This window comes from Vigna unguiculata, chromosome 5 (genome assembly GCF_004118075.2).
Source record: "Vigna unguiculata cultivar IT97K-499-35 chromosome 5, ASM411807v1, whole genome shotgun sequence".
NCBI lineage: Eukaryota > Viridiplantae > Streptophyta > Magnoliopsida > Fabales > Fabaceae > Vigna > Vigna unguiculata.
This window is the reverse complement of record NC_040283.1, coordinates 4135920-4424277: the sequence shown is the minus strand read 5'-3', so window position 1 is coordinate 4424277 and position 288358 is coordinate 4135920. Positions and strand designations below refer to the sequence as shown.

At 31.8% G+C, this 288358-nt stretch overlaps 33 protein-coding genes, 3 long non-coding RNA genes and 1 pseudogene across 50 annotated transcripts in view; 13 read left to right on the top strand and 24 right to left on the bottom strand.

The window, feature by feature from the left end:
- The window catches only part of LOC114185313 (formin-like protein 1), a 4297-nt gene extending 814 nt beyond the window's left edge, over positions 1-3483 (top strand). The window contains exons 1-4 of the mRNA XM_028072972.1: positions 1-1272; positions 1501-1700; positions 2018-2262; positions 2386-3483. The exon at positions 1-1272 is cut by the window's left edge and continues 814 nt beyond it. Coding sequence (XP_027928773.1) covers positions 1-1272; positions 1501-1700; positions 2018-2262; positions 2386-3204 — 2536 coding nt within the window. The 3' untranslated portion in view covers positions 3205-3483. The remainder of the gene's footprint in view (positions 1273-1500; positions 1701-2017; positions 2263-2385) is intronic.
- Positions 3484-5045: 1562 nt separating this feature from the next.
- Positions 5046-8242, bottom strand: LOC114185779 (acyl-coenzyme A thioesterase 9, mitochondrial). The gene is made up of 5 exons (XM_028073690.1): positions 7740-8242; positions 6878-7055; positions 6172-6638; positions 5693-5821; positions 5046-5562 (listed from the first exon to the last, which is right to left on the bottom strand). The coding sequence occupies exons 1-5, from the start codon at positions 8148-8150 to the stop codon at positions 5401-5403; spliced, it is 1347 nt and encodes a 448-aa protein (XP_027929491.1). The 5' UTR covers positions 8151-8242; the 3' UTR covers positions 5046-5400.
- Positions 8243-11566: 3324 nt separating this feature from the next.
- Positions 11567-14760, bottom strand: LOC114184294 (UDP-glycosyltransferase 74G1-like). Its single transcript, XM_028071585.1, has 2 exons — positions 14095-14760; positions 11567-12411 (listed from the first exon to the last, which is right to left on the bottom strand). The coding sequence occupies exons 1-2, from the start codon at positions 14722-14724 to the stop codon at positions 11698-11700; spliced, it is 1344 nt and encodes a 447-aa protein (XP_027927386.1). The 5' UTR covers positions 14725-14760; the 3' UTR covers positions 11567-11697.
- A 7683-nt stretch (positions 14761-22443) lies between these two features.
- Positions 22444-24547, bottom strand: LOC114183107 (AT-hook motif nuclear-localized protein 23-like). 2 transcript variants are annotated; one of them, XM_028069979.1, is made up of 3 exons: positions 24422-24547; positions 23389-24265; positions 22444-22618 (listed from the first exon to the last, which is right to left on the bottom strand). In XM_028069979.1, the coding sequence occupies exon 2, from the start codon at positions 24251-24253 to the stop codon at positions 23414-23416; it is 840 nt and encodes a 279-aa protein (XP_027925780.1). In that variant the 5' UTR covers positions 24254-24265; positions 24422-24547; the 3' UTR covers positions 22444-22618; positions 23389-23413. The 2 variants fall into 2 exon arrangements, with proteins under 2 accessions (XP_027925780.1, XP_027925779.1); XM_028069978.1 differs by lacking the exon at positions 22444-22618 and having other exon boundaries at positions 23102-24265; positions 24422-24546.
- Positions 24548-30939: 6392 nt separating this feature from the next.
- Positions 30940-37066, bottom strand: LOC114185495 (V-type proton ATPase subunit B 1). The gene is made up of 15 exons (XM_028073243.1): positions 36922-37066; positions 36713-36778; positions 36460-36515; positions 36242-36340; positions 35871-35930; positions 35065-35176; positions 34778-34986; positions 33869-34000; positions 33233-33370; positions 32838-32988; positions 32664-32746; positions 31894-31941; positions 31614-31667; positions 31449-31532; positions 30940-31344 (listed from the first exon to the last, which is right to left on the bottom strand). Exons 2-15 carry the CDS (start codon positions 36768-36770, stop codon positions 31159-31161), a joined length of 1470 nt encoding a protein of 489 aa, XP_027929044.1. The 5' UTR covers positions 36771-36778; positions 36922-37066; the 3' UTR covers positions 30940-31158.
- A 4920-nt stretch (positions 37067-41986) lies between these two features.
- On the bottom strand, positions 41987-44527 carry LOC114183868 (trafficking protein particle complex subunit 2-like protein). Its single transcript, XM_028071028.1, has 5 exons — positions 44371-44527; positions 44168-44264; positions 43893-43971; positions 43717-43798; positions 41987-42402 (listed from the first exon to the last, which is right to left on the bottom strand). Exons 1-5 carry the CDS (start codon positions 44401-44403, stop codon positions 42262-42264), a joined length of 432 nt encoding a protein of 143 aa, XP_027926829.1. The 5' UTR covers positions 44404-44527; the 3' UTR covers positions 41987-42261.
- Positions 44528-47225: 2698 nt separating this feature from the next.
- On the bottom strand, positions 47226-48275 carry LOC114183313 (uncharacterized protein C106.07c). Its single transcript, XM_028070287.1, has one exon. The coding sequence runs from the start codon at positions 48045-48047 to the stop codon at positions 47664-47666; it is 384 nt and encodes a 127-aa protein (XP_027926088.1). The 5' UTR covers positions 48048-48275; the 3' UTR covers positions 47226-47663.
- Positions 48276-55762: 7487 nt separating this feature from the next.
- LOC114186018 lies at positions 55763-56656 on the top strand. The gene has a single exon (XM_028074010.1). The coding sequence runs from the start codon at positions 55914-55916 to the stop codon at positions 56433-56435; it is 522 nt and encodes a 173-aa protein (XP_027929811.1). The 5' UTR covers positions 55763-55913; the 3' UTR covers positions 56436-56656.
- Positions 56657-61401: 4745 nt separating this feature from the next.
- Positions 61402-63213, bottom strand: LOC114183548 (cyclin-U4-1-like). Its single transcript, XM_028070606.1, has 2 exons — positions 62795-63213; positions 61402-61919 (listed from the first exon to the last, which is right to left on the bottom strand). The coding sequence occupies exons 1-2, from the start codon at positions 63130-63132 to the stop codon at positions 61640-61642; spliced, it is 618 nt and encodes a 205-aa protein (XP_027926407.1). The 5' UTR covers positions 63133-63213; the 3' UTR covers positions 61402-61639.
- A 3401-nt stretch (positions 63214-66614) lies between these two features.
- LOC114183534 lies at positions 66615-68812 on the bottom strand. 2 transcript variants are annotated; one of them, XM_028070586.1, is made up of 4 exons: positions 68616-68812; positions 68421-68526; positions 67950-68186; positions 66615-67631 (listed from the first exon to the last, which is right to left on the bottom strand). In XM_028070586.1, the coding sequence occupies exons 2-4, from the start codon at positions 68511-68513 to the stop codon at positions 67050-67052; spliced, it is 912 nt and encodes a 303-aa protein (XP_027926387.1). In that variant the 5' UTR covers positions 68514-68526; positions 68616-68812; the 3' UTR covers positions 66615-67049. The 2 variants fall into 2 exon arrangements, with proteins under 2 accessions (XP_027926387.1, XP_027926386.1); XM_028070585.1 differs by having other exon boundaries at positions 68421-68747.
- A 176-nt stretch (positions 68813-68988) lies between these two features.
- LOC114183535 lies at positions 68989-71579 on the top strand. Its single transcript, XM_028070587.1, has 5 exons — positions 68989-69155; positions 69234-69260; positions 69428-69495; positions 69606-69632; positions 70565-71579. The coding sequence occupies exons 3-5, from the start codon at positions 69451-69453 to the stop codon at positions 71273-71275; spliced, it is 783 nt and encodes a 260-aa protein (XP_027926388.1). The 5' UTR covers positions 68989-69155; positions 69234-69260; positions 69428-69450; the 3' UTR covers positions 71276-71579.
- A 5279-nt stretch (positions 71580-76858) lies between these two features.
- LOC114186350 lies at positions 76859-78030 on the bottom strand (annotated as a pseudogene).
- Positions 78031-79828: 1798 nt separating this feature from the next.
- Positions 79829-84449, bottom strand: LOC114183581. Its single transcript, XM_028070654.1, has 6 exons — positions 84326-84449; positions 83746-84251; positions 83030-83128; positions 82282-82326; positions 80802-80939; positions 79829-80228 (listed from the first exon to the last, which is right to left on the bottom strand). Exons 2-6 carry the CDS (start codon positions 84103-84105, stop codon positions 79896-79898), a joined length of 975 nt encoding a protein of 324 aa, XP_027926455.1. The 5' UTR covers positions 84106-84251; positions 84326-84449; the 3' UTR covers positions 79829-79895.
- A 2227-nt stretch (positions 84450-86676) lies between these two features.
- Positions 86677-93043, bottom strand: LOC114183475 (nucleolin-like). The gene is made up of 12 exons (XM_028070500.1): positions 92571-93043; positions 91079-91635; positions 90908-90997; positions 90546-90785; positions 90014-90235; positions 89648-89942; positions 89222-89544; positions 89003-89109; positions 88805-88908; positions 88644-88717; positions 88450-88549; positions 86677-88272 (listed from the first exon to the last, which is right to left on the bottom strand). Exons 1-11 carry the CDS (start codon positions 92785-92787, stop codon positions 88451-88453), a joined length of 2328 nt encoding a protein of 775 aa, XP_027926301.1. The 5' UTR covers positions 92788-93043; the 3' UTR covers positions 86677-88272; position 88450.
- Positions 93044-95717: 2674 nt separating this feature from the next.
- On the bottom strand, positions 95718-103007 carry LOC114183413 (2-dehydro-3-deoxyphosphooctonate aldolase). 2 transcript variants are annotated; one of them, XM_028070426.1, is made up of 15 exons: positions 102931-103007; positions 102736-102787; positions 102523-102620; positions 101729-101825; positions 100999-101064; positions 100371-100430; positions 100192-100266; positions 99985-100069; positions 99463-99521; positions 98610-98654; positions 97779-97877; positions 97550-97597; positions 97367-97414; positions 96477-96535; positions 95718-95990 (listed from the first exon to the last, which is right to left on the bottom strand). In XM_028070426.1, the coding sequence occupies exons 2-14, from the start codon at positions 102769-102771 to the stop codon at positions 96479-96481; spliced, it is 873 nt and encodes a 290-aa protein (XP_027926227.1). In that variant the 5' UTR covers positions 102772-102787; positions 102931-103007; the 3' UTR covers positions 95718-95990; positions 96477-96478. The 2 variants fall into 2 exon arrangements, with proteins under 2 accessions (XP_027926227.1, XP_027926226.1); XM_028070425.1 differs by having other exon boundaries at positions 102736-102972.
- An 889-nt stretch (positions 103008-103896) lies between these two features.
- Positions 103897-105682, bottom strand: LOC114183415. The gene is made up of 3 exons (XR_003604361.1): positions 105596-105682; positions 105407-105481; positions 103897-104160 (listed from the first exon to the last, which is right to left on the bottom strand). It is a non-coding gene; the product is annotated as an uncharacterized LOC114183415 (long non-coding RNA).
- A 917-nt stretch (positions 105683-106599) lies between these two features.
- On the bottom strand, positions 106600-111428 carry LOC114185541 (cysteine protease ATG4-like). 5 transcript variants are annotated; one of them, XM_028073331.1, is made up of 10 exons: positions 111195-111428; positions 110137-110318; positions 109786-110037; positions 109612-109697; positions 109434-109484; positions 108895-109274; positions 108425-108563; positions 107504-107562; positions 107338-107408; positions 106600-107251 (listed from the first exon to the last, which is right to left on the bottom strand). In XM_028073331.1, exons 2-10 carry the CDS (start codon positions 110252-110254, stop codon positions 107034-107036), a joined length of 1374 nt encoding a protein of 457 aa, XP_027929132.1. In that variant the 5' UTR covers positions 110255-110318; positions 111195-111428; the 3' UTR covers positions 106600-107033. The 5 variants fall into 5 exon arrangements, with proteins under 5 accessions (XP_027929132.1, XP_027929131.1, XP_027929134.1 ...); XM_028073330.1 differs by having other exon boundaries at positions 110137-110315; positions 111195-111367; XM_028073333.1 differs by lacking the exon at positions 111195-111428 and adding an exon at positions 110904-111092 and having other exon boundaries at positions 109786-110044; positions 110137-110315.
- Positions 111429-117052: 5624 nt separating this feature from the next.
- On the top strand, positions 117053-121605 carry LOC114185299. Its single transcript, XM_028072953.1, has 5 exons — positions 117053-117447; positions 118141-118976; positions 119777-120156; positions 121063-121132; positions 121300-121605. Exons 2-5 carry the CDS (start codon positions 118300-118302, stop codon positions 121361-121363), a joined length of 1191 nt encoding a protein of 396 aa, XP_027928754.1. The 5' UTR covers positions 117053-117447; positions 118141-118299; the 3' UTR covers positions 121364-121605.
- A 184-nt stretch (positions 121606-121789) lies between these two features.
- On the top strand, positions 121790-123116 carry LOC114185300. Of its 2 annotated transcripts, XM_028072955.1 has the most exons (2): positions 121790-122641; positions 122774-123116. In XM_028072955.1, the coding sequence occupies exons 1-2, from the start codon at positions 122236-122238 to the stop codon at positions 122986-122988; spliced, it is 621 nt and encodes a 206-aa protein (XP_027928756.1). In that variant the 5' UTR covers positions 121790-122235; the 3' UTR covers positions 122989-123116. The 2 variants fall into 2 exon arrangements, with proteins under 2 accessions (XP_027928756.1, XP_027928755.1); XM_028072954.1 differs by having other exon boundaries at positions 121790-123116.
- Positions 123117-124276: 1160 nt separating this feature from the next.
- Positions 124277-126796, top strand: LOC114184240. Of its 3 annotated transcripts, XM_028071523.1 has the most exons (5): positions 124277-124529; positions 124717-124794; positions 125300-125362; positions 125479-125667; positions 125999-126796. In XM_028071523.1, the coding sequence occupies exons 1-5, from the start codon at positions 124440-124442 to the stop codon at positions 126599-126601; spliced, it is 1023 nt and encodes a 340-aa protein (XP_027927324.1). In that variant the 5' UTR covers positions 124277-124439; the 3' UTR covers positions 126602-126796. The 3 variants fall into 3 exon arrangements, with proteins under 3 accessions (XP_027927324.1, XP_027927325.1, XP_027927323.1); XM_028071524.1 differs by lacking the exon at positions 124277-124529 and having other exon boundaries at positions 124541-124794; positions 126143-126796; XM_028071522.1 differs by lacking the exon at positions 124277-124529 and having other exon boundaries at positions 124541-124794.
- Positions 126797-127237: 441 nt separating this feature from the next.
- LOC114183658 lies at positions 127238-128203 on the bottom strand. The gene has a single exon (XM_028070747.1). It carries the CDS (start codon positions 128070-128072, stop codon positions 127479-127481), a length of 594 nt encoding a protein of 197 aa, XP_027926548.1. The 5' UTR covers positions 128073-128203; the 3' UTR covers positions 127238-127478.
- A 1572-nt stretch (positions 128204-129775) lies between these two features.
- LOC114183630 (pentatricopeptide repeat-containing protein At1g71460, chloroplastic) lies at positions 129776-132023 on the top strand. Its single transcript, XM_028070711.1, has one exon. The coding sequence runs from the start codon at positions 129857-129859 to the stop codon at positions 131879-131881; it is 2025 nt and encodes a 674-aa protein (XP_027926512.1). The 5' UTR covers positions 129776-129856; the 3' UTR covers positions 131882-132023.
- Positions 132024-132393: 370 nt separating this feature from the next.
- On the top strand, positions 132394-133683 carry LOC114184823 (transcription termination factor MTEF1, chloroplastic). The gene is made up of 2 exons (XM_028072137.1): positions 132394-132957; positions 133159-133683. Exons 1-2 carry the CDS (start codon positions 132511-132513, stop codon positions 133534-133536), a joined length of 825 nt encoding a protein of 274 aa, XP_027927938.1. The 5' UTR covers positions 132394-132510; the 3' UTR covers positions 133537-133683.
- Positions 133684-133919: 236 nt separating this feature from the next.
- Positions 133920-139131, bottom strand: LOC114184824. 2 transcript variants are annotated; one of them, XM_028072138.1, is made up of 4 exons: positions 138974-139131; positions 135797-135944; positions 135236-135612; positions 134015-134299 (listed from the first exon to the last, which is right to left on the bottom strand). In XM_028072138.1, exons 3-4 carry the CDS (start codon positions 135562-135564, stop codon positions 134290-134292), a joined length of 339 nt encoding a protein of 112 aa, XP_027927939.1. In that variant the 5' UTR covers positions 135565-135612; positions 135797-135944; positions 138974-139131; the 3' UTR covers positions 134015-134289. The 2 variants fall into 2 exon arrangements, with proteins under 2 accessions (XP_027927940.1, XP_027927939.1); XM_028072139.1 differs by lacking the exon at positions 135797-135944 and having other exon boundaries at positions 133920-134299; positions 138974-138989.
- Positions 139132-149986: 10855 nt separating this feature from the next.
- LOC114184127 (probable WRKY transcription factor 12) lies at positions 149987-157201 on the top strand. The gene is made up of 4 exons (XM_028071378.1): positions 149987-150541; positions 150740-150816; positions 151440-151601; positions 156808-157201. The coding sequence occupies exons 1-4, from the start codon at positions 150290-150292 to the stop codon at positions 156968-156970; spliced, it is 654 nt and encodes a 217-aa protein (XP_027927179.1). The 5' UTR covers positions 149987-150289; the 3' UTR covers positions 156971-157201.
- Positions 157202-158684: 1483 nt separating this feature from the next.
- Positions 158685-164734, bottom strand: LOC114185207 (ELMO domain-containing protein A-like). Of its 2 annotated transcripts, XM_028072800.1 has the most exons (10): positions 164598-164734; positions 164128-164425; positions 163064-163173; positions 162454-162522; positions 162182-162297; positions 162031-162085; positions 160731-160851; positions 160072-160119; positions 159347-159441; positions 158685-159217 (listed from the first exon to the last, which is right to left on the bottom strand). In XM_028072800.1, the coding sequence occupies exons 2-10, from the start codon at positions 164210-164212 to the stop codon at positions 159116-159118; spliced, it is 801 nt and encodes a 266-aa protein (XP_027928601.1). In that variant the 5' UTR covers positions 164213-164425; positions 164598-164734; the 3' UTR covers positions 158685-159115. The 2 variants fall into 2 exon arrangements, with proteins under 2 accessions (XP_027928601.1, XP_027928603.1); XM_028072802.1 differs by having other exon boundaries at positions 163064-163158; positions 164128-164727.
- A 12086-nt stretch (positions 164735-176820) lies between these two features.
- On the bottom strand, positions 176821-181585 carry LOC114183902 (subtilisin-like protease Glyma18g48580). The gene is made up of 11 exons (XM_028071077.1): positions 181458-181585; positions 181152-181261; positions 180965-181062; positions 180712-180867; positions 179556-179670; positions 178869-179415; positions 178699-178793; positions 178362-178610; positions 178024-178156; positions 177677-177893; positions 176821-177546 (listed from the first exon to the last, which is right to left on the bottom strand). The coding sequence occupies exons 1-11, from the start codon at positions 181554-181556 to the stop codon at positions 177005-177007; spliced, it is 2361 nt and encodes a 786-aa protein (XP_027926878.1). The 5' UTR covers positions 181557-181585; the 3' UTR covers positions 176821-177004.
- Positions 181586-183709: 2124 nt separating this feature from the next.
- LOC114183637 (MDIS1-interacting receptor like kinase 2-like) lies at positions 183710-187442 on the top strand. The gene is made up of 2 exons (XM_028070718.1): positions 183710-186644; positions 186766-187442. The coding sequence occupies exons 1-2, from the start codon at positions 183809-183811 to the stop codon at positions 187122-187124; spliced, it is 3195 nt and encodes a 1064-aa protein (XP_027926519.1). The 5' UTR covers positions 183710-183808; the 3' UTR covers positions 187125-187442.
- Positions 187443-187925: 483 nt separating this feature from the next.
- Positions 187926-192327, bottom strand: LOC114185099 (subtilisin-like protease Glyma18g48580). Its single transcript, XM_028072609.1, has 11 exons — positions 192224-192327; positions 191963-192072; positions 190838-190935; positions 190596-190751; positions 190395-190518; positions 189747-190293; positions 189573-189667; positions 189231-189479; positions 188994-189123; positions 188691-188907; positions 187926-188599 (listed from the first exon to the last, which is right to left on the bottom strand). The coding sequence occupies exons 1-11, from the start codon at positions 192311-192313 to the stop codon at positions 188058-188060; spliced, it is 2358 nt and encodes a 785-aa protein (XP_027928410.1). The 5' UTR covers positions 192314-192327; the 3' UTR covers positions 187926-188057.
- A 1805-nt stretch (positions 192328-194132) lies between these two features.
- On the bottom strand, positions 194133-200785 carry LOC114185098 (subtilisin-like protease Glyma18g48580). The gene is made up of 11 exons (XM_028072608.1): positions 200676-200785; positions 200418-200527; positions 199483-199580; positions 199240-199395; positions 199038-199161; positions 198102-198648; positions 195845-195939; positions 195496-195744; positions 195281-195410; positions 194978-195194; positions 194133-194887 (listed from the first exon to the last, which is right to left on the bottom strand). The coding sequence occupies exons 1-11, from the start codon at positions 200763-200765 to the stop codon at positions 194346-194348; spliced, it is 2358 nt and encodes a 785-aa protein (XP_027928409.1). The 5' UTR covers positions 200766-200785; the 3' UTR covers positions 194133-194345.
- Positions 200786-215617: 14832 nt separating this feature from the next.
- Positions 215618-216334, bottom strand: LOC114185103. The gene is made up of 3 exons (XR_003604748.1): positions 216231-216334; positions 216064-216139; positions 215618-215797 (listed from the first exon to the last, which is right to left on the bottom strand). It is a non-coding gene; the product is annotated as an uncharacterized LOC114185103 (long non-coding RNA).
- An 8914-nt stretch (positions 216335-225248) lies between these two features.
- On the top strand, positions 225249-229073 carry LOC114185094 (MDIS1-interacting receptor like kinase 2-like). 2 transcript variants are annotated; one of them, XM_028072604.1, is made up of 3 exons: positions 225670-225850; positions 226015-228451; positions 228556-229073. In XM_028072604.1, exons 2-3 carry the CDS (start codon positions 226237-226239, stop codon positions 228921-228923), a joined length of 2583 nt encoding a protein of 860 aa, XP_027928405.1. In that variant the 5' UTR covers positions 225670-225850; positions 226015-226236; the 3' UTR covers positions 228924-229073. The 2 variants fall into 2 exon arrangements, with proteins under 2 accessions (XP_027928404.1, XP_027928405.1); XM_028072603.1 differs by having other exon boundaries at positions 225249-228451.
- A 1417-nt stretch (positions 229074-230490) lies between these two features.
- On the bottom strand, positions 230491-235783 carry LOC114185096 (subtilisin-like protease Glyma18g48580). Its single transcript, XM_028072607.1, has 11 exons — positions 235653-235783; positions 235404-235513; positions 233883-233980; positions 233640-233795; positions 233440-233563; positions 232576-233122; positions 232362-232456; positions 231996-232271; positions 231703-231835; positions 231388-231604; positions 230491-231273 (listed from the first exon to the last, which is right to left on the bottom strand). Exons 1-11 carry the CDS (start codon positions 235740-235742, stop codon positions 230690-230692), a joined length of 2430 nt encoding a protein of 809 aa, XP_027928408.1. The 5' UTR covers positions 235743-235783; the 3' UTR covers positions 230491-230689.
- An 8928-nt stretch (positions 235784-244711) lies between these two features.
- On the top strand, positions 244712-248551 carry LOC114185095 (MDIS1-interacting receptor like kinase 2-like). Of its 2 annotated transcripts, XM_028072606.1 has the most exons (3): positions 244726-245159; positions 246132-247760; positions 247907-248551. In XM_028072606.1, the coding sequence occupies exons 1-3, from the start codon at positions 244883-244885 to the stop codon at positions 248260-248262; spliced, it is 2262 nt and encodes a 753-aa protein (XP_027928407.1). In that variant the 5' UTR covers positions 244726-244882; the 3' UTR covers positions 248263-248551. The 2 variants fall into 2 exon arrangements, with proteins under 2 accessions (XP_027928406.1, XP_027928407.1); XM_028072605.1 differs by having other exon boundaries at positions 244712-247760.
- Positions 248552-250540: 1989 nt separating this feature from the next.
- On the bottom strand, positions 250541-252934 carry LOC114185102. The gene is made up of 2 exons (XR_003604747.1): positions 252864-252934; positions 250541-252204 (listed from the first exon to the last, which is right to left on the bottom strand). It is a non-coding gene; the product is annotated as an uncharacterized LOC114185102 (long non-coding RNA).
- Positions 252935-271007: 18073 nt separating this feature from the next.
- On the top strand, positions 271008-275265 carry LOC114185101 (ras-related protein RABD2a). Its single transcript, XM_028072612.1, has 8 exons — positions 271008-271291; positions 272104-272176; positions 273081-273128; positions 273229-273276; positions 273465-273536; positions 273631-273786; positions 273933-274036; positions 274970-275265. The coding sequence occupies exons 1-8, from the start codon at positions 271278-271280 to the stop codon at positions 275061-275063; spliced, it is 609 nt and encodes a 202-aa protein (XP_027928413.1). The 5' UTR covers positions 271008-271277; the 3' UTR covers positions 275064-275265.
- A 2564-nt stretch (positions 275266-277829) lies between these two features.
- On the bottom strand, positions 277830-282737 carry LOC114185100 (RGG repeats nuclear RNA binding protein A-like). The gene is made up of 7 exons (XM_028072610.1): positions 282294-282737; positions 280814-281132; positions 280674-280739; positions 280428-280554; positions 279668-279823; positions 279516-279572; positions 277830-278382 (listed from the first exon to the last, which is right to left on the bottom strand). The coding sequence occupies exons 1-7, from the start codon at positions 282478-282480 to the stop codon at positions 278203-278205; spliced, it is 1092 nt and encodes a 363-aa protein (XP_027928411.1). The 5' UTR covers positions 282481-282737; the 3' UTR covers positions 277830-278202.
- Positions 282738-288358: the final 5621 nt, after the last annotated feature.

Genomic DNA, 288358 nt, shown 5'->3' with positions numbered 1-288358 from the left:
CCCGCTCCGCCGCAATGCCGAAACTTCCGTCGAAACACGCAAGCTCCGGCACACGTCCTCCACCAGCTCCGAGTTTCTCTACCTCGGCACTGTCGCGAACTCTCATATGATAGAGGACTCCGATGTTGGTGACGGAGACCGGAAAATGGAATCCCCGGAGCTCCGGCCTCTTCCGCCGCTCGCGCGACAAGCTTCAGTTCCGCCTCCGCTTCCACCCCGCGACGAGGCGGGTTTCACGACAGCGGAGGAGGACGAAGACGAGTTTTACTCGCCGAGAGGTTCGTCGCTGGGAGGCTCCGGCGGAACCGGATCAGTTTCCCGGCGAGTGTTCGCCGTCGATCGAAGCGTAACCTCTAGCTCGTGTTCTTCCTCTTCTTCCGGATCGCCGGAAAGGTCTATCCCGAACATGCCGCCGCCAGCGGGTTCGAGTTATCGGAAAGCACTGCCGAAATCACCGGAAAATTACAACCACCCGCACGTGCATTCTTCTTCTTCGATGTGCTCAACACCAGATAGGGTTTTTGCTGAACGTGATAACGATGTGTTAAGTGCATGTGTACATGCACATGCAGCACCATCGTCATCACATGAGGGAACATTGGAGAAAAATGAAAATGCATTACCTTCATCGCCACCGCCGAGATTATCTGATGCTTCTTCGTCCTCCGCCTTTTCTCTTCCCTCTTCGCCGGAGAAGGTGACACGTCACCATACTTTCGACCAGTCTCCGAGAATGTCGAGTGTCTCCGACGGACTAATGTTACCTGGCTTGTCATCGGTGCCTTTATCACCCGCCCTACTTTCATCGCCGGAAACGGAAAGAGGAATTTTCAGTGAATTGGGAACCGGTTCTTTCGGTTCGCAGAGAAAACACTGGAGCATTCCAGCACTGTCAATGCCAATAACAACACCGTTTGATGAAATTGGAACCGTTCCAGCTCCTCCACCTTTGCCCCAGAGGAAGCACTGGGAGATTCCAGGCCCTGCTCCGCCACCACCACCACCGTTGCCACGGCAGAGGAAGCAATGGGGAGTTCCAGCGCCGGGGCCGTCAACACCGGTTGGTCAACCCGTGTCAAGGCCACCGGAATTGGTGCCTCCTTCGAGGCCTTTTGTGTTGCAAAACCAAGCAACCAACGTTGAGTTGCCGGCGAGCTTGAGGGAAATTGAAGAGACTGGTAAACCAAAATTGAAGCCCCTGCATTGGGACAAAGTGAGAACAAGCTCTGAACGTGAAATGGTGTGGGATCAGATGAAGTCCAGTTCGTTTAAGTAAGATTCTAACTCTAAAGTTTGTTAGAGTTTTAGCCTTATTATAGTTTTAGATTTCGGTTTTCTATTTACCCAAATTGGATGTGAAGATTTCAAGATGCTGCCTTGCTATAAAATTTCTTAATTCCCTTACCTGGTTGTGTGGATGGCATTTAGTGGTTGATAAATGTTGTTTATGTTGCAATTGGTGTTCTTGAATTGAGTAACATTGAATTGGGTTGGCTGCAGATTGAATGAGAAAATGATTGAAACGTTGTTTGTAGTGAACACACCAAACCCCAAGGCCAAGGATGCAACTACAAACTCTATTTCTCACCCGCCAAATCAGGAGGAAAGAGTACTCGATCCTAAAAAGTCTCAAAATATTTGTATCTTGCTGAAAGCGCTTAACGTCACTGTAGAAGAAGTGTGTGAAGCACTTTTAGAAGGTATATTTTCTCATTCCCACCTTCAGTTAATACATAGTTTTCTGTAGTTTTTTTTGGTAGGCCGATAGATATTGATCGATATATTGGACCCATTAAACTAGCCCTGAAGAGAATAATTTCAGTAGTGAATTCATTATCAAGAACATTTGCCAGCCCCCTTTTCCTAATACCAGAGAAACTTTGAATCAATTCATAATGATAAAAATAGACAACAGAAGGATTAGCTTGCTTAATTGAACATAATTCTGATAAATAACCACTTTCAAGTATGTACTTGTGTACTGATGATGCAGCTAATTCAATGCATCTCTCTACAGGTACCACTGATACACTTGGAACAGAATTACTGGAAAGCTTATTAAGAATGGCACCAAGCAAGGAAGAAGAACGCAAGTTGAGAGAACATAAAGATGACTCACCAACCAAGCTTGGTCTGGCTGAGAAATTTTTGAAGGCAGTGCTTGATGTACCTTTCGCATTTAAAAGGATTGAAGCAATGCTTTTCATAGCTAGTTTTGAGTCTGAAGTGGAGTATCTTAGGACATCCTTTCAAACACTAGAGGTAAACAATCTCACACTGATTATTCATTTCTTCAGGAGTATCTTAGGACATCATTGTTGGTAGAAACTCAGAAAGTTTACATTGGATGTTATGGTCTTCATCTTCTGATCGGTGTTTTTGCAGGCTGCCTGTGAAGAGCTGCGACATTCCAGAATGTTCTTGAAGCTGTTGGAGGCTGTACTTAAAACCGGGAACCGCATGAACGTGGGGACCAACCGTGGGGATGCAGAGGCATTCAAACTTGACACTCTCCTCAAGCTGGCTGATGTCAAAGCCGCAGATGGCAAAACCACTCTACTGCATTTCGTTGTACAAGAAATTATTCGAACAGAAGGTGCACGTCTCTTTGACACTAATCAAACTCCAAGCTCTAATACATTGAACGAAGATGCCAAGTGTAGGAGGCTTGGTCTACAAGTAGTATCAAGCCTGAGTTCAGAGCTATCAAATGTGAAGAAGGCTGCTACTATGGATTCCGAAGTTCTCAGCAGTGATGTGTTAAAACTTTCCAGAGGAATTGCAAACATAGCAGAGGTTGTGCAGTTAAACCAAACCATGGGATCAGATGAAAGCAGTCAGAATTTTACAGAATCAGTGAACAAATTCATCAGAATGGCTGAGGAGGAAATTCCAAAAATTCAAGTCCAAGAAAACGTTGCTTCCTCCCTTGTGAAGGAGATTACAGAGTATTTTCATGGGAACTTGTCAAAAGAAGAAGCTCATCCATTCAGGCTCTTCATGGTTGTAAGAGACTTTCTAGCAGTTCTTGACCGTGTCTGCAAAGAAGTTGGAATGATAAATGAGAGAACCATGGTTAGTTCAGCTCATAAATTCCCTGTGCCAGTTAATCCAATGCTTCCACAACCTCTTCCTGGATTACATGAGAAGCATCAATATAATAATAATACCTCTTCAGATGATGATGAGACTCCATCACCTTAGCTACATCACTCACTAAACTCACTTTTTGGCTGCATCTTCTCCTAAAACCTGGAACCAGGTGATTTTTTTATAGATCTGGCCAAAACTGTTGTAATTTATTTTTTCTTGTCAAATTGTAAAAATCCTTGTAACAGACTTCAGTTTATGTAGATTATTTATAATATATGTGGTAAAAGATTTTCTTTGGGGGGAGAAAGCCTGGATATGTAACAAAGAGGGTTGTAGTAAACATGTATAAAGCTTTCCAATTATTTCCAAGAAAAGAGAATTTTCAGAGAACTTAAAGTGTTTTGTATATACATTTTCTTTGAATTGATATTCGTTGTAGCAAATCAGATTATATCACTCCTATTTAAATTTGGCCAATTAAATTTTTAATATTTTTTGGAAGTGGTTAAAAACTATCTATACTACTATAATGATGACAAAATCATTATTAAATATATCCAGAAAAAAAGGAACAAGTAAAAAGAATTAATATAACTATGCTTATATTAAGTATAACTTGAAATTGGGACTGTGTTTTTATTACATTGAATCTTGATAGATAAAACTATATGTTTACCATCTTAATTCGTATAAGATAATGTTATGCTTATATTAGGTATAACTCCACTGGTTTAACATGAAGTTTAGACTTGTTGTATTTAAATATAACCAATTCTCTTAAGACACGAGGTTAATTATATTTGTTTTTGTCGAGTAACAAACATTTACCTGTACATACCTCAACTAGCTCTGATATTGTCCCAAAAAAAATCACAATAAAAAAAGGAAATGATATTATCAATAATTCAATATTAAAAGATACACATTCTTTTTAATGTCAAATTTTAAGGAACAAATATATATATATATATATATATATATATATAATTGTAAAAATTTTAACACAAAGTACTACATAACAATTATATATTGAAAACTTAGATTATTAGTTAAAAATTCTCCTATAACGAACTAAACAACAAATATAAATATTAAAAAATAGAAACGATAAAATTTATGTTCTAAAAACGATTTAATTTAATAAAATTGATGTTTATGTTTTTTAAAATAACACAAAAAGTAAAAAATGTAATTAAAGTTATAATGAGAGAAAAAATATCTTGAAAAAATATGAGTGAAGTTAGTAGATATCAAATAAGTTAAATAATAGAGGAAAAGAATATAAAAAATTGTAGCAAAGTAAGAAATTTTCAATTGAAACCAACAAAATAATTAAACATAATTTGTATGTTACTGAGTGTTTTAATAATTGGAGATAAGAATGGATATAACTACAAAGTGAATGTGTATCCATCTCTATTCCTCTACCCGATTTAAAAAATGAGATATTATTTATATCCTAATCAATATATGATTTTTTTTTTATTAAAATCCAAGCAAATTCAATTGATTTCGAAATGACCAATTCTGTGCCCTTTATAATTGTTGTCGCTCAGGACAATTGGAATAGAATGGTGGAGTTTGAATACTTTCTTCACTTTTAAATTAAATTATATTACCCATCCCACTAAAAAAATATAGAGTTAAATTAAATTAGGTTTCTATATTTTTTTGGTTACATTCAATCCAATCCAACCCACTTTTAAGTGAGTTGGATTAATTAGATTTGTATTTAAATCAATCAGACATAACACCTAACTCGATCTAATTAAGTTGAATTGAATCAAATTGTATCATCAAGCAACACCACTCAATGAAGACCCCTAATAGTACCCTCATAATACATTCAATCACAAACACTTTGAAAACACTACTCCTTCCTGATTGCAATGACATTCCTCTCCAACAAAGCAACAAGCGTTTGTATAACTGTTATGTTATGTGGAAGAAGATACAATGAGACTTCTAAGAAGTAATAATATAATTTGCTTCATATGCATAACAAATGACTATAGCCATCATTGATTGTACACAACTCATTCTACAATTTCTTTCATTAACTTAACTAACAATGTTTTCCTCATACTACTTGCACAACAGGTGCCTACAGAATTCAGATTCATATACTTGTCTAACACCAATTCCCTTCTAAGAAATCATGTGATGCTAGACATAAAAGGCACACCAGTGCCCTCTAACATGGGGGCAGAAAAACTTATTGTATAAAAGCTAATCTTTTCATTTCTCTGCTCACATAACTAGGGTGGATAACTCGAATACTTTATTTGCTAATTGTTGTTTTTCTTCTTATGTTCTGAAGAATTCATTCAAGTTGTCAGCATCTATGCGCTCTAATATACGGCGTGCTTCCTCCTCCGTCGCCGGCACCACATTTCGAAGTTTAAATCCATTTTTTGTCACCTTTGCTTCTGGACGTACTGTGAAACTGAAATAGAAAGTATTTGATACCTGTAACCACATAAAAAGAACAGAACGGACAATGATGATTACAATCTTTGATATCTTTGAAGTTCAAGAAGAAAAAGTGCAAGTGATAATGATTGTGCGTTGTATACAGTGCATTTTAGTAGAGGCTAACCTCACTAGAACGCAACTCAGGCCGTGTAACATGAGCAACAACTTCAACATTGATAAGTGGCTGATCTGGATCATGAACCTCCGTGTACAGAACACAAGATTTGAGACGCAAAAAGTCCCCTACATCAACCTGTTCAAGGGTTCCTTTTATCACATAGAAGAATAGAATGCATGGAAAATAGTATAGCAGATGTAAGGTCCTAGAATAGAACTACTCAAAATATCACAAATTAAAGGTTCTATGTCACCCCGAAAAACACTGTTGTAAAACTGTAATACTTCCCTTCCCATCACTCACTTCCACAAACTCAGAACATAATTACTCTAGAATCTAGATTTTGGATGTCAATTCAAACAATTTGAAACTCCTGTGACAATTGGTTATAGAAATGTCAAAGATTGTGCCAACTGTGTATAAAAAACAGAATCATGTTAACAGTCAGATTTTGAAATTTGTAAAAGGATGGATGAAACACTCACAGGTCTTAGGAAATCAACATGGTCAACTTCTAGAAAGTAAGGAACTAATCCAGCAAAGGCATATGCTGTTGAGAAAGCCAATTCAAATGCACGATGCATCAAGAAACCTCCAAATATTCGACCATGGATGTTCCTTTGCTGTGGTTGGCATATCAGAGCATTCTCAAGACTGGTATCCTTTAGAAGAATACTGTCCCTGTCAGCTAAAGCTGGCATGTCACAAAAGATTCTTCCTTCAGCCAAAAGGGCCTTAAGTCTATTTTTCTCCCCATTCTCAAACTCTTTCTTTTCTCCTCCTCTTTTCCTTTTTCTCAAATTACTTCTTGCTTCAGCTTGTTCAAAAAGAACTTTTTCCTGAGCAGTTTCTGGCGAAAGTCGATTCACTGGAGCAGCTTTCCCAGTTTTAGAGTCTCGGGCAACAAATATGAAGTTGGCTGTCAGTGCTACTGAGTCTGAATCTTTGCCCTCTGCACACATTATGGTGATGCATAAGTTTTGGAGAAGTTTGGTTGAAATATAAAAGAAAATAACGAGTATTGGAGGAAATTCAAAAGAATGAAAATGCGATTCTATCATGAAGGTTTGTATAATTGTTATGTGGAAGATACGATGAGAAATTTAAGGTCTATGCAACATGGTGTACACTGTTATGGATTAACCATCAATAACTTTATTTTCATAGCCTCATGATCCTAAAGATATGTACCTTCATTGGACTGAGTAACCTCCAGTTGAATTTCTATTGAGGAGTGTCCAACCCATATAACAGAACCAACTATTTTAAGATCAACGTTAACACTAATTGGTTTCTTTAGTACAATCTTGTCGACAGAAGCAGTGACAACTATAAGTGGCCTTGTTGTGCTAGCTTCATCAGAGCAGTGCTATTCCACAATCAAACATCAAACAACACAGTCAAAAAATAGGTACATTAAATGGAATCTTCATTACAATTTACAATGTAAATATTTTGCTCCAAATAACAAGCAAACTAGACCACACGCCAAAGTCTACTAACTACGTATAAATGTTGGTTCGGATTTCCAAATTAAAATGAACGTTCATGTGAAAACTTCCGGTCTTCTCGAATACAAACAAGAATCAAACTACATTTGACCTACTACCACAAAACAAACAAGTCATTCACCCCAAATGCCAATCATCAAAGTTCAACCTAGTTTGAACTTAAAAAGTTCTGCCTTATTATCACCATTTTTACCAATTTACACCACACTCAATGACCAAATCATATTACAAACATTACCCAGATACCCAATTCTTACAAGAATTTAATTAAAACGCTATGTGACTCGAAAGTTTTTTTTTTTTTACTATCGTTCAATTTCAATTATAGATGATATAAGTTTATTTCAATCATGAATTTTGTCTGGTTTTCTGTGTAAAAGCTTTTCAGGGTGTACACGAGAGTTAAAATCTTTCCATAAAACCTAACAAATTCAGTAAACACAGCTGAAAATAACTAAAAAGGAATACCCAAATACCAAAACCCCATGAACCCCTTTAATATCCCAACAGCACAAGGAAAAATTGAAACTTTAAGAGTGCACCTTGACAGAAATAGTTCCAGCCAGGGCATCAAGATCTTCAAGCAACTTCCCAATTCGAACCTCATTCCAGGGATCCCTATATTGCTCTCTGAGCACAAAATCAGAGGAGAAATTGTACAAGATGCTGGTCCTGCTCTGCGAGGGAGTTCTGGTGAGCAATTCACTCTGGGGAGGAGCGTCCCTCGGAGGGTCAAGAAGCCTCTCGAAAATCTGGCCCCGCGCCTCCCACAGAGCCGTGGTCACCGGAGAATGGTACATCCCCGGCCACAGAGCAATGGGTTTCCGATCCCCTGAACCCTTCGCCGGCAGAGGATTCTCCATAGGCGCGGTGGCGCTGGCGAAGGTGGAAGCAACTGGGATTGTTCCATTCACAGCAATTGTGTTGTTGGACGGAGAAGAATTCAAATCCATTGTATTTTTTTTAGTATTTTGATGTTTTACTCCACCTTGAACAGGGATGAATCAGTTCTTCTACTCCCCTTTGTTTTTGGTAGTTGTTGTTTTTGAAACAATAATAATGTGTTTGTTAAGAAACATTATTTTCTAATTTAATGAATTCAACGTCTAAATCAGTAATTCACAAACTAATTACAAATATTTGATAATAAAAATTAGAGTTTAAATATAAATTTTAAGACCATTATAGATTAACAAAATTATTATATGTAGTAGTTTGTAATCAAATAAAAATATAAATAGCATAAAAGATAAAAATAATTTCACGTTAAACAGACAGCACTATTACGAAATCAATTGTGACCAGATGAAAATATTTTTAATCAGACATGTATATGAAATATTAATATATATAAATTATTTGATTCGTTAAGAAAATATTTATTAAAAAATAGAATAGTAGAACTGGTGAATGGTGCAATGTGTGCCATAAATTTGAAAGGAGGAGGTCCACCCGATATTTCTAAGCAATGATGGTAATGAAAACAGTTCCTTTAGTTGCTATTGCTACAGAAGATGTTTTATAGTATTTTGACTATTTTTTATTAAAATTATTTACTAATTTTAATGATATAGGTTCACAAATTAAATTTTTTAATATTTTAATAATTAATGTGTTTAACTTATTTGTTATTGTTACGTATCAATTATTATTTTTATAAAATATTAAAATAGTTAATTAAATATTTTGATTAAAAGAATAAATCAAATTAATTCACTTTTATTTTATTATAATAAATATATAAAATAAATTATAAAAACTACATGTTTGTAGTTCTCATATTATAAATGTTTGATCCTTTTGATTTAAAATGATATGTTGAGAGCCGAGAAACACGTGACGTCCATTTGACACCGTTGAGTTTAAAGTGATGTTGTTGGACTTTTGAATCTATGTTGTGTTGGTCTAAGATTTCGTAAACTCCTTGCAATTCCAAGTTCCCTCTCTCCATGTTATTTCAGATTTCATTAGGTTGTTGGCTTTCCTTTCCTTTATTGTTGTATGATTAATAACTAATTTGGTGAATAATAATCCATTTATACACAATATTTTTTGTTGATTTTGGATGTCTACTTTTATTGTTTATGAATGTAAGAGTTTAATAACTTTTAAAACTAATCGAATATAATTTGATACAAAATTAGTTTTTTTAAATAAATAATTAACATATTGCTATATAACTAATCTTTTGACAAACATTAGTAGAAGCAAATACATATAACTTTTATTGATGAATTTTAAATTTTTCAACAATTTTAATTTACTACAATTTTTTATAATTGTTGATAAATGTTGTCCCCCAATAAATCTTTTTCTTTTAGTGTACAAAAGTTTAATGACATGTCTAACTGCAAATATATGGGGCTTCCTTGTATAATTGTGGAAAATGAAGTAATATAAGAATTACTTTACGTCCACTTCCTCTTACAAGGACGAAAGAGACACTAATGTATAAAATTGTATCTCACTTTTTCACCAATATCTTACTACTCTTCATGCATGATGTGAGAGATACTAATTAAAAGAAACAATATACTATGAATACTATTTTTTAACTTCCATTTATATTCTCCGAAGTGATATAGCACAAGTCATTTATTAACGTATTATTGTTCTTTTTATTATTAAAAAAAATTAAGGATTAAATAACATTTTGATATTTTAATTTTCAGTAAATTTTAGAATTAGTTAATTTCAAAAATTTTGACCAATTTAATCTTTCATCTCTCAAAATATATGAATTTAAACATTTTAATCAAATTGTGTTGAGTTTATTTGATGTTCCGTACACATTGCAAAATTAGATTTGAGTTGTTTATACTGTTTGACATATTTTTGCTTTAATGTTAAAGTCAAATACTATTATGAAACATACTTGAAATTGTCAAATAAACTCAACCAAATTTGATTAAAAAGACTAAATTCACGTATTTCGAAAAATAAATGACTAAATTAGTCCAAAGTTTCAAAAGTGACTAATTTCAAAATTCGCTGTAAATTAACGGATAAAAACATATTTAACCCAATCAATAATTCACACTAAATCACAAAAACAATAAAGGATGAAAATAATAAAAAATAATAATTAAAATATAATTTTCCATTAAAATAACACGACAACTCTTCGGTTGAACTGAAAGTCACTTTTACTGTAACGAATTTGATGACATTTATAAATTTAATATCATATAATGGAAACTTCGAAATCAAATAATCAACAATATAATACCTTTAATAAGGAGGATTGTTTTTCCTGAATGTACCATTATGAAAGTGTATCTAAAAAATTTGTCTTAACTTGACATAATTGTTATCCATTCGTATAAGCTTAAATTAAAAAATAAAGAATGACATTCATTCATTGGATTAGGAATTTTGTAGCTTGCCAATATATTGGAAACAAATCAAATGACTAAATATTCCTCACCGACATGATGAAAAATAAATGACAATTTAGTAACCTAATCCATTATATAATTAATAACGTAAATAAATAATCATTATTAATAGTTGTAGGCTATTTATATTTTGCATTGTGATGAACAAATTTTACAATTAGTTCAAACAATTTATGAGACTGTTTTTAAATTATCTGATTATTTTATATAGTTGTTCATATCTTATCTTGTGGTAATACGGTGTATACTGAATATTTAACTTTTTTTAATTATATTTTATAATTTTAATTCTAAATTTATCTGATTTAATACTTGACGTTGTATGGGTATTTGTTATTATCAAAAATGATAGTTTGACAAACAATTTTTTTACAAATTTTGACAAAATATCACTTTAAGTAAAAAAAGAAAGTATTATTTTATTATTTTATTTTAATTAAAATAATAATAATCTATTTAATTTTATTTATGGAAACTTTGTTAAATTTACCAAAAAAAATTTGTCAAAAAATAATTTTTCCTGTTATTATTTTCATACTCAACTATGAACATACGTCCTATTTTATATTTTAATTCAAAGTATAACTTCAAATTTAAGTTTAGGGATTTTTCCTGTTATTACTTTTATTGTTAAATGAGTTACTTTAATTAAAAAAATAAAAAGAAGATTAAATTTAAGAATTTTCGGAAATTATTTTAAATAACTAAAATAATAAAATTTAAAATTCACTTAAGAGAAAATTAAAATTTAAGAACTAATTATTTTCTCTTACAGGAAAAAAAATTGAAAATCATTTAAATATTAAAATTCGGATAATGTTTTACTGTAAAGTTTAATTTTAAAATTGTAAGTAAAATTTCATCTTAAAAAGGAATTTAACTATTTTATCTAAATAAAAAAAAAAGTAAAATATAAAATACTTGAATTACACTATGCAAACAAAAGATCTTAAGGGAATAAAAAAAAGAACTGAATTACAAACCATTCAACCATTAAACATTTGAATTTCTTACAGAATTACCTTGTACAAACACACAATAATAGAATTCTTTTATTTAATTTTGAAGGTGCCATTTTCTTCAACCCCACAATCAACATAACTCATGCACGCATCTTCTGAGTTGAAGCAGCTAAGCTATTCAGAAATTCAACAGTGTTTTCATGAGATGTTCCTTTCTCACTCACAGCATGTTCGGCCAAAGCCTTCAACTCCATGACATTGCTTTTCACCTCTTTGCCTCTCTCACTCTTCATTACTTCCATTATGCAATCTTTCAGCACTTCTCTTCTCACAATCTTTTTCTCATCAGCTTTAGCTCTGATTCCGATCTTCCACATGTCTGCAACTAACTTAGCATTTGTGTATTGTTCAGACCAACATGGCACTGCCACCATTGGAACTCCTATACTCAAACCTTCCAATGTGGAGTTCCAACCACAATGCGTCACAAAACACCCTACAGCCTCGTGACCTAGGACCTTTATCTGGGAGCACCACCCTACAACTATACCCTTCTCTGATCTCTTCTCAAAATCTTTTGGAAGCTTATTTTCTACTGAGGCCCTCATCGTCCACACGAAGTACCTTTCACTATCTCTCAGACCATAAGCTATTTCCTTTACTTGTTCTTCCTCCAGCTCTGCCATGGACCCGAAAGAAACATAAACAACGGATTCTTTTGGTTTACCATTTAACCATTCCATGCATTCTTCGTCTTCATCGTCTGCAACTACTGGCTTGTTTAATAACATGGATGTTATGCATGGCCCTATGGTTCTAAAATTGGACCATATCTTCTTCGCCCAATCAATTACCTACAAGCAATTTCTTTTCAATTAGTACATATAAAAAGAAGAGCTATATAAAAAGAAGAGCTATGATAGGTTAACAGAGTGTTTTTAACAAGGTTTTCACAGATTTTCTTATTTAGGTAAAAAAATATTATTTTATTACTTTATTTCAATTAAAAAATAAAAAGTTAATAGACTTTAATTTCGATTTTAGAAATTTTGTTAAGTTGTCAAAAAGGCAATTTTCCAAAAAACGAAAGAGTTTGTAGACACATTTTCATTTTTAGTTTAGATTGATGTCTCGAACTTCAATTTAGACCAAATTAGTTTGATTTTCAATTCAAATTTATTTTATTCAGTCTTTGATTCGTGTTAACTCGACAAAGTTGAGTCCAAGTTGACTCAATCGAGTCTTCAGTTTAAACCAACTTGGCTCTACCTGTTGAGTTACATGAAAAAATATATAAACCCAACAGTGGTATCAGAGCTGATGGTTCAGAGTAACTAACCGCATAACCATAACCATACTAAAAAGGGATCATCAAAGTGACTAACTGCATAACAATAATCAAAAAAGGGGATCACTCATACACCTAAAGGGAGATATACCATATGAAAAAGAAAAAAAAAAAACAAGGAACTCACCATTGAGGGGAGATTGTTGGGAATAGTCCAAGTCTGAGTCAAAGTCCCAAATTGGATAGAATAAACAAAGTTAAACATTATATAAGAATAAAGACCCATAACACTATTGCCTTAAGATTTTGGTGTAAAAGTGATTTCAAAGGTCTTATATGTGTAAGACTTATGTCATATAACCATATGAAACCACAATCTCTCAATGACTATAACTATAACCCATATATAACCCAACACTACCTTTGAGAGTGGAGGCAGAGTTAAGTGAAATTTCAAAACCTTTATATCTTTAAGTATTTAAAATTCTTCTATTTTGTTCATTTGAAAACTTCAATTAGTTTCTAGTTATTTTATCCAAACAATTAATTTTAGTGTAAAAAATTTTAAATTCTTTAAATAATATAATTATTCTTCTAAATGATCTCATCCACACACATTAAGTAATAGTTAAGAAGTGAACTTTAAACTTAAGTCAACTCCAAAAACAATATTTATAAAGTATGCACTATTTATACACTGTGAATTGACATTATCTTTAATCGAGCACTTACAACACTCCATCATGCGGAGACATATTCATATCAAGTTTTTTTCCTAACGCAGGCAAATATGCCTTCTTAATTACAGAAATGGACAAATTTTTTAAAAAATTCAAAATTGGGATTTCATTATGAAGGAATCTTGTTTCCCTAAAACGATTTTCCAAATTTAAATGGTCAACTCTGAAATCGTGAAAGCCAAAACGATTTTTAACTTAAAATCGTATGGGGATGAAACAATTTTTATTGTAATCAATTATGAAGGGACGTAATCGATCACAATAAAATCATATGACCCCAATACGATTTCAAGTTGAAAATTGTTTTGATATCCTCGTTTTCATATATTGGTCAGGAGGCACACGATTTCTTCATGTGAAATCGTTCGGCATGATTTGCCTATTTTCGAATTTTTTTTTAAATTTGTCCATTTTTATAATTATGGAGGAATATTTGCCTACGTCAGAAAAAAAAAAAAAACCTTCATATCATGCCTGAGGCATATCTGAGACCGAGAGAATTTGCTTACCTCTTTTTCCGCGTCGTAGAATGAATTGCAGAGGATCCAATCAGCTTCGTCGACGGTTGAAAACTGACCCACTAACAAATCAAGCAACGCTGGATTATCGGCATCAGTAGGGAAGAAGAAGGAGGGCATGTCGTGACGTTGAAGTTCAGGCAACGGAGGAAGAGAAATCTGATTTTGTGTGATGGGAAGTTGCAGGTTCCCATGTTGGACATGGTAGTATATGGTATTAACAAACATGTTTTGAGTGAGAAAAGAAGCCCCTGCAATCTGAAACCTCTTTGCAACCTCGAGAGGCCAAGGGAAGAGTGAATCATAAATGACACAATGAACAGGGTCACCTTCTCTGTGAAGTTTGTGAAGAAGGTCGGCGAGAGTGTTTGGCCCCACTTGCCAGAAACGTTGGAGGTAGGTTCTGTAGCTTCCTGCTTCGTGGATCCCTCCATTGTCAAACCCATCAGAAATGGTTTGGAGTGAAAGAGAAGAGGGTAGGTTGTGGAAGTTGTTGTTGCAGAAGGAAATGGTTGTGACGAAGGTGACTTTGACACCTTGTTGGTGCAAGATGTTGGAGAAGTGAAGCATGGGGTTAATGTGGCCTTGTGCTGGATATGCTAACACCAAACAGTGCACCATGCTCGCTATGCTTTTTCTTCTCAACTATTTCTCTTTCCTTCTTCTTGTCTTGTGAAGGTGGAGTAGATTGAGAGTGTCTATTTATAACGAGAACTGATAAGTCCATGAAGGCTACACCTATTTTACACTCTCTCGGAGTGTAGAAATGTTCTGGTTAAATTAATATAATGGTTAGGTTATCTTTATATTTTGGAAAATTACCTTTTATCTTTTGAAAATTGTTTTATAAATAAAATTAAAATAAATTAATCTTTTATTTTTTAATCAAAATAAAGTAATAAAATAATTTTTTTATCTAAATAGATAATTTGTAAAAGTTTAGAATAAAAAACTTAGTTAATTTATATTTTTTTTATTAGGACTATCATAGTTTGATAAACTCTTTTTTTACGAAGGTTTGTTTTTTAATATATCTCCAACTTTTTTTTTAAGTCACATCAAACATTTAATGTTGTTACATATGTATTATCTAAAATTTATCAACAAAACTTAATTATAAAGTAATTTTCCTTTTAATTAATATGTCAATTTATTGTTAAACATCGCTTCATCATTAATTTTTATTTTATTAATTATAAAATAATTAGTCAGCAAAAATTTTAACAATTTCTTCAACATGATAACTAACCTTTGTAAGAAAATATAATTAAATGTTTAGGAATTTTTTGTAAAATCTGAAAATGTAAATTTTAGATTTGATACTGAAAATTTTAAAAAAAATAAAAATTTTAAAATAAAATAAAGAAGCTAAATGTAATTTAATATATATAATTTTGAAGAGTTTAAAAAGAAAGAAATGTTTGAAAGAACTATCAACCCCATAGTGTGGTTAACATTAACCAACTTTAGTAGATTAATTACAGGGCTTGTATATATATTAAATTGACAGTATTATTTTGATATCTAACAAATTTTTATACACACTTTATACCATTATTTTACCTTTTAATTTTTTTCCTTTTAACAAATATAAAAATTAACTTTTTCTTTTAACGACTAATACATCTAAAATAGTTGTGAAGTCCAAGAGGTCAAAATAATATTACCCTCTGTTAAGTTCTACTTCTCAAGAGATTTCATGAAGGGTCAACTTCATGTCAGACATTATTTAAAATACTATTTTTTAGATGTCACATGTCAACTACTCTTTAAAATACTAAAAGTAAATTTTTTTTAGAAAATATTTTTCTTAACATTTGCTTCAAATTTAAACTGCTTATTCTATTTAAATGTAATATTATATATTTAGAACTAATTCACTGTAATAACTTACATATATTTTTTCGAATATTATTTTAATGTCTAATTGTGTTGTAATTATATATGTGCATATTTCTCAATATATGATAAATTTGTATTTTAAATTTTAAAATATAAATATGACAATAATTATAAAAAAAATCACGGCAATATTTTATTTTAAAATATTTATTATTTTTTATGAAAATATTTAATAATTGTATGACAATACAAACTGTTAAATTTAAACTATATAAAGCATCGATTTAGTTTATTTCGAAATTTATATTGAATCAAAACTAAACTAAATCCAACCATACATTTAACTTTTATGTTTAAATAACATAACTTTTTAATGAAATAAATTAAACCACAAATTGCATATGCAGAGGTTTTGCAGAACTACCCAATAAAGTGACAGTGTAGTATTAATTACAGAGACCTGCCATCTTTATTAGTTTGGTTTGGAGAATACGAGACAATATTATTTATAGTTCTTATTCTGTCCTACCAGAAAAACTATTAGATCTTCCACCGACATATAAGACTAAATAAATAAATAAATTTATATATTTAATTAAAATTATTTGATATATAAATCGAGTTCTAAGATTATTATTTAAAATAACTATTCATGATTACTAATTTTACTTAAACTATTATCAACTTAAAAACGAAAACTATATGCAAGTTTTAAAATTTCAGGAAGTCAATTGAAACAGCTATTAAATAATTAAAAGGAGTGAGTGTTTTAGTTATTTAATTCCAATTTCAGAAAAGCATTTATGTTTTTCTTTTTAAAATCATAACAATTTAAAACAATTTAATTTGTAATATTTGTAAAGTTTATCATTTCTGCCAAAAATTTATAATGATTTAAAATAATAAAAATTCACGAATTTAAGTTTTATTATTTAATTTTTGTATCAACGAATAATTAATTTAAATTAATAATAGAGCATTTGAGGGGTGTTCTAGTCCATTTACAAAATGATGAAAGAAATATGCAATGTATTTTCAAAACTTCTCAAAGACAACAATAAAACTTTCACGTAAGTTAAGATTTCCCTAGACATAGACACAAAAAGTATATCACAAGGGTTTTCAAACAACATCTAAGCAACATTCTTGATAAGAAAATAGAGTTTGAGTAGACGCTAACAACCTATTGTAATACTACGATAAATCAGCAGAACAAGACTGGAGTTTCAATGCAAGACTTATGTCTTCTCAATATCAAACTAGACAGAAATCTTAAGATTAGCCACCTAGGTCACACCTTCCCCAACCAACCTACAATACACAAAAAGTGAAATAGAACAAACGAGATATGTATAGTTCATAACAGTCTCGAGACTATGTTTTCTTGGTTTACATAATAACCAAAAAAAATGTGTATAATCCCTGAGAAAGAACTCATGAAGTTTATTATTTAATGTGAATAACTTATAGTTTAATAAAGCATATCTTAGATTTTGATAAAGATTTTAAAAAGTTTAAACTCCTATTTATAATTATAATTAGAAAAGACTATTTTAAATTTATATATAGCGGTAATTGTTAAAGAATACTGTTAATAAAACATTTTAAAAGTTTAGATTCCTGTTTATGATAATTTAAAATTTAATTAAACCGTATATTTTAATTTTTCCTGACAAATAAACATAAATATGCAAAGTATGTGTTGTATAACGTTATAGGTGATTGATAAAACTAAAATAGAAAGCTAAAATGCATAGTGGACCATTGAATTACACTACCTGCACAATGCAAACATACAATTAATGACAATGTAGAAGGTTGTATATGGTAGCTAGGCATTTAATTCACTTATTTATTTATTTATCACATTTCAATTATTTTTTCAATTTATTCCCATGTGAAAATATTGTATCCTGTGTTTTAATAATTAACTTACTATTTATTTGTCAGTGAAAAAATATTTTAAAGCAAAAGACATTTTTTTGTTTTAAATTATTTTTAAGATTCAAACTATTAAATTTAATGACATTAATATATTCCGCTTAGAATCTTTTATTAGACTCAAATTTTAAAATTTTAATACTAATATTTCCATTAAAAAGGATCATAACGAACTGTAAACTTAGAGAAATTACAAACACATATATTCATTATCCAAACACATGTGACTACGAGTATTTTATTATTCAACCTGTTTCATGATAAGATAAAACTTTTGTCTGTGTGTGTGTGTAATAAATTTATGATAAAATGTTAATATTTTCATATTTTTTAACTTTAATGTATATTACAGGATGCGAATAAGATTTATAATAATAATATTAAATTATTATATTATACTTTAATGAATATTGAATATGCGAATAATATTTATAATAATAATACTAAATTATTATACTAAATGAAATATATTTATGTAATTGTAATAATAAAGTATTTATAAGAATAAATTAGAAACTATAAATAATTATGTAAAAATCATCAAAACATTTTATATACATAATAAAAAAATATTAAAAAATAAAAATATCAAATAACTTGATATATGGTTAAGTATGTTTTTAGGCCCCAAACTTTGATAAAAATTTGGAATTCGTCCTTGTCTTAAACTTCAACTTCAATATATTTTGGTCCCTAAACTTTAAAAATAAATGAATATAGTCTTTTTAATCCAATTACGTTAATTTTTTTTTGACGTATCGAATGTTTTTCATGTTTTTCATGTTAGTATTGGAGTTATTTACATTGTTTAACACATTCTTAGTTCAATATCTGTTGAGAAATACGTTCAATACCTCAAAACAATTTAACATAATTGAGTTAAAATGATTATATTTTTTCATTTTTAAAGTTTAAGGACCAAAATGTATTGAAGTTTTGGATATGGACGAATTCCAATTTTTGATTAAAGTTTAGGGACTAAAAACATACTTAACCCATTAAATAAAATTGCATGAAAGAAAAATATATATAATTAAAGATATGATATAATAATACATATCCTGAAAATATGAGAAATATTTTTCAAATATCAAATAAACTATTAAAAAATAATGAAAATTGTTTTGAAAAAATAAAATTATAACGATCAAGGAGAATAAAAAGGATAAAAATTTATATTACCTCATAATGAAGTATTTAGGCAATTGAAATCGAAAGCCATATATAAACAAAAAAAAAAAAAAAACTTTTGAGATTTAAGCAACACACATTTTATAAATTTTGAAAGGAAGAAATGGAGTCATAGGATAGGTCATCAAACCAATTTAAGACAACTTCAACAAAGATTTCCACAGTTATCATTCAAGTCACCATTAATCAACATTTGGAGATGAAATATCCTTTATGATAACTTGAATTTTGTAACCACTAAATGTAAGGCATGTATTATGTGTGTACAAATTTTATTTATTAAGTTTAACGGTTTATTTATGATAGCTTACAAAATTTCTTTATTTCTTCTAAAGGTGTAGTCTAGTAGTTTTTAAAAGAATTAACATTCCATGACATTAAGTGATAATTTGAGTCATTCACATTCATTACAACAAAAATTTTAAATAATGTTCTATTTTAGTAATATCAAAATTATTATGCACTAATTTTGATACTAATTTATAAATTAAAAATTATTAGTAACTAAAATAATTTTTATTATGATTTGATTTTTCAATTAGTCATTATCAGCTATTAAGGTTTTGACTACAAAAAAATTAGTCATTACATTAGTCTTTAAGTAAAAATTTATAATTAATATTAGTGACCAATTCATAAATTTATAATAAAAATGATTTTACTTCTGATAATTATTCTTAATTACCTTGATTTGGGCCTTATTATTAGAAGAAATTTGCAAATTTTAAACCACCAATCATGGGTCGAGTCTTGTTGTTGGGCACCAATTAGAAGCAACAAGAACAAATGGACCAAACCCATTTAGTCCTCCAAATTTTTGGCAGCCTTGTTGCAGACAAAGGGTTAGAATTTGTTGTACCATTTCCTATCAGGAAATTGATGAAAATGAAAATAAAAATTCCAATTTGGTTGGAAAATAATAAATCGAATAAAACACATAAGGAGTGATTGACCACGATAATTCTAAAACCTTAAGAAATTTTTATCTTACACAAACAAGCCGTAACAACAGATATTTAAAAAAAAAAATCCTAAGAAAGTTGTTTAAAGTACTAATTTATATCTTTGAGAGTTGTTTTGATTCTTTTTGTTGTGAGGGCTTAATTTCAAGGGAGGTTAAGAGAGTTTAACATAAATGGTTTGTGTACTTAAGATACAATGAGTAATTTGTGTATTTATTTATTTAATCTAATCAGTGAAATCTCGTGAACAATTTGTTTAAAAGAGAATTAAATCTAATCTAGGTGAACCATTATAAAATTACTTCTGTTATTTGTGTTGCTTATATATACGGTAAAGGATCTAATCTAGTTTTCTAAAAAAAATAATTCGAGATCCTATTTAACTCACTCTCAAAACCTACTATCCAAAAGAGAATTATGAAATAAATTGGGATGAAAATTGTGAGTGAGGTGTATGAATTCATGAATTATTTTACTTAAAGATTTGGGTAATGTTTCTTGATGAGTTATTTTTCAAGTTTGGGGTGACATGCATAATTTTGAGATTAATTTTTAAAGATTGAACGTTATTATTTGATAATTGTAAATTTATTCTATTTTGAGATTAAAAGTTATAATGCAGTTAATTTAATTGTATACTTTATTTGTATTATGTGTCTTGTAGATTAGATGAGTAGTATGAAATTCACTCTTACATTTAAAAACTATTACAAAACTCCATAAAAAAAATGTGAGATTGATTGAAATGCAATAAATGGTCATGAATAACATATTTAGGAAATTACAATATACTTATTTCCTTAAATATACATCATTTATATTTCGGATAGATGACTCTCTTTTATGATATCCACAAACATTAATATATCGTATACATTTTCTTTTAGTTAGCCTAGGGTTGATATATATTACTCATGTCCTTGTTTTTTATTTGTAATTTTGTTGTTGTAAATCATTTAGGAGAATCTCCATGGTATCCTATCACCCTCTTAATTATTTCTTCATAACCTTTTAAGATTGTAAGAAATTTTACCTCCCTACGATTGAGGCCAAAGTATTCTACGTAAAATATACGATTGAATCTTGGGTTCTTTGTCAAATTATAACTTCTTTTCGTCTTTTACCACTTCTCTTATGAATTTGAATCCTTATTCAATGGCATATTTGAGCGTTTTTCCTTACTAATATTTTGGAAATGATACACGTATGTTTGCATCAAAGTCACTATCCCAAATAGTTTTTATTTTTAAGGAATCTCTTCTAATTTGACGTGGTTTTCTTAAGTAAATGATATAGTTTTACATAATAACAAGTTATCACATATGTCCAAATCGTTACTCAGTTATTCAATCCTTTAGCATATAGTTCGAATTCAACATGGTACATATAGAATGTTACAAATTTTTTTATACACAGATTTTGGAAGCGAAATTTTGGGTAGGGTTTCAAATTTACACAAATATTTGATTCTTTTCCAAGACGTGATCTTATTAAGTTTATGGTAATAAGATACAAAAGATACCTGATACTGCTAAATCAGAGAACCTTATTATGATTGTTTATGAGAGAATGCATGAAAATATGGGAATGATTTTACAATGGAAAAGAAGCAAAAAAAGTGAGGAGAAAGTTGTGTGAACCTACCAAGGATAATGACAGTGTGGATTAGGGGTGATGCAAACAAGGAAAGGAGAGAAGAGAGGTTAATTCGGTGTTTAAATCAAAGACAAAACTGAAAACGCAAGCTAGGCTAATCAACCAAAGAAAACGATAGCAGATCAAGTGAAACAAGCAAGCAAAAAAAATTATATTCAAAGGATGTCAAATGTTGTTGTCATTATTAAGTTACAATGCAGAAAGTATATATATGTAATATATATTGCAGAGATTTTTAGCTTAGAGAATCCAAATTAAAATTGTGTTTTATGTGAGGGGTGAAGGGGAAAATGTGAACAACTCAACCGAAGTATTCAAACTCAAAAAACTTGACAACAAATCAGGAATGATCCCCTCATACCTATATGATTATAATGAACCAAAATTTCAGAACATTTATGAATAACTAATGTTTTTCGTAATATTCTCATGTAATATCCATAAGAAAAGTTTCGCAAAATATGGAAGCAAAAACCTTGTAATGGAGTTCTTGTTTTGCTTTTAACATAATCTGTTAGGTACGACAAGTCTGAATTAGGTTAAATCCTATCTTCAGGAATTTCACGTATAAAACGAAAGAATTGAGTTAGACGCTCAATCTAGCAATCAAAGGTAGTTCATCCACTGCGGGAAAACCTGGAAAATATTCTTAGTTTCGTAAAGTATTTGCTTGCACAGGTTTTGTCGCTTTGAACCATTGGATAATGGTAAATATAATGCAGACGAATCTATTTAGCTTCTAACAAGGTTTGTTTTAAAATTTTATATATATAATAATGTCAAACCAAACACTTTTGTAACTCCTAAAATATTTTATAACACACTTAGAGATCTATCACACACACACACACACTTTCCTTTCCTCCCACTCTTCGATGTTTTTTTCTTTAATCTGCTTTTCTTTTTCCCAACTTGATTCGAACCTAAAATGGATAGTTTAGAAGGATCAATGTTAGAAGCTTTAGATTTCATATGTTGGAAAGACATTAATTAAGGTTATTCCACGTACACGACTTCTATAACAACCGGCCTAATGAATGAAATAATGGAAACAGAAACAAAGAAAAACATATATATAATTAGTTTTTCCCCACTTGTTTGTGGTGGAAATACTTAATTATAAGAGAGAGATGTTGAACTTCACTCGGTCAAAAGCAATAATGTTAGGATTCCCTTAATTAATTATTGTCTAGCTAGAATACCAACAAAACAAGATAAGTGATCCATTTGTCTTGATTATTTGATGAGCCAGAAGGTTATGTATATGCAGCTTCAAGTTTTTGTTATAATGTTTTCACATGTTAGGGTTAAACTACCCAAAACCATGTTCCTCCCGAGATATGCTAAATCATGGAAACAAGGAACTACATATATAACATGTTTGATGAAAAAACAAAAACCGAACATCGTAATCCAAAACATATATATATTTGTGTTATTGATTTGAGCCTATGATTTATTGATCTCAACAAGGTTAATGCACAACAGACACTAATCTAGCAACTCCAACAACCAAGATAAACACGTTTTACAGTTGTTCCTAGAAACTGAGTTCTTACAACATACCTAGCCAAATTAACAAAAGAGTCTTGAACAGATAAATATATCAGTAGTTTCCTCACAAACAATTCGAAGGAAATTTAGAGAGGGATGCAAAATATATGTATGATATGATATGAATTCAACTTCTCACCTTTGTGGCCCCCAGAGAAGGTGGATCAGTAAGATTGTCTTCCACCGGAGTTCCCAGCCCAACCATCAACAGGTAACTGAGGCATGTTTAAGGGCAAATTGAAGAATGGAAGCCCTGAAGAAGGGTCAGGAAAAGAGTTATTACTCACTCCACCACCACCACCACCGCTACCACCGCCACCGCCACCACCACCGCCGGATGACTGTCCCTGTTGCATCTGCATAGATTCTTCTTCATCCAAAGGCAACCTCTCGTATGCTACATTAGTAAAAGATGAAGCAATGACAATAACAGGCCCAGAAGCCACCAAGGGGCCAACAACGTTTCCACCCACAACCTGGCCCTGTCCTCCGCCGAGAAAGACGGTCAAACTGGTGGCACCCGGCGGAGCAGGAGGTGGGAGGAATGATCCCGACAAAGAGAGGATCTCGAACCTTCCGTGAAGCGTGACAACGGCGCCGGCTGCGGCGGGCTGGCGGAGCGTGACATTGGTGACGGTGCCACTCCCACTGAGGACACAGATCCCTCTTTGGCGCTTCCTTGCGTAGGTAGCGACGGAGTCAAAGACATCACAGCCAGTGGTGACTTCAAGGATGTGAGCCCTAAGCGTGTTTGCACTCTCTCTGGTGATGATAACAGGTGGCTTGGGCTTGTTCTTTGAACCGGGAGGTCTTCCTCTTGGCCTGCGAGCGACAATATCACCGGGATGACCTTGATTTGTGGCAACTAGGTCAAGCCCTTCGTGATCGTTAACGTTGTTGTTGGTGTCGTCTTGGTCGTGTTGGTTGTCATCGTCTTCAAGGTCCGGGCGTTGAAGGCGATGATGAACAAAATGCGATGCTGAACCCAAGTCTATGCCGGCCATACACACAAAGCTCTAAAGAAGTGTAAACAGAAAAACAAAAGGAAATAAAAAAATTGGAGCAATTAAAATAACAGAAATTTAATTTAATGATGAGAATAGTAACATGAAGAATAAAATTATGTAGAGGGAATTTTAAAAGAAGTTTTAGGAGTGGCCAATGATTCAAACCTCAAAAACGAATAGAAAAACAAAGGGATCAATTCAGTAGTACTGCACAGAAAATGGATTAATGGGATGAGGTTGGAAGGGAAAGAGAGAGACAAATAAAGTGGGCAACATGCAGCCATTCTCACAACCAGAAAAGTATACGGAACAATAAAATATTCATCATGGGATTAAACTATGTACTTATTTTATTCATTTCTTTGAAAACCACATTTATATAAACTTTTTAAATCATGGGGTGAAGTTAAAATGTTGTGTCTATATCTTTGGAGGATGTGGGGAGTGGGTGAGAGAGAGAAGAGAGAGAAGAGAGAGAGGTTGGATGATTATTTAGGAAACCTAGGTTACCTTTCGACAAAGAGAAAACCTAAAATATTTGAACCCTTAGCTAATAAGTAATTCTTGCACATGTTGAACAATTACTTTACTAAAAGTAATAATATAGTGTTTATGTGTGTCTGTGTTTTCTCTAGGTCATCAATGAACATACACACACAGGGTTGTTGACCCAAGGGTTACAAATAGTTCTTCATCGGTTTATAACAGTTTTTTGACTTATTTCAAGAGCTTTTGACTCCACGTGTATATCTTGTTAATTAGGGTTGAATTATTCCCATTTGAAACCTTGTCATTTGCTTGCTTTCACATACCAGCTGGCAAAACTAAATTAATATACAACTTGTGAAATTAAGACTAATTTATTTTACATCAATTTGAAATTTTAAAAAGTTTTTACTGTTTGTAAAATAAGAACAAGACATGATCTATCAATGTATTCATAGACTCTGCCCTACACACTGCTAAAAAGAAAATATATATATAAAAGAGAGGGGTGATTGATAAGAAGGAAAGAAGAAAAAAATTATTCGTAAAGTGTATTTTTGTTTATGGAGTGAACTATATTAATATATTGTCACTTTCCCGAAATAAAATTTAATCACTTTTTTACCTTCTTAGTATTACATGTTTCTTTTTATCCGTGAGAGAAGTCAAAACCCTTTACTTGTAATAGCTTAGATTTTGTGTGTATATATATGTTTGGATATTGTGTTTCATAGAAAACAATCTTGACTGATTTTTAAAGACATCAAGCCCGACGAGGATTTATGTTTTGTTAATTTACGGATATTAGTTTATTGTTATTTCACAACAAAGGTCGAAAACAATTAGAAAGTTTGTTAGTAGTATAATTATTATAACTATTGGAAGCATTATTTATGACTATCAATTTATATATATATATGTCACAAGTTTAATAAATAAAGTGTATAAATCACACTTTTCTCTGGTATAAAAGATGCTCACTTTATATGCATTGTTTTCTCATTGGATTTGACATGTTATATTATATATTTTCTTTCAAATATTTAATATGTAGTATGCTTTAATCTATCTTTACTAATAAAACCTTTTTATTTATTTATTTTCTCTTTTTCCAGTTATTTTCTTGGCATTGTCAACAATTAATTTTAAATCTTTATCGACTTTTAGCCATTATAAGATAAAATGAAAATTTTAGGACTCATTTAGATATGTGAAGATTTAAGATTTAGGGTTTAGAATTTAGAGTAAAGTAAAAATATTACAAAAATGAGATAAAAAAAGAAGAGAAAATATTCATTGGTTGCTATGACAAAATTCAAAACAGAAGAAGAGAATCGTTTGCATAAAAAATTAGGAGCAAAATGAATTAAAGAAGATATGCCAATACTAGATACCTACGCATGTTTATAGGTGAGAAGAAGGAATAATTAGATTTCAACATACTTTAGGGTTTATAATATATTGAGCATCAAGAGTATTGAGCAAGTGACTAAAATCACTTTTCTATTTTTGTGTTTCTTTTTCGTAAAAAAGAAATTGTTTTTGGCCAATCTTTTCATAATCAATGAAGAGATATATAAGAGCAAATTAAATCTTTGTAATTAGATTTTATTTCTCAATAATCTTAGATTAATTTTGCATGTCATATAAATAAGATATTAGAAGATAGGCTTTTGCATGTGATTTCTGTGGGGGCAAATCTACTGCAGCATATTATCCATAAAATGTTCAAGTTTTTATGGTTTTGTCTAAATTCTTTAAATTGTCGAATTATTTTATTCTTGTTTATATAGACTTTAGACTATATTTTGTATTGTTTTAGGGTTGAAGAGATATAAGTTATTATATTACAATACAGGATTTGTTATGTAGAAATAGTTTTATTTTTGTAATATTAGGGTTAGGAAATGAGAATCTAGACTCCAAATTATATATATATATATATATGATTAGAGAAGTTGAAGATCATTTTGAATTATTGAGATTAATTAATTTGAATAATATTATTTTCTCACATTGACTTCTTAAACTACTCAATAATAATGACATACCTTTTAAATAATTAGGTTTTCATCAAAAGTAGAAGTACATACTTTTTATTGTTATATTGATAAAACATATTTCAAGCCATGATTATTCTGGTTTCAAATTTGATATACAAGCTTGAACAAAAGAGTAAAGATTTGATATTTTTTCAAACTTCAAGTTTTTTCAATTTAGAAAAAGCAGGGAAAACTCTAGCCCTTGTGTTTGGGGAAATCCCTACTCTTCATATTTTTAACTCTTTTAATTTATTTTATTAATATTGTGAAATTGGTTGTATTGTATATGTCCTCTGGGTGACTTAAGGGTATATACGATTAGAATTTCAAAATATGTTTTTATGGGAAATATCATTATTTAATAAATATTTAAAAATATTTAAAAAATATATTATAATATCCAACAAATAATATCAGGACTTTTTTTTAGAGGGCAATAAATTCGAGCGATATTGTTTAATATTATACAAGAATATTGGTATTCAAAGTTATATAAAGTTGTAATGGATTATTTTATTAATAAGATTTTAATGAATTTGGTGTGATTTTTTTATTTGTATATATAAATGTTATTCTCATAAAACAATCTCATCAAAATGCATCTATAACTTTTCCATTTCATTTATATTTTTTTACTGTCATGTAGGATTTTCTCAATGCCAACCGTGGCAACAACAAAGTTCTTCTTTTTTCAATTTAAGACATTTTTTTTTTAATTTAAGCAATATTTATATGCTATTTGAGTTATTGGATTTCACAATCAGTTATAGAATTATTATTATCATTATTATTTTATATAGAAATTGGATTTTTTTTTATTTGCTCTAACTTTGTTATTCTTTTTTAAACATTACCTTATGCAAATCTATATATAAATGTTGTTTTTGCATCTGACTATCAAACCATTCAACTGCATCTGACGAGACTCCTTATAATTCATCATTGGAAAAAATATGTAAAATTGAATTATTATGTTATCAAATATGACTATCGAAATTATAAGAATTAAGAATAACTTTTTAATATATTTTTAAATTTTAGTATATTTATTTTAAAAGTTTTCATCGGGTTTCTTAGAATTAATTTTAAACTAAATTAATTAAATATGTTTTTCAACATATTCATTTTCACTTCATTATATAATTTGTTTTGAAATTTCTTAATGCACATATTTTATGAAATCAATAATATTAAAAAAAAACTATAAATAGATTGGAAAAATAAGTCAAAGTATAAGAAGTGAAGAGTTTTTATATCAAATTTTTTGAATAGATACTAAAGCGCAATTTTCATTAACAAACTCAATGTATTGCTCGATACTATATATCTTATGTTCCATCTAAGAAAAACCTTATTAGATGAATAGATGAATAAATTTGCATCCTGCTCTTGCATTTTAGGTTATCAAGCAAAACAACTCCCTCTCACAACTGTTGAGTAAATATTTTAGTATTCAAATTTCTTTTTGCAATACAAAGCCACAACTTCTAATGTAAGTTATATTTAGAGAGAGAAATGTTCATCAATCATTTATCGTAAATACGTTATCTTAATAGATTTGGATTCGAGATATTTACATTGTAGGATAAAATCAAGGATTCAAACATCTTCTTTCCTTAACCTTTATATTATTGTAAGTGAACCCTCATTTTCTTTATACCTCGATTAAAAGATTTGTTTCGGTACATTTATTAGTTTAATATCGTTTAGAAGTCGAAATAAAAAATAATTTAAATAGACATTCCTTTATCCTTAATTTAAGGATAGAACAAGTGACGATATTCGAGCTTTAAAAGTGATAATACCTCAGACGTGATAATTAATCCTAAAGATGTTATCTCAACTGATTTTGAGTCGGAACATGACTCAATTTAATTTTTTAAGATATTAAATTATTAGATTATTAACACAATATCTATAAAATCTAATGTTAAAAAAAATCACAATAAATAATAAAAAATTATAATGATATTTATATTTAAATCTTTATAAATTGTATATATTTTTTTAAACTATTTATTTCATCTTATGATACACGGATATGATATGTTTATCAGATACGATACATATGTAATATGTCAATATATTTATTTTGAAGATAATAAAATATCATACGTATTATATATATATATATTGAAAAATATATAATAATTTTTAAAAATATAATAAAAAATATAATTTTTATTGTATAAATTTAAATTAAAATCATATATACTAGTTAACATAACAAAAATAAAGTATCAATTGCTTGATCGACGCAACTAGATGCTATTGCATAGGGTACTTACTAGTTATACATAAAAATAAAATTTTTGTATTTGCTCTTTTACAGGATGTTGTTCTATAACGTACTAAGTTTTTAAATATTTTTCTTTAACTTTAACGCCGTCATAATTGACTTTCAACAACAATGAGATTATATTATGTTTAACGAGTTAAAAATGAAATTATATTAGAAATTCTACGAAAAACAACAAACCCAATCAATAATAAACAAATTTAAAAATATATCAAAGTGTTAAACATAAGATGCTAGAAAAATTAGTTCCAGGATTTCATCTCCTGTAAATCTTACCACTGTTACTGTGTCGTGTTAATGAAATTTAATTATACAAATTGTAAAGTTGACATTACTGGTAGAGACAACGTATGAAAGCACAAACTCAGAAAGGTTATAGTATATTAATTATATAGTATAGGATTCCAATCCCACTAATAATAATTAGAGTCACCATCGCAAACCAATACCATGAATATCCAAATTTAAAATATATTATCATTATGTATACATGCTTTTACTATTTTATTTTGACCATATATAAAATTATATAATGTTATGTCAGCTCTAAGTCTAACATTAACAACCATTTTATTATTTTCTTGATAATCTCAGACAAGGGATGCTTAATCTTTTACACCCTTTCACCACTAAAAATTAATCGTAACTATACCAATGCATTGCACGTTTGGTAACTATTAATTTTTTTTTTTTGCTTTTACAATTTTACAACTTCTACTATTAAACTTTCAATTTTAAGAATTTTATTGTTGAATTTTTAACTTTTTGAATTTTCCTTCTGAGTATTCAATTTCGTCAATTTTTCTATATGAATTTCAAAATTAAACCTATTTTATATTTTTTTAAATGTCAAATACTAATAACATCATTCTATAACCAATTTTTTTATTCTCCTGTGAATATTAATTATATGTATTGTATAACCTAATCATTCCTCAGTAACGGATTTAGGTGAAATAAATTAAAATAAATATGAAACACTAATTTGTGTGCAAAATTTATTAAAACAATAGTTTGTGGGTTTTAATAAGTTGGCTGCAAAATATCTTTACCTTTTTATAGTTCTTAGATGATAAAATAACTTTTAAAAGATTAAGAGGGATAAAATAAAATTACATATTTGGAATAGTTTAAGATAAAACAAATATAAATTATGATATATAGAGTTTGGCAAAGGAGGTAGCTGAGACATGAAGAGTTGGGTGTGTTGGCGTGGGGTTGCAATGGTGGGGCAAGTAGTTGGTAAGAGAAAAAGCCTCGTTTTAAATATGTTCCTCAAAAGAGACACTTTCATTTCACAATCACATTGGGAACAATATTAATTATTTTTATCTTTTATTCAATTATATCATTTCACATCAAATTCAAACGAAGGACAATTAAACAAAAGAAAATTATTTTTTTAATATCTCTATTACATCATCACTATGGCCTAAATGATTATTTAAATGAATTAAACTTAAATCTTAAAAATTTAACTTTCAAAACTCGCCTTATTATATACACTTGGTTAACTAAAACTGAGTGCTATTTGTGTTTGACATTAGTTTCTTTCTAATATATAGGTTTTTTGCTTCTAAAACAAATTGATGATGGATATTTATTTGTTTTTATGTTTATATAGTAATTATGGAGATGTATAAATTGAGGTTTATAGAAATTGTTAGATTGATATGTATAAATTCAAAGCTTCTTCCTGATTATAAACAATCTGAAGAATGAAGTAACAAAAATGTATCAGACACTAAAGAAACAAGCAACATAGAAGGGAGATGAAAATTCCTCGTACCAGTGAATGAACATCCCAAACTGCGAACAACTAATTTTCCAACCACAGAACAAAATGGCAAAGGAGATAAACTATCAATGGGGTCTTCATTCCAACTAAGTGATTATTCTGTCAAAATATGAGGCACTCAAACAGACTCAAACCTTTTATTATATATAATGAATATGCTGGATAGAAGAAACAAATATTGTTGGATGAGAAAGCTAAGAAATAAAACAATTGCCATGATCATTACAAGATGATTGAATACGTGACTAAGATATGCCACCTTGCTACATACATGTCATCAGTTACCGGCATCTCGGTTGTAGTACTGATCAAGAGTCTTTGCAGGGATACGATGAAGAAGTTCACGAGGGAAAATCCGCAGCAAAGTCCATGCAAGATCTAGTGACTGGAAGATGTTGCGTGTGTCATAAGCTCCTTGGGCAACAAACTTCCTCTCAAACTTTTCCAAAAATTCCAGATATAGCTGTCGATCAAAGGGAATAATCATAGTTAGTACCCACTTCAAGAACAATATCATATCACTATACTCAAAAGAGAATAATAGCCAAGAGAAGATTAGTAAGAGACCAGATCCTCAGATGAAAGTGCTTCTTCTCCAACCACAGCTTTCATTGCCTGGACATCCTTTCCAATGGCATAATTTGCATAGAGCTTTCAGGAAACAAAAGCACACCGGTTAGACGGTTTGTAAAAAGTGAAAAGTAGCAATGTGAAAACAAAGAAACAGCAGACCTGGTTGGAGACATCAGCATGATCCCTTCGCGTCATGCCCTCACCAATGGCACTCTGCAGAGGAAACCTTATAACTTTAAGAACAAGGGTGTTGATGCTTTAGCCAGGGAAAAAAAAAAGCAAACAGAATTTTGATAGTGATTGTTGGAAGGAACAAGGGTGTTGATTGAACTAACATGGGTATTGTTAGTGTTTGGTCACTCACCCATTGATGAGTAAACAGAGTAAAAATGTATCAGTTGATGGAATGTTGATATCAGGAAACAAGAGTTAACCTCACCTTCATCAAACGAGACAATGATGGAAGGACATTGATTGGTGGATATATCTGCCAATACAAAAGGAATTGAATGTTCAGTTTCAAGCTAATATTTCACAAACAATTTGCAGAGTGCATTTACACTTATTTGATACCTAAATAAATCAATAATGGAGAATGACCGTAATAATTCGATATTGATCTTTACAGGTGAGCCCTATTTGGTCATAGCATTTCCATCTTAAATTTCAGTAGTGTTTGGTAAACGTGTTAAAATGAGATGTCTAATTTATTTTTGCTGCATTTTAAAAATAGCATGGGATAGAACACGAGGCAAAAATAGGCTACATTTTCGTTCTACCAAGGGGAACCAAAAATATTAGAACAGAAACAAGTTTAATTTATGATTCCAACTAAACTATTTTCCTTTATTTCTACTTATTTATCTGTCTCCTCATATCTTCTTTATTTCTCTTCAACCAAACACCTTTAATTTTCACTTTATTTCTCATCTATTTTCATTCATCCTTATTATTTCCATCTCCTCTATTCGTCTCCTCTCAATCAAAAGGACCATTAATGAAGTTAAACCATTTCAAAATATTTGTTCAGGCAATGTAAAGTTAAAAAGAAAATCTACATGTTAGGAAAAAAGTACCGTTCTTCAAGTAATATCATGTGTAAATGCTAGGATTCATTCTGCATCGAATTCTCTTGTACATAATTCAGTTTACTACTAACCCAGCCTTTTATACAATATAATAACAACCAAATCCTTAAATAGAACCCACCTGCCTGTTATACAACTGCCTGTCAATATATATCTGCCCCTCAGTGATGTATCCAGTAAGATCAGGAGTTGGATGCGTAATATCTGTACAGAAAAAAGTTGAAGGAAGATAATCAGACAGAATTTAGAGTGCATAATGCAATACAGCCGAAGAGATTCAATAATATTTCATTACCATCATTAGGCATGGTTAGAATAGGAATTTGTGTAATAGAGCCTGTCCGCCCCTCAATTCTTCCAGCACGTTCGTATATTGTTGCAAGATCTGTATACATGTAACCGGGATACCCACGTCTACCAGGTACTTCTTCTCGAGCAGCAGACACCTACAGGATCCAGAAGGGATCAATAGTTCCAGGGTCAATTCTAACTGTTTGCAAAAAAACTAGTTACTTATTATACTCAGAAATAAAAGTCCATTAGTAATGATTATGCAAGCCTAAAATACTATTCGTAGGCAAACAGGGAAACTATAATGCCAAGGGAATGAAATAGGCTACAAAAGATTCCAAATCTCTTTGCTTTTCTGTTGCCACATCATTGAAGAAGCTACAGTTTTAGATACAGTACCTCACGAAGAGCATCAGCATAAGAACTCATATCAGTAAGTATCACAAGAACATGCTTGCCACATTCATATGCCAAATATTCGGCAGTTGTAAGAGCAATACGAGGAGTGATGATACGCTCAATTGTTGGATCATTTGCCTGTAATAAATCACAAGCAAGAGAGATATTTTTAATGATCAGCTGCTGCATACAGGTCATGAAATCAAATTTGAAAATAGCACTTCGATCATCCATAAAAGGAAAATAAATAAACATTTGTAGAGTCACAAATCCACCAAATGGTACTTCCTTATTTTTTCTATTTCAAAGTTTTACAAGTAATTCAGCTTAACAAAACAAAAAAGATTTGTTGTACTAATCATACACATTATCACTAATGTATCAATTTGTCTTCATTGAACACAAACAATTACGGATTACAATAATCTTTTCACACTCTCCAGACCGAGAAAAAGTTCAACATACCACAGAAAAATCAACAAAATGTAACTTCCAATTACAAGACATTACTGCTACAAGGAAAATTTTTTAATTGCCCAGACCACATAGACAAAATTACAGAAAAAGAAATTGAGAAGCCAAGAAAACAAATAAATATGAACAAAAGAACAATTGCATACTGGCTTTAAAGAATACCAGATTAAGGAAAAGGGTCACTCTCTCCATCGAGCCATTCTCCTCAAAGTCACGTTTGAAAAACTGTGCAGTCTCCATGTTAACTCCCATGGCTGCAAACACAATGGCAAAATTGTCCTCTTCTCCTCCGCCCTGTATTCAGACAAGGTTTCATGGAAAATTTACTATCTTCATGTTATTGCAAAATAATATGTTCAAATAAATGAATAAGCAGGAAATAGCCTTACTAATTTGAAGGCCATAAGAAGAAAGCTAGATAACTACACAATGTGTAAGGGATATAAAACAAAGAAGCAAGATCGTTTATGTTTAAACTTCAACTTTTAAGTACATGAAGGTAAAGGTAATAATATAATTTTGATTGGTTTTAAAGTCCCAAGGAAACAACCAGAAATAAGCTTATTAAAAGCCGTGTGCTTAATACATGTGTAACAAGCAATACAGGTTTAATTTTTTGATAGAAATATTCAAACATAGCAAACGTTTTAAAATCCACATTTATTGATGAAGTAACCACATCTTACAATACACCTGTTACTATACATCATATAAAAACCTTAAAGCAACAAAACTATTCGTAAATATAGGTACAAGGAATGAACTCAACTTTTATTGTAGAAATTAATTCTTTAAAAAAGGGCACAACTGTTCCACTGCATGAAAATCGGCGACTAAAGTTATGCACGCACAATGAGCACTAACAGGTGGTGCGAGGTAAGAAATTATGGCCAAGGACAAGATGTCAGCCAAATAAGTCCATTTTCTTTTCAAGTCCTTAAATGTGCAGCTGAATGATGCGTACATTAAAATTCCCGATGCTAAGAAAGTAATAATACAAAATGTGAAGTCCTAAACTTATAATTCAGGAGCACTGAACATAGTAAATTCACTTTAATACATTGGATATACCTCGAGAAGATTATCAGTCTTTTCTAGTCTCTTAACTAAGCCAGCCTGACGGCATATCTGTGCAGCAATTTCATTATGGGGGAGACCAGCAGCTGAGAATAGAGGGATCTTTTGACCTCTAGCAATAGAATTCATGACATCAATGGTAGATATTCCTGTCTGTATCATTTCCTCTGGATAGGTTCGTTCACTGGGGTTGATAGAACTTCCTGAATTACAAAAAAAAAATATTAAAAAAGGAAAAGGTAAACATGCATATTCAGACCTCCTCAGAAGAAATAGTATACCTGATATGTCCAAGTAAGCCTCGGGCAATATGGGTGGACCATTATCAATTGGTTTTCCAGAACCATTAAAGATGCGACCAAGCATATCCAGTGACACTGGAGTTTTTAACACCTGTGAACAACACCAATAATAGAGAAAAATGGGAGTCAACATTTAAACTGGTTCAAAGAAAACCAAAGACTCAAAATGAAAAAGTATTCAATAATCAATAACGTCAATAGAGTGGTAGAAGGGGATAAAGTAATCATAAGGTAATCAGATTGGAAAGGATAAGACTTGGAAAGTATCCTTCTGGAACAAATTTAATATGTAAACAGTACAAAGAAGCTGAACTTTAAAATGCAACAAATTTGGCAAATCATAATTCTTCCTAAACTTTCTTTTTGGAAGCTTATTATAAGGCTGACCAGTAAATATATCAAGATACCCTTTTAGAAACAAACTCATAATACAAAAAAAAAATGATTTAATCAATATGGATACCAAGGAAACCACCCTTCAATGTTTTCTGAACTAAAGTTTGGACATGCTTTCTGAACTAATCAATATAATTTATTTACTACTGTAATTTAGCACAGAGCGAATTGAAAGACTAGCCACTGATTGACCCAATTCTACATTAACAAAAAACAAAATAAAACTCTCAAACTAACAGTTGACATGTTATCTAGGTGCAACACCATCAGAATTACAATGCTGCTAAACCAAGTACCAATCAACAGGTATATTGACAAAAAAATTCCAAACAAATTTCACTTACATAAATTTACGTTTAATTTAAGTAAATAATTAAAAACAAGTATACCTCTCCAGTAAATTGCACAGTTGTAAATTTATTGTCAATCCCAGATGTACCCTCAAAGACCTGTTAAATGGTACAAAATGGTAACTAAGCAAGCCTGCTGTTTGTGATAGCATCAGTTAAGAATAAGAAATTGACAGAGAAAACATTAGACATTGAAGTCAGTACAGATATATGAACAAAGTACACAACAATGAAGGGTTTCTAACTAATAAGAACATTTGGTAATGATTAAAATTATAAAGAAATCATCATATCAAAGATAAGGTGAAGTATCTCCTCATGACAACCAACTTGGCAATTATCATCACCAGTCTCAAAAGGAGAACAGATTGTTAGAGACACGCTACAATAGGGCAGTAGTGGGCACTCACCTGAACAACAGCTTTTTCACCATCAACTTCAAGCACTTGTCCACGCCTAGTAGTTCCATCCCCTAAGCGAATATTAACAATCTCTTGAAATTTGGGTCCCTGATGCAGTTGATCAGTACAAAATTCAGTCACCATGTAAAAAAAAAAAAAAAAGTCCAAAATTATAAAATAAGCAATATAAAGGCATGGCAGATAGAGTATTACACTGAGGCCATTACCTTAACTTTATCAAGAATGACCAATGGCCCGGCAACTCCAGACACAGTTCTGTATTCTGCAGCACAAAGAGACAACTCATAAGGTTACCAATTTAAAAAACTGATCAAATCCAATGCCCCTTCAAAAAATGTCATTTTTTTTCCATAATGAAAGAACAAAGCTCTTCGTTGATTTACCAACCATTGGTGCATACATCCAAAACATCATAATAGAAAAACTAACGCAAAATAGATAAACAGAAACGACACCCACCCATTCCAATCTCCAAGGTTCCCTCCTCCGCATCATAACCGTTTTGAGCCACACCCATTTCTGGAACTGGAGGAAAGAGTCGAAAGGTGAAAACACAGCGAGTGAGAAATTGAGCAGAGCAACAGGAAAAGCTTAAGAAGAAAAGTTGTGAGTGATTAGAGTGTGAAAAGAAAAACGATAATTGAAGGAATGAAGAGAGTAAGAAAAACCTGAAAAGAGATTGATTTGAAGAGGTTAACTGTGATGGTTTGATCTGAAGAGGAAGAGAGAGAGAGAGATTCAGAGAGATGGTTGATGTGGTTGTATGTGACAGATCTAATTGATGGGCCAAACAAATTCAGGAACCATCCTGGAAATAACAATTATTGTCAGAAACAGATAATAATTTTAAATATATATGAATTTTACTATTATCTCTTTTTTTTCATTATGGTTAATTTCCGAATTTCATCTTTAATTTAATTTTTATCTTTTTACAGTATATACAAAAGTGTTAAGAACTCGAGAATAAAATTAATTTATATTTACTCTCTTTCTTATTCAGTGAAACATTTAAAAAAAATAGTTATGATGAAATTTTAAAACAAATAATACCTTATAAATCGTGACTAATTTTTACTATATTTTAATAATTAATAAACTTGAAATCGAAACACTTTTAATTTAATTATATATTTTGTATATATATGCTAACTTGACATATAACATTAATAAATATTAATATCCACAATGTAATAGAACATCATTACTCTAATTTTGTTAAATACATTGTTAAATAGATGGTGAATCAAAGGGTGCATTAAAAATTAATTGTTAAAATAATAGGAAACTACATTTTGTAAGGAAAATAGAGAAAAAGTATCTCGCAAATTTTGAAGTAGTAAAATATTGTATTTATATTATATTCCATTTTCAACAATAAAACTGAAATATTTAACTTAATTTTCATGATGCACAAAGTTCTCTAAAATAAATTAATTTAATTGATCGAGATATGAGTTATTATATATTTTTAATAATTTTATTTAGTTCTTATAAATAAATAAAAAATCTCATAAGCACAATTCATCAGTAAAATGATAGGTCGAAGACAATAATATTATTATGCAAAAATTCATATCATTCGAAATTCATCTTAAATATCTTAAAATTTTATTATTAATGTATTTAGATGTACATGAGAATGTACTAGTGTATCTGATTTTTGTTAAGATTATTATTAAATATCAGAAAAAAAAATACCATTAATCTTATATGTTTTCTCTTTTAATTTTGTCATCCTTAATTCTTTATTTTTATTTTAAAAAATTAATAGATTAAGACTCAAATAATTTATAATCATTTCTACTTTAGTTAGAGTTTTAGATCAACCCGTAATTCTTATTAATAATTCCTATTAATTTGTTACGAGTAAAAATTTATTATGATAAACTGAATTTGAAAAAAATGATGTGACTAAGACAAAAGTAATTAAATTCATCTTAATCTTGATCAAGTGAAAAATTGATTTCGAAATATTAAAACCATTATATTTCTGAAAATATATTGATTGGCTTGTTAAAATGCGCATTCATAAAAAAAATCTTTAAACTTAAATACAATTATATATTTGATTTAAAATTGATATAAAATAAAAATATTAAACAGTGAACAATATTTTTTTATTAATCAGGCATTCACTGGATCTTTCTTTACTCCTTTTTAGAGATGGCAAATAAACCCATGCCCGTGGGTATCACCCGAACCCGTCCCCGTTTTGACGGGGAATCCCCGCTTTGACTGGGTATGGGTATGGGTATGGGTAATACCCGAAATTTTCAACTGGGGATGGAGATATATATATACCCGCCCAAATACCCGTCCCCGCTTAAATTACTAAACTATTTATAATTTATTAAATAATCTAAAAAATATATATAAATAAATAATATATTTACACATAAAATATAATATAATATAATATAATATAATATAATATAGTATATATACATATAAATAAAATATACTTATATATATATATATATATATATATATATATATATATATATATATATATATATATATTTACACATATACATGTAATATAATATAATATAATATACATATAATATATATATATATAATAATATAATATAATATATATAATATATACGTATAAAACAAATTAATCATTTAACTAGTGAGATCTTTTATAAACAAATTTATAACATTACAAATTTATAAAAATTTAAAAGAAATATATATATATATATATATATATATATATAAATATAAGCATAAAATATCTACGCATATACATATAATATATATATAATAATATAATATATATTATTATATTTATATTATTATATAATATAATATAATATATACTTAAAATAAATATATATCTATAAAAAAAAATATATATATATATATATATATATATATAAACATAAGATATTCACACATATAATATATATATATAGTAATATAATATATAATATAATATAATATATATATATATATATATATATATATATATATATATATATATATATATATAACATATTTCTCATTCTCTTTGTTTTTTGTTATACACTTTGTTTACTCTCTCAATTGTCTGGTTTGTTTTTCAAGATTTAATTTTGAAGGTAATTTTTCTTCTTCTTATTACATAATTTTTACTCTCTGTACATGGTTATGTTCAAATAGGTGTTCCTCAATTTCATTATATGAAATAATTTTTTAGGTTACACATTTGATTATCTTTATTTATTTATTTATTTTCATGAAAATGTTTGACTCTTATTTTGTAGCTCTTCTTTTTGTTACTTTGGTTATACACTTTTTTACTCTCTTTTAATTGTTTGGCTTGTTCTTTAAGGTTTAAGCAGATCTTCAAGGTACTTTTCCTTTTATCATAATCTTAATTATACATTTTTTTTTCCGTTATGTTATGTTCAAATGGATATTCTCAAATTTGGGTCACACATTTAATTATCTTTACTCCTTTATGATAATTTTATTTATTATTTATTTTTTGTTTCATGATAATGTTTAATTCTCAATTTTAAGTGCTCAATTGCATAAATCCTTAATTTAATTCAAGATCAAAAGATGAAGAATCTATGTTTAAATTTGAATTATTATTAATTTAATTTTGTTATTTGTGCTATTTCGTTTAAGTGGTATAATATAAATTTTTAATAGTATAAAAAATATTTGAAATATTTTTAAACTTGATTATTGGTTTTCCTTTTATATTTTGTTAAAAAAGAAATTAACCTTTTTACTTTGTTTGATTTTTTTTTGTTACGTATGTTAGTTTCTAGAGAAAATGAGCACAGGAGATCAAGATTTGCAGGTACCAAGTCCACCATAGTGTTCACAACAACCAACTCCCTTTCAAAGTTCCAATAATGACAGTCAATCTCCATTGAATCCATCTACTCAAATTTATTAATATTTTTTGTTAGTATTTTTTGTGAATTCTCATCTAATATTCTACATTTGGTGTTTGTAGGTGTTAAAAAATTAAAAGGAAAAGATGTTCTCATGAGTGAAAATGAATCTGATGAAGAAGGTACATTATATTCTAGTAATTAAAATTTTAAATTTCAATTATTATATCATATCTAATTTTTCATTTTTTTTCTATGTGTAGGTGGATCGAATGCAAATGAAACCACTGATCATTTGTAAAATTAATAAATATTTTGGTTATTATAAAATTTTAGTAATGTGTAATTTTTTAGCTTTTATATAATTACTTGAATTTTATTTAGTTGTTATTTGATACTTTAATTTGAGATTTATACTATTATAATATTTTTCTTAATATTTGACATCATGAAAATCAAAAAGAGTATGTTATTTTAATATTGAATATTTTGATAGTATCATGATTCCGTTGGTGTGATTTTTAAATTTTTTTTATAAAAAATATTTAATTGATATATGGAACAATAAAAAAATGGGTATGGGTATGGGTATAAGAAAATACCCGTTATCCGGTGGGAATGGGGATGGGTCAAAAGTTGTATACCCGTTGGATTTGGGGATGTGGATGAATTTTTATTATGGGGATGAGATCATGATACCCGTACCGCCCCGTTGCCATCCCTACTCCTTTTTATGTTCAATATTACAATATTGCTCGTATATAAAAATGAATCACCAATTCCTCGTTCATTCTTTTTCTGAATCAACAGTAGTACAATCACTTTTTTGCGCTATTTGTCTTTTATAATCATTAAAGGGTAAAGTAGGTCAAATAGTTGGTTGATGTTTACATGACTTTAACAAGAACTGACCAGCTCTTTCTTGTCTATTAGAAAAATTAAATTTAATCTTTTGAAGTAATTAAAAAAAAGACGTTGTTCTATACTTAAAAATAAAATTATTAGATCCTATAATTTTTTAAAAATAAATTTAAAGTTTATGTCGAACTTCCAAATCTGAACGTAGGTTACTCAAACATCACAAATGACTTGGTCCATTTTCATCTTTTGACACTAATGATAGTGTAAAAGCAACACAGACTCCTACTATTTCTCTCTGGACAACATTCTTTCTTCTTTTCAGACCACACACACAACCATTACAAGAATGTTTCCAGAAAAAAAAAATCCAGAAATGAAAGGAAAATATATTAATAGACAAACAGAAAAGTACAAAATCATTGAATTGTAAAACAATTTGAATGGTGGCCCCACTCTGCTCGCATCATGGAAAAGAAAAATATACTTGAATAAGTTTTAGAAGACAATGTTTAATAAACTCTATAAATAGTGAATTGTTCATGGGAACCTATCATAACATTGGATAAGGGAAGTTCATAGGAACCTAAACAGCTCAACTTTTTCAATGATAAAAAATTTCAATCCCTATGTATAAAGACGTTTGATCTCACTTATAATTAAGTTGTGCTTTGGACAAAAGTAAGTAATGTTTATACGACTGACATTTTAAAAAATTATTGTCTCATAATATTTAATATGCTTTAGAATTAAAAATAATAAAGAACAAAAGAATGTCCAGAATCGCAATGATGGTGTATAGAAGGGAGTTAATTCATTGACCGATAATAAAAATAGAAGACTCAAATGAAGATACAACTTTGGAACATCTTAAATGCTTTAGAAATGATATTTTATTGATGAAAATGTTTTAATGGCGTGGCTGATTTTTTGACAGCTGCCAAAGACAATTTGTGATGAGAGACCCACAATAGTTGTGCCATAAGTCACAATGGCGCATTACTATAGCAGAATAGAAAACTGGTAAGAGAATAAATTAATAACCTCTCCGCCTAATGCCACATATTTTGTTCAGAGAGGTAGGGGTCAATAACAGATTTACGTTCAATCATATGAATAAATATTAAAAACTCAAATTTGTGTAAAATCAAGTGCAATGGTATCAATTTGAACTTAGAATTTTCTTGAAAATGTTCCTAACTCTAAACATTTTACCAATGCTAAAACTACAAGGCAAGAACTTAGAATAAGAAAGAAAAGTTTTGTGCCAGATATAAACAAAGCATTGTAACTCGCACCAGTTGAAAATGTTCATCCAGCCGAACTGAAGCCAAATGACTTGACAATTGTGCTCACTCTTTCTGCAAATGTTTTGGAGGTTATCTTTTTGCCTGGCACATGGAATGGGTTTGAAACTGCATCTACATATGCAGCATGGAACCTCCTGAAAAACTGTACAGAAATACAATCCACCAGAAGTTAACAAGAAGAAAATAACATCAAATAGAACCATAATTCATCCATACGAGTCAAATTTCTGAGTAACGTGACAATGGAAAGATAGTATCTAAGTTTACGTGTTTCTATCTCCTACAACATAAATAATACCCTTACGTTTGCAATTAACCAAAAAATGCACACGAAAAGTGGAATCATAACATAGTGGCACTAAAAATTGTAAAATTTTAACCAACTTATTGAAGGAAAACAATATAAAGGATCTTAAATGTAGACTGCAAAATTCATAAACAAAATAAACTATTTCATAACGGAGAAAATGACAACAGGGTATCACATAAACATCGCATTCCTAAGTGAAACATCCCTGTCAACAATTAAAACGAATAATTCCAGTTTTTTAATTTTTTATAAAACAAAAATATTAATAAACAGAAGGATGTCGAAAAGAATGAAATACAGCAAAGCAAGAAAAATCCATCAGCAAAAGAATGTACAAATCCCTTTGCATTTCTCAATTTAACAATGAAATAGCCTTGAAAATGAACCTATCAGAAAACATGCTAGTCTCTCACCTCAAAACACTGAATCACTTCTACATGATATAAGACACTATTGCACTCAATACTATAATTAGTTTAATTCACGTAGCTGTTCAGAGTTATACAAGTAGTGAAAGGGAAAAAGATATACATAAAGCAGTAATACCTCCCTCACCCTATTGTTTCTTACCTCTATTATCTCCCAGCCTCCTTTTATATTCTACCTGATTCCCCCTCCCTTACTTCCTAATCCTACCAGCCTGTCATGGGTGCAGCCATGCAGGTTAACTGGCTACTTTTAAGATAACTAAGGTCCTCCCTCCTTGCACTTTCCCTCATCACCATTACGGGTTAATAATCCACTGCCACCCTTTCTATTTCCTGTAACACCCACTTTAATAATTGTGCCAAACAAGACCAGATTCTACATATAATAGGTAAAGATGACAATAGCAACTACACATTTCAAACATCATAATACCATTTACAGATCATGATCAAGAAACATCAGCATTGCCTTTGCCAGAATATAAATGTGCTCCTATTCATAAAAAGTAATTGGTAACAGTAGTCAAATTACATGACAGACAAGATATCCAATATCTTTCAACCACAATATTGGGATCAAAGTACTACTAGTACCACCATCAGTATTTATTTCAGCATATCCTAGATACCATTGCTAAGAGAACCATTACATCACAAATTATCTACTCCAGTAAGACAGGAAATTACACCGACGAAATGAAAGAAAATTCATACTCACATTTCTTACATCGGCATCTTTAACATCCAGATCAGTGGTCACCAATATAAACTTCACCTTTGTATTAGTTAGATATCCATAGCTGCAAATCTCGTCACAGGCAAACCCACAAACTTTTCAGTTGTTGGATTAAGCATGAATCAAACAAAACTCTAACAGAAAACAAATGCACTCACACTTTGTAATTCTCGATGGGATAAAGCAGTCCAAGAAACGTCTCATTGAGCATAGGCCCAGATCTTTTAGGATTGTTCACTGCCAAGTAAACAACACATTACATCAGATTCGGAGTTCCACCTAAAACTGAATCCTCTCGCTGAATTATCTCCAGGCTTAAGGATCTCAAAACCCCAACCATTTGCTTAAAAACAAAACATCACAGATAAATTAAAATTTACGAAATCTCAAATAAAAACCTAGGGATCCCCAGTTCACAGTAAACGAAACACACCTCGCTCGTCGACCACATCCAGCGAACAATGGACGATGTGGTGGAGCTTGAGAGCATCATCGGCCTCCGTGAAACTCTGTATGTATAGCGGATTGTTCTGCACGATTTCATAGGAAATGAGAGTTTGAGTTCAGATGGGAGATCAGAAAACCAGAATTTTCCGGCGAAACTTAAATCGAGTATGAAAGTCGAAGGGGACTCACCTGGTGACCGACGACGGCAACGCAGACAATCATGTTGTACTCCGGCGGTGTGCCGATGGCCGATCAGAATCTACCCGGTTTTCTTTGCACACGCACCCACCCAATCAGTGAACTGAAGGAAAAGGCTTGTAAGAAGTGTTCTGGTGTGCACGGGTCCAGTGGAATTAAACTACACATTATGTTTAAATTTTGTCATTAAATTTTTTATTTGGATTTTTACCAAAATGTTTTTGAATTGGTGTTTAAAATGTTTATATTTATTTATAAACAGGGAGTGTACTCCTACACAATTTTCACTTCAATACACTGATCCCGAGAGCTGAAACAATATATTTTATGTCTCATGTGGATAAATTTTGTTTATACTATATGAAAATTCACCTTAAGAATAACAAGTGAATATTGTTCCATACCAAATGTTCATGTTTTTTTCTCCAAGATTGAAAAAATGTAAAGATAAATATTTCAGGTTGTTGATGAAAAGAAAAGTCTTCATGTCATTAACTTCACAAAAGAAATCATGAATAAATTATATAATTATTATTTATATAGACCATAGTATGAACTATATAAATTTATTAAAATATGTGAACATAAATATTTAACTTAATTTTATACTTTTATGTAGACATTCATTCTTAAGTAAAACATAACGACATTCATTTCTAATCACAATACTATTCTTATATTAATTAAATAATTTCAATTTTTTTATTATACAAAAACAAATAAGTAAATCATTCTACATTTATCACGATATTATTATTATATTAATTAGATAAAATGACGAAACAATATAACATCCACCGAAAAGGTATAAAAATAAAATGTTAAATATCTAATAAAAAATTAATAAAAACTCAACTGAAAACAAAGACTTCAAAGTCTTAAAAAAAAATTAAAAGATATAGACTCGTTTATTTTATCTCTATTGTGTAATTGTGTTGTTAGATATGTAAATTAGTTTACAATGAAAAGGAAAATTTGTACAATATTATTTTAATATAATTTTTTTTCCTACAATATTATGCCATTATACATATAATATTGTGCTAGAAAAAGCTTTAAATTAAGAAGTTGTGTTATTAATACATAATTGTTTTTTTCTAATTATAAAATATACATTGCATTGAATTAATCAAAAGTGCCAAAAGGGTAATGAGGCTCAGTTAGGAGATAGGTTATAAACAAACCTCAATCTGGACAAACTAAGCTAACAAAAAGTCAAAGAGTCTAGACATTTTATCATACTTAAATCGAAAATTCCAATTTATTAAAGACTCTTTAACATCCTTCTGATCCTTTAGTTTTTTTTTTTTTATGAAACTTCAACTTGGAGAGTGAATTAGAATAGCTAAATCACTTAAATAATGACTCACTTTTAACTTTCATCGAACTTCCATCATCTATTTTGATTTTTTTTTTCAGTTGTGTGATGTAATAATTAAAGAGTTATTGTAGTAATGAATTAAAAATAGATAAAAAAATTGATCAAAATATCATGAATTATTATAGTAATGAATTAAAAGTAGATAAAAAAGAGTTATCAAACTATTATTATCCAAGTCACTTTTCTCCTTAGAAAGATAGAGGAACAACAAAATCAAATAAAGTTACTAATGGAAAAATAAAATCAACTCAAACTTGTGCTGAATGAATGCTTTAGCTGGTGGCGGTCCTGACTACTGAGTAGTTAAGTCCTTCACAACCAGCCCCCAAACCCAAAAAGTATGGCTCCTAAGGCCTTAATTTGACATGATATTAAACAATTTTCTGTCCAAGGCAGTTAAACAATTGGCTCATGTTGATGAGTTTGTATTAAGTTACCGAGGTGAGTTGCCATCTGAGAATCTGATCCAACAGGAAGGTGGAGAGCATAGCATATTTTCAGCCAATCAAAATAGTTCAGAGATTTGGCAAAACAGTTTTTTATGTGATCATCATACCAAGGTTTTGCGAACAAGGAACAATTGCACTATAAATATATCTTGAAATAAACCATGACAAGGTTTCAAGAAATAGTGATCATCTTAACAATTGAGGATACTCTTTGTTGGCTAAATCGAAATGAGCATATGATATGATATTACTGCTCTATTCAGGACAAGAACATTCTTACTGTGTACCAGCACCATTTTGAGGTAGCTCAATTTCAATCACCTAAAGGTCACACTGATAAACTCCACATTCACCCAAGGATTGGATGTTGAATTCAATCAAAGATTGGATATATCAATTAGGAAGTCTACGACCAGACCAAGTCTAGTTCCCGTCGGGCACAGATAATTAGCAACCATCCAGAATTCATTACTTCAATACAAAGAGCATATAACAGTACCATCCATTGATAACTTTAGACCATCTCAGTCCAAAATAAAGCAGGATGCAACAGATAAAACACAAAATACATTACTTTTAGGGTTTAATCAAGTAGCAATCAAATAATCTTTACAATCATGTCCACTAAACTGTCCACTAAACTATCCACATTCTTGGGATAAAATATCACCATATCACTCTAAAATCTATCCAGCTCTCATCACAAATACACCTAAGCCTATACAACTAATTTGGTATTTCTATCCCATCTACTTCTTTTCCCTTTCTTCCCTTTCTATTTACCTGAAACAATGCTATGTGGAAAAGCAAATTCAGTAAATCAAAATTTTATTCCTTATTCCAATTTTACTTCTAAAAAACCATGAAAACGAACAGGACAAAGTTACATGGCTCATCATTCTCACTATTACAAAATATCAAAACCTAATTGGAACCAATTAAAATTTTTGAAAGGATAGAACATAGACGAAATTTTGGCGATAACCTCTAACATCAATGGAGCTTTAAGTTGGCAATTTGCATCATAAAAGTTTGCATTGAGTTGCACAATAAAAGTTCTACATAAGGAGAGTGCATCCTCTCTAGTACAGGGTATGTTAAGTTGAAGAGAGATACACACAAACCCATCCCTCAAAATCATCACACTTATATTAGTTTTGTGTGTATTTCTTTCCCACCAAGACTCCAATTCTTTGATAGAACAATATCAAAATAACCAGAATTGCAAGCAAGTTTTGTCCACTCGATTACTCCAACCATACCAATGAATTAAACTAAGTATATACCAGGACCTTTATTAAGCAGAAAAACTAGTTCTAAGAAAAGTAAAACCCTTTTGCTATTCCACTCTCAGGTCTCAAAAACCCCACCAATGCAACAAGGTATACAAATGTAAACATAATCTCACGATCCTCGTCACAAGCAAGAAGAATACACCACGCACCGAATCCAGGTCACACACCACTCTTGATGATGTTCCTCCGTGCCAAGAACCTTGCGATTGGGGGAGTGAGTGCGACGGTGATGGGAACGCGCACGGGGAACAGCGCCTTGTTGCAGAGGATCGCAAGCGTGAAGGCTCCGCCGGCGGATGCGGCGACCTGCGCCGTCCGGTTCTTGGGAGGTTGCGAGGCGTCTTCGTCGATAGGGTTAGGGTTAGGGTTTTCCTGGTCAGAGACGGCGCCCATGTGGAACTTCTCGAGGATGGCTTCGACGTCGACGTTGTTCTTTATGGCGACGTAGAGACTCGTGATGGAAACTGTGGAAACGCTCAGGTGAACGCCGAGGGCCACTTTGCCGTATTTCTTCATCAGTTCGCGGAATCGACCACCAGCCATTGTTTCCGTGTGGTTTTACTGCTTTGAAATTGTTACAACTTTGTTCCACTGAGGATAGTGCCGTGCTTTGTGTGTGTCTGCGAGAGAGATAGACAGAGAGAAAGAGTGCGTGAGAGCGAGAACAATGGAGAATTTTAGCTGGAATAGGAGTGGTGGCGGTGAAGAAGGCGGCGTCTTCTCCTTCTGCGAGTGGTTTAGGGTTTTATACTTTGAAGTTAACCAACCCCCAGTACTACGACACCGTTTCCAGCAATAAGAACATTAGATTTATATATACACGTGGAAATACATGTATCTTCTAGATAATTAATTTAATAATTAAATTTAAATAAATAATGATTCAAAATATTAAAATGATAACATAATTATTTTAATTTAAAAATAAATAAATTTCAATTAATAATCATTTAGAAAATAAAAATTTATTTTAAAATATATAAAATTTAAAAAATATATATGTAACAGAAAAGTAGAATTTCAGTTATATATAGGTATAATAGATACACACATTCCATGATTAGTTTTGGACAAACTTAACTTATTACTGAATCATTAAAAGAATCTTATGTTATTCAGTAATTTTTTTTAATATCATACTTATTTCATTCCAAATACAAAATTGGGTTGGATATGATTTGATTAAATGAACAAGTCTAAAAATAGTGATGAGCAAGAAATAGTGATGAACAAGTCTAAAATAAATTGGTTTTAACAAAATTTTTTCTTATAGATTTTGAATGACAAATATAAAAAAATATATTTAATCAGTAATTTAATTTTTATATTTACACTTTTTATTTCATTTTAGTTTTTATATTTACTTTTTAGCTGAATTTTATTTTGTAATAGTATTTCATATAATCTTTTATTAATCTGACATTAATATCATTTTAAAATATATCATATATTAAAACCTAAGTCTATCCCGTTTTAAAATTTGGATATTTTTTACTTTTAAAATTCTTCTGAAATATTTAAATCCCAAAATTGACATTGAAAAACAATAAATCCTTGTGAGTATAACTAAACGATTCAAATAAAGTCTACATATAATATTAATAAAATATTAAATTATACTCAAACAAGTCTATCCAACGGTGCAACGTTAACTAACAAACTATACAAGCCATTAAGCCGCGTTGAAAGTAAAGATGGCAAATAAACCTGTCTCCGTGGGTATTGCCCGAACCCGTCCCCGTTTTGACGGGGAATCCCCGCATTGACTGGGTATGGGTATGGGTATGGGGAATCCCCGACTTTTTCAGTTGGGTATGGGGATGTACATATACCCGCCATAATACCCGTCCCCGCCATATCTCCATTATCGTTTAAATTATTAAAATATTCACAATTAATCAAGTAACCCCTATATATATATATATATATATATATATATATATTTTTTTTTTTTTCTATTTTTTTTTTCTTTTAATTATTTCACTTGTCATGAAACTCATTCTCATCTCCAATATATTTTTTATCTTATCATAACCTTTATGTAATTATGTTAAAATGATGTATGTTAATAAAAGAAAAATTATGCCTCACATTTGAATATTTATATTATTTTTTAATATTTTTATTTATTATAAATTTTCCTTTCACATGAGAATGTTTATACTCTCAATTTAATGTAATATAAAAAAAATTCTTTACTTATTATTATTATTATTATTATTAATTTTTGTTTAATTTGAAGAACTCTTTTGTTTCATTAAAATAATTTTCGTTATTTTTCAACCATTAAGTATATATGTTGATATTTGAAAAGTTTTTTTAGTTCTCTAAGATATTTTTCGTCTTATCATACCTTAGTTGTACATTTGATTTCCTTTGTGTGATTTTTTTCGATAGTCTCTCAAATTATTTCTAAAACACACATTTGTTAGTTTCTTAATATTTTTATTTTCATCATGTAGAATAATATTTCGATATATTCTATCTAATTATTTTTTATTTTATAACTCATTATTAATCATAATGTAATTTTTCCACTTTAAATTCTGTTTGAAGTGGTTAAAATTATATATATATATATATATATATATATATAATGATATTTAGGAATAGTATATGATAATTCACTACAAGAAAAATATGAAATGGTGACTGATTTAGTTAGTAACCTATATCAGTCACTATTTTTCGTCATTGGTGGTAGTAGTTGATTTATTGTCTGAATCAATGACTAAATTAGTGACCGATTCAATGATCGAATCGGTACTTGATTTAGTGACTAATTTAATTACTAATTTATTTTTAATTTAATGACAAATTTTTTGGTCACTAATGATATTTCTATTTATTTTTAACCACTTCAAACATAATTTAATAATCAGTTCTCTAAGGTTTTTTTCATTTTATCATACCTTAATTATACATTTGATTTCCTTTGTGCGATTTCTTTCGATAGTCTCTCAAATTATTTCTAAAACACACATTTGTTAGTTTTTTAATATTTTTATTTATTGTTTATTTTCATCATGTAGAATAATATTTCGATATATTCTATCTAATTATTTGTTATTTTATAACTCACTATTAATCATACTGTAATTTTTTTCACTTTAATTGTATAAATAACTTTTATTTACTACAATATAAAAATTTAATGTAATTTCTATTAATATTTTTTTGTCACTATCCTACATATATTGAAGTTCAAAAGATACAAAATCTATGTCAAAATTTTATTATTATGTTTATTATTTGTTCTATGTGTCATTTTGATCAAGTGATGTATTATAACTTTTATTAGTGTATAAAAAAGAGATTCATTATAATTTAAAAGATTGAAGTAAACAAACATTTAAAATATATTTTAATTTGAATATTTGTTTTCCTTTTATTATTTGTTCTTTGTGTCATTTTGATCAAGTGATATATTATAACTTTTATTAGTGTATAAAAAAAAATTCATTAGAATTTAAAAAATTGAAGTAAACAAACATTTAAAATATATTTTAATTTGAATATTTGTTTTCCTTTTATATTTTTTTGAAGTATTTTTTAATTTTATCAACTAAGTTCATCAATGTTGTAGTTTACGAATTTAATAAATGTTTTGGTTCATATCAAATTTTATTTGGTATTCTAATATAAAATGTAAACAATTATAATTTATTTTAAAGTATTTGGCATCGAATAAAATCCTCCTAATATTGAATATTTCATAATATTATGTTTTCTTTACCGTAATTTTTTTTTTCTTTTATAAAAATTAATATTGAAGTAGTTAGAACACGGGTACGGGTATGGGTACGAGATTATACCCGTTACCCGGTGGGGATGGGGATGAGAAAAAAGTTTGATACCCGCTGGGTTTGGATATGGGGATGGGGATGAATTTTTTATGCGAGGATGTGTATGGGATAGCGAAACCCGTTCCCGCCCCGCCCCGTTGCCATCCCTAGTTGAAAGGATATACTAAAAATATTAGTATAAATAAAATAAGGTAGTTACGTGTAAGCAGTATTTTCAAACATTATTTATAATAAATATTTTTTCAATTTATTTTTTTCAAAAAAAGAATTTGTATATAAGATTATTACTTTTAATTTTATTTTTTGAATAGCTATTAAAGTCGTGTTTTGAAACAAAATTTAAGTATTTTAAAAATTAGAACAGTAAATTGTCACCTTTAATGAAAAAAAAATCATATTTTTAAAATATGACCCGTTCATATTCCTAGTTTATTTTAATCTATCTATTTATATAATATTTAACCAAATATATTAAAAAATTATAAATTATCGTGTAAGGGTGAAATATTTTATCCACCTACGTTAGGAAACCAAAGTCACGTGCATCATATGACATTGTATCCCAATATGCGTTTTTCTTTTAGCCGTGCCTAGAAAAATTGTTGGAGAAATTATCCACATGTAAAATGTAACACACATTTTAAACCACTATGGTGTAGAAATTTTAATATTGTATTCAATATTAAGTTTTCCGTTTTCTTTGTAACTGTAAAATAATAGAGTACTATAAATATTACATATGATATGTGTTTTGAGTCATATAATATTCTCTCTGGCATATGATACTATTAAAGTTTAAAAAAGTGGAAGTTATGTTATTATCAAAGAAAGGGATTTATTTATAGAATATTTTTTTATGAAAGAATGATTATTCTATGTGGTATTGCGTCATATTTGTAAGAAGTTGTGGATAGTTGATATAATTGAATGATTAATATTATTGATCGAAAAATTATACTTTATTAATATTATTGATTGACATATTATATTTTATTTAATATGTAATTTTTATATGTGTATATCAATTATATATTCAATGAGATTTATGACATATTATATTCGTAATAGTATGTAATATTTTGTGGACAATGATACTTTAACTCATTTTTTTACCCACTTTTAACCCAGCACTTCAATCACCATAAGATCATCACATCACATCACTAAAAAAAATCAAAATAGATGGTCTAATGGTGATTGAAATAATAGGTTAGAAGCTGGTTCAAAAAAGTGGGTTAAAATATCTTTATCCTTTGTGATATAGTATAATTGTATTTATTACAAGAATAATATGTACATGAGCTCCCAAACTTAGTTCTACAAGATGAGTGAAGAGACTTGTAATTTTGGTTTGGTGCAATCTAGCGGAGTGTGTCTATATATTTGTAAGTTTTAATTTTTTATCTTTGTGGACACTTAATATTTTTCTACCTCTATAGGTATAATTGATTTTGCTACATCGACGAGTAGTTTGATAGCTTTCTAGCTCAGTGAGTAGTTTAATATTTGTTTACCTCATTGGGTAGTAATGATTTTGCTATCTCGATGGATAGTAACATCTTTGATACCTTTACCTCGACTGGTAGTGATACTTTGCTACCTAAGCGAATAATACACTTTTTTTACCTTATTGGAGTGATGTTTTGCTTCCTAGGCATGTAGTATGCTTTTGCTACCTTAGAGGATAACGATACTTTGCTATTTAGGTAAGTAGTACGTTTTTGCTACCTCGATAGTGATATTTTGCTACCTCAATAAGTAGTACGTTAGTCACACCTTGACGGATGGAAATAATTTGTTACCTATGAAGGTAGTACACAATTATCAACTCGATGGGGTGGAAATATTTTGCTACCTTGGCGGGTAGTACGCAAGTCACACCTCAATGGATGGAAATAGTTTGCTACCTTGATGAGTAGTATGCAAGTCACACTTTTGCGGGTGAAAATAGTTTGCCACATCGGTTGGTAGTGCTAAGTCACACTTCAATGGATGAAAATAGTATGCTACCTCGATGAATGGTATCCAAGTGACACCTCGACGGGTGGAAATAATTTGCTACCTAGCGAATAATACGTAATTATCATTCAAATGGAGTGGAAATATTTTGCTACCTCGGTGGATAGTATTCAAGTCACACCTTGACGAGTAGAAATAGTTTGCTGCCCCAGCAGGTAGTATGTCAATCACACCTTGTCAGCTTGAAATAATTTGCTACCTAGTGGGTAATACATAATTATTACCTTAATGAATGGAAATATTTTTTTACCTCAACCGGTAGTATGCAAGTCACACCTCAGTGAGTGGAAATAGTTTGCTACCTCAACGGATAGTATGCAAGTCAGGCCTCAGCGAAGTAGCAAATTATTTCTACCCACGGAGGTGTTACTTGCATACTAACCATCGAAATAGCAAACTATTTCCACCTACCAATATGTGACTTGCATACTACCTGTTGAGATAAATTTTTTCCACTCCCTTAGGTGTGACTTGCATACTACCCACAGAGATAGTAAACTATTTCCATCCGCCAAGGTGTGACTTTCGTACTATCCATCAAAGTAAAAATCTATTTTCATTCATCGATGTATGACTTACGTGTTATCCGTTGAGGTGACAAGAGTTCATGTAACAACAACAAAGATGGGAAGTTAATTTTGTTTTCTATCTCCACTTTTTTCTTTTCCACAATATAATTTTTCTCTAAATTCAAAATTAATCTTCCATTTGTCTTTCAACCTATGTATTTCTTATTTCTTACTATATCTCCTACATTCGTGATCTAATGAATTATAAATTTTTGACATCATAAATCATGACATAATCTTTGATTCAAAATAGGTTTAAACCCTTAGTTGGTCATCGTTTTTGTTCAAAATTTTCAATAAGGTCATCAGATTTTGATTAATCTCAATTGTATTATCATTTTTGAAAATGTGTTGCCATTTGGTCCTTTCTGTAGTGTAGTACTAATCACATTAATTCATGTTCCACGTCTCAGTTCATGTTTTTTGAATTTTTTGAATTTTTTAATATAAATTTTGCCACGTGTCAAATGAGGGGTCCTATCACATAACAAAGGTAGTGTGACGTGACACTATTATAGTGTCATGTGTAACTGTTGGGACAAGTGTCATGTGAAAAATCTCCATTTAATCTCTGTATTTGCTATTTTGTCTTAATTAATTCATAATTTTATTTTAAATTTGAGCAATTTCATCTCTAGCCACATTGAAACCAAATTTCACTTTTATATAAATGTTATAATGATAATTTTATTATAATTGATATTTTTAGTGTATTACATTAAACTTTATCTAAATTTTGTTTCAAATATTTATATATCAATAATTTCACATGACTTTGTCACATGGTAGGATAAACCCTATCTAACTTCTATATAAATATTATAATGATATTTTTATTAAATATTTTAAAAATAATAAATTTATTTAAATTTATATTTTACATTAAAATTTATTTAAATTTCGATTTAAAATTTTACATTTGAATTTATAAAATTGTTAATTTTAAACCAACTCTAACATTTGTATTGAAATTATTGATACATAAATATTTGAAAAAAATTTAAATGAAGTTTCATGTAAAAGTATAAATTCAAATAAAATTAACCTGGTTACAAATATTTAATAAAAATATCATTATAACACTATATAAAAGTTAAATTTGGTTTTAATTTGGAGATGAATAAAATTGCTCCAGTTTAAAAATATGAGAACTGGATTGAGACAAATAACAAATACAAAAACTAAATTGAATTTTTTCACATGACATTTGTCCCAACAGTGACACGTGACATTGTCACTACCACGTGACAGAATCATCATTTGACACGTGACAAAATTTATTTTTTTAAAAGAAAAATTAAAAAATAAATAAATAAACCACGAACTAACATGTAACACATGAGTTAATATCATTGTGCTAACGGAAAGAATCAAATTACTTCACTTATTACAAAAGATGATCCAATTGAGATTAATCAAAATCTCATAACCTAATTGAAATTTTCCAACAAAAACTAAAATCAACCGAAGGTTTAAACCATTCAAAATATTAAAATTAAGTATTTTTAATTTTTTTTGTTAATTTAAATTTTTTATTTGTAACCAATGGGTCACTTTCAAGGAATATTTAGATTCTTAATAATATTATTTTCACACCATATATATATATATATATATATATATATATATATACATATATATATATATATATATATATATATGCACAAAACATTGTCCTTACTAGAAGACTTTTGGTAAACCTTTAAGAAAAATTATTGCTAGAGAATAGTTCCATTTATACGTAGCATCTGTTTCCATAATTCTTCTTGTCTTATTCTTATCCACTGTTCATATCATTATGGTAAACCCTATCCCTATTCTGTGGTTCCTCTGCATGGCGTGCGCATTGGAATTTCCTCCACATTTTGTTTGCTGCAAAATTCAACATCAAATTTCTCCAATGAGAAATTAACACCAATACATTTCTCTTGGACTTTTCCAACCTGTGAAATATCGTCTATAAACACGACACTGAACTAAGCAGCTTGAATAATAACCTTTGGCAAAGCAAAAAAATGGTTACTCTTCCAGGCACAGGGAAGAACTGGATAAGATACTTTCAGTATGAAGAAAAAAGAGACACACCAACCGACACAAGAAACATTATTCTGATCGTGTTCGCTCTGGTTGCTGCAGTGACATTTCAGGCTGCGGTGAATCCTCCCGGTGGAGTTTGGCAACAAAATGAGGGTGATAAAAAAGCAGGAGAAGCAATATATGCTTTGGACAAAAAAGCTTACTATGTTTTCCTCATCTTCAACACTTTGGCTTTTTCCAATTCCATCTTCATCATTCTCTCACTCACATACAAGTTTCCTTTCCATTTGGAGATATGGGCAGCCAGTGTTTCCATGTGTGTGAGTTACGGATCAGCCATTTTTGCAGTCTCTCCAAAGGCCGCTATCCGTTTACGCTATGTCCTTATCGCTGCCGCTGGGCCCTTTGCCCTTAGATTTTTGGTTCTTATGTTCAACTTGTTCTTAAGGAAACGTTTTGTGAAGGACACACAGCCTCCACCAGACTTTGTGCAAAACTAGCAAGGACTTCCTTGTTTTTTCTATAGTTTGGAATGGATTTTGGATGAAACAGTGACTGTTAAAATTCACAATGGATTATTATTTCAGCACTGTTGCATTTCAGTATAAGTACTTTATTGTAGATACTATATAGGTCTGAGATAGTTCAAAAATTCTATGTTATGTGCTAGAAGAATTCCATGTTTGTTTATGAATTTGCCAGAAGCGGTTTTCTCTATAAACTCTTTCTATACGTGAGAAAAATAAGAATAAAAATCAAAAGTAACTTTTATGAGTTAATTATTTATAGGAGTATTTATACAATTTTTCTAAATTTTTGGTTTTATTCATAAGTTAGTTCTAGTTTATGAAAAAGTTATTTTTCCTTTTGCTTATAAAGTTAAACTTTTATTGAAACTGTTACATTCTTTTTTATATTTAAAGGTATGGTGCATGAATATAAATTGGGTTAAATATGTTTTTAGTCCCTTAATTTTTGGTGGATTTTAAAATTAGTCAATTTCAAAATTTTGCATCAATTTAATCATTCATCTATTGAAATACATGAATTTAGTCATTTTAATCAAATTTTGTTCAATTTATTTGACATTTCAAACGTGTTTCATAATAGTATTTGACTTAACATTAAACAAAAAATGTATCAAATAGTATAAACAATTCAAATACAATCATGAAATGCGTATGAAATATCAAATAAATCTAATAAAATTTGATTAGAAGAACTAAATCCACGTATTTCAAAAGATGAAGAACTAAATTGGTCCAAAGTTTTAAAATGAACTAATTCCAAAATTTAAGGGACCAAAAACATATTTAACTCATATAAATTTAGGTTTGTTGATGGATGCATTTTTGCACCAGGAAGATTGGATTCAATGGTTGAGTTATTGGAAGGATGTTATATAATATGTTATAAATGATTATATTTAAATTTGTATTCACATTGACTCTATTCACCTTTCCTTTATGTCGATTTTAAATTGAAAATTTACCAATACAATAAATATTGAAACACTAAAATTTAATTGCTTGAAATTTGATCACCAGTGCAACGAAGATTTTTACATGGATTAGAAAAGGTTTTATATGTTAGTTAGGAAAGACTTTTTATATCGATTTTGAAACCGAGGCTAAAAGTGTTATTCTTTTAGTCTCGCCCTAATATGCTTCGGTTCGAGAACCGATACAAAATATTAAAAACAATCACTATCAAAGTCCCTTCCTGCATTGGTGTCTTTCTTTGCCTCTGATACCACTCTTGTCACTTCTTTGCTAAGGAGGTTTAGGACTCTGGTACTAACATAACAAACACAATAAACACTTGTCTCAATAAACACCAAAAACAAACACAATAACATATTAAGGTTCAAAGCTAACCATAGTGAAAATAAGGTAAACTTGCATAATAAACACCAACAAATAGACCAATAAACAGAATACATGTTTCCTTTCATCATATTAGTGTTGTTCAACAAACATTTTTTTGGTCGTGGCAATTTGTTCATACTTTTGTATATTTCAGCGTCGAATTTGGTCTTCTTACTCATAAGTAACACAATTTATTATAGTTCAAAAGATTTTGCGAGTAATTATAAGTTCGCGAGTGACATAATTTATTCTAATTTTATAAGTTTAAAGTATAATTAATAGGATTCCTTCTCTAAAAGATCTTGAGTAAATAAGGACTTATTTTTATTAGTTCTTTGTTCTCGTACCATTTTAAAAAATATATATTTTTGATAAATTTTAAATTTTATAATTGTAACTTACCACTTTCCACTTCCCAATAATGCAAAATGTTTTCTTTTATGAATAATTAATTTTTATTTCTCAATTTATATTTTAACTTGAGTGTTATTGACTTTGTACTACTTTTTTTGTCATTAAAAAACAATGATCAAATAAATTTGAATTTATATGGGAAAAAACATATCCTTTTCTTTAGTTCTTTTGTGCTTGAACTCTGCTTGGTTTAGCTTCTTGGGCTGAAAAAAAAGAGAGAAGTAGCACAAAATGAAGAAAAAAGTTTCAGGCCCAAGTTGTTTTCTAACAAAAAGACCGACGTGAAAATTTATTGTTAAGAAATTATTAAACAATGTTTAAGATCATTGATTTTCTTTTTTAACAGGCTTCCTCTTATAATCTACATTATCATAGAACATTAAAGACTATAACTGATCATATTTGTAAAATCACTTCACTAATCATCATTTACAATTATACCAATTTCTTATGACAGATATGTTATCAATAATTAATTATGCAATTTAACCTCTTAATTTATTTATTTATTGGTTGAACTTATTTTTCTTGTGAATTTTCTAAGCTGCTGAATGTAATAATTACTGAACATGATTATGTTCTTGAATATATGACTTGCAGATCCAGCAATTACCAACTATTCTGGAAGGAGGTAGAAACTGATATTCGATAGTGTACTTTAATTTGGAAGGGAGTGGTAGACATAACATAATAGAATAATAGGATAGAACATGTGATTTCTATCCATAATTTATGTTAATTTTATCTCAAACAGAATACTGGTTCAACAGAAAAGCAAACATTAAAGAATTTGTGTTACCAACTAGTTTTAGTTCATTGTGCAGTGAAGTATTAGTTGTAAGATTCTTTTGGAGTAACAAATTGATAACATTTAAACTATTTTTTTATACTTCAAAAGAAAACATGTTTGAATATAAAATTAAATACATTCTTACTTGATTGGACCCTTATCGTAAAAGTGAAAAAGTGCATCAAGTTATCATTATAATAAATTATTTAATTATTAACAAAATTTTATTAATAGAAATAAATTCTTAGTAAAATAAAATTTATTAACAGATTTTACCAATAAAAATAAATTTGTCAACAAAATCTATCAATAAATTAAAATTTGAATTACTAACCGAAATATCTGTCGATAGATATTTTTTTATAAATTCTGAGTAATCTCGAATATCTCGAATTGTTATTACTAATGAAATTTTGATGTTGGTAAACTCTCTCGATAAAATGACACTATATTTTTTGTTTTGAGCTTTAACATTTTATTGTAAAATTCGTTGACAAATATGTTAATAATTAAATTTTTTAAAAATTCATCTTTAAAATTAGTTGGTAAAATGGGTGTTTAATTTTTTTGTCAAATATTATAAACCATGTTAATAAATTAATTAGAGATGTTTGAGAAAAATAAGAAAAGAGAAACAGAAGAAAGAAGAAGAGAAGGTGGAGGAGGAGGAGACACTACATACAATGGCTGACTGACGACATAATACAGCGATGACAACAATGTGACAACAACAGTAATAATAGTGGCAACTTTGTTAAGAAAGAAGGAGGAGAGGAGGAAAAAGAAAGAGAAGAAAATAAAGAAGAAGATGATGAAAAAGAAAAATAAAATGAAGAAGAAATAAAGAAGAAGGAAAAGAAGAACTAAATCACAATATTTAAATTATCGATGAATATTTTTTTTATCTTTTAATAAAAATTTATCTACGATTATATTATCTATGGATTTTTGATAGTTAGTAGTCTAACAATAATTTTAATTTTTCAACAGATTTTAGATATTATTGTGACCATCGATAATATTAATTTTTAAAAAGAATACTACAGAAATTATAATTTTAAACTTCTCGGTAAAGGTGAAAAATCATGTTTTATACATAATACCAAACACTATTTTAATATACTAAACTTATTTTTAATGGATTCTAAACTAATTACTTTATTATCTTTTAAATATATTTCAATCATATTTAATATTTAATATTGTTCTCATGATTCACACTGTAATATCAGTATTATCGATTGATGTACCAAAATCACTTTAAGACATTTCACACTTATTCATATGCTTCTAAGCCTCACCACCTCAGATGAACCAAAATCCCACACTTCTCTATTGTATTCACTTCACCTTTTCATTGTTTCTAAAACAACAAACTTTATCTACAAAATCTTGTCAAGCACAAAAGGATTTTTTTTTTCTATTTCTTTTCCAAATATACGGTTACATCATTACTGTGGAAAAATACACTTTGATTTGTTGATGTTGTAACAGTCTTTTAATAACTCAAATTGTTATATATGTATTGAAAAAAACTTATACCAAGCAGTCAAATTTCCCACTTGGTGGTAGTAGCAGCACCATTATCTTTCTCTGTCTCATTCTATATACATGCAGCCAACTAATTCTGGTTGACCTTTATTGCACATGTTTCTTCACTTCCGAAGAATTAGCCCAACTGTCAATTACCTTGCACTCTCTGTTTGATGTTGAATGGAATGTCGGTGATTATGCTTATGATGTATAGCTACCATAGTATAGTATCAAACGCTTTCTAAGTATACATATATATATATATATATATATATATATATATATATATATATATATATATATATATTTATCAGTAGATTAACAATTCACAGAATTTGTGTGGATACAAAGTGAAAGACACTTTTGAGACAAGGCACAGTCATATAAAGTATAATCCCAAGATAATCTTGAATATTCTAAAAAAGATGCAAGTAATTCATATTCCCACTTGAGCATAGAAAAGCAGAAGTATAGAAACATGTATATAGTATTTTTTATATTATCGTTTTTTTTCATGCCAATTGGAATTAAGGTTTCATCAGTCTTTTTCCATTGAAGTAACATGTTGAATCTGTAATTGATCCCTGGACCCTATTCCTTGTAGACTAGCACAGAGTTTCATTAAAATAGTACCTATCTATTGAACTGTGCACATCATTCTTTTGTCTTCTAATGGCCAAAATGGCCATGTACTCCTCATTCACCACACATTTTTGTCCAAAATGTTGTTAAAAGCTTTCCCTTTGTTTATGTGACAGTGCAGTTTGCAAATCCCCTATGGAATCCAAAGGTGGACGAGAATCGGTCTCAACCATACAAAAAAAAAAAAAAGAAAAGAAGAAGAAGAAAAACCATTGATTATTATATCAGAAGAACTAAAATACCACACTTATCTAGCCAGACTGTAAAGAAGAGACAATTATCTGTAACTCTGTACAATACCGAATAATTTAATCAACCAGAATTCAGAAACAGAAAACAAAAAGCTAATTAAAGACACAAAGAAAGGAGCAAAATGATTTAATTTGCAAATCTATAACAGGTTCACTACATCTACAACTAGAGTTCTGATTACATGCATTGAGAAAATGCAAGAAAATCAAACAGCTAATTGTTGTTGCTTTTGATGTGAAGATGATTCATCCTCGTTGAAGCATAAATGTGCCTTTAGTGATTTTCCTAAACTTAGGGAAGAATCTGCTAAATTCAGTGGCTGCATCAGCAACATTTCCCTTTGGAGATGTGCACAGTAAGCTTGGAATGTGCCAGGGGTTACATTTAAATGGAAACCCAAGCCAAATAAGAAGTCCACCTCAAGAAAGTTCATCTCTATTGTAGTGATTCCCCCAACTTTTGCATAGTAAGCATTGTTGTAGTACCTGAGGATTTGAAGAGTGACAGAAAAGTGAAAGAGTGAGGAATTTGGTGAATAGCATGTAAATTTTTTGAGATGAAACAAGCAAGTCAATAATCATTAAGAGTTTGGCATTTCCTTTTATGTCTTGTGCTAAATCCGACCATAGATTTGTGTAGAGACATTGTTTTTCAGGAAGTTCATGATTGTCTTTAAAAGTTAGCTGCTGCGTACATGCAATAAAGTGGTGGGGTCACATGGGTGGGTTGTCTCTTTCCAAGGTAAAGCCAGCCTGGACATAGTAGTGTTCACAAGCAAGACTATATTCTTTTAAGAAACATGGTCGTTTTCAATTTAAAACTATGCACCAGAGAATTATCATGGTAGAAAATGAAAATTTTACAGGAAAAAAAAAATAACATGCAAGATCTGCGTTTATTACAGATTTAATTTTGTTTTTGTTTTTCTCCTGAAATGAAGTATTTCACAATCAACCTGAGAAACATCAATCTCCAAACACAGGAATGAATGACTGAGCAATTCTATTGTTTTTTCTCTGATCTGGTTGAAAGGATCTGATCATAAGATCTCTTCCAACAAACGTTGTAACTTACTTCATTCAGAAATTACCACAACATACTTAAATCACATGATTAACTGTTAATCACACCCCATCACACCATGTTAATCAGAACCATTTGTTACTAGGAAATTGAAGCACCCCCCAGCAGAATTGTCTTAAATTTGCTCTTCCATTCCATGTCAATTATGTTCACCTCATGATGAAAAGAACATCTCACAGAAATTTCAGAGTGGACTAAGCTTTAAAATTCTCACAGATTTGAATAAGAAAAGGAAATGTATGAGTGATTTGATGATTAATTATACTGAGATACTCACAAGTCATCCATGAATTTTGCAGCCACCATAACACTGGTGATGAGTAACCGATGCACATTGAAGGAGTTGATAGGCAAGGAGGGTTGCCTTTGAGTGAAGCGATCAAGATAGACATATGCAACAATGAAGCATGAAGGACTGCAGTTTGCATACTTGAAAATTCTCTCGAGATAGCTCTGAATGGAGATGGTGGGGCAGGTCAAGCCATGGAAAACTGAGATCTTTTGGTGGAGTTGTTGTTGGTGGTTGAGATCATTAGATTCAGCAACCCTTTTGAGCAGAGAAGAGAGAAAAGATATCAACTTAGGCATAACAGAAGGACTCTCAAGCTCTGCCATGGAATCAATTGTAGGGAGTAGTAAAGTGCTTGGAATTGATGTCAGAGAGAGAGAGGGTATATATAGCAGAAGGTGTATGATAAACCAGTGAAAGAGGTTGTTTGTTAAAGGTAGGTACTTTTGTTGGCCAAAATGCCCCTTTGTAATTTAAATTATCTGTGTAAGTTGGCATTTGTGGTGGCTTGTGTCCTTTTCGGCTTAAAAAGTTTTGGGGGTTTGAGTTGGGTAATGAATGATTTTAGTTTTTGGTGTTCTTTGTTTGAAAACTTGACTTGCAAAAGAGGGAAAAAAAAGAGGGTTGTGGATTGGTGGTGTCTCTTTGGTGCAAAGGAACAGTGTGGTGTTTTTTTGTGTGGTGGTTCGTTTGTGACAAGGGTTTGGGCATTCCATACCCATCATGTGATTACATGTGGGAAATTTGAGATGGTATACTAAGGGTCCCACTTTTTAGGCGACCTTTGCATGTGTTTTGATTCTGAACAAGTGGGGTGACATAACATGGATTTGCTGTGTTGGTCCATGGCATTAGTATGTGCTGCTTTTGTTCCTTCTTCTCTGCTCATACCCTATAAAACCAAAGCAGAGAGAAAGGTGGTGCTTGGATTCAACATAGATTTAGATATTTGGCATCTTAATAGGGTCCTTTAGTTTTTCAAATGGGTTGGTGTATTTTGGTGAATTATCAAGACAATACAAGAGGGAAGTTAATGACAGTAAATATCCCATTACTGTATGTAGAAAACTAAACTATGAATGTATCTTAAAGTTACATTCTTTGTGGAATTACTGAACATTCTGTGTTGAAACAAAAAACATAGACTACCTTAAAATTACAGGTAGAATGAGGTGGATTTAGGCTACAAATTAGATAACCAAGCTGGAACAATTGGCTGTAACTGCAAATAGAAAATGGTGACATGAACTTTTTGTAAGAGCTTTTATGGGCATCTATGGAGCTAGAAAACAGAGAGGTAGTATAATATTTGTTGTGATCCATTTCCTCATGCTTCTTGTCCAATTCCTTACAACTATGTCTAAGTCAGCACTGAGGAGGAAACCCTTGTTTCAGACATTTTCTATAAAACAAATTAAATAATCCAAAGTCCTAATAAAACGACAAATGCTTGCTTTGTGTAACAGCTACCATATCTAATCTTCTCTGGATTAAATCCATTAAATACAATTATTGTGAGATCTTTTGCTGATTTTTATGTATTCAAGTCAGTGATATATACTTAGGTTGCATCCACTCATTAATCTGAACAGCTAGAGGAAAGTAAAACACACTCAAACTAAATCATTGATGTAATATTTGATAAACTAGTTACTATATTTATCTATTCAATTTAAGAATTTTCCTATAGATCTATTATGTACAGTGTTTTTGCATAAATATAACATAAAAACACCTTTCCTTGCTTTGTATTAATTACTTTTTTTTTATATGCTACATTGTATAATTAAATATAATAATATTATGCAATGTTATATTTTTTGTTCACTATGATATTTAGGATACTTAATATTATACACATGTGTAAACTAAAGTATGTCATAAAATTATTTTTGATAATTTCATTAAGTATTACATTCATTAATTTTACTATATCTATTTAATTTAAAAGTAAAATATAAAAATGCTAATTCAATATATTCCTTTTTATATGATTTTTTTAAAAGAAATTACGCCTACTAAAATTGTAATTATTTAAAATGTTCTCACTTTTTCTTTTTAAACATATATATATATATATATATATATATATTAAATTTTTATTGTTTAAAACAATGTTTCATTCATTAAAGACAATTATTATTCTTATTTTAGTTGTTTGTGGTTGTAATTTTTACCTATCCTAATTTATCTGGAAACAAATGACTATGTGGTGAGGAAAATGCACAAAATACTAGAGAGAGTAGTTAATATCAGAGATATTTGAGATAATCTATTTAGTCTTTTGTTTTTCTTTTCCAATAAAGTTTCTTTGTAATTTTTTTTTGTTTATTGAGATATTCAATAAAATATGAATGAATAATATATTTGATCTATTTTTTTTATCCATTTTTAATCTACTATTCCAAACACTTAGATAATTTATTTTAATTTTTTATAATGATGTGATGATCTAATGGTGATGAGAGTGATGGATTAAAAATAATCAAGAAAAGTAAATCAAAATATCATTATCCAGTAAGAATAAAATTTATTTTAGATTTTGTGTTGATTATAAATTTTAGGTAGCGAAAAAATGGGTGCTACAATATTGTTATTCTTGACGTCATATTTACATAAAAGATATTTATTTGTTTTAAATGTGGTTGGAAAAATTAAATTAAACTAACTTCTTTTAGTTAGTGTAAAAGTTAATTAATTTTATTTATATTTGGACCTTTGTTAATAATCCTTGATTATTTGAAATTATTACTTGTACATTTATATTTATATTTGGATCTTAGTCAATCATCAATATTACAATTCTGTTTTAAGTAGACCTTTGATATCTTTACTTAGCCTTTTACTTATTGCTCCCACAATTGCTTTGCGCACGTATTCAAAAATGACTTCTAGAATATACATTTTGGAAATTTGTGAAAAAAACTTTTTAGAATTTTTGGAATGAAACTTTTAGAACGTATGAACTGTATTTTTGGGATATGTTTTCTGAAATGAAATTTTCAAAATAAACTTTCCGAAATACATATCTGTAATGCTTTTTTAAAATGAGTTTTCCCAAAAATATCCTTATGAAATGTATTTTGAAAAGGGTTTTCGAAACACATAAAATACATACATTCGAGAGATAGCTTTCTAGAATGAGTTTATTTATTTATTTATTTATTTTCTCTCTTCTTCTTTGTGTACAGAGTAATACTCTGATTTTGCATATGCAATGGTGTATCGGTGTTTGTATGAAAAGTCCATTAGAAATAATGGAAGGGGACAAAGTAAGACATTGGCCTACTCTCTTGCCTATACAAAAGACGATGGTGGTCCCTCAATACCAGTTTTTGATAACAGTTAAGAACCACTAATACTCCTCTGCCTACTCCACTACCTTTAATCTCTACACTTTTTACTTCTTCCAAAAAAGACAGGGCATGCCTATCAAATCTTAGCAACTTAATCCCTCACAATTTTCAATCATTTTCACAATTTCGAATATTCTTTCTTTTCACTGCTTGCAAACTCTCAATGCTTTTGTCCACATAATATGTTCATTCTCTATACTTCACCTGTTCATCATATACTGCTTCTTCATATAAATCTCCAATTTCACTCAAGATTGAGGTACTTTCTGTTGTACAATGTGTTGGAAGAATTTCATTGTTAACAACATATGACATGTATGTTTTAATCTTAAATGTTACAAAAGTTCTTATTTGTATATATATATATCAAGAACAGCATAACCAGCTTACTTAATATCAATCAAAACAAGAGTCTAATTTACCTTTCTGATGACTGCATAATACAATTAGTATATGGTATTTGCACATATTAAATCATTGGAATATGAAATTTTTCAACATAATGTTAAGAAAGTAAAATCCAACAGCAATACAGTACAGCACTGCACCGAAAGTACGGTGTTTCGCCTATGAATTATTGACACAAACAAGAAGAACAAACACACGGGGTTCTAAATGCACCTTGAGTCTGGGGAATGGAACAACCTTTACAGTCATAGATTTATTTGTTATTTAAAGTTTAAGTTATTTCAAACAAAATCTATGGCTATAAGCTGTTGGACCATGGATGCACCCTCAACATCAAGGCGCATGTTAGATAGCAACATAAACACTAGCACGCAGAAGATAAACTCATATATATATATATATATATAGGATTGGTTTAAGTTAGAAGCTCAGCTTCTTAAATTTTTTCATTGTTGACCTTCATGTGAGTGTGGTGGTGGCTACTTGGCACGAGCACATAAAGAGCCTGTGAAAATGATTCCCAATATTGGAAGGTACACTTCTGTGAGTGATTTTGCAGAATTGACAAGCATAAAAATTGCCCAAAACATGAGCATAATGCTCTGCATGCTAGAGAATGGTGCACCATTAACAATCATCGCTGCAGTAGCTGATATATAAGCCATGAAACCGAAGAGCTTCAGAAATGTGGATAAAAACAAAATGGTGCCAGATTTTGGCTGAAGCTGGATGATTGATAACTGGCTGCAGATTTCCATGGCAACCCAAAGAAAAACAGTGGACGCCATCACAGTAGATGAAACATTATGTACGATTCTCTTGCGTTTTTCATGACTGAAGAGTTCGCTATTGTTGTTTAGATCACAACCTGTGAAATTGTAATGCAGTTGGGAAGTATTTAATGCTATAGTATTGTGTAGAGTGTTATTACCATCATATGGTTCATTGATACCCTCCAATAACTCGTTTTCTGAGGTGTTTCTTTGATTCACCTTTTGATTTTTCATGTCCATGTAACAGAAACTACTCAGACTAAGAAGCTCATAAGTTGTACTCCATTTCTGCAGCATATAGAAAGTCCCAAGAAGGATTAAAAATGTTACAGAAATCTCACGTAGTTACAGCAGGCTGGTTAGAATTTAGAAATCACAGTATTTTTCTAAATTATTTAAATATTTCAAGTTAAGGATATGTTTAACCCCTTTTCTAAACATTAAGAGAACAATAAGAAATAGTGAAAAATAATAAAATAATTTTTGTTCAACTTAAACTTAATTGATGTGTTACTTATATATCCTCCTATATGAGAACATATATCAGAAAGCAAAACAACAGCATACAGAATAATTATTCACAAAGCTATAATCTTACCAACTTACCGTGTGGCTCTGTGTTGTGCTGTGATATTCAACATTATCTGTGCAGAGTGGAGCCTTGATTATACCTTCCATGCGTGAGCATAGATTTTCAGCTTCAAAAAACAAGTTATCCTCAAAGCAACGGGTTTCCTTGGCATTATTTTTCCAAGGGCAATGCACTCGTTCCATCAGAGGTTCATAAGTATACCACGGTTTTCGTTCTTCAAGAAGCTTTAATAACCGTTTTCCATTTTCAATCTGAGGCACGAGAAGAAGTAGAAGTGGTAATTCACATATACTTTCAACTGAATCCTTAAACAACATTGTGCAATCATTACAAATTAAAGGCTTTTTTAAAAAAAAATTAACAAAACTTAAGAAATTCGGAACAAAAAAGTGAACTACGGATGAACAAGTGAGAGCAGTAATCAGTAAGAAGAAAACAGAAAAAATAGAAACAGTTGGAATGGATGTAAATAAAGTAACACATACTATTTCTTCACGGAGACATTCTATCAAATATCTACACTTCTCCGATCGACGATCCGTCCCACGGAAAGAAATGAAAACGTCTATTTCAGACATTTGATAAGTTGAGCTAGATCCACAAAAACACAAGCGGTTAGTTTAGTTCTAGTATTTCCACACAATGAGAAACCAATATTGCAGAAAAAAAAATGATAATACCTCCTTGTGGCCTTCTAAAATGATCAAGATCGATGAATTCAAGCTAAGAAAACGCGTTAATCTGCATCAAGGGAAATTCAAGGGAGGATGAAAAATAGTTAGTTTATTGCAAAAGTCTTCGGCTGATGAAGACTCAGAATAAAAGAAAGAAGAGGGACCCTTAAACCGCGGGGTTTGAAAATGAAACTCACTACAAGCGAAGAATAAGATAATGAGTAATCTCATCAAACTTCCATTTTTTTTTATTTGAACGTGTTTTGTTCGGGTAGGAATTGGTCTAAGGTGACGAAGGTCTGTGCTTTCAGTGAATGTTGTCTGAAACTTCGTTGGCAATTGACCCCACACGCAAACGCGTTTGTTTTGTTTGATTGACTTCAAAATGTTGTCTTTGTCCTTTTTCAAATCTGCAACTTGTGTTTGACAGACCCTTAAGCTTCTGTTGTTGCTTTCTGGAGGAGGTTGGTTCTAACACAAAGTTGGAGACGAAGACCGTTCCTGAAACAGACAACAACCCTAACAGTATAACGTACCTTTTATCTCGTAGGTTAATTGTCTGTGTTTTCTTTGTTGATGCTGGTGTTCGATAACTTACATATACTATTTGTTAACTCTTTGCAGATACTGTCCGATTAGGCACTCAATCAGGTAAGTAATGAAAAATCTTCCTACTGAATCTATTCTGTGATCATGAATATGACATGTGCATTTCACTTATTTCTTCATCGTCTTCATGTTGCAGTAGTCGTTTAGTGCTAAATCTTATTTACCATTATAGTTGTATTTTGAAAAACTTGTTGTGCTCTGATTAACAGCACTACCTTGGGTATATTTGCATATGGAGAATGAGATGTGGACCCAATATGAAGAACACGGCATAAACGTAATAAACAGTAGCAAATCTGTTTTTCTTGTTTATTTAGTGTGCTTTCTTTGCTTACGCACACTCTGCAATTCATAGCTGATAGATGTTATATTTGATGATGATTGTAGATACCGCGGGACGAGGAACAAGATCTGGTAATTACTGAAACCGAATCTGTCTGATCTTGGATAACATATGACCATTTCACTTGTTCTTCATCACAACCATTTCATTGTTCTTTAATGTTTTAATCGCCATCGTTGTTTTCTAACATAACTGTCTATCGTTGTGCACTCATATTAATCTACAAAAATACTATAGCTGAATAAGTAATGAAAGTATATCTGGTATGAAAATTATTATGAATAGTTTATTATTATTAAGGTTAATTAATTGTTCTTTTATTACTTAGGTATGACCATTCTACTTATATTATCCATCTTTTTTATTTTCTTGTAAATATTTGACCAATGTTTATGTAAAAGTTTTTGAAAAAATGATTTTTCACAGAACTATTTTGTTGCTTGTTGCAGTAGAACTGTTGGACTAGAAAACCTTGTTGCCTAGTAGGTAGATATGGTTGACAAGAATACAATTTTTTGATATTGTAACTATACTTGGTTCCTTTATGGCACTCCCTTGCGCTAAATTTAACATTTTTACACAATTTTCACTGAAACCTCTTATACAGTGAAACCCCAGCAATGCTTTCGAAGACACAATTTTCATAATTATCTTTTGTAAGAGAAGAAAATTGGAAAGTTATATTGCATGACATCTTTCTTCACAAGTTTTAGATCAATCAAAAACATTAATGCCACTTCGTTAGAAGGATATTCTAAGAGAGAAATCAAACGTTTGCTTGATTGCAGTTGTCAAGTTCTTATTTTATGTAGATAATTTTCCTACTATTCTCTAATAATAGTGCATTACAAATTTCTCTAGTTTGAAAATATAAAGGTAGGGCACAAAATTAAACTGTCTCTTATAGAAAAAAAACATTTAGAAGGAATCATTAAGTTGAACTACATTAATCATATCTCTTCAAGGGTGAAACCATATTGATTGGATTTCTTTCTTTTGCTAGGTAAAAAACACAGAAAAATTCCGCGCCTGCTCTATGCTTTCTACTGAAACACCTAGAGATTCTCCTCCGGAAACACCACCAAGAAACCCTCCACCTGAAGCACCACCAAGACACCCTCCTATCAGCTTCAGGAAATGTATGAAATATATAGTGTTGAGTATGAAGGACATTCCTGATCATTTTCATTACATGTTGCTAGCGTCGGGTGGTGCTTTTCTAAAATTCAAAGCAGAAAAGTTGACAACTCAGTTTGATTTCAAACTGGAGGACTTATCTGACACAGGAATAGTGGTGTTGAGCTTTGGGGAAGCCTTAGGAGTGTTTAATCCAGAGATCACAGATGAAATGACAATCATGGTGGGTTATCTTCTGGTTTTGTTGCTGATTTGGCCACTGCAACCAGTGTATCAGATTTCAATCATGCTAATATTGATTTCTGAATCACTTCACTATGTTCTAAAGTTGTTCGGCAAGTTGTCGGGGGTGTATGTGGCTTATGGTGTTTTCAAGCTTCCTCTCATCTGCTTTACTGCTACAGCGGCTTTTGCCCTTTCTCTCTTTGTTTGTTTTATGATGTTGCTCATGATTTACCTTATCCAGAGATATGTAGGTGCAGGAAAAACAAAAGTGGGAGAACCTGGTTTTACTTTCGAAGATTTTTCGGTATTTGTTCAGGGGATGATGGGTGGTGAAGTTGAATCATACAAATAGCTTTATGTCGTACTTGATTAAGCTCTCAACAACAACAACCCACTATTTGGTTGACGTAATTCAAAACTTATTACAGCATGTGTTTTACCTTGTTTCGTTTTGTTTGCATGATGTTGAAACTCATTGCTTATGATCTGTGGTATCCAGCTTTTAGTATTGGCTTCTTAAGGCCCAATAACTCATGAGTTTCGTTATTATTCTGCTTGTATTTTATATCTTATCTTGCATGTATTTTATGAACAATAATGATCTTTTGCTTTCGTGTCTGATATAGTTTGTTTTGTGTATGATAGAACTTCGTGTCTGATATAGTTTGTTTTGTGTATGTTAGCTTTTTCGTCTTTTTCATTTTGTGTTTATCTTCGTTCTTTCATTTCCACGAAGGTGTGTATGAATTCTCAATATGGTATCAGAGAGCAGGTTGATTCTCTCCTTTTTCCATTGTGCCTTCTTCTTCTTTATTATTTCTTGGACCGTCTTCCTGCCCTATCTTTGTGCTCAGTTGTTCCTAGTTTTTCTTTTTAACGAACAATGGGAACATTGATCTTTCACAAAACCCTTCGAGTTCTTACTTACATATTCAAGTGAGAATCCTACCAATTCTTGTTACTCCTCATCTAAATGGAACAAATCATCCCTCTTGTAATAAAGAAAATGAAACAACGTGCTCTTTTGTCGTCCAAGACCAAGTGAAGTTTATCGATGGCAACATCACAAAACTGACACGATCGAAATGATCCTATTTTTTATGCTCGGGAACGATGCAATATATATGATGGTTATCGCACGGATAACACCGCAAATTGGACAATGCACCATCTACATTGACAATGCACAAGAATTTTGCGAAGAATCCTAGGCACACAGTGGACAACGCACCATCTACATTGATAACTTGCTGCATATGTCCATGATAATCCAAAGAAACACAGTGGACGCTATCACAAAAGATGAAACACGCTGCATGGTTTGTCTGGAACCACAGACTCTTCTACTTCCTCGTACTTGTTTAGATTCCAACCATTGGACATGTCTTGCAGTTGTGAAGCCGTTTTTCCATCCCAGTCCAACATGTTGTGTGGATCAAACATTGTCTTATGATCCAAGATATATAGTAGTACTTGATGAAGGGAAGCATACCTATTATTACAATTTGACGATGACCTTGATCAACAAACATTACACCCTAGAAGTGAAGCAAAACTTTAATTACCAACTTTACTGCTAATTATTGGACTAGGGTTAATGAAGTTAAGAAAGATTACTTGAAGTTGTGTCGAGTGATTTTTTTTTCTAGGTAATTATTTTTATGTGAGTCTTTTATTTTACTGTAGTCGTTAAAAATATATCGCTATATATACTAATTCCAATTTAAAAAAGTTATTAAGTGGTGTTAATGATGGTTGCAGCATGATAATAATAGTGATAATTACAATTAGTTATGGTTAAGTTTAAGCTGCAGACACGTTTATATGAGAGTTTGTTATTTACACAAGATTTAACTTGGAGGTGTTCAATAATAATAAGTTTATATTTTCTAATATATACTTCCTAGTATTATTATCCTTAACATGAACAAGAAAAACATTCATAAAAGAGAATCAATTGCTCATCAAACACAAAAAAAAACGAAATACAAGAAAAACATAAGAAAATAATTGTTTATAATTAATTATTTCTCAAGTTTAAAAATCCTACCATATAACATTTTAAAGTTCAATCCTTTAATTTTAAAAAGTAAAATAATCAAATTTGTTATAAATCATATTATATGTAAATTAAAATCGTCAATATTCATTCATTAAATATTTTACCGTTTATTATATGTAAAGTGATTATATATAATTGTGATTACACGAATAAGTTCTTATATATATTCTTTTCAATCAACTTTTTATATCATGTTATTTTTTTATCTTAAAAAAAGAAAAAAAAAACTTAAATACACATTTAGTTTTTATTTTCGTTAACTTTATTCAATTTGATTTTTATTCTTATTTTGTGATTAATTTGGTCTTATTTTTATAATTTTTTATTAATTAAGTCCTTTTCCTAAACGGCATTAAAATACTTAACGGCACAATAGACAACCTGACACTGTTTGTGTGAGTTGGAAAACATTTTGTGATGTGGCCCATTATATTTGCATATGCTCTTAGGGTTTTATACTTTGAAAATAAAGAACAAAATCAAGAAGGCTTCAATAGTGAAAATATCGTATCTGACTTGAATTGATCACAGCTTTAACTTTGTTAAATTTTGAAAGGAGTTTCTCACCCATAAATTAAGAAAAATGGTAAAAATGAAGAAAAAAAATGATGAAAGAGTTTTGAAAAAAAATAATGAAAGAGTATTGGAAAAAAATGTAGAAAAATGAAAAATGGTGCCTTCTAAAAAAAAGGAACAATCAGAAAAGTGTTGTTTTTAAAATTATACTCCGCTATTCTTTCTATATTTTTATTTTAAAAACTCAAAAGTGCTACAACTTTTTTATCTTTGCCTTAATCTCATTATAACATACGAAAAATCTTCATAATCTTTGAAAGAATGTTTTCTTAAAGTTTGTGAATATTAAAGTTTTGTTAAATATATGAGTGTTTACTTGCATGTGTATTTTGAGTGAAAATACTTAGCGAATTTTGATGAGAAAACATACATTTTAAACTTGAGTGATATCTTTCATATTTGATTGTCTCGTGGATTCCAAAGATTAACTCATGATTGAAAAATAGAACTTTTCCAAAGATTGAATTGTATCCAGTGATGTTCATTCCTTTGATCCAGTGTAAATATGAAATAAAATAACCTAGACTAGAGTTTTAAAATTGCTCAATTTTGTCCAAGAGTGCAAAAGGATAAGTGTGGGGGTGTGATGAGTACAAATTTTTGTCCTCATCTAATGTTTAAATTTGGAGATTTAATTGAATTTTAATACTTAAAAGATTGATTTAATCAAGATTTGTGATAATTTGGCTTAATATGGCTTAAAAAGTAATTTTAGTTGCATAATATTTTTGGATATTCTAGCATGTTGATGCAGTTAAAGTTAAATTTGGTTCACTAAAGATATGAAAATTGAATTATTCTAAATTACAAAATAAGGCCAAAGTTAGTAAATTTCTGGAAAGAAGTATACAAGGAGCTGAATGAACTCCTAGTTTTCACTCATACACCACCATTTTTAGATGGATCACGCAAAACCTACTTCTACATCCTTGTCTTTGTCTATTTTCACACCTCCTATCATTTAAACTCTATTCAACCAAATCATGTCATGTGGTAATCTTTACTTCCAAAATTTGTCCACTAACAAACAATCATGTGTGCAGTATCTTCCACTCACAAAACTGACCAATAAGATGTTGGCACGTGTCCATGATCTTTGTAGACACATCAATCAATTATGTCACAAATTTTTTTGGAAAACACAGAAATGAATGATTTTTTACCAATTTAAACATATCTAATCCCAAACGCCTTCTAAGATCATTGAACTTATTACGATACCAAAAATTTGGTGAACAATTTAGCACTTGAATATCTGAATAAACTTTCACGACTTTGAAATAACTTGCAAAGCATAAAACAATAACATGTTGGTCTCCAAAAACTTATTTTGTATCCTTTGAAATTAAAAAACAAGTTACTTAATTGTTGGATCCAAGCATATCTTTAATTAAAAATATTAAAATGTTATGTTTGTAATAATATTGAAGATGCTACCTGTAACAATTACAAAAATGATACTAATAAAACATACAAATATTACTAAAATCTTTTAGATACATATAGAAATGTTGATTTTGTAAATGGTAACATTTTTTAGACTTTTGCACTATTTAATAATATTTTTTAAATGTTTTTAAAACTAATATACGTAGGAGTGGCTATATAAATTTGTCTAAACTAATATTAAAATATTGTAAACAAAAAGACTATTTTCGTATATCTTATCATGGCAGTTGGAGAGATTCAAAGCTTGTCAGCAAATTCAAGTATTAGTAAAATAGAAAAGTTAAGCACCATTTTTAAATTTTTTGGTTAAAAAATAAATAAATGTAAAGTGAGGTGGATCTTAAATGTTTGTTTGCAAATCTGTCATCATTCATTGGATAAGTTTGTTTTACTGTACCGTAAAGAGAAGCAATGCAAAAAGTGTATTTGCAGCAGTGAAAACACTGGTTTTTATCTTTTAACACACCATTGTTTGCATCGTTTTAATAGGTTTCGATTTGTTGGTTTTGTGAGGTAAGCACACAAAAACATGTTCTTCCCATTACATCCAAAAAGTCCTCAACCAAGCCAAAAGCTTTCACTTCGGATTTGATATTGGGGGAAGCATTCACTGAGTTCTTTCCACATATTATTGATGCATCCTGTGTTGTGGGGAGCTCTTGCACTATCTCTGCTTTTTTCTTCCCTCACACTGCTAATCATTTACCTTGTATTTACTTTTAATTTGGTTATCTATTTTTTGAAAGAATGTTTCAGTTTATGTGTTTCTTCTTCCTAAAACTCTGATTAGTATAATGGGATGAAAGATAAACATTGAAAATTGAAAGTTTCAAAATAAAGATACCAAATTTAAGAAGAAAAAACATCTTTGAATAAAACTTCTAAATTTTCACAAGTGGAAGAGGAGATTCGTTTGAAAGTTAAAAAAAAATGTTCCCCAAAGGATGATCATTCGACGGTTAAAAAGTATTTCGAAAATGTATAAAATAACTAAAAAATTAACTAAAGACAGGTACTTGTACAAGTGTTGCAAGTGTACTAATGGAGGCAACAGAACATTTGGAGTTTTATCTATGTCTACTCCTTTACAAACTCTGTTATCTTCCTTATATTATCTTGAGTTTGAGAGACACATTTTTCGTCACTTCTGATTTTCTTAACTGGTCTTTAACTACGACTTTTAACTATAAGAATTCTCTTGCTGAGTAAAAAGTTTCAGCAAATATGAAGGTTTTACAAGTAAAGATTTCACGCATAACAATCCTTTTCTATTTGATACTCTTTTGGCTGACAAGATCTCTGAATATGCAACTTCAGAGCACTTTTCTCTGAACATGTTTTTTGGTACACTAACAGAGTTATTTTGACGGTATTATTGAAATCATTTCTAACAAAATGTATATAATTTCCTTGGGTTAAAGGAAAGATAACCCTGTGCTTTTTAAGTTAGGCTTTTATGATATGTTTGTATTTTTTTGTCGTCCAGTTTAATCTGATACACATGAAACAAAAAGAGATTCATATGTATTTTCAGTTCAATTTCCATCTTAACTCATTTTAAATGCTTCAAATTGTTAACTCAGTAATTTTTTAGCGAAGAAATCCTCTGCCAAATCCTTTCAGTTATTGTCCCCACTTGAACAATTTTCTTTTGAAAACAAGGCAACCACATAATTCACTACAACCTGAATTGCATTTTTAGAGTCTGCGTGCAACTTTAGCTCTTTAGTCAAGGCAATGGTTCTGGTCTTCCAAACAGAAAAATGTTATTGAAGGAGAAAATATTATATAAACATACGAGGAGACTAAGAAGGTAATTAGAATAATGAAAAAGTAGAGAGTTAGAGGTAATGAAAGAAAAGTATGAGAAGGAAATTCTTAACGAGACAGAGAATTACACTTAAGGCGAAGATGAAAGGCTTAAAAGCATATTGACCGAGCCTAGAGTATTGAACATGAATCAACAGATCCAACACAAGAGCAAAAGTTGCAGCAAAAGAGTATAGTAATATGAACCTACCTAAAACAGAAAGAGAACATACTAATCACGATTTATCAAACACCTTATAGGCATAAAGCACCCAATATTCATAATCAGGGTTGCGACGAGGGAGAAGGCGTGGACTTGCCCTTGCTCCTCTTTTGGGAAACGGCCCTGGCGAAAGCCTCCACGATCCGCTGCTGAGAGTCCAGGATCATCTCCGTGCGCTTCATCTCCATCTCCATCCGCATGCTCTCAATCTCCCTCGCCATCTCCATCTTCATCTGCTCCATCCTCACGAACCCGTCGCGCAACACCTTTATCGCGCCCACCATCTCGGCCACCGCGTCGCTCTCACGCTCCCTCTTCGCGCCGTTGCGCGGCACCATGCCGGGGGGAGGCGTATTGAAGAACTTGGAAGAGGCGTGGTTCGGCACCCCCGCCGGGATCCGGATCCGGAACCCGGAGGCGGAGCCGGATCCGAAACCGTTCTTGTAGAGTTTGTTGAGGCTGCGCGTGTTGGATCCGGGGGCGTTCTTGAATTCCTCGTAGAGATCGTCGTCGTCGTTGTCGTCGTCGGGGAAATTGAGGTTGTGGGTGGGGGTGTTGGGGTTGGTGGCGGTGGTGGTGTCGGTGTGGGGTTTGTTGGGGCCTTTTCCATGTAGTCCATGGATTTGAAGTGGACCCAGGAGGAGGGTGAGGCGGTGGTGGAGTTGTTGATGAGGCGAGGGAGGGGGAGGGAGCGGAGGCGTTGGATTTCGGTGCGGTAGCGTTTGCGGAGTTTTTCCATTTTGTGGCGGCACTGGACGGCGGTTTTGGCAGTGGGGGAGGCGTTGGGGCACTGGGCGGTGACGGCATCGGCGACCTCTTGCCAGTGGGTGGCTTTGAGGTTGGTGCGGCCGAGGGAGTACCACTTGTCGCGGTAGGCGTCGATGAGCGCGGCGGTTTCCTCCGGGGTCCAGCATGGCGGGGGGAGGCGGCGGGAGGAGGTGGAGGGAGGGGCGGCGAGAGCAAGGGGGAGGGCGGAGGGGGGTTGGAATCAGTGGGGGAAGATGGGGAGGCCATGGGAAGAAGAAAAGAAAGGTAGCGTTTTTAGGTTAAGGGGGTGGGTGAAGGATAGGGAGGAGAGGGGCGGAGGATAAGGGTGGAGAGAGGAGAAGAAGAGAGTGAATGGGTTGTTGTTGTTGTTGGGTGTGGTGGAGGAAAAGGGGCATGGTTGTTGTTGTTGTTGTTAAAGTGGTGAGGGATGTGCGGCTGAATTTGTGACGTGGGTGGATGAGGAGGCCACCACCGCTTGGGAGAGATGGAGAGGGGCTAACGTGCGCCGCGGGGGAGAGAGGTCCACCTCTGACTTTGGCCATGACCAATTCCCTTCCCCTTATCATCTAAATTAGCTGTTTGTGGGGTGGGCACTTGGTGGGTGTTATTAAAGTTACCCACCGCCAAGGGTGGGCTTTGTGCTTTTCCCAACAACACCAACATTTTTAATGCTTCGTTGACCCAGCCACTCCACTGCAACAACAACAACAACACCTTCTCTTTCTCTTCTCTTCTATCCAATTCTCCTTCACCATGCCCATCACGTGCCATCAAATTCATTTCTCAAATTATATATCATTAAAGTTTTTATATTTTCTAAAATATTTCTCAATCCATGTTAAAGTGAAAACCTAGGCGGGTTACACCTAAAATCACCCTTGTTACGATCATATATGCACGTGTCAAAAGCTAAGATTGCCCAATCCTACCCAACATATATAAAGGTCGAACAAGTTTTACCTAAATTTCTACTTATTTGTTTCTTATATACTAATAGAAATTAAAGGTTTCGTGTTTTGGTAATATTTAAACATTTAATATTTCTACAAATATTAAAAAGTTAAGTTGCTATTAAATATTTAGAACTGTTGTTGTTGATATTATCCGGAATGTATCCTATAATCGAACAAACATTTCGTTACTCAAATATTTCATGTAATTATTTTGGTAAAATTTATTTTAAACTAAGAGTAGTTGTTATTCCTTATAACCACGACGAAATTCGAGTTTTCAAACCGACATAATTACACGCTTCAAAATTGTTACGGTATGTAATAGAGTTAAACTCTATCTTCTGTGACGGTGTATTTGTTTTGTCAACTATGTTATTCCCTTTTGACATTTTTTACGGAGCACTTTTTTATTCTTCTCGTATATTTGTATTGATTTTATAAGCTTGTCATTGTGTAGCCTTACCACTTACTTGAACCAGTATTTGTTAATTTAAATAGATTGATTTTCTAGGTTCCCAGAAAGTTACAAACACATGAAAACTGCATGCTTTAGGATATATTAGAAGTTATCAGGATAGATAAATGTTCCAATATTTGTCAATATCTTATTTATGTAACTTGCCACGTTGATATGTCAAAAATTGAAGTTCCTTCCAGAGATGTACAAAATATTACCTAACAAGAGAAAATACTAAAACTTCACCAAAAACTATTTTTGTATGATGAAAGGCAAGAAGTGCAAGGCACAACTTCAATACAATGAGTCAATAATTCTATTCTATGGCTCCACCTAATCTGATGGTGAATCAAGAAATGTTCACTAATTGTGTAGCACACAATAATGCCTGCAAATGGGTGTGCTTTTGTTTTCTAGGATGATGAGAATGATGCTGCTCTTTCTTCTACACTAAGTTATGTGCAAGGAAATAAGAAATAACAGAAGCATGAAATATCCACAAAGACATACCTATCAAACTTGTATACTCACTCACTCTACTCTATTTGATTTGCAATCAACTAGAATGTCTGAATACCTAGCATTAAGCAACTTGAGCCCAAGATCCATATTGAACCACTTATCACTTAACAAATGAGGAAAATTTTGAAAGAACAAATGAATGAAACTGAGGATTCAAGACTTTGTGTTCATTCTTCGAAACCGTAATGAAACTGGGTTCTCCAAGATAGAGATCTTAATGCTATTCCAAATTTCAGATTTTGTTGAAAGCTGAGAAATTTTCTCTAAGATTTCCATATCCTCAGATAGAACATAGCCAAAAACTGTGTATGGATTTTTCCATTCCTTGTGATCCGCAAGGCTGATGAAGAATTCTGGACCGGAACCAACCCATGCTACAGATCCTCTTCTTATGGTAGGGCAGTGCTCTTTTGGAATATCCTTGAAAATAGAGCCATGAGATCCCAATGTTCCTTGAATAAGTGCAAAAGGAGGACCATATGAAGTCTACATCAACATTCAAATTCAGAAACATAAAATGAAAAAATGGGGGTGTCAATAATCAATAATCTGGAGGTAAGTTGTACAGAAATGAGATTTAAGAACAAAGCAGCTAGCAGAGGACAAGTTTCCACCATTCAGGAACAAACTTCAACTACTTCAAAACAAGAAAGCTACTATAAAAATTAGGTAGATGCAGGTATTGGATAGAACCAGTATTAAACACAAATGGATCCACTAGTTGATTTATCCTCCTTTTTTTTCATTTAAATGGCCTATAGAAGTAGAGGGCCACAAAAAGTTTAGTTAAAACCATGAATAAAATGCAGAAGAACAGAGTGTAACCAAGTCAAAAATAATTACCAGGAAATATTGCTATAGAGAATCCCGAAAAGGAAAATAAAATCATTTAAGCAACATTTGCAGGTAGTATAAAAATACAACAACCAGTCATGTGATGAGCAGATGAGCAGACTCTTTCTCAACCAAAATCAATTCATTCACAATTACAAAAAAGCAGCAAATCTATTGCAGAACATATGCACAATTTTTTATAGTTATTGACATCATAAACCTTACCCTTTTTATGTGATTTCCTTTTGAATCCCAAAAGTTTCCTCGGTTTTCAGCTCTATGAATCTGACAACCAACGCAGTGAGGCAGTGCCAAGAGCTCAAGAATGTAGAAGACAGAATTTGGAGCGCATTCGGGCAAAAGCTGTGGCAATGAAATTTTAGAACACGTTTTTTTCAGTTTAGAACACGTCAAGCCATTATATCTAGATATTGGTCATGACATAACTCTTAATGTTACTAACAGCATGATTAGGACTCAGAGAAGACAGATTCTTCATCTAATAAGGGCAAAAGATTAAGCAGATTTAAAATTAAACAATCCCTCCCCCTCCTATCCAGTGACACTCTAAAATAAAGGCTAGATGACAGTATGTGCAACGTCTTCAATCTACACCTACAACTTAATACAGATTATGTCAAACATAGAAATCCCTCACTGGTCTATCCAAAATTGCACTTTTAATATTGAGCTTGCCTTGAACACTGGTCGACAAGTGCACTTAGCATCAACCCTAGTAAAAAGCCATCTTCCTTGGAACTAGATAATCCTGTCTTCCAAGCTTGTATGCATTAAAGAACTACCTTTTCAAATGTTTCTGAACCTAAATCACTTTAAAAAGTCACATATGCACATAATCTGCCCAAAATTATCTTTTTCCAATAGCCTGCTTTACATAATCTGTTCAAATCTTTGGCTAATGCTATCAGCTGCAACTTATGCAATGTTTCACAAAATAATCAGACCAAAGTAGATAATAGATGAATGATTCAAGCTGAAAAATAATCAGTATGTGAAAAGCATGTGATCAGATACTGCTTTGGAAAAAAAGGTACAAATGGGTGCAGTTACTAGAAATTCTAAACAAAGTGTAAAAATCTGTGTTCTATTTATCTCCAGGTACATTTGAACAAAAGCTTCTCACCACAAAGATAAGTACGGGAGAAAAATAAAAAGAAAAAAGGAAATGAGTTTTTCTAAGAGTTAAAGCTAACTTATGCATAAGCTAATTTGTAGAAGCTACCTCATATAGTTTTCCTAAATTTTTATTTTCTGTTGCATAAACTAATTTTAGCTTTTAGAGAAGCTCCTTTCCCTTTCTTTTTCTTATTTTTCTCTCTTAGCAAGCCAATCAACAAACTTCTTATGCATAGTCAAAATTCTCCTAGTCTATCTGTAAAATAACTCTAAATGATACAAAAAACAACACTGATAAACCAAAACATATATGGCACCTATTGGTTCCTCCCCTTCACACACATAAATACAGAAAGAGAAGCAACTTATTAAGAGCTAGATGATTTTTATTTTTTCAAACACATTGGACGTGCCTCATTTGTTTGTTAGATTAAACATTAAGAATTACATGATAGAAACAAGATAAAAATGGAAAACATATCTGGCATACCAGATGTAAAATAGCCAGGGTAAAAAGGTGAAATGAATGTAAATGATATAATACAGTGGTATGTAGAGAATTACTTACTTTTACACGAAGAATTCCATGGTCCGTTTCCATACCAACGATTTCCTAAAAATACAAGTGTATAAGGAAAAGTTATATATAGCTCAAAGATCTAGAGAAACTAAAATATAGTCAACAATCACATAGCTTCATGCTGAGCAGAAAACAAAAGGATGTTGAGAATATATATTTGAGAAAATTATAATGAACATAAAGCATTGCCTAATGCTTACACTTCAATTCAATTATGAACAGAAAGATGGGATACAATTAAGGACAAAAACTGAGAAACACATTAGAATGAAGTGATTCTAACATAAAGCAGGATTCTCAAAATACATATAGGGAGTAATGCGGCATGATATCAGAAGATCCTCCAAAAGTAATTGAGAAGATTTAAAAACATTAAGGTCGAAACATTGACAGATTAACTGGCAGGAAATACAGTACTACATATTTATTTGTACAGCAAAACTATTTGCCTTTTATAACAATCCAAAGAGGAAAAACATTTTGCAGTTCTTTCTACCTTGTTTCTCATCCATAAACAGGTTACTCCATGACATAAAATTTCTACAATCTAATGCATTTGATAGAAGCTTAACACCGTATTCTTGAGGAGGTTTCCATGACACATCTCTAGTTTGTTTTTTTTTTTTTTCTAGTTTTTCACTTTGTTGCAATGATTTTTTTAATAAGAAAAGAAAATACTTTTACAAACCAGATAAAATAATTTGATAGAACAAACTACAATAAATAATATTCCTACCTCTCCCTTACGAAAGACCAACCCAGAAGTCCACATTACTAGATCTCCCGAGTCTCGTCGATCTGGATTTAAAGCATCCTGTTGTTTTTTTAACCAACACTGAAACGAAAGCAGGAAATTAGAATCAACTATCAAGTACATCCAAAACTCTATGCTAAAAAAAGGGACTAAAACTTCATTCTTATTCAATTGTTCATTCAAGGCAATGATAAACTACACCAGCTAGAACAGCAATCTTTACAATGATAATACTCTTATGCCCAACCAAATTCCCAAATCAAGCCCTTAAACTAAAGCACAAAGGCATGAAGCAACTAGGTTCGTACTTTGTGATAATCTCCAAGAGTTCGCCATGTACCACGTATTCAGTAATCAAAACATAAGGTACGATAAAACCCAATTCAAAGCAGGAAAAAATTAAGAGCAGTATCATTTAAATTCTGAGTATAGCGAATGTTGGCTTTAGGCTCATTGGCAGAACAGAAAATCGGACCTCCAATACGGAGTACCCAATGCACAACCACTAGGGTCAGGCCTTGGGAACAAGTGACACAAAAACTGAATCTTAGGCAAGATCTATCATGGGGAAGTATACCCAATTAAAACTGCACACTAATGATAAATAAACACCACACGTGACGCCAAAAGCAAGTGCAAGAGCTAATCAACACGCTAAATATCCTAGAAGTGGCAAACCAAAAGAAATGCAACGATACCTCACCAAATCTAGATCCACACGCCTCTCTATCGCCACAATAAACCCAGGAATTACACAAACAGGGTCCTCCATCACCGTTACACATTCTCTTACACGCCATGCAACATTCTTCAGAGGAATTCAAAACAAATTGAGAACCCCATTTGACAGCGTCACCCCAAAGCTCCAAATGCTCGACCCCTCTGCAACATTGCTCTTCTTTTGGACCCTCATCTTCCACCGAAGGCAGAGATTCACTGTCGGGCCTCACGAACACGGTAAGGAAAAGGTACACCGCGGAGCAGGAGATTGCACCAATCAAGAAGAGGGCGAAAAGCGCGAACCTTCCAAAATCTGAATCGTTTAGGCGACGACCCATTTTCCAGAATGCAGAGAAAATGAAAAGGGGTGTCTTTGTTCTTGGTTTTTCCTTTTTTCTACGTTTGGGGCATGGATAACAGAGGAAGCGTGAACATCAACAACAGCGCAGAGGAGAAGATCGTTGGCGGCTTTTTCATTATGAAGCTGCAACAAACAGAAAGGTGATGCTTCCACCGCAAATAAAAACGACATGTTAATTCTCATCGATCTATCTTTACCTCTTTTCCTTCTTTTTCCTTTTCCTTTCTTTGTGATTTATGCACTCACTTTTGTCTTCTGACTCTTGTCACTATTTTCACCTCACATTGCGTGCCTGCAAAGTCCATGCAAAACAAAATTACAGTACAACCTTTGACAACAACCTACTTTACACCCAGGGAATGATGACGCATTGCTTCGCTAATAATTTTCTTTTATAAAAACACTAAACGGCAATCCTATAAAATAGTGTTTATTACCATTCAAACTTAATTTATTAATTCTTAACTATATTTTAATCTTATTCTCTTACCAGAAATGAAAGCTTGCTAATTAAGGACAGTGCCTCTACAATTAGTCTTTAAAATTATTAAATACCTATCATTTTTCCCTTTTAGCTTCAGAGTAAAAAAAATACCTTTAATATTTTCGGGGATTATATGATATTTGTATTTCAAGAGATGAATTATAATATCATAATTTTAAAAGACTAAAGTAAAATGAAAAAGTAGAAAGCAAGGTATTTGAATTAACGCAATTCAATTTATTTAAGTTACAAAATACTTTTTGATAACAATGTGAGAAGTTTTGGAGAATATGATATTTTTGTATTATTGTATGGACATTTTTTTACCAAAATATTGAAAAACGAATTGAGCTGTGACAATGGCACAATTCCATTATTTGAAATGCGTAAGGAGCTTAAGTTCAGGAAATAAAGGGTTTTGTTGTTTCTCAATAGTGAATACTTAATTTTACTTGGTCTTCCAAAATCACTGGGCATGTTAGGTATAGTCCAACGTAATTTGATAACTGAGTATAAGGAGTGCATCCTAAACTCGCCTTTTTACCTTTCATCACCTTATATATATATATATATATATATATATATATATATATATATATATATATATATATATATATATATATATATATATATATATATATATATATATTCTTATCATTCCTAAATAAACCTTTTAGATTATACTTTTATTTATCTCATAATTTCTTCTCTCACTTTTTATATATATAAAATATCAATATGTCCTTGATGTAATATCTCATACTCTAATGAATTCGACTTGCTATGATATCCTATAATTAATTCAAGTATAAAAGGTTAATTAATCAAATGATATTCAATTTTATTCGTGTTAATTTGATACTCACTTTTAAAAAATGTTAATCAAGTCTTAACTTTTGAAAAAAATGACTCAATTAAATTCTTTTCAGACAAAATTATTAACTTTATTAACTTTATTCATGACTTTTACCACTAAATTTTAATATAAATATCAATACTTAATTTTGTAATATAAATATCAATACTTAATTTTGTAAGTCATTTTAAATATTAATATCGTTAACGACGTTAATAATTTTTATCTAAAATGAACTTAATTGAGTCATATTTTCAAAAATTGGAACTCAATTGACATATTTTTAAAAGCAAAAATCAAACTGACACATAAAATTAGATACAATCCGACTAATTAAACCTATTCTAAAATATGTAATCCAAGACAACTTTAAATTACATAATTTTAAATTATTCTATTTTAAATTACAAAATTTGGAATAGTATATTATATAATTGTGAATTAATTATATTTCGAATTAAATAATTATGTTTTAGATTATACAATTTAAATAGTATTTTGAATTACTTAATCTATAATCACATTTTAAATTACATATTTCAGATATGACTGAAGGGAAAAACCGAGTAATGCGCAAGAATTTGACTGCAGAAAAAAACAACAAACGTCCACATGCTAATGTAAAGAAGTGTTTTCATATTTAGCTCTATGTTAAATAATTACCTTTATATTCAATATTAATTTTGAATTGAAATTTTAAATAGAATGATATACTAAATTTCAATACTTTATTTTAAAAATAAAATCATTTAACCCCAATTTATTCGAAGTTCATTTTAACCAAAATCAAATTTAAAAATTAATTCTATTCTAATTCAACTTTAATAGTACTCACCACACTTCGTGTTTGGATTCATTCAGTAGAAGCTCAACTGTATTCATACTCAGCAAAAAGTATCTATCATCATTTATTTTTCTGGATTCCACAACAGTGATCACCTAAATTAAAAGAATGTGCACCATTAACCAATCTAAGAATCTGGTACTTTAGTAGTTTCGGAGATTTTATTGGTTATGCTTTACTCTTAACAGTTGATGATTGATTTGACAAATGAGTCAAACATCAACTACAAAATGTTAACAACCATATCTGTACTTAATCCAAAAGCAACATAACTTGCGCCCATTACGAATTTTACAAAAACCCCATAAAAAACAATAGCAGCTCGAGAGTGTGTAATAGCATCTATATAACCACAACACAAGACTAGTAATTCGAAACTTAGCATTATATGGTATTTTACCCAGAATTACAATGTCATGAATGGAACAATTTACATAATCTGTAACGAGATCGTCATGTCAAATAAAAAACACAAAATTCTAGAGCAATGCAGAAACAGATTTTATCAAAGAACTTGGTGAGGGGCAACACCCTGCAGTGCAGTAAAGGAGCACACTGGAAACTAAACTCCAACAAGTCAGTTAAGATCACACACATCATTGAAGGGTAGTGAAATGAAAGCCTTTCACCAAAAAAATCTAAGCACAATGAAAATCCTGACTGAGAGAGACCAATCATTCACAAGCAGCACAAATAAACATTAAGCAAAGTAGAGAATTCGAATTTGCATGAAATATAACAGAAAACATCATTATATTAAACCTAGTATGGATTAGAAGCACTTTTGAAAGGCAGGTGAACTGTTAAAAAATCCTAAGAAACTTTTAAATATAAAAAAGTCAGTAATCTGATATTCTCATTTGGAAGGCATCACAGCTTCCAAGGCCTTTTAAGACTCCAAACATATTAAATACTTAAAAAGTATTTGCTGCTTAAGGCGACTTGTAAACTAACTAGCCAACTGGAGATTAAAAAAATCACGAGTATGATATTTTGGTTAGTTCTTGTTTGTCATTGGGGCATGAGTTTAGTTAAATCATGCAGGGTATATAACCTGGACATAAAGCGCCAATCCCCTTAATTTCTTGAAATTCAAAATCTGCCAGTAACACAGATGATATTGAATCCATTCAGCTACTTTACAACCTCGTAGAGTTGCATTTTCCAATGATATAGCATAAGGGTAATTGGTCTTCCAGATATTACGCAACTGGATTGGATAGTAATGAAGTGCGGAAAAGAGTTGCATCGTAAAAAGAAAAAGAAAATTTCTGAGGGGGACAAGTAAAGAATCTCAAGGAAAATTATGCAATGCTCCATTTGTATCTTGTACTCCCCCTCCGTACAAGATATTTTGTTAAACACTCCAGCAACACACTATCAGTGCATCATGCTTTCTAGGATGTTACTATTTCGTAATCTTTCCTTTATTTATTGCCGAAGTGGTGCTCATATTGCTACTACCAATGGTAGCTCCACAAAGTGCAGAGTGGGTCATTCTTGTTCGTGATCATGCACTGGCGAATATATAATCAATCCAAAGAAATATATCTCTGTTGTGACGAAAAAAACCAACTTTATGACAGCAGGAAAAATCCAATAATCCGTAATCAAAAAGTAATATCCAGGGCCTTGGTTCTTTCCAAATGTACAGGACATGGAGTGTGATCTTTCACATTTCCCACCCATAAGGCAACCTTATAATACGAAGTTAAATTATACATCATATGCTCAGCATTTCTCTTTCCATCTATAATCAACTTCAGCTTACAGCACAAATTCAACAAGGAGGAATTTGTCTTGTCCATCGAGAGAAGACTTGAATTGACATAACCCTTCAATTAGTGACATTCCCAAACCAGGCAATTACTTAGTAATGTTCAGCTCCAAATGGTAGGGCGTCATATTGAGTATAAGCTTCAAATTCCACACCCTACAGCAGTCTTTTTGATATTTAGATCTGTTCATAGACAAATTCACTAGTGACCAGGTGTTCAACCTTTTCCAGTCATCCCTTACGAAAAATATGGAGATGCCATTCGAGGATAGAGAAACCTCAGAGAAAATGAGATTTACAAAGTCTGGTGCTTCTGCATGTACTTTACAAAATGCAATGGCAGCAAGTTAGAAAACTTACCTCAATAATAAGACCCAGAGCCACCACCACCCATATAACTGCTGCCACCACCACCCACACCTCTACCAGAATACATGGATGAATATGAGCGGCCACCACCCTATAACATCAACAACACACTCAAACATGAGAATGTCACAGATAGATAAATATAAAACACACTAATTCCAATTGAGAAAGACAAGAAACATTACATCACTTCCACGGGATTCGTAATCACCACCATAACTTGATGTGTACATACCACCATCACTACCACCAAAAGAACCTGACATGCAACACACAATAAAGATGTAAGCACTTAACAATTGATGTTTAAGATAACACTTAAGAATATATGTGCCACAATATTCACCTCCACCATAACTCATGCCCTGTCGACTGCCATATGTCCCATGTAATTCTTGATTAGAAATGGAAGTTCTGCTGCCACTATATCCCAGACTAGATCTTCCAAGTCTACCAATCAAAAATGCGGGATAAGTTACTAAAAAACACCAGGGTTGAGGCAAAGGAGAATGAATGCAAGAACCTTGTTCAGATAAAAACTAACCTATCACCATAAGCATCTCCATACTGTGAAGTACTACCTCCATATTCATAATCTAAACGGGATCTTGATTGGTGAGCACCGGTATCATACCGTGGAGGAACATCATCCTGATGAGAGAAATTAATGTAAAAAATATTTCATTTATCAAAAAGACAACTGAAATGACAATTAAAACAATCTAATTAAAATAAATGAATAGACTTCAGAAATAAAACTTACTATAGCAGTATAAGGACGTTTTGAGCCAGCTATAGTTTCATAGTCACGGGGGCGTCCTTCACGATAACTTAGATGGGAAGGAGGAGGCCTCTCAAATCTTTGGCCATAGCCATCATCAACATAACCTCTCTTTGGTGCAGCACGAGACGTACTTCTATGTAGCTCGGGGTAGTCAGAACCACGGGCAGGATAATCCCTATAAGATGTGTGCCTCTGAGAAGCTACCCTAGAGCCATAATTTGCAGCAACTCTGCTTCTTGGGGGCGGTAGATCCTCACGTCTACTATAGTCTCTTTTCATGCCACTTTTTGGATATGCAGGAGCTAACAGGCAACAAGACAATATTATAGTATATTATTCATAAAGACACACTAACAAGGGGAGGTAACACACGCACATATGTATAGATAGGTATATAATTCATACCAGTCAATCTCCTTTCAAAGGTTCTAGCTGGAGGAGCAACTGGCCTGACTCTATCTAGCATGGATGGGACAGGACGTCTACTTCTCACACTAACAGGTCTAACTGGTGGAGCACGACTTCCAATGCCTCTAACCACGCGGGTAGGATAACTACGTGGAGCAGGTCGACCCCGTGAAGGTCTTGCCAATCTTCCAGAGTTGCGACCAGAACGAAAATCTCCATGGTTATTATGTTTCCCACGGCCTCTCTGAAGAGGTTTTGAAAGAGGCCGTGATAATCTAGCCCTAACTTTTGCCTGAAACAACCAAGAAGCATTATATAATGACACATTTAACTGTTGCAAATGAATTTAAAAGTCAGGCTAACCTTTTTGTCACCTTCACCTAACCCTGCACTAGTTATGCTATCAGAACATTCCACAGCAGCAGCATGCGTACTAAATGTAACAAATCCATAGTTCTTCCTGCGAGCAGCTGGCATGTTCTTAGCAAGCTCAATTTTTTCAATCTCTCCATATTTCTTGAGAAGATCCCGGACATAATCTTCATCCCATGACGGAGGTAGTGAATCAATAAATACAGTTTTAACCTGCAGTTACATACACACAGACAGAAAATATTCTTAAATATGCTAAAGTTTAACCTTCTTCCAGAGTAAATTGGATTAAATTTGTGGAAATTTTTTAATCGAACGGTAAAGTTAAGCCACAGTACTGTTTTTATATATCAGTAGAAAACTAAAGTCATAACCCTAAAATACTGTCAATCAAAAAACCGCTGAAGCACTACGTTGGAAGTCAATGTAGATTTTATGCTTCAATAAGATCAAAGAACCATACTTTGTATTTCCTATGTAATGACCCTTGGCAAAAGCAAGGAAATCAAATTCATAAAGATACCTGTGACATAATTTCATCACCCAGATCAATAAAGGAATCAGCAAAGGAAACCTTTGCAGGCTTATCAACTCCAAACACAACATCTCTCTTTTGCAATCGCCTGTATGCTTCCTTAGCATCTGAACGAGATGAAAACTCCAAAAATGCAAATCCTCGGTTCATCCCCTCATTGGTATCATCTTCTACTAAAGTCAAATCCTCCACATTTTCAACTCCATAATGTTTTAGTTTCTCCTTCAACTGGCACCAGAAGTTGCATTTAGCAGTTAGAATGCCAAGCCTCGAAAGTGGCTAGAAATAATACTAGAATGCATAACTTGAGTATCAAAGGCAGCAAGAAATAGACCAAGAGAAAAACTTACAGCTTCCTTTTTCCAAGTCTTGCATATGTTACCTAAGTAGAGAGTATCACTGTCCTGACTTGGAGTAACACCACATTGTTTACCATTAATCTGAAATTGGAGCGAAGAAAACATGATTTAATATGCTAGCAATTTTAAACCTGCTTTAACAACAATAAGATAAAAAATTACCACTGGATTTTTTAGCTCCACCACAGCTCTTTTTGCTTGCTCAACAGTTTCAAAACGCAAAAATGCAAATCCCTTGTTTCTTCTAGTCTGGGGATTTATCATCAACCTGACTTCAGTAACTACCCCAACTTTGCTGAAAACCTTCTTCAGATCATGCTCAGTAGCATCCTTATCTAGTCCCCCTACAAATACTTCAAATTCCTTACGCTTTCGCCTCTCCTTTACAACTTCGCGGTGTTCCTCTTCCTCCACGTCAGGCACCTGGGCATGCTCATGCTCCTCACCAGCATGTTCACCATCATCATCATCCTCAACTTCTTCATAAACATATTCAACTTCTTCATCACCTGTATCACCCTCCTCGTCACCTATAATCTCTTCAGGTTCTTCCTCTACTTCATCTGCCTCATCCTGACCTTCATCTTGTTCAATTTCCTTTTCATCATAGTCAACACCACCATACTCTTCTGCTTCATACTCAGGATAATTATCCTCTAAATCTAGATGTTCACCTTTTTCATATTCATCTATAGACTCCTTAACTTCTTCTTCATTGTCTGCCAAAAAATAAATATTTAAAACCCCAGTCAAATACACAACCCTTCGATCATCACATTAATTAATAAAATAAGGAAGTCCGTGTTTCGCAATCAATCCTCATAATTCTTGGTCTAACTCATGTCCACCAGTGCATAACACAGCACTAATATGCATCAGGAAAGGAACTAAAGAAAAAATAAATAAATAAAACCCATCTTCGTAACATATCCATCCAATATAACAGCTTCCATCTTAAGTTACACAATGAATACAAAAAGGAGCAATAAGAGGCAGCACCATCCAAACTAATCCATCGTAAGAATGTTTTCCATAACTTTCAAAAATGGTTTGGGTGAAAGGGCTGTATCAATTTCCCTTACCACAGCCAAACTATATTTTCACCAGTTATTTCCTAATGAAATTAAGATATTGACAAAGAACCAATACACGGGTGCAGAACCCAAGGCTTTAAAAAACTGTCTGAAACCATAATTATGGCTGCATCGTCAAGGTTTTGGGGCTCTCCACAATCTCACAATTGTCAACCACAGCTGTGGTCATCTTTGTCTGCAATTTTCCGCAAAGCCGATGATTGTGATGAAACAATGACTACCACCATGTCTGCAATTTCCCACATGCCAAGGATTGTGAGGAAACCACAACCTTCGATTGTGATGAAACCACAACTGTATCCATTTTTTCCCCAGTGTCAAGTATTGGGAGGAAGCTATGACAATAATTACGACCGTGATTTAAAACCTTTGCAGAACCGAAATTCACACGACACCCATCTTAAATTCCAAGTAAAATTTTGAACTTTTTACAATCCCCATGACACATAATTCAGAACATACAGCAAAGAATGAAATACATATAACACTGCACGCATCTCACCCTCAAAAGAACCAAACAAAAAATCTAAAAAATATATAAATTAAAAAAAAAGGCTTACTTTCCACCGTAGCCGACCCATTTCTAGCTTCCGGAGGCTCTTGGTCCACGTCAACGTGTTTTTCTTCCCCTCCAACATCAACAGCTGAATTTTCTGCATGATTTTTCGCCCCCGCTTCGGCAGTTTCAGGCTCACCCGGGTTCTCAGGTGCAGCCTTCAAAGATCCTCTCGACACCCTCTTCGCCGCAGCGCCTCTCTTCACTACCCTCGGAGGCATTGTCGCAGAGTTATTGACTCAGATCGAGGAAACGATCCCCGGACAAAAAGACCCTATTGAAAATAAAACCCTAATTTGCAGAAGAAGGAAGGTAGGGTTAAAGTCGAAGACCAATGAAAATTGAGGTGAAACCAAATGCTGAATGTGAAAAAAAGATAAGAAATTTGGAGAAGAGGGAGACAATGGAAAAGCAGAGAGAGAGAGATTGAGAATCAAATAGGGAGCAAACTCAAAAGCAAACGCAAAACCCTTGAGAAGGAATAAGTAGCACGTTGGCTATTAATGTTTGGAACAGGTCCTAGAGAATTATTTTAGTTTTATTTTAATGGATGTTGATTAATATCTATAACAATATATAAAGAGAATTCCCTCTTTTGTGTCCACATTTCATAATACCAATTGTACCCTTTACAATATAATTACTTATTAATTTTTTTTAAAATTAACGGTTATTTTTACTTATTTTCTATAAAATTGTTTATCTTTTTTATTCATCAATAATTAATTTTTTTATTCATTTCACTTTATTTTTAATAAATATAAATTTATTTTTATATTAACTTAATAACATTATATTATTATCACCTACTAACATGCTATCATCAATATTTTAAAAATGCGTACACAGGCGCGATAGCGCTTGTGTGTACGCTAGTGAAATGAATGAATATTTTTACCTATAACAATATATAATAAAAAAACATATCATAAAGAAGTTTTTTCAATTTTATTTTAAAATTAATTATTTTATACATATTTATTTTTAACTTTATTTTAAAAATATTCTTTTTATTTATAATAAATATTTTAAAAACTTATTTTATGTATATTAACTTAAACACAAGCGCATTATGATATTATATCATTGGAACAAAACTTAGGTCAAAAGATATAAAAAGTTGTAAATATATATATATATATATATATATATATATATATATATATATATATATATATATATATATATATATATATATATATATATATATGACAACTTCAACTTTCCAAGAAAGTACAATTTGTACCAAAAAGATACTTCCTATGCCCCCTAAGAACTATTTCTTAGATTTCAAAAGTCAAAAAACCACTGAAAAAGCATAACTGAAGTAAACTTTACCCAAACACTTCCTCCACATAAAAAGTTTTGATAAAATAAGCAAATTGTATACTCAAAGTAAATTTTGGGAATATTAAGTTTAGAGCTTAGGGTTTAAAATAAAAAAAAAAAGTAAAAAGCGAAATTTGAATTCTTTAATTTATTTTTTGTATATTGTGTCTTTAAAAATATATGAATGTACAATGTTTCAAAATATATTAAAAGTTTTAATTTATTAAAATTAGTGAATTTTGAAGACATTAATATAAAAAAATAATAGAAAATATAGGTGTGATTTTTGTGTATTAATATATTTAAAATTATTTTTAAAAAATATTTCGACGTAAAAATATTTTAAAAACATAAATTGGAGTTAAAAAAGAAAGTTAAAGTAAAGTAAAAGTTATTATAAAATTTAAAAAATAAAAAATTGTATTTTAAAATATTAATATATTAAAATAAATTAGTTTACAAATTATTAAAATTTAAGTTAATTAATTTTATTTCATCTGTTATTTAATTTTTTTATTTTAATAATTTATCTTATTAATGTAATTATTAATAAAAAATTAACTACATAATCAATTATAATTTTATTCCACTATAACTCATTTTAGAGTAAATCTTTTCAGTTTTCAGCAAGTTTGGAGACAACATTATTTAGTTTTGTTTCTTTATTATACCTCGGCATTTTTTCTTTACTTCTTTCTAAACAGTATAATAATCATATTTTTCCCATCTTCAGAAACATATACTTCACGATGAATTTGAAGAAGGAAAGCAGATGAATTTGAATAGAAGGAAGATAAAGTTTGTGTTGTACTTTTAGTGAAAATATGTAAATTTGAAAATAAAAATGATGTAAATTTATGAGTTATTTGACTGATATAATAAATAGTTTTGTTTTGAATAAATTAAAATATAATATAATATATATTATATTAGTCTTATAGTAAAAACTAATATACTATTATACATATATGTTATTATTATTATTATATATATATATATATTATTATTATTATACACACAATAACACACATTAATCTATTTTCCATTTTACACGACATCCTTTAATACAAGTTCAAGAATTGATAAACAATCGCTCAATCCTCAAGTATGCATACCATCTAATGTGAAAAATTTTCAAATTAATAATTTTATAACTTAATTTTTTTAAATAATCACATAAAATCATTTGATTTTATATTTTATTATATATATATATATATATATATAATATAATATGAATAAAACAAAATAAAAAATTTATTTTGTAACATATCTTTTATATTTATCATACATTTTATATCTTTTATATTTTTATAATCTCTGCAAGATCTCAACCCTTATAATATTTTATATTTTATATTGTAATTATATAATTCTTAATTTTTTATAAATTCATATTAAATATTTAAGATCAAAATACAGACTTAAACGAATATTTACTGTAATAAAATTGATTATTCCCGCTCACACACACATGAACATAGATATGGGTGATGGACACTCACAAAGCCACCAGATAAGACGAAGATCCTCGCTTGTTATTTTAAGATATTGTCAATTGAATTTAATATGTACTGAGTGGAAAACATTTACCGAGTCACTCGTTAAAAAAAAAGCACATTAAATATAACATTTAAAATATTTACTATTGAAATATTTAAGCTTATCATACTTGCATAGACTATTTACTCATCATCAGTTCTGTAATTTCTCCTAAAAAGTTAAGAATATACTAAAGCCACTAGGCTAACATTTTGTACACTAGAGCCAATTTACTTTGAGATATTTTATAGTAATGGCTGGAAAGCGTTAAATAAAGTAATTGGAGAAATGGCAGAAAATAAATTCATTTCCTGATAATAAACTTAGTTAATAAACAGTGTTCAATTAATTGTCTCAACTTTAACAACTGATATGATTAAGGCTACACATGATATTTGAGCAACATTAGTTGGTGGTGTTACCACTTCAGAGTAACAAGCATAGATTATCAAATAATATTTTTGAGATCAACTAGATCTCCTTGTATTCAACCTTGAGAGATCTTAAAAGATCAAAACTCAGAATCATATTCAGCATGACCGAAAACCATCACCTGCAAACAAAGTCTGGATTAGAAGATGTGTATGCATTTATACTTTAAAATAGGTAAAGCACTTCTGATTTAACTCAAATCACAACAGGATAATTAGTTCTGAATTCATATTAATGTGTTGCAATCCTGGTCGGGTTTTGCATTAGAAGTTTCTGGTTATTTAAAATCTCATTTCCATGTTTCCGTAAGTTTGATAACAATCTAGCAATTGGTCAGTGTTTAATTAAGTGCAAGGATAACTTATACAACTGATTGACTTTAAAGTTCGATTTTGGTTTTATCTTTATCAATGGATATTTCATGTAGTACATAAAATTTTTAGACCCTGTGAAAATGGCTTTAAGAACATGCTTTCACAATAAGATGTGAAATCACATGCTTGCAGGATATAATTTTAGTCAAAAATCAACAAAGAAAAAGGAACCTTAACTGGCTGGAGAAAAAAAAACATAAATGAATATATGATGAAAGAAAAGCATTTCTTACCATTATTCACGAAATGGCGTGAGGTCAATTTTGAACTGTTTCTTCCCTTTGCTTACCTTCTACAAGATATCAAACTGGTGTTAGTGGAATTCAGGTTCAAAACTACAAAGCAGCTTATTGACTCCACCAACTGAAAAATAGTTTGACATTGTTCCACCACCTCTCCTTACGTACCAACACAGGGTACAAAGGGTTGAGTGTTACAAGATAAAAATTTTCCTTATAATGTACTCCTTTTTTTCATATATATGAAATATACATCAACTGAACTAGGAACTCTGATTTTTCATCACATCCAAATTCAAGAGATTAAAGCCTTTCCGAGAGGAAGTTGAATTTGCCAGTAAGTAGTATATCTCTTTAAAAAATTGAACTCAAAGGAGTTTATTTTGAAACATATTCTAATATGGAATAAAGACCAATCCCATGAGTCCATTAAATTTTTATACCGATAGAAAACAGAGAAGCTCAATCCTTTTAATTATGTGTAACAATCTTCTGATCTCCAAGACTAACTTAGGATTCACTGAAGAGAGTAACAAATTCAGCTTGTTGAAATCTAACTTAATCAAAAGTAGATTCATTATCAACCCTTCGTTTTCTTATTGGTCAATCACTGTTGATCTCATAACTAGAACCCTAACCTTCTTGACGTACCAATCTCATCAACCAACCTCCCAATCACAGAACAGAATAGTATGAGTTGGAAATTTATACTAAAAGAGTATTTACTATCATCTTTGTCGGTAAGATGTTTAATAACAAACAAGATTTCATATATTTACAATAAGATATTTCCTAGGCCATAGGGATATAAAGACTCTTCCCAATTGCCTATTTAGAGGTTATATCATGCGACTTAGAATCATAAATTTCAAGTAACAACTTACAGCAATAGCTACAAGCTCCTCAAGTAGCTCCTTCAAATGGCGCAAAGGCTGTCACATAAGATAATATTGAACATAGTTAAGTGCCCTAGTTGAAAAAAAAAATACAGGGACCATCCAAAGGAAAGGAAATATTGAGGAAATTATGTGTATTAATCTGAATAACTGCGGTAAGCAACAACTCACCCACTGTGTTGGTCCATCAACAGGAGCATTCAGTGGATCATCATGCACCTGAAAGCCCAAGAAAGCTTTTAGAAGCTCAGCAATAGACAAAACTAAACAGATAAAGATACTCTTTGAATGGAAGATCTTGGAATTGCAAGCCATAATTATATAGCTGAAATTTTACTCTAAAATACCTTCTTTTATAAAGTACTACTAAATTGTAATTGGCATAGGCTATTCTCTATACCTCCATGAAGATCCCATCCACTCCAACGGCAACTGCGGTCCTTGCAATGCAAGGTATTAGTTCTCGAAGACCTCCACTTGCAACACCTCCCCCATCCAACTATACATGAAAACAGAATCTTAATCCAACCAAACTGGTGTAAGACTTGGAAAGGTCATTTCAGAATGTCAATGAAATCCTTGAACTATAGAAGTGAATATACTTAAACATATTAATGCAGCATAGCATAGAAGTTTATACAACAAACCCACAGAGAGTGAAAATCTCATCGGTCAAAGATTCTAAATGATTCTCAGTTCCTCATAAATCAGCAAAGCATAGAAGCAATGCATGCGCTTTTGACAATGTAAATCTGAAAACTGTGATCTGTAACTCTCCCAGCGAAATTAATTGAGTGACATTTGGCCTATGCTATATTCACGTACCAACATACCAAACGCAAATATATAAAAGAGACGGTTGAAATTGAGATAATTGATGTGAAAGAGAAAGGGAGGAAAAAACTTGTCAATGGCTGATAGAAGATTAATGTGCTGTGTTGGAAAATACAAACTGCAAAGAACCAACTTGTATGATTTTACTCTTAATCTCGGTCATGTTCTAGTGTAGCAAACTTAAATAAGCTTATAGCCCAAAAAGACTGCTAATATAATAAGACTTGGAAAATAAAATAACAATTCAAATATTCTAACAGATACTGTCAACACGAATACTACAGCAGTGTTTATTCCACTATTTTATGTTGCAAGCTAAAATAGTATCACATGAAATAGACTGTTCAAAACGAAGTTAATATCAAACAAATATGGGAGTCAACAATAGTAAGCATACCTTCTTTCCAGCAGGCTGTTGTAGCGAATGTGTTATATCAGCTACCTAAGGCAAGCACCAATATCAAATATTTGGGTTTTCCAAAAACTAAACAGCATCAGAGATAGGTGCAAGAAACTTCACCATGAGGAAATTTAAATTGATACAAAAGACTGGGTAAAAGAATAGTTCTACATGATAAGGGAATATAGTAAAGAACTAAATTAAGTATCACTCTTATAGATACTAAAAATAAATGCATGCACTCTGGTTTTCTTATTTTTAATTTCATCAATTGAGTAAATAACTAATATATTAATTTGAGATTGCAAAAAAATGAAATTTTAATACACCTCTTTGACTAAAAGATCAATAAAAAATGAATTAGATCCTCTAAACCACACAAGAATCAATTCTTTGAATTTTATATTCAAAATAAAACACTCTAATTCTAGCTTTTTAGGGATATTTACTAAAGACTATTAATGAAAGTCATCTACATATTAAAACCTGGGTAATGTATCCGGCCGAAGAAAAAAATATTTTCAGGAACTATGGAATCAACCTTATCCTAAGTCAGTACGAGTTGCAGAGAAAGGAGAGATAGGAGCATGAGAGAAAATGTCCATAGGGTAAGCAATTGAAGCAACATCGTCCACATCAAAAGTTGTGTATCAGGTTGATTGTGTTCACAGGGATTTGTCATTCAATCAACTAAAATATTTTCATCAAATAAATGATTGGGACTATGCCATCAAGAAAAGCTGCTGGAAGAAACTGCCCTTCTCCACTTTAACCTTTCATTTAATAAGAAAGGATATAAATATTCAAATATTTTATCCTAAAACATACTATAAAAGAAAGGTCTACTTACAATGGGACAATTGGCTTCTCTCATCCACTCCAAGTTACGTGGATCAACAATCAAATCATCTGCATGAAAAGGGAAAAGATTTTAATCAATTCTGGGTTTTGTAAAGAAAAATGCAAAAGGCAACTGATTTCAATGATTGCTTTTCTAAGGCAATATTATACATCATATACACATTAAAAGTTTTGATTAAAAATGAGAGGCCAAGAAGGCAGATAACAGATTAGGAAAACAAAATTGAGATTGCAATGTTAAATTAGACAAGTGAAAAGAACACAAGACTACTATGAAAATACAACAGGTGGGCATACAGCAATAACTATCATCACTTGATAGGATTTTCTTAGTGAAATCACATCTTGCAGTACAACAAAATGCTCTAGAAATGAAGCATTAGAGAATGAAAAGAAAAACAATTAATTTTCTCCACTTAAAAGCAATTACTCATCAATTATTCTGGTTCTTGCAAGATTCACAAAATTCAGAAACATACAGAAAACCTCTACATAGTAGCTATTTACTCACTGTATCCAAACATTGTTCCTCTCTCACAAACCATCACATTAGGATTTCCAGCTAACCGAACTTTTTCAGCTGAATTTGCCATGACCTATAGACATGAAAACAACGAAACAATAATGGTAAAAGTCAGTAGACACTAATTCCCAGGCTTAAGTTAAGTCATTGCTAACTATTGAAATTGTAACTCATAAAGTTGGATAGTATACTAACAGAAGGAGCACAGAACTGGCCCTTCTTAATGTTGATAATTTTCCCAGTTTTGGCTGCTGCAACTAGAAGATCGGTCTGTCATTAGAAGCAAAACGAATGAAACAAGTAAAGGTGACACATCAACTAAATTTAATTGCCCATTATAATGGATAATGAAATTGAATGCAATATCTATTTACTTGGCGACACAGGAATGCGGGAATCTGAATGATATCTGCAACTCTGCCAACTGCTTCACACTGGCAAAAAAGATATATGTGTCCAAGGTAGATTACGAGTCAGAATCTAACATAAGAAAATACCACGCACCATTCACAATTATAAACTGGAAGTATAAATTTGATCATTCAATATGATAATATTACAAATTTTTAATAATAAAGGCGCTAACCATTTTAATTTTCAAATTTAGATGGGTACAACAAATTGTTAAGGAAAATATCAGCGTTAATAAGAGAGCCAAACTCGGATGTATAAGATATGGTTTCATACTAATGGAAGATCTGAGCAAAATGTTTTTCAAGTTACTGTTTCTACGTAAATTGATTACACCAGGGAAAATAACATATAAGAATTTAAACAAGGTATCAACTATTTCATGATGCACATTGCATTTATCGAAGCAATTAAGAAAACTTTTTTCCATTTTCCTATTTCAGCACTAATAAACATATAATGATATCCTTTTGAAACAACATATAATTCAAATCATACTAGCCTATGCTAAATAATGTCAGTACTATATATGATCCTCAACCCCTGCAAGAAGGCCATGAAACATGAATTCAATAAAACTAAATACTTTACCTGGATGGTCTCATGCACATCCGTCACTATAGGGATGTCATAAGCTATTTTAACCTTCTCGAGTATCTGAGAATAAAACAGAAAAATAAGAAAAGGAAAACGTTCAACTAGGATAAAATAGCATTATCCAGCACAAATACGATGATTTAGGTAACGCAACTTACATTTTAAACAAAATACACAAAATGTCTATTACTGTACCAGTGCCAGTGTCAACGGCTATATAGGTCATAAATAATTCCTTCCTAAGTAAGACTTCTGTATAATTCCCACATACTACAAAGATGACTCCTAATTTGACTAGTACCACCAGTATAGTATCTCATTGTTTTGGCACTGCAAGGTGACATCACTGCTAATTCAGAACCTTGAATGTCCTTACAAGGAAACTAGAAAGATGAGATTTTTCAAGGCCCTGCAATAAAGTGTACAGAAGCTACCTCCAACTCTGACAATATTTAACTCCAGAATCTCGAGGATAGGTGGAACCAGAAAAAACATAAAGGACCGTGTTAAAAATTATTGGCAAGATATATGGCCAAAGTACCCTCACTATGATTTGGAAACTAAACACCTCTGGCTACAAGCTATCTTTTGGGGTTATTTTAAAGTCATGAAAAATTTACACAGATCTAATATAGTCTCAAGTTATTGGACAATTACAACACCTAGAATCCTCAAGAAACCAACCACAAGGATATTATCATAACAAAACAGCAGAAATATGAACCTTTAATCCCTCAACCATCCCCGGGCCACGAAATGATTTTGATGATGTTCGGTTAGCTTTGTCAAAGCTTGACTTGAAAACCAAAGGTATTCCAACCCTGAAAGACACGTATATATTCTTGTTAGCCATCAACAATTAACATCACATCTACTAATCATTTTTATTCACGATTTTTACTTGGACAATTATGTGTAAGTTGCTGCACCATCAGGAAACCATGTGATTGTCATGTTACAGTTTTTCAATTAGTTCTTACCATATTCATACCCATACTTTAACAGTCAATCACACTTATAACCTTCGTTTAATTCCCTCCAATAATCCTTCCTCTTTTATCTTACACGAACCCCTCTAATTGTTTGAAATATACTACATCAACATCCTCGATACCCAAAAAACATATTATAGTGTGTATCCCTATAAGGGGATAGCTGTAAACATTAAAAAAACACGAGATCATGCGCAAACTAAATAAATCTTATCCATTGTTACTCTAATTTGCTTTTTACTTTAAATATTAACAAGGAGAAAGTATTTAACTTCATACTGAAGACAAAACAAAAGTTGGCTTCAAACCGATGAGTATTACTCCAGTATTCATCTTTTTCTCATGAAAAGGAAACATCTAAGATGAGTTGCAAAAAATCTACTTTATTCTAAAATCAACACCTGATAAGTGTTTGATAATTCATAGTGCTAAGTAGCAATGTCCTAAGGCATTTCCATCAAATGGCATTTATTTTCCCAGAGACAAAAAAAAATAACATTAATCATAAATAAAGATAGCTACATACTCAGTTGCAATGCTCTTGACGTGCTTAGCCATCCGCAGAATGTGATCCTCTGATTCAATCACATTAGGTCCCGCTAGCAGGAAGAACGGGTCTGCACCCTGATGAAATTCCAAGAAACACAAACCATAAAAAAAATCAGAAAAAAAAGGTTGTACCAATGACCCAGAAAAATTCAAAGTCCAGAGACTCATAATCAGCGAGAAAAAGACGAACCTTGAGGTGACTAAACAGCAATGACGACGGATCCATCTTGCAGAAAATGAAGCTGCAAAGAAGGAAAGTAAGAAAAGATGCAGTAATTCAGCACGACAATGTTTGAGAAGTAACGAAAGTTTGTAGGACTTTTCAAACGCGTGAAAAAATGAGAGTGAAAGAGTGAGACAGATCTGAAGAGAGAAACCACGTAACTTGTTTTTCTTCTCTTCAGTGATAATGGTACAACGAATCACTCCTAAATATTACTATCGAGTTTCAGTTATTATGTGAGTAATGTTTCGTCGATCATCACAATTTTGGGACAATATTTACATTCACTTCAATTTTAGGAAATATTATATAAAAATTATATAAGAAATATAAGTATAAAACTAAGAGTAAGGTCTCTTAGATGTTTTTATATTAATTTTTATTAATTTTTTTTGTTAATTGAGTGTAAAGACTTTTACATTTTTTAATCAATTCTTTTCATTTAATTGTTGTATTAATTAAATTAATATATTTGTCTTCATTTAAAATTGTTAGATTTTTTTACTAATATAAAATAATCTTACGCCTTAGTAATCAAATAATAAAAATTATTTATCATTTTATTTAATTAAAATATCATATTATTTTATATTAATCATAAAATCTTACAGTTTTTTAACATAAAAAATACAAGTAAACAAGGTGACAAGTAGGATACCAACCGGATTACTAAACGAAGAAAAAATAAATAATAAAAAATTAATTGAAGGATATACAAATTTTAAGTAATTAATATTTTAAAAGATTTAATAGAAACTCAGTTAAAAATATTTCAAATTTATAATAGAGTTAAAACTTAAATTAAGGCATTAGAGTAAAACAATCTTGGTTAAGATTTTAGTCTTTAAAATTTAACATTATTTATTCTAAAATTAATAATAATAATAATAATAATATTATTATTATTATTATTTATTATTATTATTATTATTGTGTGTGAGAGTATAAGTGTTAATATAATGTACCAATATTTCACGCAAAAAATCAGAGAAATATTGAAAAAAAGGGTGATTACATAAGAGTATGTTACACTCACAGATGCATGATTATATTATGTACCAGTGAAATCTCATTTAAATAGAATAATTCAACTAAATTAAAACATCACATCATTATAAAAAAAGCAGAGTTATCAGATGAACATCATAATCAAACAATGTACTTTTACAATCATCCATAAAGGTACTAGAATGTACTAGGGCATATCTAACATAATGCCAGGGACTTAACATAGAAATTGACAGTAAAAGAGTTTGCAAAAGGAGTTGTCACTAAGACAACTATTACAAAAAGGCCCCATGACCGTGAAACTGCTCCTAAGAACCACCAAGAACAGGATACTCTAAGCTGCACCGTTGCTACCACCAGACCCACCTTGAACGTTTCTCTCATCTGCTCCCACCAAGAGGTGATCATCGCAAAAGAAAAAGAAAGACAAGCACAAACACGAAATCAAAAGGGTAAGCTAGTGAAAGACGAATTTAACCTATTATAGCACACATATATTTAAAACAGTTCTCAAGCATGCAGCAAAGTAGGCACCAATTCATGTTAGAGCAACCAAGCAAGACACTATGACTCAATTATCCGGATAAATATATTAAAATCAGATTCACTAGATGCTTGCACTTGTGGTGGCCTCTACTGCTCTGCAGAGCCATTGCCAATGGGTTTCACCCTACCACACACAAGGTTAGCCTTTAAACGTTTAAGGTCATTATCTTGCCAGAGACTAGGGCCTCCCGCTACTCTCACCACTTGGATCAGTTTGCTCTACATGAGATTCACTGACCCTTTAGAGTTTCGGTATGCAATTGTTACTTAAATTCTTATATTAATATATACACTACACACCACCATGAGATCTCCCCACGAGACTCATGGAATTACGCCTATCTCACAACCAAAATCACATTTCTCATACCATAACCACCACTTTCATTTCAAACATCAACTTCCCATGCCAACACCACCAATTAACAGTTTCATGCAATAATCACTTCTAGCATACCAACTCCAGTTCACATAACACATACAACTCATGCAATTCCACATGAATCATGTATGTTCGAGATAAGTATCCACGCACAACGTAAACAGAAACATAAAGCCTGAACCTGCGCTGTCCTCTCTTGGGCTAGAAGCCCTCGCCTAAGCGACAATAGCTGTCTCGCTTCAGCTAGGCATTCTCGCCTAGGCGAGGCCTGTAACAGTGGCACTCTGCGAGCCCTCGCTTGGGCGAGATCACCACTCGCCCAAAACTAAAATCCCTCGCCTGAACGAGGATGCGAGCAGAGCACACTGGCTTTCCTCGAGTGCTCGCTTGGGCGAGCCATTCTCGCCTTAGCGAGGTAATGCGTCGCTCAAAACAAGAGTTGGTCGCCTGAGCGAGATGCTCGAGCAGCACCAGGGCGAGCTTCTGCTATTCTTGCCTAGGCGAGACGAGCTCGCTTGGGCGAGAATACCAACTCTCTCCCACTGTTTCACGCATGCAGCATCCAACACAGCCAAGTACAATCCATATAGTTCACTCAAAATAGATATAAGCATTTTTAAATCACTTTATGCATACAACAGAAGCAGAAACAGACCACATACTTCAAGACACAAAAAAAAGAAGAGACCTAGCTTCCCTTACCTTGCTTAGACGCTAACAAAACGCAACAAACCCACAACTAAGGAGTACCACGGTTCCAAGGGCTAGAACAATGAGCTGAAACATAGAACCAAGATAAACCAGGGTGTGAGATTAAACCCTAACCAGACCAACACACTTAAACGGTGTAAAGAGGAGGAAACAGACCCAAGACTCTGAGGTTCAACTTACTCGGAGGTGGAATGGGTAGAGCTAGCTTGGAGACGAAAGAATATTGTTCCCTAGCATAGCACCTTGCTGGAGATATGAGAAGTAGAAGAAGGGACTGTTTCTAAAAAAGAGACAAGTGGAATAGTGAGTAGTTGGAAGGGGTATTGGGGTCCCTTACTGGGCTGGCCTTGGGCCTACTAAAAAGCCAGGCCCAACAAATTATAAGCTGGAAAAAGGGGCTCACAAGTATACTATTCAAACAATTTTAATTCAATAATTTATTTTGAAAACTCGGTAATAAATTAAAAATCTTTTCACTTGAATTATGTTTAGAAAAATTATATTATACCCTTTTATACATTAAGAGTGACATGATATATCTCTTTTAAAATATAAACACATTTGAATCATTTTACTATCATCTTATTCTTGTCCTTATTTCTTCTGTGTATCTTTGAAGACTATAATCATTTCTAATTTGCTATGCTCAAACTGAATCCACCATTCCATTCCATTTAATAGCAGTTTAATTAGCTAGCTTGTGCTAGATAGATTTGAGTCATTCGAATATAATAAAGAGGTACATATTTGATTCTACTTTATCAGCACATGATGCATTGCTTTACAACAAATGCTGACAGCATATATTCGCTTATGCAGATTTTCTGCAAGTGGCAAAAACATTTCAAAGGAAAACTTTAACTCAGTTTGGAACTTTGATTTTTCCTCATCAAATTATTCAGATATTTTTGTCATTGTTAAGTTCATTGGAGAGGCTCTGGGTTACTATAATTTAACCATTAGATTCGGTTGAAAGTCAAACTATGTAACCAAGGTGATAGACAGCATTATTGGCATGTCCATAAGGTGTGATTATAAAGATGTTGAATATGTGTTAAACGTAAATGCATCAAATTTCTTCTATCACATTTGATTTCTTAATACATGTGATGCTTAAATGTCTAACCAAACACACATACTCATCATTCACATGACTGGCTAATGCAACATCACTGCAGAACAGCTAGCAGAAAACTTGAACCATAGTTTATATCAAGGGACTCAAGTGATTAGTTTATACTGTCTTCTAAAGAAAACATTCCATCTCAGCATGAACCACTTTCTACCATTTATTTGTAGCCCCACAGTACTATCCACTACATTTTTTGTAGCCAATAAAGGGGTAAAGGCAACAAATATGATCAAACTAGCTGCTGTAATGTACAACAAATTCTGGTTAGCTATATAAACAAATGAGCAAATAACGATTTAAGGCAAAGAATCATAATGAGTTTAAATTACTTTCTACAGGACTATTAAACAATGTTTGAAGAGTGGGAGCCTCATGCCAGGGGGATCAACCCCACATGCAGTGGCAATTAGGCCCGTGAGAATCAAGCAACAATTTTTTGATGCGGTGCTTTGAATCTATGTCATAGTCTCTGTCTGGCAATGGCATTTATAAGAGTTGCCAATCATCCTCATTGGTTCCTGCATCGTTATCGTCGTGGTCGGTGCCGAGGAAAGCATCCTCTTCGAATCCGGTGTTGTCACCTGAGACATCATTACCAGAGACTTGCTTTGAGAAACTCCGGGACTGAGCTACAGTGAACAATGGTGCACCGTTTGATTCTTCTGCAAGCTTGGAAGCTTGGGAGCAGAAATCATCAAAATCATCTGCCAACCACCATTGATGATGAGAAAGCTTACATATTAGCCATAGTTATTGAACTCAAGAAATTAAGCCAAAGTAAGCAGCAAACCTTTGTCTCGGCAGTAAAATCCAATAGCCAAGGATGGATCAATTGAATCTAGGGGTATGTGCCTCATAACACTGATAAGAGTTTTGAAAAACTTAGACAATCCAGAATGAACGAATTATAGGTAACAGAATCAAATAAAATCAATAAATGCTCATATAAAGCCTACTTGCAATGGTACGATGAAGTACTATTAGGCTCCTGAGTATCCCCACTGATATTAACTACCTGAAAACCATTTCAGACATACTTAGTGAACTATTAATGCTTCACCAACACAATAACAACCTAAACACTGTATGATTGAAGTCGTGCTTAAATAGTAAAAAAAAAAGGATTTCATTCCCTCCCAACAACTAGGTTATCATGGATCCAACTGTTTGAATACTTTCTTTCCTTTTAGTGATTACCGGTTCTTTCTTGTTATTTTGTTTAGAACTCAAGATTGGCAAAGAGATCCGTATTTCCTCTAAATACCAAAAACCATGCAAGCTCTGCCAATCTCCAAATATGTGTATAACTACAACTGAGTTCTACTAGCCTTTTCCTATATCATAGTCAACAATTTGTAACAAAAGTTCAAGAGCCCTTGTTGGCTACCCATTTACAAATTCAAGATCACAATATGGCACAATAACTAACAAATTATGCATGATTTTATTCCTGCAAAACATTTAGGAAGATCATTGAAAAGTTATATATATATAGTTATATATATATATATATATATATAATGTGTGTGTATTTGCATACATAAAGATAATTCTATTATATAGTCAAAAGCCAAACTATGATATGTGGTAGTCATCACTGAGAATAGAGTGCCAACAAAAATTAAAAAAATATCTATAAATACTAGCAAGTTAGAAAATTTTTTTAGTGGAAAAGAAAGCATTTATTATATCAATACACAAAAACATGTAATATAGCCTTTTTTCAGTAATTGACAGCAGATTTGAAATCAAGATGGAGCAAAGCGTGCCAGTAAATTATACATTCAATAAGTTAATCCATATTTGAGAAATATGATACAAATTTCACAATCTCAAAAGTATATAAGGTGCAAAAAGCATAATTTATACTTTCTTACCGTCTGAACATCATGTGGATCAAGGTAGAATGCCTTTTCACTCTGAACACCAATAATGTATGTTGAAGCACCTGGTTTGCCACCCATGATGCCAAGGCTTTGGGGAAATTTAAAAGTCGAGTGCAATAACGGAATATACCTGACAATAGCTCATACATGCAACTATCAGTGGTTGCACTACAGTAAACATTGAAATTTTAAAAACTTCATCTGCCAAACATATAACATATAGGTAAATTTACCTATGCTTATGAGACTACATGCAAACACCTAATACACCTATTTATTATCCCTATTGGACACTAAATCTTTAGAGAGACGGACAATAATCATCTGGGTTACATCAGTATGCACAAAATGGATTAAGTTTAAGCCAACAACGGCTTTTGCAGGCCTAGAATGAATAATTACATGAGTCTACCTGAGTGATCACTTCAATAGTAACAATGAACCTTGAAAATGTAACACACCTTGGATTGACTTTATCTAGTCCAAGAACCAAAGGAACCAACAAAAGAAGAGGTGTCCAAGCAGCTTGGCCCCTTGAAAACTCAGAACAGTGTTTGAAGGCATCTTCAATGCAGACAACCGGTGCTCCGCCGCGTTCCCCATCCTCGTCTCCAGAAACAACATAAATAGCCATTGGAAGTGGTGGTTCTCCAAGGTCATTTTTCTCCCTATGGCTACGGGCAAGAACTTCCCAAGTGCGACACATGGCATATGGTCCCACCCATGATCCAACAGCAAGGCCATAACCCTTACCAGCTTGAAGAAGATTGTGGATAGAAAAGGCAGAAGCCTCTGAATCACCAAAAAGTTGCAAGATTTTTAAATATTCTTTATCCACTGGCTGCAAATTAATGAAATAGAAAAAATACAACAATGAGTCAACCCAAGTGCAATATATCTCAAGGCAAAACAAGACATGCAAAAAGATAAACAAAAGAAGGGTAGAGGAGAAAACACAGTCCAATTACTGAAACAACATATTGCATATCAATCACCTGACCTTATCAACAGATTTTCTCCACGATCTACCTAATTTATGAAAAAGTAATGCCTGCACACCACAAGAAAGCCACATTAGTTGCCTCACTTTGAACGACAACAGAAACATGATGAAAGAAGACAGCGATTATATAACAATTCTATTGTCAAAAGCAATCATTAAATAGTAGACATAATACCTGAGCAACAAGCATCTGACTGCTCCGAAGCATACAGCCCCAATTAACATCACTAGTATACTTTGAATCTTCAATAGCATCAAAGCCTATAGAGTATGCATATTAAACTTTGTTAGTCTAATATCTATTATCTTAATATATTCCAGAAAAAAAAGTAGTAAATATTCATCAGACCTTTCCGGTAGGTAACTAGAATTTTTGAGGAAAAGTCTTGTTCAAATGATGCCAATCCATTATTAGTATCTACACCTCCACTTGATTCTTGCTGTGAAATTTTATGACAGACACCTAGAAGCCATATATCACCATCAGAACTTGAAATGTCAGTCCTGCTTGACCCTAGTACACGCTCATGAAATCTCCTCATTGAACCACTGGTTACAACTTTCCTCACAGCAGCTGCCCACCCACTACTTCGAGAATGAACTGCTTTCTTTTCAGAAGCCGATGATTCACTAAATGATTCAACCACTGAAAAACCAGATGTAAAGATGCTTGACCATAAGGAAGCCTTGGGAAACTTACTGTCACTAGACCCTGCTTTTAAATAAGCAGGCACCTGAGTAGAATCTACAGTCTCTGTTGAGCTTTTAGAAGTGCATTTCGAAGCAACAATCCTTTCACATAAACCCTTCAATACCATTATGAAGCTGAAGAAAGGACGAGGATTGGCTCATAGAAGCAAACCAAGTTTGTGCCAATATCTGCTAGAAGAAAGGTAAATAATAAAATAAAGAAGCTTTCCAAAATACATACCCATTACTATGCCCTAATAAAAGTTGAAAGAAACACCAAATAACATAAAAAGGAAAAAAAAAAAAGTTTTTTCTTAAGCAAAGACATTCCATAGCCAGCCAAGAAAGACATGATAATCTGCATTTCAGAATTCTACAATTTCACAAAGGGATGATTGAGGAACGACCCATACAGGTTGGGTCAAATAGTTAAAGAGATGGAAACAAAGCTTTATTTCCATCAGGAGAAAGAAAATGTATTCCTGTCATGAATAGAGAAAGAAAGCCAGAAAGAATCAAAGCAAGGAATCAAGAAAGAAAACAGAACAATAAGAATAATAACCTATGGTAACCTCTACCAAGCACCACAAATATATATCCACAACTTCTTCAATCCCCTAATCAAAACAATATCAAGAAGAAAATTTGATGTAAAGTTAATGCCCCAAATCTACATAATCATCTTAAATACAAGAGAAAAAGCATTACACAAACAATAAATCGATGCCAAGAATCAATGATATCATTACACATGCTGAAATTCCCCCAGAGCTTTACATGTATTGAAAAATTCATACGAAACTACGCATCAGCCACGTAAATTCGAAGGAGAAAAATGTATAAAGCCAAGCCAACAACACGAAACAAAACCCAGAATGGAATTTTGTTGAGAGACCCAATTTGAATGGGTTTCAGGGCATTCAATCAAAGGCTCAGGGAAGAAACTAAAGCAGTTGTACCAAGAAAAAAGAAAAACAAATTGTGGGATAAAAAGATTATTTTTTTTAATGCCCAATGGGAATTTAAAGATAATAAAGTAAGAAAAAACAGAGGGAAAAGGTAACTTACAATTTTAAGGTTGTTGGTGAGAGACGACGGCGAGATGATAAAAAGCGGTGGCAGAATTCCAATCCTAAACTCTCAGCTATGCGACTTGGTTCGGACTCTACTTCCTCTCTCTTCTCTCTCAAGGTCTTAGGTATTTTCTTCTTCTTTTTTCAGAATTTTAAGGTATGTTCCCAACAATGTTATTAAAATAACTCAAGTCTCAAACTATAGCAAACAACATTTACAAAACTAAATTGAGTTTATTTTTACCTTTTTGCTAAACGATTTTTCTAATTATAATTTATAATCCTAGTTGATATAAGTTTATCTTTCACAAAAAAACAACACTGTTTAAAGTTGGATTTAGGTCTTATTTAATGAAAATTGTTTTTTTTTTTACTTCTGCATCATTTAATTAGTAACCAATAGGAATATATGGTGAAGATTCTTTTGGAGGATAAGTAATTCTTCTTTAAGGAGAACACAATAATTTTTTCTTAATGTCATAATAACTTGTGTGATATTAAAATGTAAAAGATGGTTCTGTAAATGAATGCGTGCAAGCTTTTATCTTTATCCTTAACTTTTTCTGAAAGAAGAAAAAAACCTACTTCATAGGACAAATGTTTTTTTTGATAATTAAAACTCAAAATTTATAACAATAAATGGCTTATCACGCACAACTTGTAACAGAATAATTTATACAGACGTTTTTATACAGAGAATAAGGGAAATTATAATACTTTGAAAAAGATTTAGATTTTTTAAATATTGAATAAAATTTTGTTGTAAATAAGTATTTGAATATTTATAAAAATCATTTTAAAAAAGAATATCGAAGTAAATCAATCTAACTACTTTTACTCCTTATAGAGAATAATATATATTGTTTACAAAATTTGCGAAATTTTTATTATCATTTTAAATTTAAACTCAAAATAACGGATTAGAATTAGTTAATAAAATTTACAAATTATATTTTAATTATAGTCAAAATTAAATGTTGTCGATAAACACAATAAAGAATGTTAATGGAAAGTTTAATAAGTACCTATTTACTTATTAATAAGATTGAAGAAATAACAAAATTTTAGTCTTTATAATTTGGAATTGTTAAGGGTCTGTCCCAAAATTAGTTAATAATTGATTAACTTCTTAACTGATATTGGTTTAAAAATGTTTAACTGAACTGATAAATTAATTTATCAAAACAATAAGTTAATAAAATTAATTAAAAAACTAAATATAAAACAACATAAAAATGAATAATATATAAATAATTTTTTAATTTTCTAAAAAATGCATTATTATGTAGTAATCAAAGTTAATTAAATTATTATTCAAAAAATAATATTTTTATTTATTGTTAAAAAGGTCTGCATGTGTTTTTTTATTTCAATAAATCAACCAAACCTTAATTTGTTATGTTAATTTTTTTTAATTTGAATTCATAAAAATATTAAAATATATATGATAATAGTGAACAAAATCAAATAAATTATTAATAGTTTATAATCAAAACTTTAAAAAATTACTTTAAATATATTAGCAAATATTTTTGTATTAATTAAATTAATTTACAGAAGTAAACAATCTAAGTATACTTGTTATATAAAAATAAACTGTTCTAATTTATTTAAAAAGTAAGCATTTATTTATATGCTAATTTATCATTAGCAACTTCCATAAAACTGAAAATAATTTATGAAGAAGAAAAAAACACCTAAAACATATGTTATCAAATCATTTGTCTAGTTGTTCTCATAGTTTTACCTATATATTAAACGATAATAAAGTTGTGAACTTTCAACTAATGTAAATTATATGTTTGTTGTTATCACCTAAGATACCATACTATCATGGGTACTCTTCACTAACACAAAAAATTCATTAACGTCTCCTCTTTAAAATAAGTACAAAGGAATACCAATGTAAAAAAAATATCGGTAGTATTTTTGTAAATAAATAGAAAATTTCAACGTCTATCATTGGTATCCTCAATGTCAAATTATATCGGTCCAAGTAGTCCTCGATGTCATTTTGAAAAGCACATCAGACCCCATCTTCCCCGACGTCAAACAACGTCGACCCTAGTCTCGCTCGACGTCAATTAACGGTGACGCCTCCATCCCCCGACATTAATTTCTTTTCTAAAACTAGCGCAAACACAAATCTTCTTTGCGCCGACAACGACGAGGATGTGCTCTGCATGTGAGTTTGTTTCGTTTTCCACCACCGAAAGTTGTTGGGTTTTGATTTGTGGATTGACTTAGGAAATTTGAATCGAATAATTTTCGTTTTCGTGCCCATTTTACACTTCGTCCCCATTTGGTAGTGTTCTTCTACCCCATTTGGCAGTGCAACACCAGATGTCAAATTTTGCTGTATTTTGGCTCTAAAGGGCGCAAAATTTATCGTCTCTACCATCATTCTCTGACATTATCAGATGTCGGACTAACACACCATCGACGTTAAGTGACATCTGACATTGTCTCAGACGTTAATTTTGACGTTACCCTATATGATGTCGGGATTTGGACAGACGTCAAATGCTCAAAATATCGAACATCAAAAGACTTTTTTGTGTTAGTGCCTACGTCACCACTAAGTGTCATGTAGTTTCCAATTCTACGTCACATATTTAGGGTATATATAGCAACACATATACATGTATATAAACAATCCATAAAAGATCTACGATTAAAAAAAAGGATATGTCGTTTGTACATCTCATCATTAATCATATATCTTTTCATAGCATTTATATAATTAATCTCATTTTATATATCATAACATCACCACATGTATGATAAAACGCACTTTTAAAATACAAAAAACATTACAGTGCTCGCGGATATCCGCAGATAAAATTCGCGGCGGATAGTTAGTACCCGTGGGTACCCACGAGTAACTGGTATTTATTATCCGCGGGTAGCGGGTAACAGGTATTTTAATATCCGCTTATAAACGGGTCGGGTGCAGATATCATACTATCCATACTCGCGGGTACGCGTTACCCGTAATAAAATTAAAATTAAAATTTAATTTATATATTATTAAGTTAAATTTAATTAAAATTAAAATTAACAATATATTTTATTATGACAAATTTAATTATAATTAAAATTTAATTTAATTTAATTTAATTTATACTTTATTTTTATATTTTTATATTAAATAATTTATAGAATATATATTTTTTAAATATTTACGATTATCGAGTATCCACATTTATCTGCGGATTTTAAAAATATCTGCGAGTATTTTTTAAATGGATACCCGACAGGTAAACGGACAGGTAACGGATGAATTTTTTTTTTACGGGTCAGGTTGCGAGTAAGCACTATCCATACCCGACTCGACCGTTGTCATCCTTAAATATAACTTTACACATTGTGGCTTAAGTGATATCTTTAACATAAAGAATGTAGTGTCTATTTTGTTTGTGTAAAATACAACCTTGTAAACATATCTCTCCTAAGGTTCTCCTCATTTCAATGACCACTTTATTGCTTGAGCAATCATAATTTGATCGCTATGCTCGATCAATACAATCTTGATGGAGGAAAACCAATAAGTTCTAAAAACACCTCCTGAGCCTTTTGGAGGCTTCAGCTTAATCAAACATTTTAAGCCGTCAAACACATGTCATGCAATGCTAAATGTCCATAACTATGTGTCCACTATCTTAACACATGTCATCCAAGCTTTCTCATAACTTAGTTCTTCCAAATGATTTCCCTTTTCATTTCAAATGGCTTCCGCCAGTTTCCCATTTTTCTCCTTCCTTCTCTTGCCATCTTCCATCAACTGTGAAGCTTCTTGTTTGTTGTCCTTCATTAATTAGTTGATGTGCTTCAATGGCTGAAGAGAATAGGGATTCAAACTCATTCCATGGTGAATTGCTTTTATGGTTGAATCCTTCATGTTGTTGTAACATAGTATACATTATTTGTTATAAATTGATAATCTAATTTCAATACTTAATAAAAATATTTTGCTTAATACCAATTTTAGTTTCTAAAAGCTTTTATTTAATACTAGTGTAAACACAGGCGCTATCGCGCCTGCGTGTACGCATTTTTCGAATTATATTTATAATTGATGATATTGTAATGTTATTAAGTTAATGAACAAAATAAAAGTATATTTATAAAAATTAAAGTGAAATGTATGGAGAAAATATGAAAAAAATAATTGTTGATGAATAGTATGAGAAAAAAGAAAAAAGAGATAAATAAATAGTTTTATAAAAACTTGTAAAATTAACCGTTAATTTTTAAAAATTTAATAAATAATTAAATTGTAAAGGGTAAAATTGGAATTATGAAATGTGGACACAAAAGAGGGAATCCCCTTTATATATAGTTATAGATACAATAGAAATATTAATTGATTTAAATAAACTTAATTAACTAAAATCGAGACCATTTAATTAATTTAGATCTTAAAATTAATTATATCTTATCCTATCCAAATCGATTAAATCTGGAAAATTTAGATTTTCTGCTTGATTTTAAAATAAGATTAGTAATTTATAAAACTAACAAAGTTAAATTATATAAAGGATATTTTTTTATCAAATTATTATATATAAAATTTTATTGTAAACTTATAACTTTTACAATTTTAACAATTATGTAGTTTATTAAGTTAAATACAATATAAAAAAAATATTTATCTTTTCGAATGGTTTCACTATTTTTTTATCATCTCTTCAGACTTATGTGTGGAAAACTATTTCAGTGGATCAAAATACATTTTTTTCTCCATTTATTTACATTTTTTATTATCCAAATGTGACTTCCAATTTCCTCTTCTTTTTATTATACCAATCATATCACGGATTGTTAGTAATAGAACTATATAAGTTTTTATTTTATTTTTGATAAATAATATAATATTGTTTTGTCTCAAAACAAAATTTATATATTTGTATATAGTTAAACACAATTTATCCCAAGTGCCCTATACAAATGGTTTTTAATTAAATTGATTTAGTTTGAATTATAATTTAAAAAGTAAATTAATTGAAACTATTAAAAATGAATTAATTAAAGTTTTATTTTATTTTTTCAATTTGGATATAAACAATCTAAATATGCCAACTTATCATATTATAACCACAAATGTGATTATATACTATTATAACCGAAATTGTGATTCGTGATGTTGTGTAAAACTTTTGTCTGTCACCGATATCGTTTTCAAAATAATTATATTCTATGCATAATGAAAGCATTGGTATGAATGAATGTATAAAACATAGTAGTTATGAACATTTTTTTTTGAAAAAGAAACTTAATTCATTATTTACGAAAATTAATCCTTTCCGAGAGATTTTCCGTCCATAGTGAATGGTATTATTGATTTCTAAACTAAATAAGGTATTTTAATTTGTGAAAATAAATTTTATTTTATAGTTATTAGTATAATATATAAGTATTACAGTTATTTCTTGTATGATTTCTGGAGTAAAATGGATTTATATTCTTATAATTGAAAATAAAAATAAAATAAAAGACATGTTTAAACGGAAAATCCTCAAAATGTATTTATTTTCAGTTTCAATTTCATGTGCCTTAAATTTAAATCTATAGACTTCCATAACTATTTTCAAAATTTAACTCACACTAATGGGACTATAATAATTAAATAACATATATAACTTAATATGTGGATCATATAATATAAATATTGTTCTTATAATTCAAATTTATCATAAATATTTAAATATATTTAGAATTAATTATAAAATAAAAATTCAGTAAAACAATTAAAACTCAATTTATTTTGTCAATCACCGGATATACCATAATAGGTACCGGAAATCAAGGAGGCGAGTTTCGTAAATTCCCAAGTAATGATTGCACTTGGCGTATTGATTCCTTGACGGTCGTTATTGATTCTGTGACGGTAACGGTGACGGCGCGGCGGCTGTCAAATCTCTTTTTTCGCGTGTTTGTTTTCTCTCCCCGGAATCTTTTTGTGGCCTCTGAGAGACCCTTTGGGAAGAATCGCCAGAAAACACCCAAAGTTTTGTTCTTCCTCCTCTCTTTGCAATATCTATACAGAAGATTTATGGATAACAGGTGCAAATCACTGCAGCACTGTTCCGTCGCAATTGTTTTCCACCGACAAGTGTTTGACTTTGTGGTTCCGTCGCTTTTTCAACCCTTCGATAGATTCATTCCTTGGCTACGCTTTCTGAGTCACAGATAACATTCAAGCTACTTTCTTTCTCCTGAATTTTTCTTCTGAAAAGATAAAAAAGGTTAGTTTTCATGTGGGTTTTCTTCTTTTAGCTGGATTCTTTTATTGTCTTTTTATATTTAGTTTTGGGTTTGTTGGGAACGATGTATATGGTTTGTGTTGTTTTCAAATTATTAACATACTTTTTGTATTGGGCTTCGATTGATAGAGTTTTATCTGGTTAAGGATGTACTTGGATAAATAAGTTGTTATCATGTAAGCTTGTATATAAGTTGTTTTTAATAATGAAAGAGGAGTAAGTTTAAATTGTTGCTGCATAATTGTAAATTGTTTTTCAAGATGTTATTTGTATTTATTGAAATAAGTTGATGAAGCTGTTTTTATAAGATATTCCACGTACATACGCAAGTACTTATGTCATGATATAAGTTCGAGGTTCTCTTGCATAAACTTCTTTGAAACTAATTACAAGAGAAGAAAATAAAATTGAAAAATGAGTTGAGTTCTTTCCCAAATTGAAATGAACTAACGTAATTAACATCTGCAGAAGTTCTATGATCTAACATGTTCAAAAGTTAAGGGGCACAGGTTGATTTTAACCTATAGGAGAAGCTTACTTCATTTTACCATCTGATTTATTTTAAAAACTACATTCTATGATATCAAATATTTTGTCATATCATGTTTTCATTTATATATAATAACGTGATTATCTAACATACTGATTCATGGTATGGTGCTTTTGTGCTTGCAGTTATTGACTTGGACCTTTTGCAAGCAAGATCTTGACATCGTGGCTTTCTGAGTTCTATATCTGCATAATTATTCTGGCAGAGATACTGCAAAGTGATTTGAGACCCAATTATGCTGTAAAACCAAGGTGACTGCTTCAGCCCAATCTTCTGTTAAGAAGATGTCGTGGGCTAAGGGTCAATCCTCTGGTTGGACAGCTTTTGATCTCAAGCAGAGAAAGAACAACAATTTTGAATCTGAAGTTGATAAAGATAATTTCCCAGCTATAGGCACTTCTGATTCTACAGTCAAGAAGAACCATGTTCCTGCAAAGCCTTTCTCTTCGGTACTTCTGCCGACTAAAAATTTCCCACCGTTGAAAGAGTGTTTGAATAACAAAAAGGTAATATCAGGTTCTGATTCTGATGAAAAATACTGTGGAGCTCCTGCTCAGGAAGATGTTAATTTAGCTATCAAAAAGCTTAGAGAGCAGAATCTTTGGGCTGAACATAGCTTGATAGATGATATATTGGCTGCTGTTAATAACAATGTTGATAAGGCCTCAGCTTTATTGGAAACAATGGCCTCTGCAGTGAATTTTGAAGACTACAAAGTATCATCTGCAGTGATAGCTACGACAGATGATACCCCATATAAGAATAAAACTAATGAAAGTCTTACTTTGGAAAAGATCAAGGATGGTATTCCCTTTGATAAGCACCAAGACAACGATAAAGGCTTGGAGAATAGAAATGTTTCCTCAATTCAAAACCTCTTGAATTCTGTTCCTGTAGAGCCTGAATGGGAGGATGATGATATTTACATTAGCAATCGAAAGGATGCATTAAGGACAATGAGGTACGAATTCTAACACTTGTATTCTTTCTGGAAACGGTGTTAGTTGTTATGTCTTACTTGCTTTTACGTGTTTCTTTAATAGGTTTATTTATTTATCAGCCTTTCCCTCCCTCGTGTAATATATATACTTATTTATGTATGAATCTATGTATTTTTTTCTGTAGCTTATTTTCAATAGGATGACATAGTGAAATGCATTACTAAAGATGGGATCTTCATGCAGTGAGTGAAAGATATTGTTCAATGCTTGAGTTACTTTGACCTTATCAAGAAGTTTCCAAATTAAACACATTATAATTTAGTTGATAGCTAGAACAAATTCCTCTATTGTTATCTGATATATCTATGGAGTCTTTGGTCTGACAAGTCAAACTACTACTAAGTAACGAATTAACAGTTCACCTTAACCTTAATCATTTACAATGAAAACACCCTTGCATAATGAGTTAACTTCCACGGTGGCACCTGCTGTTTTCTTTATGTCAGTAAATAGTAATATGGTTTTAGATTGATTTGCAATAACGTTTTGAGAAAGAGCCCTAGAAATACTGATTTTATGTGGTAGCATTTCTAGTTTTGCACATTCTTTTAGAATCGAAGGGACTAATCCGTGCTATTATATATCTCCTCTTCACAAATTTTCATTTGTAACACTTTCAATCATAGGGTTTTCATTCTTGTCCACAATTCGAGATGACAACATTTGAGAATTTTGCAATGGTTGTCATATTGGAAAGATCACATTTCTGTATTCAGATCATAAATCTGACTTGAGACTTCATACCTTTTTAATGAAACAGGTCAGCATCGCGACATTCTAGGGCAGCTTCTTTTGCTTTTTTAAGAGGGGATCATTTGTCAGCTCAACATCATTCAATGAAAGCTCAAGTGGAATGGCATACTGCTGAAGAGCTTAATTCTGATGCAGCCAGAAAAATTTTAAGTATCAGGAATAATGAAAATGATATCTGGAGACTTGATTTGCATGGTCTTCATGCAACTGAAGCTATTCAAGCATTGCAAGAACATCTCTACAGAATTGAAAGCCAAGGCTTCTCAAAGAGTTCGGCCAATGGAGTGAAACAAAATGGGCTTGGACAATCTGCTCTTATCAACAGTGCAAAATTGGATATCCAAGCACCATTACGGCTTAGACCATTGGCATTACATGTCATAACAGGTATGTTGGCTTCTTTTGACCATGCATACGCATAGGCTATTGTGAGGGTAGTATTCTATTTTCTTTATGCCTCTATCTCCTATACTGTTTATTCTCTTTCAACAGTTTTGTTTCATGTATATTTGGACATTTTGTTAGTGTCTGTTAGTTGTCATTTGATTGAAGCAAACATTCTTCAAAATCTAACTACCTTTCATTAGTCATATAAATAAACATTCTTCAAAATCTAACTACCTTTCATTAGTCATATAAATAAACATCCATCCATTGTTTTTGCTCTCTCTCTTTTTTTGTTGGTCAACCATTTATATTCTCAGATTTGATTACTTGGTATTCTCTTGTAAGTTCTTGATAACGTTTGGAAGATGTCAGTATGTCATATTCTCCAAGTGCTCACCTTGCTTCTGTATGTTTTAAAATCCAGTGTAATCTGACATTTTATCACTTTTAGACTTCTCTGATTCATAGAATAATGTAATCATCTGTTAAGATTAAATATTTATTTCTTTTTTTCCATATAAGTTAATCATGGAATTCTAACAATTTTGAAGGTGAAAATACTAATCATCATTTTGCATGCAACTAGTCTTATTGTCGTAAGTCGCACTCTTGTTTCTGCTAATAGTTCTCTTCTACCTGCAGTCTCTTTGGGAAAATTATAGAAAAGGAACATTTTATCAAAATGAATTCTCCTTTGTTATTCTTTTCAACTTTTTCTCCAAATCTCTAGTTATGATACTTGTTGCTTCCCTGGCACCATTCAATGCATCTGTTTATTTGTTGAAAATTTATCATTTTCTTGAATAGAAAATTAGGATTTAAGTATTCATTTAGCAAACCTGTGTCCTTGGTTGGAACCAACAATCATCTTTAAGGAGGACCTTAATTGTGTTTTCATTTTTACAGGCGTTGGTAATCACAGTCGGGGACAGGCCTCCCTTCCTACAGCTGTCAGAAGTTTCCTTAATGAAAACAGGTAGCACATCTCCTCATGCTTCACATCTCATCCTCTTATCTGTGTTTAAGAACACTGAAAACAAGTAAAAAAAAGTGTAGCCTAGTGCATGAGATACCATTGTGTGTCTCTAGGAACAAGGTTTGCTTTAATTCTTATTTCATTTGGTTGTATATATTGTGCTGCAGGTACCGTTTTGAGGAGATGAGACCAGGAGTAATTACAGTGTGGCCTAAGTTTCGTCAAAATTGATCGTTAAACCCATTAGAAACTTGTTCTTGTTTTGTATGTATCATTGATAGGGATCATATTTAGTCATGGTGATACTAAGATTTTTCCTTGTTGATGTTAATTATTTGCCGTGGCCGTGGAAATGAATTGAATTCAGATGAAGCTATCTATATTCGAATATTTGAATTTTGGAATGAAGCCTTTAGTTGTAGGCTTTCTTCCCTATTAAATTCGACTTCAAATTCTTATGATCAATTTAGTTACATTTCTTTGCTTGTTGTAACATTGCACATCATAGTCAAAACTAGATAGGAGTGTGACCAAAAGGATGTACTTGTTTTCATTATTTGTTTCAGACAGCGTCTTCTTTAGGAGATCAATGTTGAAGATGATCTCAGAATTCAGTAAAATTTTACATTCGGAATACTTCCATAATTTTCTCAAAGTGAAGGGCTGAATCTCTCTCCCTCTGTGTTTTTAGTGTGGGATTCCTGAATATGAACCATGGTTTGAACTCCTCTTTTAATACTTATTTCAATTGGTACTGACAAGGTGATTAAATAGAATTTTTTTTGACAATGTTATAGTTTTAGTGTAAATATCACTAAATCCAAGTTCGTTTGTCTAAACACACATTATTTTCATCCCTTACTCTCTTAAAATTATAAATTAAGAACAACATTTCTTAAGTTTTAAGGTACTTTGGATGGACACAGTCACGTAGGTCCAAAAAGTTAAACTCAGACGGCAACATCAGAAACAGCAAAGAAGCTTCCTAATGTTGTGCATTTCTTTACGAAATTTCCTTGATGACATTCTCCAAGTCTTTATGAGAAAAAGGTCTTGTCCTGAACTAGAAAATAAAATCAAGAGATAAGCTTCTATATACCTATATGAATTTCATTCAATTTCACAACATGTACCCATCATACTTCTACCCTTCTAGTTTCTGTGGTGCATTTGCAATAAACTTCACTAATTTGTGGTTCAACAGAAGAGGTATCGCTATTGAGCCATTCTGTGATCCTCCAAACTGCACTTCAAATCTTATGGCAAACTCTGGAGCTACACAAAGAACACCCTCCACCACCACCACACCTTCATCATCCACCTTAGACACTTATGAACCAAAAGAGCATCACGAAAAGTTATACACTGATTTCAAAATTTACTGGCCCTTCAACATGCCCTTGACTTCAGAAGCTGCAGCACTTCGTGTCATCAGAAACTTGGAGAACCTTGGCTTATACTACACACTATTCGTGTGGATCATTCTCTTCATTGTCCTCATTCCTCATCGTAAGATCTCATTGATTTTGCTGGTCATCATGACCTATGTGACAGTCCTTTACTGTTTAGTTCTAAGGGCATACCCCAAATCTGTTTTCCTTCACAGAAGCATTGATAAAAGATTTGTCTTGGGTTTGCTAGTGTTTGCAGCAATAGTGCAGCTGATTTTGACTGAGGCTGGGATTCATCTTGCAGTGACTTTGGCTTGTGCTGTGCCTTTGGTTTTGGTGCATGCAGTTTTGTGGGTTAGTCACCATGCCTTTGAGATTGAGGATGATTCTTGTACCAGAGAAGTTGCTCCTGTTGCTAGTAATAATAGATGTACATGTGGTGCTAAGGGCATAGAGAATGTTTAAAGTTTGATTAATGGTGTACATATGGTCTTAATTGCCATTGCAAGATGACAGTGGTTGTGGATTCTTGCAAGTTAAAGGAAAAATGTTCATACTTATAATCTCTGTCTACTTGTATATAATTTTCTTTGTGGATTTTGAATTTTGAATTTTTAAATTTTGAGAAAACTAATAAGGATTTATATAATTTTTTAGTAACCTGGGACTTATATAGTTTAAGAAAATATTTTTAGATAAAATAGTATTTATTTTCTTGATTTCAGATATGGTAATAACAAAAATATGTGCTTGATTTTAACTAATTTTAATGTTTTAAAAAGTTATAAAACAATTTTACCAATTTTGATTTTTTTTTAAATTCATAAAAAGAATTTTAAGAATTCAAATATCTATCTATTTAAATATATTTTTAAATTTAGTCTAACTTTCATTTTGAATAAAAAAATTTGTCGGTGTTGACTTTTAAATCTGGTAATAAGAAAACAACTACTTAAGTTGATGGGATATTAAAAACCTTTGAATTCATTATTGGATTTAGTTAGTCAAAATAAAAATGAATAATTTCGTGGAATATTTTTTGTACTGAGATGAGGTGCACACACAATTGAGGTAAAACATTATTAGAGAAAAATTATCAAAAACAGTATATTCCTATCTTTTATTACTGTTTCAATGTTGTCATGTATTTTACTACCTCTACCTCAAAAACCAAAGATTATAAAATAATATTCAAGCAATGAAAAGAAAAGTTCACCAATTCAAATAATTATCTTTTACTTTTGTTAGTACTCAAAATTTGACATAAACCAATTTGATTGATTCGTAATCATAGGTTCCTTAATCAGACATAATCATAAGTTCTTCTCACAAATTTCTTAATGCTTAATGTGTAACCTTGGTACTAAGATGTGATCAATCATATCATAAGGTAATGGAGATAGGTGATCAAGGTTCATGCAAAGGACAATATTTTTGCAGACAGTTACCCTTTTCTGGTATATAACTCAGAAGGGACATCTCGAACAGTAAAATAATCATCTCAAACAGTATAAAAAGATTATCCCCACAAACACATAATATTCTTATTTATTATATTATTTATAGTAAAGATATGAATATTATTTAATTTCATCTGCACGTCTAAATCATAGTCCCTGTCACACCAGTAAAATTATAGCAAAATTTGTAAATAAAAAACAAATGTCAGTATTAAACTGCTAAAATGTACACATAAAATTAAAACTATGTAGTAAAAAAGTTGGCGTTCACACCATATATATCTTTGAAAATTCATAAGTTGTCGTTGAAAAACACAGCATAGGGGAAGAAATTAAGCAGTAAGAAAGAAATTAATTCCACTACTGACATTGACAAGAGGATTTGAAGTTTCTGTGGAGTGATCTTGGAAGCTGGAAGCGAAACATTTTATGTTTTCATCTTGATAATCCTCTTGTATGATCATGGATTCTTTGAGTATTTCTTCGGTTACTGAACAAGCCAGAGAGAACAGTGTAAGCAAGAACTTCTTGCTTCCAAGAAAACCTGTAAGTTATTCTGTACACCTTGCTTTCTCTCAGAGTTGAATTGGACTGAATTTTGTAAACAAGCCTTATGCTTTCTGCAAGTTATGCAGTTAATAGTTTCTATGAACCGTTCTTCTCATTACAAATTGACTCTCTTATTTGCTTTAACTGGTCTTTTTATGCTGCAAATCTCGAAATCACAACAAAGGCAAGACAACCAAATCCAATCATATACAGGAAATTGCGTCGAGGGTCTGCTGGGAGAATTCCAGAGAAACAAATTGAGGTCTGAAAGTGTTAGTATATGTTTGATTTGAAGTTACACAGTGAAGTTTGATATAGAATTGTGTATTCTAATGTATGAATAGAAGAAGAAAAATATTGTTGTTTCTGCATTAAAAGTACTTAGTTCTTTTAGCTTTAATTCAAGCATGTACTCAATCATCTAGGTTAAATGAGTTTTAGATTTTTCAAATTTGGTTCAAAATGCATTTAGTTCATAGATCTTAAAAAATGTGACCTGATCATATATTTATCATAAAAGATGATGAACTTGGTCTATCTTCTGTGAATCTTCTGACACTAAAATTAGAAGCAGACAAGTTCATTGATTTATAACAAAACTAGTATCAAAAATATCAGTTTGACCATTTTTGCCCAAAAATTAAAAGGTCTAAACATTTCTTACCCTGATATCTTCTTCTTTCTTATCAAGTTTATCATTATGATCATCTCTGTTTTGTTTGATTTCTTTGTTTTCATTCTAACATATATGTACATGTTTTTTAAAGTACCCGACAAACAAGGAATTACTGAGAACAATAGCGTACTTGAGAACTGCTATATACTATGAGGTAAGATCACCACCATTGTTTCATTTCAGTACCCTTTTGAATTACATATAGAACTTTGAAGGGATGCTGAAATCATTAAATTGTATATATGATTTTTGACTCCAAATGGCATGCAGGATGATAAAATATTGCCTAACAATAAAGCCTGTATTACTGAGGAGGAAGATGAAGAAGAATGGAGCACACAAAGCGACCAGGAAAAAGGCCAAAAGCAGCTTGAAAAGTCAATTCAAAAGCCTAACAACAACGACTCTACGTACACACTCACCAAAAACCAGAGAAAGAAACGCAGCTACATTGACAATGTTAGTTATCTGATTAATTTGCTTGCTCAATCTAGAAAAAAAGGTGTATTAATTAAGGTTGGACACTTCCAATACCTATAAATTTTAAATATACAGAATAGTTTTTTTCCTCTGGAAAAGTATTGATAAATCACATTCAAGTGTAATTATTCTGAATTCGACTATACTGAGAACTTTATCACACTTTCATTTTAAAAAGCCATCGTAAGAAAATAAAGGAGAAAGATGTTATATATTTACTTTTAGTGACATGAGAATTTTGATTGTATTGGAATAAATATCAGTGAGAATCATAGTAACTTATTTGACTGATTCTTTCTACTACGGACAGACAAACAAGAAATGTGCTTTATCTTCTTCCTCTTCCCATGTGATAAACATAAAAAACATATGCAAAACTTCACAGCGTGGAGGCTTAGGATTGACAAAAAATGATTCTCACACAAGTGCTTCCATGTGCAAGGCATTCATACAGTTCTGCTCAACAGAGATAATTTGTCCACAAGAACATCGTGCTGCACTAGCAGTGAAGTTGTATGGAGTTCAAGTAGCACTGTTATCTGGTTTGGGTAACCCTTTTCAGAATATATCCCAATCCATAACAAGCTCAACAAACATTTCAAAGACACCAATTCTAAGTCTGTGGCAAGCCTCAAGTGGGTTCTTACCGGCCATAATATGGAGTGGAATGTTCATAGTGAGTTTTTTGTACACAATAGTGGTGGTTTGGTCTTTGGCTTTTAGAGTACCTATTATCTCTATGCTGTGCATTGCTCTTCTGTACTCTTTATCTGTGTTGGTTGCTGCAGCATCAGGATTTGATGTCGCTTGTGGCACGTTTAGATTGAGTGGCATCTTGTTTGCATGTTTAGGGGTTCTTGGTTTTGCTTTGATCCTTCTTATTCTGCTCTTGCTTGTGCTTTTTGCTTCCTAGAGACGCACAAAACAAGATGAAGGAGCAAAGTGATGAGTTCTTGGTGCCTTTGCAGTGTTGTGTTGTGGTAAATTTTTTGGTATTTGAATTTTTTCCTGCCATATCTTTTGGTGGAAGACTAATCTCATTTGTAATGCAATTAATAGAATGAATTTGTAACACTATTAAGATGGAATATGGGTTCTCCATTTTGTATAGATGGTGATTATCTTTATGGTTTGAATGATGAGAATTTTCAAACAATCTTCTCCAACGAGCTGGTGATTTGCAGCCAATGAAATTCTTTAGTGTCTTCTCAAAAAAATCAAGTAAGAAAAAATTATAAGTTGTAATTGTTGGAGATCTCATGAGTCAACAATATACAAGTAGATACAAATATCATTTTATAAGTCAATTTTATAATATTAAGTTAAACTTAAAATCTATTTCTTAAAAAAATATCCTAAATCTATCCTAATCAGATTTGTTATTTGTTGGAATATAAATTTTATCTTAGAAATTTGTTTTTTAAGATTGAATTAGACTTAAAAGTAACCGGTTATAATATGAGATTAACAAAGATATTCTTATAATAAATTCTCCATCCCAAAAGTCCAAAACATCACACAATTGGAATTGTTGAGATGAATTATTTAATTTTGAAAAGATGCATTAATTATCATTTTTGTTGTACATCACAATCAATTGGACTTTGGGGCATATGGATGCATTTGCCTGCTTTTATTACAACCATGTATTTAATTCTTTTAGTAATATTATTTGAAGGATAACAATGATTTTCTTCTACAAAAAACAAAAAAAACTCATCCATCATGTTTATGTAAAAAAGACCTAGATAGAACGAAATAATGACAGTAAAGACTGAGGCCACACAAATTTAAACAGCATCAGAATAATTCTCAGCAACACTTTCATCATGGCCAGTGAGAGGAACCATTTCTCCTTTAGCAGAAGCAGTCTCAACCTCAAAGGCATCAAAACTAGCCCACAAAACAGCATGAACCAAAACCAAAGGAACACTACTAGCCAAAACCACTGCAAGATGAATACCAGCCTCTGTCAAAATCAGCTGCAGTGCAGTTGCAACTGCCAGCAAAGTCAACACAACCCTTTTATCTATGATCCTGTGAAGCACAACAGAGTTTGGAAACGCCCTCAGAATTAAACAGTAAATGGTTGTGACATAGGTCATGATCACCAGCAGAATCAAGGACACCTTACGCTTAGGGATGAGGGTTATGAAGAGTATGATCCACACAAAGAGTGTGTAGTACAAGCCAAAACTCCCTATGTTTCTCATGATTCGAACTCCTGCAGCTTCTGATGTCGATGGTATGTTGATGGGGCAGTAGATTCGGAAGTTGGCATAGAAAATTTCTCGAGACCCTTTTGGTTCTTGTTCATGAGGGTCAGTGGATGATGGTGCTGGTGGAGAGGAAGGTATTCTCTGTTTGGCTCCATAGTTTGCCATGGCACTTGAAGTGAAAGTTTGAAGATCTAATAATATGAAAAATTTGCTCACAACTTTCTGAGTTTAATTTGAACCAACTTGATGCATATATAGAATATGTAAACAGCAGAATCATAGAAATTGCTCTCAGAATAGCTGGTTGACTACAGCTTTCAATTTGAAGACTTAGAAATAATTTGCGTGTTGAGGACTTAGTCAACTATTACTCACAGAATACAAACTTCACCATAAAACTCTGTAGTTATTGGTTAATTTTTAACTACCTAGTTCTGGACTAATAGATATATTAATATTGGCATCACAATTGCTTTAGTATTGGTAATTAGGGAGAAAGAGCAAAACTGTTTGTTTGTGAAGTTGGATTAGTCTCAAGATTTGGAATTTAAAAAAAAACCTTTTTGTAGATTACTTTGGTACAAAGTATAATATGTTTCAGCTGAGGTTGTTTTATACTAAGTAACAGTGTTTGCGTCTGTTTTCCAAATGGAAGGAATATGCAGAAAACAAAGGGAGGCAAAGAAAATTATGCAGTGTGCATTGGGCTAATAGCAACTGCTAAATCTGGATGGAAGACTCATTCTATCTTCATACATCCAACTTGAAATATACGTATACTAAGAGTTTCAAATTATGAATAGGGTGGGCGTAGAAAATCTGGCAAAAACCACCACTTTTTGCAATTTTTTTGAAAATTACTGAAATGGGACATATTTTAAAACAATAAAAAAAAAAAAATAGATAAGTAGACACTGAAAATTTCGTGCCAAAGATGACACAATTTTTTTTTATGAAAAAGTCGTATTAAAAAACATAATTTTAATTTAAAATATTTTTATCGTTGAAATTATGCTAATTTGATACAACTTTAACATGAAAAATACTTTAAATTAATGTCAGATCACCTTAATGCATTGATAAGAACTCTTTATAATGAAATTATGATTAAACTTACACACTTTTATAATTTGTTTGACATCCGTCACATTTTAGTAATTTTGAAAAGAAATTATCCCATTCTCCTATAAAATCTACTCTATACATAAAAAATTATAAAAATATTTTTTACTTAATAGACCAGTATCATTTGTCAAACTAAAAAAAATAGTTATATAAATTTTTTAGTTAAAAGTAATATACAAAATTAACTTATTTTTACAAAATTATATATTTTTAGGAACTGTATTAATTTAATGTAATAAAAATATGTAGTGTTTCATAATTTGTTTTTGTTTAAGTGCTTAGGTTATTAGGGCACCTAGTAGAAGATTTGGCAAGCAACTAAATGAAGTCAAAATTGGGGACCTTCTATGAACTTACAGATGTTGAATATTTAATGCATGAGACTGTTGAATGAATTTAGCCACGAGTTTATTCAAACATTCAATGATGATAATACTATAATATAATCCTCAAAATTCCTTCTTTGAGTTTACATTTTTGTGTGTGCAATGTAAAATGTTACAAAACTAAAAAATATGGTTAATATAACTTTGTAATAATCATAAAAAATATATTTTCCTTTGTGTATGTCTTTCTTTCACCTGTTTCACGTTCATTAAAAAAATACAATCTATTTTATTTGTAAAAATATCAAATTTGTGATTAAGTTGTTCTTTGTTTTATTGGCGGTTGAAGTAATTGGAGTAAAAACACTGAATAAAAAGAAAATAGCAGTTTGATAATGTTATGCTAAAAGACCATGCATCAGAAAAAAATATCTGATATCTAATGTTATGCTAAAAGACATGCATAAGAAAAAATCCTTTGGTAGTTAAGAGTTAGCCATGGAAAACTCTGTTTCATCTCTCTCTCTGGGTTTCCCTCCAAACCCAACACCCAACATTTTCCAAGTCTTCAGCTTTACACCTTCCAAAACCCAGCAAACGAGACCTCCCAGATTCACCACTCCCAGAAAACACAGGACCAAGAAGGTAAAACCGTTCACAGAAAAGGACGCGTTTCCGTGCTCCTTACCCCTCCACAACAAAAACCCAATCTTCATCTACAAAGACATCAAGCGTTTCGCTCGCCAGAACAAGCTCAAGGAAGCTCTCACCATCTTGGACTACGTGGACCAACGTGGCATTCCCGTGGATGCCACAACTTTCTCTTCTGTCATCGCCGCGTGCATTCGTACCAAGTCATTGGCACAAGGGAGGGAAGTTCACATCCATATCAGAATCAATGGACTCGAAAGCAACGTTTTCTTGCGGACAAAGTTGGTTCAGATGTACACCTCATGTGGGTCGTCAGAAGAGGCGCGTAAACTGTTTGATGGATTGCCCTGTGAGAGTGTCTACCCGTGGAACGCTTTGCTCAGAGGGACTGTGGTTTCTGGGGAAAGGCAGTACATTGAGTTGCTCAAGACTTATGCCGAGATGAGGGCTTTGGGGGTTCAGCTGAATGTGTACAGTTTCTCCAATGTGATCAAGAGCTTCGCCGGCGCATCGGCGTTTTCGGAAGGGCTGAAGACTCATGCGCTTTTGATTAAGAATGGATTTGTGGATAACTACATTCTTAGAACCAGTTTGATTGATATGTACTTCAAGTGTGGGAAGGTTAGGCTTGCTTGCCGTGTGTTTGAGGAAATTCCTGAGAGGGATGTTGTCGCGTGGGGGGCGATGCTTGCTGGGTTTGCACACAATAGAAGACAGAGGGAAGTGTTGGAGTATGTGAGGTGGATGGTGAAGGAGGGAGTGAACCCGAATTCGGTTGTGATTGCAATTGCGGTTCCTGTGATTGGGGAGGTTTGTGCAAGGAGGTTGGGTCAGGAGTTTCATGCTTATGTTTTGAAGACGAAATCTTACTCTAAGCAGGTGCCGGTTCAGTCTGCTTTGATTGATATGTATTGCAAGTGTGGGGATATGATTTCGGCAAGACGGGTTTTTTATGGTTCCAAGGAGAGGAATGTGGTTTGTTGGACGGCTCTGATGGCGGGGTATGCTGTGAATGGAAAACTTGAGCAGGCACTGAGGTCCACCATTTGGATGCAGCAAGAAGGATTCAAGCCTGACGTGGTGACGATTGCGACTGTTCTTCCAGTCTGTGCACAGTTGAGGGCTCTGGAACAAGGGAGGCAAATTCATGCTTATGCTCTGAAACGTTGGTTTCTGCCTAATGTCTCTATAACTTCTCAATTGATGATGATGTACTCTAAGTGTGGTGTTGTTGAGTATTCTAGACGATTATTTGATAATATGGAAGAAAGGAATGTGATTTCGTGGACCGCCATGATTGATTCATTAATAAAAAATGGACATCTTTGTGAAGCACTTGGTGTGATGAGGTCAATGCAATTGACAAAGTACAGGCCTGATTCTGTTGCTATAGCAAGGATGTTGAGTGTTTGTGGTGAACTAAAACTTGTAAAGCTTGGGAAGGAGATTCATGGGCAGATCTTGAAAAAGGACTTTGCATCAGTTCCTTTTGTTTCTGCAGAACTTATAAATACGTATGGCTTATTTGGAGATGTTAACAAGGCTAAGTTGGTGTTTAATGCAGTCCCCGTTAAAGATTCTATAACATGGACTGCTCTTATAAAGGCTTATGGATATAATGAACTGTATCACGATGCAATTGGCCTTTTTTATCATATGGGAGCTTCTCCGAATCACTTCACTTTTGCAGCCATTCTATCTATATGTGACAGAGCTGGATTTGTTGATGATGCTTGTAGAATCTTCAACTTAATGCCTAAATATAAAATTGAAGCATCTAAGGAACACTTTGCAATTTTGGTGCAACTACTTACCCGCAATGGTCAACTAGAGAAAGCTCAAAGATTTGAACAAATGAGTTCTTTCTTGTAAAAGAGATAACACCACCTTTTACTTTTGAAAGACTTAGAATGTTAAGCAATCCAGAATCCTCCCATGTAACTTTTGGCACAAAATTTGTAATATGTATTTGAAATTTTGTTCCATAGTATACGGCTTACAAGATTTTCTCCGAGCTTCTCTACCAAATTAAGTGTTTATATAATTCATACATGAATTTGTAGCTTTTGAAGATCATAAAAGAGCTAATTTCAAGTGCCACTTCTTAATGCTTTTGGGAGTCGGGTGTTTTAAAAATGATTTGGACAAACGTAACCTTATCAGGTTTCAATATTGCAATTCATGCCATTCTTAAATTTTTGAAACCCTGAACATAGTGATATATATAGTTTTGCACAAGAGATCAATTTATTCATATTATAAGAAGGTATCATATAATAAATCTATTTACTTTTATATTATGATAAGTGGAAGGAGATGTGTTTTATTGTTGACCATTTAGATGGATGAATGTTTTCAAAGATATTTATACTTGAGTAACTTGATTCTCTAAAGTGAATCCAAAAGAAAAAGAAAAAGAAAAAAAACATGAAATTGAATAGTATCATTGTAGATTATCCACTTTGCTTATCATCACTTCACTTCTACGCTACATAACGGAAATGCTTCTCTGTTACTCTCTTCATCTCCCAATTGTATCTTCTTACTCACACAAATCAACCCGCGTTCCCAACACCAGCGGTTACATAAAGTTCCAAACCAGGTACCGCGAAAACCTGCGATACCTTCGAACGTTGACCATAATCGACCCCAAAACCAAACCGGAGGACCTCCCTCTCCCGAACGATGTCGACCACATCATCCGCACTCTCACGTTCCTAAAGTCACGCTCCTTCTCCGACGCCGACATCCCCCGCCTCAACTACCTCACCCCTGAGCTCTTCACTACCGCCGTCGTCCCCTCCGACTTCGCCGCCGTGTTCTCCTTCCTGGCCGACGAACTCCCGGCCACCGCGTCGGAGTCTCGCTATCTCATCCTCCGATGCCCCAGGCTGCTCTTCTCCCACGTCGACCTCTGCCTCCGCCCCACGCTCCAATTTCTCCGCCAGGTCCGCACTCATGAATTTCATTTTCATATTTTATTTTAAATTATAAGAAAATAAAATAAGTAATTATTAGTTGTGGTGTATTTTTACACACCATTTATCTTATGTGTATATATATTTTAAAAGTAATTATTATAAATGTTGGAAGAATGATTGGATTTAATTATGTTATGAGTTGAGATTTAATGTATTAGTCCCATTTAGATCGGCATCCAGGGGCTGAACAAGCCCACGACGCGGAACGCGCACTTACTGAACACGCGGGTGCATAAACTACATGCGAAGGTTCAGTTCTTGCAGGAATTAGGGTTTCAGTACGAGGAGGCACTGAAAGCATGTGCGAGGTTGCCGGCCCTTTTTGGGTATGACGTGGGGAACAATCTATGGCCGAAGTATGTGTATCTTGTGAAGGAAATGGAGAGGGATTTGGAGGAGTTGAAGAAGTTTCCTCAGTACTTTGGGTTCAGTTTGAAGGAGAGGATTGTGCCAAGGCACTTGCATTTGAAGGAGAGGGGTGTTAGGATTCCCTTGAACAGAATGTTGATGTGGGGTGATGAAAAGTTCTACAACAACTGGAAGTGATACTGTTGTATTTCCTCAAACATAAATCATGCAAATGCTGTTGAATCTTCTAAAATCTGATGTTGTCCTTTAGTAAGTAATAATCCTTAGGACTAGAAAATAATAAAAAATTAATCCTATTTATAGAAAATTTGTCAACTTTGTAAATTTTTTTTTGAAAAAACCTCATTTTCCTTGTTTCTCCACAGTATTCATTCAACTTTCTCCGAATAATGTCTGTTCAGCTTATCACAAAGTAAGCACTAGTCTACTCATTATTCACCCACTGACACTATTTGACAAAAAAAAACGATAGATTCCAGAGTACCAGCTGTTCTAGCAAACAAGGGACATGACAAATAATCTGGATGTATAATGTGTACATCTATTGTTGGATTACTTTATACGGTCATAAGATAAGTCAATTCCATTTCAAGGAGCATATTAAACAAATTATCCCAGAAAAAGAAAAAACATAGGAAAATGCTGCATCCAACAGTTGCTTGAAAACTGCTTCAAACACAACTTAACAACATTCAACGTCTTGACCTAGATTCAAGAACTAACCACACAATTGTCTTACTTATCATTAAATGGATACTTTCTGTGTTGCAATTTGCAAATGCATATGCTACCAAAATAACAGCTACAAAATACACATGACACGACCCGATCCTGGCAATTGGAAAGAATGTGTCAACTGCAGTGATCGCATGAAAATTATAAAATAACTGCAACTCATGATGATCATTTCTTGTGCAAAATGCAAACTCCTCATAGACCCCTGTGATATTGCAAGAGAATAATCAAAATGTCAGAACAAATAGAAAGCAATACAATCCTATAAATGTGAACATCACAGACCAAAGGGGTAAAAGCATATAAGCAAAGGGAATGAAGTGGAATAAAATCCAGATGTTAGCATGATATGATATAATATGCCTTTTATCAAAATGAAGTTCTCACGTGGCCAACTATATTATTGTATGCCACATAATAACATTTTCAGTTCCAAAGTCAATGACACTAACCGAAATCATGACAGAAACAAAATCATTAGCATGAGTGGAAACAAACAACCAAAAAATATTTTTTACATTTGATAAGAAATTAATCTGTCCATGAGACTAGAAGTTGCATGTTTCCCCTTCGAGCCTTATGTCAATGATAAAATAACTTTATCAGTGGTTAGGAAGAGGGGCATATTCAAGATTTTTCGTGTAAGATACCATTACTTCCAACCTTCAAACTAACTAGGGAACAAATCAACCGATCCCAAATTAATATCTTCAAGGTTAAAGATTGCAGGCCAAATTGATCTCTTATGAAAAAACTATATATATCACTACGTTTAGAGAGTAGGCTATATAGACAAGTCCATGTGACATGGTAAAATCCATCTTATTTTTTATTATTTTACAATGACAAAAAGTCATTATTTGCAAATAGTGGCCCTTACTATCCTTTTCAGCGAAGGTTATGTGTGGTTTATGCTAGTGTCTTACATTTTGGATCTTAACCATCTCAAAGTGCCCGAGTAAAAATGTCTGCTTCATAGCTTAAAATAATTCATGTCGTTGAGGGAAATTCATTGCAATTTACCTAAACATCATGTATTTAAAATATTACTTGAAAACAGTGTGATGTAAAGATAAGATGCAGATTTTAATAATACTCTAATAAAGGAGAAAATTTGGTCTTTTGTGTAAGCGCTAAATACCTGACTTTCTTGACCAAAATGGTTTTAAGTTTCTTAGCAAAATCCTCAGATCGAAGCCTTCGCTCCAAGTTCTTTTTGGCTAAAACGCGCTTCTCAGAATTTTTGATATGGAATCTCTGCTCCTGCTTTATCATCCTCTCGATCCCACTTCCTTGCATCTTACGCTGCATCAATCCCAATGCCATTTCCAAGTTCCCATCTACGACCCTAACTCGTATGCCTCTGCATTGTTGAAGCTGCTGCATTTGATGATGCCGAATTTTGAAGGGTTGAGTTGTGTAACCTGAAGTTCCGAATAAGCTTGATAAACGCCTTGCCACGGAGTTCATATCTTGGAGATATAAATGTGCTTACTCCTTCTCTTCTTTTGACAAGCACTAGTGAAAAGCAGGGAGAAAAAATTATTTCAATTAGAAAAAAAAAATCTAGCTGTATTGTTGCATCACGCATAAAAAAGGAGGTCAATTATAAATTTTACATTTTATAAATTTTTTGGAACTTTTGAATATCTTGGGGTTAGGGGTTAAGGTAAACAAAAAACTGAGAGAAAAGATAACTTACAAATTTAAGGTTGAAGGTGAGCGACGACAGAGTACGGTGAAATGATAAAGAACGGTGGCAGAATTCCGATCCTAATCTCTAGGCCACGAGACTTTGTGCGGACTCTACTTCCTCTCTCTCTCTCTCTCTACGATCCCCTTAACAAGATCTAATTGAAAATAAAACCCTAGTTTGCAAAAGAAGGAAGGAAGGTTCCAGAAGCGAAAATTGAAAAGGTAAAGAAAGTATAAGAAATTTGAAGAGGGAGACAAAGGAAAAGCACGAGGAGACTGAGAATCAAATAGGGGCAAAGGAAAATCCTTTCATGTTAGTTATTAATGTTTGGAATAGATCCTAAGGAATTTTTTAATTTTATTTTAATGGATGCTAATTAATATATGATGAATTAATAATTTTGTATATAAATTATATATATATTATAACTAAAATTTCATTTCATCATCACAAGGCTTTCAAGTCTGCAAGAGTGTAACTTTGAACCATAGACATGACCGTGACCAACCACGTATATATTCCTATACTTTACAATTGTATGACGTCAAAATCATGAAGAAGAATAGCCCTCGTTTATACTTTAATCACATACAGGTATTACCTAGGTTATATGCGGACCATTTGGCAAACCAAAACTTTGTTACCAGAAAATGGGGACGGTGTTGTATAGTGTGTGCATGATCAAAATTTATTTAACATTGTTGAGGAAGATGAATATATAATAGCTAGAGCAGATAAGGAGTTGGTATCATGTTGGAGGTGGTATCTTGTTAACTGTAGTGAACAGCCCTTAAAAATGGACTCAATTGTTATACCATTGTAACTAAAACAAATTTGTAGAACAGTAATCTGTTTGTGACTAATAAGGTTAAGATAATAAAGGAAAGAGGAAAGGGGTTAGTGATGTTGTCTGCCACGTGATCAACAATGGCCATACATTGTCACCTACAATTCATTATTCCAAATTTTCCCATTTCTTTATTCATTAATATTACTTAGAAAAAGCTAGAATTCAAAGATCATTAATAAATAATGGGGTTCAACTTCCTTACGGAATTTAGTGTGGCTAAATAATAATAGAGGCTACACCAAAATTATGAATTTAAGAAATGTTAAGCTTAAGAAAGTGTTAATATTCAATTGAAAACAATAATAAAGGAGCATGGTCCCTGCTTGTCTGGGGAAATATTCCAATTCATCATTTAAGAAATGTGTAAGAAACATACCAAGTTGATCGCCAACATTAAATGTTTGGCCTGAAACCCAAGACTTAAAGTCTGTGGATGCATCCCAACCTTGGCTTCCACCAACTACATGCTGTTCTTCCATGACTTCATTTCTGATCAAAGCAGTAATAAGTGCCAAGAAAATTGTGTTCTTGCGGCCTCATCTCTCTTTCCCTTTTGGGTCTCTGCTTTCTATGTTTCTTTTGCTATTTTTGTTATGTTTGAGCTTGTTGTGATCCATTACTATTTATGCCAACAATCGGTGAAAATCTATACCCCTACCACTAACAATTTTAAGACATGATATTATGACATTATTCCGTTATCTTATCCATGTTCAAAATAATGTCATATGTAAACATGTCAGAAAATATAAAGAATGTTTCCTTCTAATTGGCTCAACATAAGTTGACCATCTTGGGTCTCTGGGGCAAAACAAGCAAAGCACTTTTGTGTAGTTTCCTCGTTTCAAGTGTTTCCATTAGCCGCCAAGTAAACTCTGGTGGGTAGAAGTTGTGAAACCTTTGCGTTCAAACGAAGTTAGCATGAATTATCTCAATGGGTAGTTTGGAAGCTCAAATTTTAATTTATATGACAGATAATGCCACAACAAGAGAGGAAAGAAACAAAAAGAAATAAACATACATCTAGAAAACTAGAACCAATTAGGGTTATGGTCAGGAGCAGGTGTTTTTACACCTGAGGTAGTAAATTGGTGGATCAGGTAAATAAATTACTCACCTGATTTTCTTTTGTTACAAGTTTTTGGTTAATTGTGGCTGTTGAGATTAGTTGGTTAACTTGGTGTTGTTAATTACTAGTTCAATGAGCTCTATAAATAGAGCATGTATCGAACTCACTGGTATCTTTTTTCATTCAATCAATACAGTGCGTTACTTTTATGAAAATCTTTTCATGTTCTTTGCACTCTGTAACTTTTGGCCTCAATAAATTGGGATCGCATGTATCTCATCTCTAAATTATGATATCTCTAAGACATAGAAGAAAAAGTGGCACTGGGGAAGAAATAAAGCAATTGAAATCTTGATGGCCTTAAGAATAAGGAAAATAGTTAACAAACCAACATGTAAAAGAAAGGCTGATATCTGTGTCATTATTTTGAATCCATCTTATTCATTAACTTGAAGGGTCCTTATGTTGAAGGCATCTAATCAAATGAGTGTCCCAGAGAAAATATTAGTAAATATGAATATATAGCTCAAAATGATAAACTGATATTTGACAGACTAGATTTTCAAACGAGCTTCAATTACAAAAAACAGAGTAAGTGTATATATTTCATCTGAAATATTTGTAGTATTGCGATCATTCAAAGAATATGTATATATTTAGAACCTTCCCTCTCTGACAGTTCAGGCCAGTAGCCAATTTCTTCTGCATCCCACTATTATTGTAAATACACTTTTGACACCTCAGTTATGCTAAAACCCACACAGAATCCCAATTACCATTACTAGTTTGGTCTTGTTGATCATCTTCTTATCATATCCAATAAATAATTAATAATAGTAAAAGTTTTTTCATTAAAAATGACACTGAACTGAACTAATAATGTTTCTTTTTATTTCTATGGCACAAACACAATTATTCTATGGTTATAAGAGGGATTGATACAAGACAAAGGACTAGAGTTTGGAACCACAACCAAGAAAGACACCGTTTACTGACAAACCAAACCACCTTCTGGTCGAGCGGAATGGATTTTATTCTCTCTCTGTTGAATTGAACTCCTCTTTCTTTCTCATAAGTCCCCACTCACTCACTCACTCTTCTCTGATATGTTTTTCTACCACTGCTACAACTATTTTAAACAACAAATGAATTCTTCGTCACATCTACCCAAAATCATCAAGTGCAAATTCCCAACCACTAGAAATATATAATACAATACCCAATGCAAAAAAGGAATCCAAACGAAATGGAGAAGAAACCTAACCTTTTTATGGAAGCTACGCAAAAATCTGACCTCCTTCTAATCCGAGCTCCAGTGCAGCGGTGCGGCGGTGATGCGCGGTGATGCGCGGTGCTAGAGTGTTGATGTGGAACGTAGGGTTTAGAACAAAGAACGAAGAGAAAGAGGGAAAAGAAAAAAGAAAGTAGAGGAAAAAAAAAATAAAATAAAAATTATTTGTTTGTAGAAAATATTCAAAAATTATTTAATTGTATTTATTTATTTATTGAGGTTTAAAACAAAACTAAAGAAATGTTATGGAGTTTACAAGTTAAAAAAACCTCCCTTAAATCTATTACTGGTAAACAACCTCTATTAAATATGGTTTATTTTAGTGTTAAGTAAATTCATAACTCAAGTGCAAGAACAAAACAGTATATTCTTTTAAAAATGTTTTTTTTTAATGTTTTTGAAACCAAACAATCTTCTTAATTTATGATTTTAATACAGCTAAAATGCTAGGTCAAGTTTTCCTTCAAAAAATACAATTATGAAAGTTAATTAATTAATTATTTTTATAAAAGAATACTGAAAATGGACAAGCAGAAGACCAAATAAACGGGTGTAAACAGCAGCCCATCTAAGAAGGACCTAAGAAGTCCAAAAGTAAGAAGAAAAGAGGCCCAGTTTGATGATAAGCCAAGAAAGAATACTACATTAGTCTACTCTTGAAAATAAAAAATAAACAATATATCCTCAAAAATGATTCAAAATATATATATTTTCCTTCCAATCCTTGAGACAGAAACATAGAATATTATCAATTTTCTCAAAAAACTTTTCTTAACCTTATGAAAAGACTCTGAACACAAGTGTTCTGTAAAAGAGAAATAAGAAGTGATTCATTGTTTGATGATGAAATATTGTAGTTGGAAAAGTTTGGTAAAGATGGAGGAAGATTCGATTTGGCACTGTAAACCTAACTAACGAAAGCAAACGAAACCAAACCAATCCACGAAAGAGATGAATGAAAGTGAAGATGAGACAATGGGTCCCATGTTATATGTGATCATGATTAGATCTTGGAAGACTTTGAAAACGATCCAAGAGCCATAATTGCTGCATGGAATTCAGCACACATATACCATTCCATCATGCCACTGCTTCAAAACTTCTCTATTCCTAACCCTCCTTTTCGACTATTATTTATTACACTTTTGAACTTTATATTTTGAAATCATGACTTTTTGTGACCCTGTCGCTTTGCTTTATTCTTCTTCTTCCCATTCCCGTTTTCTCCTTACACATTTCATAACCTTTTTTCACTCTTTCTTTCTTCAACTCCCACACCGCTCACTTCACACTTCTTTCAACAACTTCGTTTTTCTTTTTTCCTTTTTTTAACTGTTTTGCCTTCAATAAAATATTTATATCCTATCGTTATATTTTACCCATTTCATTTCTATATCGCGATCAAATTAATTATACATTAGGCAAAACAAAAAAAGTAGTTTGCAGTGATTAAATAAAACCAAATGCTTTAAAATCTGATGTTAAAAAGAAAAAAAATATATTTAAGAAATGAATTTGTTCTAGAAATGAGGCCCATGAGCATGATTGAGTATTCTGGTAGGTCACATTGTGCCAACGGATCAACGTTATTTATCCGTACGTAAAAACCTCAGTGATTGCATCTAATTATAGTGTAAATGATTTCAACATGATTCAGGATTTAATGTTTCACTGCTCAAACTTCTGTGTTTAAGTTTAATTTATTTCCAGGTTTGATAATAATTTAATTTTGATCCAGCAATAAGTGATGGTGTAAGAGAAGGAGCACGAAATGTTTCCACTATCTTAATTGTTTACTGCTGCCGAATCCTAACCCCCCATTGTGATATGCGTATGAACAAAGCATAACTCAACCTCCCACAAAGAATAAATATCTACCATCATTTACCTACTTCACAAAAAATGGTTGGGATTCTGGATTTTAATGTTCACAAAAACTTACCAAACTAATATGGAAACAATTCACAAAACAAGGCTTTTATAATCACTAAGACTAAACAATAATGGAGTGTGCTAGCTTCATAATCTTCAAGAATGAAAGGTGTTGAAGAATTAGAAGTTGACTAAAGAATGGTGTGGGAACCTAATAACAAGACATATATATATATATATATATATATATATATATATATATATATATATATATATATATATATAAAGTTATTTGGGAGTTCAAAGCTTTTATCTATGGAGGTTGATGAAAGAAAGGTCAATGATCATGCTATATTCTCGTGTAATTATTGTAATTTAAAAAATGGTTAACCTTTGAAGAAAAAAAAAAGGATAAAATGATGAAATTTAAAAAAAAAATCACTTAAATGATATAATTGATAAAATAATTATTTCAATTTAAAAAATAATGACTTATTAAAAAATAAAATTGAAAAATGTATATACCAAAAAGAATAAGTTTTTTTATGCAATAATATATTATATATAAATAAAGTCAATTATAATTTTAATAGGATATTCAAGTGTCAATTGTCCTTTTGTGTATTGTAATGATACGCATGCATATTCTATACAAAGTTTGGCACATAATTTATTATATATATATATATATATATATATATATATTAGTTTAACACAAATAGTTATCCGATGTGTAAATCATCGTTGAATCTAAATTACTAAGACTAGTTTTTAAAAGTTTGAAGATGCTGGTTCTAATTTGTCATTATTTTCTTTTTCCACTGTTTATGTTTATATTTAATAAATAAATAAAAAAGCGTTTTAATCCTTTTACCAATCAAAAAAGGATCAAAATAAAAAATAATTATAGAAGCTGTAGTAATTTAGAGATAAAAGATAGATATTTACGTTATTAGTGCATAAAATGTAGATAATGAAAATAAAATTGAAAAAAAAAACTTTGTAGTTTTATATTTTGTAGTTTCTTCCATACATATTTTTATGAATTGTTTTGTATATTTGAACACTATAACAAATCATATATGTAAAAAACAAACAAAAATGAAAATATCTTGATATATAGACATAGAAACTGGGGAGATAATTAATGGACATTATTAGAGTAAACAAAAAGAAAAAGATGGAAATATGAGGAGACAAAGAGAAATTGAAAGAGATAAGAGAGAGAAAGTTGAAGGCATAAATGTGAGAGCATAGCTGTAGGAGGGGCCAGCATATGGATAACGCTTTTTAAAACGTATCTTCATCAACTTCAGTGACACACTGTTTGTTTCCAACTTTTAAGACCAAAAACCATTCAAATTTCTCATTAACTTCTCTCACATCTGTACTTAGAGAGAGAAACAAAACTCACTTTTCCAAACATATAAATCTATCACTTTACTTTGTTTAATTATCCTATACGCATGCATGCCGCCAGGACAAGCAAGCAAAGTCCTTCTTTTAATGCTTAAGAAAAATAAAACTTCAAAAAAGTATTTTTAGTATTAGTTGCTTTAAACATTCAAGAAAAAAAAATCTTGAATCTATTTTGGTACTAATTACTTTAGACATCTAAAAGAAACTCAAAAAAATTATTTTTAAATTTATTTTAAGTCTTTCAAATTCTTGTGTCCGGTAAAAAGTCATAAATTATATTCTTAAAATTAAAAAAAGGTTAAGCTTTTATTAATTATTATAGTTTTTTTAAGGATAAATGTATTAAGAAGTATACTTTAAGACCAACTCAACTCCACAAAATCAACTTATAAAGTGAAATTTATACCCATTTATATACTCTAAAGTGGCATTATAATTAGTCAATGTGGGATTGATTTTCAATAGACTCCTTCACGTCGAGGTATATATTCATATCGTGCGTGAGACTAGACCTTAATGAATAGCGGGTAGAACAATACATCCAAAAAACAATAATTTTTTTCAATAGTGAGTGACACAATAGGCCGAACAAATGGTAATCTTGCTAGGAGAAACACCAACTCATAACTATGATATTATGTTAAGAAGTAAATTTTAAGTCTAATTTATTCTTAGAAGTCAATTTTGTGAGGTTGAATTAAACTTAAATCCATTTCCTAACATGATATCACAGCCATTGTTGAAACCTACTATCAGAGTCATTGTGTTCAGTTATATATATATATAAAATGGCGGAGCATGCTTGGTGCAGGAGGTGCCATGCCCCCCCCCCCAAAGTTTTAAATTTTTTTTTATATTATATATATTTTAATTTTTTTATATTATAGATATTAAACAATATATTATAATTAAATCAAATATTTTATTTTTTTCATAAACATAATAATTAATGTTAATAAATAAAAATATATTAAATTAAACATAATAAAAAATAAAGAATAAAAATATTTATCAAGATATTTTTTATTTTTTTATTTATTATGGTTTGAGTTTCTCACAAATTGTTCTCATATTTCATTCTCACCTGTTTTTTCTTGTTTTTGAAGAGAAAAAAAATATTAATTTTGCTTTTATTTATCCTCTGTCCTCTTCCTTCCATTCTCATGGAAGTGAAGAAGAAGGTAATTCTTTGGTCTCGTGAAATATTAGTTTAATAATTTATTTAATGATCCTGTTTTATATTAATTGTTTATTTCATGAATATAGAAAAAAAATATTGTACTGTGTGTTTTCTTATAACCGAATCTTAATTGTGGTTCCATTATATATCTTGAGTTTCTTACAAATTGTTCTCATATCTCATTCTCAGATTTTTTTCTTTTATTTTTGAAGAGAAAAAGATCTATCATATATATATATATATATATGTATACATATATATATATATATACATATATATATATATATATATATATACATATACATATATATATATATACATATATATATATGTGTATATATATATATATATATATATATATATATGTATATATATATATATATATATATATATATATATATATATATATATATATATATATATATATATATATATATATATATGGTCTTGATCCAAAGAATATATATGATTTTAAAGTTGAAACAATTAATTCCTTTTAGGCGATGAATTAAAAAGAAGAAAACATAAGTTAGAAGAGAAAGAAGCAGAAGAAAATAGTAGAGGTAGGGAATGTTTAATGGATATGATGAAGGGGACATGAGTGACTCTTTTCAAGGGGCAATGAAAGTTAGATTAAGCCAATAATAGAAAACAAAGAAACATTGGAAACACTATTTTCAATTCTCTTCTACGTTCTCGCATTCTTTTTTTCTAAGAATAACATCCTTCACCATACATTATTTTTTATATTTTATTTTTCATCACATGGTTTATTTTATTCTTCTCCATGGAAAAATTACTATAACATTTTATTGTAGAAATAATATTTCTCTATTCTGAAGGGTCAGTTGTCCTAATTTAATATTCTTTATTTTCTTAAAAAATAATCGGGAGAAATAAAATACAAGCTAGGGGGTGCCGACAAGATGTGGTATATTGGGGCTGTGTATAGTTGAGATTAATGAATATGTATTGTAATAATATATTTTTATGCTGTTAGAAACTATTGTTAATATTATTTTAAATATATTTATCTTAAAAAAATGAATAAATTTAATATACTCCATGATCGAAAAATTTAATATACTCCATGATCGAATTTTTTTATTAGATTTGTTCTAAGTGCTTATGCACATGAATTGAGGTAAGATTTGACATGTTTTTAAATTTGAGCATGTTTAACTATGCTCTTAATGCAAACTGAAATTCATAACTTATGAAGAGATATTCTAGATTCCAAATATGGATTAGGCACACTTTTGGAGGTTACACGACAGTGTTAAAGAATGACTAACAATGGCGGACGAATCTTAAGACAAATATATCAAGAAGGAGAGATTATAAGTTAATACGAAAAAAATACTACATGATACTAGAAAACGACACAAAGATAAAATTTTGGGAGGATATATGGTTGGGAGAAAGAGAATTAGCATTTGTATTCTTGAGATTATATTCTCTTATTTCGAAAATGTAATGGTAAAGTCTCACGAAGATCCAATTGTAATGTTTGAGAATGATATTTGAATTGGAAAAAAAAATGTTCGAATGAGAAAAATCACGTTTTGAATTTTTGTTTTTTTATAGACAAATGTTAAGTGTTAGTTTTTTTTGTTAGCAGGGGAGTCAAATGCATAACCTCTCCGACTTCCCTTCTAAATTTTCTAAATCAATCTTATTTCTCCAAATTGTTAATAGGAGGAATCAAACCAACAATTTGAGTTGAATGAATTAAATAGATAATATCCTATTAGGATAAGAGAAAAGGGTTATGAAAAGATCAGAAAACAAATTGTAAACATATGGTTAGATCAACATATAATAAATTGCATAATAACGATAATTATGAAGACGATAAGATTTTTAGGCAACTTTAGAAGGTTAAAACAACACCATCAACCTAAATCTTGCCCAAATCTTGTCTGGAGAGTGTTGTTGAATAAAGTGACCATAAAGATAATTTATGCCAAAGAGGACTTATGTCCTATGTGCACTAGTGCAGGTAAGGACTTTGACACTAGTTATTTTGGGAATTCAACTTCACTTCTTTAACCTTTAACCGAAGCATATTCATATGAGGTAAAAAAGGGTAGAACTTTAGCTTCAATTCATAATCAAAGTCATTTTGGCAATGCAGGATGGTCAGCTCTATTTTGGCCTGCACACATTTGACCAGCGAAAAGCAGGTCGACCTGGTTTGCCCCGCATAAGAAATGCGGACTAATTTCTCTAACCACCCCACATAATGTTTGTCCCACGGTTTGCGGACTAGCTTGCGACCTGCATTAGAAATTATTTATTTTGTATTTTTTTCATCAAGGTGTAAGATTTTAATAACTTTATTTTTATTTAATTAAATTAGTAAAAATAAAAATTCTTTAAGCATATTTCAAATTTTATACATCCTAATTTCTAAGTACAAGTATAGATTAAAACAAGGGAAGAAACGCAAAACAATAGAGTTGATTTTTAATGGACTAGAGAAATTTTAATAAAAATATACATATAAAATTTAATAAAAATTAAATTTGGACTCAAGTTGAACGTAAAAAATTGCTCATTTTTTTAAATTGAAATTAAATTAAAAAAATATATATATAAAGACCAAATTAAATATAAGATATTGACACATGAAACGACAGTGACACATGACACTGTTATTGTCACGTGACACCCTAATAACATGACACATAGATATTCTTTTAATTAAGAAAACATAAAAGAAATAATAAAAAATAAAAAAAAAATCACGAATTGACACGTGAGACCTATGTTTACTTACTTCGTTATTACCAGAATGGATTAAATTGATAAAAAAATGGAAATTGGACCATATTAAAAAAATTCAACAAAAATAAGAACCATAATAGTATTTAAGTCTTAAATCAATATAAATTTTGAAACGTAGAAGGAATATATGAAATGATGAGTTGAAAATAAACTCAAATGAAAAAAAAAAGAAAATCTGTAATAATAACTTCATCCTTTTTTTCTTAGATTAGAAAACCAACCAGATACTCAATACCACACATGAAAAAATCAAGGACATAAAAGGTGTAGAGAAGTTTCAAAGACATATATTTCAATGAACATGAGTAAAATCAACATCTGAAATAACCTTATCATTGAAAGAGATTATCGCAAGTAAGAACCTTATCTAGAAACATTCTTGATGAGAAGTTAAACTACCTTTGAAAGGGAAAACACTTCCACATTTATCAAACATAATTAGCTGAGTATGATGAGCAGGTAAGAGAAAAATTTAATAGAACTCACAAAGTCTATGATTTCTCCAAAATCATCCATCAAGAGAGGGACACTAAACTTAGAGTACATATAGCATTCACCCCAAACAAAAATAATTACTTCTCCAATGTAATTTTTTGAGACAGAAAAGTTTAAAAAATTTTAAAAATGTCATCGCATCCTTATAAACTTCGATTCCTCAATCACTGAAGTCTATAAGGCAATATAAAAACGCAAAACTGCATTAGTGTTTTTCCTAACATTTCATATATAAGAAACTACGACGATCATTATTACACAAACCATTCTGGAAAAGTCTAACTTAAAGAGATATTAATGATTGAAAATCTCACATTAGCTATAGATAAAATCTATTTATATTATAAATGAGTATAAATGGCATCTTATGATCTGTTTGGTATAAAATTAAGTTAAAATTTTAAAAAATTACTCATAAAAGTACAAGAATCCCTACTTGATCAAGTTCATTGTGTATCAGGCCTATTGTTCCACACAGTGTCGGATTATCTACACTGCAAACCTCATATTTGATAGGTTATATTTTTTCATATATGGTTTATAGTCATGGTCATGGCATAGTTATGGTCATTGAGAGATTGTGGTTCTATATGGTTATATAACATTAGTCTTACACATATAAGACCTTAGACACCACTTTTACACCAAAACCTTAAGGCAATGTTGTTATGGGTCTTTATTCTTATATGGTGTTTAACTTTGTCTTTTCTATCCAATGTGGGACTTTTTGACTCACACTTGGACTATTCCCAACATCTCCCCTCAAGGGTGAGTCCCTTGTTGTTTTTTTTTCCTTTTTCATATGGTATATTTTCCCTTCAGGTGTATGAGTGACCCCTTTGGTTATGGTTATGCGGTCAGTCACATCGGTGACCCCTTTTGTTTATGGTGGTGGTTATGCGGTCAGTCACTCCGAACCATCGGCTCTGATACCACTGATAGGTTATATTTTTTCATATATGGTTTATAGTCATGGTCATGGCATAGTTATGGTCATTGAGAGATTGTGGTTCTATATGGTTATATAACATTAGTCTTACACATATAAGACCTTAGACACCACTTTTACACCAAAACCTTAAGGCAATGTTGTTATGGGTCTTTATTCTTATATGGTGTTTAACTTTGTCTTTTCTATCCAATGTGGGACTTTTTGACTCACACTTGGACTATTCCCAACAATATTTTATTCAAAAATATAACAAAATAAACCATTCAACAGAAATTATTTCGATTGAAGGATTTTTTTTTTCTACTTTATTCTTCAACAAAATAAGACGTCACATTCTATAGTAATATATAATATTATAGCAATTTATTTTAATATAATAAGGATAATTCGTGGTTGCCTATTGTGTCAATCATGTAATTGAAAGCTTAGATGGAGAGATGTTGCCGACCCAATTGACATTTGATAAATTTAATGAGTCAAGTAAATGACAAGATTTACCCAAAAGAGAGAATAGGAGGAGAATGCAAAAATGTTGGTATGTTTTTTCTTCTACATTTTGTTAGGAAAAAATGCACCTCGTTAGAAATTTGCTCAAATAATTTTTACCCTGAGCTATATGGAATAAATAGGAACGCATACGAGTTAAAATAATATTTATTCTGAATCATTCAATATTTAATTAAACTTTTATTTTATTAGAAAATAAATTTAAGCTATTTGTTTTATATATAAATAATATCATCATATGTTTATTAGACTTTGAGTTTAGGCTGTGCATGCTTCTTTTTTTTTTTTTTTAATTGAATCGAGTCACTGATAAGAATATATAATAAGGAGTAGGGGTGGCAATGCGGGTCGGCCCGCCCCGTTTAGGCCCGTCCCGCATAAGGCTCGCACACCGCGGGCCGGCCCGCCCCGTCCCGCACATTTTATACGGGCCGCATACTCTGGCCCGCCCCGCATAAAGGTTGGCCCGCGGGCCGACCCGCTTTTTTTTTTTTTAATTTATTTATTTTTTTTATGATAAAACTTTCAATGTTTAAAAATTGGGAAACTTTAAGAAGTTCACAAAATTAAGTAAAAACTTTGGGGAATTAGATGATAAATTGATAATTCAACATTTTCATCATATTCATACTATGACATACACAATGTATTCTTTAAATTTTAGCACATTAAGAATTACATAATACTTGTCTTTTCCAGTTATACAAGAATTTGAAATGTTAATGCAAGAGTCCATAAAAGAAGTAATTAATATACACAAGTGCAAGTTTTTTTTTTTTTTAATTTTATGCGGGCTTACGGGCCGGCCCGCGTGAGCCGCGGGCCTATGCGGGCCTGCGGGCTCACTATCCTGACCTGCCCCGCGTTTTTTATGCGGGCCTGCGGGCCGGGCCCGCGGGCCAGGCCCTAATTGTCATCCCTAATAAGAAGTGTGCATTTGATTCTGCGATTAATATGAATGACTTCAGGAAGTGATGTGTTAACAAAAACGTTATTTCATAAAGTGCAGTGCAGTTTACAGAATAAATGATGAAAAAATTATTAATAAATCCGGTTCTATGAAAATTCAGTTTAATATTATAGTGTTAAAAAATAATAAGGTGAGAAACAAAATTTTGTTATGCGTAAATATGAACTATACAGAGGTAGAAAGATGAACTAAATGGAAATAAAATAATGACAATATCTTAATTTGATAAATGAGTTTGTTTACAATACATTCTCTATGAAAAAAAAGAAAAGAATCATTTAAATATTTTTGGTTTAATTAGTTAGATGGTATCACTTTCTTTCGGATGTGTTAGTTTGGTATCCGTTTTTAAAAATGTATTAATTTAGTTCCAACTTTTGAAAAAATGTCTTAATCATGTTCCTTTCAGACAAAAATTACTAATGTCGTTAACTTAATTCATGACTTTTACCACTAAATTTTAATATAAATATCAATACTTATGTTGTAAGTCATTTGAAATATCAAAACCGTTTTAACGGTGTTAATAATTTTTTGCTAAAAATGACCTGAGACATCTTTTTAAAAATTATGACTTAATTAACATATTTTTAAAAAGTAGGTACCAAACTGACACATTTAAACGAGAGTGATACCAACTCATTAAACCTATATTTTTACTTATTTACCAAGGGTTTTTTAATTCCTTAAAACATGGCATATATATCCACACAACTTGAGGCGATTCTAAGTGAGACAGGACATAGCTAATTCCATTTTTCTCTCCACGATAATTGCTTGAGAAAACATTGTGGGACAATGCACGTGTGTTCTAATAGAGAGTGTGTGTTGTGTGTGTGTGTACAAGAGTAGAATAGAATAGACTACCTTAAAGAAAAGGGAAGGAATAATAATTTCCATAGTAGCAGTTGACCAAGTACAAAACCCTTGTCCTGCCACTGCTGAATTACCCTTAATTTCTGTGTTCTTTCCAATCACTGTGCATAAGATTTGAGGTATTATGCGAGAAGAAGAGGTATAGTTAGGTATATAGCTAGGAAGCAGACGAATCAAAACACCAGTTAGTGAGTCAAATTGAAATTGGAACCATTCCAAAAGTGGGATATGGAAGGAGAGAGAGGTGGTGCTACCAATTATGACCTTCAAGTTTCCTTCTCCAACACCCCACAACCCATACACGAATTGGGTTTTGTTCACTACCAAGAAAACCAGCTCCTTGGTTTCTTGTCACCTTCTTCACAATCTCAATCCTTAAACACCACCGATGTTGTTGTTACTTCTTCCGCCACAACTGCTGCAACCATCGGATTCATGAATCACACCCAACTTGTCGGAAAAACTTGGAACAACGACCAGGTGTGGTTATTCACTTTCGATTCTACTTAGCAAAATTAATCTCCTTATTAATTGGAATTAATACTCAATAAAGCTCTCTAATCTTCACCCTTGGTTATATTATATTATAGATTTTATTTCCTTCGTGTTCTCTTTTCTCTTCTGTGTCCTTATCGATCTTAGGGTATTTATAAGGACTTTTTGCTTACTGTATTTCAGGTAGAAACTCTAGATCCAAAGCCTGTCGATGAAGAAAACTGCACTGGAAACGCTAGTGAAGGCAACAACAACGCTTGGTATATATATATATATATATATATATATATATATATATATATATATATATATATATATATATATATATATATATATATATATAAATTCCATTTTTCTTCAATTTCATTACACTATTTTTGTTAATTTTTATGTCTCTCTTATCTTCTCTTTCTCTCTCCCTAAGTGCATGCACGTAGATATTTATTTATATATCAGTTAAAGAGATATAGTCTAATCTTATAGGAAAGGAATTGCTTCTTTATCTGGATTCAAGATTTTAAAACACAGTTACCACCGATTCGTGTTTTTTTGTTTTTTTTGCAACAGCAAGATTTTTTGAGTTTTCGTGATAGTATTTTGCCAACAGTTTGCGACTGTGTGCCGCATTTATCCACAAGTTTTAGTTTATGTGATCACATTATATATTTATCTCTGCAATTTTCTGCGATGAAGAACCGAAATGAAATCACAACCCCAGTCAGAATCTTGATATAATGTTGTTGAATCTGGAACACATTTCTGAATCCTTGACTTCACATGTTCTATCTCTCAAACAGATCACATGTCCATTTTCTTTAAGTGGCACTTTTTATTTGAAGTGTTAATTGGTTCTTTGAAGACGTGATTGATTACGTTGTGGTAGGTGGAGGAACGCAGGTACAGAGAAGAACAAGGTGAAGATAAGGAGGAAGCTTAGAGAACCAAGGTTTTGTTTCCAAACAAGAAGCGATGTAGATGTGCTTGACGATGGTTACAAATGGAGGAAATATGGCCAGAAAGTTGTCAAGAATAGCCTTCATCCGAGGTAATAATATTCAAATCTTTTCATTAATTATATATATATATATATATATTTGCTCAAGCCATGTATTTTATGTAATTTTTAAGGATCATAATGAGTTATATATTATTATATATTCATATCACGTGGAAGTTCAATTTTTTTTCTAACTAAAAAATGATTCATTCTGCAAAACTGAACTTAAAGCAGCACTTGGTTTGGATAAAAGGAAGCCATAATAACTAGGATTTTGAACTGAAGAATTCTTCTGAACCACCCAATCAAAGGACATTCATTGAATATAATAATGAAAAGATATTGAAGAGGTGGGAGAAATGAAAAATGAATAAATAAATATAATACTTTTGGTGTGTGAAAGTGTGTATGAACAGAAGTGTTTGTGGTTGAGTACACTGGCAATATCAGAGGCATTATACCCGGGGGGATGAAGGTAAAATGTCTTTTTCTGGGAAAAGTGTGTCGGTGGTGAATAATTTAAATCAAATCCTGATCACAAGTCACAACATTTATTGGCATCATTCATCTTAGACTTTTGTTTCTGAGAAAGAAATAGAGGGAATCTAACACCTATATAAACCTATGAAAGGAATGGTTCATGATCATTTAAATTCTGCATAAAATGCACAAGTGTTGATTCTATTAACTCACCCCAGGCTTATTGAAAGGGAAGGGAGAAAATAGGTATATTTATATAAATATTTGGTGGGCTATTATTATTGTTTTGACAATAAGATGCACTATAGGGTCCCCTATTTCGTACTCTATTTCAAAACCATCCATTTTCTCCTCGTATTTCTATCACAAAACTTCTCTACATATTCATCCTTCTCTGTAAAAGTCCAACTTTAAGTTTTCCAATTCCAGTTCATGCTTTATGTTAAAATGTCATAAAAACTGTTATCATTTTATACTTATTTTCATCTAAATAAACCTTAATTAGCCATGCATGGAGCTGATTACTTTAATTTTAATACTTTAACTTTAATTTAATTGATTCCATGCATGGAGCTTTTCGTTTAAATGGAATAATAACACCATACAGAATTTTATACAGTAAATATTGTGAGAACATTTGGTTTATTTTTCTTTAAGAGAAAGTATCAGCAAACTAATCAAGATTTAGAGCGGGTTTCGGATTCACATTTATCTTTTATTTTTTTCTAAGTTGATACAATTTAAGTTTTATATGTGTGGCAATAAAGTTTTAATTAGTATATATCATATATAGGACAAAAAGTTGATAAAGCACAATAAGTCTATTTTTCAGGTACATTATGATGAAAGGTTTTACATAAATTTTATCTTGAATGAGAAAAGGGGGAAAATAGTTATTGGCATGTGTCTCAAAGCTACTACAGATAAAAAGCTAAGAATGTTGAAACATATATGTTGGAAACATATAATGGGATCTTTCTAAAATGTTGACAACGTTGGAGACATGTTACAGGGTTTGGTAAGGTAAATAGATAATGCATGCATTAATTAAACAAGTTTTAGTGTTAATCTAGGTTATTAGTTTGATTAACAAAGTGTTCAAACAGATTGAGTCGTGTAACAGTAAATTTTTGGTTTTTCAAACACTGTCATTGCTTTACACATATTTGTACTTAATTAGTGTTGCGTGCATGGGAAGAAACAGTGAGAATATTTTTAGTGGAGGTACTTGTGAATGCAAATGGTCAAAGTTTCATCGATGGAAACTCAATATCCTTAACCTAAAAAGCAAGATATCAAGTGAGGTTGAGAATTTAAACGTGAGTCTAAATTTTATATTGAACAAAAATGAAAAAGTTGAGCACCATATAAGGATCATGACTCATAAATCCATCACTTTAAGATTTTGGATTGAGAATAATGTAAATACCTTATGAGATTAAACTCAAATCTTATTGGTGTTGTGTTTCTCCAATGAAATCTCCTCTGAACCTAATACATACATATATATCATCATCACAAGATTGCACTTAAAGATATGTACTTAGAAGTGCAATTAGGAAAGTGGAAAGAGCTGAAATGACTTCAGGAACGAAGGTTCATGGAACTGGAATTAGCAGAAATAGGTTTTCTAATAGGATGATGGGACATGACAGTAACATATATTGTTTAACAAAAAAATTATTAACATCATAGAGTGATGCAGTACCAACCTTGATAATAACCAGTTTTTTTTGAAAATAAAGTAGAAGAATTATATACTGGTGTGGAAACAATTGTTTGTTTCTCGACAAAGGAACTATGTGCATATAACTTAATACATATATCAGTAATAAATTCATACCTTTGATGTGTATTTATTTTAAGTGACAGGTTTAATCAACCATAGGAATTTATGTTGTTTATCCCTTGGAAAAATATTAAATAAAACTTTATCATCATATTACGAGTTGAGTCAAGTTCTTTTAATAATAATAATAATAATAATAATAATATATATATATATATATATATATATATATATATATATATATATATTATGAGATTGGCAAATAGTTTAGAATTTTATATATGTTTTTTTTCATATATATTATTTGGGTTAAAATAATATTTAATATGTTTTGATGATTTTTTTTTTCATAAGAAGCTAAAATTGGTCCAAACATGCATTTTTAGTTAAATTTCCAATTTAAATCAATCAGATGACATTACTTGAAACCAAAAATTTGGATTTTCTGTTGATTTTTTTCTGTATTGTTTTTTTATTGTGTTTTTATAATACATTGATTACTAATAATTTTAATGTTTTAAAATATATTAAAAAGATATTTAAAATACTAATACAGTATATTTTTAATATTGAGCAGAAAACAAAAAAAAATCAGTAAAAAATCTGGACTCGATAAGATTTATTAACATTTTCGACCAATAAAAAACCGATATTCTTTATGTTTCTTTATTATTAGGGTAGTCCTTCAAATTTTATGCTGACATTTGGAAATTGGAATTTTTTTTTCTCTCTCTGCGTATTAGTTCGAAATAACTCATTGATCAAACACAAATGTAAAGAACAAGAAAAAATTTAAATTCAATTCTTATGAAGGGACAGAGCTTGACTTCAATACCGATTCATCATTAGTTTGCTATATATTTATGCGAACTTATTCTTAAAAAAATATAATTATAAAAATTAAATAGAAAAAGTTTAATTGTAAAACATAATATGATTTTAACTTCTTTTAAGAGTTTGAATTTTTATTGAGAGAGGATTACGCATGTTTAATAGCATGTTTTTGAACATAAATATCTAAGAAGTACATCTAAAAAACTAAATAATCATACCATATCTTACTTTATATCTTTTATTAGCATTAAGAAATTATATTAATATCTACGACCCATATTTCTTGTAGATAGGGTAGAAACATGAATGATATGTCAAGAAACATAACATTTTCTGATTTTAAATTATATAAAATCTAAAGTTTATACATTTTCATTATTATGTTTTTTATGATCAATTAGCTATATAACGTATTAATAATGACATTTAGAATACATTATACAAGAATTGATATTTTTAACCACAATCAACCTATAAATAGCTATTCTAATGATACATATCTGTATTCGAGAGGGATCTTAATTCAATACTTTAGACTATTCTACCAATATTTTCGTATCTAATATAAAATATTAATATTTTTATAATAAAAATAATTTATAATTTTTTATTTTGACGTTGTTTAGTACGTATGATTTTAATTTAGATTCACACAATAGTTATATATTTATCATATTCTTAAAAAATTTTATAGACTTTTCAATATACATATATTACATATTATATTTTATTATTTTTAAAATAAACGTATTGACGTATAAGATATATATAATATTTGATACATATATCATATTCATACGTAGATTTTTATTAAATCCATTTACATGTTTCCTAAATTTGTTGTCTTATATAATATGGTCGTAAGTCCAGTCAATTATTTTTTTTTTTCATAAAGACTTCAAATTTTTAAAATACATAACTATACTTGTTTTCCAATTTAATTAAATACATGATTTTTTTTAAACTCTATAATTATTACTTGTTTTCCGAATATGATATTGACAGGCCACCTAACAATATTTGTATAAAAGAAAATTAAATCGAGACATTCCTTAAACAATGCATTATACCCTTAGGATTTTGTAGTCATTTATTTTATATTTTTATATTTTGTATTTTATAATTTCTCACACATTGGACGCAAGGTTAAAATTTCTCTTGGTGTGGTTTATATGCCTGGTTCTTTTTGGTAGGATTCAAATGTATCATAGAGAGCTTAATTTTTCAAAAACTAATTATAAAATCATTTAATTTTTTGTATCTTTGCAACATATTTAATATAAATCTGTTTATTTTCTTTCCTATATATTAAAAGGATTATTTTATTTATATCATGAAAAGTATTTGTTAGGGAATAAAAGATATATAAAGGTATTATGATCAATCAATATTTTAATATTAATATGCACTTTTTATACTATCAATAACAAATTCTTATGTATGATAAATCTATTAATTTTTCAATAATTTATTTTGTCACATACACAGTATATTAAACTAATATTAAGCACAATATAACCTTATCTTTGTACCTACACTTTGTATAAAAGTTTTGCAAACGACATGATTAATGACTGAATCTGATAAAGTGATAGAAGAATCTGTCTTAGATTATAATGACAAAATTTTGGTGTTTCATAAAAATCAAAACCCTAATATTAATGTCAACATTAGTGTCTTAAAGCAATTTCACTGTTAAGTAACTGTGTAATGGCAAACCAAGACACCATCCATGGTTTCTCTCTCTTTCTTTATGGCAAGACTTATGTAAAAAAGATGACTGCTAAAGGAAGCACAACATAAAACACTAACTAATCATAGTTCTTAGTACAAATTTATATTAAATTTAACCTAACTTGTCCAAACAAAGCATCAAGAATTGAAAAATAACACCAAAACCAAAAGTACTCTACAAATTTCATCCAAATTTTTATCCTTTATTATATAGTTCTCTGCTAAGATGTAATCAACACATACCAGGTACAACTATTGTAAGTAGTTTCTGTCATGCATACCAAGAATTTACAGACTTTCATTGAACAAGTTTGATGACAATTTAAGGATTAATTGGCACAAAAACATGACAAAAAAAATGAATATATCTTGAGAGTTGCTGAGGTATTTTTTTCAACAATTTTTTGGAAATTGCAGAAGTTATTACCGTTGCACCCACAACAACTGCAGGGTGAAGAAGAGGGTTGAACGACTCTCAGAGGATTGTCGTATGGTGATAACCACGTATGAAGGAAGACACAATCACTCTCCTTGCGAGGACTCAAATTCATCGGAGCATGAATGCTTTACCTCTTTCTAGGTCAATGTTGGTCGGTAGGTTATAATCATCTACGTGTATTTATCAACTTAAATTAAGCCACTTTGATTGATACATATATATGTTGCCATGTACGTGTCACAGAGTTCAATGTTCTTCAAAGTTGAAATCTCTGTATATGTATACTTATTACAACTTTCCTTACATTTCTTTCTCCATTATTTTTCTGTTTGGAGGGAACCATTACCCCCATAAAAAATATTGTTTGGTTCATATTTACGGAACATTTTTTTGTCAATATATATATATATATATATAGAGAGAGAGAGAGAGAGTTTTTTTTTACTATTACTCTTTACTTAGATAAGACAAATGTATATATAAGTGTAGGATGCCATGAACTTTTACTGTGTATAAGACATCTTGATTTTTGCAGTAACTGATATCATTTGAAGGATATGGTAAAAAAAATAATTTCCACTAATGAATCTGTGTAGATTTTTTGGTATCCAAGAAAGTATTAATAGTATATTCTTTCGTCCAATATTTTCCTTACCAATTATTCACCGAAGAGAAATTTATCAGTTTGATGCATGCCTTAGTTTGGGCGTTATAGGTCGCTCAGGTATCTTCTTTTTTTTTTATTAGAAATGTTAATCTTAAATTTGTCATGAACGAAAAACTTGAAAATCTTAGATTTTAAAGTCCAAATTCAAGTGTTTTAGTAATGTTTGGTTAGTAAGATGTAATTAGATGATTATAGAAATAAGGGATGAACAAAAATTCATAACCCAGGATATGTTTCTGAACCACAATTTATCTTCTTATATGATGGTTTCATTTTACTTCCTGCTTCATGTGCAACTGCTGTAATAAAAGGAAATACATGTGGTTGATGTATGTAATGAGAAGAGGTTGAGTATTATTGTTGGTCCTGTCTATTTTGTTTTTGATTCGGTGCAACACTCAAACATGAATTTGAAGTCAAATATAATATGGTTGTATATCACAAGAGATTAATCAAAAGAAATAATGCAAAGCTAGTATTACAAAACAGTATGAAAGATTAAATTAGATTTAAAGTCTATTTTTTTACATAATATCATAATCTGGTTAAAAAATCTTTTTAATAAAATTTAATATTTATTAGGTTTATTGATTTACCCATTATTGATTTGACTGGTTGACTATCCCATGCTAAAAACTCAACAACCAGGGTCAAGAGAATAGTGTTTAGATAAATGGATGGAACAATCATGTATTATTATGGTAAAAAGTCATTGTAATTCAACTTGAGGAAAAAAAGAAACACTTAAGAATCTAAATATAACAGATAAGAAAAAAATAAAATCAAGGAACGCATAATCTTGATGGTTTCATACTATGGACAACTCATATCTCTCGTTGACACAATCAATCTTCTTACTTTATCCCCCACAAAAACCCCAACAGCTATGCCTCCATTTTTTATAGGACAATGGCCAACACTGCACCTTCTCATCAATACATAAGATAGAGGTATTTGTGTAATAAAAAATCACTTTTTCAAATCACATTCCTAACGTTGTCAACATCGTCAACCGATAGATTTTTTTCTTTTTCTAAGTCTGAAGAAGTTCAGTGTAAATTGCACAGATAAAAATTTCCTCTTTCCTCATCTATACTCGTCCAAAGTTAATCGATTCTAGAATAGAAAATATGCATACAATAGAAAAAGGGTACTTTTGGCCAAACGCAATAGTTAAGGTACTACTCATCAACTCAAACAACAATCTGCAGTATATTAATTCCTCCACAAACATGGCCCAGACAGAATCTATCTACCGAGGTACACCTGCTTGAATTACAACACTGCAAACTATATTTGCCAATTAATGGACACTGATGAAATATATAGGCAAACCACAATTCATTACAATCTAATCTTTTTTGCACCAAGAAAACCTACATTTCAGACTCTTCTGACAGTTTGTTTGTCCCACCCACAATATCTTCCTCCCCCACTAGATTAAAATCTTAACTGCTGCCTCTAGAACCTTGATGATATCATACTTAGGCTCGCCTCAGTCTTGCTCAGATGTTAGAAGGTTAAATGCCGAATTGGAAGGAATGAAAATTACAAGAGTAGCATCACATCAAGTACAACCTTCTGGCTAAAACTAGTAGACTCCAAATAAGCACTGATAACTATCTTGTGAGAAGTTTGTATGAAGGAATATCTTCGAGCCGCATTATGTCATCAAGCAAAAGCTCTTTCTCCAGCTGACGTCGTGTAGATTTCATTACTGTCTGTTATAACAAAAGTAACATGTTCATAATCACTTGCAACCCAAACAAACATACATACTTCAGTTAAATTTGCTAGTGCCATATATTTCCTTATCTATGAAGAATAATATCATGATCAGGAATACATACGTTAAAATCCATGTATGACGCACGCATAGAAAGCCATTGTTGATCCATCATCTTGAATGTAATGCAATAGAGAAGATCAAAAGCTGATTCATTTTCTGTCAGACAAGCATAAAAATTAATTTACTAACTTTATGAGCGAAACTAACATAAAAAGAAGACCACCATTATCAAGTAAAAGCTACAAACACAAGTATTTTTCTCAAGCAATGCCATTTTGCAGGAAAAAAATTTCATGAACCTATCACAAATTATGAAGTACAATTGTTTGGGAGAAAAATGTTAGAAAAGAAAAGTGAGTGAGGTAGTGAAAGAAACATGTTCCTTAAAAAAAGCCTTCATAAATCTAAACAAATGTATCAAGAGTTCGTTTGGATGAGCTTTTCCATAAACCCTTCTAAGAAAGAAAAAAAAAACAAAAACGAATTAACTGCTCCGTAAGTTTTAACTTACTCATAAGTTAAAATAAAAATTTAAAGAAGTTATAAGAAAGTTTCTATAAATTAACTAAGCACAAGATAATTTTAGCTTGAGAAGGAACTAATTTCAGTTTTCCTTTTTTTTTTTCTGGGAGTTTGTGAAGAAGTTCTTCGAAACAGGCCCAAATACTTTTGTAACATTTAGCATTTTGTTATTCTTAAGCTCCCCACCTTCCTGCTTCCGATGTAAACTGAAAAAATATTACAAGAAAAAATTTACAGATTAACGAGAGCAAAACTAAAGACTACCTGCAATAAATTTTAGGAAAGTTGCTCCTACCAGGGTCCGAGGTTTGACTGTCAAGTAAAACAAAAATTACATTAGTAACAGAAAACCTAATAATCAAACTTAATTCATTACTTGTGAAAAACATCTATGATGCAACAGTCTGCAATAAGAAACATGCACTTTCATGATATCCCGCATCAGAAAATACAACTAAAATATTATAATCGATAAAAATCCATATTCGCATGTCCAAAACAATTTATTTAAATCCAAGGACATGGACATATACCTTTTAACTTTAAGAACAATTTTATACCATACAAAAAACTAAATGAAAATGTTTCAAAGTGAAGAATGAATGTGTAAGGCTGGCCTGTCATTTACCAACTTCTTCCATTCTTTCCAATAAAGTAAAAACATTATGCTCCCGGGATAAGGAGAAAGGCCCAAGGACACATCGAATCTAATCCCTCATAACTACAATGTGGCACTGGCCATCACTCAGATAATGATCAGTGGAAACTAGCCATACTGAAGTATGCAAGAATAATTGGTAAAACATCCTAAGCAAATTATAACAGCATAACATTCAGAGGATTATAACACAACCTTTTTCTTCCTTTTATACATGAAATATGCTGAGACTAGTAAACTACAGTAAAAGGAGAAGTAAAACAACCTGCTTCAAGATCAAGCATCTGAATAAGCATGAATGTGATGTTAACACCAGCAACAGCAAATGGGTATTCCCACACTGACCGATCTCCTTCCTGCTTCCGTAAAAGATCTTGAAAGGATTTCTACAAAAAAAAAAAAAAAAGTGTTCAAGTTTTATGATAGTTATATGAATAGCAAATATTACTAAAACTCAAGGTTGCTGCGAAAGTGTTCGAAGGAGTGCACCAAGACTAAATTAACATGGACAAACCCAGTGGGAATAAGAGTATAAAAGAATCTGATTCATAATATTCCTAAAGCAAAAATTGGGAACTGTTCATAACAAATGAAACCTGTAGTTTATGCTTATTCAACACCAAGAAAGTAATATATACAAAGAAGCCAGGGATTAGTACATAAAAAAGAGGATACCATATCTTAGAAATTATCAGAAAATATTCTCTGCGTTTAAGGCATATATTATCACAATTCACAAAATGTATTAAGTGACGGGTACAGATTTTTAACATCTAGCAAACAGTGAATAACGAAAAAAAAAATTCAGTGAAGTTCCATGGCTTTATATTTTACATGACTCTGATGAGGCTGGTGTACTTTGACAAAGAGAGACCATTGCAAAAGAGAAACAAAATCAATTAATTTCAATGTCATTCTCTTCTCATTTATATTTCAACTCAACCAATAAATGTCATACTTATATGTCAAAGATAAAGCAAAAGAACAAATCACTACGGCCAAAATATTCTACAATGGAGGAAGGAAGTCCAAAAGCAGCACATGAGAATTTTATCAATGTCTGTAGGAAGAAATTATGTTTTTCTCTTAGTTGCTGAAGAGTGAGTTGAAGCCACTAGCTAACGCACACCTATATCAGCAAATATATTTTTTGGCTAATCAATGCCTATTAGTTTCTTTACCGTATCAATTGTCGGATAAAGCATGCAAAAATTAAAAAGTCCCTTTCGGAAGAAATAGATGGCAAATCCTCAGTTTGAATTCAAAAAGGAGGAAGTACTAACTAGTTCTTCGAACAGATAAATACCCTATAACAAAATATTTACCCGCAGAAGTCCTATTTACAACTACAAACAAAAAATAACATTTCCTTAGGGTGAATCCTAATATGATTTATTTGTTAATCCCTTCAGGCAATCAAATAGCTTTTATATATAACAATCTAAATCTAGATATTGATTTTGGACAAGTAAAAATGACTTTAAAATATTTTTTACAATACCAAAATGTGTGTAAAACAATAGAAAAAAAAAACACCTTCCGAAAAAAACAGAAAGGGATCATACCGGGAAATTCCTAGCAAAAAACAATAAATTCTCCAATGATATGAAACCACCACCCCTACCAAAATATACACAAACAGAAACTATTAGCAACAAGTAGAAAAGTGATGACAGTTTATGGCATTGAGATAAAAACAAGAGGAATAATAACTACCTAAAATCGGTTGATGGATCCTTCCCTTGCCAGCCCATGTCCTTCCATTGCTCTGATATCAGGCCACGGAGTTCTTCTTCAGGAAATGCAACACTCCATAAAGCTCTTAGAGCATCCTAAGAGAAAGCATAAAAAAATCTAAATTATATTAAGAGATAAAAGATTGAACACAAGGTAAGGCATCAGAAGCACATAAAGTCTTTGATGAACTTCATACATAGTCATTACCACATCACTCACAGTGACATGAAAAATATCAATAGAAGAAATACCTGGTGCTCAGGAATAGAACTATCGTATGGAATGTCAATTCGACTCTGTAACCTCAGCAAGCACTCCTCCTGAGAATTTGTCATCCATAATTATAAACATTTTTTAATAGAAAAAAGAAGTATAGAGTGGCTTATTATTTCCATCTCAGAAGGTATAAATCACAGCAAACATTATAAAATAAAGAAAATCCAATAATGTGAAACACGAGTGTCAAATTAGGTGTTACAAATTCAGAACAAGCTATATATTATATATAAATACATTCATTTGTTTACAAAACGAATGAATTTTCCAGAAACGTAAGAGAAAAAAACACAGCCCAAAATACAATTGAACTTTATTATATTTTTTGTTATTTGGTAAAATGGAAGATGTTCCAATACAAATTTATTGCTCAATATGTTTCTATGAAGAAAAGGCTATGCTTACTCTTGTAAGTAGTTTAGAAGAGGTTTATCTCATTAAAAGACAAGTATGATGAAGCATCTCATCAACAAAGTCACATTATAAAATTTCATTTATTTATTGCAGTGCCCAAGAGAAAAGTTAACATAATTACTGAACGGTATTAAATTACTGCTTCAGCAACTAAATCACTAAAACCATTACCTGGGCTGATGTTAAATCAAAAGAGGGTCGAGCATCACTTTCTCTTCTCTGTGCGCAGACACAGGACAAACCTCTGCCAAGCCACGCTGTTGATCCTGTCACAAACTCAGCTGTAACAAAATAAAACTGCCCATAAATGTAGATTGAGCTTCGAATTTTTGAGTCGCAATTTTATAGCCATTTGACTGACAGAAATCAATCATGTGTTATGAGTAACTAACTATCCTAAGTAGTACAACACTATTTGTAATCACCCCAGTTTCTAAAACCACACAACTTATTCTAACCACAAAAAAAAAAAAAAATAGTCTATTTCTTCCCCGTTTTTCTTTCTGTCACTTTTCCAACCAAAGTATCACTTTATAAATATTTTGTTTTCTATAGCTCGTATTATTGATTAAAGCTTAGGACAAGGGAAACGGACAAAGCCAAGCAGCCAAATATAACCACAGCGAAGAGTGGGCTTTGCTTTAATCATTATGCTAGCCACTTGCACAGTTTTAATCATACTGCCACCCACCAGCTTGCTTTATTCACCATTCCCCGCTATTTCTGCACCTAAACAGTTGCACTCAGCTTCACACTAGATGAAAAGAGATACAACAGTATCTGCACTTTCCAGTATACATAAACAAGCAATAACGCATTTCACGAATGCTAGATCTACGAGATAACCCCATCACGGATATAACCCATAAATTAAGCACAGTAAACAACTTATAACGCTAAGATTAACTAACAGTATGTCAGTAACACCCTCTATAGTAAACTGAGCTAGTTCCATAGAGATTTCTACCGAGCTTAACTCAGTCTTAAACCAATCAAAATAAAATAATAATAATAATAATTAAAAAGTAGTAGTAGCTGTAGGAATCATGAACTCAGTAATTCACCCACCAATGCAATTTTGAATATCCGCAAACATAACGCAAGTGAAAAACCTGAGTTCAGTCTCGATTCAAAGACTATTGCGAGAGTGAGCGAGAGTAATAAAACAAAAAACCGAAAAAAAAACCCCAAGGAATCAGACGTTGAAAATTACGAAAACCACGAGAGAAGTTTACCAGAAGTTGAATGGCACGCGTTGCCTCGATCAAGACCCTGCGAAATCCTCCTCACAGCTACGAAGGAACCGCCTCGATCGTCCATTCGTCTCACTTCCTCCTCTTCTTATCCCCGTTACTGCAGCAACGGTATAGTCATCGCGAGAACGCTCCGTTTCCCGGAACCCCCACTTTCCCGGAAAATTGCGCAGTGCAGAATTCCGTTAGGGGCGGAAATTCCAGTGAGCTGAAATGCGGGAGCTTGGACAGAGCAATAAGCAATTGGATGGCGCGGGAAAGATCGAAGCAGTGGTTGCGGCTGGGGATTTTCCCGGGAAACAAACGGAAAAGGAAAGAGAAGAAAGTGAGGGAAAGTAGAAAGTGCGAAAGAAAGAGAAAAGAATCTTGAAGAGAAGATAGAAGAGTTGCGGTTATGGAGAAAGGGGTTTTTGCAAGATCTGAGAGCAGAGAAGAGAATAGAGTTACGGTACTTAGACAGAAGAGAAGAGAGAATCAGTTCAGTTGTTTTGTTTGTTTTCTCTTCTCTCTGCAAAACGCGCGTTTAGCGCTTCCTTCCTTCTCCCTCTCCCGATTCAGAAGGTACACAACTGCGTTGCACTCTCTCGCTTTTACATATGCCACTTTTTATTTTATTATTTTCGTGTACTGTTTTTATTCAAAAAATAAAGTATGAATAATATTAGGAAAACAAAACACTCTTTAAAATGCCATGTTTAATGATTATTTAAGAATAGTTAAATTACATATAATATATTAGAAAGCATAATGGGTGTTTGAAACCAAATTAGGTGAAGAAGAAATGCGTTTCAAATGTAATTTTATCCGTTGCAACTTTTGTGACGGATACGATTTCAAAGACACTCATAATATATTTCTAACATGAAACTGCGAGTTGAAAGTCTGATCTCACTCACATCCATGGCCATCACGTGAAGTGAGTTAAATGGATTAATGATTAATTAAATTATTTAAATTTCTTTTTTTAATAGAATACGGGGTTTGCATGCAAGTGGCAGTTTGTTCTTCAAACTAGGTAATTGAACGTTAGTTCGCAAATAATATATAAATAAATAAAGCATAAGCTAACTTAACCTAATCCAATTAATTAGGTTTTGTTTTGGTCCTAATTAGTTTGGTTTAGAGGGTACTTAAACCACTCATACATTAATCACAAAAAGGCTTATTGGGTCACGTCAATTTATCAAACCAAACTTTTTATTACTTCTAAAAGAAAATCACGTGGCTACGTCAGGTTTAATGAATTCCCTTGTTTGAGAATTTAAAAATTTTGAAGGGAGAAACATTAACACAAACTATTCTCTTTTCCTTTTTTCTCATGAAGAATTGAATTATATTTCCTCCAGATTTGTGATACATAAACATAATGAACTTTATTCATTTGTGTAATAATGTGGGAGAAAAAGTAACTTCGTTGTATAGTTGTTTTCTCTGTCTTTCGGACACATACTCTCTTGTTCACATTCATTCAACCAATAGAAGAACACACACCATACACAGTCTTAGGTTATTCGTTTGATTGAGTTTTTGCTTTCAACCAAACTTTCACAAACGTACGTCAAATAAATAAATATATATATATATATATATATATATATATATATATATATATGTATGTATGTATTTATTGTGTGGAAAAACTTACATCAACCATATACTACACTATTTATTAGGTAGATAGTTTTTTTAATCGAAAGATTTTTCACGTAAATAATATTGGGTTAAATATTTTGCTCCCTTAATTTCAGTGAATTTTGAAATTAGTCCATTTCGAAATTTTAAACCAATTTAGTCTTTCATCTTTCAAAATACGTTGATTTGGTCCTTTTAATCAAATTTTTTGTTAGGTTTATTTAATGTTTCTTACGCATTTCAGGATTATATTTGAATTGTTAATACTGTTTGACACATTTTTTCTTCAATGTTAAGTCAAATACTATAATGAAACGCTCTTGAAATGTCAAATAAATTCAACAAAATTTGATTAAAATGACTAAATTCACGTATTTCGAAAAATGAATGACTAAATTGGTCCAAAATTTTGAAATAGATTAATTCCAAAATTTACTGAAAGTTAAGAGACCAAAAACATATTTAACCCAATAATATTTATAAACCTTGTATTATAATATAAAAGCCCCGAATACAGTATTGAAAGCAGTCAAAATCTTTTAATATGTATGTTTTAAATAAATAGAAAAAATTCTTCTACCTTTTTATATTTTTTCACATAAATAATTGATAGTATATAGAATTCGAATTAGTATGATTAAGAAGCTGAACACACGCAAGTAGTTCATATACTAAATTCAATGTTAAAAGTGTTGTCACACGATCCAAGTTCGAGTCATTATTAATTTTAAGTTCTGTTGTTACATAATCTTGGAAGATTAACATTGAATATATATATTTACAAAATTAAGACGGAATGGGAATTCGGTCCCTCAATAATTTTATGTTTTCAATGTTAAAAATCATAAATCTAACACAATTATTTCTTATATAAGATGAATATATATGACTTACTGTCATTCATGAGATTGTAGAAAAATTAGTTTTTGAAATTCGTATAAATATAATTATAGATATCTTCTTTTTTCCTTGTCTGACATAATTTGCATTTGTGAAAAAAAAAAAAAACATTAAACATTTTAGAAACCAAACAAATGTAAATATGTGGTAAAAGTTTCCACCAAGTGTATGATGAAATGAGTGATGAAAATTTGAAATTTGCACGACACCAATTTCAAAAGCTTAAAAGCTACAAAAAAAGTTTATAATATTACCCAGATTAATTTTTTCTTGAACGTGCTAAAACTTGGTGAGAACATTAGACAGCATCATGTGTGTGTGTAAAGCTGGGGTCGACCATAATGCTCTCCAAGTTTTTGAAAACATAAGTCACATTCACATGGGATGTTGCCAAACATGGCCCGGCCATGATGGAAACTCGTTTGAAAAAGTGTCTTCAAAACTTTCACCTTCACCAACATTATATATATATATATATATATATATATATATATATATATATATATATATATATATATATATATGTATTAATTCACTATTATATATATACTCAATTTTACATGCTAAACTCAAATAAAAACCAATGCACACGTACACCCTAAGGATTCTTCATTATCATGCAATATCAAAACCAGTAATTTACACAAACTCTTTTTGTGTATTAATTAGACACAAATGGTTGACTCAATTAGATTCCATTTTTGAGATATTGAACTTTAAGTACAAAGACATCGAGAAATCATTGTCCGTTTCAAGATAGATTTCTCATCAGAATCCATAGATGGGTATCAGCAAAAGTAGATTTTATGCGACAATAATCGCTGTTCCTGTTCTTATAATAAAGTTGGTATTCTTTACAATTGTTTTCCTGAAATTAACGTTGTTGACGTGGATGAAGGTTTTGTTTAGCAATTTTAAGCCAAGAAATTAGGAATGGGTGTGCATATGTATTAAGAGGTTGGTCCACGCGCATGCATCTTCCAAGCCTCCAAAAAAGTTGTGGCCACTTTACGTGGGGGCGAATTTAACACGCAAGTACTCACTTTTTTTGGTTGCTTCACTTTTCCGAGACTAACCAGCATGCATGCTCTATCAATCTTTTCTGGTTTCTTCATGTTATCATCTTCCTAAACAAAACAATTAAGTATAATTAATCCATATTTAAGTAACTATTATCTATTAGTATTTCACGTTTTAGACTCTTGAGTTATGAACGTTAATCAGAGAGATATAGGACCCATTAACACAGTACAGTCACATGAATAAAAATTAAATCGAGACAGACTTTATCGGTTAAGAATCCAAGAGTAAACTTAATTAAAAATAAAAAAATTGAACACTATATAAGGATTATCGTCCATATACTCATCGTCTTAAGGTTTTGAGTTGAGAGTGGTGTCAATTCCTTATGTGTAAGTTGGACTCATGTTCTCAGAATCAGAACCAGATTTGTGTGGTGACCGACCTTATGTGTTGTATCTCCCTGCTGCATAGGTTTAGCAAATATGGTGTGAATTGTTTGAATAATCACAAATATGAGGTGTTATCGTCACACGACCAAAGTAGGGTAAATGATATATTACCAAATCATATGTTTCCATTTTTGCATTCAAATGTTGACGCCATTTTCCAAGAGTTTATACGTCAACCCGAATCACAGATTCTTAATAGTTTAACAATCGTGTTTGTTTTTTATTTGAAAATATGTTGATATAACGATTATTGTGACCTAGATTTCTCAACCAAAAGGAGAAGGGTACTGATTTTGTTTTGGATGCTTGCATTGCAGTCTACGTGAACAATTTTCTTGCTCCATACTCGTATGTCGTATTATATAATTGCTAGTGTGGTAAAGTATAATACAGGCCTGCACCACCAAAGTTTAGAAAGTTGGAATTCTCCTTTTTGAAATATATAGTCAAATTGAGATAATTATTGAGAGAGAAGGTTTTTTATGAGATGTAAGATTTTTAATACATATTTTCATACTAAGATATCTTGAACGAGAATTTTAAATTTAAATCAACCTCATAAAATTATTTCGTAAACTTTACATTCTTCTGTATAGTATAATTTTGTTTTATTTTTAAATGTGAGATTTCTAACAATAATTAATATTCATTTTTCACTTAAATAAAAAAATGAAAGGTATTAACTTTTTTCATTGGTTGAAGTCTACGTGAGTGGTGAGCACATCGATCTTTTTCTTGCATATTATGTCTTCTTGGTTGTGTGGCTTAAAGTGTATAGGCCGGCACCACTAGATTTAAAAAATTATATATAATACAAACCCTACCCTTTTATGATTAAAAGAAATGTTGAATCAAAGGTCATGGGACCATTACCATCTTCCAAAAGCTCACTTGTTAATTATGATTATAACTCAATGGTTATTATGATGATCCATGGAGTTTTCAAATGATAATTTACTATTTTTTTTATACGTGTATGATTAGCTTCTAATTAAAGCGTGGGGTGTATGTGAGCTTTTATCAAGTTTTTTCTTGAGAGCTCATATATGTATATATCAGATAATTACAATTATGTTTTTGAGTTGTTATAATTATGTTATAGCTAGAGAAAAATTCTGATTACAATTTCATGGTGCTTGTAATTTGCGATATGTGCTATTTTTTTTTTTCAAGTTTATTATATTATTATGATGCTCTTTAAACCATTATTTTTAGGGGTTAATTATGTTTTAGTTTTTGTATTTACATACAAAATTGAAATTCGTTCTTTTTTTCAAAGTTCATATAAAATTCCTTATAGTTTATACTTTATCTTTATACTTTTTAATAAATGAAATACGTTTTTCAAAATTAACAACGTTAAATTTTAGGTGATGCCGATTGGATTAAAATGTCAAAATATGTGACATGTAATTGACACATGTTAGCCACATGTAATTTAAATTTTCTTTTATTTTAAATTTTTTTTTTGATTTTGGAGATGTATTTCATACATTACTAAAATATAAAGATGAATTTTTTATGAATTTTTTTGAGGGAAACAAATTATAATTTCACATATAAGTTGAAAAACTAAAAACATGCTTAACCCAATTATAGAAACTAGTAGTCAAGTGAATGCATAATCTAAAGAAGAGTGTTAAAAGAAAATTTTTCAACAGAAAAACATTTTGACAAGTTATATAATTATAAACTAATTTAAAACCCAATTTTTTAATAGAAAAAAAATCTTAATAGCTAATGTTTAACCACCAAATTTCTTTGGTAGTTAAAATCTTGATAGCTAAATTTGAAACCAATTTGGAGACCAATTATAATTTTGTATTTATAATGTAGTGAATATTTTAGTAACCAATATTTTTTTTATTTTGTAAACTAATATCTAAATTGGTCACTATGGTGGTTAACAATTTTTTGTCACTCAAATTAATTACTAATGAGACATTTTCTTGTAGTGAATTTTTTTTATGAACGTTAATAACTATTTATCTTATGTTTTGAAATATTGAAACTCTTGATTAGTTGAAATTATAATTATATAAATTCCAACATAATTTCAAATAAAATAAGAATGTTTTTGATAATTTAAAATGATAATAACAATGATGATGAAATAAATATGATAAATTTATATTCTTTATCCATGAGTTAATTTGAAAAGTTGAGTACTACTAATACTCATGTGTTGTCAATTTAAATATTTCTGTCACTATCAAAGACTTATTAAAAAAATTACCTACGAGTAAAAATTTATTTATCATTCTTAATTATACTTAATAGCATCAACAACTTTTATGAAGTTTTAGTATAACCATATTTCATCATTATAATGTGTGTGTGTGAGAGAGATAATGATACCCTATTTTTATTGATATATAGATGTGAAATTTCTTTTAGATAATGAATATACTCATATTCTATATAATCATTAAATATTTTTATAAAAAATAAAAATTACAATAAAAGATGTTATTAGTATCAATAATTTAATATCAAAATAATACATTTTTTTCTCTTTTAAATACTAAATAAGAAGTTGCATAAAATTTAAAATAAAATACAAAATAAATAAATAAAAAATAACTTAAAAGGAATGAACAAATATATAAAACAAATATCTATAAATTTATTATTATTTTCTTATCAAATTTTAAAAATTGAGTATTATTCACGTTACATTGAGATGAATCTAAATAATATCTAGATATTCATGTATATTTCTCCTCTGCTCATCATATTCAATCTTGTATAGCCATTTTCATTGTTAGCACAAGAAAATGTATATTAAATAACGTTGACTCTTATAGTACCATGGAATTGAACCCGTTGATTGGGCTGGACCTATAAATGATCTCAGCAAGTACATAAATAATCCAAATCTTGATGGTCACGAATGTAAGGAAATTTTGAATTATCTTACTCAGAAAGTCATTATTAATTTCTACCATTGCCTAAATGTTTAGACAGGTAATTGAAATTGAAATGAAATGAATTTAGCAGGATAGTTGTTAACAATTTTTGCGGGACACAATTATAATCACTATTTTTGTTATCTATAATGATAAACTATAGGGTTAAATATGTTTTTTTTTTTCCTTTAACTTTTACTAAAAATTTGAATTAGTTCTTTTCTAAACTTTAGTCCATTTTAGTTTCTCAATTATAGAAAGACAGTACTTAAACATGTTTCTCATCTAATATTGAAATAAAAATATGTCAAACAATATAAACAATTCAATTGCTATCATGAAACGAGTTTAAAACGTCAAATAAACCACTAGTACAAATTTTGCTTTTTACCTCGCCTTATATGCCTCGGTTGGTCAGGAACCGAAGCATATAATGGCGCGGTGGTATTTTTGCAATTTCAGACAACTTTTATGCCTCGGTTCAACGAAAACCCGAAGTAAAAGAGGGTTATATGCTTCGGTTCAAAAAAACTGGTGCCAAAAGAGGGTTATATGCCTCAGTTCCAAAGACCCGAAGCCAAAAATGTGGCTGGATATTTCAAAAATGCCACTAACCATTACGTCTTTGGCCTCGGGTGTCATTGAACCGGGGCCAAATAGGGCTATATGCATCGGTTATTAATTGAACCGAGGCCATATAGTTTAATTAGGGTTCAAAATTCGCGAACCCCCTTTTCTTCCCCGCGGTGCATTTCTCCTCTCTCTCTCTCTCTCTCTCTCTCTCTCTCTACAACCTGCTGCTCCAGCCACCCACCACCACCACGCGAAGCCCTGCAACCACGCTGTGCTGCCACTGCGCTGCTCCGGCCATTGTCTCCGCAAGCCGTCGCCGATGGCTCTGGCGGATCGAGAAGCTTGCAAGGTCGTGACAAGCTCTCGCCGGTGGCTCTTCTTCGCTCGACAGATCTGCCGCCACCACGGCCTCCTCTTTGACGCCGTCCCATCGCACCAAGCGTCGTCGATGCTTCCTTATCAAGACGACCTCGACGCCGACGCGATCAAGCGCCTACCGTTCATCCTGCACCAGCGCGCGGCGGCGGAGGAGTCGGAGTGCTGCATCTGCCTCGGCGCGTTCGTCGACGGCACGAAGCTGAAGGTTCTCCCTGGATGCGAATACAGCTTCCACAGCGAGTGCGTTGAGCGTGAAGGTAGCCGCGAAGGAATCCACAGTGGTTTTGTTGTTCATAATGTGAGAAGGAAAAGGCTTAACCCCTCCTTACTTGGGACTTTCGAAGCATCAAAGGAACAAAGTAAGAACGGGCATTAATTATGCATCTGCTGGATCTGGTGTTCTGCCAGATACCAACAACGTAAGTTAATGTCGCCCCTGTGTTTGAAGTTCATCATCATTCAGGTACTTTTTGTCTTTAACATGATGTACCCTTTTTGGTTGCAGGATATGTCTTTGACACTAGACAAACAAATTAAGTTCTTCCATAGGACTATTAAGCATAATTTGCCAAAGACGTTCACCGAGAATGAAGAATTAGAGAAGCATATTTCTGAATCCTTGTTTTTTGTCTCTACGGGTGTCAATGATTACTTCCACAACGGAACCTTCCGGGGCAACAAGATGGGTACTGACGGGGTATATGACCTCGGTTCTTACCATAACCGAGGCCAAAGGCTCTGCGAAATTTTTAATTAAGAAAAATATTGTTGAACCTATGGCTCCGGTCCCTCTGCAACCGAGGTAGAAAAGTGTTTTTACGACCTCGGGTGATAACCGAGGCCAAAAGGCACCCCTTTTGGCCTCACTCCAATATGCCTCGGTTCTAAAACCGAGTCAGAATGACAAAAATAACCGGGGCCAAAAGCCCTTATTACACTGGTGAACGTAACAAATTTAGTTAAAAAAACTAAATTCACATATTTTTAAAATTGGAGATTAAATTGGACAAAAGTTTAGAAAATGCATTAATTCCAATTTTTACTAAGAGTTTAAGGGATAAAAAACATATTTATACATAAATTTTAACTAATAATTTTAAATAATTAAAATAATATATTTAAGTGAAGTATATATAATTTAATGTTAATTTTCTTATAAAACTACTAAACTTTAATTTTTATCAGTTGCCGAATTTATTTTACTATATATAAGAATCTTTCCTAATTCATGACTCTCATTTCCTTACATGAACTTAATAACTTGTAACATGTATAGAAGATTGAGAATGAGATTATGCATAGGACAATTAATAGAGGATGAAGGTAACTAATTGTTACTTAGAAAACCTATGTTCATGAATGACAAAGACTAGGATATTGTAAATAGACATTATTTACAAGGAATTACATTTGACCTAATTATTGTTATAATATTTATTATCTATTAGGTATTATTGATTTGAACATAAAGTAACTTTGTAGGTTTTCTGACCCGATTTGATCCGATCCGATCCAATCCAAGTTAGTCCGACAATCATTGTTAGAAATAATTACCGTGTTTTCGATGTATTGTCCGTCTTGGAACGTAGAACTCTATCATATTTTTGTCTTTACAAGATGCATTAGAAGACGAAAGAAAAAATAAGTATTTAATCTGCGTTTGACCTCGACTCTTAGTAGATATGAGATTTATTAGATATACCAGAACACGACCGAAACTAACCTACTAAGCAGGAAAGACATACTTGAATTGATTAATTTATGACATTGAAGTTTTGAAAAAAAAATACAAACATAAACAAAATAAACACATGTGTTGAATGATTACAATTCCATATATAACAGCATAACTTATATTTAATCTCCAAATAACATTTCATTGAAACTAATGAGGATATTATTGCCCATTAGCTTTTTACAATCAAAAACACATATGTGTGATTAACCTAATTCCCTATAGATATCTTTTGTTGTTAAACTCCAAAGTTGTAACGATATAAGACCTAGAAATCTACTAAAAACAACATCACACCATGAACAACTCAGGGCCCTAGAATACCATACCTTAATAAAGAGACAACAACAGTTTCCGAGGATGGATACGAAAATAAGCATTATTTGAAAACTCCATATCTTATCAAATGTCACTTTTATTTAGAAACACTATATATGTAAATGCCATCATCTAAAAAAATTGCATTCCTTTGTTTGTCACTTATAGCCTATCCACAAAGGGTGTGGATTATTAATCAGATACCAACCCCTACCAAACAATGTTGTATATATTTTCCCATTTTTTTCGATTGCAAGTTGTTTTTAACATCATCTATTTTGGTTGGCGACAAGACAACTTTTTAGGTCATGGAAATGATTAATTAAATAACATATATTATGTCACACACCACCACCCCAGTGACCCCAAACTTTTATGAGTTTTGTCAAATATTAATTATTTTGAATATGAAAGGAAGTTTCAAATAACAACATATAAATTATTAACTTCCATTAAACCTTCTACTACACTTAGATCGCTTTCAATGATCTCTCGGTTCAACTACAACACTCTACCAATGAAGTTTTGTAGGTCAAACCCACGTCATCATGTATAAAGCTGTTTTAAATTTATATTAAATGTATAAAAAAGCATAATTTTCTTCAATTCTTCTGTTGGTTAATGTTCCGGTACACCCAATAAGTTCCATCTAGTTTAGGAGTCGAGATCATACGAAGTTTAAATACTTCTACCTCTTTTCACCTTTCGAGACGCCTTTTAAGGACAAAACGGTGACGAAGCTCAAACATTCTAAAGCGAACAATACTTCAAAAATTCGGTAGTTATTCTTAACGATGGTACCGGACGGAATCATAATATTATAAAAATAATAATAACAGCTTGAAGAGCAACAACAATAAATTAAAATTACAAATTGAACTAAAAATACCTAATTTAATTCTTGAAGTAAATTATTTTTCCGCTTAAATTGGATTTCCTAAAGAAAATATCCATGTTCTTAATTGATATAAAGCATGTTATTAGAGTGAGAATGAACAGTCTTGGAAAGAAACACTATCTAGTCCTTATCTTGTTTTGATCTGAACGCGAACTTACAGGAATTAGAAAGCTTAATAAAAACTAAAAGGCTCAAAGTTGTGAAATATATAAAATGTTGCAGTTTTAGTTGTTATGAAGAAAGTAAGTGAATTTATGCATGCATGGGACCATTTCTTTTGGAAAACAATTGTTTAGATGTTATTAATGAATAATGAATGATGCTTCTTTATGGCGTTGGTCGATCGTAAGGGTTAAGCATAACAGATAGTGGAACACATTAGAAGCTTTTAGAATATAATTTAATAAGAATATTAGGTACAGAAAGTGATGTTTCACTGAAAAAGACTTTATTTACTTTCACAATAATACCAAATCACAGATATATGCTCTCAATTATCAACAACTTTTTTTCTTTCTTTCTCTTGTTAGGTATACTCATGAAAGTGGGGTATGAGCTTTTACTCTTTTAAAAAGTTTTTCGTAAAACTATAAAATAATAATTTCAAACTAATCAAATATAAGTTATTATTATTATTTTTCATGTTTTATCAACCGAATTACTTTATTATTGCTGAGATAGAAAATTTAATATAGTTGTCAAAAAACTGATTATTGTTGAGATTTCCTTCCCTCGTTAAGTTGGAAATTTATTTTTGAATAAATTATACTATATGTTCAGTTATTTAAATTATAAAAGGTTTAATATCTCTTTGGTCTATTTTTTTTACTTAATATCCTCCCAATATTTATTAGAATGAGTCAATATATTGTCTTTAGACCAACCTTAACATTATTAGAGGATGATGAATTCACATAATTATATAAACATTTTTATTCTTCCAGAAATAAAATATATCACTTTGCTATGATATAATTTTAAAGAAAGAGATGACATTGACTTTTTTTTTTAAAATATTAAGATTACATTGAATAAAATTATTGAACAGTTACTACAAATTCATGACAAAAAAGATATTAAGTCATTATTAAATATATGATAATTTATTAAACACATTTGCAAACTGCTGGTCCAATTATTATTTTGTTATGTCAGTTAAGTAAACTTAAATTCTTTTGTTTGTTTTGATCACAAAAGCATATTAAGGCCCAAATATTGAATGTTCTAAAGTGGGCTTATTTTAATGCAAAAAATATGGGTTATTGCCTCTTACACCTATAGATTTACTAAATACACCTAAAATAATGAGAAAGACTGAAATACCTTTTATTGTTGAACCACATCACTACTACTATAATTTTCATTGTCGTCGCAATTGATATAGTCCATACCAATCCAAGCATGCTTTTTTATGCACCTCCATCTTTTTCGTCCTGCAACACCATAAAACTTGAACTCCCCAAACTACCCATAACTAAAAATGTTTTCAATTTTTTTTGTCTTTATTGTTAGATTGAAATATATTTTGTAGTTAATCTATTAACGAATTGTGTGAATTTGGTTTCTTAACATAGATTTTTTTTTTCAATTTAATATATAAATTATTTTTAATTACTGATAAATTCTGTCAAATTTTCAATATATAAAATGTTGAGAAATCAAAGATAGATATTAAAGAAAAGAACGGCAAAATATTAGAGACCAAAAAAAGGATTAATGAGGTTCGATATTTAGTTTACATATTTAGAAGTAAGGGTATGTTTAGACAAACTTACCTTTAAAAATTTATAGAAGAGAAAAATAAAATATTTTTTATAAGTTAAATTTAGTTTATATATACCTTACCAAATAACCAAACCAAAACCAAACTATAAAATGATCCCATATTCCAAATGAAATTACTATAATAACCAAACCAAAAACAAAGATAAAACAACAACAAAGGCCATTCACAGCGAAGCGATAGCATGGAATCCCCAACAGACATGCAATTTTACATATGCATCTGCTTTAATGCGACATCCTTAACCAAGGATAAAGTTTTTCATATGCGCCGAACTGTTATTGGACTTCTAACGTTGTGTTTTCCATTCGTCCAAAGCAATTCCCCAAAATTATAATTTCCCCTCTTAGTTACACTTGTAGCCTGTACAACAATCCTGAATGTCTTCTTTTCACCAATTTTCGTGAAAGTCAAGGAATTGGGTACAACAGCTATGGTATATCCCGGTAATTGAGCTTTTGCAGAATATGTGCTTGGTGGTCCAACATTGGTGACGGTGCGAGTAACAGTTACGGCTTTTAACCCCAGATTTGGCAATGTGATTGAAGGGTAGTTCAAGTCTGTTATGGTGTGAGATCCTGAACAAATGAAGCTTTTGTTGAAATTGAGTGCCGAGATGAGTTGTTGGTCGTATCCGGAAGCACACAGAAAGTTCAAGTAATCGACAAGGCTTAGATCATAAACAAGACCAGGATCTATTGCAGGGTTTGGTTGCACATGTCCTGAACCATAGGCAAAAGGGTTCGCCAATTTTTTATCAAACGCATCCCTTATTGTTCTGTTGGTGTTATCTCTTGTGCTTGCTGCAAGGACATGTTTAAGGTAAGTTAGAAATTCCCAAAAGAAAATGATGGTACATGTGCATATTTTAGAGTGGGTTAACCAAAGTTCCTATAATAGGACAAAGTGTGTACACAGAAAGAGAATATATACCTGTTGTCATAATTGCTGACTTAATAGCAGCTGGACTCCAATCAGGGTGAAGTGTTTTGATAAGTCCAGCAATGCCAGCAACATGAGGGCAAGACATAGAAGTTCCTTGCATTACGTTGAATGGAAACCCTCTACGTGTGTCTGAAGGCAAGTTAGAGGCACTTGCAAATAGTGAATAGGAAGCAAGTATGTTCACACCAGGCGCAGTTACATCGGGCTAAAACAACATGATATTAAACAAAAACATGTCTTATCAAACAGTGAAGACAGTGTTATGTTATAAGAAGTGTACAACATACATAGTTGATACTAAATATTTCAATACTAGTGCGTGTGTGTGGGTGCACCTTGAGTATTGATGGCTGAATCTTATTGGGTCCCCTTGATGAGAATGAAGCCATAACTGGAGCTGGCTTTCTTCCCAGCAATGTTCTTGCTGAAGACATCCTTATTGTCGTATTCGAGTTTATTGTGTCGTCCCTGAAATATAAACATATATGGTTAACTTTGGTATAGCTATTATAAAAAAAAATGTTAAGGTTACTAGAAAGATATGAGAAACTATTATTAGGTAGTTCGAAATAACTACTTTCAATTCACAAAAAGGAATCAGTAACACTTCATTGTATGCATGCTATGTGAAGATTAGTATCATCTGATAAATTGTGAAAGGATATATCAATACGTGGCACTTATGAGAAAACCAGGCGTTGTTTTTTTATGGCCCGGAGGATAGTTGACAGTGGACAAAACATGAGGCTCGGCAAGAAGAGTGTTTCCATTTTGCTTTTGATTGCCCAAAATCATTCCCATAGCTCCTGCAGATAGAGCTTCATTACCCTCAGCAACTGATTTTATTTTTCCTTCTCGAATGCATGACACTATTTTTCCCTTTACTTTTCTTGGATCCAGTGTCCCAGCCTTACAAAGTCGACTGCAGGAAAAACACGCGTGAAAATAAATCAATAGCCATTGAATAAACAAGGTTTGAAGCAGCATTTGAGATGATTTGTACTACTCACGCGTCTCGATTTGTGGCATTGCCAAATTTAGCATCAGTAGAAAGGATTAGAGAAAAAGACTGGTTAGGTGGTATGTTTACAAAAAGACTGGCTCCCTGGTATTATATAATAACACTAATCAGCCATGTCATTGAAATCATAGGTTAAGAATAACAATGATAATTAATTACCGTAATTTGCTGATTGTTTCCAAAAGTTAAGGTACTGCTGAAGTCCCTATCGAGTGTGCTAGCTGCAATTGTGAACAGCCAAGGAGCCACATTGATAACGGTTCCAGGTGTTGGTCCATCGTTCCCTGCAGAAGCAACCACAAGAACATTTTTCCCAAGTGCATGGAATGCCCCAATGGAAACCTCATCTGTGAATATTTCTTCAGCACTGAGACTGGTTCGGCCTCCAACAGAGACAGAAATAATATCAACACCATCACTTATGGCTTGGTCTATAGCAGCTAACACATCAGCACCAAAACAACTAGCTGCATCAGTGAGAGACCAACACGCTTTGTAAGCTGCAACTCGAGCTCTCGGGGAGCCACCCTTTGCAGTGCCATTGCCATTGCCAAATACACTCGCACCAGGAACGAAATTGCCTCCTGCTGTTGATAGAGTATGCGTGCCATGCCCCACAAAGTCACGTGCTGTTTGTTGTGATCGAGGAAGTTGACCGTTGAATGCTTCATAAGCTTTGTTGAAGAACCTTGCTCCAATTAGCTTCCTTAATTATATAACATGTAATGAAGTTTTAATTGTATTATGGTTGAATATACCAGCAGCAATGTTCACATAATATTACAATTAACAGAACTAGAAACCTTAAACTATTGAAGAGGAAAGATTAAAAGAAAGGAAGATGACCTGTTACATGGAACTTTGTTTAAACCTCGGATTTGACAGACATTGCCACCACGCCATTTTGCAGGGACAGGACCCAAACCCTGGTCTGTAAAACTCTTGGACTCAGGCCAGACACCTATGTAAGAGGTGAAGTTAGAATAGTATTAGAAGAATATAGACATCCCACTATAGATATTGCAAACGTAAAACCAGAAACTGATTTCTGGTTTTAGATGTTAACATATACTTTTTTTTCCTTAAATCAAATTCAAAGTCTCTCTTATTGTGTATTGCAAACTAACTCACACTCAAATAGAAGTTAAAATTTTGCATGTGATTTATGTGTTGGATTATGTTTCATATATTATGGTTATAGTTATCGAAATATTATAATTTATATCATTATACAAAATTAGTCTTACACATATAAGATATTTGATAATTTTTATCCTTCGATAATATAGTTTTAACAGAAAATTGTCCTTAACATAGGAGTATTAAGTAGGAGTAGTATATAATAATTGATCGAATCCACACGGATGGAAATTAACATCACTATTTTTATATATAAGTTGACTAAATAAATGAATAAAAAAGTGTAATAAAATTGGTAACAATTGATTGCGCATGAAACATTTTCTTGGAATTGAGACCTTTAGATTCACAAATTCATGGAAATTCTCCTTGTAATTTACAAATGTAGAACACACCATGTGTGAACTATTGGAAAAATAAAATAGGAAAACGTTTCACATACACACTCAATAAAATATAATACTTTAAGGAATAAACGGTCCCACCTTTCTTGTTTAGATTTTTTGAGCCCAAAAAAGAATCTTGCCAACTCGAGAAGTCTGAACTTGTCGGTGAGAACGTAAACTAAATAACTTGAAAACTGGAACGCCCTTAATGGTCTATAATTAACATGCCATGACAACATAAACCAACTATACATCCTCAATAAAATAACTAAATTATATGGCAAACTGTAGGATAAATTGATATCTCTGGTTATGATCATAACATTGATGCTGTTTCAAAATATTTAAAAGATAGCCATTTGATTCTAATTATTGAGTAATGAAGTGTAAGAATTGTGCTGTGAAAGTTTAATGATATTACTGAATTGGTAGAGTAAAATAGATCATATATATGGTAATGTTACGAAGTTAATTACCTGTGTCGATGTTACCGATGATTGTATTCTCACCAAATCTCCCTCTTTGCCATGCTGAGTTGATACCATTTCTCTGCAGTCCAAGAAACTCCCACGAACGGGTTGTGTGCAGTTTATGCTCTTTGCTCAAAAACACAGATACTACGTTTGGGTTTTCTACATCAGTGGAAACATTATTTGTGTCAACTAATCTGAAAATAAATTATAGAAATAACGAAAAATGAGTTGAACAACACACTACTGATTTTCTCACTTGCAATAACTGCTGCTTCTTCCTCTTCAAGTGAAGCTGCAAAGCCATTGACGTGTTTGTTATATGAATAAATAATTGCTTCTTTGGCCTTTTCATGGCTGCGAATGATTCACACACACAACACAGTTAATTCCATAAACCAGTTTCTTCTAAACCCTGAAGTTAGTGGCTTCATCAACTTATATACCTTCCCAAGATCGAACCCAGTAAATCATAATGGGAATGTGTGGCTGTTTGAAGGTCAACAGATGAAGGGTTTGGACCATGAGAATGTGCTCCCAAGTACACAATGTAGCACTGCAAACACCAGATCACAGACTAACAATTGATGCAGAGTAACTAAAATGAAGTAACCCAGCATTTATATATCATCCAAATTCCATTGTTAATTACTACATCCTATGTATAAAATCACCACCTTATTTTCAAAGCAGAAACTGATTAAAATACTGAAATAGAGTGACGAATTAACAATTAACTGGCTTAGGCCTACCTTTTTACTGGCATGGACAGCATTCAGCAACAAAGTGAAAATAACAAAACATGAAAGAAGAAGATGAAGGTAAAAAATGGAGCCACTCATTCTTTTCATTGGCTCTGGAAAGTGCTTAGCACATGGCTTTCGTGCTCTTTCCTTATATAGTGACACAGACATAGCAAAGGCAAATTTTATATTCATTGGTTAAAGACCACTGTAGATTTCACTGAAAATTATTTTTGTTTTATTTATAGATTCTTGCTTTTGATCTTTAAATTTGACCAGTCAAAAATTTTGAACTTTTTTCTTCGTTATAACTTTTAGTTTTTATACAATATTGTTAATCAATTTGTGGAAAATATGTAAATGAGATCGAAATCACCATGTATATTGTTGATGTAAAGTCTTTGTTTTCATAAAGGCTAGGGAATTTGATAGAGATGTGACGCATATTTAAGGAGTAGTCCTTTTGTTTATGATTCCTAATAAACTTTAAATAATCTTTTCGTGGATTTCCTAACAAACCCTTTAAATTAAACTCGTTGATAGAGACGTGGCGTTTTAGCTTTGATGAACGGTAAGTTTGTACTTTTTTTGTTTGTATCCCATGAAGTTTTATGTTGTGAAGTAACTTTTGACCCTAAGTATTGTTTCTTACTAAAGTTTTCAATGCATGTTCCTTGCGTATATTTATTAATAGTTTATTTTTTTGTGTTGTAAAAGACACTCCTCTGTCGGTTAGAAAACATCAAAGACATGACATTTTCAGAATGGATAAAACTTTTTGTCACTCTGATTAGAATATAAAATTATACAGCTGGTAGATGTTAGGTAATGGTGAGTCAAAAGGAGCCATTATTTTAGGAACCAGTGAATGAGAAAAGAGGGAGATATAATACTTTTTCTTCTTTTTTTTACTTGTACTTTGTAGAAGTGATCTCTGAAGGGATATAAATAAAATAAAATATAAGAATGACCATTGAAAAGTACTATTTGAATAAGACTAAATTGACTTTGAAAACTAAGGTGAGGTGGACAAAAGTTCCCTATTGCTTCACCACAAGGAAGTGCTGGCTATTAAATTCCTAAACTCATTATAGTGAAAACATTAAACTCATATTCCAATAAATTGCCTTTCAAGTAATTCGTCTTTCTCAAATTTTTCCATTAAATTTTTTTCAGCACTCATATTCCTTCCCATGACACCTCATTTAAAATATTTAAAAAAAAAATTCAAATAAAAGTTTAAGTTTTACCTTGATTAAAAATGAAAAAGTAAAGTATTATATAAATATTATTTTTATTTTTCTCATTTGCACAATTTTTTTATTTATTTTGTGTTGACGATTACCACAACATATCAAGATGAGTTTCTTTTTCTTTAACTCATTGAATATGGATTCCAAAATCATTTTTGTCGACAAATGAATTGTATTTTTCTTAACATTTTCAATAGGCTTAAAACCCACAACACAAGATTTAGCATGAAATTGTTGACCAACATATGAAAGATGTGACAGTGTAATCTCTTCAGAGGAAGTTCTTGTGTTAAGAGACATGATCTCCTTAAAAGAAATGTTTACCTCATGACTTTTAGGTTTATAAAAGTAGAAAGATAGTACGAAATTGGAGGACAATTTCCAAACCTACAAGGACAGAAAATAATGCTGCAAAAGCCGTAAAAAGGAGAAAGTTTGTATATATAGTTTATTCATATCACAAATTTTTGTTTATATTGTTTCAATTTTTGTCACTTAATTAACTTGGGTTGTAACTCATTAATATGAAGTGTTAATCTAAAATAAAATCAAAGTTTTATATCAAGAAAGAATTATTCCACCAACGAATGCAGACACAGGAGGCAGGTATACTTGTTATACATTTATTATTGTTGCACATGTCCATTAATTAAGTATACTTATTATGAATACGCGTGAAAGACCAACCAAAGAATAGAAGTACAAAAGTAAACAAAGCAGAGAAAATCCTGTCACCCTGGATTTTTTTATCTTTGTTTCTGTCTCTTCATTCTTCAACAACCAAACTAATAATAACTCCACCTTATCTTCACACGCATATTCGATCCATCCACAATATCATGTTTTCCTTTTCCATCGTAATGCATAATAATTTAATTACCAGAAAGCATTTTATTCGAGGCCATGTGTGAATACAGATATTCATAATAAAAAGTATACCATAATGTTTATTATACCTTTGACCAGTGTTGGACCAAATGTACACATGTGAAACACACTCATTCTTCAATTATCAATTATAAGCAACACAACTCTGAGCTCCAATTTCTATTATCACCACCATATCCTCTTATTCTTGATTCAAGGACATTGTTACACTTAAAAATCATGGAATGCACGTTTGAAAGGGAAAACTCTATGCTGCTTCTGTTTCTTTGTGTCTTTCTAACGTTGTCGGGGCCCCAAGCTGCTGCTGAAGACAGTGAAGCAAATGCTTTGTTGAAGTGGAAACGCAGCTTTGACAACCATAGCCAAACTCTGTTGCCAACATGGAGAGGTAATAATCCATGCACATGGGAAGGAATTCAGTGTGACAAATCTAACTCTGTGTCCATCATAAATCTTTCTAGTTATGGACTTAAAGGTACACTCCACACTCTTAGCTTCTCCATTTTTTCTAACCTTCTCAGCCTCAATATCTACCAAAACTCCTTTCATGGAACCATTCCCCCACAGATTGGTAACATAACAAAAGTAAATGTTTTAAATTTTTCTTCAAATTCTTTCCACGGTTCCATCCCTCAAGAAATGTGGACACTGGGGAGTTTACAAAGCCTTGATCTTTCCTTGTGTCACCTAAGTGGAGAGCTTCCTAATTCCATAGCAAACTTGTCCAACCTGTCATTTCTAGATTTAGGTGGCAACAATTTTTCTAGCTCCATTCCTCCAGGGATTGGAGAGTTGCACAAGTTGCAGTATCTGGGTATGGGGGATTGTAACCTTTTTGGTTCCATTCCTCGAGAAATTGGAATGTTGACAAACCTTGAACTTGTTGATTTGTCAAGAAACTCTCTTTCTGGTACTATCCCTGCAACAATAGGTAACATGAGCAGTTTAAATCAGCTTTACCTTTCTAATAACTCCCTAATCTCTGGGAAAATCCCATCCTCTCTGTGGAACATGTCTAACTTGACCTTGCTCTTCCTTGATGCCAATAATCTTTCTGGATCAATCCCTGCTTCCATAGAAAATCTAGCCAATTTAGAGCAACTTGGACTTGATATCAATCAATTTTCCGGACCCATTCCTTCCACCATTGGAAACTTGACAAAGCTCAACATGTTGTATTTAGGCTTTAATAATCTTTCTGGAGCAATTCCTCCCTCTATAGGTAATTTGATCAATTTGGATGTCCTTAGTCTCCAAGCAAACAAACTCTCTGGACCAATTCCTGATACAGTTGGAAATTTGAAAATGCTCACCGTTTTGGAATTGTCCAGTAACAAACTCAATGGCAGCATTCCACAAGGCTTGAATGACATTGCTAACTGGCTATCCTTGTTACTAGCTGAGAATGATTTCACGGGCCATTTACCTCCTGATATTTGCTCTGCTGGTTCACTACAGTTCTTTAATGCTTTTGGCAACCGTTTCACTGGTCCAGTGCCAAGAAGCTTAAAGAATTGCTCTAGTATTGCTAGACTCAGGGTGGAAAGAAACCAATTGGAAGGTGATATAGCACAAGATTTTGGTGTATATCCAAATTTGGTGTACATTGATTTGAGTGACAATAAATTTCATGGTCACATTTCACCAAACTGGGGAAAGTGCCACAATCTTCATACCTTAAAGATATCCAACAATAATATCTCCGGGGGTATGCCAATAGAACTTGCTGAGGCAAACAAGCTAGGTGTGCTTCACCTTTCTTCTAATCACTTGAGTGGAAACCTTCCAAAGGAATTAGGGAATATGAAATCGTTATTTCAACTCAAGATTAGCAATAACCATCTTTCTGGAAACATTCCAACAGAAATTGGATTACTGCAAAATCTGGAAGATTTGGATCTTGGAGATAACGAGTTGAGGGGCCCAATACCAATAGAAGTTATGAAATTGCAGAAGTTACGGAATTTAAATTTAAGCAAAAACAATATTGATGGAAGCATTCCCTCTCAGTTTAGCCAATATTTAGTGTCTCTTGATCTTAGTGCCAATTTGTTGATTGGAACGATACCAACAAATATTGGAGAGTTGGAAAGGTTGTTCATGTTGAATCTCTCACATAATAGTCTTTCTGGCACCATTCCTTCCACTTTTAGCAGAGCATTGAGTATCTTCAATATATCAGACAATCAATTAGAAGGGCCAATTCCAAATATTCCACTTTTTCTTGATGCTCCAATTGAATCATTGAAAAATAACAAAGGCTTATGTGGTAATGTCAAGGGATTGGTTCTTTGTCCGACCAATCATAGACGAGAGAGCAACAAAGTGATCCTAGTGACAGGTCTTACTTTAGGAGCCCTAGTACTTGTTCTATGTGGGGTGGCACTTTCAATGTACATCTTTTGTCGTGTTAAAAGAAAGGGAAAAAGTCATTCTAATTCTGAAGAAGCGCCAAGGAAAGCACTCTTTTCCGTATGGAGCTACGATGGAAAAATCATGTTTGAAAATATCATTGAAGCTACAGAGAATTTTGATGACAAATATCTCATTGGAGCAGGAAGTCAAGGATATGTTTACAAAGTGGTGTTGCCTTCAGGTTTGGTTGTTGCTGTGAAGAAACTTCATTCAGCGATGGATGAGGAAATGTCAGAATTTAGTTCAAAGGCTTTTGCAAGTGAGATTAAAGCATTGACAGAAATCAAACATCGGAACATTATAAAGTTGCATGGATTTTGCTCACATTCACAGGTCTCATTTTTGGTCTATGAGTTCATGGAAGGGGGTAGCTTGGATCAGTTGCTGAACAAAGATACAGAAGCAACTTCATTTGATTGGGAAAAGAGGGTGAATGTAGTTAAAGGCGTGGCCAATGCTTTATCTTATCTGCACCATGATTGCTCACCTCCAATTGTTCATCGTGACATATCAAGTAAAAATGTTCTTTTGGATGTTGAGTACGAAGCTCATGTTTCTGACTTCGGGACTGCTAAGTTTTTGAAGCCTAGTTCAGATAGTTGGACTCAATTCGCAGGCACCTTTGGTTATGCTGCTCCAGGTTAGACCCTTTTCTCTCATATTTAGATAATGCTAGCTACTACACTTGATTGCATTTAACCCACATTGCTTTATGCTTAGCATTACTCTAAAATATCATTTTGTTTATTATCTATTTGCAGAGTTGGCCCAGACAATGGAAGTGAATGAGAAATGTGATGTTTATAGCTTTGGAGTACTTGCTTTGGAAATCATTATGGGAAAACATCCAAGAGATCTCATTTCTCAGTTTGTGTCACCACCACCTATGCCACCAATTCTTAATGATTTGCTATTGGTTGATGTTTTAGATCAACGACCTCCTCAACCCACAAAACCAATTGATAGGGACTTGATCTTAATCGTAAGGTTAGCACTTGCTTGCTTGAGTCAAAATCCACGTTCCCGACCAACCATGGAACAAGTATCCAAGGCATTTGAAACAGGAAAATCACCTTCGGCTGACCTCTTTCCTACGATCAGTTTGGGACAACTTTGCTGAATCATCGGAATACTAAAGTATTTTGTTTCCTTTTTATTCTCGTCTATCCCATCCTTCTTTTTCTCATCCATGTTGTAAACTTAGGGGTGCTATGTTCATTGTATACACGAAGTACAGAGTTTGAAAATGCCAATTGTTCAAGTAAATTAATGTTTAACACACCCAAGAACTCATATCAGGTAACAATGTAACCAAAATGAAAACAGGGGGAGACAACCCTTGCTCTATGATTAGTTTTTGGAAGCTGAATTGGGCTTAAACTCAAATGTTAATGACTTCAGAATTTATTAAAGCGATTATGATTGGGTTTATTAGCTATTTTATCTGTATTGTAATATTATCGGATCATCCATAAGTGTAATCATGTAAACTTTTTTGTTTGAAATGTTTTATCTTCAACGTGATGGAGGTATTAGAGATCCTAATTGATTAGTCATGTAGATAAAAAATCTATATAATTAAGACTCATTTAAAATTGAGTAGTCTTCATTGGGATGCTTAAAATTAAGTAGTCTTCATTGGGATGATAAGACGAAACCCAAATTCTTAGATTTTTTTTCTAGAGTGATCTTGAATACTGGATTAATGTCCAAATTTTTGACATTGTTTCACTGAGAAATTTATAAATATGCAATGTTAAGATTAGAAAGTTAATGTAGGTTTTAGATTTAACTCACAATGGTAATGCTATTCAAGCATCTCCATTTCACCAACCTTATTATTGTTCTTATTATACACAAAACACAATACATCACACAGCGGATAGAGAAAAAACCAAAAACGTAGACAATATCCCAAAAAAAAAGGAAACACAATCATACCATAACATGAGATGAGATCCTAGCTGTAGTCAAACTTGCATATGCTTATGCACGCATGCAATTATTATGATGAGTAAGAATCCCAACACAACCAACTTCATTGAAGAGGCTTTCATCTGCGCTTTACAGTAATAGGACTTCTTACTATATGTTTTCCATCTGTCCATCGCAATTCTCCAAATTCATAAGTTCTCCGCTTAGTTGCACTACTTGCCTGCACAGTAACCTTGAATGTCTTCTTTTCACCAATTTTATTGAATGTCAAGGAATTTGGCACAACGGTAATGTTATATCCAGGTAATTGGGCACTTGCAGTGTATGTGCTTGGTGTTCCTACATTTGTTAGCGTGCGAGTAATGGTTACGGCTTTTAAGCCTAGATTTGGCAACGTGATCGAAGGGTAGTTCAAATCTGTTACACTGTGAGTGCCTGAACAAATGAAAGTTCTGTTGAAGTTGAGAGAAGAAACGAGTTGTTGGTCGTATCCAGAAGCGCATAAGAAGTTCAAGTAATCAGTGAGGCCTAGATCGTAAACGAGGCCGGGATCAATGGCAAGGTCAGGTTTAACATGTCCTGAACCATAAGCAAAAGGAGTTGCCAATGTTTTAGCAAATGCATCCTGTATTGGCCTGTTTGTGTTGTCAAGTGTGGTTGCTGCAAAGGTATATATACTCAATCATGTTACAATTTGTCCAACTTGGTAAAAAAACAAAACTAAAGAAATTATGAAATTAGAGATTCACACCTGTGGTCATGATTGCTGATTTTATAGCAGCAGGACTCCAACTAGGATAACGTGTTTTGAGAAGTCCAGCGATGCCAGCAACATGAGGGCAAGACATAGATGTTCCTTGCAATACGTTGAATTTAAACCCACGACGATTGTCTGTTGGCAAGGTTGATGCACTTGCAAATTCTGAGTAGGCAGCAAGTATGTTCACACCAGGTGCAGTCACATCAGGCTGAAACCAAAATGAAACAAGAGTTTAATGAAAAAACACAAACACACACAATTATATACTAATTAACTGATGTGGATGTATTGCACCTTGAGTATAGATGGCTGAATGTTATTGGGTCCTCTAGATGAGAATGAAGCCATAACTGGAGCTGGCTTTCTTCCAAATAACGTCCTTGCTGGGGTCATTCTTATGGTAGTAACTGATTTTATAGTGTCCCTGAAAAAATTGCATGCGTGCATGTATAAAAAATGGAGCAACTGTTTCGTAGCACGTCGTTGAAAAGTGTTAAATAATTTTGAAGTGCATGAAGGATATATAATTACGTTGCAGTTAAGTAAAAATCAGGTTGTCCCCCTGCATGGTCCCCATTTGTGCCTACAGTAGACAGAACATGAGGCTCGCCAAAAGTCGTTTTCCCATTTCGCTTTTGATTGCGCAAAATCATTCCCTGTGCGCCTGAAGAAAGAGCTTCATTACCCTCAGCAACTGATTTTATTTTTCCTCCTCGAACACAACGCACTATTTTGCCCTTTACTTTTTCAGGATCAAGTGTTCCACGCTTACAAAGTTCACTGCACCAATATATACATTCATGTCAACAATAAGAAGAATGTAAGAAACATTGATATTCTAAGCAAGTTAAGTCTCTGATGTGTTGTACTTACGCATCTCGAAATGTTGCATTAGGAAGTTTAGCATCGGTGGAGAGGATTAAAGAAAAGGCCTGATTCGGTGGCAAGTTTACAAAAAGACTCGATCCCTGCAAATATGTAATACAAACTTAACAATTATATACAACACTAAGCTATCGTAGAGATTTTAATTAGAGAGGATGGTACCTCGATTACTTCATTGTCGTTAATGATTAAATTACTGCTGAAATGTCTGTCTAAGGTGCTAGCAGCAATGGTGAAGACCCAAGGAGCCACATTCACCACAGAACCAGGAGTTGGTCCATCGTTCCCTGCAGAAGCAACTAAAAGTACGTTTCTTGAAATAGCATGAAAGGCGCCAATGGAGACTTCGTCGGTGAATATCCCTTCGGGGGTTGCCACGTAACTGCCACCAGCTGAAAGATTGATGACATCCACGCCGTCGTCGATGGCTTGGTCGATAGCAGCCAACACGTCGGCGCCGTAACAACCGGCTGGGTCCGTCAGAGACCAGCACACTTTGTACGCCGCAACTCGTGCTCTCGGGGACCCACCCTTTACGGTGCCATTACCCACCGCAAATACGCTTGCGCCTCCGACGAAATTGCCTCCAGCGGTTGATAGAGTGTGGGTTCCATGCCCCATGAAGTCACGCGCTGTTTGCATCGAGGGAACAAGTTCGCCATTGTAAACCTCGAAAGCTTTGTTGAAGAATCTTGCTCCTATCAGCTTTCTGTTCATGGTGCACAAATAAATAGGAACGAGTATATCGTAAACAATATCTAAAATAAAAACAGATAATAAATTGTTAATAAAATATCTATGAAGAGGAACCTGTTGCATAGATTTTTCTTGGTGCTTGGAAGTTTGGTAATTTGACAGACATTACCCCCACGCCATTTGGAGGGAACGGGACCATATCCTTCATCACCGAAGCTCTCTGACTCTGGCCAAACACCTATCCGATGCAAATTCACGATTAAAGAAAGCACTTCATTATTCCCATGCACATAATTAATAAATAATTAAGCTTACCAGTGTCGATGTTTGCAATTATTGTATTTTCACCAAAGCTTCCCTCTTGCCATGCAGAGTTCTTACCACTTCTGTGTAGTCCAAGAAACTCCCATGAGCGGGTAGTGTGCAGTTTATGTTTTTTGCTCAAGAACACAGACACCACGTTAGGGTTCTCTGCCTCATTCCAAACACTGTGTCACAAACTATAATTTCATCAAAACAAAATGAAAAAGAATGAATGGAAGCTATTGCATGCTCACTGCCAATATCTGCTGCTTCTTCCTCTTCCAGCAGTGCTGCAAACCCATTTATGTGTTTGTTGTATGAGTAAATAATCGCTTCTTTCGCTTTCTCTTCACTGTCAAACCATCAAATTACCTATATTATATATTGTTCATTGCTGACAAAAAAAAAAAAAAATTATTACCTTTGATGTATTCATCCTACTTATTATCTGTTGATTTCTTTATATGGCAACCGTTATATGATTGTTTGTTTGTGTTCTATGCATTCTTTAGTCAATTCTAATAAATATGTTTGATTACATTTTGACACTTCAATTTTTCTCTTATACTCAATTTACAGTTACATAAATTATTATTTTCTATAGTATTTTATTAATATTTATTTAAACAGAATCAATTATTTAAAGTAGTCAATCTTCAAAAAGATTTGTTCCAATGACTTTTGCTGTGTAGTTATATTATACTGGTGAAATAACCATTGATTTTATAAATAATTAATATTCATATATAGCTATTTTAATATTTTTTCGATTAATGTACCTATATATATATATATATATATATATATATATATTCCTTATTTTTATTTTTATGTTTTTTCTAACATCTCTTTTATTCCTAAACTTATACGATTAAGTAAAAGTTGTACCCCAAACATGTGGGTTATCGACGTAGGATATTAAATACATCTGAGTAATGGAAATAGACAGTTTCATTTGTTTATTAATGAGACAAGGGCAGTACAGTATTATGCTATCCAATCAAAATATATACATATCTACGGTCTTTTGTTACCCATTTTTATTTAAAATTTCTCTGTCAATATATAAATAAATTTATTAACAAGAAAAATATTAAAATTAAAAATATTATATTTTTATTTTATAAATTTATAGTTTCTATTTAGATTTATGAAATTCAAATTATTTTTAGAGACATTAATTTTATTCAAACTTATACTCTATGGATAGAAAGACACCCAACAGATAAAAAAGAAATTAATCAGAAGGAATAACTACTGAATAAACACAATATGAGACTTCAATTGTAACAATATATAATTGGATCTTTGAAAATAGAATGTATAATAGGACAAAAATTAATGAAAACAAAATTACACAACAAACACCAGTTTAATACCTTCCGAGGATTGAAGCTAGTAAACTGTAATGAGAATAAGTAGCAATTTGTAGGTCAACAGAAGTAGGGTTGGAAGCATGAGAGTGTGTTCCCAAGTATACGATGTAACACTGCAAACAAAATCAAACATTTGTGAAATATAACCAATGATCAATGATGGAAACTCAACAATATCATAACCAAATCATCATCATCATCATAATTTTGTGCTACAATTTTAGTGTCAGATGAATGAGCAATAAGCAAAAGCAGTTTACTTGCCTTTTTGCTGCCATAAACAGCTTCAAGCAAGAAAGTGAAAACAAGAAACGAAGAAACTATAAGACGGAGAAGAAAAATGGAGTAGCCCATTCTCAAGCGATCTTTGGGAAATGTTTGCGATGAATATCAGATAGGAAATGCATATTTATAACACATCTTTGTTCTAAGGAAAAGGTAAAAAGGAAAAGAAAAGAAAGAATGGAAAATGTGATTATCCAAGTAGAAGAAAAAAAAAATGAAAAGTTGATTGATAATATATTCTATATTTAAAAATAAACTTGTAAAATAAATATTGAAATTAATTCATTGTAAAAATAGTTTTAAAAATATAAATAAAAATAAATCTTGTTTCAAAATTTAACAAATAAAAATATATTTTATTTATTATTTTTAGCATTTCTATTTTAATTATTTATTTAAAAAATAAAATTTATTAAAATATATATACTATATAATGATTATATAGTTTATTCATAAAGAATCAATAATATACTTTCCTACAAATGTATACAAATGTTGGAGAGAAAGTTTATTCCATCTTGTTTTATGCCTTTCTTCTATAATATTTTAGGGTTGATATTCATTTCCTTCTGTATAAGCAAATGCAATCTAAACCGCCTTCCTTTTTTTGTCTTTGGGAATTGTGTTTGTCATAGCTTTTGCTTTTCACTAATCTTTGTACAACTTTTGTAGCTTATTTATTTTCTTATAGGTTGCCTTATAAGGACTAATTACTACGTTTCCAATTATAGTTATAAAATTTAAATCTTGTGAAATATTCTGTTAAAATATGTTAATATAGCATACATTGCGGTTAACTTTAACACCGTGTGTTTTGAATAAGATTTGAATTATACAAATAAATTTACTTTTCATCTTATAAAAGTGTAAAAGAAAAAATTGTCAAAGTGCAAGTCTTACAAAGATTTTATATTAAAAAATTATAAGAAAATCTAAAAAAATAATGACAATATAAAGTCTAAAAAAGTTTTAAAAAGAATAATATGGTATAACTTTTAAGGTAACTTTAATTCCAACATATCGATCTTTCATTTTTAACTATATAATCTCTTTTATAAGTAACCATTTGATGTAAATCCAATGGCTAAGATCACTATACTGAAGTGAATGTTGGAGTGATATATAGATTCTAAGTCATGTATTCTAAAAGACAAAAAATCATTGTAATAAATGATTGTTTTCATCTCTGAAACTGTTAGAGGTAGTGATTTTTAATAAATTTGTTGAATTGTAAAATTAGAATTTGGATTTTAGTTACTTACATGTACAATTTATTGTGATTATAGTTTTTAACTGCAGGGTTATTTCTGGAGTTTTATTCTTCCTTAAAAGAACTAGTCTTCATTACACAAAAAACACTTTAATAGCTGATGTGCCTAAAGTCCGTTATTAAATATTTGATTTTAACAATAAAAGTAATAAACCTTTTTAACTGAAAATATTCATTTAAATAATTTATACAATATTTTCAATTTAATATGTTAGAAGAAAAATACATTTATTTTTTACAAGAGATACATGTATTACAAGGCAAGTAAAATTGCTCTCTTATTTTAAAATATATAATTTAAACTATTTAACATAAAATGGTTAAAAAAATCATTAAGATGAAATATTTTGTCTTCAACGAAATGGAGGTGTTAGAGATCCTAATTAATTCGTTATATATATAGCTAAAAAAAAATATATAAGATTGATTTAAAATTGGATTACTCTTCATTATGATGAGATAAACCCAAATTCTGAGATTACTTCTTCAAGAGTGATCTAGAATACTGAATTAATGTCTAAATTCTTGACATTTCAGGGAGAAATTTCTAAATACACAATGTTAAGATTAGAAAGTTAATACAGGCTTTAGATTTCAAGCATCTCCATTTGACCCACATTTGAGAAAAAAGTTGGCATGTGTTGCGGACTTGCCAGCACCTCCATTATTAATGTTCTTATTATACATAAAACACACATACATCACACAATAGAGAAAAAACCAAAAACGTAGACATTATCCCAGAAAAACAAAACAACACAACCGTTCCCATAACATGAGATGAGAACCTAGCCGGAGTCAAACGTACATCTGATTATCCATTGGGAAATTTCATCTGCGTTTTACAGTGATAGGACTTCTTACTATATGTTTTCCATCTGTCCATCGCAATTCTCCAAATTCATAAGTTCTCCTCTTAGTTGCACTACTTGCCTTCACAGTCACCTTAAATGTCTTCTTTTCACCAACTTTACTGAAAGTCAAGGAATTTGGCACAACGGTAATGTTATATCCAGGTAATTGGGCACTTGCAGTGTATGTGCTTGGTGTTCCAACATTTGTTAGCGTGCGAGTAATGGTTACGGCTTTTAAGCCTAGATTTGGCAACGTGATCGAAGGGTAGTTCAAATCTGTTACACTGTGAGTGCCTGAACAAATGAAAGTTCTGTTGAAGTTGAGAGAAGAAACGAGTTGTTGGTCGTATCCAGAAGCGCATAAGAAGTTCAAGTAATCAGTGAGGCCTAGATCGTAAACGAGGCCAGGATCAATGGCAAGGTCAGGTTGAACATGTCCTGAGCCATAAGCAAAGGGAGTTGCCAGTGTTTTAGCAAACGCATCCTGTATTGGCCTGTTTGTGTTGTCAAGTGTGGTTGCTGCAAAGGTATATATACTCAATCATGTTACAATTTGTACAACTTGGTAAAAAACAAAACTAAAGAAATTATGAAATTAGAGATTCACACCTGTGGTCATGATTGCTGATTTTATAGCAGCAGGACTCCAACTAGGATAACGTGTTCTGAGAAGTCCAGCGATGCCAGCAACATGAGGGCAAGACATAGATGTTCCTTGCAATACGTTAAATTTAAACCCACGACGATTGTCTGTTAGCAAGGTTGATGCACTTGCGAATTCTGAGTAGGCAGCAAGTATGTTCACACCAGGTGCAGTCACATCAGGCTGTAAGAAAAAGTTATCAAAAAATCATTTTCTTTATAACAACTGAATCAAATATATACTAATTAACTAATGTGGATGGGCTGCACCTTGAGTATCGATGGTTGAATCTTATTGGGTCCTCTAGATGAGAATGAAGCCATAACTGGAGCTGGCTTTCTTCCAAACAACGTCCTTGCTGGGGACATTCTTATGGTAGCACCTGATTTTATAGGGTCCCTGCAAAAAATGGAGCTATTGTTTTGTAGCACGTCGTTTGAAAACTGCTAAAGAATTTTGAAGTGCATGAAGGATATGTAGTTACGTTGCAGTTAAGAAAAAATCAGACTGTCCCCCTGCATGGTCCTTGTTTGTGCCCACAGTGGACAGAACATGAGGCTCGCCAAAAGTTGTTTTACCATTTTGCTTTTGATTGCCCAAAATCATTCCCTGTGCGCCTGAAGAAAGAGCTTCATTACCCTCAGCAACTGATTTTATCTTTCCATCTCGAATACAACGCACTATTTTGCCCTTTACTTTTGCAGGATCAAGTGTTCCACGCCTACATAGTTCACTGCACCAATATATATACATACATGTCAACGAGAAACATTGATATTCTAATAAAAAAAGGTTGTTTGAAGCAAATTAAGCTTGTGAGATTTTGCACTTACGCGTCTCGAAATGTTGCATTCGCAAGTTTAGCATCGGTGGAAAGGATCAGAGAAAAGGCCTTGTTCGGTGGCAAGTTTACAAAAAGACTCGCTCCCTGCAAGTTTATAATACAAACTTTATAAATTATATACCACACTAAACCAACGTTATGATGTCAGAAATTAAAAATAAAAAGAAATAAAAGAAGCAAAATTAATGAAAACTGAAAACGAATGCAAAAAGTGAATTTTCAATTGGTTGTACTTTAAAATTTCAAAAAAGACAAATCAGATCCAAAAGTTCAACCGAGTTATTCTAAATTCATGATCCATCCAAGGGATTTGGATTCTTTGTCGAGTTTTTTTCTATTCCTCTATTGTCTCTTCACAATATATTGATTATCACTAATTATGACGTTTTAAAATATATTAAAAAAATATTTAAAATATTAATACAGTGTATTTTTAATGTTTAGCAAAAGACAATAAAATAAAAAAACAGTAGAAAATTTGGACTCCAATCCAAATTAATTTTGGTCAAGTTCAACTCAAGTTAGTCTAGGTCTACTCTGGTCAACTTTCTATCCAAGGTAACTAAGGTTAACCCTTAATCCAGATTGAAATTACATTTATGGGTTAATAAATTCAGTAATGAGACAAAATTCATTTTAACCCTGATCTATTTTATAAAAGATATTTGGAAACGAAACTATTTGAGACCCCTCATTTTTATTTTCAATATATCTCTGCTAGATTTCCAAATAGAACGACTCATGGTTCGGGTTATCTTGGACAACCCATGTGAAGTTCTTGTTGTACTGATGGTAACTTCAACCAATCATATTTCACCTCAAGGAAAATGAAAAGGTATATTTATAGTTTCACATTAAAACTATATATGCAATTTTTTCTACATTATTGATTCTATATTTTAGTTTTATCCATAGTTTCACACATGTTTTAATCGCATGTAGAATTCAAAAGAGATAATTGAGAATTAAATAATGAAAACATATTTAATTAGAACCAATCAACTGGATATAAATTGCACTCATTCAGCATTAAGTAAATTAAAAAATACTACTTCTAAAATAGTAAAATAAAATCACGACTTTTACAATTTTTTAAAATAATAAATCATATTTTTAAACACAATTCAGTATAAAAATTTAAAATTTATCCTTTCTTATAAATTTATATGTTTTCACTCTACAGCAACACCAATTGTACGTGTACATGCATCCATCACGGTCTTACATACACTCCAATCCTGTGTATACCAATCACATCAGGACTTCAATGTCAATTCGCCATTTGATTATATGGATATTAAAATAAGAAAAATGATATTTTTATCTTTTTTTCTTATTTTTAATTTATTATTTTAATTATTTTTTAATTATTTATTTTAATATTTTTAGTAATGTAATATGATAATTGAAAAGTGATTAGAATTATAGATTAAAAATGAATTAAAATATAATTATCTTTAAAATAAATTATGGAATAGAAAATGAAAAACCAAAAAATCGCATATTCATTAAATGTGTACGTTAAACTCTTTTCCTAAAAAATGTTCTATTTAATTGTCGTTTTGCCTTTGCCTTTCGAAATAATCATCATTTGGTTTGCTTTGTCAACCACTAACCAAGTTGTATTTTTAGTGTCTGAACAGTTTTTTAAAAGAACTTTAAAGATATTAAATAAATTAACTTATTCATCACTACTTACTTTATAAACAAGTATGTTGACGTATTTTTCAACACTATTCAGTTTAATTTAACAAAATTATGATATTAATATTCTAGTTTCCGTTTTGAAAATTGGTATAAGATCAGTAACAAAATTTATAGCGATGGATAAAATATTAAACGACAACAATTGTCGGTGACCATAGTTATGTAAATTTTGCCGTGCATATATTATTGAAAACTCTCGTGGATTCTTTAGACTTATGAAGTGGCCACGTGATGAAGAAAGTGTTTCCACATGTGGAGCCCATTAATTTTGTTCTTTCCTTTTCTTTTCCTACATCTCAAACAAAAGAAAATTACACTTTTACTTTAAAAATCTTACTTTCACAAAATTTGTGATGTTATTATATTTATCACTTTCTTGATACATTTTTTTTCATGTCTATTACATTCTTAAATCTATGTTAAAGTGTTGACCTTGACCATACAAAATTATGTTTTATATTATTTCTTATATGTATATATGCATGGGTAGGTTAGAATAAGAAAATAGACGTAGATGTTTTAACTAGAGACAATGGTACCTCGATTTGCTGATTGTTGTTAATGGTTAAATTGCTACTGAAATCTCTGTCTATGGTGCTAGCGGCGATGGTGAAGACCCAAGGAGCCACATTCACCGCAGAGCCAGGTGTTGGTCCATTATTTCCAGCAGAGGCAACTACCACTATGTTTCTAGAAATGGCATGGAAGGCCCCGATGGAAACTTCGTCGGTGAATATTCCTTCGGGGGTCACAACGTAACTGCCACCAACTGAAAGATTGATGACATCCACGCCGTCGTCGATGGCTTGGTCGATAGCAGCCAACACGTCGGCACCGTAACAACCGGCTGGGTCCGTCAGAGACCAACACACTTTGTACGCCGCCACTCGTGCTCTCGGGGACCCACCCTTTGCGGTGCCGTTACCCACCGCAAATACGCTTGCGCCTCCCACAAAATTGCCCCCAGCGGTTGATAGAGTGTGAGTGCCGTGTCCCATGAAGTCACGCGCTGTTTGCAGCGAGGGAACAAGTTCGCCATTGTAAGCCTCGAAAGCTTTGTTGAAGAATCTTGCTCCTATCAACTTTCTGTTCATACGCACGACTATATTATTAACAATATTTAAAAAAACAGATAATAAATGGTTTTGAATATGATATCTATGTATATAAATTGAATAATGTAAGAAACTCTGGACAAAGTAAAAAGGTAGATGAAAAAGAAAAGGAGAAAGAGAAAGGTGGTGGACTTGTAAAGTACTTTAGGGCATAGGAGAAGGGACACGAAATCGAACATTAAAAAATAAATCAATGATGGATTATGTCTTCCAAGGATATAAACAATTTGTAAAAGATCCCACGACATTAATTTCTTATTTCTTCTCCAATAATTGTCATTTCCTTTTGAAGTGAGTCCTTACTATTTCAGAATTTGTAAATTAAATATTGAAGAAAAAGAAAGGGTAAAAGAGAAGAACCTGTTGCATAGATTTGTCTGAGAGCGTGGAAGTTTGTTAATCTGACAAACATTACCCCCACGCCATTTGGAGGGAACAGGACCATATCCTTTATCACTGAAGCTCTCTGACTCTGGCCAAACACCTATCCAATGCTAAATTCACGATTAAAGAAAGCACTTCATTATTCCCATGCACATAATTAATAAATAATTAAGCTTACCAGTGTCGATGTTTGCGATTATTGTATTTTCACCAAAGCTTCCCTTTTGCCATGCAGAGTTCTTCCCATTTCTGTGTAGTCCAAGAAATTCCCATGAGCGGGTAGTATGCAGTTCATGTTTTTTGCTCAAGAACACAGACAACACGTTAGGGTTTTCTGCCTCATTCCAAAAACTGTGTCACAAACTATAATTTCAAACAAAACAAAATGAAAAAGAATGAATGGAAGCTATTGCATGCTCACTGCCAATATCTGCTGCTTCTTCCTCTTCCAGCAGTGCTGCAAACCCATTTATGTGTCTGTTGTATGAGTAAATAATCGCTTCTTTCGCTTTCTCCTCACTGTCAAACAATTAACTACACGTTAATTTCTTTATCTCACACTTAAGAACCTATTATGTTTGTTAGTTGTGTACTATGCATTCTAATCAAGTAAGTTTAATTTCAACACAGTATATATACCTACTTATTTTAGATGCTTGAACTGTAAAAGGCTATGTGAGAAGGACACACTAAGTGAAAATATAATCAATTATTTCAAGCGGTCAATCTCCAAAAAGATTCTTTCCAATGATTTTTGTCGCGTAGTTATATTACTAGGGTAAATATTCATTAACTTTATCAATCATTATTACTAATTTAATGGTTTTTCGATTATTCATATCATCATTGGTACCGATATATATTTAATGGGATTTTTTCTTTCTTTCTAACATTGTCTTTTTATTCTTAAAGATAATAATATCAGTAAATAATAAAAGTTTTACCCCCAAACATGTGGGTAGTGGATTTATACAGTTTAATTAGTTTATTAATGGGACAAGGAGTTACTCATTCTTATTTAAATTTTCTTTGTGAATAAATAAAGTTATTAACAAGAAAACATTAATAATTAAAATAATTATTATTTAGAGCTATGAAATTAAAATTATTTTTAGAGACATTAATTTTATTTAAACTTATATATATATATATATATATATATATATATATATATATATATAGAGCGACACGTAACATGATAAAAAAGAAATTAGTCAGAACAAATAACTACTGAATAAACAGAATATGAGACTTTAATTATAACAATATATGATTGGGTCCTTGAAAAATGCATATATAATAGGACAATAATTGATGAAAACAAAATTACACGAGAAGCCATGATTTGATATATACCTTCGGAGGGTTGAAGCTAGTAAATGATAATGAGAATACGTAGCAGTTTGTAGGTCAAGAGAAGTAGGGTTGGAAGCATGAGAGTGTGTTCCCAAGTATACGATGTAACACTGCAAACAAAATCAAACATTTGTGAAATATAACACCAATGATGATGATGGGAAACTCAGCAACATCACAAACAAAATCATCATCATAATTTTGTGCTACTATTTTAGTATCAGATGAATGAGTAATAAGCAAAAGCAGTTTGCTTGCCTTTTTGGTGCCATGAACAGCTTCGAGGAAGAAAGTGAAAAGAAGAAAGAAGGAAAGTATAAGGCGGAGGAGAAAAATGGAGGTGCCCATGTTTTTGAAAGGATCTATTTGCTTGTGATGCCTACCAGCTATGAAGTGCATATTTATAGGACATCTTTGTTCTCTACCCTTAAATTTTCTTTTTGGTCTTTGGGAAATGTGCATGACATGGCTTTTGCTTTTAACACGTAATAAGGAGACAACTAAACTTTTTCTTTTCTTCATCCATCTCTGTAAAACCTTTTTTCTTTTTTTTTCTCATCTATTTTATTTACAAGAATATATTAGATTATAAAAGTACGAATAAATTTCAGTTTTAGTTTATTAGGATAGAATTAAATGTAAATTTTTTATTTTAATATGATATAAGAATTATAAAATTAGAATTATTATTATTTATTGTTGATATTTATTATGAGCATGTGTTTATTTTTATGTTTTAGATGAGAACACGTTAAATACGTTCGCATTCATCGGAGATAAGATTAAATTACAATATATTAAAAAAATTAAATTTTATCTTAATAAATCAATATTTTAAAATGAAATTAAATTTAAATTCATAATTTTAATAAATATTAATTACTACATATTTTTCATTGTAATTGGATGTCAAATTTAAAAATTTATAAAATATCCAATTAAAAATCACATTAATATGCATAAAGTGCACTTAAATTTAATATCATTTGTAGGTGTACTGTACCTAGCCAAGCCCAATCAAGTAAATAAGTACACACGTTAAAACCACATACCATCCAGCATCCGGACACAACCAGCACTAGCCATCTAGACAGGTAGCCGGCCAAAACCGACTACTTGCCTAGAAGGCTAACCCATTTCAATACACCTCTGGAAACTGCTTTAGGACCAGGCCCACTCATGGCCCAAGCTGGGGCCCAAGCTAGAGCCCAAGTCAAGGCCCAGCCCATGAAATGGTCGAACGTCATTAATGTCTATAAATACACGTGGACCCCATCATTTAAAGGTACGCATTCATTAATTGCTGATTTGACTCTTGAGAGCTTTGACTTACTTGAGCTTCGGAGATTCTTCTGCAGGTAACCCCTCCTGGGTTCAAGCCGGCATGTATCGAATGGGAAGAGGCCAACTAAGGAGATAGCGGACTACATAGTAAGGTGACGCTCGTGCCTAACTTATCTTATTTGTCCCTCTGTAGGAACAATTGGCGCCCACCGTGGGACCGAGATGAACACCCTTAGTACCCGCTTTTCTCTGAAGATGGTTTCTACCCGCAACAAAGCTGGAGCTAGCAAGCAAGTTGACGCTGGTCCCTCTGGACCCTCTGGCATCACCCCTGATTTGGCCGCCATCCTAGACGGCCAGATGAAGATGCAAGAGGAACTTGCAAACCTCAAGAAACGCAACGCTGAAGAGATGGAAGCGCTCAGACAAGAGAACTCCCGCCTCAGGAGGAAGATCGAGGCAGATGCCGACCTGAAAGGAAAAGCCAAAGAGACCTCTGAAGCTGTAAAGTCTCCGGCTTTCCAACCTACAGAGGAAGAAAGTGAATACAACCCCACCCCCCACACCTTCACCTCCACCCAACAAACCCCTCTCACTACCACACACCCCCAACACTTCCCACCAGGTCACCCAGGACCCACCGTACCCTCAACAACCCACGTTCCCCACAACATACCCACTACGCTCCACACCGCGTATATCCCACCCTACAACCCCCCATATCTTCCCACAACCCACATCCCCCCTCATAACATCACCTCCACCTTCCCTACCATGATCAACCACCCACTCCCATCCCACATTCTCCCCTCCCACCAGCCCAGACGCCGCCACCCATTCACAAACTTTATCGCTAACACCCCTCTCCCAACCCAGTGGGAACCATTCAACCTCGATCGCTACACTGGCGAAACCGATCCCGATGAACACCTGAAAGTTTACATCACGCATGTTGCTCTGTATACGTCCCATGACGCAGTCTTTTGCAAAGCCTTCCCCACAACACTAAAAGGCCCCGCCCTAGAGTGGTTCACTACCCTCCCACCCTACTCCATTGATAATTTCGACACCCTTTCCCACATGTTTTCCACACATTTCGCCGGCAACCGCCCCCACCAAACCACCACCATGTCCTTACTGGGCATCAGACAGGAGCCTAATGAACCTCTCAGAACATTCATCGACCGCTTCAGTAAAGCAACCCTTCGCACACCACACCTCAACCAGGAAATGATACTCCAATGCATGACTCTCACCCTGCAACCCGGACCCTTCACTAACAACGTCTATCTTCACCCACCCACCTCCATGCACGAACTCAAGCTGCGTGTCGCTGACTACGTTCGCATGGAAGAAATGCAAACCCTTCACACTAAATTCTGCAACGACTATGCCGCCAACACCACCACCCCCAATCCCAACCCCGTACTCAATCCCACCCCACACCCTCACCCGCGCCCCGATACCCGTCCACGTGAACCCCGCCAACCACGTTTTACCAGATACGCCCCACTCACAGTAGCCCGCTCCCGCATCCTTGACGAAGCCCTCCAAGCTGACCTCCTCCCCCCCCCCACGCAAAACGACCACCCCTCCTAACGCAGACATGACCAAGTACTGTCGATACCACCGCAATCACGGTCATACTACAGAAGAGTGCAAAGCGCTACAGGATAAGATCGAAGAACTGGTACGCGCCGGCCACTTTCGCCGCTTCATCCGCAGAGATGACCACACCTCCTCTCGAACCCACCACCCCCCACGACACGACCACAGACGACAACCAAGTGACGCTAACCACAATAACCAACCCGCCCAACCCAATGACCAACATTCACAACCCGCCCACACCAACATCACCCCTGCCAACCCCCCTTGCGAGGCACTATTAACACAATCTCTGGTGGCTTCGCAAGCGGAGGCTCCACCTCATCTGCCAGAAAGAAACACCTCCGCCACATACAATCTATCAACCACATCACCCAAACCCATCACATACGACGTATGCCCCCCCATCGTTTTCACTGATGATGACTTTCACGGCCTCGACCACCAACAAGACGACCCCATGGTCATCACAGTTGAAATCGAAAACTATGCCGTTAAAAAAGTACTGGTAGATCAAGGCAGCTCAGTTGACATCCTCTACTGGGCCACTTACCAAAAATTGCAAATCCCTGACACCGCTATGATCCCATATGACGAGCCCATATACGGCTTTTCTGGCGAACAAGTCTCTACCCGGGGCTATATAGACCTCCATACCGTCTTTCGAGAAGGAACCCAAACAAAAACAATCCCAATCCGCTTCCTAATAGTCGACGCACCCACATCCTATAACATACTCTTGGGCCGTCCTTCCCTCAACACCCTCGGAGCAGTCGTCTCCACCCCCCATTTGGCCATGAAGTTCCCGGCACCATCCGGTGATATCCTAACCATCCACTGCGACCAACGTTTAGCACGCGAATGCTACATGGCAAGCTTAAGGCCCCAACTCCCAATCCAACAAACAAACCACATCCAACGACCACCTAATTCACGCATAGCCTTATCCGGCGAAGACCTAGATCCCAAAATAGGCCGAGATGCCCGCCTCGAACCAGTCGAGGACACAACCCCCCTGGAACTCCCCAACGGCCATTCTATCAACTTGGGCACTGGTTTAAGTCTTGACGAGCGTGCCACAATTACACCCATCCTTATAAACAACACGGATCTCTTCGCTTGGTCAGCCGCCGACCTCCCAGGGGTAGACCCCAACGTTGCGTCTCACAAGCTCTCGGTATATAAAGAAGCCCGCTACGTATCTCAGAAAAAACGCAAACTTGGTGAAGAACGCAGACAGGCAGCCAAAGTAGAAGCCGAGAAGTTGCTGAGCGCAGGATTCATTGATGAAGCGCATTACACCACCTGGCTCTCTAATGTTGTCTTGGTGAAGAAGGCCAATGGTAAATGGCGGATGTGCGTGGACTACACAGATCTAAACAAGGCATGTCCTCGCGACGCTTACCCCCTACCCAACATTGACCGCCTTGTAGACGGCGCGGCAGGAAATAAAGTACTTAGCTTTCTGGACGCATACTCAGGATATAACCAAATACCCATGGCCACAGCAGACATGCACAAGACCGCCTTCATCACAGATGATGCCAACTACTTCTACAGAGTCATGCCCTTCGGCCTAAAGAATGCTGGAGCAACCTACCAGCGGCTAATGGACAAAGTCTTCAGCCACCTTGCGGGACACTGTGTCGAAGTCTACGTTGATGACATGGTCGTCAAATCCCCAAGCCATCACCAACACGCTACAGATTTGGAGGCGGTCTTCTCCGCACTGCGCCAGTACAACCTCCGCCTAAACCCAGAGAAATGCGTATTCGGCGTGGACCGGGGTAAATTCCTCGGCTTCATGTTAACCCAGCGAGGCATAGAGGTTAACCCCGAAAAATGCAAGGCTATCATCGAGATGCGTAACCCCACCACCATCAAGGAAGTACAGCGACTAATTGGCCGCCTCACAGCTATATCCCGTTTCCTACCAAAACTAGCAGAACAAACTCAACCCATAATCCAGCTCCTCAAGAAATCCGCCCGGTTCACATGGACCGAAGACTGTGAACAAATCTTCCTTAAGCTCAAAGCATCCCTAACCTGACACTAGCCAACCCCTGCTAGTATACATCACGGCCACCGATCACACCGTCAGTGCTGCCCTTGTCCAGGAAGCAGAAGGCACCCAGCACCCTGTCTACTTTGTAAGCAGGACATTCCAAGACCCTGAAACCAGATACCAAATGGTAGAAAAACTAGCCTTATCCTTGGTCCACGCCGCACGCCGTTTGCGCTCATATTTCCAAAACCACACCATAACCGTCAAGATCGATTATCCAATTCAGAAAATATTGCAAAAACCAGACTTAGCCGGGCGCATGTCGTCATGGGCCGTGGAGCTCTCCGAATTTAGCATCCGCTATGAACCACACGGCCCCATCAAAGCCCAATGTCTCTTGGACTTCGTCAATGACCTACAACAAACACCCACCGAGGACCAATGGACGCTTCATGTAGATGGCTCCTCGAACCCAAGAGGTGCAGGTGCCGGCATCGTACTAGAAGGCCCCAACGATATCCTCATCGAGAAATCCCTTCATTTCGCTTTCAAAACATCAAATAATCAAGCCGAATACGAAGCTATACTAGCCGGTCTCTCCCTAGCCCGTGAAGTAGGCGTCAAAAAGCTAATATGTAAAATCGATTCCAAACTCACAGTAGGTCATTTGAACGACGAGTTCCAAATCAAAGACCCCATCCTCCAACAATATTACCATTTAGTCCGCGCAATCATCCAATCCGCCTTCGAACTAGTCCGCGTCGAACACATACCCAGAACCGACAACGTCAGAGCCGACATCCTTTCCAAATTAGCCAGCACCAAACTCAAAAACCGCAACCGATCCTTGCTACAGCAAACACTATCCACACCCTCCGTCACACACACTTGCCAAACGTTAACCCACACCCCATCAGACAATCTCACCCCTACCCAAAGCCCAAACTGGACCACCCCTTACATTCAGTACCTCAAAACTGGCAACCCCCCGCCCGACGCGGACAAAACTTGCATGGCCAAGGCCGCCAGGTACACTATGGTAGGCGACGACCTCTACAAACGCGGATATGGCCAACCCTTACTCAAATGTGTCACACCAGAGCAAGCCCAGTACGTCATCAAGGAGCTACACGAGGGGATCTGCGGTTATCACTCAGGAGCGCGCACCATGGCCACAAGAGTTCTCAGAGCCGGGTACTTTTGGCCTACAATAGAAGCGGACTGCCAAGAATACGTCAAAAAGTGCAAACCGTGTCAAAAGTACGGTAACCTCATACATCAAAAACAAGAACAGCTACACCACATATTGTCCCCCTGGCCATTCGCTAAGTGGGGAATGGACATCCTAGGCCCATTCACACCCGGCAAAGGACAGGTTAAGTTCCTCATCGTAGCCGTGGACTACTTCACCAAGTGGATTGAAGCCAAACCATTAACCACTATAACGGCCTAGCAAGTCCAGCAGTTTGTGTGGAAGGACATCATATGTAGATATGGTATACCGCATACCATCATAACAGATAACGGCCGACAATTCATTGACAAGGAACTAGCAAAATTCTACACCGGTTTGGACATCAAACATATCACAAGTTCTGTAGAACACCCACAGACCAACGGGCAAGCGGAAGCAGCAAACAAAGTTATCCTCGTGGAACTGCGTAAAAGATTGGATACCGCCAAGGGCCGATGGCCAGAGGAGTTAATTGAAGTACTATGGGCCTACAGATGCACCCCACAATCGTCAACTAACGAATCCCCCTTCAGCCTAGTATACGGCGCAGACGCCATGATACCAGTAGAAATTGGCGAACCTTCCCTGCGCCGAGAACTATACGACCCAGCTCACAACCACCAAAACATGGCCTTGCATCTCAACCTCCTTCCCGAACTCAGAGAAAAAGCCCAAATACGCAATCTCGTCGCCAAACAACGAGCCGCCAGGAAATATAACGCAAACCTGCACCCGAGATCGTTTGTCATAGGAGACCTAGTATGGAGAATGGCCAGCAGTGCTAGAAAGAAGGATGGCAAGTTCTCCGCCAATTGGGACGGCCCATACCGCATACGAGAAGACACAGGAGGTGGGGCTTATCGCCTAGAACAACTATCCGGGGAAGAAATCCCCAACACATGGAATGTATCCCACCTCAAGTTTTATTTCAGTTGAACATACACCATACTTGTAACCACGGGTGTACTCTTTTTCCTCACTTGGTCTTTTTCCCTAAGGAGGGTTTTGGCCAAGGAGGTTTTAACGAGGCACCCCCATTTCAATCAATAAAATGAGTGGTTCCCTACTCTATGACTCTATGATACTTGTGTTTAAATCGTTTATGTTCCCCACCCTTACCACAAGTAAGCGGCCTGGGTCGAACACCCTCTACTTGTGTTTAAATCGTTTAAGTTCCCCACCCTTACCACAAGAAAGCGGCCTGGGTCGAACACCATCTACTTGTGTTTAAATCGTTTATGTTCCCCACCCTTACCACAAGTAAGCGGCCTGGGTCGAACACCCTCTACTTGTGTTTAAATCGTTTATGTTCCCCACCCTTACCACAAGTAAGCGGCCTGGATCGAACACCCTCTACTTGTGTTTAAATCGTTTATATTCCTCACCCTTACCACAAGTAAGCGGCCTGGGTCGAACACCCTCTACTTGTGTTTAAATCGTTTATGTTCCCCACCCTTACCACAAGTAAGCGGCCTGGGTCGAACACCCTCTACTTGTGTTTAAATCGTTTAAGTTCCCCACCCTTACCACAAGTAAGCGGCCTGGGTCGAACACCCTCTACTTATGTTTAAATCGTTTATGTTCCCCACCCTTACCACAAGTAAGCGGCCTGGGTCGAACACCCTCTACTTGTGTTTTAATTCGCAAAACGCCAACAACGTTCCCTTATTTAAATACACATACAACATATCTCATATTCCTATCACATGCTATCATCAACAACCACAAAACATGTATATATCCACAACATGCATCATATTAAAAACAAATCAAAATATTGTACGAGTTATTACAGACTTAGGATTCATTGCGAAATCAAACAATATAAAAACTACATCCTAAGCTGCTTGGTTACCATCACCCTCCACGGTCACATCCGCTTCCTTCTCTGCCTCGGGCGCCTCACTCCCAACCCCTTCCTCAACTTCTTCATCCTCCCCTACCAGCTTTCCACCGACCACATCTTTATCTACATCAAACCTTGAATCCAGTGCATCCACATCGTTATAGAAGAAGGTCGCCTGCCGCAACCCCTTCTCAAAGCCGTTTATATGCTCCTGAATAACATTGTTCTTTAGGTCATCCAATTCACCGACAGCCCCATCATACTTATCCTTTAGATCCTCATAGTCCTCCTCCATCTCCCCTATCCGCTTATTCAACTTCTCCTCAGAATCTAGACAACGAACCTTCCACGACACCAACCTTTTTCTCTCAGCTTCCCATCCTTCCTTCTCCTTCTCCAACGCCGCCTTCTCCTCCGCCAACTTGTCCAACTTACCCTGCAGCTCCCCCACCTCCTTCACTTCCCTTCTGTAAAGGGACCCCACACGTCTACCCAACACCAATGCCTTACTCCCAAATTCAACCATGGTCCTCACAATATGATCAACCTCCATATTGTCGATGGAGTTCACAACAGTATCAGGCAAGTTTATCGAGATATCCTTCCTCACGGATATCTCCGGCAACTCGATTAGCCCGGCCTCCGGCGCCTTCTCCCCGCTGGCCGATCCCGCCCCATCACCTGACCCAAGGATAGCGGCTCTTATCTTCTTTACATCCTTACCCTTCCCAGGTCGAGCCGGAAGCTCAGCCCTCCTCTTCGTGCCGCCATGTACATGCACTTCCACCACGGACTCCTGCAGATTGGGAACACCAGCTTTCCCAGCCTCCTTGGCCTTGGCGGCCATCTCTTTCCTCAGTGCTTGAAAGAGCGCCAAGTTCTTCTTGCCAGACTGCGCCATATGTCCTGCAATAACATATCACAACTCGGATCAAAACAACTTAGCATCATTAACACAGATTAAGTAATAAACAGATACCTTCAATATCTATAATCGGATGCACCGAATTATAAACCCTAACTAAGCCCTTAGTGGGCAACTTATCCACAAATCTTAACAACATCCCCACCACCTCCTTATCTCCGGACGACAACTCCTCCATCCCCATATCCTTGTAACGCGAAGGGTTATTGGTCCAACTGAAAGGGAACTTTGTACTCCCATCCGCATTCAGGAAATGCTGCTCACCTCCTTCCTTCACCACAACCTTGAAGTATCCATCCTTGAAGTGCTTGAAAGACTGGGAGAATGCATCCAACCTGCTAATGCTGGGACGACTTATCAATGACAACCATGTAGCCGGCCTCCGGGTCTGGTATCATAGAAATACAAAAACGCATAAGGTGAAGGCTCCAAGTACAGCGACTCGCACAGAATGCGGAAAGCCTGTAAGTAAGCCCAGCTGTTAGGGTGTAGTTGAGAAGGCGCCACATTCAAAGCCCGCAACACGCCCATGGTAAAGTCGTCGAAAGGTAGACGTATATGCAGTTGAGAAAAATGGCACATATACATGTAAAAGAACTTCTCGGTAGCCCCTTCTTGCCCATGGCATACCCGGTCTATGGCGCTCACTCTTTCCAATGAAACAATGTCTCCACTGACCCCTCTAGAGATGACGGGTGTACAGTTTAGCCAGGAATTCAGCAGACGAGACCACCTGAACAGGGATGACTGCTCACGAACATCAGATGCAACCCACGCATAACCACCCTTAGCCGGCCAGTTGCTTTCCTCCAGTTCTTCAGGGGGATCTTCTCGGATCTCCCTCACTACTTCCATTGGCACCCCGGTTGTGCCAACTCCAACATTCACACCCTCTCCACGGAGCCGGTCACCTCTACTCCTATCCGACTCAGTACTCTGACTACTACTAGACGTAGATAACGATGAACTATCGCTACTGGACATACCTGTTTGATTTTTTACGGAAAGATGTCGGCGGAATTTGGGAACTAGTCGAACAAGATGTCGCGCACAAGATCTCTGATTTCGAAACTCGCAAATGAACCAAGTAAACCATCAGCTGCGTTCAAAGCTGTATTTATAGTCCACGATCCCAAACGACTTATACTCTTCCCGCCAAAATGGAATCCCAGACCAAGCGACACCATCATTATGAAATGTATGACACATAAAAAACGACGGCGCCAAAAGTTTAACGATGTGACCACCTGACACCTTTTCACCTACCTTCTGACACTTCATAGCCTTAACACTGTTCATCACACTTAAAGGCTGGGGGACTGGTGTATCACACCTAGCCGGTTTTGCTAGTTCACCAACACATGTTATCCTTGACCGACAACCCATATCGGACAAGGCTGGGGGACTGGTGTACTGTACCTAGCCAAGCCCAATCAAGTAAATAAGTACACACGTTAAAACCACATACCATCCAGCATCCGGACACAACCAGCACTAGCCATCTAGACAGGTAGCCGGCCAAAACCGACTACTTGCCTAGAAGGCTAACCCATTTCAATACACCTCTGGAAACTGCTTTAGGACCAGGCCCACTCATGGCCCAAGCTGGGGCCCAAGCTAGAGCCCAAGTCAAGGCCCAGCCCATGAAATGGTCGAACGTCATTAATGTCTATAAATACACGTGGACCCCATCATTTAAAGGTACGCATTCATTAATTGCTGATTTGACTCTTGAGAGCTTTGACTTACTTGAGCTTCGGAGATTCTTCTGCAGGTAACCCCTCCTGGGTTCAAGCCGGCATGTATCGAATGGGAAGAGGCCAACTAAGGAGATAGCGGACTACATAGTAAGGTGACGCTCGTGCCTAACTTATCTTATTTGTCCCTCTGCAGGAACAGTAGGTAATGTTAATGGGTGGGTAGGATAAGGTAATAGTTCATATCTATCTTATCTGTCTAATAAATATTTGTTCTCGTCATTTTTGTATATGTGCGGATATTCATTTTATATATATATATATATATATATATATATATATATATATATATATATATATTTAAAAACATATTTTAATTATAAATTTAAATAAAAATTTAATACATAAATTTCAAATAAAATTTAAATAAGTCATCTAAATATTGTTGAATGATAATTTATAAAGAAATAGAGATTTTTTAAAACCAATTAATAAAAAATAACATATTCAAAATCAATATGTTAATGTTTTAATCATGTTTTTTATTGTTTTTAATTTAAATTAGAGTATATAATATGGATACTATAATACCCATATCCGTTCCATTAAAGTGTGGGTATAAAAAATATTCATACCCGTTGTCCGGGTATCCATCTAGAATATTCATTTCCTACTCATTACATGTTTTATTCATGAATATAGATGGGTACAATATTTTACATCCGTAACCGTGTGTTTTAACTAAATTTCTGAATTGTAGAAGTAAAAATTTACCTTTCTATTGTAATTATATCATTATTGTATGTGATATTAATTATTATGTGATAAGTGTAAGTAGGTTGAGTTACCATCGAATTGGAACATTTAAGTTTACGCTCTTAAATAAAAAGAGGTACTTCCATAACTAACAAATATAATTTTTAACTTAATAATAAATGTTCAATCTAACACATTAAATTTACATAAAAAAATATAAAATTATGTCTTAAAAAATTTGCATATTAAACTAATATTTGAAAGAAAAATCTAAAAAAGTAATATGATATAAAGTCTAAGAAAGTAAAAAAGTAAAAATAAAAAATCATGCGCTACATTTAAGAAGATAATTTTAACTTTCTAAATGTAAATCCCGTGGCTAGGATGAGAGAGAGTCCAAGGAAAAGTTGAAGTGATAAATTTTGTGCCATCAATACATTGTTGTTTTGTCTCTTAAACTATTGTAGGTTATAATTTTTAAAATTAAAAGTAGAAAATAAAAAATTAATTTTTTTTGTCATTATAGTTTTTAACTGTAGGGTTATTTATGGAATTTCATTCTTCCTTAAAAGAACCGGTCCATCATTACACAAGGACACACTTTAATCACTAATATGCATAATGTTCGTAAATAAATATTTGCTTTCAATAATAAAAGTGATAAACCTTTTTGAACTAAGTATTATATTGATATCTTCTATTATATATTTAATTTAATATCGTTGAACGAAAATTTGTTTCTCTTTTATAAGAGATACATGAATTACAATTTCTTTCTTATACTGGAACGTAAAATAAAATATGTTTTCTTCAAAGATATTTTTATTGAAAACTTGGTCAATATATCATGGAAAACATTATTCTTTATTAAACGCTGATTTTAAAAAACTAAATTAAAATTTAGTTTTTCAACTTCAAACATCTAAAATTCAAAACAAAAGGTCCTTTGTACCATTCCACAAATAAAAAACTAATGTAACAGTGCTACCTCTCATGTTATTTTATTTCGAAAAAAGTGATTTTTTGTTCTCTCACGTACTATTCATAAACCTTGTAGTAGTAAACAAACAATAATGTTTCAAAAAATTCATTTTCATTCAATACTTTTATTTAATGAATGAAGATATATTGTTCTTTTCATAAAGGTGAATGGTAGGTACACATGAGTAGTTCAACTTTTTTTATATTAAAACTCCATTTTGTAAAAGAGAAAGAAAAGGGGAAAGAAAAAAAAGGCAAAAAATAAATTAAAAGATAAATTATTTTGGTAAAAAAATGACAAAAATATTTTTATTTACTTTTCATAATGTTATTTAGTATGAAAAATTTTAGTTAATATATTAATACTGATGTTAGTTTAATTAAAGATAATATTAACATAGGTAAAAAAGTTACTTTTTTACACAATATAAGTAATTACATTGTGTTGAAAACACACATCAAATACCTTTTCATGACTATTTACAATTTTTTTTTTTCTCGAAGAACATGTTTTCACATAACACTTCAGTCAAACCAGCTTTGTAATATTTTGTGTACCTTCCAAACGAAGGGTAAGGTAATTTTGTATGCATAAAAATATTTTGGCTTAAGTAGTCTTTTGGTATAATTTTAGTTTAATTTGGTTTTAAATTTTAAAAATATCATTCAATTAAATCTTTTTATAATGTTAAAATTGTTAACAGAACAATATATATGTGTCACTCTCCTACTGACGTTACTGACATGGTGTTCTGTATTGTAACGTGATCGTTTATTTACTGTGATAGAATGACATGATTGATGGAGTGAGACGTTCGTATCGTCAAACAATGCGACGATACGAACACCTTACATCACCAATCTTCTCTAATTGAAAAAGAAAGTCCAATGCACACAATGATCTTTGTCCCCAACAATGATCTCTACCCAAATTTTCTCCTAGCAGCAAACCCTAACCTAATCCCAATTTCCTCAATTCATAAACCTAATCTTATCCTCCTCAATTAAACACCATGACATTATGTCATAGTAAATAAATAGTCATGTCACTGTACAGTGCACCAGATCAGTGAAAGAATGACATGTATACACCATTCTATTAACTATTTGAACGATATTAAATAAAAAAATTAATTGAATAATATTTTTAAAATTTAGAACAAATTGAACAAAATCCTAAATAAGACTAAATTAAAAAAAATAAAAAATTAGAATCAAATAAATATTTAAGCCAAAATATTTTTATTTTTATAGTTTTTGGTCCACACTTGTTTTTGTAAAGGAGAAAAAGAAAGGTGAGTGCACCAAAAACGATGTTTCTCGTATTAGGTTAGTGCGCCCGAAAGTTGAATATTTAATGCTAGGTAAAGCCACTTATATGCTTCAAATTTATGAATGAAATGGTGGTCCCTGCCATAGATCATACTCAAAACAAAAATAATTATATCTATCGACCTAGTAAATAAAAAAAAATATTAATAATGATTAAAGTTATGCAACAAAAAAGATAATAAAGTACAAACACATGGTAACATGTTTCTGTAGGAGGAATGTGGTCCATAAATGTGAGAGACATTAAATTTTGGATATAGAATCAATGATCATAGATTATGTGGTGGGGTTTTGAGATTACTTGAGAGATTCTCTCATTGTGTATAGATTTTTTAGGATGTATTTAAATGTACAAAATAAAGGAACTATAATAAGAGAGTTGGTTTGGCGGAATGTTAATAAATGAGAATGGTGTGGAGTGGATAAAAGTATTGTTTTAGTGAAAAAAATTACATATATCAACTTTAATGTAAGAATTAGAACAAAAATCTCTAAATATAATAAGAGATGATAAATGAAAGTGTTGTATGTGGAGGAGATATCTACACACTAAGATCAACTTATAAAAAGTTGTAAAACAACTAATAAGAGAATGATATTACTTTCTTTAAATATTTTTGCAAAGTTAAATAATTTATACATTAGTGTTAAAAATAGTATTATTTGAAAATATATGTGAATAACAATTATTGGAGATATTTAAAAAACAAAATTATCCTTTAAAATGTTAGAGTTTTAAAAAAGAAAATATTTAATTAAATTTTAAGTTCGATAAATTTAGATATTATTAATTTTTTGTCGTCCATTAAATATTAAAAAAGTTTACTTTTTTTTTAATTGGGAATTCTTATTATTCAATGACCTTACCTTATTATCGGTATATGTAATTTTATAGACCTACTTAAAACGTAAATTTTTTTGTAATATTCAATAAATGATAAAGAGTACTAAAAAATTTAATAAAGACAAAATTGACAATATATAAATTTAATATAAACCTAAAATTTAATTAAGTATTTTTTTAAACTAATGTTAAATATGTTGACATGTGAGCTTGACCAATATTTTTAAAATCCATCAGTCCTATGCGATCACCTGAAAATAACCTTTATAAAAAGGAAAAATAAAAAGAAAAAGCATGAGAAACACTACTATAGCAATTTCTATTAATAACGACTATCGGAAGTCTATGAAAATAGCTTAAAAATTGTCATTGATAAGACCGTCGTTAAAAGTAACTCGTAATAATGACAGTCTTAAAATACCGTCGTCATTGTGACATTATTCAACGACATTTTAAAAGTCATCGTGGAAATGGATTTTTCTTTAAAGCAGAATGAGATCTCCTTGCCAATAACAATGATGGTCTTGGTATTAGTCGTCGTGGAAGTTTCAAAATTAACGACGATCTTGGTAAGAACCGTTGTTAATTTCGTTTTTTTTTAAGGCAGACTTGTTTTATTTCTTAACACCAACTTGGAAGTAAAAAAAACATTCAACACAATTGCAATACAAACAAATAGTGCCAACACAGTTCCAATCCAGACAGTTTTAACAAAGTTACAAATAACTTATCATATGATAAAATAAGTCTAAACTTCTAAGTCTCCCTAAACCTAACTTTCACTAACTTTAGATAGAAAGTATTTCGCCCAAGTTTGTTGAACATAAGCTATTGCTCCTGAATCCATCTGACTTTGGTCATTGAATTTCTGCAAAAGTGTAGGAGAATTATGAGCAATACATATATAAATTAGTTCTACTTAAAATTGGTACATGAAATATGTTAGTATATTATCTCATCCCAACCACTTTCATAATTGCCTTGAATAATAATGGCTACCATCCATTGCATCACATAATAGTCACACTCAAAGCTTCCAGTTTGTTTGCTACACTACACTTATAGTAATTATACTTAATTATAAATACACATGACAATACTAAAGTAAATGAATGACATATAACATATAAGTACCCGGAGGAAAATTCAAGTGACCCTTTTAGTATTGGTAGTCGATCTACCACTCAATATACTTTGTCCATTAAAAGCACTAAAGTTAAAATTATCAATGTTAGAAAACATGACATTATATATATTCAAGATTAAATTGTAAATGAAGGCATTTATTGAAAAAGACTTACGTATCAATTATGCTCTTCATATAGGGGAGAAGGTCTATGACAAGAGCAAAACCATAAAGCAGTACGCTCTAGCACCTGATACAACAAGCAGTTGCCAATGACAACTGCAATGAAAAATAATGTAAATACATCAAAATTTATTACTACAAAATTTAGACCTTATGAAATTAAAGATAAGGATATAGATACTTATCTATATATGGAGCAATAAAAATCTTTTTATTTCGCTGCATTATGGAATTTTGGATGTACGGTTTTGTTCCAGGGTTTTTGTTACCCATTGGAGTCATGAAATGAGGGTCTATAAACCCATATATGTCATCCTTTTCCGCTTCCACACTCAAACCATGCAAGTACCTAATTTGACAAGGAAAACACATAATTAATATCTAAGAAGGAAATGATTTATAAATGATTCACGTACATCATCCATAATTGCACAATAGACACGTTTAAGTTCCTCGTGCCTGATATGATCTCCATCAAATCAGTTTTATATATGTAGAACGGCAACTCGCTTTCTCTGCCAAAAACAGTGGCATTCCAAGGAATCAAAATTGCATCTGTAGTCATGCTTACAATATATTCCACTAATGTCGTTATTGGATCCTCATAATTTTTTTACACATGCAACTCTGGTTCATCTTGTTACACACAAAAACAAGCATAATATTAGTTAGGATAATATATATATATAGTACATATGTAAAAATATTACTGCACATACAAACCAATTCAATGTGTGGTGTTATCCTCACGAGATGTTTTGGCCAAGTGATGAAAGTTCCAACTGCTTGTGATACAATACCAACCTCTGAAAGTTCCAACAATTGACACATGGACACCTCATCTCTCCTCTATTTTTAGCACTATCAACATGACATTGAGCAAATTCTTTAAACTCATCGACCCCTCTCTCATAATCATCACGTATACGTGATAGATTAATCTAGCTACGATCCATCATTATTCTGTAATAAGAAATAATTCCAACTAAATACAAAAATTAATTGTCGAGGGTTGGACTACCCCAGACTCAATACCAACATGTTCATCAAAACACATATTCATAATATTGACAATTCTAACACTAATTATAGATAATAATTGCCGAAGGTCGGACACCACCAGACTCAATACCAACATATTCATAATATTGACAATTCCAACAATAACTATAGATAATAATTGTCGGGGGTCGAATACCCTTGACTCAATACCAACACGTTTAACAAGAAACTTATTCATAATATTAAATAATTAAAAATAGGGTTAATTATGTTTTTCGTCCCTCAAGTATGGGTAATTTTTGGTTTTAGTCCCCCACGTAACGTTTGGTCATATTCAGTCCTCCATGTTTTAAATATAATGGAATTGGTCCCCAATTTTAAACTCCGTTAATTTTAATTCACACGTGTCTAACGAATGATCACGTAAGGATCCGTTTTCAGCTGAGAGGAAACGGTGCTCCACCCCATTCAGAATTTCATCAAATACTGTCATAAGTGAACATGGATTTCACCCCCCACATACTTCAATCCCCTATTTCGTTCAAACCTACCCATGTGATGGAACGCAATCGCGAACCCCATTTCCAGCCCTACATTTGAAATCGCATCACAAACCAACCCAATCCAACATTTAACCACATAAACAGTGAAGAGAAAAATGAACATTAAACCAAAGAAATTCAAAATGCATAAACGACTAACTTCACTTCTTCGTCCACCAAATGCGAGCAGTTACCACCACCTTCTTCGTCGTTCAAAGCTTGCTTCGTCGTGCCTAGGGACTGTCTTCTTCGTCGTGCCTAGGGTTCTTCCAAATCTCCTTAGCTAAGATTTTTTACAAATGAATACAGCTTAATCACTTTCTAACATAACCCCCATTTAGCAGCTAAGTTGGTTTAGTGAAGTTAATGACATTTTAATGCTAACAAAAACCTCAGCTAAGTTCTTTTAATCACATTAATGACATGTGCCTTATTAATGAGTAACTAAAACGTGCAAAAAAAATCCTCTCAGCTGAAAACGGGATCCTTACGTGGCCATCCGTTAGACACGTGTGAATTAAAATTAACGGAGTTTAAAATTGGGGACCAATTCCATTAGATTTAAAACGTGGAGGACTGAATATGACCAAACGTTACGTGGGGGACTAAAACCAAAAATTACCCATACTTGAGGGACGAAAAACATAATTTACCCTTAAAAATATTACTAAGTTAAAAAAACTTACCTGTAGAAATGGAGCAATGGAGCAGCAATGGAGCTCAAATAAATGAGGGAGGGAGGAGCAATAAACCAGAAACAGTGGTGGTTGTAGCTTCGCACAAGAAGAGGTGGCGATTCGAGCAACGACGATGGGCTTCACACAAGCAGCGGCAGCGGTGGACCTCGCGCAAGCAACTGCAGTGGTAGATACTGGAGCAGAGTTGGGGCGCGAGTAGAGGAGCAGTGGTGGCAGCTTCGTCGGTGGCAGCGCCTCAGCCAGCAGACCTTCGACGGTGGCAGCGCCTCAACCAGTGACAACTTCGACGATGGCACGACAAACCCAATGACAATGTTCAACGACGGAAGCCACTCACCCAGCGACAACGTTCAACGGTGGTAGAGAGAACCTTCGACGGTGACGGCGCGTAGAGGATGGCAAAGAAAATTGTTTAACGGTGGCGAAGGAAACTTTGAAAAACGCAAAGTAAAAACAGGAAAAGGTGAAACTATTTTTTTAATCCTCGACGCATTTCCATGACGGTTCTCAATATAACTATCGACATTACTACGAAAATAACGACGACTTTACTAATAGTCGTCGTTGATACCTCAACCATTCAAATTGTAGACGATTAAATGTAAAACTGTCATCAATTTTGATCATATTATTTATGAATCTATCACCGCTTTCCTTTGGAGTACGCCTGCCTGACAACTGTCGTACAACAATGTTTTTCACTGGTGGAACGAAATTAGAATTCATGACAAACAACATAAAAAACAAATTTCCTTTAATCAGATTAAACAAAACAAAAAGTTCAGATGCCTATTTAAATAATATATATATATATATATATATATATATATATATATATATATATATATATATATTTATATCAAACCACGGAAATTGAATTCTATTCCCAAAATAAAATAAATATAGTTCAGTCTATTTTTTTAATTAATACATAATTAACTGAACTTGTTAATTGTTTATTTCAACTCATTATTAACATTAACTAATAGTGTAGTTCTCTTTCTTAGAACTAATGTATTAACATAAGTTATATTTTTAATTTATGAGTATCGATGGTGAAATGAATGTGAACGTGTAGGATGTTGGAAAGTGAAAAGGGAATCTCGTGATGGTGTACTAGAAGATAATAATGTGGTGGTGCCTGGTGCATAATTAAGTTGTAAATCCATATTAAAAAAAAATACAGTATTTTAAACTCAAAATCTTTAAATTATAAATTTACGGATTTTTCTCCTTTTATGCTATTTACCGTGCTCATCAATATTATCAGCATCTTACAGCTAAGAGCAATACCCTAAGCCTTATACCAACAAAAAATTGTGAAGTGGGGACCTAATAATGCAAACTTTGGAAAAAGATGTCTTCACTAAAGTCCAGTTTATAAATGGGTGTTTCTTTCAGCAAAACATTCAAAAGTGTACTCATAAACATTTCACAACTACATCTATCTAACAAGTAGAAATGTCAAAAAAAACTGTATTTGTGAGTATCTGCATATAAAACCCGCAATGGGTAGGAAATGAATATTATAAATAGATACTCACGAATAACGGGTACGAGTATTTTTAATACACGCATATTAACAGGACGGGTATGAGTATCATAGTATCCGTACCCATGGATACCCGTACCCGCTATACTCTAATTTAAATTAAAATATATATATATATAATTAAAATATTAACATATGATTTTGAATGAATTATTTTTTTATCAATTAGTTTAAAAAAATCATTTCTTTGTGAACTGTCATTCAACACTATTTAAATAGGTTATTTGGACTTTGTTTAAAATTTATGAATCTTATGTATTGTATTTTATTTGAATTTATGATTAAAATATGTTGTTAAATATTTATTTTTTATTTTTTTGTAAATACCCGCGAATACCCGTAAATATCCGTGAATATTAAAAAATTATGTAGATAACCGCATAACGGATATCTGACGGATATAGATATCGATACTGAACGAATATTTATCCAATGGATATGATACAGAAAAGATACTACATGTATCCTACCCATCCTGTTGACATCCCTCTTTACAAGATCATCACCACAATAATTGCACAATATAATAATTAATGGTCTTAATGCTTTTAACTATTTCTGATTATTCACTTTCCATTTGTGATATCTTTTTAAAACTCTCGATCTTAATGGATTTTTAGATGATACTTTCAATCCTAATAATTATGGGTTGAATTAATCTGGCTAAAATGCTTTGAATGAATTCCTGTGTTTGATTTGTCTCGTCATACATGCCTGATTTAATTTATAGTTTTACAGTACTTTTTATTTTATTTTGAAGTGGTATGATAAAAAATAATCTGGGAAAAGCGCAAATTGTCTCAAGTATTATAAGATTGGCTACCGAACTCTATGAAGAAATTATTTGAACTAGATTGAAGTGAAAGAATTTAAAATTAACTTGTAATGGTTAAAAATTACATATATAAACATTTTTTTGTATTACTGTTGGGCACATCATTCTTAAAGATTTAAGTGGCGACTTAGTTCATATTGAAAAGAAGTGTTCGTTTTAGAAAGGAGAAAGTTGAATAAAGTTTAAAGCACTTTTAGTAGAAAAAATTGTAAAACAATTTAAGTAAACAGTACTAGGGATTTGTTTACTGGTTTGGAAAACAATTTCAAAATATTTTCATAAAACTAAAAATGAAAGAAAAGGACGATTAGTAAATGTTTAATAGAAGAAACAAACACTTGATTTTTTATATTAGTTAAGTTCATTTAGTTAAGCTATATTGAGATATCTTTTAAGAAATTCTTAACAAGTTTTATTATAAAATTAAATATTACACAACTTTTTTTTCTATCCGTTTTTATTTGCAATAAATATGTCTCGCGGAATCAAGGTCCTTTCATTTCAAACTTTGAGTAATTTTTCTTTTAAGCTTCTTCAATTCATTTTTATAATGGTTGATTATAATTTTGTGTTTGGAGAGAGATTTTAACAAATTTAAGAAATTAAAATATTTAGTAATTAAATTACTTGTAATTAAATTCTCTTTATTTTTAAATAATTAGTTTGGATTAATTAATTGAAATATTTTACATTTCAATTTTCTTATTTAGATAAAGAAAAATCAATTTCTATTTCACTATAAACTCAATTCTACCTTTAAGTCTAACTTAGCTCGATCTCAGCTAGTTCGATCTAGGTTGATTCAAATTGATTCGACCTCGACACAATTTGAATCTATTGAACTTGAGTCGATTCAAATTGATTCTGCTCGAGTTGACTCGACTTAACCTTCAACTATAGTAGATTGGTTTAAACCTTATGTATCACAAATTCAACTCGACCTTCAGTCTAGGCTGGCCTGACTCAAACTTCCGCCAGGGCCAACTCAGCTTATAACCATCTTGTCTAGACCTTTGGCCTGGACCGACTCGGCTAAGACTTTAGCCTGGGTTGACTCGACACGATCTTTACTGACTTGGCTTGAACTGCATAATAGGCGACTAGGCTGAACGTCCGACCTACACCGACTCGATTCAGAGCCACCATGTCTCAACATTCAATCAAAGGCCAACTCGGCTTAACATTTGCCAAGGCTGACCAAGCTCGACCTTCGGTCCGAGTCAATTCGGCTCAAAGCCACCTCGGCTCGACCTTCAGCCTCGACCGACTCTTCTCGACCTTTGACTAGTCCTTCGACTTAAGCGGGCTCAACTCGACCTTCAGCTCGAACCGAGTCACCTCGACCTTCTGTCCAACCCAACTCAACTTTTTTGACTTGTGGACTTTTTTTTCCCTAAGCAATGAGCAATTTCACAACTTGGAGAATTTCAATGTCTTTCTTTTTTGAGTGAATTTCAAATTCTACTATTTTAATTATTTAAAATACCTTCTTAAAATACCTCAATTTCAATTTTCTTTTAATTTCCTTATCTAAACACACGTCATTGTTTGAATTTCAAATTCTCAAAATAAATGAATTATTCTATTAAATTACCTCATTCAAATACATCATAAGTATGTCATCTACTTATAAAAGTTAGAACATTACAAACTCTTCTTCTCTTTTAATGATGTAGACGTAACTATCATAACCGCTACTCTCAAACCTCGCTTGTTTAAGGAAGTTATTAAATATATTGTACCATTACATTAGACTTTGTTTCAAGCCATAGAATTCAAGATACAATCCACATTCTTGAGTATTCATCTATGATGGTGAGAAAATAAAACCGTCCACCATGAGTCTAAGCTCGCATTAGATCCCACATGCTTGCATGAGCATACTCAAACATAAATATAACTACTCTTAATACTAGATGATTTTCCGCTCCCTTCATCGAATGATCTAACTATTTAACTAAACTTTTAAGTAAATAAACTATTACACAATTTATAATCGATTATAAATGAAAATAAGAGAGAACTTGTAGAATTGTAAGTATATATGATTTGTTCATACATATATAAGTTCTACTTGTTCGTTTTGAAAGAATAAATGAGCACTTGAATATCACATTTAAAGTATTTTTTAATTACATTGTTTTTTAATGGAAGTCTGAGTTCCTATCCTTTTTTATAGTCTTTCTTTATGGTCTCTTTTTGTTAATTTCTATTTTACTGTTTGGCTGAAATAAAGTCCCTTTTAGTTAAGACTCGACTCACTAATCTTTTTTTCTAAAGGAAACATGTTTTCTTCGGAGCAATAGAAATGTGAACATTAGCTTTGTTGGTGAAGCATGTCTCATTTCCCTGCATTTAGTAAACTTTTATCATTTAGTTTTTTATTTTAAATATTGTTTTTTGTTATCAAATAATTAAATTAAAAAACACATGAAATTTAATTAGATGAATATAACACACCTCGAAATATGAATGACAATGCAGACAGACTCATCCCATTTTGGCTCGCTCGCATTTGGTTTGCAAAAAGTGGATTAGTCCGTTCCATTCCGCTCCATCTGCATAAGAAATGTGGGTTAATTTCTTTGATCCGCTTTACATAATGTTTGGCTCGGAGGTTAGCAGGTCAACCACCGACTTGCATAAAAATTTTAATAATTTTAGTTTTATTTAATTAAATTAGTAGAAATAATAATTTATATAAACTCATTTCTTAAAATAAGTAATATTCATAATTTTATAATTTATAATTTTTAAGTACAAATCCATTGAAACTTTGAAGTGAACTGAAATAAGAGAAGAAATGTGAATGAGTAAGCTACCTAGGGATACACAAATGAACGAGCTACCTTTGGATGGACTAGAGAAAAAAGTGAATGAGTAAATTACTTAAAAGAAACGCATATAACGTGTTATGCTAGAGTTACTAGATTTTAGGAATTTAAGTAATGTGGGCTATGCAGGCCAAATGTGGGTCAACCCATCATTGTCTCGCATGAGCTGCGAATTATACAGGACGAATCTATACAGGACGAATCTAAATAGACCACAGACTAAAATACTCAGTCCATCCCACTCTTTTTCTTGTAGGCCTGCTCACATAACTTGTCCTGCATTATCATCCTTACCTCAAAGTGATTAATAATTTCAACAGGAATCAAACAAATTATTCAATTGGATAAAATATCTTGAGCTAGTTTTAATCACAAAGTAAAATTATTTACTAAAATATCACCCCAACATTGTTTTCGTACCTACCATTTTTTTCCTATCTAAAATTGGCTAAAGGGGTTGAGAGGCTTAAAAAAATTAAAAATAAGACATTTTTGTTTATTAATAAAACAATTTATGTTAAAAAATGTATCATAATTTTAAGAAGTCTAAAACAAATTTAATAATGAATTCTTTTTACTTATAAAAAATTTATTATAAAAGTTAATAATCACTTATAATAATTTAAATTTTATTTTCAAAAATAATTTTACAATTAATTTTATAAAGATATATTAATATTAAAAAAAATGGAAACTTTTTTATCTAGGAAACCCACGTAAGAGATTTACCGGCTTGGGTCTTAAGCCGCCTAGAGCTACCCTTGTATTATGTTTTTCTCTTTTACCATAAGGAACTTTTTTCTTTCTAATGTTTTTGCATGTTATAGATTTTAAAAATGATTAACATAATTATTTTATGAATTTCAAGTATAATAGAAGTTTAATTTGTATAAAAAATTGTATTTGAGATTAAATATACATTGAAATTAATTGGAATAAATATTTCATGTCTTACAACACATAAAATTAAACAATAAAGTTTAGTTAAATAATGAAAATAACCAGTTTTATTTAAAACCAATCTTAATTAATAGAACTAATAATGACTATCATTGTAATTAAAATTATGATTAATTTAAATAATCATTTCAATCATTGAAAAGAACTATGGTAACGAAAATCAATTTAAGGAACTTGTAGACTATTTCTGTTAATTACATTTAATCAGCATAACTAATGAAAGAAAGTATTGGGTTTGCCTTGATATTTCTCAATGGCTCAAGACACGAAACAGATACCTCTGTTATATCATCAAATTGTCATAAATTTTTGTCAGACATGTCAAGTGAAAAATACCAATACTTTTTCATGTTGGGCTTTCTGGAGAATCTCAAAAAGAAGAAATGTCCAATGGCAAAGGCTGCGGAAGGATCTTTGGTTGTTACCATCTTAACATTATCAATATGCCAACATCATTACTTGAGTCAAAGTTATGATGATAGATACCATTCTTAAAACACACTTTATGAGGTTCTGCTACCATTCTAATCTGCTAAATCTGTATCCTTTTGTCAGAATGCAACTCTACACTTCCAGGTGTATCCATCATCATAGCCACATTTGACAAGGTAGGAATCTTTTCTGTTCTTGACAATACCATTTATGATTACTTCTTTTTGTGCAGACAGAAAAATCATGTTGGAGATTGGTACTTGCGTAAATAACTTTTATTATTGAAACAAAAAATGTCAAACATCTTTATTGGCTTGGTGTAGTCATGTCACAAGTGCCACCTCGTGCCACATTATAACCACAAGTTTCCCTTACAAGAATATGCCGCCTTTAAATGTGTTCTTCATCCCAAAATCCAGTTATACTTGAACCATGGAATCCATCACGATTCTAGCCTTATGGAGGATTCTCTCTTACTTTCATTTGGCCATTCTAACACACTCTTCACCCCAATTTGCTTGGTTTTCCAAAACAGTAGTTTTGGCCTCTGCTGCCAGCACAAGAACTGTCGGTGATCAAGCTGCAACTCATAACAGTGAGGCAAATGCATTGTTAAAGTGGAAACACAGCTTTGATAATAACAGCCAAGATCTCTTATCAACTTGGACAGGTTCTACTTCCTGCAAATGGCAAGGAATTCAGTGTGACAAGTCCATGTTCGTCTCCAGCATAAATCTTGCAAATTATGGACTGACAGGTACACTTTCCACCCTCAACTTCTCTGCTTTTCCCAACCTCCTCATCCTAAACATCTTCAACAACTCCTTTTATGGGACAATTCCACCACAAATTGGTAACATGTCCACACTAAATGTTTTGAATCTTTCTACAAATTACTTCAATGGTTCCATCCCTCAACAGGTGTGGACACTAAGGAGTTTACAAGGCCTTGATCTATTCCAATGTGAACTAAGTGGAGAGATTCCTAATTCCATAGCAAACTTGTCCAACTTGACATATCTAGATTTAGGCATAAACAGTTTTTCTGGCCACATTCCACCAGAGATTGGAAAGTTGCACAAGTTAGAGTATCTATCTATTACAACTAATCAAATTTTCGGTTCCATTCCTCAAGAAATTGGAATGTTGACAAACCTTAGGAATATTGATTTGTCAACAAATTCTCTCTCTGGTACAATCCCTGAAACAATAGGCAACATGTCTAGTTTAAATGAACTTCGACTTTCCAATAACTCCCTTTTATCTGGGCCAATCCCATCCTCCTTATGGACCATGTCTAACTTGACCCTGCTCTTTCTTGATAACAATAATCTTTCTGGATCAATCCCTGCTTCCATAGAAAACTTGGTCAATTTAGATAGACTTGGACTTGATTACAACCACCTTTCTGGACCTATTCCTTCCACAATTGGAAACCTGACCAAGCTTACCAAGTTGTTTTTACGCTCTAACAATCTTTCTGGACCAATCCCTCCCTCTATAGGAAATTTGATCAATTTGGAAGTACTTAGTCTCCAAATCAACAATCTCTCCGGAACAATTCCTGCCACAATTGGAAATTTGAAAAACCTCACCATTTTAGAACTATCCTTCAACAAACTTAATGGCAGTGTTTCACAAGTCTTGAATAACATTCGGAACTGGTCTTTGGTATTACTTGCTGAGAATGATTTCACAGGCCATTTACCACCTCAAATTTGCTCTGCTGGGTCCCTAAGCTCTCTTAGTGCTCACCACAACCGTTTCACCGGTCCAATTCCAATAAGCTTAAAGAACTGTGCTAGTATTACTAGACTCAGGTTGGAAGGGAACCAATTGGAAGGAGATATATCACAAGATTTTGGTGTATATCCAAATTTGGAATACATTGATTTGAGCGATAACAAGTTGTACGGCGAAATTTCACCAAACTGGGGGAAGTGTCCTAATCTTGGTACCTTAAAGATATCCAACAATAACATTTCTGGTGGTATACCAGTCGAACTTCCTGAGGCAACCAAACTTGGCAAGCTTCACCTTTCTTCTAACCACTTGAAGGGATCAATTCCAAAGGAAATAGGGAATATGAAATCGTTAATTGAACTCAAGATTAGCGACAACCATCTTTCCGGTGACATTCCCAAAGAAATCGGATCACTGGAGATTCTTGAAGAATTGGATCTTGGAGATAACCAGTTGAGTGGAACAATACCGAGAGAAGTTGTAGAATTGCGCAACTTACGAAACTTGACTTTGAGCAATAATAAAATATACGGAAATATTCCCTTGGAGTTTCGGAAATTTCAGCCTCTTGAATATCTTGATCTTAGTGGGAATTTGTTGACTGGAACAATACCAAAACAGCTTGGAGAGGTGATGAAGCTGCAGTTGCTGAATCTCTCTCACAACAATCTTTCTGGAAATATTCCATCCAGTTTTGATGGCCTTTCAGGTTTGGTTTCTGTCAACATATCATACAACCAGTTAGAAGGGCCACTTCCAAATAATGAAGCCTTTCTTAATGCTTCAATTGAATCATTGAAAAATAACAGAGGCTTGTGTGGCAACGTCTCTGGCTTAATCCTTTGCCCAACCAACCACAGTCGGAAGAGGCACAAGGGTATTCAACTAGCATTATTTATTTTCTTGGGTGCTCTTGTTCTAGTGTTATGTGGGGTCTCAGTTTCAATGTATATTCTCTGTCGAAAAGCAAGAAAGGAAGATTTAAATGCTAAAGAAAATGTGCATTCTGGAAAGAAACCGTCTGGAGAAGTGTTTTCCATATGGAGTCACGATGGAAAAATTATATTCGAAAACATCATTGAAGCAACCGATAATTTCAACGAAAAATATCTGATTGGACTTGGAGGGCAAGGCTCTGTTTACAAAGCTGAGATGCCTACAGGCCAGGTTTTTGCGGTGAAGAAACTTCACATGGAAACAGATGAAGAGAAGCCTAATTTTAAAGCTTTTGAAAATGAAATCCAAGCTTTGACAGAAATCAGGCACCGTAACATTGTAAAGCTATGTGGATTTTGCTCACATTCAAGGTTCTCCTTTTTGGTCTACGAGTTCTTGGAAGGGGGTAGCTTGGACCAAATACTAATCAATGAAAAGAAAGCAGCTTCATTTTACTGGGAAGAGAGGGTAAATGTCGTTAAAGGTGTGGCCCATGCTTTATCTTATATGCATCACGATTGCTCACCACCAATAATTCATCGAGACATATCCAGCAAGAATATTCTTTTAGATTCACAAAAAGAACCTCATGTCTCTGATTTTGGGACAGCTAAGATTCTAAAACCTGGTTCAAGCACTTGGACCACATTTGCAGGCACCTTTGGATATGCAGCTCCAGGTTGGATCCTCTTTCCTCATATTTAGTATTATGAACTTGTAGCACGTACAGAAAAAATCTGTGGTTTTGTTTTTGAGTAACTTGAAAAATTTTGTTTATTGTAGAGTTTGCCCAGACTATGGAAGTGACTGAGAAATGTGATGTGTTCAGTTTTGGAGTGCTTTGTCTAGAAATCATCATGGGGAAACATCCGGGGGATCTCATTTCTTCGTTGTTATCTTCATCTTCAGCAGTAATAACTCATAACTTGCTACTAATTGATGTGATAGACCAAAGACCTCGTCATCCTCTTAAATCGGTTGTTGGGGATGTCATTTTGGTTGCAATCTTAGCATTTTCTTGCTTGAGTGAAAATCCATGTTCTCGCCCAACAATGGAACAAGTGTCCAAAAAGCTTATGATGGGTAAATCACCTTTAGCAGATGAGTTCCCTAATATCAGACTTGCGCAACTCCTCCAAAGCAATATTTAACTACATACAACTACTTAAGCTTTTCTTGTGTTGTTCACCATTATCCTTTTTGTATTATGCTGTAAGCTTGTCACTCTAATAAATCATGTATAAGAAACTAGAGCAACTAGGTTTTCTGGTTCAAATAATAGGGGGGTTTGGTGTTACTCATCCTAACACTGTTATAGATGTTACAATACTCTCAAGCTTTTGGTATATGCATGTCGCAACAATCACTTTATTTTTGGCTTATGCGTGTTGCAACAAACACATGCTTTTGGCACATGCATACGTTGCAGGAATCACTTGTTCATCACTTCAATCATCTCTTCACAAGTAAAGTGTATTCTTGCATCTGCGTTAGGTGGAATTCCATTATGCAGCGTCACCCTGCAGCCATCATAATATGTATACTTGTCGTGTGGTGTTATAAAACAGTTAGTGACAAGTGAAACAAAGCAAAATGTGATATATCAGTATCTGGTCTTTTTTATAAAATTTTAATGATAATTTTATTCCATCCCTTTATATTGTTTATAGTTATTACACATACTGAATATTTAATTCTTAAAGGACTAAATTTATAACTATTATGTCTTATAGTTAACCATTATGAAAAACAATTCTAATCATTATTATATATGAAGGTGTAAATTAATATAAACAAATGTTACCTACATAATTTGAAAATACTTCATTTATTATTTTTATACTGATGTAATTGATTTAGTGACTTATAAAAAAAAAAAAGTAGAACTCAAGTAGAGATATATATTATTTCTTAAAAACCATAGAACTAAAGTATAACTCAACTATTTAATTTTTCATTAAAATTTAATTATGAAACATAGTTGCGGCTGTTAAATTAATCTCATCCTACTATTAATCAGTTTAAACTTGAAAATCCAACTTTTAGTATATTGTGAAGTCACCTTTTCTTATACGTTTACATAGGAAAAATGATTTTTTGATTACTAAATTTTTATAACTTTCTCTTATAATCTTAAGTGTTATTTTTTAAGTAATTTTCTATTTTTTCATTTTCTTATTTTCAATATTCAAAAATCACTTAGAAAATGAGTGTAAAAAAAAATTGTCAAAATTTAATAATCAAAATATCATTGTCTTTTAGATCGTCAAACAACTATATCATGAAAATCAACAAGATGATATCCAACCAATAGCACTGATTGTTTTTGCTTTGTATTACATTAATTGCTTAACGTGTCGTTTCTCTGATCTAACTTCCTACTGGTGATTACATCCACTTGGAAAGTATAGCAGGATAATAAATTAATAATCAAGCTCAATAATCATATATTTTTAATCAATTTGGCTCAAATAATAGGCCTAAAAAGTCTCTTGTTATATTATGTTGCAGGGATGCTTAGAAATAGGTAGCTTATTAACATAATCTAATCAATTTCTAAACAACTTTAATCTTATCAATTTTGGAATTTTTGGTTTGTTTTTAACGTCGCATATGCACATTTATCTGTGAGAAAAGTAAGGAAATCTGAGGATAAATTAAAACTTAACCTTCTTAGGTTATTAATTAGAATATCACGATACTGTACAATTGTTAACATTTTCACTGAAATTTTTTAAACTGCAACACCAAGATTAGAACGTTTATTCGCTTTAGATTAAAACACGCAATACATTACACAGACTAACGGTGATATATACCATAAAAGCCCAAAACGGCTTAAAAGAAAAAGAAACACACAGGCATTTATTATTATTTACACGAGATCCTTAAATTTAAACAAACAGTACTATGATAACTAAGAATCCCAACACAACCAACTCCATTGAAGAGGTTTACATCTGCGCCGCTTTACTGTAATAGGACTCCTTACTATATGTTTTCCATCAGTCCATCGCAATTCCCCAAATTCATAAGTTCTCCGCTTTGTTTCACTGCGTGCCTGCACAGTAACCTTGAATGTCTTCTTTTCACCAATTTTGCTGAAAGTCAAGGAACTTGGCACAACGGTAATGTTATATCCAAGCAATTGGAAAGTGGCAGTGTACGTGCCTGGTGGCCCAACATTTGTTACCGTGCGAGCAATGGTTACGGCTTTTAAGCTTAGATTTGGCAATGTGATTGAGGGGTAGTTCAAATCTGTTACACTGTGAGTGCCTGAACAAATGAAAGTTCTGTTGAAATTGAGAGCAGAAATGAGTTGCTGGTTGTATCCAGAAGCGCACAAGAAGTTCAAGTAATCAGTGAGGCCTAGATCGTAAACGAGGCCGGGGTCTATGGCAAGGTCAGGTTGAACATGTCCTGAACCATAAGCAAAGGGAGTTGCGGTTGTTTCAACAAACCCGTCATGTATTGGTCTATTAGTGTTGTCGCGTGTGGTTGCTGCAATATGCACGACGGTGAAACTCACAGTTCATAGTTTTTCCATTGAGAGAAGGATTTAATGAATAAAAGTTCATTTCATGGACAACTATATTAATAAGAGTTAGAGGGCACCTGTGGTCATGATTGCTGATTTAATAGCTGCAGGACTCCAATTAGGGTGAAGTGTTTTGATAAGTCCAGCAATGCCTGTAACATGAGGGCAAGACATAGAAGTTCCTTGCATTACGTTGAATTTAAACCCTCGACGGTTGTCTGTTAGCAAGGTTGATGCACTTGCGAATTCTGAGTAGGCAGCAAGAATGTTCACACCAGGCGCAGTCACATCAGGCTGAAATAAAGAATCACATTCGGTGTGTATAATATATATAGTTGATGACAACAGTTAATGAAATGATAATAATTAATTGGTGTGGATGTGCACGTCACCTTGAGAATTGCTGGCTGCAACTTATTGGGTCCCCTTGATGAGAATGAAGCCATAACTGGAGCTGGCTTTCTTCCAAATAATGTTCTTGCTGGGGACATTCTAATGGTAGCACCTGTTTTAAAAGGATCCTCCCTGCGAAATGTAGTGTGTGCACGTATGAAAAATGGAGCACTTGTTTCTTGTTTTGTATATATTGAGAAACATGAGTGTATCGAACCAACGAGGATAAGATATTAATAGTGTTGTTTTGTAAATTAAGAAAATGTTGTTTCTGAGGATATATTATACTCACGCGTCAACTATTTGAAACTCTGTAGCAAGAGGGGGAGGAGGAGTAGCATCTGTTTTAGGAGGGGGATGACGGTTAGGTCTGCCCACAGCGGAGAAAACATGTGGCTCAGCTTCATTTGTAGTTCCCTGTTGCGGTTGATTGCTCACAATCATTCCCTTTGCACCTGCAGAGAGAGCTTCCTGACCCTCCGCAACAGATTTTATGTTTTCGCGACTGCATGACACTATTTTCCCATTCACTTGTCTGGGATCCAGTGTTCCTGCTCTACACAGTTGACTGCACCAATATTTGCATACATGTAAGCAACAACAATAACTAATGCAAGTACAAACACTCATTTCTGTAATAGTAAGGTTTTGTTCTTACGCGTCTCGAAATGTGGCATTAGGAAGCTTAGCATCGGTGGAGAGGATCAGCGAAAAGGCCTGATTCGGTGGCAAATTTACAAAAAGACTGGCTCCCTGTGCGTATAATACAAGTTTAATTGTTTTTTTTTTTTATCTTAACCCCGAAATGTTGATTAAAGAGAATGGACAAGTCCGTCCAAATGTTAAAGCGGTAGTTGAGGTGTTAAAGGTACCTCGATTTGTTGATTGTTGTTGATTGTTAAGGTACTGCTGAAGTCTCTGTCTATGGTGCTAGCAGCAATGGTAAAGACCCAAGGTGCCACGTTCACAACAGAACCAGGTATGGGTCCATCGTTTCCTGCAGAAGCAACTAAAAGTATGTTTCTAGAAATCGCATGGAAGGCTCCAATGGAAACCTCGTCGGTGAGTATTCCTTCGGGGCTCACATCGTGATATCCACCGACTGAAAGATTGATGAGATCGACACCGTCGTCGATGGCATGGTCGATAGCATCCAAAATATCCGCGCCGTAACAATCGGCTGCGTCCGTCAAAGCCCAACACACTTTGTATGCTGCAACTCGTGCTCTCGGAGACCCACCCTTTGCGGTGCCATTACCCACCGCAAATACACTCGCGCTTCCGACGAAATTGCCCCCAGCTGTTGATAGAGTGTGAGTCCCATGTCCCATGAAGTCACGCGCTGTTTGCAGCGGGGGAACAAGTTGGCCATTGTAAGCCTCAAAAGCTTTGTTGAAGAATCTTGCTCCTATCAGCTTTCTGTTCATACGCACAAACAACGTTCACTTGTTAAACAATCTTCCTCCTATTATCAACATAACAAAACCGCACTAATAAATGTTTCATATGATGCAAACAACTGTCTTTCTTCGTCAACTAATGGACCCAGAAATCCATGTTACTGGAACATCAACAGGCACAAGATAAAAAGAAAACAAACCGTAATAGGTCCCACGAAATTAATTTCTTATTTCTTCTACAATTATTGTCATTTCTTCCCAAGTTAGTCCTTACTATTTAAGAACTTGTAAAGTATATATTGAAGGCTGAAAGGGTAACAGAGAAGAGAAAAAAACCTGTTGCATAGATTTTTCTTAGTGCTTGGAAGTTTGGTAATTTGACAGACATTACCCCCACGCCATCTGGAGGGAACGGGACCATATCCTTTGTCACTGAAGCTATCTGACTCAGGCCAAACACCTATCCAACGCCAAATCCAGAATTAAAGAATGAACACAAATTCCCATGCACATAATTAATAAATAATTAAGCTTACCAGTGTCGATGTTTGCAATTATTGTATTTTCACCAAAGCTTCCCTTTTGCCATGCAGAGTTCTTACCATTTCTGTGTAGTCCAAGAAACTCCCAAGAGCGGGTAGTGTGCAGTTTATGTTTTTTGCTCAAGAACACAGACACCACGTTAGGGTTCTCTGCCTCATTCCAAACACTGTGTCACAAACTATAATTTCATACAAAACAAAATGAAAAAGAATGAATGGAAGCTATTGCATGCTCACTGCCAATGTCTGCTGCTTCTTCCTCTTCCAGCAGTGCTGCAAACCCATTTATGTGTTTGTTGTATGAGTAAATAATCGCTTCTTTCGCTTTCTCTTCACTGTCAAACAATTAACTACACGTCATGTATTCACCCTCCTGTTATATGTTCATTTCTTTATCTCTTAGACTTAAAATATATTACTAAATTTTTACAACTTTTTCTTATAATATGCTATGTCATCTTTTAAATGATTTTAAAACATTTAGAATGAAAAAAATAAAAAATAAAAAATCATTTAAAAAATTGAGTACTCAAAAAATCATTTTTCTTAATTAATATCCTTTTATGATTCTTAATTTGTGTACTATGCATTCTTTAACAACCTGATACATACATAACCACGTGGTTGTGTGAAAGGAGAAAGGAAAATGAGTTTTAAACAATTAATTTTGACAACTTTATTATTTTAAATGATTTTTTATTTTTTATTTTTTTAAATTTTAAAATCACTTAAAAAAATATAAAAATATGTCATCTCAAATCATAAGTTATCAAAATATCATTATCAAATAAATATTCAAGAAATAAAAATAGAGATATAAGAGATGTTGAAAGAAGTGATGATTCGTCATTATATATATAAGGTCCATTCTTTGTAATGAATTAGAGTACCCATAAATATTTTTTAATTATTTATTCTTTGTTGACATGAAAAAAAGGAGTGAAATCCATAACGATTAAATAAAATTAACTAGTTCAACAAATAAGAAAAAACTCACATATAATGTTTTTTATATTTTTATCAAGTGCAGACAGAATTTAGTAAATTACATCAAGTCTGTTTTAATTTTAACACTACTCTTAATTTGTATATGTTGTGAGATTTTACAAAATTTAAAGAATTGTAGAAAGCTCATTTCAAACTCCCACAAAATATAACAAAATTTTAGCATATTGTTATCATGAAATACTTGAATTTCTCCTTTCAAAGTATTATTCTAAACCTTGTTAAGTAAGATGAGACTAAAATAATGTTTTTTAAGTTATTTTTAGGATTTAGAGTTTAGTATACCGTGGCTTACAATATATTATTTTATTTTTTAAAATTGAATAAGAAAAAATATCAAAGAAAACTAGTTTTTAGTTTTTAGTACGTGTTTTAAAAGGAAGTTTGTTTATTTTTTATAATTTAATTAGGAATTTCAAATCTAATTTAATTTCATAAATAAAGTTTACGTCCACTTACGTATTATACTTTAACATTATATTTATAATCAGTGTGGAATCTTCTATAAATTATTATAAAACAACAAAAAATTTTAACTTCAGCTGGAGGACAGCATGTTAAAGAAAGTACCATATAAAATAAATTATTTAAAATAGTCATCTCCAACTTTTTTGGTTATATATATATTATTGATTATATTGGCAAAAAAAGTTCACACATGTATAATGGGTAATGAAAATTAATATTTAATCGGATAACATTAATGGAAAAAGATTACACGATAAAAAAAAAAAAAAAAAAAATGATCTATACCTTCCCATGATAGAACCCAAAAGATTGTAATGAGAATCGGTGGCAATTTGGAGATCAACGGAAGTAGGGTTGACACCATGAGAATGAGCTCCCAAATATACAATGTAACACTGTAAACAGAATCAGAGAGATGATGAAGAAGCAAATTGGTGATGGAAAATTCAGTAACATCACAAGCAAATCATCATCTCATAATTTCATGTTATAAATTATTGTTAAAAAAAGGAGTAATGAGCAAAGTAATTTTGCCTTTTTGGTGCCACGAACAGGTTCCAGGAAGAAAGTGGAAAGGAGAAATGAGGAAAGTATAAGATGAAGGAGAAAAACGGATGTGCCCATTTTTTTTGAAGAGTATTTAGGAATTGCGTGTTAAACACATTTCCGATATAATGCATATATAGGGCCTCTTTTTTATTTTTTTTATTTCAGTACCCCTTAAACATTCTTATTTTTGTTCTCGGCATATGTGCCTCGCATACCTTTTGCTTTTCAAGACATTCCAAAGGAAACCACTCAACTTTTTTCTTTTTGTTTTGCTATCTTTCTACTTATTAAATTACTCTGCCTCTCCATAACAGTAGTAATAAATTACTATTATTATTAGTATTATAAAAATATGACTATTGACCACTATAATGTTTCAGTCACTTTTTCATTTATAAAGATTTGATCAAGACATTATTGGGGTGTGTTTCAATAGGAATATAATTTGAGGAGAGTTGATGGATAAATTTAATGGGATGTGGAAATAATTGTAGTATTGGTCGTTAAGGAATAGAGGAAGAGATTTAAAAAAAAAAGTTTGTGAATAATTTAATAGGTGTGATAGAAAAAATTATTTTAATAGATTAAAATATGAGATTATTCTTTTGTATGTACAGTTAAAATGAATAGGAAATAAAGTTTATGTTATTTTTGTATTAATATTATTTTTAAGGTTAAAATATTTTTTTATTCCATTTTTTGTTAAAATTTGTTAAATCAGTCATAATTTTATTTTTGTGTTCAAATAGATCCCAATAATTTTGTTAAATTTATTCTTTTTTGTTAATACCGTTTAAATTATTAATCGTCAAGAATCGTGATTACCACGTGTCACATGACTACAACATGTCATTTTGTGGTTTTTTTAGATTTTTTTCTAATTTTTAATTTTTTTTTTAAATTTTTTGTTAAATGTCCATGTGTCAACCCAATCAGGTGTCGTATGCTAGATTCAATGTTTTATAATTTGGTCATATATTCATTATTTTTGTTCAATTTAGTCTCAATTTTTTTAAACATGAATCAATTTTTTTCCTTTTCAGATTAAGAACAAATTTAATTTTCATATTAAAATTCATATTTTTTATTAGTTTTTTTTATTAAATATATTAAAATTCACATCATTATAACCTTTATATGAAAATTAAATTTGGTCCAAATTTTGAGAAGGACAAAATTGTTCAATTTTAAACAAAATTGAGACTAAATTGAACAAAAATAATAAATATAAGAACTAAATGTAATATAAAACATCGACTCTGACACGTGACAAAATGTTGGGTTGACACGTGGACCTTAAAAAAATTTTTAAAAAAATTAAAAAAAAAAACATAAAGTGACACGTGACAATACATGGTCGATAATGATTTAAACAATATTAACAAAAAATGACTAAATTGAACAAAATTGACGAAAATTAGAATAAAAAGATATTTTAACCTATTTTTAAAATGTTTATATTTGATTACTATTATTATTATAACTATTAATTGTATAAATAAAGTTGCAATATCTAATCTTAGTCTTTGAATAGAGTTGTTTGTTGCATGTGATCGAAAGCATCGATAGAAGACTACTTCTGACTTCCATCACTCAAATCTAAAACATAGGTCAGTGAAGACAATATATTAAGAGAATAAATTTATATGATTAAGAAGACAAAATATTTTTTTTATATACTTATTAATAATTTTAACAAAACTAAGAGGTGTACTTGTGCACCATCATATACATGTCCGTTAGTGCTTGCAGCTCGAAAATTCTTTGAAACAAACATGCAACTTATTTGCACTTTCGTCTTGAAAAATATTACATTTGCTTAAACAAAACGATGCTTATGTAAAAAATGTAAACCTAGTTTTACTTATGTCAAAAGGATCGTAAAATTTAGTGATAGGAATACTTATGGTGATTCCGCAAGTGGTAATTGAAAAAAATTATATCAGTGAGGCTAAGATTTAATTTTAGTTTTTTCAATTTATAATTTTTTGGTACCTCTACTTTTACAATACATATATTTAGTTAGTTTATTTTTTAAAATTAGTTTATATAGTTTAATATACCAAATTAAGACACTGGCTCTTAAAATATTAACATCGATTTATTCGTCAACCAGTTAAGTGATATATTTTTAAAACTACATTTTATTTAAAGGTGATTAAAAAATCTTTAGCATTGAATTTTACACAATTGTAACATTTTTCTTTGATTTTTATGACCACAAATTAGACAGAATAATTTAAGTAGCACAAATTAAATGTGTAAGTCAATATTATCTTATGAGTCAATGTTTTCATTTTGATGGTTGGATTAAATTTTTTGAAAAAAAAAAGGAGCGAATTGGATTAGAATTGTAATAAACTATTTTGATGTAAAAATAAAAATCGTGTTTTAAAAGACAGTATATGAATATTTTCTTAAAATATTTTTATGATTAAGGTTTCATAGTTTAGATTTTAATGAACTTATGTTGTAAAAAGTTAAAAGATTTAAATAACTATAAATTTATAATATTTGAAAAAAAAAATACTGCTTTTTAAAAAAGAATAAAGAATCAGTGAATCTTTTTTTTTTTTGAATTATAAGATTTGGAAAATAAGAAAGTAAGTTCAACTCAATGTATCGATCTTTTAATAATTAATTGGTTCTAACTTCATATTCTCATATCCTAATTATTTATGCATTAACACTTCTTACTTTTCGTCAAACTTGACCAACTTATTTAATATTATAAATAAATTAATATATATATATATATATATATATATTATTCTTAGTAAAAAAAGAAAATATTTTTGTTTTCATTCCTATTAAACAATTAAAAAATCATAACTTTTTTGCTTCTCCAAATCATATATAGCGCAAGTTAGTGGCAAATCCTTTGGACCGACACATTTTATCTAATTTGTACATAAAAGTTATTTTAAAATTTTAAAATATTCTTTCAAGTCTTTAAGTCTGTGTAATAATAAATAAATAATAAAATATTCTAACTTTCTTTCTTACTTTTGCTTTTATCGTATTATTGTTTAGAAAATCATAAAAGTGATGGTAGGTATGACTGACTATTATAAGGATAATTTAACTTTTGTTTTCAATAAAGCATGATTTCAATTATTATTTTTTTATGTATTCATTCACTAATTATAAATTACATAGCTTTTCTCAGTGCTGTATCTTATTTAATTTGCACTTAGACAATACTTTCCGAGTTTGAAATATTCTCTATAGTACTTGAAATAATAAATAATAAAATATTTTAACTTTTTATTTTTCTTCTAATGCATGAAGATAAATTATTGTTTTGATTTCTTTATAAAAGTGATATCCGGCCCAAAACATGATTCACGTGTATCGGATCAAAATCCACGAGATATTAATATTGTAGTTATTCAAATAACTCAAAAACATTAAAAAAAGAAAAATATGTATCAAGGTTATAAAGAAAACTTATAATATAACTCGATAATATCATTCAAAATCTGATTAAATATTACAATATTAATACCTTTAATTCAATCACCTATATATATATATATATATATATATATATATATATATATATATATATATATATATATGATAATAATAGATTAAATAATAAATATTCAATATAAATTATATTTTTTGTTTATTTTATATGTTTCAATCGAGGTTTAAAAAGATATATAAATACAATATATAGTATTAACTTAATTTTCTATTTACTATTATACTTGTATACTCTATAATATCCTCAATTTTTACTCGAAAACTCTTCTCTGTTTCTCTGCAAAAACTTAAAAACTTTTTTATTAAACTACAACAACTTGATTTTTGAAAACTTCAGTCCACCTTGAAGGTGCTTCGTACAAATACAGTAAAACAGATGAGAATACACACGAGTCACTATTATGTAAAGATAATTTAACTTCTTTTCAATAAAGGGTGATTTTTTGATAAATATTAAAAAAAATTCTAAATTATTTTAAACGTATTTTTCTATTAATTATAAAATATTAGAAATTATAACTTCTTTAAATGTCGTATCATATTTTTTTACATAAACAATACATTAGATTTTAAAATGTTCTCTTGAGTTTTTACAGTAATGATAAAAATTAAAAATGTTCTCACATTTCGTTTTTATATTTTTCATTTCATAAACAATATATATCATGTTTTGAATTCATAAAAGTGATGTGAATGACTGACTATTGCTTAAGGATAGGTTAACTATTTTTCACTAAAGGTGATTTTTTCGAAAAATGTTAAGAAATTATTTTAACACATTTCTTTCATTGATTGAAAATTACGAATTTTGGTCGTTACTATCTTATTTAATTGTATAATTATATAATTTTTAAATAAATTTCAGTTAATAAAATGCGTGCTAAAAGAAATAGATTAAAAAAAATTGCTAGTTCAATGTTTCTTTTGTGACTGATTTTAAGAAAGGGTTCGGTGTAGTGCACGAAAACCATACGTTAACAAAAAAAATAATAATAAAATTTGACAAACTACTAAATAAAGTAAAAAAGTACTATTTTTATTACTTCATTTTTATTAAAAAATAAAAAAAATTAATCTATTTAATCATATTTAAAGAAAGTTTGTCAAAATTTATCAAAAATCTTTTGTCAAAAACTCATTTTTCAATTCTTATTAAGCAAGCGCGCCTAAGAACTAGATAACAAAGTAAAGCCACGAGCTACAAAACCAAATGTGCCAATAAAGTGAGGGGCCCAACTTTACGTAATCACCAAAAGCATATTCTCGGGTATTAAGTTCACAAAAATACTTGGGTCTGCTGATATTTGCGAATAAAATTCATTATAGATAGTTAGTATTCGTGGATAACAAATAATTATTACCTGTGTGTAGCGAGTATTTTAATACTTGCTTATAAATGGGTTAAGTGCGATATCATACTATCCGTACCTGTGAGTATATGTTATCCGCAAAAAATTAAAATTAAAATTTAACTTATATTTTAGGGTTAAATATGTTTTTGGTTTATTAATTTTCAGTAAATTTTGGAATTAGTTCATTTTGAAACTTTGGACCAATTTAGTCATTCATCTCTCCAATTTAGTCATTTTAATCAAATTTTGTTAGGTTTATTTCATGTTTCGTACGTATTTTAGGATTGTATTTGAGTTGTTTATATTGTTTAACACATTTATGCTTTAATGTTAAGTCAAATACTATTATGAAATATGCTTGAAATGTCAAATAAACTTATCAAAATTTGATTAAAAAGACTAAATCTATGTATTTCGAAAGATGAAGAACTAAATTGATTCAAAGTTTCGAAATGGACTAATTTCAAAATTCACTGAAAGTTAAGAGACAAAAAGATATTTAACCCAAATATCTATAATCTAATAACGTGACAGAACATGTAAGACCCGTTCCCACGAACAACATTTTATCGAACAAAATGAATATTCATCTCAATATGTTTAGTACGTTGATGTTGGACCGAATTTCCAAAGAGATACATTGCACTAACATTATCACAATACACTATTGTAGTTGTATGAATAGGACAATGAAACTCGATAAAAAGACTCTGTAGCTAACAAGATTCGAAAACAACATTAGCGATGTCTTTGTATTCTGCCTCTACACTAGAGTGAGACAAAGTAGGTTGTCGTTTGGCAAACCAAGAGATTAAATTATCACCAAGAATTACACCGTAACTAGATGTAGAGCGTCGAATATTTGAACATCCACCCTAATCAACATGTATAAATATATCTCTTATTAGAATTAATCTATTCTTAGTATTAACTCAATCGAGCTATATTTTTTGTATTTTGGTTTAAAAGTATTTTTCAATAAATTAATTTGCATATGAGCACGTAGATAATAATTACTTATACAAACAGAAAACATAAAAAGAAATAAAATAATTGAATAAGGACTTATATTGAAATCAGAAAGTCATATAAGTTTGGTTATAATTAGGCTTAAATATACATTTGGTCCCTATTTTCATTTTGTGTTCAATTAGGTCTTTATTTTTGTCAAATTATGGTCAATTTGGTCATTTTTACTAACGGTGTTTAAATAGTTAACGTTTTTGAACATTGCACGCCACATGTCAGCTCCTGGTTTTTTTAAATTTTTTAAATATTTTTAAAATTTATTTTTATTTATTTTAATTTTAAAAAATTTGTCCATGTGTCAAGTCACAATTGTACCACGTGTCAATGCTAGTGTCAATGCTAGTGTCACGTGTCAGTTTGTGGTAGTATTATTTTTTTTGTTCAATTTAGTCCCTATATTTGTTATTTTTGTTTAATTTAGTCTTATTTTTTGTTAAATAAATCAATTTTGTCCCTTTCAAATTGACACTAAATTTAATATCTTTTATACAAATTATATTAATATTTTTTCTAAAATTGACATTTGAATTTATTATTTTTTAAATTCAATTATAAATTATTAAATTTAATATTTAATTGATATATAAAAATATTTTAAATATTCAAAATATTTTAGAAAAGTAAACTAATATTTGTAAAATTAACATTTAAATATAAAATATTTTAGATTTCAATATCTAAAATGCAATAAAAATATTAAATATTTAAAATGTAAATGTGAATTTTAAAAATGTTAATATATATTTTTAAAATTTTAATAATTACATTTTAATAATATTTTAATAATTATTCTTTTTAAGAAATAAATCTAAGAATTATATTCAATTTATAATTAAATATAATAATATATAATTGAATTTAAAAAATAACTAATAATATTGTCAATTTTAAAAATTAAATGGTTCTATTGTAACAAAATTTGGGATTAAATTAAACAAAAATAACGAATATAGGGAATTGAACAAAAATAAGGAATATCGGGACTAAAATGAACAAAGAGAAATAATACAACCACAAACTGATACATGGTGCTAGCATTGACACGTGGTACAATTGTGACTCGACACGTGAACAATTTTTTTGAAATTATAAAAAATTAAAAAAAAATTAAAAAAAATTAAAAAATTTAAAAAATTTAAAAAGAATAAAAAAACCAGGAACTGACACATGGTATGTAGTATTCAAAAACGTTAACTATTTAAATACCGTTAATGAAAAGGACCAAATTAAAATGAACACCTAATTGAACACAAAACAAAAATATGGACTAAATTGAATAAAAACAAAAAAAAAATAGAGACCAAATATATATTTAAGTTATATCAGGCCTAGTAATGAACTCAATAATGAAGGAATAAAATTAATAGTTGGTAGTTATCTTACAGAAGTAATCATTGAGGAGAATTGTCCAGAAGATACACTTTCCAGTTGTTGCTCAATATTTCTTTTCATGCTAGACTATTAATTTTGGTCACTAATTAAAAGCAAGTTGCTTAAGCAAAAGTTTAATATCTAATCATCTTTTTACCATTGTTAAATTAATCAGACAAATAAGCTCAATGCTTCACTTTAAGTTGATTTTTCGTTTCACCAAAAAGTTGCTTTTTGACTTTGCTGGCATAAGGAAGCAGTATATTCCCTATTTAAATGAGCTTCAATGGCTTCAAAACTCACTATTTCTTAACTTAAGTTGGTAAAATATATTGGCATATATTAAGGGGTTAAATATGTTTTTGATTCCTCAAATTTCTGTGAAATTTAGAATTGATTTTTTTTTTAATTTTTTACCAATTTAGTCTTTTATCTTTAAAAATTTATAAATTTAGTCATTTTAACTAGATTTTGTTAAGTTTATCTAATGATTCAAGTGTATTTCATGATAGTATTTGAATTGTTTACACCGTTTGATCCATTTTCGCTTAAATGTTAATTCAAATATTATCATGAAACACGTTTGAAACTTCAAATAAACTTAACAAAATTTGATTAAAATGATTAAATCCACACATTTCTAAAATAAATGACTAAATTTATCAAAATTTTTGATAAGAAACTAATATAAAAAACTTAAAGAAAAAAACATATTTAACCTTATCATAAGTGACCATATGTTCCCGATCTTTTGTATAATAAACATTCATGAAAACAAAGAAGTTGAAGATTATCAAATTTCTATATTCAAATCACTACTTTATTAACTTTATAGTCATTTAAGGTCTAAAAGCATAAAAGATGTTCCATAGTATATCCAATAATCATTCATTATCTGTATTGTAATTATTGAACTCTCCAAACAGAGAGAGATTAGGTAGACGACGGTGTGGATTTCAAAGTCTATCTCTGTTGCCTTTTCTGATTCCACTACTTTACCTCCTTTTATCATTTTATAAGTACCAATCTAGATTGATTATTGCTCTAAAGTCTTGCTAGAATATCATATGTTGGAGCGGTTACATGTCAAATTTTATATTATCTTCAGGTTAGAAATTTAAAGTGAGTTAAAATTTATATATAATAAAATAAATAAGATTAATTTTATTAAGAATTTAAAATAAATTCAAGGTTTTATATTAGATAAAAATGAATACGATAAATAAGATATAAATAAATGTTACATTAGAAGTGAGAGTTAAGAGTTGTGTCTGATCATAAATATTTTCGATCGGTTTATACAACAAAGCTATTTGCCTTCGCTGGTGGATGATTTTGGAGGTGGATGATTATAATAGAAATCATGAATCATAGCAGAAGGAGAGGAGACAAATGAACAAATACAAATAATCATGCAGGGAAAAATGTTATTATCATATATTGAAAAGTTACAACACAGTGTTTGGACCTTTTCCTATGATTGCTAAGGTTGGATAAATTGGAGTACAAATTACAATGGTCTCAGGAGTAAAAGATTCATCCTGAATTTTATGTATGTCAGCAAAATGATGTCTCAACAGAAAATGGCGAAATGGTGGTAGCTAAGGATCACGAACTGTGATAAATGACTTCACTTTTATGTAAAAAAGTTTGGTGTTGTTCTTGTCGTTATGTTGCAATTCTCTACATGGTATACCTCTGTAACAAGAAATACTCACTAATTAATAAGATGAAGCAACAACACAACTTTTGGATAAACTTTGTTGCCTTTAAGAAAGCCCCTTCATAAATTTTCAATGGTTCAGTGCTAGACTTTTGAAAATCTAGTCAAGTGACAAGTGCACACTACTTCCTAACTCTCCTTTATAACCATGTACTAGCTCCAACCTTTATCCTCACCACAATACACCTTTCTCTTACAAGAATATACATATTCTCTTATTCTCTTCTTAATCCTAAAACTCCTGAACCATGGTATCCATAAAGATTCTATCACAACTTGCTTGTTTCTGCCAAATCCTTTATTTGGCCTCTACTGCCACCTCAGTCACTATTGTTGATGAAACTGTAGATGTAGCTGAGAACAGTGAAGCCAATGCACTGTTAAAGTGGAAACAAAGCCTTGACACAACCAGCCAAGATATCTTGTCAACATGGAAAGTTGTTACACCATGCAAATGGGAAGGAATTCATTGTAACAACTCCAACTCCATCTCCACCATAGATCTTGCAAATTATGGTCTCATAGGTACCCTTCACACCCTCAACTTCTCAGCTTTCCCTAACCTACTCATCCTAAATATCTATAACAACTCCTTTTATGGGACCATTCCACCACAAATTGGTAACATGTCCACACTAAATGTTTTGAATCTTTCTACAAATTACTTCAATGGTTCCATCCCTCAGCAAGTGTGGACACTAAGGAGTTTACAAGGCCTTGATCTATTTCAATGTGAACTAAGTGGAGAGATTCCTAATTCCATAGCAAACTTGTCCAACTTGTCATATCTAGATTTAGGCTTCAACAGTTTTTCTGGCCACATTCCATCAGAGATTGGAAAGTTGCACAAGTTAGAGTATCTAGCTATTACAAATAATCAAATTTTCGGTTCCATTCCTCAAGAAATTGGAATGTTGACAAACCTTGGGTTCATGGATTTGTCAGAAAACTCTCTCTCTGGTACTATCCCTGAAACAATAGGTAACATGAGCAATTTAAGTCAACTTTACATTTCTAACAACTCCCACCTACATGGGCCAATCCCATCCTCCTTATGGAACATGTCCAAGTTGACAGTACTCAACCTTTATGGCAATAACCATTCTGGATCAATCCCTGCTTCCATAGAAAATTTGGCCAATTTAGATGAACTTGGACTTGATTACAACCAACTTTCCGGTCCCATTCCTTCCACGATTGGAAAGCTGACAAAGCTTACCTATTTGCTTTTAAGCTTCAACAATTTTTCTGGATCAATTCCTCCCTCTATAGGAAATTTGATCAATTTGGAAATGCTTGGTCTCGAAAGCAACAATCTCTCAGGAACAATCCCTGCCACAATTGGAAATTTGAAAAGGCTAACCTACTTAGCATTGTCCGTCAATAAACTTAATGGCAGTATTTCACAAATCTTGAATAACAATAATAAATGGTATTTCGTGTTACTTGCTGAGAATGATTTCACAGGCCATTTACCACCTCAAATTTGCTCTGCAGGGTCCCTAAGCTCCCTTAGTGCTCACCACAACCGTTTCACCGGTCCAGTTCCAATAAGCTTGAAGAACTGTGCTAGTCTTAGTAGACTCAGGTTGGAAGGGAACCAATTGGAAGGAGATATATCACAAGATTTTGGTGTATATCCAAATTTGGAATACATTGATTTGAGCGACAACAAGTTTTACGGCCAAATTTCACCAAACTGGGGGAAGTGTCCTGATCTTGATACCTTAAAGATATCCAACAATAACATTTCTGGTGGTATACCAGTCGAACTTGCTGAGGCAACCAAACTTGGCAAGCTTCACCTTTCTTCTAACCACTTGAAGGGAAACATTCCAAAGGAATTAGGGAATACGAAATCGCTAATTGAACTCAAGATTAGCCACAACCATCTTTCAGGAGACATTCCCAAAGAAATTGGGTCACTGCAAATTCTTGAACAATTGGATCTTGGAGATAACCAGTTGAGTGGAACAATACCAGTAGAAGTTGTAGAGTTGCCTAAGTTACGAAACTTGACTTTGAGCAATAATAAAATAAACGGAAATATCCCGTTGGAGTTTCGACAACTTCAGCCTCTTGAATATCTTGATCTTAGTGGGAATTTGTTGACTGGAACAATACCAAGACAACTTGGAGCGGTGATTAAACTGAACTGTTTGAATCTCTCTCGCAACAATCTTTCTGGAAGTATTCCGTCCAGTTTTGACGGCATGTCAAATTTGGTTTCTGTCAACATATCATACAATCGGTTAGAAGGGCCACTTCCCAAAAATCGAGCCTTTCTTAGGTCTTCCATTGAATCATTGAAAAATAACACAGGTTTGTGTGGGAACGTCACTGGGTTGATGCTTTGCCCAACCAACCGCAATGAAAAGAAGCGCAAGGGCGTTGTTCTGATATTAATTCTCATGTTGGGTGCACTTGCGTTAGTATTGTGTGGGGTGGGTGTTTCAATGTATATTCTTTGTCGAAAAGCAAGGAAGAAAGAAGCCGAAGCTAAAAGGAAAGAAGCATCAGAAAATGCACTGTCTGAAGAAGTGTTTTCCGTTTGGAGTCGTGATGGAAAAATTATGTTTGAAACTATCATTGAAGCTACGAACAATTTTAATGACAAATATCTCATAGGGGTCGGAGGTCAGGCAAATGTTTACAGGGTTGAGTTCCCCTCAGGTGAGGTCTATGCGGTGAAGAAACTTCATCTAGAAGCAGACGGAGAGAAGCCTAATTTTAAAGCTTTTGAGAATGAAATTCAAGCTTTGACCGAAATCAGGCACCGTAATATTGTAAAGCTCTGCGGGTTTTGCTCACATCCACGATTCACATTCTTGGTTTACAAGTTCATGGAAGGGGGTAGCTTGGATCAAATGCTAAGCAATGAGAAAAAAGCATTTGCATTTGATTGGGAAAAGAGGGTGAATGTGGTTAAAGGTGTGGCCAATGCTTTGTCCTACATGCATCATGATTGCTCACCTCCAATAATCCATCGTGACATATCGAGCAAGAATGTTCTTCTGGATTCACAGTACGAGGAAGCTCGTGTCACTGATTTTGGAACAGCTAAGATTCTAAAGCCTGGTTGCTCTTGGACAACGTTTGAAGGCACCTTAGGGTATGCAGCTCCAGGTGAGACACCACCTTTCCTCGTTCTTAGAAATATTGATAGAAACTTTCATATTTCAATTAATTTACAATATCTTATGTGAACTTGCAGCTTATAAAAAATCTTATGCATCTGTTTATGTTTAACTCAAGATTTTCATTCATTGTAGAGTTTGCCCAAACTATGGAAGTGACTGAGAAATGTGATGTGTTCAGTTTTGGAGTGCTTTGTCTAGAAATCATCATGGGGAAACACCCGGGGGATCTGATTTCTTCGTTGTTATCTTCATCTTCAGCAGCAATAACTCATAATTTGCTACTAGTTGATGTGATAGACCAAAGACCTTCTCATCCTCATGAATCAGTTGTCGGGGATGTCATTTTAGTTTCAAACTTGGCATTTTCTTGCTTGAGTGAGAATCCAAGTTCTCGCCCAACAATGGATCAAGTGTCCAAAACGCTGATGATGGGGAAATCTTCATTACCAGCTGAGTTACCCATGATTAGACTTGGACAACTCCTCTAAAGCAATATTGAACAGCAACAAATTTCTGCTTTTCTTGTTTTCTTCGTTGTACACCATTTGTCCTTTATCTTATGTTGTAAGATCAGTTTGTTTTGTCATCGAAATAAGTCATGTATAAAGTTACTAGAAAAGCTAGATTTTCTGGTTCATATATATAATAAGGGGTTAGAAAATGATTTGCAGTGATCACCTTGTCACAAAACTTTATGCGATATGGTTGGTGAAACCGATCGTGCATTTGTACAACTTATTGGTTTGAATAAAAATTAATCTCTGAATTAACTGACTATTTTTTTTCCACTAGATATTTTATGGATATTTTGACTTTTAGATAACATGGGGCTAAGAAGATTGAGCACTAGTAATTCACTATACTTGTAGTCCCTTTTTTTATCTCCTATTTTTAGGTAAGCCTCTTTTAATTAATGCCTTCAACTTTTTCAATATATAAAAAACATCATGAATTTAAGCTTCTTATCGATGTTCATTAATAGAAAGAGAGAAATCAATGATAACTTATTACGAGAGAGGTATAATTCATTTATCATAATAAATTGTCCTATTAACCATGAAATTTTTATAATAAAAATAATAGTTATTATCACTAGTAAAAGAGAACATGTCTTATTAAATATAAAGAGAAAACTTATTAGATAAATAAAAATTAGAACATTTTATTTAACTATTTTTTAAATAAATTCATCTAAATATATTTTATAAATAAATGCCTAATTAAAATATCTAAACTTATAAAAATTAAAAATACAAAAAAAAACATATACTTTTTCAAAGAAATCAACAAAAATAATTAAAAAATATAAAAAAATTGAAGAAAAAAATATGTTACCAACCACAATTTAAAACAAAAAACAAAAAAAAAAAATAAAAACATGTTTCGTAGCAAAAAAAAATTGAAAAATAAATAAATAAAATAACATGCCTCCTTATTTTTCTTTTGTATATTTCTGTTATCTTTTATGAAAAGTTTCGATGTCTCACTTTCTCATTTTTATATGTATTTTCCACTCTTTCATTTAATCCAAGCCGCAATATCTGAAGCTCTTTTCACGCTATTTTTTTCTTCTAACATCAACTTTAAACGGAGGTAAAGAAATTAATGTCACTTGCTAAAGAACATTGATGTTTCCTTATTCCATTTTCGACCATTCCCTTCCTGTATACTACATGTTCAAGAAAAATATTACGCTAATTAAGAAGAACAATAAAATTTAAAAAATTTTAAAAAAAAAAGGAGAAAATTTGTTAGCAACGATACTTAAAAAAGAGAACAATTGCACAAAACTTACACCCCTCATAGAAATTTAAACCCATTGAGTCCGAAACAAAAGCACAATTAGATAGTTCAGATCTTATCCTATGAAACCTTTAAAGTATTCAGTTCAGAATATTAAACTATCGATTTGGGAAAAATGTTGTATTTTGTAGCATAGAGTTTTAGTCTTATATACGTCACAATTTAATGGCAGGTGATGTCACTCTTCTCCACTCAGTGTGGATGGTAGAATTTTCAGTTTTGAAAAAATGGGTTGAGCGACTGTTTTTCTTTTCTTGAAAAAAAAATATACAGTGGCTGTGGAAAGAGAGATCTCAATGTGTAGTTTCTTTCAAAAATAAAAGTGAACAAGGTTAAATAAAACATGAAAAAATATGGTAAGTATGTTATAATTGCAGCTTATTTTTAGTAATATTCTATATAAAGTTATAAAAGTAATATTTTGTTTTTTAGTAATTGAAAATTGGTCATTATCTTACAAAAAAGTATACATAAAATAGAAAAAATGAGAGTTAACATGTAAAAGAAATTAAGTCCTTTAGTAAAGTACTAGTTGAGATAAAATAAAAAATAAAAAAGTACAAATTCTTAAATATGGTGAGACAATATATACCATTAATGGATGAGTTCGTAATTAGAAATATATACCATTAATGCAATATTTGGATTTGAAATTGAAATTAAAATATGAGAATGTTGATGAAATTAACTTAAAATAAATAAATATTTATTCTATGAAAATTACTAGCAGCATATGTATTAAACTTAGCAGAAAAGAATAGTACCAAACCAACAAATTCATGCACCTGAGAAAAATGAAAACAATATTGAAAACAGCCGCAACAACAAATTGTTATTTTAGTCCCACGTTGTTCCTAGTTGTAGCATTAGATACGTTGTTCATGACCAGTTTCTTATCCAAATGGGGGAAGGAACTGTGAAGAATGATCGGTGCTTCGATAATTTCGAGGACATATACGTATATATGAGGAACGCATTCATAATCAAATAAACTATTGATTATAGCTACACGCACACGTGGCAGCTGCTGAACTGCTGAATATAACCAAAGTCAAAACAATCTCCATGCAAAAAGTCCCAAAAATTTATCCAACAAAAAAAAGACCAAATAGGCCAAGCCACCTTTTTTTTTTCCACCAGCATTAACTCCATAAAAATTCCTTCATCACTTTGCTCTCTTTTTTTCTTTCCTTTTGACTTCAACTCTCATCGTCACTCAAATCTAGGGCTTACTACCATTAAATCCACACTCACTTCCGAACGAAAAACAATTTTTTGTACTTTCTTGCATGTACAATGTAAGTGAACAACCTAAAGAAATACAGATAGAGGACGATCATGAATGCGACATATGCACTAGGACGCTTATAAATATATTTGTGACTGGCTCTGTCTCAAATCAACACCATCGAAGGTAACATTTGGGAAGAGAAACAATGGAGCAACGGGGAAATGGTGCTTCTTCATTTACCAGTGCTGTTAGTCTTGACCAGCTTGGAGTGTCTTCTATACCTCAACGTTATGTTCTTCCACCTTCACAACGACCTAGCCCTCATCTTCCAATATCCACCACTCTTCCCATTATAGATTTGTCTACTTTGCGTGATCAATCTCTTGTTTCTAAATCAACCATCAATGAAATTCGAATTGCCTGCAAAGAGATAGGATGCTTCCAGGTATATATATGTATATATAGCACCTGCTCAAACACACATTTATGTTATACTATGTTATGTATTTACATGAGACTTTTTTGTAGGTTATTAACCATGGGATTGATCAATCAGTGATGGATGAAGCCCTAAAAGTCTCAACAGAGTTCTTCAACCTTCCTAGTGATGAAAAGATGCGTTTGTTTTCTGAAGATGTTCACAAACCTGTGAGGTACGGAACAAGCCTTAATCAAGCTAGGGATGAAGTTTACTGCTGGAGAGATTTCATCAAACACTACTCTCATCCAATATCAGATTGGATTCACATGTGGCCTTCAAATCCCTCAAATTACAGGTATTACTATAACGAAGTTTCGAAATCTCCGTGACAATTTTACTAGCCATAATGAAAGCTTCTCTGCAAGCATATATAAAATATACACGCAACTTGTGTTGCAGGGAGAGCATGGGAAAGTACGTGAAAGCTGTGCAGATTCTACAAAATCAACTGCTGGAAATGATTTTTGAAAGCCTAGGATTAAACCGCAGTTACTTACATGAAGAAATCAATGGAGGGTCGCAAACACTTGCAGTGAATTGCTACCCTGCATGTCCGGAACCTGGACTCACCTTAGGCATCCACCCTCACTCTGATTACGGGTCCATAACTGTGCTGCTCCAAACCCGTTCAGGCCTAGAAATCAAGGACAAAAACAACAACTGGATGGCCGTGCCTTTCGTTGAAGGAGCGCTTGTGGTGCAGTTGGGTGACCAAATGGAAGTTATGAGCAATGGACAATACAAGAGTGTGATTCACCGAGCAACGGTTAATGGGGATGAGAAGAGGTTTTCCATTGTGAGTCTTCACAGTTTTGCAATGGACACAAAGATGGGTCCTGCAATGGAACTTGTTGATGACCAGCATCCTAAGTCCTACAAAGAGTTCTGCTTCAGGGAATTTCTGGACTTCATTTCCTGCAATGATATCACAAAGGGTAGGTTTGTTGACACTTTAAAGCTGAACAAATCTTAGAGATACTTAGAGGGTCTAAAACCTATCAATAGCAAGCTGTTAGTGATGGTGTAAGCAATAGGCATATATAAGTAGTATATGTGTTTTTTCCCTTCTTCAGTGTGTGGCTAGCTATGGATCTCAAATGGTGTGTACTTGGAATAAAGAAACCAATAAATAAAATTATTCTAATAGTGTGTTTCTATTGCTGCTCACACTTTTAGTTTAATATATTCTAATATAACTGAGAAAATTGGTGAACTCAATGAACCAAATTACAAACACGTAACATGAAAGTATGTTCTACGTTTCGTCTTATTGATCGTCTGGCCATAATTGAGAGATTTTGTTATAGGCTAAGAGCATGAATTATTCTTATTCTAGTCATAAGACAGCATACAAACATAATCACCAATACTATTTGAACCCAAAAAAAAAAAAAACTGAGTTTCAATGGCTTATAAAAATTGTGACAGAAAAATAAATTGAATCCTCTACGCTTGTGTAATTTAAAGAACTTGGATTGCCATAATATCGAAGTCCTCAATCTACATTCTAACCATTTTCTCTTCGTAATATGTAAAATTGAGCATTAAAGAAGAAACGATACTTGAAACTTTACCCGGATTTTGCTTTGGTTTCTCTCTTCTTTTGTTGATTGCAGAAAGCCCTTGTGTGGCAGGCTTGTAAGATGAATAGTATCTTTAAGCCTAATATATATAGCATTCTTCCATAGTTTACACGTGGACAAGATGCACATCGTGGAGGCTCCTCTGCTCGACGCGTAGAGACCATGTTTCGGTTCCTTTTTTTTCCTTTCTCGTGGAGACTCCTCAGCTCAACACGTAAATGCACCAATTCATAGTTTATTTGTTTTAGAAACAGTGCTCCTGTTCTCTTACATTCAAGTTCATCACTTTTAGAAACAGCTTTGCTAAGTAACTTCAAGTTCCTCACTTTTTCATTAAAAAAATCTTTGTAATTAACATTAATAATTGATTTAAAAACTAATATTTAGTTATTATAAGACTAATTATAAATATTTGAAACTATCTAATTATCAATAATTTATAATTTGTAAATTAATTTTTAAATTGATAACTATAATAAGTAATTATTTTTTATTATTAAATCAATTATTATTCGAATATTTGTTTGTAGTATTTTTTTACTTGTATAGTTTAATCAGTGTTTTTATTTATTATAATATATATATATATATATATATATATATATATATATATATATATATATATATATATTATGAGTATGTAAATTTTTTTTTATTCAATGTAAAATTTAAATTACACTTGGATTCGAACCATTATGAGTAAGTGGTACAAGATACCAAATCGGTATATACATACAAAGATCGAAAAATCACTAGATAGAACCATATCAGGTGCAACACTAAGTCAGAAACTTGGGTTTGCATAGAAAAGACATCATTTTTCTTTTAATCATTTGACATTAAAAAGAAATAGAAAAACTAATCCTACTGGAGGTGTTAGAAGATTCTTCATAAGAATATTGTTACTAAAAGGAGTGAACAAAGCACCAGAATCGAAAGAGTTAGTCCATTGAACTTGCTAGGTTCGTTAAAGTCTGTTTTGCATAGCTTGCGGTCCACACGGGTTGCCCGCTCGCCAGCAGTAAAAAAATAAAAAATTTATATTTATATATATCAAACATCAATAAGAGTTCAACTACATAAGACATAGACATCATTTTTAACCCAAAACCAAACCTTAATTAATAAGTTGATGGGTCTTTATTCTTATATAGTGTTCTACTTTTTCATTTCTAGCCAATGTGTGACTTAGACTCATACTTGAATTCCTAATACATCCAACTCTCCAAAATTTTTACTTAATTTTATGAATTTATTAAAGTTTCTCAATTTATTGAATATTAAAAATTTTATCATAAAAATTAAAAAAAAAAAAACAAGTTGGCCCATACACTCATATTTATGCGGGACGAATCAAACTTGTTTAGCATTGAAAATACGAGATAGGTCAATTCGACTCGTATTTTACAGACAAAATACAGATCAGATCTAAATTAATCGGATCGACCTACATTATCACCCATCATCTTTGCAATCACATGCTAGTCCTAAATCTTTTATCATGTTTCCTTACACTGTCAAGTGCTCAAAAGCTATTGGTCCGATAAAATATTATCTCACTTAATTGTAATTTTACTCGCTGTATTTTTAAAAGTCCATAATTTTGGGAACTAAAACTAATACTAGCGCTTACACTTTGTGTGTCATATATATGGAATTGAATTGTATAGTTACAAAGGATAACTTAGGGAAGAAATAAATTATCTTCCAACTTATGTGTGATCCAACTTTTAAAGGTTAAACCCCATTAATTTCGTAAGTTTTTTTTCTCATCATAGGTAAAGTTGCGTTTTTAATTACCGTAATAAACAGATTTTAAAAAAATTACGAAAGTAGGTAAATTATGATGACCCCACACGTTTTTTATGAAAAAATCGTCTACCCTGATGACGTTTTTTTATTTTATTTTAGAGATGAAGGAATCTTATTGGAACACACGTTTTTAGACTTAAAATCATGTAGAAAGATTATGTTTTTGCTTTGTAATCAATTATAATGTATTGTAATCGATTACTGATATGTATTTGTGATTTTGGCTTCTGTAATCGATCATACCTATTTAATAATCGATTACAACAAATAAGAATTGACATTTTTTTTTATTGAAATGGTGTAATTTCTTAACAAAAATATTGATATAGGCATTTTAAAAAGAAAAAATCTAAATAGGTGAAGCTGTGCTCATTGAACCCATATATTTTCTTTCAAATTTATTTTATAAACTTATGTTGTAATCATAAAGTATTTTTCTAAAATATTTTTCAAAAAAAGTATATTTTCTTAAAATTTTATAGTGATCATATATTTCTTTTATAGATTTTTTACTTTGAAATATTTGTTAATAAACTATAAATAATATTTTTGATTTCCTATATGAATATATTTTGAAACTTTTAGTTCAGTTTATTACTAAAAATTATTTATTTAAATAAATAAATATGTATATTTTAATTTTAATGTACTTATCAAATTATTAAGTAAATAGTATTATATGATTTTAATAATAATTTTTTTATTTAATTTTATTAATATATTAAAAATAAAAATACATATTTTTTTTTTGTTAAAAAAATAAATTTAGTAAACATTTAAAATAAAATTATCTTAAAATTTCAAAATAAAAACTATTTTCACATAAAATTAAAAAAAATAACAAATTTTTTTAAATACTATAGAAGAAATTAAAAACATTATTTTTAATTCTTTAATTAAATTATTAACAAATATTTCAAAGTAAAAAATCTATAAAAAAAAATAAAAACTGTTTATACTGGTGTGAAAAATATTTAACTACATCCACCCTGATACGAGATCATGTTATCCCATGATTAGAGCATAACATAAGATACTAAAAATAGCAGATAAACAACTTAATAATAGAAAGAGAATAAAAACTATATTAGTTAAAGAATAAAATTACACTCATTTCGCACATACTTTTTTACCATTTTTTCATCATTTTTCACCTTATATTAGGGAGTAGTTCCTTGTAATCGATTACTAAATATGTGTAATCGATTACAAGAACCCAGAATCGCAAAATACATATCAGTAATCGATTACAACACATTGTAATTGATTACAAAACAAAAATGTCTTCTCCCCACACTATTTCAGGTCTAAAAACGTATACTTCCAACACGATTTCTTCATTTGAGCGTTTGACTCTCTAAAATTAAGAAAAATGTCATGACGATAAATGATTTTTTCATAAAAAAACATGTGAAACAACACGATTTGTCTAATTTCGTATTTTTTTTTAAATCTGTTTATTACCGTAATTAAAGACACAAATTTGCCGATGATGGAAAAAAAAACCCGTAACTCCTTTTACCATTCTCATACTTATGGAAAGTGTAACAATGTGTGTGAATCCAAAACATTTTGCAAATATATATATATATATATATATATATATATATATATATATATATATATATATATATATATATATATATATATATTTTGCATAATTTAGAATTCAAAAATATGTTTTAAGGATATCATTTAAGATTTTACTATCTAAAAATCCAAAACATGGAGAATTTAGATTTTTGTTTTCAATGCTTCATAAGATGCATGAAGAAATCATCGGGTAGAGAAAAAATAGAAAGACAAGACAAAAGTTTTAAAATTTTAAAGCTTGAAAAGCCCATTCAATTTTTTTTAACCCTTTTGTTAAAATAAAACGTGAAGTAAAAGGCACGCAAGAAAAAAAAAGGCTAATACGTACAACAATTTGAGAAGAAAAGAGTTTTCTTCGGTGGTAGAAGCAAACAATGAATAAAACTCACTATTTTATTTTTTAATGTTGATATATTTCATTGGTAGTTTTACCCTCTCTATCGTCTGTTGTATATATCTGCCGTCAGGTTTGCATGTTTTTTGCACTAACATAGGCGGTACTAGGAGAAAAAATTTAGGGGTGTCAAATTAAATTTGTTATATATAAATTTTTGTAGTTAGATTTTTTTTTTCATTTCTTCTGCTTAAAACAAACACGCATAATAGTATAATTCAAAAAAATATGACTATTATTTGTTATTATATCATGTTATTATATCATGATACTAACCATGAATATCATTTTAGATCAACCCTTTGTATCTTATCAATTTGATTTGATGGGTATTGTCAAATTTGAAGACGTTTTTTCCGGACCGCGTTCTAATGAATTTTTAAATTCATTATATATAACTCTAGGAACTTTAGAGATTTGATTTTCATTATCTTAAATTCTTGGTTCTCATGAAAAGTTTAGTTAACATATATGCAGTTTTTTCATCTTTATCACAAACCTCTTTTTTTAAAAAAGAATTAATTTTTTTACTCTTTATCATAATTTTTCTAATATAAATTTATCACATCTCACCTATTTAGAAAAAAATAAAATTTATATTCAAAAGTCACAGTTATCACAATGCAAGACATAACAAAACTTATACCACTTTAATTAAATAAGCAACAAGGTATAAATTTAAAACTTAAAAAAAAATTACCATAGGCAGCCGAAAACACAAAATCCATAAATTTCATAATTAAGGGTTATAATAATTTAGGAAAAAGTATAATTAGGATTCATACCAATTTCATAAAAGAATCCCTAAAATCATAATTAAGTTTATACTAATTTGAGATAAACTTAATTTGGAGAAACATCCTAAAAAGATTCATAAATTCAAGGTACATAAATCATAATAAAATACTAAACTTGATGTGTGAGAGATCATACGAGAATTACTTCATCTCAATCTATATGTTCCCTAATCTCTTTTTTTTCAATCTATCTCTTTATATTTATTTCTCCTCACACATTTTCATGATAATTTACACGGTGAAAAAATGCTATAGCCAAAAAAAATTCTAATATCTTTTATAAATTAATGTCTCCATTAAATTTTTTATTTTATCTTTTATTATAATTTCCATAATATAAATTTAATATAAATAATATATAAATATAATTTAAAAAAATAAATAAATAAATATATATATATATATAAAATAAATTCTAAAAAAAATGGGGGAGCCGTGGCTCCCCTCTGTCAATACATAAGTCCGTCACTGTGCACTAATCCCCGATTCTTATTCTTTCATGTTAAGGAAAATTTTCTATAATCAAGGAAAGTTTTCTGCATTAAAATTTGAAGTATCTATGTTTGGGATTAGAGATAGGAAATAAATTCGTGTAACGGTATTGTTTGAACTTATTCCTGTTTTGATAAGGAATTTTAGTATTCATTAGATGTGGGAATTTCTGACTTTTTTTAATTGGATATGGGGATGTATATATTTGTCTCATCTTCATACCCGTCATAATATTTGTCATCGTCATATCTTTATTTCTGTTTAAATTATTAATATATATATATATATATATATATATATATATATATATATATATATTACTATAAACTTTCTATCTTTTATATCTTCTAATCATTTGGTTTGTCATGAAATGCATTTGTATTTCCAATATATTTTTCATCTTATCATAACCTTTATGCAATATTATGTTCAAATGATGTATATCAATTTAATATTTTTTATGTCTCACATTTGAATATTTTTATACTTTTTTAATATTTTTACGTATTGTATATTTTCTTTTTACATGAGAATATTTAACACTCTCAATTTAACTGTTAAATAGCATAAACATTTCATTTATCAGGTAATATAAAAAAATATTATCTTTTTCATTCTTTTATTATTAATTTTTGTTTTATTTAAAAAACTCTTGTTTCGCTAAAACAATTTTCATTATTTTTCAATCATTGACTACGTTGATATTTGAAAATTTATTTAGATTTCTAAGGTATTTTTCATCTTATCATATTCTTAATCATACATTTGTTTTTCTTTGTGTGATTTCATTTAATAGTCTCTCAAATTATTTCTAAAACACAAATTTAATAAATTTTTTAATATTTTTATTTGTTTATTTTTATCATGTAGAATACTATTTTGATATATTTTATATAATTATTTTTTATTTTCTAACTCGTTATTATACTGTAATTTTGTCACTATAATTGTATAAATAAAATTTATTTACTATAATATACTTTTTTTTTATAAAAGAATTTGTTGTCTCTGTAGGTCTCTAGTCTGACACGTAACACTATTAATGCCACTTGGCAAGATAATGCCACATGTCAGTGTTAGTGGCAAATGTCATTATCTTGATCTTAATTTAGTTTCTCTATCAATTTTGAAAAGAATGACATTTGACAATTAGACGTAAGAGTATTCTGTCACGTGGCACAAATAGTACCACATGTCACTTGTAAGTGTAATAATACCTAAATAAATTATAAATTATGTTGGACAAATAACAGAAGATTGGGAAAATAAACTATATATACCATTTGAAAAAGATCTTTTTCTATTATTGGAAAATTATATATATATATATATATATATATATAAATTATCTAATATTTAGGTTTTATAGTAGAAAAATCAACTTCTAATTATTTCATTTTGTAGACATTTAGATTTAGCAACTATAAAAAGCATATTTTGGAGAGGGTTGTATGATAATATTTTAGAATTCCTAAAGAAAAAAAAAAAGTAATAGAAAATGAGAGTGGAAGAGGCACATGAATAGGCGTGGTGGGTGTGGGAATCTAAAAGGTATTACTTCCTAAACTAAAGGAGTAATAGCGTGAGAATGTAGAGATACGTAATAAGTAGTTGTACGTGCGTCTCCACCCACCACATATCTTATCGGTGGATGAATGGTTGTTGAAGTGAGTAAAAACTCATCCAGGACACAATAATTGTACTATTACGCCACCGAATCTAAATTCAAATCTCATCTTTCATTCAATCCATCTATAAATAGTGCAGTGCAGAGCTATCACAAGCCACAGCCACTAATTCAATATCATTAGATATGCCTTTATTTCTATGCCTTTCAGTCTCTGCACAATCATGTGATACGCCATGGTGATCCATTCTAGTGTATCAAACCACTCTCACATAGGTTTTGGTTTCTTATTTTCATGTTTTTCATGACAGTTCTTCTTGTTCGCTCTGTCAGAATCCATCTATTTTATTGATTTATGTTGTATCTGTGACAAACTTAAGACAGTATCTGTAACACCAAACACTGGTAATGGATGATTTGATACATTAGTATGGATCACTTTTGCGAGCCACATCAGAACAAGTATGGTGTTATCCAATGTTCTTGGAGAGATCCAGAAAAAAACAAGAAATGCTGCTTCTGCACAGGTATATATCATTCAGAAATAATGTCTTCTTACGTACATATATATTGATGCATGAGAGGGAGGAAGATAAAAACTGAATCTAATACAATAAACTAAAACACTCTGCAACTTTGTTTCAGGCTAACACATAAAGATGTAGTTGTTGCAATATGTCAAGTATCTAAACTAACAATGCGTTAGTCTTGTTTCTAAGGAAATATCTAACATCTAACAGATATTTTTATGATGCGTCTTGACAGAATTATTAGATATTTTTGTTTTTATTTTTTATAATTATTTTATAAAAGTAAGAAATATATTTCGTTCTATTAGAATGAATTATGTGTAAATTATAAAAATTAAAAATGTAATAGAAAATATAATGATTATGTTATTCAAATTAAAGAATATATAAATATATATAATTAAAATTATTAAAGTTTGATGGTACATCATATCAAGATTACGATTTTTTTTCTCTTAATTTTTACTATATTAGAATTAGTTTTTTTTTTAATTTTCATCTAATTTAATTCTCTAATTATAAAAATGCATAAATTTTATAATAATATTTAAATTATTTACATCATTTTATATATTTTCATTTTTATATTAAATATAAAACATATTTAAAATGATAAATAATATTAACAAATTTAATTAAAAAAATAAATCTACAAGTTTTTAAAAATTAAAGACTAAATTGATTTAAAATTTTAAAACTAAACTAATTATAATTTTATTAAAAATTAAGTGACCAAATTTATATTTAATTCTAAAGATTAATAATCTATAACAATATATAAAGGAGATTCCCCTTTTTGTGTCCACATTTCAAAATACCCATTTTAACCTTTAAATATAATAATTTATTAAATTTTTAAAAATTGACCGTTATTTTTACAAGATTTTTATAAAATCGGATGTCTTTGCTCCTTCTCTTCGTCTTTATTTATTAATAATTATTCTTTCATATGTTATTATATATTTCACTTCATTTCTAATAAATATAATTTTAATTTATATATCAACTTAATAACATTACAATATTATCACCTACTAATATAACAACACGCATAATTAAAAAGTGCATATACAGAAGCGCGATAATGCCTGTGTTTATACTAGTAATAATAATAATTATACTCATAATTTTATACAGTTTGAAAATTTATTGCAGAAACTGATATTTTTCATGCTGATTATAACCACCCAATGAAAATATCTGCTGCTGCAAAACTATAACTCAACCATCAATGGCGACATGTTCGTCTGCATCCAATGACAAATCTACTAAGAGGTACTAAAGATTGAACTAAATCAAACTTTTTTTTTATCAAAAAACTATGTAAATTATTTTCTAACTTTTTAAAACTTCGATAGTTTTACATTAACTGTGTGCATTCCAGGAAAGGGAAGGACCACTCCGTATTGCATTTGGATAATGTTGAAGCAGTAAAACGGCTAAAAATGGAACATAGTACTTTTGTATATTTTTGTTGCGGTGTTTTAGCTATAAATGAAAAACTTAATGGTTTGAGGAAAGTGTCATATTCAGGTAATAGGATAAAGTTTTGAGAAGATATTTGGATTGTAAATAGGTCACTCAAGGAGATGTACCCTAGATTATACTCAAATACAGTTATAAAACAGGGAATACAATATGGAAAGTGAAAGGATAATAATTGGGGGTGGGAACTACTTTGGAGGAGAGAATGGTTTGAACAGGAAAACCTACAAGTAATGACTTTTTTTGTAGGATATTGAAAGGATCTCATTAGACAAGGAAAAAGAGGATACATGGGTATGGGTACATGAAGAGGATAAAAAGTATACGATGAAATCTGTATACAAAAAATTGGAGGGTAATTGGAATACTGATTATGAATATATGTTCAAGAAATTGTGGCAGGTTAAAGCTACCCCCTCTGCGCAAGTTTGTGCCTGGCGAGTTATGGTAGAGAGTTTGGTCACAAAGAATAAACTAAAATGTAAGGGAATAATACTTGGAAATGACATGTGCCCTATGTGTGGTGAGAAGGAGGAAACAATTAGGCATTTATTCTTTATGTGTGTAAAGTGGCGCTAAAAGTGTGGAACGTGTATGATAGATGGGTAGGGATCATGAATGTACATCAGAACCAGACTAGTGAACACTTTCAACATTTCCACCTAATGGAACTTAACCACAAAGAGAACATGATTTGGTGCGGGGTTTGGATAGCTTTAATTTGGAGCCTATGGAAGCATAGGAATGTAGTGTTTAGGGATGCAAAGGTTAATGCTGAAGAAATCTTTTGCATGACTCAATTGAGAGTATGGGTGTGGCTAAAATGTAAAAGCTCACATATGAATTTTTCATACTCTGATTGGTGCCTATGTCATGTCCAATGTATAAGAACGTTGTTAAAGTAATATAGTCGGGATGAGCCAAAGATTAGTACCTTAGGTGAGAGGACCATAAAAGGTGTACAATAGCAAACATAAAAAAGGTTATGACTATTATAGAGCAGGGTTATGAAAATTATATAGTTTTGGAAATATCTAACCTTTTCTCAAACTCTTTAGTCTAGAGTGGTTATGCTCTTATGCAGGTATGGATGTTGGAGTGCTTAGTATCAAAATTCTATCTCAACAAAATAAAGACCTTGGTGATGATGATTGATGGAGAAATGGAGAGGCATAACATATTACAATCTATATGGTAGAGGTTGTTGCACACTACCATAAACCCAAACATCTGGATAAACTAGGATGATTTTCATGAAGGCTTACACCATTGTAATCCTACAATGCACACAATGCACACAGTGGGCTCTTTACTCTCGATTTCCATTCTATACATTGTGTTCTGTAATACATGGATGACAATCTATGCATGGGAGGGACGGGAGAAGTATTGGTTGAGGGGCTGGAGGATGGCATAATTGATAGATACTCACAGCAAAAACTTGTATTCACAGCAGAGACGAAGTGATTTATGTATTTTGTTCAATTGCAACTTGTAGCCATTGCTAGTGAAGTAGGAATATTAGGATAGCTATTTAGAATATGACTTTCGTTTTTTTTTTCAGGAGTTGCTGTTATGACTTTGGCAAGTGTACCAAGTCGCGCAAGTAGTAACCGGTAAGACCGAAATATCGTTTCCCAAGAGACTCGTGTATACTAAATAATTGTGTAATTAGTGATTAATTTAAACTAATGAATATATTCAAGATTTGGGTTTTTATATGCAAGAAAGTTAATATTTCATAAACAATTAAAATTGAACTTGGATATTTGAAGACTCTAGAAAATGGTAAAGGCTAGAAATGCAATGGATTGATATTGTTGGAGTTAGACTTCACCTACTTCACTCTCATGTAAATTAAGCAATAAAACTCTTCTCCATTAATTACTAATGTCAACCCACAAGTTTACTCAAACTCTAATCCCTTAGTTGAATGAGCCTAGGTTTCCTTATTTAGAGTCAATTCCTTGAATCTCTAAATAAACAAACCCGCTTTACAAATTAGGGTTTAAGACAACTAATGAGTCAAGTTCCATTCCTAGATACAAGTTCCATTAGGTATCTTGTTCCAATTCAAGGTTTCAAGAGATATTTTCCAATACCTAATGACCCAAATATCATGCAATGAATGGGTATAACAAAGCAAGCTTTAAATGCATAAACAAAGATACTAGAAATCAATGGAAGAAGCATATATATATTCAAACCATTCGAAAATACATAAGAGTTCAGTGGCTACATCTAACCCCAACAAAAATGGGTTTAGCTCTCCATTGTCATGGAGAGCTCAAGCTTACAAAATGGAAATGGAAGAGGGAGGAGACACAAAGAGGAAGATGGAGCTGTTCCCACAAGCCCTAGCAGACCTCCAAGCGCTCCAAGACGTGTTGTTCGAGCTCCAAAATGTCCAAGATAAGTTTCCTTCCGCGAAAACAGAAGAAAAAGGGTCACTTGACACATCAGCGAAAACAGGCGCCTGGCGGAAGGGTCTCACCGCCAGGCGCAAGCCACCAAACAGGGGGCAAGTCTTGCCGCTACCGCCCGGCGGTGTCCAGTTACCGCCAGGCGGTTCGTAACAGAGGCGCCTGTCTGGCGCTTGGTTGGCGCTTGACTGGCGGTCTGTTCCGCCTGGCGCTTGCTTCGTGTCGCCAGGCGCTTCCTGTTGACATTTTCCTTCTTCTCCTTGCTATTTCGGGTCACTCATTAATCTGGATTTTTGGACAAAGCTTCCCATCTACAAAAAGGACACAAAAAATGGGGATTAGTGGTATATTTAGATAAATGTAACCCAAAATGTATTTATTTACAAAGGTAAGTTAAAATTGAGGATTAAGTAGGTTAAAAGCTTTGGAAGAGATGATTTTGCTAATGAAATATAGCTTGGATAATGGTAAAAATTAACATTATCAGTTGCTAGGTGTAAAGAGAGGGATATTTGCTTTCCTTCTCTTGGTGCTCTACATATATTGTTCCCTGCTTAATCTGATACTAGAAAATTGATTGACGGGGACCTGATTTTGTAGGTAGTCTCTGTTTTAGCTTTGGTGATCTATGTGTCTAACTAGTGCATCAACTTGTATAGGGTTGATTTTTGTATAAGGGTTAGAGTAACCCTTTAAATTTAATTTCATTCTTTGCTGATGAAAAAAAACAGATAAAGTAATGGTATATGTTTATTTTTTCTCATTACATAAAAGTAGAGTTATAAGTAGGTACAAACAAAAACATATATAAGATATATTATAATTAAAATATTTTTATGACCGCTTAAACTCAATTTTAATGTTAATTTCTAATTAAATGTTGAAATATTTAATACTAATTAATAACCCCTACAGTACAAGGAAAAAGAAAGGTGATTTTCATAATTGATATACTCTGGCATACATTTTATAGTTCCAAAAAAGTATGCTTCTTTACGTCTACCACAATTAGAAAAGGTAATCAACAAGAGTTGGTTAAGAATTTAATAGAAATCTAAATAGAGGTCACATAAAAGTTCATCCCAAAGCAATCCAAATTTCATCGAAGCATATTTAGAAAATGAAGGTAAAGGAAATAATTTACTTACTGGGTTTTCTTGACAAGGTCGTGTGATGGAGGTCGTGATTTCGAATATATTCTATGTACAATTCAAATACCCTTCCATAAAAGTGCCAAACTTGGATCCTTGCTCGCAAGGACAAATTTCATGTTAGATGCATCTCATCATATTTGAGTTTGTGTAACCCATCGGAGTAGATTTATCACCTCCAAAATAAAACCTTAAATCATTAATATTATGAAGATATTTCTAAATCAATTTCACAACATTATAATGCTCTTTATCTAGATTGATAGAAATCAACTGATTGTACTAACAATGTGCAATATATGGTCTTGTATATACCATTGTATAGATCAAACTACCAATTACAAATGCATAAGGAACTCTACTTATATCTTTTATCATATGAGATATCTCTTTCAAAAGTCTTTCTTGTACCTCTCATGTCTTTCATGACAAATAACTTGTCCAATGTCTTCTTTAACTTTTCAATTCTGGAAATCTCAATATTAAATATGTCATCAACAAGGTCAACTCAATACTAAAACAAGTAAAACATTACTTTTAGACCTCTAAAAGAAGAAGACCTAAAAAAATTAGTATTGATATACCTCTATTAAACTAATTATAAATATGTTTAAGAAGGAAAAGGCCTAAAAAAAATTAATACTAATATACCTCTATTAAATTAATTATAATATTATGTTCAAGAAAAACAATGTCTCAAATATTTTGTAGTACTAATATACCACTATTAAATAAATTATAAAATTATGTTTAAGAGAAACAAAACCTACAAAAAATGTTATGTTTGAAAATAAAATTTAATTACATTATTATTAATTTTTATTAGTATTAAAAATAATATTTAATGAGTTCAATCCTTTATTTAGTAAATTATAATTTTGTTTTGCAAAAGGAATTATTAACTATCTTTATTTTCTTATAATCAATTTTAATTCTATTTTTGTTCTGTTATCTATTTGAGCCTTCTATTACATCTCCTTGATTTCTTCTATTTTAGAGCTAAAATTCTTTTTTAAGGTTCACAAATTTTAGTTTTTGAATCTTATGTTATATGTGTATCAATATACTATAAGAAAAATGGTAATTATCTATGTCAAATGTTTCTGCCATAGTGCTTGTTTCTTTTATATTTCCCCACTTCTCTTAAACCCTGCATTAAAATTAAATTGCTACTATGATTAACATTGGAAAAGTGGAAGATCCAATAAAATTGTCCAAAAAAATGTAAAATCTAAAACCCTAAACCATTCACTTACTTGGAAAAAACCCCAATTTCTTCTTTCTGAAAAAAAAAACCCACTCCGTAAACCTTGTTCGCATAGTCTCGAATTGGGTTTGACCTCTACTTTCCTCATGAAAAATGGCATTCGAACTCGCGAGTTGGGTTGAGATATAAAGTGTGAGCGTCAGCTTGGGAACGTGAGCGTGAGCATGAGCGTGAGCGTCAATTGTTCACACTACTGTCGTTCGCACAAGTGTGAGCATCAGCCTGGGACGAATATCACAGTGAGTGTCTGATAAACAACTTGCAGTGATGTTCGGTGAGTAGGATTAACAAGAACGTGCATTAGTGAGGGATAAACTTGAACAGCGAGCATTAGTGAGCAATGAGAGAGATATTGAACAACGAGCATTAAACGAAAGAGATGAACAAGGTGAGGGGATGAACGACTTAACGTTGTTTTACAATAAACTATATACTAAAAACATATTTTTAATAAAAAAATAAATTATATAAGATTACATACGAAATTATCCTGTAAATAACATTTTCTTAAATAATTTTTATGTTTTTTAAATGATATTTATTTTCTATGCTAAATGTCGTAGGTAATACTTCATATGAAAAGTTTCTGTCATGTTTACTTATGAAAATGTCGTAGATAATGTATTTTATCGTGATCTAGGAAACTTTCGTCGATAATGTATTTTATTTTCGTAGATAAAATAAAATTATCTACGAACTATATTTCATAGATAAATTTTCGTAGATAATAAGCATTTTTCTTGTAGTGATATTTTTATCCTCATTTCTGTTTAATATGTTTTTTTCTTTTTCGTTGTGGTGTTGTTGTTTTTATTATATTTCTTGGATTTGTATTAGGATTATAAAAGCATTTTTTGTTTTATTTTTTGGTACTTTTTGTATTATGATTTTGAGAGTTTTTCTCCATATATTTTGATGAGAAACTATAACCTTTTTTACATAATTACTAATTAGGTTATGATTTAGCTTTTTGAATGAAAACGGGTAGAATAGAGTATAAGAATTAACAAATCACAAACGTGACACGAAAATAATTTGTTGGGTAATGAATTTGATTTATTTTCAAAATTAAATATCACATGAGAAATTATGGGTTTAGAAAATGATAAATCAATAGATATTCTTAATTATATAAAAAAGAATACATTCTTTTTTAAATGTATATATAGCTTATAACTTATAAAATAATGTTAACAATTGATGTATCAATTCTATAAGTTGAAAGGAGTTTTTTAAAGTTTTTTGAAATTAAAGATAATAAAAATTTATTTAAGTTCAACAATGTCTTAAAAAATTAAACAGATTAGCCTTATTATTTATTAAAAAATAAATATTAAATAAAATTTGTTTTGACAATTTAATAAATAATTTTACATAAAAAAACTAAAAAACAAATAAATAAAAAACTTGGTTTTTACCTTTGTTTCATGCTTCCAAAATTATTGATTCACCGTAATATAATAAGATAACAAGTCATAATCATCAAATGATATTCATAGATTTGCTAGAAAAACAAGAAAGAGCATTTTAATAAACTAGTGTAAACACAGGCGCTATCGCGCCTGTGTGTACGCATTTTTTGAATTATATTAAGAATTGATGATATTGTAATGTTATTAATTTAATAAACAAAATAAAAGTATATTTATAAAAAATAAAATAAAATGTACGAAGAAAATAAGAGAAAAATAACTATTGATGAATAGTAAGAGAAAAAAAGAAAAAAAAGATAAGTAAATAATTTTATAAAAACTTATAAAAATAACCGTTAATTTTTAAAAATTTAATAAATAATTAAATTATAAAGGGTAAAGTTGGAATTATGAAATGTGGACACAAAAGAGGGAATCCCCTTTATATATAGTTATAGATTAAAATGACGATTTAATAGATCACTTAAAAAGTCCAAATTTGTTAAGCTAACTTTGTTTTGATCCATTAAAACAACTTTTTAAATGATTAAAAATATTAAAAACTCAAGTTTTGTTTTGTTGGTTTTGTTTTAATATGTTAGAATGACGAGTTACTGGATTGATTCCACTACTAAGTGAAATTAATATATTAAAATGCAGTTTTAATGCATTAAACTAAAATATTTAAATTATTTATAACTATCCCATTTTAAAACCACTTAAAGATGAAATCAATTCCTTTTTGATGAAAATATTTTTCTGAGATTAAAAAAATACTGCTTGAAGCCCCTTTTACCTTCATCTTTGATTCAAATCCTTATTTTTTTTTAAGAAGTTTACATTGTGATCACATTTATATCTTTTCTTCTTAGTTTGTGCTTATATTTTCCAGGTGAACTTGTTCTTTTTTTTTTTGTTATTTTATCTTATATATTTGATTTTGACTAAGATTGTTAAAAGTGTTGCTTCTAATAGGATTCTAGAGGGGGTGATGGAATATATCTTGTAAAGGTCAATAACATATTCTAGGTAATATTATTTTTCTTGTTTTATTGACATGTTCTTGTGAAACTTACAAATATAATGCTCTTATTTAACCATAGTATTAGGCAAAAATGTAAATTTTGTGATGAAGATATAATGAGTACAAATATTGGTGTATCTTTCACTCACACTTATTATATTGTATATTATATTTATCATATATCTTCCATATTCAAAAATCTTTGAAGTTATCTTTAATTCAACACTAAATCTAATTCATTACATCTTAATGGAACTTTACATTGTTTCGGGTCAAAGAATTAAAAAATTAGGTAAATTAAGTGATTTATTTTCATTTATTTGGTTGGATGAAAAAATAAAAATAAAAATTAAAAAATATCTAAGAGAATTTTCAATACAGAATTAAATTTAATTTTAAATTATTCATAATTTTAAACTAATAATCTAAGGAAACATGAAAGATAACACACATTGTAGAATATTATATATTGATGTCCCTTATATGTATAACTATTTTATGTTTAATTAAAATCATTTACTAAATATTTACAGGTCATTCTTATGGAATTGTTTCATCTATCATATAACTGTTTAGTTCGTGTTAGTTTATATGATCACAATAATGTAAATTATTTAGTATTATTTATGGGAGCAAATCTTTTATTTGTAAATACATATTCTTCACCAATATAAATAAAACTATTTTTAATCCAAAATTTATTTAAGATCATATATTTATATATTATATTTTCTCTCAACTCATCATAAAATTGTCACCGTGTTAGTTTCTATATGGTTATAAATCTATTAGTATAGAAAGTTTTATCATATTTATAATTTTATCATCATAATAATTGTTATATCAAGTGGATTGTAACCTGTATAAAAAGTGATTTTTGTATTATGGAATATGAGTACTTCAGTTGTGACTATACACTTTTCTGAAATACAAGATTTTTTATACAATAACCTTAACTTTAAGATTTTTTATCTACCTTATTCATCTAAGTCATTAACAAAATGAATCATAGATTCTGATACTATTATTAAATAATAAACTTTAAACCTAATTCAATCTTACGAAATTAACTTAAAATAAAATTTAAACTCACTTAAATAATATAAATTATTCTTATTTCTCATCAATTTTATATTTCCAACATGTATATAAAAGAGGTAAAATGTATTAATAATTAATCATTTATATACAAAGACACCTTTTGACCCGAAACCGTCTCAAACCGTCCATTGTTCAGGCTTGATAGGAATAATAGTCTTGAATTGAATAACCTCGAACAAAATTTAGATGGAAATTTTGACTTTCCCAACATGCATAAAATATTCTATTTTCCTTAAAAGAATTAAGAGTGTTTAGTATGAGAAAACATTTTCATATACAAAAATTATAATTCCTAAAAATTATGAATATTGAAATTATGATCTTTCCTATATGACAAAATTCTAATTAGCTTTTAAAATAATAAATAATAACGTGTTGTTTAAGTAAAAGATATCCATTACCACACTAAAGTGTTAATACGAATAGCGTAATTGGTGACTCTTTCATTTTAATTTGAAAACGCTGATTTTCAATTTTTTTTGTGAAAATGTTTTGAGAAAAAGTTTATCTAAAACAGTTAAAAGAATATGTTTTTTTTTAATATTATTCTCAGAAGATCAATCAAATTAAATATGTTGTTCATCGTTGTTATTTTTTATGGGTTGAAGGTTACAAATGCAGTGAAGTTATGTTAGTTAGTATATCTTTTTTAAAAATGTAACTCCATTTTGAATACGAAGAAAGAAAGAATTTAAAAGTTCCTTCTCTGACCTATATAATTTAAAATTAATGTCATAATCTTCGGTGACTTGTATAATTAATTGTGTAGACACTGAAATTCAATATCTAAATGTTAGTTAATGGAATATAAAATTCATTTTCCTTTATTTGTTTGTCAAGAAAACACATGTGCATGTTTCCTAGTATCTCACTCCTTCCCAGTTAATTTGCTATTAATCTTTTCTTAAATTTCACTCATTATCAATTAATTAAAATAATTTCAGCATTTTACTTTAATTCTGTTTTTCGTTTCAGTTAGTCGGTTTTATTTCACTGCATAAGAAAGGCCAAATAAATAGGTTATAGGTGGGTCAATCTAATTAATTGATTCTTCTAGGCGAAACGAACCATCACCAAATACAAATACGTCACCGTATTTGTCACGTTACCACGAGATTTTCATTCAAAAGAAAACAAGTACAAGCAAGCCAAACCAGCGAGGTTGTCTTTAGATTTCGATTCCGTTTTGCGTCCGATTCTTCTGAAATTCCGAGGAGAAGCATCCACCCAGGACCTGTCTCCGGCGACATCTCCCCGATCTCCGGCGAATCTCCGGTCCCCACCTTCTTCCCTCGAAATGAATCCCGAATAGTACGTACATCTGTTACCTTTTCCCTCGAATCGTGTATGATTGGGTGAAATTCGTTACTTTTTCGGGATGGCTGTAAAATTGGAGAATATTGGTTTGGTTCTGTTAGCATCAAATATTGTTGCCGTGAAACCCTAGATTCATGTGTTTTTATGAATTTTGATCCGCTTGGTATTTTTATCCTTTTTCTTTTTGGGGATTTTTTTTCAATCATCGCTTCCATTTGATTTTTGTGATCGCTGTTTTTGTATCTTTATGATTGATTTTGAAGTGCAGAGATACAAAAAAGGTCTTGTTCTCTGTTGATTTCAAAGAGTCATTTGAGTTTGTATGGTTCCATCTTTCCTTTGCCCTGATCAATACTTGTCATCACAAACTGAATTGAAAATTGAACTTCGCATACTGTTTGGTAGTTGGATTTGTGTTTTGTATGATTTGAGTAACAGCTCATTTGGGGAATTATCAAATTGTGTTAAACATGTGAGATAGAGGGAAAGTGGGAGGTTGTCTGCAAGGTTGTCAGTTGTTAGATTAATATGGCAGTTGACTTCTCACAGCGGAAGTATGGGATTTGGATTGTTGCTTATATGGTGTTGGGCTATTCCACTTATTAGATAAGTTAATAAGAGAAAAAGAAAACTACGCCTTGTGTTATATTGGTTTACAGATCTTAATGAATCGAGACATTAGATTGGTTTTGAATTTAAACTGTTATCTAAATGTTTGTGTTTGAAAGAGAAATGGTTGCTTCTGTGTATGATGCACAGTCTATTATAGGAGACAAAAATTAATATGACGTGGTTATTGTTTGCAGTGATTATCTGTTCAAGCTCCTTCTTATTGGAGACTCTGGTGTTGGAAAATCATGTCTTCTTCTGAGATTTGCTGTAAGCTCTTAACCTTTTTTATACCAGTTAATTATTGTTACTGCTACTATCTTGGTTACATCTCTTGTCCTAAAGAATAATACCATCCTTTGCGTTTGCTGTAATTAAATATGGTAATTGGTAACTACAACATCTTTCTAAAGGATAGATGATTCCTTCTTTGAGGTTTTAGTTCTGTTGGAGTTCTACAATATTTAAAAGAAAAGGTGAAAAAATGAATTAGTGGAGTAGCCTTTACTTCTATATGTGTAAGAACGTATGTTTTCCCAATATATAGAATGGTTACAAAAATTATGGTTTATAATTTAGCTTATCCATACATGGCTTTAGGAAAGTAAATAGTACCTTTTTACTGGGTACTTTGATGGGAATTTGATAACTGAATAGAAAAATAGGGAGATCAAACTCCTTGTAAGCAGAGTAGCCCTCTATTATTGAGACCGAAAGTGCAGAAAAAAAGAATAAAGAAGAATACTAAGTAATTCAACACTGTGCAGATGCACTGAATACCCTTTACCTAAAAAGTATTTCGTGTTGGATTATGCTGAAAGTAATGCAGCCTCCTTATGTTGGTTTTGGTATGATTTGAACAAGTGAATTTGACTTTTGGAGAATGTCTAATTAAAAAGAAAACCGTGGAAAACAGAATTACTAACCTGTTTTGGTTCATTAAAAGGTTATGTGGATTTCACTAAACTGGTAGTAAATAACAAAGCATACAGCCAATGTCATGAAACATTTCTGTCATTTAGTCTACTTTTTTGAGCGTTTGATACTCATCTCACTTTCTAACTTAAGTAGCTTCATACTGCATGATGGTTGGCCTTGGTTCTTAAAGAAGGTACATTTAGCTTAATGGAGTTATTTGGATTAACTATATAATAATTTCTACATTATGCTACAGGATGATTCATACATAGAGAGCTACATCAGCACCATTGGAGTTGATTTTGTGAGTACAAATACAAATTTTTAGCTAGCAGTGTATACATTTTTGGCCAGAACTGTTTGAAGCATTGTCTAAACTAATTATTTCATGTCAAATTTTGTAGAAAATACGTACAGTTGAGCAGGATGGAAAGACCATCAAACTCCAAATTGTATGTATCTGATTGGCTTTGTCCTTTATCTATTGATCTTCAGTGAGCTTGACCTATCTTTTTTAACCATTTTATTGGACAAATAGTTTTGCCTTAAGTCCTCATGCTTCAGTACCATGTGGATCACCAAAATTCGTAGTTGTATTGACATATATTCTGCCTTGATTTATGATCTGTTTTATACGTAGTGGGACACAGCTGGGCAAGAACGATTTAGGACAATCACCAGTAGCTACTACCGTGGAGCCCATGGGATCATTGTGGGTGATGATTTTCTTGCCATGTGCATTTGGATGTTGATTTCCCTTTTATTGGTCTATCCTTGCATGCTTTACTGACAGGTTCCTCTGGCAGATTGTTTATGACGTGACAGATGAAGACAGTTTCAACAATGTGAAGCAGTGGCTCAGTGAAATTGACCGCTATGCAAGTGATAGTGTTAACAAGCTTTTGGTTGGCAACAAGTGCGATCTGGCAGATAATAGAGCTGTGTCATATGATACAGCTAAAGTATGAATTTGATGCACATTCTTTTAATTTTTTTCAGATTAAGCTTCAACATTCTGTTCTCACATAGTGCTGTCGCTGAGTTATTAACTTTATATTGCTTTTTCAGCTACCCTTACGCTACCTTTCTATACTTTTATCTTTTACAGGCATTTGCAGATGAAATAGGCATACCTTTTATGGAAACAAGTGCCAAAGATGCTACAAACGTTGAACAAGCTTTCATGGCAATGTCTGCATCAATCAAGAATAGGTATACGTTCCTGACTGTTTCTAACTTAATGGATATTCAAGAAAATTCTAAAATTTTGGTGCAACTTGATGGCCTTAGAAGGAAGCCCAGGAAATAGTTTTAACGAATAATTACACTGTTGCTCATAGTCTTTGCATTAGAATACAAGAAAAAACATATGGGTACTTGGATGTTTTTATGTCTATTGATTTATGAAATCATCTGTCAAACACGAAAGATTTTTCAAAATAAATATAACTATGCGATGCAAATCTCCAGAGTCAAAACTTGTGTTGTAGTTTGCTGAAAGGCTGTAATTTGCTCATAAGTGAATAAGCTATGGGAGAGACAAAAGGATATAGTTCTCCAATTTCACAAGATATCGTTGGTGGAAATCCTACAGGGTCATCAGGGTCATCTTTGGGCTAAGAGTAACATTACTATGTTGGTACCGTAACCATTCCAAGTTAACCCATACCTTTACTTACTCTGACCGAATAACTTGCTGTTATAAGTAGGTTTTGACTAAGTCGGGTAAAAAGCCATCGCCACCTGATTCTGATGAACTAATTTTGAAATCCTAAATTCCATTGCTCTTTCCTTTTCTGTCTCCGGAACAGCTTGCAGCTAATAGTATTTTCTCCTTTAAAATTTTCTATGCAAATGTCTCGTAAGTTTCTCTCTTCCCAACGAAAGAGTCAATGTGCTAGTTTGAAGTAAGATTAACCCCAAGGGTATAAAATACAATGCACAAGTTATGGATATAAAACTATATATATATATATATATATATATATATATATATTAACTTTATGCTTCACTTCCCACTAATTTCCTAATGATGATTTAAGTATAAACACAAACATAGATCAAATTCATAGAATTTTTCTTGTCTGGCAAACTATTCTGTCTAAAGCTGATCTGATGGTAATTTTCTTTCTTGTGTGAACGTAGAATGGCAAGCCAACCCGCAAATAACGCAAGGCCTCCAACAGTGCAGATCAGGGGACAGCCAGTTGCACAGAAAGGTGGATGCTGCTCTTCCTAACCAATAATTCAGATCCATTATATTTTAGTCACCTTTCGTGTAAGATTTTTTTTTTTAATTTCACTAAATAGTGGACTAATGTCAGAATTTGTTTGTTGGTTTGAAACTGACCTAGACGATCCCATTCTTTGAATATACTTAATGATGTGGCTTGTGCAAAGTATATATTTTCGTACTTCTAAATATATATTTCTATTCTCAACCATTTGGCTACTAGTTTATTCTGTGTGTGCTCAGAACTGCATGAATAATTTCTCATCATTTATTTGATTCGGCTATGTTAAGCTCCACGATGCTTTCGTGAAAAAAGTTAAAATATTACTATCGTGTTTCGTTTGAAAGTGAAGAATACAACTTAAATTGAATTTTCGTGAAAAAAAAAGTTAAAACAACACTATCTTGTTTCGTTTGAAAGTGTATAAAACTTAAATTGAGATTTATAGGAGTGGTTTGAAATAATACTATTTACGATCTATTTTTATTGGATGTTTTTATTAGAGATTATTTAAATAAAAATAAAAGTCAAGTTTTCTTCTCACCTCCATTTGAACATCGATATATAATTGATTTTTATAATAATTATTTTAATATATATTAGATGCGGTTTAATTAATGTGGATTTTATGAGAAAATGTATAATAAATAAAATTAACATATTGCAATAGATAAATGTCTTTTTTTTCTTGATATATTAAGTGGTGAGGAGTGCGTTTGCAAGAGGAATTGATGGGTCTGCACAATCTGGAGCATGTGGTTTAATTCGCTTTTATTGATGGGTCTGCACAATCTGGAACATGTGGTTTAATTCGTTGCAAAGCGAAGAACTTTACTAGGTATAGGTACCGTAAGATAAGATGTTGATTTTTTTTAGGTTGGAGTATTGTAATTACATGTTCTTATCTCGCTATAATTCCTCAAAAAAGTAAATCCACTTGAGGGCTTTCTTTCTACTTAATTAATATAGGTGCATATCATTTACATTTCAAATTAGTTTTTCTTCCTCTGCATTGCTCTGAATCATGAAATTCTTTCCTTTTATTCAAGTGAAAGCTGTTTAGGTTACTTGCACAAAAGTATGATCCAATAATAGACTATTAGCTTTTTTTCTCCGCTTGAGTCATGGAATTGTTTCTTTTTATTTAAGTGATAGCTGATTAGGTTACTTGCATAAAAGTATGATCTAATTATAAACTTAGTTTTTTCCTTCGCTTAAGTATGAATCATGAAATTGTTTTTTTTTATTCAAGTGAAAGTTGTTTAGGTTACTTGCACAAATTGATTTACAAAAAAAATATTAAATAAAATTTTAAATGGATTTACAATGAAACAACAAAACTAAGCAAAATAAATAAATTTTATCTTCTTTGTCATATATACTTAAAATGTTCTTATTGTAGATTAAAATTTTCTTTCTCAAATACTTAATCATATTTGCCATATTAAATGAAACATACTCTTGCATTCTTGCATTTATATCCATATTTTATTACATTATAATATAATTTTGAAAGTAATACATCAGTATTAAAAGAATAAGAAATTATGATGTGATTACTTCTAAGTATATAAATTGTGCACTATTTCCTACTAAAGGTGGTATATTTTCTGAAATAATTTTTTTAACGAGTTCAAACAAAAGTGTTTGATAAGAAAAAAAGCTGAAATAAATAGTTAAGTATTTTTTTTTACAAAGATAAGATTAAAGATGATGATAAGTTAAAAAATAAATAAAAACCTTTATATTTATTTTAAAAAGTTCTAATAATAATGATAGTTGCACATGTGACTTGTGATGTATTTATTAATATATGAAAATGATTTCAAAATCGAAATAGGATGATAAAAAATAAATAAACGATAATTAAAAAAAAACAGAACTTAAAACAATTTATAGCATTTTGGTAATTATAGATGAAACAATTTATTCGCAAATGTCTGTCACTTCCATTTTTTACCACAAGCAAAATCTATTTATGCTGGATACCATAATAATAGCCAAATAATTATAATGTCTAATTGAAAATACATACAATTTATATATATATATATATATATATATCATTTATACTATACGCTTTTACACCTGTTAGTTTTAATCTAATTAAATCAAGTTTTGTCTTATTAAAAAATCACATACGATTGTAGAAACAACAAAAAAAAGTTACAAAGCTACTTCTTTTTTACCATATGATTTAAACCCTTTCACAAGACCACAATAAACTACCAAAATTTACACAACTATTATGCTACTTTTCAACAAGTACAGCACACCAAAGACCTCCTACATAAATGCACAGAATATTTAAAAACAACTCAACAAATAAGTGAAAAAAATATTCTTTTAAATCACCACTTGACTTGACTTCGAAACTTCATTAGTTTTTGCACATAGACGGGTAAAAATAATATTCTTCCAAAATTTTTGAATCAACACAAGGGAATTGTTATTAAGTACAAAAACGATAATAGGTGTGTTTTACATTAGACAAATCCATAATTTGAAGAGAAATTTTAATAATATATTACCGATTCAAATTAGTGGTATAAAATACAATGGTGTGAGTTCTTAAAAAGTTTGGTTGGATTGTTTGTTTAATACGTATTTAAGAAAGCATCACACAGATTACAAAATGTAACATTCCACCCAAAGATCACCGAATAGAATAGTCCAATTATGTTCTAACTCATTATGTAATTTAGGTAGCGGTAAGCACTGGCACCAGGCAGAGAACGAGCCCTGGTAGAAAAAAAAAAACCAAGGACGCCTTCAACTTATGTTCTAACTTATTATTGTTTGACTGGGATAGAAAGATGAGAAACCAAAATCTGAAGCAAAACTGAGTTGTCTATCTATGAAAAGAAAAGGAAACTCAACAACACTTATGTCTCTTACCACCTTCCCCCACCATATACCCCAACATGTCAAACGCAGAGAAAGCAAAGCATATGGGGAAACAGGCTACAAGGGATACAGGACCGTATGAAGAACAACCTAAATTTACATGTTAAGACATAAAATTAAATGACCCTTCTGAACCAGGAAAAATCCAATAACCCAAGTTCTTTTCCTGCATAAGTTCAAATGAGAACCCAAAAATGAAAATATGACAAGGATATGTCAAAAGGGTTCTGGGAAACCTCACTTGCCACCCAAGGTTGGGAAATGCCCAGGATCTTCGATGGATGGGGCAGGTGCACTGTTGGTAACACCTCCACGGAAACCACCACGCGTGCCACGGCCACGGCCCCTACCACGTCCACCAGGGCTGTAATAAGTTTCCCCTTCAGCAGGCTTCAGGAATTCCGTGATGCTAACAGACTAAGAATATGATAAATGAAACGAGATTTAGTCAGAAAAGCAAAAGACTATTCACTACACACTGGAAAAGAAAAATACATTGACTTTCCCGAACAGCCCGCCTAAAATGTTTATAAAACGGGAAAAAGAAAATGTTGTGGATATATAAAAACCAAGCAAGACTATTTGACCATGCAGAAATAAGAAAAACATGGCACCTAGTTCAGATAATAAAATCGGGAACTGAGTACGCAAAAAATTTACAGACAACGATTTTGAAATCACTATTACCATGTCTTTCAATATAGTTATAGCAGAGGTAAAAAAAATTACCATACACGATGATAGTGAGAACTCCTTTATGTACAAGTTATTTACAGTTGAAAAGTAAAAATTATCCTTCTTAATGTAAAAAGGAAAGTCAATTAATAAATAACTAATTCCAAATTTTAAAATAATCACAGTCATCACAAAATTAATATCGCTGGTGAGAAAAATCTTTGTTAACCAATTAACAATACAGAACATTTCAGCTTACATAATCATAGTCTCTCATACCCGATATATTCCTAAGGCAGGTCATTAATAGTAAAGCATAGAATGGAACATGTACAACACCCACAAAAAAGGCTTATTCTGCTGTTTATTATAATAAAGAATAGAATTACTTAGTTGGATCCTCTTCCCTCCCACAAAAATGACAAGTGACCATAATTTCACAATGCAATTAGAAGCCTAAGCCAGCCAAATTTGATAAAAAGAAAAGTTAGACTACTGAAAATAGAAGCAATCAGTTACCCATATATTATAAATTAAGTTCACAATCTTGAAAACTAGTTAGCCACATATTTGACCAGATTGCCTTAATTGTCTTAGCTATTAGTTATACACAAATTTCACCACTAAACATGAAATCAAATCAGATAAAATAATAAGTATTGAAATGGTATTCTATTAATTAAATTACTTTTAAAATACTAACCAATTAATTTTAACATCAGTTATAAATTTTCTTATAATTCCCAAATAAACCATGAAATGTCTGATAGTGATACTTGCTTTGTAATCTTTCATTATAACGAGTTAATTAAGAAAATGACAATCTAGGCAAAATAAATTCACAGCTAAGACAAGCAAATTAAATAAACTCAAACCTTCTTGGATTTTTCTTCCTTCTCAAAAGCCTCCTTTCTCTTATCTTTTTCAGATCCCTAGGAAAAAGACAAATGTGTCAAAACATGTTAGCAGGTATTACCAACGTATGAACAGAAGATAGATCGAAGACGGTGGTGAAAAATGTATTCACCAGTTTAATGAATATGTCATGATTGTCCTTTTTGCTTGATAAGGGTTGCATGGATTCAAACTCTTTAGTGTCCACCTTTCTCCCTTCAGTCTTGAGTGCTTGGAAGGCCTTCCTTCTCTCTTCCAGAACTTTCTCGTATTCCTCAAGAGTCATCTCCTAGCGAATGAACACAACACCAACAGATCAATAAATTTGAAATAAAAAACACATCGTAGGTAGTTAACCACCAGTGAAGGTGAACATAGAAAACTGCAGGTGGAAACATAAAATGAGAAAAGCAAGAGAGTATATATACAGACAAATCCATACATTATTATCAATGAGGCTATATGACAACATAAAATGTTGACATTCAATTAGATGATATCATCATAAGTTAGTCCTTATGGACCCTGAGGAGACCAAAGAAATGGGATGTGGGGATCAAGCCATCACAAAATCACATACCCATATAGTTAGCAATTACAGATATACTAGAGCCATGTACTGCACTTATTAATTAATGAAATCAAATACACATGAAAACTAACACACACTTGCAGAAAGCTGACCAACATTCAGGGAAAAAGCAAGGAATAATAAATCAACTAACAAATAAAATAAATAGTTCAATCAATTTAGTGTACTGCTATCAACAGACACCACAAGATGGAACAAAACTTCCATCAGTTTTTCTATTATCAAACTACAGACAAGTAGGGAATGGCAGCAACTATTTATGGTATGGAAATTAAAAGCATGGAATAGGGTTGGCATTCACCTTATCTTCAGGCTCTTTCTCTTCAGTATCATTAACATTGTCCTTGTTTCCATCAGCTACTTCTTCAGCAGCAGGCTTCTCATCTCCCAAATTCTTTCCAGTTTCATTCACAACTTCCTCCGTTGCCCTAATATAACATGAAAAAAAATATAAACAGCAATAATTAAAAACAGAATTTCCTTGAGACAATGTAAATAATATTACTATTCAAGTAATAGAATACAAAATTTTGAGAAGAATGCTGACTGAGTAATTTCATCATCTTGTGTTCCCCAGTTACCACGTCCAGCACCATCACGTTTAAATTCATTTCTGCAAATAGACCAAAGGACATCAGTACTTACAAAACATAAAATTAAACAGAATTATTATCAAAATAGCATTACCCTCGGCCCGTCCCACTGCGACGATCAAATGTTCTTCGAGGACGTCCTTCTTCACCTTCACCAACTTCCCCGTTGCTAAAACCTCCACGACGACCACCACGGTAAGGAGCTCGGGGTCCACCATAACCACGTCTTTCAGAAGACTTTCCAGCATCTCCTTCCTCAAAAGAACCCGAATTGTAAGGAGCTCCAGTGGCGGGAAATGAGTTCTCATCATTGGAAGAGTCCCGACCAAACCCACGACCACGTCCAAACCCACGAGCACCACCTCGTCCACCTCCACGGCCTCCACGAACCGGCTCATTTCTGGACTCCCTAACTGTCAACAGACAGGAGCAGAAAATGTGAATACAAAAGAACAATAAGGATTGTCAATAAACTTGTAGAACTACAGGACAACTTCCAACAGAAAATCAACTGACTAAAATAACTTAAAAACGAATCAATTCATTATCGCAATGTCAAACCCAAATTCCTAAGTAAATATCAGAGTTTGAAATGGAACAGAGAAATGTAACACATTGTAATGTAATTTGCTCGAGTTATTTCAAAGCAATTTCAACAAAAATTCAAAATCAGATTACCCTTACCACAACAAACAATGCATTATGTATCACGACAAAACTTAGAGAAAAACACATAATACCTTCCAAGATACATACACAATCCACCTTCATACACAACTTACAAAATAAAAACGGTTCTAAATAAGAAATGTAATCTATTGCAATGAAATTTGTTAATGACCTATTACAAAGTAATTTCAACAAAAATTCAAATCAGATTACCCTCACCACAACTAACAATGCATTATATATCTGGTACAAATATCGCAAGAAAACTTAGAGAAAACCACGTAATACATTCCAACATATATACACAACCAACTTCATACACACCTACCTGTTTGCAATATTTGTTATAAATGAAGTTGATTTGGAAGTAGTGCAACATAGGTTTTTATGAATTTAATCTAACACTAAAATTGTAAAACTCAATGCTTTTATCTAGTGCAAAAAGCTAGTTAAAGTTTTTTAAACTCAAAGTCAAACTAGCACCAAAATCAATTCCACAACATGAAACCAGACATATGAACATTTACCAAAAATACATCAGTTAGCATTTTATCGTGACTTTAGATCACCTGCCCAAATCCAAACACGACAAGCAGGCTAAAACAAAACCCTGACAATGAATAAATGTATCAAACACATACAACAAGAAGATCATGATCAACGACAAATGTAAATAAATCGCTCACAAAAACTAACATATAAGGAGAACAAAAACACACAACACAACTTACTCAATTAAACCCATTGAACCAAACAACTTACCCATTGACAACAAAAACAATCCAGAAACAGACAGATATCTCAACACAATCATCAAACAAACTCGATAAACACTCTTTCAGTCCACCAACCAAAAAAAAACCAGAAAATCCAAAAAGAATACTTCGATTAGTTGAAAATCTCACCGGCTTGAGCAGGAGGAGGAGGCTTGGTGGGCAGCTGAGCCGGCTTGTTTTGCTGAACAGGCGCCTTCTTGGGAGCCGCCGCGGCCGCCGCAGCCGCTGTCGCTGCCTTGAGTTGCTCCGCTGCGATGAGCTGAGAAGGGTCCTCTGCGTCGTCACCCAACAAATCAAATGGGTTCATGGTTGCCATATCTTAGAATCTGTTTTTCCGAATCCCAAAACAACACCGTACGTTCCCAAACACAAAGCCTCGACCACTTTTCTTGGTACTAAGCTAACAGAGTTTCCATTTTGAACAAAACTGAAACGCAAGGGAGATTAAAGAGAAGTAGACGATTGAAGGAAATGCGAGGGTGAAGGCCTAAAACCCTAGCCGCAAAGGAGAGAGAATGAGAGTGTGCGAAAGAGAGTGTGAGAGAATAGAATAGACAGCACAACCTAATCTCTTCAAAGTCACTTATTTATTTCAGACCTAGGAATAGGAATGTATGTATCTGCTCCATGTAATCCTCTCCCTTACTTTTTACATTACACCACATTATTACTTTTTTTAATTTTAAAAAAACTGATTGTTTAATTTATATTCCTTCACAATTTTTTTCAAAACTGTTAAATTATTTTTTGAATTATTTAATTATTTCCATATTTTTATTATGTCTATTGATCCTCTAATTTCTCAATCCTGCATATGTCTTTTATGTTGCTCATTTTCTGTAAGGATGAACTTGAAAAAAAATTAGGTTAAGATGGATTTAGAGAAATTTCAAGATAAACAATTGAAAGTATTAATAATGATTTAGTTGTTGATAAATTCCAATTAAATTCTTAATAAATTTTTATGATTTATAGAGTTTTTTAGTTAATAAATTATTTTTTCAATTAAGTTATTATGACAGTGTTATTATCTTATAATATCATCTCGTTATTACTCAATGTAATTCTATTATTTTATAATTTTAAAATTTATTATTTTATAAATATTGTCTATTTTCATTCCATGATTAAACTTAAGACACTATGCTAGATTAAATATAAGTACATATTTCTAACAGGAAATCCAAACTCTCTGGAGTATGAAAATAACCAATTGAGATTTTGAACACCTACTCATAACCAGAGAGATGTTATGTTATTTTGGTCCAGAAAGCTTTTGGGCTTATAGGTGCACAAAGAAATAGCTATAATCACAAACCTTTTCTTACTGCACCCCTTCTAAATTAGAAAATCCCAACTTTACTCTTTCAGTCAAAGTCAAAACCCTAATACTACTTTCCCATTCCCATTTGCACCTCCTCGTCTCGTGCATGTGTTCCTCCACTTTGCGTCCGTGAGTTGGAATGTCAATAGGTGATGGGGTAGTACAAACATAACAATTGAGGTATCTAACATTATTCTAATGAACAACAACTTGGAGATATAATCATCTATGAAGCTTGCACATGTGTGTCTTGTGTGCAACATATATTGAAAGATATTTTTGGTTTTTAACATGATTTTACCATGATTTCAATACGGCGTTAATAACCACAGATCCAATAATTTTTTAAAAAATCTGAACTTAAATTTTTTTTACATAAACTTCTATTTTAATTTTAAAAATAAGAAACAAATCTTATATAATCATTACTTTTTGTTTTTCAAATAGAAAATATATTAATTAGAATAAATTTTGTATTAATGGATAATATGTTAGTTGACAATTTAAAATTAATATATATATATACACATCATGTAATGTGTCATATATATTTTTAATTTAACTACATTTATATGTTGTAATGTGTTTGTATTTATATTTAGGCTTCGTATATAATCATTGTTATTGATCTTTTAAATAAAACTTTTTATTATATATGTCTAAACTAATTTTGGGCTTTGTGTTATAACATCATAGTCATCCCGATTACAACGAGCATCATTTACTCTTCCACTAGATTTCATTTATCACCATAGATTGTTAGAGCTGCAATGGTTACCTCTTTTGATAATGCAGTTTGCTCATTCCTCTTGTTAAAGAATGATAAGAGACCTTCGAAGCTAAATAACATGGAGATAAATGGTATAAAGTAGTTTAGTCCTATACGAGATGAAAAGAGTTATGGTGAGAGTTTGAAGATGGTGATAAATGCCGACAACTAAGGAAGAGGAAGAATCGGAAGATTAATGGTCTTAGCCACTACACGTATTAAAGACAGCCTAATGGTAAATGTTCGGAAGTGATGGTGGTGAGAAATGAATTAAAAAGATGAAGATATAAAGGTAGGATTTAAATCTTTTGAAATTGGCATTTTAGAAAGTATAGAAGTATCTTTTGAAATATTTAATCTAAAAAATAATTTTATATTTTAGATCAAATGTTTTGAAAGATATTTTCATATTTCAAAATTTCTTTGAAAACACCTAATTTAAAATAATTTTTTATGTCTTTTGAATTAAGTATTTTGGAATATATTATAAGATCTGAAAAATAAATTTCGAAATCATGAATCTAGAAAATATTTTTATATTTTTGATTGGGATTCCATAAGATATTTTTAAATTTGAAAATACTTTCCGAAACTTCTAATTCAGAATAAATTTTTATATATTTTGAACTAAAGATTCCAAGATAAGCAAAAATACCTTTTGAAACATACATAAGTTTTTTATTATAATTTTAATGAGGAATAGTTGTGAATTGCATGTTTTATGAAGGTGCAGAAAGATAAAAAGGTAGCTGCATGAAAAAAACCTTGATTGCATAACACACAAGCTCAATCCAGATCCCCAAGTTAGAAAGCCCAAATAATATTAAGTGCGTCCATCTTTTATCCCCTAAGATGCTTACAGCTAACACAAATTCAAACGTTGAGTTGTTTTATCTATTATTTTATCTTTAAAACTCAAATTATAAAACTTTGTAAAAATCTGATTTTCCAAAACACTAGAAAAACCAATCAAAATTTTCATAAGTAAATTTTCAATAGTAATTAAAGAACAAAAAGTCAATTGTACTTGTAAAAATGCACTCAATTTTTTTCTTTTCTCCGGTCACCTTACATTTCTAGTAAATTTGACTCAAATGATTCATATTGACCGTTAAACAATACAAATATTTTTATAAAAAAACACTAATTAAATTATTTTTGAAAGAAATATGTAGAAACTTAAAATTCTAATGTTATTACTCATGTTTTCGACGAAAAACTTAAACCTCTAAAAAACAAACTTAAGTATTATAGTGAAATTTATGTGTTAATCATTTGAAAAAACTCAAATATTTTCTTAAAAATCTTAGGTGAAATGTAAGAATCATCCTAACCAATTAGAATGTTCAACATAGTAAGTTCATCTTTTTGTTATATTTTTGAGTCATTTTTAGTTGGTTTGTGATCATCAAGATGTGTTCATATCATTGATATAAGTTTTTAATACATATAAAATATCCTACCAAAAATAAAGTCGAAAAGACTTGATTGAGATAAAATCTAAAGTTCAAGTAAGGGGCTCAAACTTATTTTACACTATATTGCAAAATGAATGTTTTGAAGTGTTTGAATGTTACAAATTTTGCATGAATTATTTATTCAGTGTTTATAAAGTGTGGTGGTTGTTGTTGAAATTCTTGGTGAAAGGTATATTGATTTGGATTGGTCTAAGTGTTTGAAAAACAAATTAAAGTTATATATGTGTATGTGTGTATCTATATATTAGATTGGTTAAATTGGCTCTTAGTGTTATATTTTAGAACTGAGTCAAACATGTGTAACTCATTTGAGAGATTAAAAAACACCAAATGGAGCCAAAAAATCAATTTTATATGTCTACCAACATTTTTGTGTTATGTGTACTTGTTTGACAAAAATATAAAAAATGAGATTCTAAAGAGCTATAGACAATACATTTGTTGTATTAGTCGGTTCGTTACTAAGCGAGAGCAAACAAATTGAAGTTTTATAGTTTCAGATGATACACTTGTTTGGCAAATCTAATGGAAATGACTCTAGTGGGTTTAGGTAGTCGAGTAAATGCTATTATCGTTGGGCGAAAATATTTCATACAACCTCAAAGAGCATAGTGTGGTTGGGTCGTTGGACGAGTGATGGTCTCGACGAGTGAAATTGTTGGATTTTTGCTCTAGTATTTGGTTGTTAGGCGAGTTAATTTTCTTGTTGGGTGAAAATAGATTTGTAAGAATCCAAAGAACTCAAATAGAATTATTCATTGAGCGAGACAAGTATTTGCTAAGTAAACTCACCTCCATAAGTGACTCATTAGGCCAATGATATGGGTTGTTGAATAAGTGTGTGTGTGTGTGTGTGTGTGTGTGTGTGTGTGTGATGTGAATGTAGTCATTCCCAAGAAGAAAAGACTATGGTATATGATTATATGATATATATATATATTGAATTGTGATTATGACTGGGATTATCATTAGATTACTAATTATCAGACTCACATGAAGGAAGATATTTAGGTGGTGAGAGTCGATAGAGGTTCTTATGACCTATAACTTGCGGTATGAAAAGGATTGTGTTTCATATGTCATAAGCAATTTACCTTGTCACATGAGTGGAGAACTTAGTTTCAAAGATGTGAGGTCGAGTAGACTCAAGGCTTAGACCATAATGTATTGAAAGTTCGGATGACAAGTGTAAAATTTATGAGTCTAATTTAACACATGAGTCTTTCATAAGTAGAATATGTTGTCAATGGTGATTAATATTTTGTTGAATGATTTTGTGTGGTTGATATGAATATGATGTGAAAGGATATGTGATTGTTAAATATTTTATTTTAGCAATGATGTTTTAATAAGCTAGCTAATCCTAGTTTGTGGATATGATTTTCGCATATGACCGTGTATTACACGAGAATAGACAATGTTAACGGTGTGGGGCCAAGGGAGGTTATTTGATCTAGGTATTCTATATATGTAAATTTTATTTTGAAGAAATTTATTCTATACACTATGTGCTAATCTGGTATGATAAATAAAACAATTAATGATAATGTAACTTTGAGATGATTAATAATGCAATTAATGATAATGTAACTCTAAAGTACCATGTAAAAAAAAGAAGAGAACTTGATTAATTTGATATTCTTTATACATTTGAAGTATTTAATATCTTTTGTCTTACTTTTTTTTATAAATTTCTTTCAATCTCTAGTTAAAATTTAGCTTAATTAATAATTTGTTTCTTGTATTTTGAGTTCTTATTTTTGTAAAAAATACTTAATGTGTTCTTTTGTGTTAAATTGACGTTAACATCGTTTGGAAGTGTTACATACAAAAATCTAGGTCTACCACATGTTAAAATCCAGATCTACCACATGTCAAAAATTTGAGACATCTAAGGTGTCATATATCAAAATCAGAAGAGTTTCAAATTAGGAGATAATCCAGATTTTTATACATGACAAACTCATATTTTAACATGTGACATGTTTTAACTATGTTAACGTCAATTTAGCGGGAAAAACCATATTAATCTTTCTACAAAATTATTGTTTCAATTGAATAAAATATAAATATATAAAAAAAATCTTAAACATAGTCACATGATTACTGGTTAAATCTTAAAATTTTGACAAAACTTAGTATTTGAATTCTTTCTTCATTAATATTTTTTCTTTGTATATTAGGTATCAAAATTAATTGATTGTATAATATCAATATCAAGTGGATGAGTTTGATAGAGAGAGTGGATGAGTCTGAGTGAATTTGAGAGTGAATTGTGTGTTTTTTAAGGAATTTATAGGTGATAGTGAGTAGATTTAGAAGTAAAGTTTGTAAAAGTTTGTGAATGATTTGATTGATGTGATATATTAAAAAAATATTTTAATAAATATAAAATTAAGGTGGTCAAAATGCCCTTCATGTAAACAACACCATAAGTAAACTGGAACGGGTTCAAGAACGTCCAAAATTCCAATGCATGCAACATGGAAGTGTATGGATCGATTCCACCAAAATTGGGATCAGATCCACTCTTCAACGGACCGAATACAAAGCTTATGAATGGGACCCACCTCTCCCTCATATTCTTGTGGATCAATTCCAACATGTTGGGATCAGATCCATC

Excerpts from the sequence above, each read along its gene's own strand:
- LOC114185779 (XM_028073690.1), bottom strand. The coding sequence starts at position 8,150 with ATGGATTTGAATTCTTCTCCGTCCAACAACACAATTGCTGTGAATGGA. Across the intron at positions 6,639-6,877 it reads GGTTACTCAGTCCAATGAAG|AGGGCAAAGATTCAGACTCA; the intron begins GTACATATCTTT and ends TAATGTGTGCAG. Across the intron at positions 5,822-6,171 it reads ATGTTGATTTCCTAAGACCT|GTTGATGTAGGGGACTTTTT; the intron begins GTGAGTGTTTCA and ends ACCCTTGAACAG.
- LOC114184294 (XM_028071585.1), bottom strand. The coding sequence starts at position 14,724 with ATGGTGCACTGTTTGGTGTTAGCATATCCAGCACAAGGCCACATTAAC. Across the intron at positions 12,412-14,094 it reads TCTACGACGCGGAAAAAGAG|GTAATTGATTGGGCGAAGAA; the intron begins GTAAGCAAATTC and ends AATTGCTTGTAG.
- LOC114183107 (XM_028069979.1), bottom strand. The coding sequence starts at position 24,253 with ATGGCCGGCATAGACTTGGGTTCAGCATCGCATTTTGTTCATCATCGC.
- LOC114185495 (XM_028073243.1), bottom strand. The coding sequence starts at position 36,770 with ATGGGTGTGGCTCAAAACGGTTATGATGCGGAGGAGGGAACCTTGGAG. Across the intron at positions 36,516-36,712 it reads AACCTTGGAGATTGGAATGG|AATACAGAACTGTGTCTGGA; the intron begins GTGGGTGTCGTT and ends TTTGTGCTGCAG. Across the intron at positions 34,001-34,777 it reads AGACTGATAATCTTCTCGAG|GGCGGAGGAGAAGAGGACAA; the intron begins GTATATCCAATG and ends GTCTGAATACAG.
- LOC114183868 (XM_028071028.1), bottom strand. The coding sequence starts at position 44,403 with ATGATTGTCTGCGTTGCCGTCGTCGGTCACCAG. Across the intron at positions 43,972-44,167 it reads GGATGTGGTCGACGAGCGAG|TGAACAATCCTAAAAGATCT; the intron begins GTGTGTTTCGTT and ends TTTACTTGGCAG. Across the intron at positions 42,403-43,716 it reads AAGATGCCGATGTAAGAAAT|TTTTTCAGGAGGTTCCATGC; the intron begins GTGAGTATGAAT and ends ATTTCTGTACAG.
- LOC114183313 (XM_028070287.1), bottom strand. The coding sequence starts at position 48,047 with ATGGCTGGTGGTCGATTCCGCGAACTGATGAAGAAATACGGCAAAGTG.
- LOC114186018 (XM_028074010.1), top strand. The coding sequence starts at position 55,914 with ATGGTTACTCTTCCAGGCACAGGGAAGAACTGGATAAGATACTTTCAG.
- LOC114183548 (XM_028070606.1), bottom strand. The coding sequence starts at position 63,132 with ATGGCAGAGCTTGAGAGTCCTTCTGTTATGCCTAAGTTGATATCTTTT. Across the intron at positions 61,920-62,794 it reads GCAAAATTCATGGATGACTT|GTACTACAACAATGCTTACT; the intron begins GTGAGTATCTCA and ends TCAAATCCTCAG.
- LOC114183534 (XM_028070586.1), bottom strand. The coding sequence starts at position 68,513 with ATGTCTGAAATAGACGTTTTCATTTCTTTCCGTGGGACGGATCGTCGA. Across the intron at positions 68,187-68,420 it reads AATGTCTCCGTGAAGAAATA|ATTGAAAATGGAAAACGGTT; the intron begins GTATGTGTTACT and ends CTCGTGCCTCAG. Across the intron at positions 67,632-67,949 it reads GCACAACACAGAGCCACACG|AAATGGAGTACAACTTATGA; the intron begins GTAAGTTGGTAA and ends TATATGCTGCAG.
- LOC114183535 (XM_028070587.1), top strand. The coding sequence starts at position 69,451 with ATGGAGAATGAGATGTGGACCCAATATGAAGAACACGGCATAAAC. Across the intron at positions 69,496-69,605 it reads ATGAAGAACACGGCATAAAC|ATACCGCGGGACGAGGAACA; the intron begins GTAATAAACAGT and ends TGATGATTGTAG. Across the intron at positions 69,633-70,564 it reads GGGACGAGGAACAAGATCTG|GTAAAAAACACAGAAAAATT; the intron begins GTAATTACTGAA and ends TTCTTTTGCTAG.
- LOC114183581 (XM_028070654.1), bottom strand. The coding sequence starts at position 84,105 with ATGGGTCGTCGCCTAAACGATTCAGATTTTGGAAGGTTCGCGCTTTTC. Across the intron at positions 80,940-82,281 it reads ATGGAATTCTTCGTGTAAAA|CTTTTGCCCGAATGCGCTCC; the intron begins GTAAGTAATTCT and ends TCATTGCCACAG. Across the intron at positions 80,229-80,801 it reads AAGGAAATCACATAAAAAGG|ACTTCATATGGTCCTCCTTT; the intron begins GTAAGGTTTATG and ends ATGTTGATGTAG.
- LOC114183475 (XM_028070500.1), bottom strand. The coding sequence starts at position 92,787 with ATGCCTCCGAGGGTAGTGAAGAGAGGCGCTGCGGCGAAGAGGGTGTCG. Across the intron at positions 89,545-89,647 it reads CTTTGAAAGGAGATTGACTG|CTCCTGCATATCCAAAAAGT; the intron begins GTATGAATTATA and ends GTTGCCTGTTAG. Across the intron at positions 89,110-89,221 it reads AACGTCCTTATACTGCTATA|GATGATGTTCCTCCACGGTA; the intron begins GTAAGTTTTATT and ends TTCTCTCATCAG.
- LOC114183413 (XM_028070426.1), bottom strand. The coding sequence starts at position 102,771 with ATGGATCCGTCGTCATTGCTGTTTAGTCACCTCAAG. Across the intron at positions 102,621-102,735 it reads TGCTGTTTAGTCACCTCAAG|GGTGCAGACCCGTTCTTCCT; the intron begins GTTCGTCTTTTT and ends GAATTTCATCAG. Across the intron at positions 100,431-100,998 it reads ATGTGCATGAGACCATCCAG|TGTGAAGCAGTTGGCAGAGT; the intron begins GTAAAGTATTTA and ends CTTTTTTGCCAG.
- LOC114185541 (XM_028073329.1), bottom strand. The coding sequence starts at position 110,254 with ATGGTATTGAAGGGTTTATGTGAAAGGATTGTTGCTTCGAAATGCACT. Across the intron at positions 109,485-109,611 it reads GTCAGATGCTTGTTGCTCAG|GCATTACTTTTTCATAAATT; the intron begins GTATTATGTCTA and ends TGTGGTGTGCAG. Across the intron at positions 107,252-107,337 it reads ATTTTACTGCCGAGACAAAG|ATGATTTTGATGATTTCTGC; the intron begins GTTTGCTGCTTA and ends GGTGGTTGGCAG.
- LOC114185299 (XM_028072953.1), top strand. The coding sequence starts at position 118,300 with ATGTCGTGGGCTAAGGGTCAATCCTCTGGTTGGACAGCTTTTGATCTC. Across the intron at positions 118,977-119,776 it reads GATGCATTAAGGACAATGAG|GTCAGCATCGCGACATTCTA; the intron begins GTACGAATTCTA and ends TTAATGAAACAG. Across the intron at positions 121,133-121,299 it reads AGTTTCCTTAATGAAAACAG|GTACCGTTTTGAGGAGATGA; the intron begins GTAGCACATCTC and ends ATTGTGCTGCAG.
- LOC114185300 (XM_028072954.1), top strand. The coding sequence starts at position 122,236 with ATGAATTTCATTCAATTTCACAACATGTACCCATCATACTTCTACCCT.
- LOC114184240 (XM_028071522.1), top strand. The coding sequence starts at position 124,597 with ATGCTTTCTGCAAGTTATGCAGTTAATAGTTTCTATGAACCGTTCTTC. Across the intron at positions 124,795-125,299 it reads TTCCAGAGAAACAAATTGAG|TACCCGACAAACAAGGAATT; the intron begins GTCTGAAAGTGT and ends TGTTTTTTAAAG. Across the intron at positions 125,668-125,998 it reads AACGCAGCTACATTGACAAT|ACAAACAAGAAATGTGCTTT; the intron begins GTTAGTTATCTG and ends TACTACGGACAG.
- LOC114183658 (XM_028070747.1), bottom strand. The coding sequence starts at position 128,072 with ATGGCAAACTATGGAGCCAAACAGAGAATACCTTCCTCTCCACCAGCA.
- LOC114183630 (XM_028070711.1), top strand. The coding sequence starts at position 129,857 with ATGGAAAACTCTGTTTCATCTCTCTCTCTGGGTTTCCCTCCAAACCCA.
- LOC114184823 (XM_028072137.1), top strand. The coding sequence starts at position 132,511 with ATGCTTCTCTGTTACTCTCTTCATCTCCCAATTGTATCTTCTTACTCA. Across the intron at positions 132,958-133,158 it reads CGCTCCAATTTCTCCGCCAG|ATCGGCATCCAGGGGCTGAA; the intron begins GTCCGCACTCAT and ends AGTCCCATTTAG.
- LOC114184824 (XM_028072138.1), bottom strand. The coding sequence starts at position 135,564 with ATGAACTCCGTGGCAAGGCGTTTATCAAGCTTATTCGGAACTTCAGGT.
- LOC114184127 (XM_028071378.1), top strand. The coding sequence starts at position 150,290 with ATGGAAGGAGAGAGAGGTGGTGCTACCAATTATGACCTTCAAGTTTCC. Across the intron at positions 150,542-150,739 it reads AAACTTGGAACAACGACCAG|GTAGAAACTCTAGATCCAAA; the intron begins GTGTGGTTATTC and ends ACTGTATTTCAG. Across the intron at positions 151,602-156,807 it reads AAGAATAGCCTTCATCCGAG|AAGTTATTACCGTTGCACCC; the intron begins GTAATAATATTC and ends TGGAAATTGCAG.
- LOC114185207 (XM_028072800.1), bottom strand. The coding sequence starts at position 164,212 with ATGGACGATCGAGGCGGTTCCTTCGTAGCTGTGAGGAGGATTTCGCAG. Across the intron at positions 162,523-163,063 it reads TTGATTTAACATCAGCCCAG|GAGGAGTGCTTGCTGAGGTT; the intron begins GTAATGGTTTTA and ends ACAAATTCTCAG. Across the intron at positions 159,218-159,346 it reads CGTCATACATGGATTTTAAC|ACAGTAATGAAATCTACACG; the intron begins GTATGTATTCCT and ends TTGTTATAACAG.
- LOC114183902 (XM_028071077.1), bottom strand. The coding sequence starts at position 181,556 with ATGAAAAGAATGAGTGGCTCCATTTTTTACCTTCATCTTCTTCTTTCA. Across the intron at positions 179,671-180,711 it reads CATCGGTAACATCGACACAG|GTGTCTGGCCTGAGTCCAAG; the intron begins GTAATTAACTTC and ends CCTCTTACATAG. Across the intron at positions 177,547-177,676 it reads GTCAGCAATTATGACAACAG|CAAGCACAAGAGATAACACC; the intron begins GTATATATTCTC and ends ATGTCCTTGCAG.
- LOC114183637 (XM_028070718.1), top strand. The coding sequence starts at position 183,809 with ATGGAATGCACGTTTGAAAGGGAAAACTCTATGCTGCTTCTGTTTCTT. Across the intron at positions 186,645-186,765 it reads CTTTGGTTATGCTGCTCCAG|AGTTGGCCCAGACAATGGAA; the intron begins GTTAGACCCTTT and ends ATCTATTTGCAG.
- LOC114185099 (XM_028072609.1), bottom strand. The coding sequence starts at position 192,313 with ATGGGCTACTCCATTTTTCTTCTCCGTCTTATAGTTTCTTCGTTTCTT. Across the intron at positions 190,936-191,962 it reads CTAGCTTCAATCCTCGGAAG|TGAAGAGAAAGCGAAAGAAG; the intron begins GTATTAAACTGG and ends ATGGTTTGACAG. Across the intron at positions 189,124-189,230 it reads GATTTTTACTTAACTGCAAC|GGACACTATAAAATCAGTTA; the intron begins GTAATTATATAT and ends CAATTTTTTCAG.
- LOC114185098 (XM_028072608.1), bottom strand. The coding sequence starts at position 200,765 with ATGGGCACCTCCATTTTTCTCCTCCGCCTTATACTTTCCTTCTTTCTT. Across the intron at positions 199,581-200,417 it reads CTAGCTTCAACCCTCCGAAG|TGAGGAGAAAGCGAAAGAAG; the intron begins GTATATATCAAA and ends ATTGTTTGACAG. Across the intron at positions 195,940-198,101 it reads ACAACAATCAGCAAATCGAG|GGAGCGAGTCTTTTTGTAAA; the intron begins GTACCATTGTCT and ends ATAAACTTGCAG.
- LOC114185094 (XM_028072603.1), top strand. The coding sequence starts at position 225,526 with ATGGAATCCATCACGATTCTAGCCTTATGGAGGATTCTCTCTTACTTT. Across the intron at positions 228,452-228,555 it reads CTTTGGATATGCAGCTCCAG|AGTTTGCCCAGACTATGGAA; the intron begins GTTGGATCCTCT and ends TGTTTATTGTAG.
- LOC114185096 (XM_028072607.1), bottom strand. The coding sequence starts at position 235,742 with ATGGGCACATCCGTTTTTCTCCTTCATCTTATACTTTCCTCATTTCTC. Across the intron at positions 235,514-235,652 it reads CTGTTCGTGGCACCAAAAAG|TGTTACATTGTATATTTGGG; the intron begins GCAAAATTACTT and ends TTCTGTTTACAG. Across the intron at positions 231,605-231,702 it reads TGCAGCCAGCAATTCTCAAG|CCTGATGTGACTGCGCCTGG; the intron begins GTGACGTGCACA and ends TCTTTATTTCAG.
- LOC114185095 (XM_028072605.1), top strand. The coding sequence starts at position 244,883 with ATGGTATCCATAAAGATTCTATCACAACTTGCTTGTTTCTGCCAAATC. Across the intron at positions 247,761-247,906 it reads CTTAGGGTATGCAGCTCCAG|AGTTTGCCCAAACTATGGAA; the intron begins GTGAGACACCAC and ends CATTCATTGTAG.
- LOC114185101 (XM_028072612.1), top strand. Across the intron at positions 272,177-273,080 it reads GTCTTCTTCTGAGATTTGCT|GATGATTCATACATAGAGAG; the intron begins GTAAGCTCTTAA and ends ATTATGCTACAG. Across the intron at positions 273,129-273,228 it reads GCACCATTGGAGTTGATTTT|AAAATACGTACAGTTGAGCA; the intron begins GTGAGTACAAAT and ends CAAATTTTGTAG.
- LOC114185100 (XM_028072610.1), bottom strand. The coding sequence starts at position 282,480 with ATGGCAACCATGAACCCATTTGATTTGTTGGGTGACGACGCAGAGGAC. Across the intron at positions 281,133-282,293 it reads TCCTCCTCCTGCTCAAGCCG|TTAGGGAGTCCAGAAATGAG; the intron begins GTGAGATTTTCA and ends GTCTGTTGACAG. Across the intron at positions 279,573-279,667 it reads ATGACATATTCATTAAACTG|GGATCTGAAAAAGATAAGAG; the intron begins GTGAATACATTT and ends TCTTTTTCCTAG.